At 44.5% G+C, this 273,207-nt stretch overlaps 1 protein-coding gene and 2 long non-coding RNA genes across 5 annotated transcripts; 2 read left to right on the top strand and 1 right to left on the bottom strand.

Moving 5' to 3' along the window:
- Positions 1-66,366: 66,366 nt before the first annotated feature.
- On the top strand, positions 66,367-67,828 carry LOC116979663. The gene is made up of 3 exons (XR_004413758.1): positions 66,367-66,521; positions 66,923-67,158; positions 67,450-67,828. It is a non-coding gene; the product is annotated as an uncharacterized LOC116979663 (long non-coding RNA).
- A 3,504-nt stretch (positions 67,829-71,332) lies between these two features.
- Positions 71,333-72,763, bottom strand: LOC116979664. The gene is made up of 3 exons (XR_004413759.1): positions 72,646-72,763; positions 72,006-72,247; positions 71,333-71,713 (listed from the first exon to the last, which is right to left on the bottom strand). It is a non-coding gene; the product is annotated as an uncharacterized LOC116979664 (long non-coding RNA).
- A 4,226-nt stretch (positions 72,764-76,989) lies between these two features.
- Positions 76,990-265,185, top strand: dis3l2 (DIS3 like 3'-5' exoribonuclease 2). Of its 3 annotated transcripts, none has more exons than XM_033031333.1 (21): positions 76,990-77,137; positions 79,434-80,332; positions 115,047-115,189; positions 120,492-120,545; positions 122,494-122,595; positions 138,984-139,236; positions 153,066-153,199; positions 156,772-157,019; positions 158,367-158,540; positions 160,925-161,004; positions 164,660-164,772; positions 168,266-168,373; positions 179,570-179,803; positions 203,123-203,202; positions 240,880-241,063; positions 244,272-244,358; positions 247,661-247,808; positions 251,113-251,243; positions 258,191-258,295; positions 264,102-264,203; positions 264,661-265,185. In XM_033031333.1, exons 2-21 carry the CDS (start codon positions 79,459-79,461, stop codon positions 264,751-264,753), a joined length of 3,447 nt encoding a protein of 1,148 aa, XP_032887224.1. In that variant the 5' UTR covers positions 76,990-77,137; positions 79,434-79,458; the 3' UTR covers positions 264,754-265,185. The 3 variants fall into 3 exon arrangements, with proteins under 3 accessions (XP_032887224.1, XP_032887226.1, XP_032887225.1); XM_033031335.1 differs by having other exon boundaries at positions 77,077-77,188; XM_033031334.1 differs by lacking the exon at positions 76,990-77,137 and adding an exon at positions 77,879-78,260.
- Positions 265,186-273,207: the final 8,022 nt, after the last annotated feature.

The following is a 273,207-nucleotide window of genomic DNA, read 5'->3' as shown; positions in this document are numbered from 1 at the left end:
ACGGAGATCCCAGAGACCCACAGCCAGCAGCAACTCCAGCCCAGCCCCGCTCCAACTCCAGAGGAACACGTAGGGGCAGAAACTGATGGTGTGCAAGGTACGCCTTGTTCTTGGGGTGGCGGATGAGGGGGCGCAGCTCGGGCTGTGGGCAAACTGCCACTTGTCGCCGTAGCGGTCCATCGGGGAGCGGATTCCTCTGGGGGGGGGGGGGGTATTGTGCTGTTTGATCGCCCCCTGCTATCCCAGGGACAGGGAGACACAGCGGCTTTTTAGACTGGTGGGCAATCACTTCCAAAGTTCTGCCCACACAGTCAGTACACCTCTCCTACACTGCATTTCATACAAACATTTATTCTGCAAGAAAAAACTACATTGAAGACTCAAACTCGCGACCGAGTTTACTGCCGGGATCAAGGCGCAAACTCGCGACCTTGCGGATATGAGCCGAGCACTCTACCACTGAGCCAGCCATTAAAATCTACGCTAAAAAAATTCCATTCCGAAGACCGACAAATTCTGAATTACGAAAAGTGTCTGGTCCCAAGGCTTTCGGATAAAAGGTTGTGCACCTGTAATATATATTTTTTAATTGCTTGGATTCAAAATTCTTGAACTAAAGTTACTAACTGTAAACCCTGGAAAATGCCATCTGAAGCAAATTGTTTATAAAAAATTAGACAAGAATTGGTTAGAATACTTTATGGATGGGTAATCATATTAGTTGTATTCCAAAAATATGGTTGTCATTATTCAATTAAACAAAATCCTAATTTGTGAAATTTGAGACAATATTTTGAAAGTGTTGGTGCTTCGCGTCTCGGGTCATTCTGCCCACATCAGTCACTCGCCAGAAACATAACTAACCATGAACATCTGTGGGAACCAGTCTGGTGTTTGGCACTAAAAATGATTTAGCTTGCATCTAGTGTACTGACTGGATTGAACGGAATGTTTTCTTAGTTTTACTTTTTCCATGTTAAAGTTGCCTGTTGTTTGGTTTGAGATATTAAGTCTGTTGGTGAGAGTAAACACGCTCTATGAAATAGGCTGGTCTTCAGTTTAGTTAGGGGACAAGAGGAATCATGTGAATCTAAAGTGAAAACAGAATGCTGAGACACTCAGCAGGTCCACCACATCTTTGGGAAGAGAAACAGGTAATGCTTTGTCAGGATATCATTTGAATCTGGAGTCTTAGCGCAGCTTCTGCAATCAGCTGAACTGTGAAAGAAATGTAAATATGTGAGAGGATAAAATTTATGTAGGACAGTTTAGGCACAAAAGGTTGCTGTAGGATGTGGCTTCTCAAGTCTACACCATCATACAATGTCAGGATGATCCTATGCCTCAGTCCACGTACCTGCCCTGTTCATATTTCAATAGACAATAGGTGCAGGAGTAGGCCATTCGGCCCTTCGAGCCAGCACTGCCATTCAATGTGGTCATGGCTGATCATCCCTAATCAGTACCCTGTTCCTGCCTTCTCCCCATATCCCCTGACTCCACTATTTTTAAGAGCCCTATCTAGCTCTCTCTTGAAAGCATCCAGAGAACCTGCCTCCACCGCCCTCTGAGGCAGAGAATTCCACAGACTCACCACTCTCTGTGAGAAAAAGTGTTTCCTCGCCTCCGTTCTAAATGGCTTACTCCTTATTCTTATACTGTGGCCCCTGGTTCTGGGCTCCCCCAACATTGGGAACATGTTTCCTGCCTCTATGTGTCCAAGCCTTTAACAATCTTATATGTTTCAATGAGATATCCTCTCATCCTTCTAAACTCCAGAGTGTACAAGCCCAGCTGCTCTGTTTTCTCAGCATATGACAGTCCCGCCATCCCGGGAATTAACCTTGTAAACCTACGCTGCAGTCCCTCAATAACAAGAATGTTCTTCCTCAAATTAGGGGACCAAAACTGCACACAATACTCCAGGTGTGGTCTCACTAGGGCTCTGTACAACTGCAGAAGGACCTCTTTGCACCTATATTCAATTCCTCTTGTTATGAAGGCCAACATGCCATTCGCTTTCTTCACTGCCTGCTGTACCTGCATGCTTACTTTCATAGACTGATGTACAAGGATCCCCAGATCCCGTTGTACTTCCCCTTTTCCCATTTCCTCTCATTCCTTCATTGTCAAACCTATTGATCTCAATCCTGCACACGATGAATAACCTTCTGATGTTGTATTCTGAAGATTAACAGACTTCCTTGCTCTTAAAAGACTGACCCCTTGCCCTAAACCCATGCTGCCTTAGTTCCAAATTCTTCAGCTGGAAAAATGAGACTTGGTGACCATGTCAATTCATCCCACAATCTTCTGTCTTCATGTGATCACTGCTCGTTCTCCTATCAGCCAATCTAATTCTCTCCCTGAGGCATGGTAATCTGTCCAGCAATTGATCTAATGTGCCTATACCACACTGACATCTGTATGGACACAAAGCCACACCCTGCTTCAAATGAGCTCTTGCCAACGATGTGCATGATTTCAGCAAGACTTCCCTTTGTATGTTAATGCCTTTAAATTCAAGGCCAACATACACATTCCTCTCAGCGTCCATCCCTGCCCCGTTATTTTTTGCTGAACTTGCTTGTTGGTTTGCACCTCGTGAACAGGCCTCAAAGATCCCGTATGCGAGTTTTCACCATTTAAATGGAATATTTTGTTTTCATCAATAGGGTAAGAAGGAGAGGAGAGGTCCCTGTATTCCTCCTCATGTCCGTTCCTTACACGTGCCACAATCGCTCTGTCATCTGAATATTTCTGTATGTGGCATGTGTCAGACTTATATTTAAAGTCTGCAGAATACAGGGTGAAGAGGAACGGGGCCAAAACCAAAGTAATTGAAAAGTAATTATATTGATTCTTCTACTACCAGGAAATAGAAGTAGGAAACATTCAGAATGAGGAAATAAGATAAGTTGTAAGAAAATAAACTGCTGAAAAGTTTAGAGTTAATATTTTCGGAGAGTATGTGATTGCTCAGAAGTCACTTACTTCTCGTTGTGTGGGTTGGGTGCATGTTGTGCTGCGGCGCCGGCAGGAAGCAGAGCTGTTGGAGCCATCAGACTCTGAACATCTCAGTAGATCCCCGTGCATCGTCTGAAGTGCAGTTTTCTCCATTTTTAATCCTTCAAAAAGAGACCTACAGACGTGAGGATGAAGGCGGCGTGATCGCGCTCCACATTAGGGCCGCAGACAGCTGCAGGATCCATGTGTGGACACCGCGTCAACCAGCTGCCCGCACACATAGGTAATGGTCACTCCTCACTCTGTGTCACACTGAGTCAGATACTGTTGTGGGGGCTTGTCCCCCCCCCCCCCCCCCCCGGGAGAAGAGCAGCAACAGTGAAGCGTGGTGTGGTGGTTTTGTTTTTTTGCAGTGGGCTTGTGGTTTTGTGGTGGGCTTGTGGTATTCAAGTCAAGTCAAGAGAGTTTATTGTCATGTGTCCCAGATAGGACAATGAAATTCTTGCTTGCTGCAGCACAACAGAATATTGTAGGCATAAATACAGAACAGATCAGTGTGTCTATATAGCATAGACCACAGGGCGCCGTCCTGTATGGTATGGCTGCCCAGCCTGCAGCTGTTCATCTTTTCACTCTTTTTTTTATTTTTAGTGAATTTTAGTGTTTTATTTTTGGAGTTCTAGTCTTTTTATGTGGGGGGTTGCGGGGCGAGGGGGAAACTACTTTTCAGGGTCCCTACCTGGTCAGAGAGGCAGCTTTTCTCCGTGCTGCACTTTCGAGCCGTCCTCGCGGCCTACCAGCGAGTCTGGAGCGGCGTTCCCTGAGGGGACCGCCCAGAAGCTTGGCTTCGGCGGCGGGACAGCGCTGGAGCGCTATTGCGGAGTGGGCGATGCCTCGCCCGGGTCGCTGCGCTGGAACTCCGGTGAGCTGAGACCGCCGAGAAAAACATCACGGAGCTGCGGGTCTGTGGAGCTGCCAGCAGCGGGCAACGGCGCTGACTTTAACATCGGGAGCCTGGGATCTCTCGTTGAGATCGCCAGTGGTGGAACTCCATCCAGCGCGGCCTTGTTGGCTTCGGAAGCCGCGGTCTCCAGTAAGGAAGCGGCCGTTCCAGGTGTCCCAAGCCGCTGAGAGGGTTCTCCCGACGCCGGAGCATCATCACCCAGCGAGAACAGCCTGGAACATCGGCCCCCGTAAAGGCGACTGAGGAGGCCTCAATAGGCCCGACTATGGGTGGACATGGGATGGGGACTGGACATTGTGCCTTCCCTCATAATGGGAACAATTGTGGGAGGATGTTTTTAATGTTTAAATCTCTTTATTATTGTTATGTCTGCATTCTTTTTTTTATGTGCTGCATTGGCAAGAAGCATTTCACTACACCTATGGTGTATGTGACCAATAAATAACCTTTGAAATAAACAGATAAAGTGCAATAGGCTGTTATAGTTCAGAGTTTGTTTGAAGTTGTGTTTAATAGTCTGATGGCTGTGGGGAAGACGCTGTTCCTGAACCTGGATGTTGCAGATTTCAGGCTCATGTACCTGCTAACTGATGGCAGCGGAGAGATGAGTGTGTGGCCAGGATGGTGTGGGTCCTTGATGATGTTGGCAGCCTTTTTGAGGCAGCGACTGCGATGGTAGGGAAGTCAGAGCAGGTGATGGCCTGGGCAGTGTTTTCAACTTTTTGCAGCCTTTTCCGCTCCTGGACGCTCAAGTTGCCGAACCCAGCCACGATGCAGCCTGTCAGCATGCTCTCTGCTGTGCACCTGTAGAAGTTCGAGAGAGTCCTCTTTGACATACCGACTCTCCGTAACCTTCTCAAGAAGTAGAGGCATTGGTGTGCTTTCTTTATAATTGCATCAGTGTGCTGGGACCAGGAGAGATCTTCGGAAATATGCACGCCCAGGAATTTGAAGTTCTTGACCCTTTCCACCAAACGGGATTGTGGGTCCCTATCCTACCCATTCCAAAGTCCACAATCAGTTCCTTGGTTTTGCTGGTGTTGAGAGCCAGGTTATTCTGCTGGCACCATTTGGTCAATCGGTCGATCTCACTTCTATACTCTGACTCGTCCCCATCAGTGATACATCCTTCAACAGTGGTGTCGTCGGCGAACTTGATGATGGAGTTCGCACTATGTCTGGTTATGCAGTCATGAGTATAGAGTGGGTAAAGCAGGGGGCTGAGCACGCAGCCTTGAGGTGCTCCCGTGCTGATTGTTATCAAGGATGACACATTTCCACCAATACGGACAGACTGTGGTCTGTGAATGAGGAAGTCGAGGATCCAATTGCAGAGGGATGTGCAGAGACCCAGATCTGAGAGCTTGGTATCCAGCTTGGAGGGGATGATGGTATTAAATGCCGAGCTGGTCAATGAATAACAGCCTGACATATGAATTTTTGTTGTCCAAGTGGTCCAGAGCGGAGTGGAGAGCCAGTGAGATCGCATCCACCGTTGATCTGTTGTGGCGGTAAGTGAACTGCAGTGGGTCCAGGTTCTTGTCAAGGTAGGAGTTGATATGCGCCATGATCAACGTCTCAAAGCACTTCATCACCACAGGCTTTAGTGCCACTGGTCGATAGTTATTGTGGAACGTCACTTTGCTCTTCTTGGGAACCGGTATTATTGATGCCCTTTTAAAGCAGGTGGGACCTCAGAAGTGAGAGGTTGAAAACGTCCGTAAAGACTCCAGCCAATTGGTCCGCACAGGTTTTTAAACCACAACCGGGTATACCATTAGGTCCAGACACTTTCCGAGGGTTCACCCCTCTGAAGGAGCTTCTGAAGTAGGCCACAGTGACTGTGACCGAAATACCATCACGGCGAATGGGGGCTCGGGAAGGCACATCAGCGTTCTCCCTATCAAAGTGTGCGCAGAACGCATTGAGCTCGTCAGGGAGTGATGCTTCGCTGACATTTGAGCTGCTTCTTGATTTCACTTTGTAGGAGGTGATTGCATTCAAGCCGCGCCACAGTTGCCGAACATCCGTCTCACCCTCCAGCTTAGAGCAGAAGTTCCTTTTGGCCTTTTTGATGGCCTTACCAAGGTCGTATCTGGACTTCTTATAGTCCTCTGCATTGCCAGACCTGAATGCCTGGGATCTGGTCTTCAGAAGAATGCGGATCTCATGGTTCATCAAAGGCTTCTAGTTAGGAAACACTTGGAAGGTTTTTGTTGGGATGCAGTCCTCCACACATTTCTTTATGAAGTCTGTAACGACTGTGGTAAATTCATTCAGGTCTGTTGCCGAGTCTCTGAACATTGCCCAGTCTACAGACTCCAAACAGTCCTGGAGTTGTTCCTCTGCCTCCCCCCCGACCAGCTCTGTACAGTCCTCACCTCTAGGGGTGCGCTCTTCAATTGCTGCCTGTAGGCAGGAAGAAGCAGCACCGCAGTATGGTCGGATTTACCGAAGTGAGGGCGAGGGATAGAGTGATAGGCATCCTTGATGGTCGTGTAGCAGTGGTCGAGGGTGTTTGGTCCTCTGGTGCTGCAGGAGACATGTTGGTGGAAGTTAGGGAGCGATTTCTTGAGGTTGGCTTTGTTGAAATCCCTGGCTATGGTGGTAAATGCCTCGGGGTAAGCCATCTGGTGCTTGTTGACCATGGCGTGCAGCTCCCCCAGTGCCAAATGGACATCTGCTTGGGGAGGGATGTAGATCGTGGTCAGGATGATGGAGGTGAATTCCTTCGGTAGGTAGGATGTGACACTTCACCGCCAGATGTTCCAGGTATGGAGAGCAGGAGTTGATAGGACTGCCACGTCTGAGCACCACGCAGAGTTGACCATGAGGCAGACGCCCCCTCCTCTCCCTTTGCCAGATGCCTGTGTGCGGTCCATACGGTGGATGGAGAAACCTTCAGGCTAGACCGCTGAATCTGGGGAGCTGGGGGTGAGCCATGTCTCTGTGAAACAGAACACAGAGCATTCCCTCGGCTCTCTTTGGTAAATCAGCCTTGCTGTTAAGTCCTCCACTTTATTTTCAAGGGACTGTACATTGGCCAGGAGGATGTTAGGGAGAGGGGGTGAAGTCCCCTGCGCTTCAGTCTGCCTGCCCATCGGCCACGTTTCCAGACACAATGGAGGCCCCCCTGTTGTTTCCAGGTACTGTACTTACTGTACCTGCTGTTTCTGCGAACCTGCGCTGGAACGGGGATTCCCTCACAGACGGCAGCTGCAGCTCCGTTGCTCCTGGGAAATCCTGCTCGTTGGCTCCGGAGGTCTCCCCGGTGTTTCCAGGTCCAGTACCTGTGATCCTCAGTCGGGTCGGGTGTTCTCCAGCGATCAAGGGATCGTTTACAGTCGGGGGCTTCTACAGCTTCGGGAGATCGCGATATCGCTAGTGCCTTCAAGTGCACTAGCAGCTTGTCCAATACGGCGCTGATTTCTGCTGTTTCTCTAATCCAGGTGAGTTGAGTGAAGCTGTAATTAATTATCTTCTGTTGAGCTGTTGGCAATGTGTCGCCACAGGCAGGTGCCATCTTAGATACCATTGTGGTGGGCTTGTGGTATTGTGGTGGGCTTATGCTATTGTGGGTTTGTGGTATTGTGGTGGGATTGTGGTGGGCGTGGTATTGTGTGTTTGTGGTATTGTGGTGGGTTTGTGGGATTGTGGTGGGCATGTGGGATTGTGGTATTTTGGTGGGCATGTGGGTTTGTGGTATTGTGGTGGGTTTGTGGTATTGTGGTGGGTTTGTGGTATTGTCGTGTGTTTGTGGTATTGTGGTGGGTTTGTGGTATTGTCGTGTGTTTGTGGTATTGTGGGTTTGTGGTTTTGTGGTGGGTTTGTGGTATTGTGGGTTTGTGGTATTGTGGTGGGCTTGTGCTATTGTGGGTTTGTGGTATTGTGGTGGGTTTGTGGCATTGTGGGTTTGTGGTAATGTGGTGGGCGTGGTATTGTGGTGTGTTTGTGGTATTGTGGTGGGTTTGTGGTATTGTGGTGGGCTTGGTATTGTGGTGGGTTTGTGGTATTGTGGTGGGTTTGTGGTATTGTGGGTTTGTGGTATAGTGGTGGGCTTGTGGTATTGCGTTGGGCTTGTGATATTGCGGTGGGCTTGTGGTATTGCGGTGGGCTTGTGGTATTGCGGTGGGCTTGTGGTATTGCGGTGGGCTTGTGGTATTGCGGTGGGCTTGTATTGCGGTGGGCTTGTGGTATTGCGTTGGGCTTGTCTTGCGGAGGGTTTGCGGTATTGCGGCGGGTTTACTGTCGGTGAGTGGGGCTGGACGAGAGTGGGTAGTGGAAGCCTATTGGGGGCTGGGGGCAAGTGTTTCTTGTACCAGATACGTTGCCTCCCTGGTGCCAGATGACGGATGTGTGGGAGAGGGCAGGACATCCCTAAAGGGGAGGGTCACCAGCCAAGAACTGAGGTTCAAGTAAAGGCAATGAAGAACCAGGGACAAGTCGGAGCCAATGGGGACAACAGGACAGTGCGGTGGGGCAAATAGACGCAACGTTCTGACTAGTGGGATTCAGGCCAAGTTGGCAAACTGGATGCACAATTGTCTTGGGGATGGGATTCATAGGGTTGTCTTTGTGATGTGATGCCAGTGACTAGTGGTGTCCCATGAGGATGGTTCTGTTTAACCTTGTGTGGGAGGCACGGTCAGTAAGTGTGCTCACTACAAGAGAATTGCTGCAGTTGTTCAAGAGAGAAATGTATTCCAGAGAGATATTGATGCTTTGGTGAAATAGGCTGAAAATGGCAGATGGAGTTAATCCAAACAAATGTGATGTATTTTGGAAGTATGAAAGTAGGACATACACCATGAATAGTAGGTGTATTGAAGGACAGGGGGATCTCGGATGAGAAGTCCATAGATCCATAAAGGTGATAATGCAGGTAACATGGTTCACAAGGCAAATGTGAACCGATTGACCACCGGGTGGCGCCAGCAATGGCTGCCTTGCCAACAGTCCGTATGTCCCTTCCTTATTTAATAGTATGTGGTAAATGTATGTTTTTAGCGTTCTTTAGCCTGTTTTATGTGTGTGGGTTGGCGGGGGGGGGGGGGGGTGGAGTTGGGGGAAACTTCTTATCTCTTACCTCGACAGAGATGCAATTTTTTTTTTTCCATATCGCATGTCCGTCCGCAGTGCGCCCTAACATCTGGGAGTTGGCGGCCTTTGCTGGAAACCGACTTCTAGAGCTCTGGCCGGTGGACTTAACATCACAGAGCTCGCGCGGTCTCTGGTAAGAGACAGACTTCGGGAGCTCCAAGCCGTAGGAGCTTCGATCGACCCGACGCGGGGCCTCGACTGCTGGCTGTGGGACCTTCATTCGCCCCGATGGATGGTTCGACTGCCCCGACCGCAGTAGAACAAAGAGGAAGAAGAGTGGACTTTTTTGCCTTCCATCACAGTGACGTATGTGGGGAATCCACTGTGGTGGATGTTTATGTTAATTTTTATGTAGTTGTGTGTCTTGTTGATTTGTTTTGATGTGGCTGTAGGGTAATTTGCATATCACTGTACCTTAATTGGTACACATGACAATAAAGGACCTTTGAAATGAATGAATTAATGAATGAATAAGTTTATTGGCCAAGTATTCACATACAAAGAATTTGCCTTGGTGCTCCGCCCGCAAGTGACATCGACATACGGTGACAGTTAGGAATGTCACATAAAATATTAAACATTAATAATAAAACATGATTGATGGGGGGGAGGGGTGGAGAGGGGGGAAGGGAGGGGGGAGGGTAGGTGGGGAGGGGGGTGGAGAGGAGGGGGGAGGAGGAGGCCTACCAAATTACTTCAATCCAGAGCCGAGGGAGGGAGGCCGGCAGGGCGGGACGGATGGCCGGCCGAGTGCGAGTCGACTGCGATCGGGAGGCGACAAAATGACTGCGAGTAGGCAGGGAGGAGGGGGCAGAGCGGAGAGGAGTCCTCGGAAGCCCAACAAAATTACTGCGTGTTCAGCGTCTGGCCTGCGGGCGGGGCGGACGGACGGCCAAGTGCGAGTTGGGGGGGGGGGGGTTAACGTAACTCATCAGTAGCTTCAATCCAGAGCCTGGGGGGGAGGGCGGCTGGGCTGCGGGCGGGTCGGACAGCCGGCCAAGTGCGAGTCGACCGCGAGTTGGGGGTGGGGGGGGGGGTGGTAACAGCTCGTGCAAAAACAGTGCCCAGCAGGCTGCGCTTTGAAAACTGCGTAGCTGGCCGCGAGGAGCAGAGCCATTGTGACATCATCAGCTCGTTAGCTTTAAAAAATATCTCAGATTTGTGACCAATTTTAATTTAAAAAACTCGGGAAATAATGAATCAAATTTTCAGATGAGGCAATTTTCGAGATCATGAGGTAAATCTCTATCGGAATATGTAAAAATTTCACCGTTAGCGCGCCGTGTTTTCGAGGAGATGTGAATCACCGAAAAACACACAAACACACACACAAATACATCCACATCCAAGATCAGAGTTTTATAAATATACTAGACCAAGTGCAGACCCGTTGGGTCTCTTCCCCCAACGCGCATTTGCAGGTCGGGACGGCATGAGGCGTCACACACACTAACTACCCCCCTTGATATATTAAGGGGGAGAGAGAGGGATGGGGGGAGAGAGAGAGAGGGGGAAGATAGCGAGAAAGAGTGGGAAGCGCACCCACCAGCGCGACGGGGCCGGGCGGTGGGGGGGGTGGGGAGGAGACGATCGTGCCTCCCTGGAGAGGAGGTCATCCCCTGTGACGGGTAGAGAGGTGAGGGAAGAGAGGGGAGAAGAGGAGCGGGGGGGATCGGGAGGGTGGAGGGGAGCCGGGCGAGTGGGTGGGCTGCGAAATGGGGAGAGAGACATGCGGCTTGACTCGGTGGAAACCCACAGCTGAGTAAGTGAGCGGGCGGGGGAGGGGCTTCACTAGCTACGCCGACTGTGAGGAGAAAACTTCTTCAGCGCGTGAGGCGCCGCTGACCCCAAGATCTGCAGAACAAAAACCCTATAGCTGAGCAGAGCTCCAGGAGCTTTGCTGCAGAACGTTCTCGATCTTTCTGCGCCTTTTGAAAAACGGGGGTGGGATGGGTGGGCTAACGTACCTTGTGGAAAACTGCGCATGCGCGTTGACAGCAGCTGCATTAATCCAAAGTGGGGGGGGGGGGGGGGGGGGGGGGGGGGGGGGAGGCATTGTGAGGTCAGCAGCTGGGCAATCTTAATATTTAAAAAAAATGTCAGTTTGGTTATAAATTTTAGTAAATATCTCGGGAAATGTACCAAATGTACAGAGGAGTGGATTTCTAAAATCTCACGGAAAGTCTCTACTGAAATATGTAAAAATTTCCCCTTCAGCATCTGGTTTTCTAGGAGATATATTTCAAAGGCAAAATGACACACACACACACACAGTTTTATTAGATATTAGACCAAGTGCAGACCCGTTGGGTCTGTTCCCCCAACGTTTGGTTGCGGGGGAGGGGGGGGCTGGGGGGGCGGCATGCAGCGTCACACACACTAACTGCCCCCCCCCCCCGCACACATGCTAACTACCCCCCTTGATATATGAATATTATTAATTTGCTCCTTTTACCCCATAACCGCCCTATCCACTGACGCATAGCCCCCAACTTGCAGGCGTGTCTAGATAAGGAGGGGGGGGGGGGTTGAGAGTGAGGGCAGAGAGAGAATGGGGAGAGACAGAAGGGAAAGAGACAGAGGGAGAGGGGGATGGAGGGGAGGAGGGGAGGAGGGGTGAGAGAGATGGGAGGGGAGCGAGGGGAAGGGAAGGAGGGAGAGAGGGGAAGGGAGGTGGGGAGGGAGGCTGGGGTGGATGGAAGGGGGAAGGGGGGTTAGGGGAGGGCAGGGAGTTGGAGAGAGAGGAGGGTGGAGAGAGATAGGGGAGAGGGGGATAGACAGCGAAATGCAACCGTGCGTCACGTGTTCAGGGGAGGAGCCTGCCGCGTCACACACACGAACCAACCTCACCCCCCCCCCCCCTCTCCCCACACACATAAACACACACACACACACAGCGGGTCCGATCTAAGCTGTCAATGAAGACAGCAATTTTTTTTTTTTTTAACTGTCTGAAATTAAAAGTTAATGTTAAGAATTAGTGATGTTAAGTGAGAAATAATTAAATTAAATTCAATGAAAAACAATGGAATCAACAACCTGACAGGTGGGAGGGTGGGGGCAGGGCGGGGCCAGGAGGCAGGTGGGGGGGGGGCAGGGCCGGGGGGGGGGGGGGGGGGGGGGGGGGGTGGCAGGGCCGGGCGGGGCCAGGAGGCAGTTGGGCCAGGTGCCAAGGTATTGTGAGATCAGCAGCGGGGCAACCTTAATATTTTTAAAACATGTCTGTTTGGTTCTAAATTTTAGTAAATATCTCAGGAAATAATTGACCAAATGTATAGAGGATTGGATTTTTGAAATCATAAGGAAAATTTCTACCAGAAGATGTAAAAATTTAACTGTTATTGTAACGTCAGCAGCTGCGCAGCAGTCAGATTTAAAATAAAGGTCAGATTGGTCAGCAATTTTAATTTAAAAAATCAGGAAAATAATGTACCAAATGTACAGAGGAGTGGATTTCTAAAATCACAAGGAAAATCTCTACTGAAATAAGTAAAAATTTTCCCATTTCGGCATCTGGTTTTCGAGGAGATACATTTTCGCATGCAAAATGACACACACACACATACAGTTTTAATAGATACTAGACCAAGTGCAGATCCAAATCGCTAGCGGGAATAATGTCAGCGTTTTCGGAGGAGAGCCGGGCGGCATCAGCGTAGGCGAAAAAATGATTGAGTGGGGGGGGAAGGATTTGTGCCTGGGACAGAGAAAGAGAGAGCGAGAAAAGGGCCCGCCTGCTGCTGCGAGTGGGCGGCCGGATGGTCAAAAGCAACAGAGGGCCGGCCGATCGAGAGATGGTGGGGGGGGGGGGGGGGGGGGGGAGAAGGGAGGGAGGAGATAGGCTGTGGGCCGAGCATCAAAAATGTGTCTAGAAATCAGTTTTCGTGACCCAAGTCACCAAACTACATGAAATTTTCCACAGATTTAGATGAAATATAATTGAGAAGGATGTCATAACTCGTCATTGCCAACGTTGCACATTAATTAATTAAACTAATTAGAAAATGAGATCGGGAAAATAAGCGCCATCTAGTGGCCAATGCCCGTATTACACCATGGGCAGCCTATTTCCGTGTTGCAGTCCATTTAAACTATATTGTATTGTATTCAAATTTATTGTCATTGTCTCAATTAGAGACAACGAAATGAATTTTCCTTACAGGCAGTATCATAAAAATAAATAAATAATAAAACATATTAAAAATGAAATTGAATTAAAAAAAAGAAAAGCACAAACACAGAAAGTCCACGACACAACATAACACAGTGGCACCAAGGTGAGGAAGGCACCATAGTCCAGCCAGCCTCCCCTCCGATCTTCCCAGATGTTCATCCATGGTCTGGGCCTTCCGAGCACCCGCAGTCGCCGCACCGGGCGGCCCGATGTTCAGGCCCTCACGCCGGGCTGGTGGAACGCCGACGCCGATCCCCGACGGTGAACATCCTCCTCCTCAGCGGCCCGGACCTCCTGATCAGCCGCCACCCGCAGCTCCCGAGTCCGCAGGCCGAGCCGGGCGGAGTCGCAGGACCCCGCGTTGTTGATCAGCGCCGCCCGCATTGGGAGCTCCGCAAATCGCAGCTCCATGATGTCGGTGCAGCAGGTCCAGCACTCCGGGTTCCAGACGGCGATCCCCGGTAAGGCATCACCAGCCCCGCGATGTTACAGCGCTGTCCCGCCGTTGCTGGAGCTCTGGTCGATCCCGGCAGGAAAGGCCGCGCCAATCCAGTAGGTAGGCCGCTGGGGGGGGGTGAGGACGCGACTCGAATAATAGTCGTGTCCTCTCCAGGAAGCGACCGAAGGACGGTATCCCCCTTACCGTGCCCTCTTCCCCCACATAAAGACATTTAAAAAAACATAAAAAACACACTTTAACATAACTAAAAAAACATAAAAACAAAAAGATACCGGGCTGAAGGTGGAGGCTGCTGGCACCAGCGCCACCGGAAGTACAATGCACTTATATATATATATGTAACCTGTAAATATGAATGTAATCATATTTTGTGTGGACAGGCTCTGAAGAGTGGAGGGGCAGAAGCTGCAGAAAAAAAATCTCATATTACTTAATAATAATAATTTTAAAATTTATTTTTGGGCGCCTTTCAGAAATCTCAAGTACACCTTACAGAGATTAACAGGAATAAAAAACATATAATCAGAATAAAATAAATAATAAAGACATCACAGAAACACAAATTAAAAACAGAATTCAGTCCAAAAACAAAAAATCAAAAACAATGTGAAAAGAGAGCAGCGGCAGCTAAAGCGCGCCAGCGTCCACTCTCCCTTCCGACAGCCATCTTGGACAAAGACTAACAGGATTACTTACAGACAAAAAAAATCATCCCCCCCACAATGGATACCACTGTGGGGGAAGGCACAATGTCCAGTCCCCAACCCCAAGTTCACCCAAAGTCAGGCCTATTGAGGCCACCGCAATTGCCTCTACGGAGGCCCGATGTTCCTGGCCATTCTCACCGGGTGATCTTGCCCCGGCGTCGGGAGAGTCCTCTCAGCGGCTGGGCCACCTGGGACGGCGGCTTCCTAACTGGAGACCGCGGCTTCCGAAGCCGACAAGGCCGCGCCGGCCTGGAGCTCCCAGGCTCCCGATGTTGAAATCGGCGCCGCCCGCTCCGTTCCGCAGGACCGCAGCCCGGAGGTGTCGAACACGGCGGACACAGCTCCAGCGCGTCGATCCAGCGTGGTGACCCAGGCAAGGCATCGCCCGCTCCTCTCCGCGACAGCGCCCCAGCGCTGCGCCGCCACCGAGGCCGAGGTGCTGGGTGGTCCCCGCCCGGAAACGGCGCTCCAAGCCCGCTGGTAGGCCACGAGGACGGGTCGACGGGCAGCCCGGAGAAAAAGCTGCCTCACCGACCAGGTAGGGACCTAGAAGTAAAATTGCCCCCTGCCCCCCACATTAAAAAGTCAATTTCTCCAACGGACGAAACACAGGACTTACTAAAAACTTTTTTTAAAAAGCGAAGTAAATGGACGGCTGCTGGTTAGCAGCCGCTCCCCAAGATGGCTCCTCCTCCACTTAGGCCTGCATGGATTTCAATTCATAAAATGTCAATCTCTTAATGTCAATGAGACTGACACTTTAATTTACTGCCATAGATAAGACTTCAAGTTCAAGTGCAGGAGCAGAGGGTGCAGAATAGCTAGAGAAAGAAACATCTCATAGTACCTAGGTCTGCATGGACTTCAATTCATAAAATGTCAACCTCTATTTAATGTCAATGAGACTTACACTGTAATTTACTACAATTGATAAGTTATTTCAAGAGGCTACAGAAAAAAAATCTCATAGTCAGTAAGTCTGCATGGACGTCAATTCATAAAATTTCAACCTCTTCTTAATGTTAATAAATTTTGTTAATTAATAATAATGAATAAATTGATTAATAATTGTTAATAAATAATGTTAATTAATCTTAATAAAATTCCACCTCCAGTTTAAATTCCATTTGGAATATTTTGGAGGACCAAGAGACCAAGAAGAATGTTAATGAGAATAACAATAGGTTACTACCACAGAAAAACTAGTTCAAGTTCACATATCACCAATTCATTTCTACAGAAACATTAACCATTTCTGACCATTTCGCACTGCAATGGAAGCCTATAAAGTGCGATTGATATCCCTCCGATTTTCTCCCGTTGTCGGTGCCTGAAACGGCCGCTACAGACAGCACTATGCACAGCCTCCCCCCCCCCCACCCCCCGCCCGCGGAGATGATCCGCGGCTCCGCGTTCGCGAATCGGCCGCTTATTAATTGAGACCGCGGCTTCACTTTACCGTGATTACCTAGGCCCCGCGATCGGAGCACTTTTTCCCGGTAAGTTATCGCAGGCAGATCCGAGATTAGCTGTTAAAGACTTATTACTCTACAACAAGCTGGCATTAGTGACAATGTTTAATTGACTGTTATGGAAACATAGTTTAGGCCCTCAACTTCATGAATGAATGAGTGAATGAATAAGGAATGAATGAATTAATGAATGGAGTAAGTGAATGAATGAATTTATTCACATTATAAAAGGGTGCAATTAAATTAATTAAAGTCCATACAGATAGATTTTCATAAATTCAGACTTTAGATCTTACATTTCAGTTAGAGTTGATTCCTGGCTCTTAATCTTTGTGTTCCGGCACCTCAGCAGCGACTTTGCTTTCAAGGCTTTCTTGCACTTCCATCCACTTAGCAGCACTTTCTTCGGCCTTTTTAATGCTTTTCTCACTAAATTCAATTACCCTGCTACAACTGTCCACGACATTTATTCCACAGAACAACAATTCGGAATCTCCAGTAAAACAGGCATCTGTGAAGCCCCCTTAGCCATTTTGTGTGCTAGCCTGAAGCAAAGCGCGTGATTGGCCAACTGGCAGACAACTCAATGTTAAACGTGCTTTGATTGGACTAAAAATTACCCGAAGTTTTTCCGGTTTTTCTCTAATTTAATTAAAAATGTGCAAGTCTTGTTCATGATGAGTTTCAGGGGTGATTTATATGATTTTTTTACACAATATGTGAAAATTTCATGTAATTTGGTGACTTGGGTCATGAAACTGCAGAATATAGCTCCTCGGCCCACAGCCTAAGAGGGGTACAGCAGCCGTCAGCCTCAGAGTGAGCCTCAGTTCCATGGGCTAGCATCTCGGCGATTCAGACCCCGAGTACGGGGAGGGGGGGGGGGGGGAAGAGTGCGGATTGGGGGCGGAGTGGGGGTGCAGGGCGGGAGAGGAAAGAGGATGGGGAGAGATGAAGTGGGGGGTGGGCGGGCTGGAGTCCAGCAGCGGGAGGCGTGGCGCGAGCGTACTTGGAGGCATACTGGAGGCAGGTGTGCCTGGATTGGTCGGCATGTGGGATTGTGACGTCAGCAGCTCATGAGTCACGTTTAGAATTTAAAATGAGTGAATGCGGGGGAGAAGAATTTTATTTAAAAATGTGTACATAAAAATGTCTAAATGTAATGAGTGAATTAGCGAATGTAAAAGTGAAATCGTTCGCGAAATGGAGTTAAGCTTGTTGTTTTGGCGGACCAAGGAATCAAAGGGCAAAAATCTAATCTGTAAAAATATCTGAAAATCGAATCTGACATACACACACACACACAGTTTTAATATATAGATAGACTAGACCAAGTGCAGACCCGTTGGGTCTGTTTCCCCAACGTGTGGTTGCGGGGGAGGGGGGGACGGGGGGGGGGGGGGCGGCATGCAGCGTCACATACACTAACTACCCCCCCCCCCCCCGCACACACGCTAACTACCCCCCTTGATATATTAATATTATTAATTTGCTCCTTTTACCCCATAACCACCCTATCCACTGACGCATAGCCCCCAACTTACAGGCGCGTCTAGATAAGAAGGGGGGGGGTTGAGAGTGAGGGCAGAGAGAGAATGGGGAGAGACAGAGGGAGAGGGGGTGGAGGGGAGGAGCAGAGGGGGTGGAGGGGAGGAGGAGAGGGGGTGGAGGGGAGGAGGAGAGGGAGGGTGGGTGAGGTGGGGGAGTAGGGGTGAGAGATGGGAGAGTGAGGGGGGAAGGGAAGGGTGGAGAGGGGGGGGAAGGGAGGGGCAGGGGTGGGGGGGGAGGGAGGGTGGGGACGGGATCGGGTAGGGGATGGGTGGAGTGGAGGGGGGAAAAGGGGGTTTAGGGGAGGGAGGGTGGGGGAGGGCAGGGGGTGGTGGAGAGGAAAGGGGAGAGAGAGAGGAAGGGAGAGATGGGGGAGAGAGAGAGTGAAATGCAACCGTGCGTCACGCGTTCAGAATGTTCTGGAAATGAAGCGTCCGTTTCTCATGCACGAAAGCTGTCGGCAGCTCTATGGAATTCAGGGGAGGACCAGAAAGCAGTTGGACCAGGTGCAAAGGCATTGTGAGGTCAGCGGGCGGGGCCACCAGGCAGGCTGGGGGGGGCCGGGCGGGCCCATGAGGCAGTTGGGCCAGGTGCAAAGGCTTTGTGAGGTCAGCGGGCGGTGCTGGGCGGGGCCAGCAGTCAGGCTGGGGGGGGGGGGTGCAGGGCCGGGCGGGGCCAGGAGGGCAGTTGGGCCAGGTGCAAAGGTCACCAGCTGGGCAACCTTAAAACAAATTTAAATGTCAGTTTGGTTATAAATTTTAGTAAATATCTCGGGAAATAATTGACCAAATTTATAGAGGATTGAATTTTTGAAACCATAAGGAAATTTTCTATCAGGAGATGTAAAAATGTATCTGTTATTGTAACGTCAGCAGCTGGGCAGCGGTGGCGTGAGATGGCACTGTGACTCATGCAGCAGTTTGATTTTAGTAGAACCATGTGAAGGTTCCAATCTCCCACCCCTGTCCCATTGTGATGTCATATATGTAAATGAGATCCATTGTGATTGGACATGTGAGGTGGCACTGTGACTCATGCAGCAGTTTGATTTGAAATAATTTTGATGTTTTGTGAACAATTTTATTCAAAATCTTGGGAAATAATCGACTGAATCTAGAGAGGATTTATGAAATCATAAGTTAAATCCCTACCGAAATGTTAAAAATCTCCACGTTTTTGCGTCTGGTTTTCGAGGAGATACGTTTCACATGCAAAATAACACACACACACACACAGAGTTTTAATAGATACTAGACCAAGTGCAGACCCGTTGGGTCTGGTCCCCGAACGTGCTTCAGACCCCGGTTGGGAAAAATGTAGCCGTTTTTCGAGCAGAGCCGGGCGGCAGCAGCCGTTATGATCGCTGGCCAGCAGGAGGCCACAAAATGCTTCAGAGCCCGAGTACTGAGTTATGGTGGCTGGCCAGCAGGCGGCTACAAAATGAGTGGGGGAGGATTTTATTAAAAAATGTGTACATAAAAATGTCCAAATGTTTTGAGGAGTGCATGAGTGAATGTAAAAGTGAATTAGCTAGCGAAATGGAAAAAATCACGGAGGTTCAGCGTGTGGTTTTAGCGGACCAAGGAATCAAAGGCCGAATCTGACACCCACAAATAAACACACACACACACAGAGTTTTAATAGTATATAGATATGATATGATATTCTTATAGAAACTTACAAAATTCTTAAGGGGTTGGACAGGCTAGATGCAGGAAGATTATTCCTGATGTTGGGGAAGTCCAAAACTCTGGAATTCTCTGCCACAGAAGGTAGTTGAGGCGAGTTCATTGGCTATATTTAAGAGGGAGTTAGATGTGGCTAAAGGGATCAGGGGGTATGGAGAGAAGGCAGGGATGGGATACTGAGTTGGATGATCAGCCATGATCATATTGAATAGCGGTGCAGGCTCGAAGGGCCGAATGGCCTACTCCTGCACCTATTTTCTATGATATGAAATATGAAATGAATGATATATGATATGACTAGGAGATGTGAATCACAGAAAAACACACAAGTACACACAAATCCACACACAAATACAACCACATCTAAGATCAGAGTTTTATAAGTATATTGATTGATTGATTGATTGATTGATAGATTAATGTTACTTCAGCGACATTCAATGACCCTGTTGTGCTCCTGCAAGTAAGAATTTCATTGTTCTATCTGGGACATATAACAATAAAACACTCATGATTCTTGATGACCCATAACAATATCTCGGCTGATGTGGTCCACTACACGGCCTTAAACATTCCCCTGCTCTGAGGGTACTCTGAGGCTGGGGTGTGCTCCACTGACAAGATGCACTGTGCAAACTTGCCAAGCCTTCATTGCCAGATGTTGTAAACTGACATTGCATCTGGGGAAAGGGCAGAACCAGCACGAGAGCAGTTTCACATTCTCAAATCCATGTCGCAATCTTTCATCTCCCCAGAGACAATACCCAGGAGCTCACCGCCTGACATCAGGAGACATCCACACCTCAGTGGATCGAGAGCTGCTCAGGATTCCTCCACACAATGTTGTGTGACCATGAAATGACTGAAGTTTGGCTGGTGCATTCTAATGTCATTTTAGTTCCTTCAGCTGACAGCTTACTCAGTGGTAGCACCCACTCTATTATGAGAGGGTGTTACCATCTATTATGAAGCTCACAATCGACTATGAAGCTAACGATCTTTTATGATCTTTTATCCATCTCTGGTGGATGGACTGGATTCTGTGGCAGAAAGTTCCTGGGAACCAACCCAGAAACACCTGGGAATCTTTATTTCAATGACAAGATCTGATTTTTACCGACAGTGGACATGTGTATCTCCATTGGCGCTTGTGTGTGAAAAATGGCAATCTTTTAAGGCAGTGATAGATAGATTCTTGATTAGTACGGGTGTCAGAGGTTATGGGGAGAAAGCAGGAGAATAGGGTTAGGAGGGAGAGATTGATCAGCCAAGGTTGAATGGTGGAGCAGACTTGATGGGCTGAATGGCCTAATTCTGCTCCTATCACTTATGAGCATATGACTTTTCAAGTACGTAAATTATTTATTTTTTGGAATGTCCTGAGTTCATGAAAAATTACATAAATGTCAATGTATCCCAATGCAGTTTTTCAAGGCTATGCTAATATGAAATCTTATTAAGCCCATTTTCAGTTTTTTTTAAATGAACTTCTCAATTTTTTGAACCATTGAAAAGCAATGCTTCTAAATACAAGGGTTCTTTTTATAACACGAGGTCCTGCTAAGTCCGTGGAATGCCTGACTGGTGACTATGTTTATGCATCCCTTGTTCCCTAGTTTGTTACATTTCACTTAAATAGTACTTAATTATTTGCAGACAATTTTAAATTGTGGTGTTCACATCCGCGACATTTGTAAAGCTCACATTGTTAGCAAATATGCTAATTTAAGAATTTATTATAATACCAAAAGCTTTGAGAATCTATTATGGAATCTTGTGGAATTGAGTGGGTTTGCCACAGAGGAAGCAGATTCTGTTATAAATCCACAATGATTAGCATAACATTTTTGTCTTCAGTTGAACATTAAGTTCACACTAGCTCAGACTTTCGTGTCACAAACTGATGGAATATTTTGTCTTAAAGAGTTCAGAAGTTAGCTGTTCAAATACTAAATCATTGTCACCTCCAAATAATAATCAGACAATTGTTCTCTTATTTCACTGAATACCTTGGTCTGGATTTTCAGCCAGGCTGCAGCTTAACGGAGAACTGGCAATCTGCAGAGCGTCACAGTCTTCTGTTGCAATATGACTGAAACGGTCTTCATCCATCATAGGCTGTACGGTGTTGTGAAGTGTGAAGCTCCAAGCAGCCTGATCAACCCATTGACTGAACCCTCCGCCTGACAGCATGCCAGGGAATATTCCACATATCAACATTATAAAAAGTTGAAAAGTGAAATAAAGGTTGCAACTTTTGTATGGGATTAAGGGAGCAAATGGAATTTAAATTTGGAATGCTTTTAATGCTCTTCTGATGAAATCTCATGTTGGAAAGAATTACCTTTTGTTGCTAGAGGCAACTTGAACATGGACAAAGACATTGAATGAATACTTTATGTGACAAGTCACCGTGAAATTCTTTGCTTGCATACCCAAGGTATGCAAATAGTTGCCACATAGAGGCGCTGACAAAGTTACAAAGTATACGCTGGGTCCTCTTTTGTTCCTTCCCTCGGCAGCTGCGTCCTCACCCCCACGTGGTCCACCTTCATCGGTCTTTTGGCGCCCCCATCGACCGCCTCACGGCTGGGTCGTGATACTTGAAACTTATTTTATCCACTATTTACGATAAAATACATTGAAAATGTTAAGCTTTTTTGAATGAGAGAGTTCCACGTGTAAACTATTGTCAAACTTGCCCAGAAATGACAGTGCAGATTTTTTTTGTGATTGAGTGAAAATTTCAGCCCAATATTCGCACACAATAAAAATTACTATTAATAAGTTGGTTCCTCAACACCTTTTCAAGAATATTAGTCACATCACGTAAATGCTGGCAAAGCTCAACTCCAAACATTCAGTGAAAGGATACCATGTTTTAGATAGATACATAGAAAATAGGTGCAGGAGTACGCCATTCGGCCCTTCGAGCCTGCACCGCCATTCAATATGATCATGGCTGATCATCCAACTCAGTATCCTGTACCTGCCTTCTCTCCACACCCCCTGATCCCTTTAGCCACAAGGGCCACATCTAACTCCCTCTTAAATATAGCCAATGAACTGGCCTCAACTACCTTCTGTGGCAGAGAATTCCAGAGACTCACCACTCTCTGTGTGAAAAATGTTTTCCTCATCTCGGTCCTAAAAGATTTCCGCCTTATCCTTAAACTGTGACCCCTTGTTCTGGACTTCCCCAACATCGGGAACAATCTTCCTGCATCTAGCCTGTCCAACCCCTTAAGAATTTTGTAAGTTTCTATAAGATCCCCCCTCAATCTTCTAAATTCTAGCGAGTACAAGCCGAGTCTATCCAGTCTTTCTTCATATGATAGTCCTGACATCCCAGGAATCAGTCTGGGGAACCTTCTCTGTACTCCCTCTATGGCAAGAATGTCTTTCCTCAGATTAGGAGACCAAAACTGTACACAATACTCCAGGTGTGGTCTCACCAAGACCCTGTACAACTGCAGTAGAACCTCCCTGCTCCTATACTCAAATCCTTTTGCTATGAATGCTAACATACCATTCGCTTTCTTCACTACCTGCTGCACCTGCATGCCTACTTTTAATGACTGGTGTACCATGACACCCAGGTCTCGTTGCATCTCCCCTTTTCCTAATCGGCCACCTAATCGACCAGTTTTGGAGAATTGGTCTGATTTATCAGCCAAAACAAGCCTAATTTTTACTAAATGTAGTGTCTCGGTCATTTCAGTGATCCACATCTTCACTGTGGGAACTGTTATCTTTTTCCAGAATTTGAGTATAATTTTTTTCGCAGCTATTAACCCGTAGTCAAGGAAACGTCTTTGGAATGTCGTTAACTTAGAGCAGCCCTCTGATATTCGTAAAATTATTCGTTTTGCATCTGACTCCAGTTGAATTTTAAGTGTTTTGGAGATTATATCGAATATTCCCATCCAGAAATTTTGTTTTTTTATACAGGATGCGATGGAAAGGGTTAAGGTAGCTTCGTGGAGGTGACATTTATCACAGATAGGGGAGACAGTTGGGAAAATCTTATTCAATTTGGTATAATCTATGCAATATTTTGAATTGTATCAGGCAATGCCAGACATTTAAAGAACAGTAATGTATGTATAGTAGGCTTTCCTCCTATATATCTTTTGAAATAGATAAACCCAACTCGTCTTCCCATGCTCGCCTATAAATCTCAGAAGGTGGGGTATCAACATTTGAGAGAGTGTTATAAATGTAAGATATCAACTTACTTGTATCGGCATGTCTATTCAAACAATCGTCTAATATATCTGGTCCCATAAAAGGACAATCTTGTGTGTATGTTTTCACATAATCTCAGATTTGAAGGTATCTAAAAAGATTGTTTGCGTTCAAGTGATATTTCTCCTGTAGTTCTTGAAAAGAAAAGAAAGTCCCCTTCTTATAGAGGTCTCCCACAGTATTAATTCCTAGGTTTTTCCCTTGAACAAACACCCTATCTAAAGTAGACGGTTTAAATGAGGGATTGTTAGCAATAGGCAGAAGGAGAGACAAATTTCTCAGTTTAAGACTTAATTTCAACTGTTTCCAGATACGTAGGGTACTGTGTATTATCGGATTTTGCTCATACGTTGACTTATTCAGATGTATTAGAGATAGAAGAATCGAGCCTATGTTAAAAGGCAAACAATCTTCCCTCTGTTGCACAATGTTGAGGTTAAGTTCGCTGGACTCCATCGGAAAAATAAACGTTGCTGTGCTAGCAAGGTCTTGTGCACATCTTGAAGTGTACATCTCATCTCTCACTCAAACCTCCATGTCGTTTGTTAAGAAACATGGAAATATCCATCTCATTTATTCAGAGTGATATTTCCAAGTGAGACTGAAAAGAAAATCTGACAGAGACTCTTTGATAGACACAAAGTACTGGAGTAACTCAATGGGTCAGGCAGCACCTGGATAAAAAGGATGGGTGACATTTGGGACTTTCTTGAATGTTACCATTTTGCCCTGCACATTTTGCAGTTAATTTTGCTAATAGTTTTTGTGATATTCCGGACTGCAGATTGAAGAACAAGACTTACACACTGATTCCCTGGTTCACGAGAGAGAAATGTATTACCCAGCATTCCCTGCTTATATTGAACACCAACTCATTAACATACACATGAATATGTATGAATACATTACACTGCTCTCCATTTTTAAGTATTAAATCTTAGTACTCAGTTACAATTTTGTTGTTGTTTTAAACCAGAATTTTACATATCTACACATTTTTGTTTTACTTGTGCAGTGAATTATTTAACTTACAAACCTAACCTGACTACTGGTTTACGGATCCTGCCTGATCGTCTAACAGTAACAGGGGTAACAGGTTTAGGTGTTGACTCAACTGTAGGCTTGTTTGGCTCTGTTTTAGTACCCTGACTTTGACCGGAGGAATCTGTTTATTTGTCTGTACTAACTGAACTTTGTGTTTCAATCACAGTGGTCTCTTCCAACTCACTTTCAGATAAAAACTCAGGGATAAGGACTTTATGCTCAGTTTTTTGGTTCATCCTTGGCTAGCATCATTTGATTAACATGAACACTTTTGATCCTATCTCCAACTTCAACTAAGTATCTTTTTGTTCCACACACTTCCACTATTTTCCCAACATCCCATTTGTTTCGTCTGGACTTGTTGGGAGGACTGAGAACACAAACTTGCTCATCTGGCTTGATGTACCACTCCATTTTGTGGGTTGCAGTGGTGTTTTTGGTGGTTTACTCCAGCAATTTTGGCAGACACTACATTTGCTCACCAGTGACTCGATGTCACTGTCAATACCAGGCCAATACACAAAACTTCTGGCAATTGACTTCATGTTTACTTTGCCAGGATGTTCGGCATGAAGTTCATTCATAATTTTGTTGCTCAAAGACTCTGGTACAACCACTCTGTAACCCACTTAATGCATCCCTGCTCACATGATAATTCATGGCGTCGATTATGGAAAGGCTTCAGTTCTGAGTTCAATCCACTATCGATTTCAGTCCAACCGTTTAATGTCTGTTCATAGACCCTCTTCAGCACAGTGTCTTTCTCTGTTTCTGCTGCAATTTCTGTTGCAGTCACTGGAAAGTCTTCATCTACAACTTGCAGTGTGTAGATTGAGTTCTCACTTCCCACGTCAGAGTTCTCATAGGGCAACTGGGACAATGCATTTGCAACTGTGTTGCACTTGGAGCTTCTGTACTCAACCTTGTAATTATACTGGGACAGCAAAATTGCCTAGCGCTGCATCCTTGATGCCGCCGTGGAAGGTATCACTAGTAGTAGCTTGTGATCAGTCACTAGGGTGAATAGTCAGCCGAGAAGAAACTGATGGAATATCTTGATTCCGAACACGATGCTGAGTGCTTTCTTTTCTATCTGTGCATAATTACGTTCACTCGGTGATAGGGTGCGGGATACAAAAGGCTTTTCCTGCCCGTCATTCATTACGTGGCAGATCACTGTACCTACACCATAACTTGAAGCATCACAAGCAAGTTTCATCTCACGTGTCGTGTCGTAGTGAACAAGGAGTTTGTCACTTGTCAAATTTTCCTTGCCGGTGTCAAATGCACGTTGCTGTTCCTTACCCCACGTCCATTTCACATCTTTTTGTAGCAGATGATGTAGTGGCTTTAGCACAGTTGCTAAATCTGGATGGAATCATGCGTAGAACTGCACCATCCCAAGGAATGATCGTAGCTCTGACACATTGTTGGGTTTTGGAGCATTCACTATTGCTTCTACTTTCGCCTTCACAGGGCGGAGTCCATTGGCGTCTACTTTGAGTCCAAGGTAGACCACCTCTGACTGCGCAAATGCCCATTTACTTTGTCGCAGTTTGACATTGTGGCAGTTCAGTCGTGTGAGAACTTACTCGAGGATTTCCAGATGTTCGACCATGCCACCTGTGAATATCAGTAGGTCATCCTGGTTGCACACAGAGTACGGAATGCCTTGTAACATTTTGTCCATGACAGACTGGAAGATTTTCGGGGAGGATTTCACACCATATGGCAGCTTTGTATATGAATACAAGCCCTTACATGTGTTGATAGTCAATTACCGCTGACTTTCAAGTTCAAGTTACATTTATTGTCACATGCACCTTTTTAATACAATCAAATTTGAGTTACCATACAGCCGTACAATAAAAAGAACACAATACATGATAGAGTTTAACATGAACATTCCCACTCAACGTTCCCACTGTGAGGGAAGGCAATGAAGTTCAGTCATCTTCCTCTTTGTTCACCTGTGGTCGGGGCCTATGAACCCTCCACAGTCGCCGCTACGGCGGCCCAATGTTTCAGGCCCTCTCGCCGGGATGATGGAACTCCGACGTCAGAACGGAGGAACACTCTCAGCAGCTTGGAGTTTCCGAATCGACCACTTCTTACGCGGCTTCCGAAGTCCACAGGCCGAGCTGGACGGAGATTCAACACTGGCGATCCCCGGCAAAGGATCCCAGGACTCCGCAATGTTAAAGTCAGCGCAGCCCGCGGCTGGAAGCTCCACAGACCACAGCTCCACGATGTTCAAGTCAGCTGGCCCAACACTCCATAGCTCCACACGGCGATCCCCGGTAAGGTATCGCCCGCTCCGCGATGGTAATTCAGTGCTGCGCCGCCGCTGAAGTTCTGGCCGGTCTCCGGCAGGAAAGACCAGATAATAGGCTGCGGGGGGGCGAAGATGCGACTCGGAGAAAAGACGCATCCCGACCAGGAAGTGACTGGGAAACGGTTTCCCCCTTCCCCTCCCCACCTCCCCTACATAAAAAAACTAAGAAACCTCCAGTAACATACTTTTAAACACACAAAAAATAACAAAAAGGGTGAAAGGATGGACAGACTGCTGATGACATCCTTGTCGACATTGAGTTGGGCGTAAGCGTGAGCCAAATCCAGTTTAGTGAAGACTCTTGCTCCGCTAAGTTCTGCATACAGATCTTGCGAGGTTGGTAACGGATATTGTTCATCGTCAACGGTTTGGTTGATTGTGACTTTGGAGTCACCGCATGGTTGAACAGTTTTGTCGGTCTTGGGCATGGCCACAATTGGCGTTGCCCAGTTACTCTGGTCTGTCTTCACGAGTACTCCATTCCACTCTAACTTGTCGAATTCTTCCTCCACTTGTTACTTTAGTGCATATGGTGCAGGTCTTGGTCGACAATACACAGGCTTGCTTAAGTCGAATGTGTGCAGCATACCCTGTTATTCCCGTGTAACTGTCGGCAAATATTTCTGCATGTTTGCTTATGACATTTTCAAGACGTGATTTGGACAAATTGACGCTGAAAATTGTAAAGACGAATGGAAACGCACTAAGTCTTCACTACTGTTTTATTACTAATCACACACATTTTACTTCGGAGTCACATGAGTGACTACGTGAAGAACCCGCTCAGCGCGCATGCGCGGCATTAACGCCAGCAGTGCAACAGCGGCTGCAGCGGGACTTAGGCGCTCCCGCTACAGAATGAAACGGACCGTCAGGTGAGTACCCTGAGGTCGGGTTTCTATTACAGGGGAGCCTTTTTCTGCTTGTGTTTTACAGGCAGAGAAAAAGGCTCTGGAACAAAACTGTCCCCCGTTCGAGGAGGAACGTTTTCCGTCGGGGAGGGGGGCAGCAACAGGCGGTAGGAGCGTTTGCCCGGTGTTCCGCTATTCCCCGACACCGTGCCGAGCCCAGCCCACTAGTACCTGAGCAGCGGGCTGGATGCATAGCCACCCGAAGAGGCATCCGGCAGGTGTTTTTCCCGATTTGGGACGGGACGTCTCTCCACCCGCACGAGGGGAGAGAGCGCCGCCTGAGCCGCTGGAGCGGCTCTCGGAGCAGGTGCCTGCGAGACGCGCTGCTTGAGGGGCGCTCTCGCTTCTACAAGGCACAAAAGCTCTAGAAGAACCTGTCCCCCGCTCGACTCCAGCGGAGGAGCATTCCATTGCAGGGGGGGGCAGCAACAGGCGGTAGGAACAATTACCGGGCGCACCGCTATCCCCATCACCGCGCCGAGCCCAGTCCCACTAGTGCCTGAGCTGCGGGCTGGATCTTTAGCCATCCGAAGAGGCATCCGGCCGGTGGCTTCCGACTTGTCGGAGGGGACGTCTCTCCACCCGTATGGGAGAGAGACAGCCACCTGAGCCGCTGGAGCGGCTCCTGGAGCAGGAGCTCCTGCGAGACATGCTACGTGAGGGGCAGTCTCGCTGGAGGGTTCAGGCATACCCTCCACAGTGCCTAGGCACTGCCCATCGCTTCCTCCTTAGTGTGGTTAGTTTTGGGGTGACCAGGGCTGGGCTGGCATGAAGAGGGGGTCGCTGGCTGCAGAATTCGGGAGTATGCCAGGGGTGCAGGAACAGGAAGAGCTGCTGGGTGTGTGTGGACCGCTACGTGGCTACCCCACGTGCAGGAAGGCCATTAGAGCCTAAAACTAACGGCCAGCGTTGACCACCTCTCCGACAGGCACCTATAGGAGCAGGTGGTTAATAAGGCTTAAAATGTACAGCTCCAATGAATTATAGTCCTTCAAAGTGCCGGCACTCAACAGCCAAATCTGGGAGCACGTCGGGCCAAATACTCGGACAGGAGCTGATACTGCAGCGGATCCTCAGGCTCCTGACATCAGCCATCACACCATTTACTCGTTTTCTGTGGACAATACGGAGATGACCACTAACTAACAAATCACTCTTGCACTGTTGTGCAACACGCAGAGCGAGATAAATTACCTCCGTATATAAATCATAAGACCTGCCCTAAATCCCGAATTTGGGTTGTGCTAAACCCCAGCCACTGAGTCAGCCTCACTGCTCTTTGGCAAAAAACCTCATGAGAATAAACTTTCGGCCTCATGAGGGCAGGCCCCAGGACGAGCAAACCCCAAAAATACAATACCCAAGCGGCAGCACCCCATCGCGTCCACCAGTCGACGTCTACCATATGGGACTGGTGAAAGCTCGGGGACCGCATTTTTTTTATGCCCGGGAGTCTTTTAGACCACGGCCCAGAGCAGGACCCCATGGAAAATGCGCCACCCCCCAACATCACCGCCACGTCAGACAACGCGCCAGACTCGCTGGTCTGGGAAGAGACAGAAGAAATGCCCATATCCATGGAGATAGGTGGGTCTGGTGCCTACAAGAATATGTAAAATAAGGAATCTAATTTCAAAGGATACTTTATGGCAAGCATTGGCCTCAAATATGCTTACTATTCAGTACCCATTCAAAAGGATCTACGCAGATACCTAAAATTTACCTGGATGGGGCAACTATGACAGTTAAAGCATTACCCCATGGGGTAACGTCAGCTCAATGTTATTCATCAAGATACTAAAACCAGCCCTGGCAAAACTAATAAGAAGACCATGGAATTGGCTATGTCAGCTGTTTTTTCAGCTACAAAACAGTTTTCGAAACCCTGGGGTTTGTTTTACATCCAGATAAATTAAAGTTGAAGCCATCCACTATCATGGACTACTTAGACTTCACAATTAATTCAGTCCATATGACTGTAACTTTGCCAAAAGACAAAACGGTTGAATTGGCACAATTATGCCACAATTTAATGGTCAACGAGCAACCAACTATTCGACAAGTAGCAAGAGTAATTGGGAAAATGGTAGCAGCATTCCTGGCTACACAATTCGGACCATTGCATTATAAAATCTACAAAGAGCAAAGGTACAGGCATTAAAATATCATGCAGGTCATTATGATCGGGTCATGAAATTACCCACTGAAACTATATCAAAACAGTTGGCATAGTTTCAGCCCTATCAATATCTAACAGGTGGTAGATGGACTAACCTAAAGTCATCATTACTACTTACATTAATTATTTAGCGATGTTGGGTGCCTTTTATGGATTAAAAGCATACACATCAAATATGCATCACTGCATGTACGGTTACAAATGGATAATACTACGGTGGTGGCCTACATTAACCATATGGGAGGCATAAAATCGTTATCATGCGACAAATTGGTCAACACAATTTGGCAATGGTGTGTCAAAAAGACATATTTGGCTGTCAGCAACTTACCTATCAGGTAAGCTAAATACAGTGGCAGACACCATGTCACACAAATTCAATTACAACATCGAATGGATGTAAAACCCAAAGTATTTGCAAAAATTATCAAGCTATATGGCACGCCAGATATCGATTTATTTGCATCAAGGCTAAATCACCAGATACCTATGCATGTCGCTTGGGAACCAGACCCAGAGGCAGCAGCGGTAGTAGATGCCTTCACGCTGGATTGGGGAAATTCCTTCTTCTATGTTTTCCCTCCCTTCTGCCTCATCAGTCAGGTACTACAAAAAATACAGATGGACTCTGCATCAGGGTTTGATAGTACCCGACTGGCCTACACAGCCATGTTTCCCAGTACTGCATGACATGTTTGTTGAAACACCGATGATATTCCCCAGTGACCCAGAGTTGTTAACTCAGGCATAAGCCACCCATGCCATGAGAAAATCAAACTCATGGGTTGCAGGGTTTTAAACAGACCTTATCTGGAACTGGGATTGTCAGAACAAACCATCAACACCATGTCAGCATCCCTTTCGAACATCCACTAAGAAGCAGTACTTAACCAGCATCAAGAAATGGGAGAAGTACTGCCAGGAAACAGGGACCACGTACACAACAGCAACAGTCACCAACGCACTGGAGTTCCTGGCCTACCTACACCACAAAGAGGAATCAGCTACAGTGCCGTCAACACAGCAAGGAGTGCCCTGTCTGCTTATTTGAAACCAGCACCAGGACAACAGCCGATGGGATCCCATCCACTGGTGGTCAAATTAATGAAGGGCATCTATAACATCAAACCCCTAGACCAAGGTATACCCATTTATGGGATGTCAGTGTGGTCCTGACGTACCTCAGGGGATGGCCACCAGCCAGATCCCTCAGCCTCGAACAAACAACCCTGAAAACGCTCATGTTGATGGCACTTGTATCCACTCAGAGGGTCCAGTCACTACATCGATTGCGACTGGACAACATGGTGACCACCCCAGACCAGATCTCGTTCATCATCCAGGGTCTGGTAGAACAGAGCAGGCCAGGTATAGCCAATCCAGTTGTGGTGTTCCGGGCTTACCCGCCAGAGCCGCGGTTGTGTGTCATGACCTATCTACTATATTATATAGACACAACCTATAACATCAGTGGGAGTGAAAAAGCCTTATGGGTCAGCCACAAAAAACCTCATGGCCGGGTAACGAGCCAAACCATTGCAGGATGGCTCAAGCAGGTACTAAAGGCTGCCGGAATAGACACTAACTTTTTTCAAATCTCATTCCACCAGGGCAGCGTCTACATCAACGGCCGAAAGAATGGACGTACCGGTTGACCATATTCTGACGACAGCAGAATGGTCGAGGGAAACGACATTCAGAAATGTTTACAATAAGCCGTTGACGAAACCTGACTTGTTTGCAGAAAAATTTTACAAACTGCAAATATTTAATTTAAGCCCGGGGGAGCAATTTAATTTGTTATTGTTACTAAATACCATTTTTGTTTCTCGAAAAACAGATTCATTGGTTGGTTACGATAACACACTTCCTCCCTCAAGAACTTCGGCAGTGAGTGAAATAAAACTGTTACACGGTTTGAAATCACAGAGCTTTGAAGTCTTCACGTAGTCACTCATGTGACTCCGAAGTAAAATAGTAAGATTAAACGAGAACTTACCAGTTTGAAGTTTGATCTGTATTTTATGAGGAGTTACGATGAGGGATTACGTGCCCTCCGCTCCCACCCTCATAATATAGGTCAAACTGATAACTGATGTCTCCTTTTCTTTATTATGTTTACTTCAATAACTGTGTCTATCTGTGATTCCACACTGCTGCTTGGAAGTATGCCGCGCATGCACGCTGAGCGGGTTCTTCACGTAATCCCTCATCGTAACTCATAAAATACAGATCAAACTTCAAACTGGTAAGTTCTCGTTTAATCTTACTATTACTATTCATACACATTCCTGCCCTAACTGTCCATGGTCTGTCACCGGAGCTAGAGAACGATCTGGAGGTGGGGAGGTTACAATTATACTGGTGATATGGGGAGTGGTTAGTAGTGGTGAGGTCACTGTGTTAAAGGAACATGCACAAGTCTACATCCTTCCCCTTGGAAACAAAGCAGTACAGCAGTGACAGGGCGACCACGACTCATACGCTACAACAGTTAAACTAATTCCCCGTAACGTACAGGCGGCTTGACCAACCGCCCGGAGCGGGTACGCAACCCGCCCTCCCCCTCCTCCGCAGGAACAGCAGGAGCAGGAGCAGGAGCGGGCGAACGAGCCGGAGAACGGGCAGGAGAGGGAAGGTGCGGAGATCGGGGAGGGGAAGCTGGCACAGGGCTGGGCACGTGAACAGGCGAGGGCGGGCTGGCAGCAGGGGAGCGGGGCACATAGAGCTGAGAGGGCAGAGTTCGGGGCATGCGAGGAGCGGCAGGCAGAGAGGAAGAAATCGGGGGGGCGAAAGGGGCAGCAGGAGGCGGAGCGGGCTCATTGACCAGCCGCAAATGCTGGCGGGACCGGCGGTAGATGGTACCCTCGTGGTCGACGAGGTAAGACCGCGGTGAGCCGGCAGAGCCGACGACAACCGCCAGACGGTAGTGGCCGGAGGGGGACTGCATCCGGACGACCTGACCAGGGAACAGACGCGGAAAGGGACGGCAGGACTTGTCGTGGGAGCGTTTTTGTATATCTTGCTTTTGGGCAATGCGCTCCTGGACGGCATCAGGGCGGAGGACAGAAGGCACCAGGGACCGCTGGGACACAGGAATCGGAGGGAGCGTGGTGCGGGACATGAGCCGCTGAGCAGGCGAGCCCAGGGCAGGGTCACGGGAGATGTTGTGGAGGTTGAGGAGGGCCAGGTAAAAGCCCGACGGGGAAAGTCTGCAGTGCTCCAGCAGCTCCTTGGCACTGCGGACGGCGCGCTCAGCAAGGCCGTTGCTCTGCGGGTACTCGGGGCTGCTGGTGAAGTGACGAAAGTTCCAGGTGGCAGCGAAATCGCAGAACTCCGCACTGGAAAACTGGCCACCGTTGTCCGACTGCAAACTCGCAGGGGAGCCAAAGGTTGCGAAGTGGCGGCGCAGCTTGCCAATGACAGCAGCAGATGTGAGGGAGGGCAGCTGGTCCACCTCGAACCAGCTGGAGTAGGGGTCCACAAGGACCAGGAAGTGCTTGCCACGCCACTCGAAGATGTCAGTGGTGACCGCCATCCATGGCAGATCGGGGGCAGGCTGTTGCAGATGCGGCTGCCGTTGCTGATGGGGAGAGAGGCTACTGCAGGTGGAGCAGGCGGAGACCCTCTCCCGGATGTCGGCCATGCCGGGCCAATAGAACTGGCTCTGGGCCTGGGACAGAGTGGCCTCGGCCCCGGGATGGCCGCTGTGAGCAGTTTGAATGTAGTGGTCCCGCAGCGCAGCAGGCACCACAACCTTGTGGCCCTTCACCACCACTCCGTCGTGCAGCACAAACTCATCCCGGACCAGGAAGTAGGGCACGGCACCGGCCGGCAAGGATGAGGGACGGTCAGGTCAACCACGCCGGATGACGTCAGCAAGTTGTTGCAGGGCAGGATCTTTGGCAGTGTGCTGGACCAGGGACTGCATCTGCTGTGAAGGCACAATATTAATGTTTAACACCATCAGGTCAGACGATTCGTACGGGTGTCGGGCAGTGGACGTCAGCGATGCGCGGGACAGCGTGCCGGCCACGAACATGTCCTTGCCCTTGCGGTACACGACCCGAAACGTGAACCGCTGGAGCTGCAGCATAATTCGCTGCAAGCGGGATGAGGCGACGTGGATCGGTTTATTCAGGATCGTGACCAGCGGCTGGTGATCGGTTTCGACAGTGAAGGTGTTGCCCAGGATGTAATCCTTAAACTTCGAGCAGGCAAACACCACGGCGAGGAGCTCTTTCTCGATCTGAGCATAACGCTGCTCAGCGGGGGTCATGGTGCGAGAAGCGTAGGAGACAGGCAGCTGCAGGCCATCGTAAAGCTGCAGGCAGGCGGCACCAAGACCGAACTTCGAGGCATCGCAGGTGAGGACAATTGGTCGCTGCAAGTCGAAGAACTTGAGAGTGGGGGTACTAACCAGTCTGGACTTCAGGATGTCAAACGCATTCTGGTGCTTCGGGAACCAAGCCCAGGCAGCGTCCTTTTTGATCAGCTCCCTCAGGGGTGCACTCAGCTCGCTGAGGTCGGGAATGAACTTCCCCAGGTAGTCCACCATGCCCAGAAAGCACTGCAGGCTGGGCAAGTCGGCGGGTGCAGACATCCCAGAGACCGCAGCCGTCTTCTGCGGGACGGGCTTCAGCCCCTCAGCAGTGAAGACGTGGCCCACGTACGTGACCTCTGGGACGCGGAAACGGCAATTCTTAGGGTTGAACTTAAGGTTGATCTCACGAGCCCTGTCCAGGACTTGGAGGAGGTGGAGGTCGTGCTCAGCGACGTCCTTCCCGTATACCAGGATGTCATCGACTATGATAGCACACGGCAGACCGGCAAACAGCTGTTCCATGGTGCGTGGGAAGACTTCGCTGGCAGAATTTATCCCGAATGGCATGCGAAGGAAACGGAACCTGCCGAAAGGTGTGCTGAAGGTGGTCAGGTATGAGGAACGTTCATCCAGCGGTATCTGCCAGAAAGAGCTTTTGGCATCGAGGACTGAGAAGACAGTGGCCGGGCCAACCTGTGCAGCGACGTCCTCCACCGTCCGCATGGGGTAGTGCGGGCGCTTGATGGCAAAGTTCAGGTCCTTGGGGTTTATACAAATGCGAAGCTCACTCTTATCCTTCTTTGCAGCAACAACCATGGTGGAGACCCACCGGGTGGGATCACTCACCTCCTTGAGGATGCCCACGGCCACCATGTGGCGCAGAGTCGACTCCACCTTGTCCTTCATAGCAAAGGAGACGCGGTGTGGAGGGCGGACCACAGGCTCGACACCCGGGTCGACAACGATCTTGTAACTGCAGGGCAGCCTGCCCAGCTCGTCGTTGAAACGATCAGGGTACTCACACAGGGGGTCCAGGAGGGTCCGCACCTGGTGGATATCGCGGTGAAAGGAGACCAAACCGAGGTCCTGGCACGCACGGGCGCCCAACAGCGTGATGTTCTCAGTGTCCAGCAGATAAAAAGTGAGGGGCCGAGCGGCCTTCAAAACCTTGCAGATAAGAGTTGCCTTCCCGACTGGTACGAGCACGCCTCCCCCGTAGGCATGTAGACGGGAGTTGCCGGGAGTGACCTTCTCCCCAGACCTTATCTGTTTGAAGAGGCTCACTGACATAACATTGGCCACCGCCCCCGTGTCGACCTTTGCTGGGAAGGTCAACCCATTCACAGTAACACGCACTGAAGGATCCGTTATCAGCGCAGGTGCACTCAACAGTGAAAAAATGCTTGAATCATCATGGGAGAAACTGGTATCAGAATCAGGGAGTTCGTCCGACTGGTACTGTGAACCGAGCGTGCTATCAGCCTCCCCAAGGTTGTTTAGCATTCTCCTGGGAGCAGGAACAGACTTCCCACGGGAGCGGCAAGCGGCAGAGAAATGATTTAGCTTTTTGCAGAAATTACAAGTCTTCCCCAGTGAGGGGCAAACATTAAACTGATGTGATGCAAAGTTGCAGTTGGGGCAACGGCGCGGGCTGCCACCCGAGGGGGCGGAGGAACCACGCTGGCGCTGCGGGCCATCTACCCGCCGGCGTCCAGAAACAACGGCAACGTTAACGTCCTGAGCTGCAGGCTGCACGGAGGCGACAGCCGCCGCCATGCGAGAGGCGTGCAGAGCCTCGTTCAAAGTCAGATCTGGCTTCCTTAGAAGTTCAGCCCGCAGTTTCTCGTCCTGTAGACCAAACACCAAGACATCCCGGGTCATATGATCGGGGGTCAGCGCGCCCAGGCGGCAACGCCGTTCTAGATGCCGTAGCACGGCAATGTAGGTGTCAATGTGCTCACCGGGTGCCTGACGCCGATTGAAAAATTTAAACCGCTCTAGAATGCAGTTGGTGGGAATGTCGCACAGACCGTTGAATTTAGCCAAAAGACATACCGGGTCCTGAGCATCCTCACCAGCACCATATTCAAATGACTCCGATCGCTCCAGGGCTTCCGGGCCAGCCAAGTTGAGGAGCAGGTGTGACTGTGTCGCGGGGGTGGCATCAGGATGGGCAATCGCAATGTAGTGCTCAAAGTCGCGTCGGAAGACAGCCCACCGATGGGCAATGTCGGAGTCGAAAACTAACATATCAGTTCTGTTCATTAATCAATAGTTTCGTTCGAAAGTCCTTACCTTGGTTGGTTGTAGGTTTATCGATGTTGGTTGCATAAATGGTGTACAACCCAAGTTCATTTCCACCTGGGTTCAACTCCAAGCTGTGAACTACTTTCTGGTGTTGTTGCTTGTTTCCCACAGGTTGTTGGTTTCCTGTTTTAAGCTTGGCCCGACATGCTGAGGCGATATGGCCTTTCCTCTCGCAGTTATAGCACTTGGCCATTTTGAACTGACAAAATTGGAATTAGTTATTACCGTTGCAACGATAACAATTGGCTGAACTCGGCTCCCCGCCATACTTTAGTTTTGGTTTAGCGCCTCTTGGTTTGGCCATAGGCACTGCCTTGTGACTGCAAACGACCACTGCATTCTGTGGTGGACGAAACTCACGAGCATTCTTTGATACCATCTCCATTATGGTAGCAATCTTGTATGCTTTCTCGAATGTAAGACCTGGAGTGTTCATGAGATTGGACTGAATTCATTCATCCACTAGACCACGAACAAATCTGTAGCGTAGTGCGCGTCCGAGAAAGGTTCGACTTCTGGTTTCTAGGCACTCACAGATAAGAGGTGGACGCTGTCCCTAAAGAAGAGGGACAGAAGATATGGCCTGGATCTCGAGAGGTTCGGCCAGAAGAACCGGTTCCAGAAGAGGAACTGAAGAAAATAGATCTCAGCCAGAGATTGGCTTAGAGATTTATCGACAGCCACATGACTTATCTAAAGATTGAAGACTTTATCACGAAATGGTGAGTAGAAAAGCTTTTATACTTCTGAATTTGAAATTTGAATCCTCTCGCACTTTGTGTTATGTTCAAGATTCCAGCATCTGCAGTTCCTCCTCCCTCCATCAATAGACAATAGTTGCAGGAGTAGGCCATTCGGCCCTTCGAGACAGCACCACCATTCACTGTGATCATCCAGAAAATTGGCCTCCACTGCCTTCTGAGGCAGAGAATTCCACAGATTCACAACTCTCTGGGTGAAACAGTTTTTCCTCATCTCCGTTCCAAATAGTTTACCCCTTATTCTTAAACTGAGGGCCCTGGTTCTGGACTCCCCCAACACCGGGAACATGTTTCCTACCTCTAGCGTGTTCAATCGCTTAATAATCTTATATGTTTCAATAAGATCCCCTCTCATTCTTCTAAATTCCAGTGTATACAAGCCCAGTCGCACCATTCTTTCAACATATGATAATCCCAAAATACGCAGGGCGGCGTTGATGTCGGGGGGGGGGGGGGGGTGAGTGTCCCCGCTCTGGCTGCGAAGTGGGGAGTGGAGATACCGTGCTAGGTACCCTCGGCCTCTCCCTCACCCAAAATAATGAAATGCCAATGAAAATCGCGTTGTTTTTAAATGAAAAAATTCTTATTGTTAACGATTTTGCAGCTCGACTCTGCGCACCCCCCCCCATGGGGGAGCCGGACCAATCGGGCATCAGGCGTTGAGCTGCACTTCCCCCACGAGGGCCTTGTCTGTGTCCAGCGTTTTTATCGGGTACAGCAAGTTTTTATTAATGTAATTGAGATCACATTGTGCCGTCTTGAGCCACTGGAGGGGGAGAGAGGATCGCAGCTCCGGGCCCTGTCTGTGTCTGTGTCCGTGTCTGTGTCCAGCGTGCTTTTATCGGGGCAGCAAGTTTTTTTAATGTAATTGAGATCCCATTGTGACACGTCGGCACTCACCTCCCACCCCCCCCATCCCACCCCCCCAAAACAGCACACAGATGGTAATGTAATAATAATCATTGATGGATGGTGAATATATGAAGTGATCTTAAACACCAGCTGTCTGACTTTATGGTCAGAGTAAAACGGCAATATTGTAATTTCCATGAGTTCAACAAAGCAACATACAAGTAGCAATGTTACAAAATTTTGAGATTTTTAAAATCAAGTCTGCAATTTATCTCATCAAATAAAGCATAAAAATAAGTTTAATTTGACCCCTAATTCACTTTCATATCTTCAGTATTAAAAAAGTTATGCCATTTTCATACTTGGAAATTAGCATCTTGTTCCCTATTGCTTTTCCATTGACTTAACACAAGAGCTGTGATCGAGGACAGTCAAAAGCCCATACCTTTCTTAAAAATTAAGAGAACTGAATGAAATTTCAGTTATTATAGATTGAAGCATTCTGAAACAAATATAAAACATCTTACTTGGACGACCTGAAATTAAAGCATATAATTAGTTAATTACCTAATTGTAGCTAATTACAAAATTGACCGTTGTGACGGAAATAGTAGTAGACACCCACACTGACTTGAAAATTCAAAAATGTGATATTCTCAAGATCAGAACTTTAATATTATTGTATAATATGCTGTAAGTCCGTAACAGATAGGTAAATAAATTACAATTTCTAGCAATAGACAAAGTCTTTATGGAGACGATCAGTTCCTAGCTGATACATTGGCATATCATAATCAGTAGCATCATCATACTCCTCAGATTGTAACCAATAAGCAACTCTGTACACCTTGTTTTTCCTCAACTTTTCAATGTTGGCATTGTAAACTACGAGTTTTTGCTCTTCAAACCACACATGACATGTCTTTCTGCCCACTACTTTCCCATTAACAATGTCCTGTAGATTCCATTTCTTAAAAAAAAGATTTTTTTTTTAAATAGCCTAAGTATCCAAATAACAAACTAATCCCATTCACACAAGAATTCACAATATAACATGAATTTTAAATCTCACTGTCATGAATTTATATCCCAGATGGAAGGAATTTAATGTTTCATTCCCATAAATTAATCTAGAAACATCCACCCAAAATATAATCAAATTATTGTTTTTTGCACAATACATGTGACTCAAACTGTTGTGAATATTTAGTTTAAAAATAATGATCATGGAGAGAGAGAATAACACAAAATATAGACAATTTAGACGGCTTATCTCCAAAAAAAATGGGCATTTTAATCATCTTCTTTCCCTGCCACAGAGGGCAGTGGAGGCCAAATCACTGGATGGATTTAAGAGAGAGTTAGATAGAGCTCTAGGGGCTAGTGGAGTCAAGGAATATGGGGAAAAGGCAGGCACGGGTTATTGATAGGGGACGCAGACATGATCACAATCAATGGCGGTGCTGGCTCGAATGGCCGAATGGCCTCCTCCTGCACCTATTTTCTATGTTTCTATGGAACGTGATCGATTGGAACGCTGCATTTGCGGTGAATTTGAACCCCATATCGACAGGAAAAACACTGCCGGTTCGTATTGGGCCCAAATCACATTTTCGCAACGTAAAATTAGATTAATGCCATCCCAAGAAGCAAGATTATATGGAAAATAAATGACTTACACTTTGTTTCGTCCCTTTCTTGCGATCCGTCACGTTGTAGGCATTGACGACGTTCTAAGTCGCTTTTTATTTTAATCCAAATATTAAATTGTCCAGTGATTTAAAAAATATATATATAGCGCGAACGGGAGGCGGATCGATTTTTCTCCAGCAGCTTAGCAGCCCGAGGATGTCCGCCTCCGATAGGCAGGACAAAACGGCATTTTAATCCCGACCCCCCCCCCCCAAAGGCGCCAAAGTCGCGCACGTGCCAATTGGGTAGCAACACTTATACGGGTGTATTATAGACCGCCAAATGGGGAGCGAGAATTGGAAGAGCAAATATGTAAGGAGATCGCAGATATTAGTAGTAAGCACAAGGTAGTGATTGTGGGAGATTTCAATTTTCCACACATAGACTGGGAAATACATTCTGTAAATGGGCTGGATGGTTTGGAGTTTGTAAAATGTGTGCAGGATAGTTTTTTGCAGCAATACATAGAGGTACCTAGTAGAGAAGGGGCGGTGCTGGACCTCCTGTTAGGAAATGAGACAGGTCAGGTGGCAGAGGTATGTGTTGGGAAACAGTTCGGGTCCAGTGATCACAATACCATTAGTTTCAATATAATTATGGAGAGGGTCAGAACTGGACCTAGGGTTGAGATTTTTGATTGGAGAAAGGCTAACTTTGAGGAGATGCGAAAGGATTTAAAAGGAGTGAATTGGGACATTTTGTTTTATGGGAAAGATGTGGAAGAGAAATGGAGGACATTTAAAGGTGAAATTTTAAGAGTACAGAATCTTTATGTCCCTGTTCGGTTGAAAGGAAATAGTAAAAATTGGAAAGAGCCATGGTTTTCAAGGGAAATTGGACACTTGGTTCGGAAAAAGAGAGAGATCTACAATAATTATAGGCAGCATGGAGTAAATGAGGTGCTTGAGGAGTATAAAGAATGTAAAAAGAATCTTAAGAAAGAAATTAGAAAAGCTAAAAGAAGATATGAGGTTGCTTTGGCAAGTAAGGTGAAAGTAAATCCAAAGGGTTTCTACAGCTATATTAAAAGCAAAAGGATAACGGATAAAATTGGTCCATTAGAGAGTCAGAGTGGACAGCTATCTGCAGAACCAAAAGAGATGGGGGAGATATTGAACAATTTCTTTTCTTCGGTATTCACCAAGAAGAAGGATATTGAATTATGTGAGGTAAGGGAAACAAGTAGAGTAGCTATGGAAACTATGAGATTCAAAGAAGAGGAAGTACTGACACTTTTGAAAAATATAAAAGTGGATAAGTCTCCAGGTCCGGACAGGATATTCCCTAGGGCATTGAGGGAAGTTAGTGTAGAAATATCAGGGGCTATGACAGAAATATTTCAAATGTCATTAGAAACGGGAATAGTGCCGGAGGATTGGCGTACTGCGCATGTTGTTCCATTGTTTAAAAAGGGTTCTAAGAGTAAACCTAGCAATTATAGACCTGTTAGTTTGACGTCAGTGGTGGGCAAATTAATGGAAAGGATACTTAGAGATAATATATATAAGCATCTGGATAAACAGGGTCTGATTAGGAACAGTCAACATGTATTTGTGCCTGGAAGGTCATGTTTGACTAATTTTCTTGAATTTTTTGAAGAGGTTACTCGGGAAATTGATGAGGGTAAAGCAGTGGATGTTGTATATATGGACTTCAGTAAGGCCTTTGACAAGGTTCCTCATGGTAGGTTGGTTAAGAAGGTACAATTGTTGGGTATTAATGGTGGAGTAGCAAGATGGATTCAACAGTGGCTGAATGGGAGATGCCAGAGAGTAATGGTGGATGGCTGTTTGTCAGGTTGGAGGCCAGTGACTAGTGGGGTGCCACAGGGATCTGTGTTGGGTCCACTGTTGTTTGTCATGTACATCAATGATCTGGATGATGGTGTGGTAAATTGGATTAGTAAGTATGCAGATGATACTAAGATAGGTGGTGTTGTTGATAATGAAGTAGATTTTTAAAGTCTACAGAGAGATTTAGGCCATTTGGAAGAGTGGGCTGAAAGATGGCAGATGGAGTTTAATGCTGATAAGTGTGAGGTGCTACATCTTGGCAGGACAAATCAAAATAGGACGTACATGGTAAATGGTAGTGAATTGAGGAATGCAGTTGAACAGAGGGATCTAGGAATAACTGTGCACAGTTCCCTGAAGGTGGAATCTCATGTAGACAGGGTGGTAAAGAAAGCTTTTGATGTGCTGGCCTTTATAAATCAGAGCATTGAGTATAGAAGTTGGGATGTAATGTTAAAATTGTACAAGGCATTGGTGAGGCCAATTCTGGAGTATGGTGTACAATTTTGGTCGCCTAATTATAGGAAGGATGTCAACAAAATAGATAGAGTACAGAGGAGATTTACTAGAATGTTGCCTGGGTTTCAGCAACTAAGTTACAGAGAAAGGTTGAACAAGTTAAGTCTTTATTCTTTGGAGCGCAGAAGGTTAAGGGGGGACTTGATAGAGGTCTTTAAAATGATGAGAGGGATAGACAGAGTTGACGTGGATAAGCTTTTCCCACTGAGAGTAGGGAAGATTCAAACAAGAGGACATGACTTGAGAATTAAGGGACAGAAGTTTTGGGGTAACATGAGGGGGAACTTCTTTACTCAGAGAGTGGTAGCTGTGTGGAATGAGTTTCCAGTGGAGGTGGTGGAGGCAGGTTCGATTTTATCATTTAAAAATAAATTGGATAGTTATATGGACGGGAAAGGAATGGAGGGTTATGGTCTGAGTGCAGTCTGGAACTCACTGCCACAGAGGGTAGTTGAGGCCAGTTCATTGGCTATATTTAAGAGGGAGTTAGATGTGGCCCTTGTGGCTAAAGGGATCAGGGGGTATGGAGAGAAGGCAGGTACGGGATACTGAGTTGGATGATCAGCCATGATCCCATTGAATGGCGGTGCAGGCTCGAGGGGCCCAATGGCCTACTCCTGCACCTATTTTCTATGTATCTATGTAGATGGGACTAGGGGAGAATAAGTGTTCGGCACGGACTAGAAGGGCCGAGATGACTTGTTTCCGTGCTGTAATTGTTATATGGTTATATGGTTAATGGCAGAACTGCAGCGCCGCTGAAGGTAAGTATTGTAACATCGCTACATTCAATGTGACAATTTACAGTAACTTTGTTTCTTTAGTGAACAGTTTAAATACAAACAATTCTCACGTTCTGGTATTTCACATTTATTTTCATTAAAAAAAGCCACAATGATAAAATATAAGGTCATGCAAGTTAAATTTTGTACATCACAATGCTCGGAAAATATGTTAAGTGAAATAAAAACCGCGAGAGGTGTTAGACTCTTTCAATATCTCTGGGCCTTACAGAAAAAAAATAGAAAGTTCTATTTCTCATTGGTACATTCTTTTATATATCTGGTAGGGTTCTATTCCCGAAATGTCACCTATCCATTTTCTCCAGAGATGCTGCAGTTACTCCAGTGACAACTGAGTTACTCCAACGCTGTGAAACGTCACCTATCCATGTTCTCCAGAGATGCTGCCTGACCCGCTGAATTACTCCAGCACTCTGTGAAACGTCACAATGGACTATAGGTGCAGGAGTAGGCCAGAGTAGGTGAATCGAGGACCAGAAGACATAGGTGCAAGGTAAAGGGGAAAAGATTTAATAGGAATCTGAGGGCTAATTTTTTCACACAGAGGGTGGTGGGTGTATGGAACAAGCTGCCAGAAGAGGTAGTTGAGGCTGAGATTATCCCATTGTTTATGAGACAGTTAGACAGGTACATGGATAGGACATGTTTGGAGGGATATGGCCCAAGCGCAGGCAGGTGGGACTAGTGTAGCTGGGACATGCTGGCCGGTATGGGCCTGTTTCCACACGGTCTCACTATGACTCAATATAATATATTGTCAGATTTGTTCAGTTGCATCTTGGCCACAATGATTGCCATGGACTCAGCTGGAGGGTGAAGAGTCCAGAGCGTGCATGGTCCACACCTCACCTCCTGGGTCAAGCCAACCCTGTGATGTCTTCTGTAAGACCATTGTGACTAGCACAATGAATACACGTCCGACATCTTGTAAGAAGGAATTAATCTGCACAACCAGAAACTTCTAGAAGGTCACCTGACCTCAGTCACGAGGCACAGGCACATTTGCCAGCTTCAGCTTTTGGCCTCAAGGAGCACTGGCATTTATATTACATATACATCACATCTCCCCCTTCACTTTAATTACATCACATCTCCCCCTTCCCTTTAATTACATTACATCTCCCCCTTCAACGGTGGGGTCAAAACTAATAACTTGAACCTTTAATCAATTTAATGTGGATAAAGTACCACAAATAACACAGTGCTCTTCATACTACAAAACTATAAAATAATTGCCCAACAATTTTACATAACAAGTCGAGTTGGGGGTTTTGTCAATCGCCCACTTCTCATGCAAGTCGTATTTCCAACTCGTTCTGTGTCGTATTTCTGTTGTGTGCGAATGTGGCTTGGCACGCTTTGAGCCGGTTCCCCCACCACAGAACCTTGTGATGCAGCCTGTGATAGTTCTCTAGAGTCTGGGAGACTAGCTCCTTCTGGGAGAGGAGCTCCTCCGTCTGGTTGACTCTCCGTCTCGTCTGGGAGACTAGCTCTTTCTGGGATAGGGGTTCCTCCTTGTGAGAGAGTATTCACGCTCGTCTGCTGCATGTTGTCAGGGCATGGCTCAGCTGCTTCGTGCGCAGGTCGTATGTCCTTCCTGTTTCTGCGGAACTCAGTACCGCTCGGTGTAGAGATGACGTAGCTCCGAGGGGACAGGTTTTCTCTTGCAATACGGCCACGTTGCCACTCGGTTGATTTGACACGAAACCACACCTGTTGTCGTTGTTCCAGGCGCAGCAGCGGCTCGGCGCATGCCTTCTCATTGAAGTATGCTGCCTGTTTTTCTTGTCGGACGGCCAGTTGTGGTCCTATGGGAGGGACATGATGAGGCAGTAAGAGCGATAGAGGCGATGGCAATTTGCTTCGTAACAGTTTACTGTTCAGTAACTGTGAGGGGGCATAGCCGCCTGTCCCGTCAAGGGGGGTGTTGCGGTATTCGAGGATGGCGTACATCGGGTCACGGCTGCTGCGTTTGGCTTTCTTCATAATACTTTTTATAGTTTGCACACAGCGCTCTATCTGCCCGTTGCCCTGTGGATATATGGGACTTGAGGTGACATGGGCAAATTCCCAGTCATCCTCGAACCTACGAAACTCAGCACTGTCAAATTGTCTCGAGTTGTCTGTCATCACCAAGTCAGGAATGCCATTCCGGGCAAACATGCCCATCATCTCATGTATCACCGAATGTGACGTCATGTCTGTCAGTTGCGCTATTTCTGGATACTTGGAGTAATAGTCTACTACAAGCAAATGGTCAACTCCATCCAGATGGAAGATGTCTGCGTCGACCTTAGACCAAGGTCTGCTGGGGATGAAGTGTGGTTGGAGCGCTAGCTTGCTTGTAATTTTCTAGTCGCCTGGCATATCGAGCAAGTTCCCACTGTGTCCTCAATGTCCATTCATTCCTGGCCATGCAAATAAATTGCGGGCTCGTTGTTTAAGTTTCACTACTCCCAGATGCGATTCATGTAGCGCGTTCAGCATCTGCCTCCGCATGCTTTGGGGGACGGCGATTCGATTTCCCCTCAAGATTAACCCATCGATTTCAACCAGCTCGTCATGGTATGTATGAAACAGAGTCAAGTCCGAGGGCAGATCACGCCTGTTACTAGGCCAACCCTTTCTTATATACTCGCACAACAGTGTTAGGGTTCGATCTTTTTTTGTTTCAGCTTTGAACTGCGCAAGGCGCGCGTCTGACATGTGTAGGATGGCTTCTACAGCATGTACCACGTTCGGCAGGGCGGTGTGCTCTTCCACAGGCGTGTTTGCACTGGGCAGCAGGCTAAGGGCGTCTGGGACAAACATTTCACGTCCCAGCTTCCACCGTATTTCCAGGTCGTACCGTAGCAGGTGCATTCGCATGCGCTGGAGTCTGGGGCTTAGTTTGTGTAGCGGCTTGGCGAGCAAGCCTACTAATGTCTTGTGGTCAGTAAAGATTACTGTGCCCTGACCGACAACTAAGTCATGAAACTTTCTGCATGATTACAATATGGAGCACAGCTCCTTCTCTATAATTGCATAATTGTGCTCGGCTGCATTCACACGTCATGATGCATATGCAACAGGTCTCTTGTCTTGCATCAGGACCGCTCCAAATCCGCTGTTGGAAGCATCTGTGGCAATTGAAACGGGCGCGTTCACATCGTACAGTTTGAGTACGGGTGGCGATGTGAGAAGACACTTCAGCTTGTCTACTGCCTGTCTGTGCTTCTGCTCAAAATGCCACGCTACTCCCTTTTTTGTTAGCTGTCTAAGGGGGCGGTGATCTCCAAAAGGCTCGGAATAAACTTGGCCATGTATGTCACCATCCCCAAGAACGTTTGCACTTCAGCCTTGTTTGTCGGGTATGGCATTTGTAGCATGCTGCTTTACTTTAATTACTGCTTTAGTAATTTTTGCTACTTTAATTACAACACAAATCTCCCACCACCACCACCACCACAGCCCCCTTCACCCTCACAGCCCCCTCCCACCCACCCCCCACAGCCCCTTCTCACCACACCCCTAACGCTCCACAGACCCTTCTCCCCCCCCCCCCCCCCCCCCCACCACCCCACAGCCCCCCGTGCATTCCCTCCACGCGCTGCCTGACCCGCATTTGTGTTTCACTCGAGCAGAGAGTTGAGGGGCGGAGAGTGCGGGCGTGTGCGGTAATACTGACGGGAGTGTAATCCCCTCTATTTTTGGCAGGAATTATGCCAGGAAACTCGGGAATGCGGGTGGAGCAGAGGCTGTGATCCGGTGAAATCGCCAACAAACCGCGCTGAATTTAAACAAGCGCCTGGAAACCAAGCGGAGAGCTGGCAGGTCTGTGTTTATTTCGTATTTCACGGACTACAATAAATAAAGACTGTCGGACTGTCGTCAAATGCAATTTAACACGTAATCGCTATTAGTAGGTATGTTGCAAAGCCTACCTGAAGCGTCGTTGAAGATCTGCTGCTGAGGGTGTGCGCGATTTTGGCGCCGTTTAGAGGGGGCGGGTTTAAAACGCGATTTTCTCTAAGCTGTTCCAATCGAAAATGTTCAGCCTAGTTAATTATTAACGAAAAATCGCTGGAAGACCCCGTCGCAAAAGCTATTATTAGGTTTAAAGGCCTTGAATAATAGTTATAGTAGTTTAAAAATCAATCTCTAAACCCGCGACCGCCAGCAACCGCAGGGTCTCATAAAGCAAATAGCAGAAGTTAGGTTGTATATTTTTACATTAAAAAGGGCTTCTAAAGATCCCTTTATACTAAGTTTGATATTGCGAGTAGCTCAATTTGGGCCCATTATATCGCGCAGTATTTTTCTCGGCATTTGGGGCACAAATCTACCGCAATGTGAACGTTCTAAACCAGCGCGTTCCACAGGGACCCACTGGAAAGCTGATTTAAATGGGCATTTATTTACAGCAATTAAACACTAAATTCCTTCCATTTGGCCTATAAATTAATGTAAATGAGATTTAAAAATCATGTTTTATTGTGAATTATTTGTGAATATTATTTGGACATTTAGGCTATTTAAAAATGTTAATCATTTATTAAGAAATGGATAGATGTTTAGATCTAGTAATTGAAGTCTGAAATTAGCTACAATTAGGTAACTAACTAATTATATGCTTTAATTTCAGGTCATCCAAGTAAGATTATTTTATATTTGTTTCAGAATGCTTCAATCTATGATAACTGAAAATTTCATTCAGTTCTCTTAATTTTTAAGAAAGTTATGGGCTTTTGACTGTTCACGATCACAGCTTTTTTGTTATGTCCATAGAAAATCAATAGGGAACAAGATGCTCATTTCCCAGTATGAAAATGGCCATAACTTTTTAAATACTTGAGATATGAAAGTGAATTAGGTGTCAAATTAAACTTATTTTTATGCTTTATCTGATGGGATAAATTACAGACTTGATTTTTAAAATCTCAAAATTTTGTAACATTGCTACTATTAGGACAAATGTTACAAATTCTACTTGTTAAAGTGTTACAAACCCTCTCTTCAGTTTGTTACATAAATAAACTTTCATAAATATCTTTCTTTTATAAAGATATAGTTTAAACATAAATACATTTATGCAGAAATTAAATAAACAGTCATGATCCGTCGCGGTTCTTCACAAGAGTCGCTGGTAAATGTCATTCTTTGTACCGGGAAAATCGGCGTCGTTTTCGGAGGAAAAGCTACTTTCGCGTAACAAGAAAACGTCCAGAAAGTGTTCGGAGTCTGGTGTCCTATCAACACAAACAAGCGCCGGTTATTGGGGCAGTAACAGGCAGGGTGGCCGAACGACGGTGACACCCCGCAGTCGCTGCGACAACTCGCTTTCAGCGCAAGCGGAGGATGAGAGGACATTGGTGGAACTTGTGTTTCCGCGTTGAAGGTTGAAGGAACTCGCTGCCTGAAACTATTTATTTCACGCACTCTCCTCTGTACAACCACAGGTTGCGGAGCGCCGCGTTTCTGGGTCCCAATAAACATTCGCAGTGAAATAAATGCCGACATTGGGCGCAGCATAAACTTACCGTGACTGGGAGTGTGGCGTCTAACAGCCCAACTTGCTCATTGCCCTATCTTGTCCATCCGCACTCGGAAACAACCCTTTTTCTTTGACTTTTTGCGGGGCTTGTTATTCTGATTTAAATCTTTTTATTTGAATTTCACAGCAATTTGCATACATACAATGATAACTCAGTGACAGTCAAGGCATAATTGTGCAACAGTGTGCAAGCGACCCTCAAAGCCCTTACCCTTACCCACCTTCAACCCACCCGAATCAGGTCGGAACCAAACGGGGACAAACAACACTCACATACATACACATCCACACAAATATGGTAAGATAAACGAAAAAAAAGTACATTAAAAAAAATAAAAAAATATTACTAATAACAGTAAATAAGTAAGTAATTAAATAAATAAGTGTGGGGAGGGGGGGGGGTTAAGGGGAGAGCAGCTGCAGTAGAGCAGAACAATGGTGGAGATCTCTCAGTCCTCTTCCGAGCCCGGGGACAAGTTGAGAGAGTTAACAAGTTCCAAGAAAGGGTTCCATGTATCTAGGAATGTCTTGGTAGAGCCTTTGTGAGAGAACCTAAGTTTTTCAAGCTTTAAATTGTAAAGCACCTCCTTAATCCAGCGGGCGTGTGTCGGGGGACAGGTGAGCCTCCAATTAAGCAAGATCAGTCTCCGGGCTAACAAGGTTGTAAAAGCTAGGACCCGTTTCACCGCAACAGAGAGGTTGGTGTTGGGAGGGGTACCGAAAATGGCTGACAGTGGGTTTGGAGGAATAGTCTGGCCGTAGGCTCTGCTTATCAAGTCGAAAGCACTCCTCCAAAAGGCTGCTAGCTTAGGGCAAGACCAAAACATATGGCTATGGTTGGCAGGAGATTGATTACATCTGTTGCAGGTGTCCCTAACAGCGTGGTAAATTCTAGATAATCTTGCATTTGTGTAGTGGACTTTGTGAAGGACTTTGCATTGGATTAGGCCATGACGGGCACATATGGAGGAAGAATGGATCAAATCCAAGGCAGAGTCCCATTGCTGGTCTGTTAGTTTTGTATTCAGCTCACCCTCCCACGCAGCTATTAATGAGGTATGAGGTTTCAATATAACCGACCCTAACAAGTTATACAAAACAGAGATGCATTTCTTCCGGTTGGGATCTAGAGCTAAGATGGTATTGGTCAGGGTTTCAGGGGGGCGATTTGGGTAATGGGGGAATGTCTTCTTCACAAAATCCCTAATCTGGAAAAAACGAAAAAGATGGGAGTTTGGGAGGCTATAGTTGGACGAGAGCTCCGCAAAAGACGAAAAGATGCCATGTTTGATAATACTGATACCGTTGCTATGCCAGGTTTTGAATGCGTGGTCTGTACTTAGGTTTAAAGATGTGGTTTTTAAGCAGTGGGGTCAAGATGGAAGGGCCATGTAAACCGAAGTTTTTCCTGAGTTGACGCCATATCTTGAGCGAGAGGGACGCAATTGGGCCTGCACCCACAGATGTTATCGGAAGGGGGAGTTGGGAGCATAGGACAGATCACAACGGGAGATGTGAACTCGCCTTTTCCATGTGTACCCAGGTCGGTAGGTGGTCGCAATCATCATTCATCCAATACAGGAGTTTTTGCAAGTTAGCTGCCCAATAGTATCGCCTAAAGTCAGGAAGTGCCAAACCGCCGTCACTCTTAGGAGACTGCAGTATCGACTTTCGGATTCTAGCCGGTTTGCTACCCCATAAAAATTTAGATATTGTCCTTTCTAATTTATCAAAAAAAGATTTAGTGATAAGTATAGGGACGTGCTGGAAAAGATACAGGAATTTGGGTAGGACGACCATCTTGACCAGATTTATCCGGCCCACGAGGGATAGCGGTAAAACTGACCAGCGGTCAAAATCTCTTTCAGCTTTCTCAACCAGAGGCAGAAAGTTTGTGCGGAACATATCAGATGAGGGTGTTGTGATAAAGACGCCGAGGTAGCGAAACCCGTCCTCTGCCCATTTGAATGAGGTTAAAGAGCGAGGGAGCTGCTTAGCCAATGAGTTAATCGGTAATAGCTCACTCTTTTGGTAGTTAAGTTTATAACCAGAATACGCACCAAACCATTCTAAAATATTCGTAATCACAGGAAGAGAGCTGACTGGGTTCGAGATGTACAGGAGCAGGTCATCCGCATACAATGAGACTTTATGAGTTGTGTCGAACCGTGTAATACCTTTAAAGCCCTTCTCTGAGCGTAACCAGACCGCCAAGGGTTCTATCGCGACAGCAAACAGGAGTGGTGATAACAGGCAACCCTGTCTGGTACCTCTCTGAAGGGGGAAGTGGGGCGACAGTGTGCCGTTTGTTTGTACTGAGGCCACCGGGAACGAGTATAATAGACTGACCCAAAGAATAAAACTGTTACCGAGGCCAAACCTGTCCATCGCCTCATATAGGTACCTCCACTCGACCCTGTCGAAAGCTTTTTCGGCGTCGAGGGAGACCACTATCTCCGGGGTCTCACTACTCGGTTAATGGATGATGTTAAGGAGACGCCTAGTATTGTGGGAAGTCTGTCGGCCTGGTATGTTGAAGACAGAGCGCAAGGGCTTTAGAGAGGACATTGAGGTCCACATTCAGGAGCGAAATTGGGCTATAGCTACTACAAAGCAGGGGATCTTTCTCCTTTTTAAGAATTAGGGAGATAGTAGCCCACGACAAGGTGGGCGGTAGGCGACGATGTAAAAACGCCTCATTGTACATATCTCTCAGGACTGCTGCGAGGAGAGCAGAGAAAGCTTTGTAATATTCTACAGTGAAGCCGTCAGGATCGGGGGGGGGGGGGGTGACTTCCGCTTTGCAGCGATGTGATGGCTGCTTGGACCTCAGCAACAGTTATGGGACCACCCAAGTCTCTCGTGGCTTCATCGTCAATTCGGGGAAACGTCATACTACGGGGCTTGTTATTCTGCCACGGGTGCTGGCCCTCGGGTTCGGCGTTGCGGATAAGCTGCACTTTGCCCCTCACATTCGTCATGTCATCCCATCCTTCTGAGGTGGTAATCCCTAGAGACTGTTCACCCGCTAAATGTGCAGGATCCTGTAAAAGCAAGTGTCACAGCGCGTTAAATCATCTTATTTATTCATCGCCTTACACTTCCAAATGTTTACAGATAACGCATTTATTGCTGAAATTGTCACCAAACTCGCCCATGGCATTACACCTGATGTTATCTGGAATATTGAAATAGAATGAGCGCAAAATGCTGTTTAGGAACAGCACCTCATATTCCGTCTGGGGACCTTGCGTCCGGATGGCATTAACATTGAATTCTCCCAATTTTGCTAGCCCTTGCTGTCTCCTCCCCTTCCTTAACCCTCTAGCTGTCTCCTCCCACCCTCCCATCCGCCCGCCCTCGGGCTCCTCCTCCTCCTCTCCCCTTCCTTCTCCCCCCCCCCCACCCCCCATCAGTCTGAAGAAGGGTTTCGGCCCGAAACGTCGCCTATTTCCTTCGCTCCATAGATGCTGCTGCACCCGCTGAGTTTCTCCAGCAATTTTGTGTACCTTCGATCTTCCAGCATCTGCAGTTCCTTCTTGAACACGAGTTATTCTCGCCGTTGTGGTAGTTAGTGCACACGGTGTAACGCGGGGCGCGGGGATGTGCAGATGAACACATTTCATCCGGTTACCTGGGTCGACGGAGCCAAAGGTTTGGCCTCCGCGGAGAGTAGAACCAGTAACAGTCCGGACAGCACCAGCGAGCAGAGGTACATCCCTTCAAACGTTGGCGGGTCCCCGCCTCGACCCATGTAATGAGTTTGTCGGAGCCGCGTCTGTCCGCGGTTCTAGAGGCGAATGCTGTTTCTCGCCGCTTCCCATCATTTTATAAGATGCAGTGACGTCGGCCAACGTCCCCTTTTCCAACTTGTTGGGACAAAAGCCGGATCTCCCTCCCCCTCCCACCTCTCCCTCCCTCCCCCATCAACGCACCCCCATCCCCCAACCACATGGACTCCAATGCTGAGTCCATGTGATGGAATTGGTGCGTCCGCCAATGCGGGAAGGCGGCGACTTCACTGTCGGAGCGGGCGATGGGTAGTTGGACCATTTGATAACCAATTGAAATAAACCGATCCGGTGCGGTTGCAGATCAAATTTTGATCGATTAAGAAACCACACGGATCACCCGTTGGTATCGCCCCTTACATATCCACAAACATGCTGGTGAAAAACTAGTAAATATTCTCTGAAGACGGGCAGCGAATGTTATTTTACCGATGTCTAGCTGAGGTTTATCGAGATGCGAACACATCTTTGCGAAAGAATTGCAGAGAAACGCGAGCCAAATCTTTGTTAATACTAAAACAACATTAAAATATTGGCGTTATTTTAAAATGACTAATATTGTAAAGATATTTTATATTTAATTAACAGTGAATCCGGGATTGGACTTTTAACGATGGAACGGTACCAAATAATTCTTTCATATTTCCACTCCTTTGTTTTAAAATTGGGTGTCGGTAATAATCTGCACATGGAACCGCAACGTATTTTCAGCAAAACACAAAGTACTGGAGTAACTGAGCCGGTCAGGCATCATCTGTGGAGGGAATGGCAGATGAAATTTAGAGTCGGGACCCTTCTTCAGACTGAAGGATCACAGTCAGTCCATCCCCTCCACAGATGCTGCCTGACCCGCTGAGTTACTCCAGCATTTTGTGTTTGACCAATCAGGCAACCGGCAAAAATCTATTCTTGCAAAAAGTGCAAATCTATGAGTGAAGTTGGAAGGAATTCTCAATGCTTCAGAAACGGTAAAAACAAAACCTTCACAAGACATAATGTTTTGGTGTAAATCTGCAATTAACGCTTCGCCCCTCGGTTGGACCGCGAAAGCTGCACTGCCCGAATTTTGAGAAGGATTTCTTTCTAATTTTCCTTCACACACCAATGGAACCTCTGCCACTTTGCGCAACGGTCGCGTTGAATGTGTGACGCCAGATATAGGTTGGTATGATTAGCAATGGGATCCGCGCGATGCTGAAGAATGTGAATTAATGGTACGGTTTGGTCAATTCTCAGCTTGGTCCCAATAAATGGGACTGTCTGCCAACCGGGACACCGCGTAACAGCATTAATTAAACACACCGGAGATTCTCATTAAAATGCACGCTTTGTATATAAACACGAACAACTGTATTTGATGGTTAGTAGGCGCTTCCCTGTCTAAATCACAGCTAAGACTCGGTGATCATTGACGGGCCTGAAATGCGAGATGTGTTTTTCTGATCTTGATCCCGCACATGCACTGGTAGAGCTGGAATCCTCGTTTAGTGAAAGGGCGGCGTGTCAGACCGACCATTATTCGTTCATAATAAAACAATATGCCATAGATTTCAAGCAATGACATACACGGTTTGTTTTAAAGAAGGTAAACGCACATATTCCCTGCGCATCTGTGTGAACTGGGGCGCTGTACAAACACAGAACTTGGCCGCGCTCACCGCAGAGTTTTCCTCTTGAGATTGCAATGATGACATTGTCGAAGAAATGTACGCGGGGATTCCTCGTTAACGGGTCGGACACACATTCCTCGCTAACTAGTCTCAACCCGAATCGTCACCTATTCCTTCTCTCCAGAGATGCTGCCTGTCCCACTGAGTTACTCCAGCATTGTGTGTGTATTTTAGGATCAATGTCTGCCTTACGTCTGACTGAAGCGGCACATTAGCGGTTCTGAGATTCCCCGCAAGATGAGCGATTCCCGCACGTGTCTCTGGTGTTGTTGCAGCTTCTGTACTTTCCGCGTGTCCGGCGACAATTTCAATACCTCTCCGAACATTTTATGAGCAGGGTCCTGGTTCCTTGTAGATTGTTAGAGGAGGCGCGATCCAGCCTCGCCGATCAGACACGGGTTTAATTTGTGTTCAGGTTGTGTGTGTCTGCGGGGAATTATCTTCGTGGTGTCCCAACTGCATGGACGGGCTGCGACCACCCGACCTCGCCACCCCACCCGGACAACCCCAGTGCGGGGCAGACTACGGCGGTCCGGCACGATCCTTAACACTACCCTAACCCTAAACCCCGTTCATGGGCCGAGAAACAAACATCAATTGGTCAACCGAGTGTAGGAAGAGGGCAGCGAGGAAATGATTGGAAGCGTTCCAGACGCGAGAGCACAACGGCCTTAATCTAGCATCAACTCAAACCTAGGGTGGACCCTGACTGACTCCTACAAATATACAGAAGGGCAAGTGTAAAGGCGAGTAGATTTGGACTTAGGTAATGAGACCGTGGGTCAGACCAAAGTGGCAGTACACGGTGGAAAGGAATCTCTAGGGGGAGATCAGTGAGCACTGGAGGGCATTTTGTCCCACTGCCCAATAGATGATAACCTACTGCTTTGGGGCCACCTCCTGCACCCACACACAACTGACTGACTTCATCCACTTCACCACCAACTTCCATCCGGCACTCAAATACACCTGGACTATTTCTGACACTTCCCTACCATTCCTTGACCTCACTATCTTCATAGCAGGTGATTGACTTCTGACCGACATCCACTATAAACCCACTGACTCCCATGGCTATCTGGACTACACTTCTTTCCACCCTGCTTCCTGTAAGGGCTCCATCCCCTACTCCCAATTCCTCCACCTACGCCGCATCTTCTCCCAAGATGAGGCGTTCCACACCAGGGCATCTGAAATGTCCTCATTCTTCAGGGAACGGGGGTTCCCTTCCTCCACCATAGATGAGGCTCGCACCAGGGTCTCTTCCATACCCTGCAACGCTGCTCTCTCTCCCCATCCCCGCACTCGCAATAAGGGCAGAGTCCCCCTAGTCTTCACCCCACCAGCCGTCACATACAACAAATAATCGTCCGTCATTTTCGCCACCTCCAACGTGACCCCACCACTCGCCACATCTTCCCATCTCCCCCCATGTCTGCCTTCTGCAAAGACCGCTCCCTCCGCAACTCCCTTGTCAATTCTTCCCTTCCCTCCCGTCCCACCCCCTTCCCGGGCACTTTCCGTTGCAACCGCAAGAAATGCAACACCTGTCCCTTTACCTCCCCCCTCGACTCCATTCAAGGACCCAAGCAGTCGTTCCAGGTGCGATAGAGGTTCACCTGTATCTCCTCCAACCTCATATACTGCATCCGCTGCTCTGGATGTCAGCTGATCTACATCGGTGAGACTAAGCGGAGGTTGGGCGATCGCTTCGCCGACCACCTCCGCTCGGTCCGCAAGAACCTACCTGACCTCCCGGTGGCTCAGCACTTCAACTCAGAGTGAGCAACTCCGGAAATTGAGGAACAGCACCCCATATTTCGCTTGGGGAGTCTGCATCCTGCGGGCATTAACCTCGAATTCTCCCAATTTTGTTAGCCCTTGCTGTCTCCTCCCCTTCCTCAGCCCTCGGGCTGTCTCCTCCCATCCCCCAGCCCTCGGGCTCCTCCTCCTCCTTTTTCCTTCCTTCACCCCCCCCCACCCCCTATCAGTCTGAAGAAGGATTTCGGCCCGAAACGTTACCTATTTCCTTCGCTCCATAGATGCTGCTGCACCCGCTGAGTTTCTTCAGCATTTTTGTGTACCACCAAATGATAACCTAACCCGTTTCATGTTTGGGATCAAAGCCACCGAACAGATCCATTAGGCAGCTCAACCGACAGCGAGGACACGGGGGGAGGGAGGGTGGGGGCTGTCCCGAGGGATGCGCTGCTTCTGCCGCTTACACCTTGGTGCTCGGGTTCAGAGCATTTGATTCAGAGCGCTCAGTCACCCTCCACAATTATTTACAGCGCAAAAAATGACAATTTCGGCAGTTTTAACAGGTAAGAAAGTGCACGTTTCGTGTGTTAACAGTGTATGCGGGAGGCTGCCATGTCCTCCAGATAGATTAAGCTGCACCGTGCGTCACCTTTGACCCGATGACCTTATGTGCAACCCCCCTATGGAGAAAAGGATTCGGCGACGTTTCAGGTCAAAACCCTTCCTCAGACTGTTGTTGGGGCTTCGAAACCTGAGTGGTTATTTCATTCACTAACCAATGTCGTGCTTTATTACTAGAAGCTCCACCTACTACACTGTTCATATTATCGTAACGCACCTATTTTCTATGTAGTGTGTTATGTGCCTTTCAATAAATACTGTTGTACCTTGTTCGTGAGTATGACTGGGTCATTTGTCATGGTGTCAAGAAATGGTTGGTAACCCACTCTGCGTTTAAGTATATCGGGTTTTATTTTATCCCCTGTATTTTGTTTTCAGCCAATCACTCGCGCTGCCATGGCCAGCTCTCTTGGCCGACCAGACCCTCTGATCTTTGACTCAGACATCGCTGAACGTTGGTGCTTTTTTGAGCGCGATTACAACCACTACATTCGTGCTGCTCATCGCAACGCTACACCAGAACAGCGTGCCTCTATATTCCTCAACATCGCTGGCCCTGAAGCTATGAAGCACGCAGAGCCTTTCGACTACGCGCCTACAGTTCTGAATCACAACAACCAGAATGTGATACCTGCTGAATCTATTGATGATCCTGCGGTCCTATTCACGAAGTTCAGACAGCTGTGTGACCTTCGTGCCAACTCCATACTTGAACGTACTAATATTTTTGCTCGTAACCAACAGCAAGGTGATCCTGTAGAAAATTACATTAGTGATCTGAAACACGTTGCTGCACGCTGCTGTTTTGGGAATCTGTGATGAACTCATCTGCGACAGACTGGTTGGAGGACTCATCTTGGCCCGAGCTGAACATGCTTGTAGGATTGCTGAACTAACAGTTTCTCACACAAAGTCATTGGGCCCTGCGCCACATTCCTCATACAGTTGATGCTACCGACACATCCTATCATAACCGGCGTTCACAACCCCACATGCCACCTCGACAGCCTCAGAGATTTATCGAACGGTGCTCTAACTGTGACGGCTCCCATCCTCCAAGTCGCGAACTCTGTTGTTTTCGGAAAAAATTAGACACTATTGTAAGAAAATGAATCACCATGAAATGCTGCCGTTTGCACATGGCTCGCTCGCTCCCAAGGCAGCCTGTGTTCCATGTGTACATAGAGTGTGAGAGGTTGCAGCCACTGTTCGAGTATCTGAAAGGGCTGCTCCTCAAATTTTGGCTACATTTTAGTCCAACGCTATTAATTTATGGGCACCCGGTACAGAGGGGGGATGGATGGGAGGGAGGAGGGGGTCTCCCTGTCGGTCTGCTCCTGAGCCTGGCCAAGATGGCCATTCGCGGGTCCAGGCAGCGGGCAGTCGATGGCCGCACAGCGGTCGCCTGCCTGCCCCTTTTCCGGGGTTACGTCTGAGCTCGCGTGTCCCTAGAAAAGGAACACGCGGTGTCCATGGGGACTGTGGAGGCCTTCTGTGAACGCTGGTCACCACAGGAGGTTGAATATATTATAGATAAAAATGTTAATATTTTAATTTGATCATTTTGTTTAAGTGTTTTTTAAATTGCTTGAGCTTTTTCCGGGTCTACGTCGGTGCCCGCCTGTCCCTGGAGAGGGAACACGCGGTGTCCATGGGGACTTTGGAGGCCTTCCGTGAATGCTGGTTGCCGTTGGAGGTCGAGTGTTTTGTTGATAAAGTTGACGTTATATTAATTTGATGATCGTTTGTTTGTAAACTGTCAACATAGGCAGTCTTTGATTGTGTTAATACTCTATGTTTATTTTATTTTTTGAATAAAAGTAGTTTCATAAAAAAAAATTTTTTTAAAAAGGCAGCCTGTGCACCTGTTAAAACATGAAGCTACTGATAACGAGTACGAGGAACCGGAAGCGCCTTATCCTGTTAGGCTCCCAGAGCATGGAGATAACAGTTCTAACATCAACTTGCTGATTGCGTCCACTAACAAGCAACTTGCCCCTGAAGTTTCTCTACTCGTCCACAAGAGCGTCGCTGTTGCAAAGATCGACACCGGTGCCAAGTGCAAAGTCATGTCATTATCTGAATTTAAATGAATCCGTAATGCCGTATGTATTGCAAACACTTTGGCCACTTTGCTAGCCTACGGGGGAGGGGAGCTGTTCCCACTTGGAGATACTGAACTGAATTGCCACCTGGAGTCACAAGCTCACAAACTGAAGTTTTTCATTGTCCGTGGGAAAGCTGCAACTCTGCTTGGCATTAACGCATGCCAGGATCTAGGACTGGTTACGTTTGGGCCTGCTGTCCATCAATTATCTCCCGCTGAGGGCTCCACCCAGCAGATACTTTCACAATACAAATAACTATTTGACGATAAGCTTGAAAGCTACCCATCAAATAGAACATCGCCACTGATCCAAATGTCTTAGCTGTCGTTCGAGCACCACACCGAATCCCACATGCTATGCGGGACAGAGTACACAATGAGCTCCAGCAGATGGTGTCTATGGGTGTCATTGCTACGGTCACCGACCCGTTCGACTGGGTTTCCACCATGGTGTTTGCAACAAAGAACAGCAAGGAAGAAATCTGAATCTGCATCAACCCCAGAGACCTGAACACAGCGATCAGACGCCCACACTACCCGATGCGTACAGTAGAGGAAGTTGCTGCTCAGATCGGCAGTGAATCTGTGTTTTCTGTTCTGGATGCCAAAAGTTTATTCTGGCAGATCCCGCTGGATCCTGACTCGTCCAATCTCACCACGTTCGGCACCCCCTTTGGCCGATACAAATTTCTGCGGATGCCCTTCGGCATCAACTCTGCTTGTGAGGTATTCCAACGCGCAATGGAACAATTATTTGCGGGGTATCCATGCGCCATAATTGCCGACGATATTTTCGTTGCTGGACGCAACATGGCTGAACATGATGCCAACTTGAAAAAAGTACTAGACCGAGCTAAAGACATCCATCTCAAGCTCAAACCTCTAAAATGCAGATTTTGTGTCAAAGAGGTCCACTATGTCAGACACGTATCCACCACCGGATCCCTCCAAGACCACTGCCATCAATGAGATGCCAGCTCTCACTGGCGTTACGAGTTTACAGAGATTCCTGGGAATGGTCAACTACTTGGGGAAATTCATTCCCAATCTCAGCGAAATATCTGCTCCCCTACGTCAAAGGACACTGCCTGGTCCTGGTACCCACAACACCAGAGAGCTTTTAAAATCCTTAAATTGCAATTGTCGGGTGATCTAACCCTCGCCTACTTTGCATTGGAATTGCCGGAGATGCTCACGTGTGATGCATCCCAATATGGACTTGGTGCTGCTTGCCTACAGACTTCCACCGAAGGAGACTGCAGTCCTGTTGCTTACGCCTCCGCACCCTGTCTGAGACTGAACAACGTTATGCCCAGATTGAAAAGGAATTACTTGCCGTGGTTTTTGACTGCACAAAATTCAAGGACTTTATTTTTGGCAAGTCTGTGACTGTTGATACAGACCACCAGCCGCTGGTCAAAATTCTGAACAAACCCATTCATGCTGCTCCGGCTCGCCTTCAACGGATGATGATGCAGCTACAGTGTTTCGATTTCACCATAGTCTACAAAAAGGGCAAGGATATGCACCTGACTGACATGCTATCAAGAGCCCCATGTAAACGTTGCGAATAACAGATGTCAGACCAAGACCAGTTCACCGTACTGATGGTGTCGTACGTACCTACTGAATGCCTAAGCAGCCTGGCAGAGCACACGGCTGCAGATACAACTCTACAACTACTGTCCTCAGTCATCCGGCGTGGCTGGCCGGTAAACAACATAGTACCCCACTTGCGATTCGCCCATACTACCTGGTTTGCGATGAACTGGTGCTACAGGACGGGATCATAATCTAGAGTCACAAAGCAGTCATCCCAGCTGTTCTATAGGACAAGTACTTTGATGCCGTCCACAGGGGCCACCCCGGTGTGGAAGCGACTTTACAACGAGCAAAGAGCATGTTTTACTGGCCCGGGATGACTGAGTATAAAAGCGAAAAAGTTGAAGCCTGCCACACCAACAGAAGCAGCTCTTGCTCTCACACCCTGTTCCTCCTCTGCCATGGTCCACGGTCGCCACCGACATTTTCGAGTGGCGTGGAAACACGTTGACTCGTATTCCGGATGGTTCGAAATTGAGCTACTCCAAAACATCACATCCGATGCAGTTATCCAAAAGCTGTCACGCCACTTCTCCGTGCACGGCGCCCCTGCATGCCTCCTGTCTGATAATGGCAGTCAGTTTACCACCCAGTGTTTCAAAAACTTTGCTCAACGATGGGATTTTCGCCATGTCACCAGCAGTCCTGAATTTCCACAGTCCAACGGACTCGCAGAACGGGCGGTCCGTAGCACCAAACAATTAATGGAGCGCTCACACCTTGCTAAATCCGATGTGTTCCTGCTTCACTTTTATTTCTACAAGGAAAGATTTAGATTGGATACTTCACTTACTAACCAATGTAATGCTTTATTACTAGAAGCTCCACCTACTACACTGTTCATATTATCGCAACCTAACTCGTGCTGGCAGCCTACACTGCCATACAGCTGAAGCAATATGCTGTACTGTGTTATGAGTGCCTTTCAATAAATACAGTTGTACCGTATCCACCTGGAACAGTGGATACAGTAGATGACGTTGGAGGAGGTGCAAGTAAACCTCTGCCTCACCTTGTACAAACTAGGGTTGCTGAGGCTGTGTGCCAAATGCTGAGGCTGTGTGCCAAATGCTGAGGTGTGTGAAGTGCCAGGCATTGTATTTTGTGTGGGGTGACAGGTCATTTTCTGAAAAGATAATTTCATTTGTGTGTCGTTAAAAATTGTAATTTCCAGCCATTATTCTCTATTACCGGTCTTTCCTCCGAGCAAACTGTCACAGGGTTTTGCATTATGAAAGTACTGTACCATGTTAAAAGCTGGGAACATTACAGTGTAGTAAGTACATCACAAAATATGAATGCAATAAACGAGTTGCTGGAGAAATTTGGTTGGTCAGGCAGCATCTGCGGTGGCAAAGCGGTATTTTGTTTCCTGTGGAGATTATGCAGGAACATGACAGTATAAATGGGAGATAGCTGATTTTAGCTCGTGCTGTCGGGGAGGATTTAAAATAATGTGGCAGGGGGATGGGAGCATGAGCAGAGAGACGGGTGTAAAATGAGGGTAGAAGCAATAGGTAGCATGGTGAAAAGTAAAAGTGGCAGGCAGACAAATCCAGGGCAAAAATCAAAAAGGGGGCCACTTTTCAACATAATTGTATAAGGGATAAGAGTGTTGTAAAAACAAGCCTGAAGGCTTTGTGCCTCAATACACGGAGCATTCGTAATAAGGTGGATGAGTTGAATGTGCAGATAGTTATTAATGAATATGATATAGTTGGGATCACGGAGACATGGCTCCAGGGTGACCAAGGCTGGGAGCTGAACATCCAGGAATATTCAATATTCAGGAGGGATAGACAGAAAGGAAAAGGAGGTGGGGTAGCGTTGCTGGTTAGAGAGGAGATTAACGCAATAGAAAGGAAGGACATTAGCTTGGAGGATGTGGAATCGATATGGATAGAGCTGCGAAACACTGAGGGGCAGAAAACGCTAGTGGGAGTTGTGTACAGGCAACCTAACAGTAGTAGTGGAGTTGAGGATGGCATCAAACAGGAAATTAGAAATGCATGCAACAAAGGTAAAACAGTTACAATGGGTGACTTCAATCTACATATAGATTGGGTGAATCAAATTGGCAGGGGTGCTAAGGAAGAGGATTTCCTGGAATGTATGCGGGATAGTTTTCTAAACCAACATGTAGAGAAACCAACGAGAGAGCAGGCTATTCTAGACTGGGTATTGAGTAATGAAGATGGGTTAGTTAGCAGTCTTGTTGTGCGTGGCCCCTTGGGCAACAGTGACCATAATATGGTTGAGTTCTTCATTAGGATGGAGAGTGATATAGCTAATTCAGAAACAAGGGTTCTGAACTTAAAGAAAGGTAACTTTGAGGGTATGAGACGTGAATTGGCCAAGATAGACTGGCAATTGATTCTTAAAGGGTTGACGGTGGATATGCAATAAAGGCATTTAAAGACCGCATGGATGAACTACAACAATTGTTCATCCCAGTTTGGCAAAAGAATAAATCAGGGAAGGTAGTGCATCCGTGGATAACATGGGAAATCAGGGATTGTATCAAAACAAAAGATGAAGCATACAAATTAGCCAGAAAAAGCAGCCTACCAGAGGACTGGGAGAAATTCAGAGTCCAGCAGAGGAGGACCAAGGGCTTAATTAGGAAAGGGAAAACAGATTATGAAAGAAAACTGGCGAGGAACATAAAAACTGACTGCAAAATCTTTTATAGATATTTGAAGAGAAAAAGATTAGTTAAAACAAATGTCGGTCCCTTGCAGTCAGAAACAGGTGATTTGATCATGGGGAACAAGGACATGGCAGACCAATTGAATAACTACTTTGGTTCTGTCTTCACTAAGGAAGACATAAATAATTTGCCGGAAATAGCAGGGGACCGGGGGTCAAATGAGATGGAGGAGCTGAGTGAAATCCAGGTTAGTCGGGAAGTGTTGTTAGGTAAATTGACGATTAAAGGCCGATAAAGCCCCAGGGCCAGATAGGCTGCATACCAGAGTGCTTAAGAAAGTAGCCCCAGAAATAGTGGATGCATTAGTGATAATTTTTCAAAACTCTTTAGATTCTGGAGTAGTTACAATACAATACAATTTATTGTCATTTGAGCCCCAGTGAGACTCAAACGAAATTTTGTTTCCACAGCCATACAAACAAAAACAATGTCCTACAGACATACACACAATTAAGTTCACACAAACATCCATCACAGTGAACCCACTGTGATGGAAGGCAAAAGTATTTTCTCTGAGTTCCTGAGGATTGGAGGGTAGCTAATGTAGGCCCACTTTTTAAAAAGGGAGGGAGAGAGAAAATGGGGCATTACAGACCAGTTAGTCTAACATCGGTAGTGGGGGAAATGCTAGAGTCAGTTATTAAAGATGGGATAGCAGCACATTTGGAAAGTGGTGAAATCATTGGACAAAGTCAGCATGGATTTATGAAAGGTAAATCTTGTCCGACGAATCTTATAGAATTTTTCAAGGATGTAACTAGTAGAGTGGATAAGGGAGAACTAGTGAATGTGTTATAACTGGACTTTCAGAAGGCTTTCGACAAGGTCCCACATAAGAGATTAGTATGCAAACTTAAACAAACGGTATTGGGGGTTCAGTATTGATGTGGATAGAGACCTAGCTGGCAGACAGGAAGCAAAGAGTAGTAGTAAACGGGTCCTTTTCAGAATGGCAGGCAGTGACTAGTGGGGTACCGCATTGTTCCTAAAACACACACACAATTCTGGAGTAACTCAGTGGGACAGGCAGCATCTCTGGAGAGAAGGAATAGGTGACGATTCGGACTGAGACTAGTTAGCGAAGAATGTGTGTCCGACCCGTTAACGAGGAATCCCCGCGTACAATTCTTGGACAATGTCATCATCATTGCAATTTCAAGAGGAAATCTCTGCGGTGAGCGTGGCCAAGTTCTGTGTTTGTACAGCGCCCCAGTTCACACAGATGCGCAGGGAATATGTGCGTTTACCTTCTTTAAAACAAACCGTTTATGTCATTGCTTGAAATCTATGGCATATTGTTTTATTATTAACGAATAATGATCGGTCTGACACGCCGCCCTTTCACTAAACGAGGCTTCCAGCTCTACCAGTGCAGGTGCGGGATCAAGCTCAGAAAACACACCTCGCATTTCAGGCCCGTCAATTATCACTGAGTCTTAGCTGTGATTTAGACAGGGAAGCGCCTACTAACCATCAAATACAGTTGTTCGTGTTTATACACATAGCGTGCATTTTAATGAGAATCTCCGGTGTGTTTAATTAATGCTGTTACGCGGTGTCCCGGTTGGCAGACAGTCCCATTTATTGGGACCAAGCTGAGAATTGATCAAACCGTACCATTAATCACATTCTTCAGCATCGCGCGGATCCCATTGCTAATCATACCAACCTATATCTGGCGGCACACATTCAACACGACCGTTGCGCAAAGTGGCAGAGTTCCATTGGTGTGTGAAGGAAAATTAGAAACAAATCCTTCTCAAAATTCGGGCAGTGCAGCTTTCGCGGACCAACCGAGGGGCGAAGCGTTAATTGCAGATTTACACCAAAACATTATGTCTTGTGAAGGTTTTGTTTTTACCGTTTCTGAAGCATTGAGAATTCCTTCCAACTTCACTCATAGATTTGCACTTTTTGCAAGAATAATTTTTCGCCGGTTGCCTAATTGGTCAAACACAAAATGCTGGAGTAACTCAGCGGGTCGGGCAGCATATGTGGAGGGGATGGACAATAGACAACAGACAATAGGTGCAGTAGGCCATTCGGCCCTTCGAGCCAGCACCGCCATTCATTGTGATCATGGCTGATCATCCCCAATCAGTACCCCGTTCCTGCCTTCTCCCCACATTCCCTGACTCCGCTATCTTTAAGAGCCCTATCTAGCTCTCTTGAAATTATCCAGAGAACCGGCTTCCAGAGAACCGGCAGAGAATTCCGCAGACTCACAACTCTCTATGAGAAAAAGTGTTTCCTCGTCTTCGTTTTAAATGGCTTACCCCTTATTCTTAAACTGTGGCCCCTGGTTCTGGACTCCCCCAACATCGGGAACATGTTTCATTGCCTCTAGCGTGTCCAAACCCTTAACAATCTTATATGTTTCAATAAGACTGCTTCTCATCCTAAACTCCAGAGTGTACAAGCCCAGCTGCTCCATTCTATCAACGTATGACAGTCCCGCCATCCCGGGAATTAATCTTGTAAACCTACGCTGCGCTCCCTCAATAGCAAGAATGTCCTCCCTCAAATGAGGGGACCAAAACTGCACACAATACTCCAGGTGTGGTCTCACGATGGCCCTGTACAACTGCAGAAGGGCCTCATTGCTCCTATACTCGACTCCTCTTCTTACAAAGGCCAACATACCATTTGCTTTCTTCACTGCCTGCTGTACCTGCATGTTTACTTTCATACTGATGAACAAGGACCCCCAGATCCCGTTATACTTCCCCTTTTCCCAACGACGCCATTTAGTTAGTAATCTGCCTTCCTGTTTTTGCTACCAAAGTGGATAACCTCACATTTATCCACATTAAACTTCAACTGCCATGCATCTGCCAACCTGTCCAAGTCACCTTGCATTCTCATAGCATCCTCAGGATGGACTGACTGCGATCCTTCAGTCTGAAGAAGGGTCCCGATTCTAAACTCCATTTGTCCATTCCCTCCACAGATGTTGCCTGACCGGCTCAGTTACTCCAGTACTTTGTGTTTTGTTGAAAATACGTTGCGGTTCCTTGTGCCTTATTATTACCGACACCCAATTTTAAAACAAAGGAATGGAAATATGAACGAATTATTTGGTACCGTTCCATCGTTTAAAGTCCAATCCCGGATTCACTGTTAACTAAATATAAAATATCTTTATTACTCATTTTAAAATAACGCCAATATTTTAATGCTGTTTTAGTATTAACAAAGATTTGGCTCGCGTTTCTCTGCAATTCTTTCGCAAAGATGTGTTCGCATCTCGATAAACCTCAGCTAGACATCGGTAAAATAACATTCGCTGCCCGTCTTCAGAGAATATTTACTAGTTTTTCACCAGCATGTTTGTGGATATGTAAGGGGCGATACCAACGGGTGATCCGTGTGGTTTCTTAATCGATCAAACTTTGATCTGCATCCGCACCGGATCGGTTTATGTCAATTGGTTATCAAATGGTCCAACTACCCATCGCCCGCTCCGACAGTGAAGTCGCCGCCTTCCCGCATTGGCATACGCACCAATTCCATCACATGGACTCAGCATTGGAGTCCATGTGGTTGGGAGATGGGGGGTGGGTGGGGGGAGGGAGGGGGAGTGGAGGGAGAGGTGGGAGGGGGAGGGAAGGGAGGGGGATCCGGCTTTTGTCCCAACAAGTTGGAAAAGGGGGCGTTGGCTGACGTCACTGCATCTTATAAAATGATGGGAAGCGGCGAGAAACAGCATTCGCCTCTAGAACCGCGGACAGACGCGGCTCCGACAAACTCATTACAGGGGTCGAGGCGGGGACCCGCCAACGTTTGAAGAAGGGATGTACCTCTGCTCGCTGGTGCTGTCCGGACTGTTACTGGTTCTACTCTCCGCGGAGGCCAAACCTTTGGCTCCGTCGACCCAGGTAACCGGATGAAATGTGTTCATCTGCACATCCCCGCGCCCCGCGTTACACCGTGTGCACTAACTACCACAACGGCGAGAATAACTCACTGTGTCACGGGTAGCAAGTAGGTCTTTCTTAACACTTTTTGTCTTACACAAACTCTGCATAAATGTACCGAATGAACGGTGAGAATGCACGCGATACACTTGGGCTGTTTGTTCACAGTGTCGCTCTACCACCGCTGTCCCGTCATTTTGCACTCATTCTATTTCAATATTCCAGATGACATCAGTTGTAATACCACGGGCGAGTTTGGTGACAATTTCACCTATAAATGCGTTATCTGTAAACATTTGGAAGTGTAAGGCGGTGAATAAATAAGCTGATTTAACGCGCTGTGACAACACTTGCTTTTACAGGATCCTGCACATTTAGCGGGTGAACAGTCCCTAGGGATTACCCCCACAGAAGGATGGGATGACATGACGAATGTGAGGGGCAAAGTACGTCTTATCCGCAACGCCGATCTCGAGGGCCGGCACCCGCGGAAGAATAAGAAGCGCCGCAAAAAGAAAAAGGGTTGTTTCCGAGTGCGGATGGACAAGATAGGCGCAATGAGCAAGTTGGGCTGTTAGACGCCACACTCCCAGCCACGGTAAGTTTCTGCTGCGCCCAATGCCGGCATTTATTTCACTGCGAATGTTTGTTGGGACCCAGAAACGCGGCGCTCCACAACCTGTGGTTGTACAGAGGAGAGTGCGTGAAATAAATAGTTTCAGGCAGCGAGTTGCTTCAACCTTCAACGCGGAAACACAAGTTCCGCCAATGTCCTCTCATCCTCCGCTTGCGCTGAAAGCGAGTTGTCGCAGCGACTGCGGGGTGTCACCGCCGTTCGGCCACCCTGCCTGTTACTGCCCCACTAACCGGCGCTTGTTTGTGTTGATAGGACACCGGACTCCGAACACTTTCTGGACGTCTTCTTGTTTTGCGAAAGTAGCGTTTCCTCCGAAAACGACGCCGTTTCTCCCGGTACGAAGAATGACATTTACCAGCGACTCTTTTGAAGAACCGCGACGGATCATGACTGTTTATTTAATTTCTGCATAAATGTATTTATGTTTAAACTATATCTTTATAAAAGAAAGATATTTATGAAAGTTTATTTATGTAACAAACTGAAGAGAGGGTTTGTAACACTTTAACAAGTAGAATTTGTAACATTTGTCCTAATAGCGATTACGTGTTAAATTGCATTTGACGACAGTCCGACAGTCTTTATTTATTGTAGTCCGTGAAATACGAAATAAACACAGACCTGCCAGCTCTCCGCTTGGTTTCCAGGCGCTTGTTTAAATTCAGCGCGGTTTGTTGGCGATTTCACCGGATCACAGCCTCTGCTCCGCCCGCATTCACGAGTTTTCTGGCACAATTCCTGCCAAAAATAGAGGGGATTACACTTCCGTCAGTATTACCGCACACGCCAACATCCCGCCCACACTCTCCGGCCCGCAACTCTCTGCTCGAGTGAAACACAAAAGCTGGTCAGGCAGCGTCGTGGAGGGAATGGGCGGGGGGCTGTGGGGGGATGGTGGTGAGAAGGGGCTGTGGTGCGGTTGGGGGGGGGGGGGTGTGGTGATAAGGGGCTGTGGGGGGTGGGTGGGAGGGGGCTGTGAGGGTGAAGGGGACTGTGGTGGGGGGTGGGTGGGAGGGGACTGTGGTGGGATTGGCTTGACCCAGGAGGTGAGGTGTGGACCGTGCACGCTCTGCACTCTACACCCTCCAGCTGAGTCGGTGGGAATCATTGCGGCCAAGATCCAACTGAACAAATCCGACAATATTTTATATTGAGTCATAGAGTGATACAGTGTGGAAACAGGCCCTTCGGCCCAACCTGCCCATACCGGCCAGCATGTCCCAGCTACACTAGTCCCACCTGCCTGCGCTTGGGCCATATCCCTCCAAACCTGTCCTATCCACCTACCTGTCTAACTGTCTCATAAACAATGGGATAATCTCAGCCTCCAGCAGTTTGTATCTTCTTCCCTTTCACATTATGGGACAGACCTCATTTTAACGGAAGTCAACGCGACGTTATTTTACAAATAATCTGTTAGCATCGAACACATAATTACTTATAAAATAAAGAATGATGAAAATATACTGTTTAGAAATTTACGTAAGTGCAATGGGAGAACGCCGGGGTCTATTGCTTGTGATTACAATCAGCATCTAAAACCTCACAGGTTCCAGGGCCCTTAAGCAGGCCCTGGACCCCGGCCGCAAGGGTCTTTCAGCTTTGCGCTTGTGATATGCGCTGCAAAATTTTTGTAATCCTGCCATGCCACCCCCCTTTTTGAAAAGCTTCGTATGGGCCTGGTGTATAATATTTTTGACTGTCATAGGCCTTTCTTACATATGCTGTCACAATGCGCTGCAGTATCTAAACAACAGTTCAGTTATTTTCCTTGCCCTCCATTTCAGAATAATAGTGTTTTAAGCCGATAACTCGACACTAGCATTGGCAATAAATGAAAAGCGCAGCTTTCCAGCCCTTATCTCATTGGCCACGCTCAGCTGCACACGGTGTCAATCTGGTGGACTCTTCCATCTTCCTCTTGTGGTGGGGGTGGGGGATTGGGAGGGGCCTCACAAGTGGAATAGCCTAGGGCCTCTCTTCATCTAAATCAGGCCCTGGATGCGCTCCTTCCGCCGCTTACACCTTGGTGCTCGGGTTCAGAGCAAACATACTAGAGCATTTGGTTCAGAGCGCTCAGTCACCCTCCATAATTATTTACAGCGCAAAAATTGACCATTTTGGCGGTTTTTAACAGGTAAGAAAGTAGGCGTTTCGTGTGTTAACAGTGTATGCTGGAAGCTGCCATGTCCTCCAGAAGGATTGAGCTGCTCGTGCGTCACGCCCTTTGACCCGATGACCTTACGTGCAACCCCCCTATATCGCGCGTTATGTTTGGGACCGAACGAATCCGATAGCTAGTTAATTCCTTGCTGGTTTGCATATTAATTTAATGTTCGTATTTGATCTCCCACCCTCTTTATGCCACTTCCACCCGCAGTCCGTGTCTGCACTCCCTCCACCAAGCTTGGTGGTCTATGATTGGACACGTTTTTCAAGGTGACACTGTTTATATTGTTGTAAGTCGGTACAAGACGTAATGAAGCCTTGAACTCTGAACAACGGATGACATTTGAGCCGTTCACTGGTGCTGTCAGTGCAGAGACTGCGATGGAAAGGCTAACACCGATGATCCCCTTTTCTATATTCACCACAGGCACGGCCACTGGGAGAATAATACCCGGCCAACTCTACTGGGATAGCGAACCCTGGTGGCCCCCTTCATCTACCCCCCCCCCCCCCCCCCCAAAGACCACCCCGGACGTCCCGGCTTCAGAAGCGCCTCTTCCCCGCGCTCTCTGACTCCTGTATCTCGCTGTCTCCGCATCCTCTCACCCTGAGCTCGACACGTTAGCCCGTTATTGTACGGTGGTATTTCATGCACTATTGCAGACAGAGTCTTTAGTCAGAGGGTGTTGAATCTGTGGAATACTTTGCCACAGAAGGCTATGGAGGCCAAATCAATGGATATGTTTAAGGCAGAGATTGATAGATGCTTGATTAGTACAAGAGTCGGGGGTTATGGGGAAAAGGCAGGAGAATGGGGTTAGGAGGAAGAGATAGATCAGCTATGATTGAATGGCGTAGACCTGATGGGCCGAATGGCCTAATTCTGCTCCTATCACATGACCTTATAACAGCAGTCCAGACCTGCGCTATTCTGCTGCTTGAGCCCGTCGTTATATGGATACTGTTTACTCTGTAAGGTTCATGTCAACAGTGAATTCCATTGCACTCTGGTGTTTATGACAATAAACTGATCGGAATCTGAATGATTTAACGTTTTCCTGAGTTCCGATGGTCAGATTTGAAATAAAATCGGAAGACAAATCACATACTAATTTCTACTCAGCCTTTGAAGTGACCGCACCTTTCTGTTCGCCCATTGGTCTGGTCGAGTCAAATTGCAGACCAATAGACTCCGGCGTTCTCCCATTGCACCGACGTGAATTTCTAAAAAGTTTATTTTCATAATTCTTTATTTTATAAGTAATTATGTTTTCGACGGCTAACAAATAACGTCGCGTTGACTTCCGTTAAAATGAGGTCTGTCCCATAATGTGAAAGGGAAGAAGATACAAACTGCTGGAGGCTGAGATTATCCCATTGTTTATGAGACAGTTAGACAGGTACGTGGATAGGACAGGTTTGGAGGGATATGGCCCAAGTGCAGGCAGGTGGGACTAGTGTAGCTGGGACATGCTGGCCGGTATGGGCAGGTTGGGCCGAAGGGCCTGTTCCCACGCGGTCTCACTCTATGACTCAATATAAAATATTGTCGGATTTGTTCAGTTGGATCTTGGCCGCAATGATTGCCACGGACTCAGCTGGAGGGTGAAGAGTCCAGAGCGTGCACGGTCCACACCTCACCTCCTGGGTCAAGCCAACCCCACCACAGTCCCCTCCCACCCACCCCCCACCACGGCCCCTTCTCACCACCCCAGCACAGCCCCCCGTCCATTCCCTCCACGACGCTGCCTGGCCGCTTTTGTGTTTCACTCGAGCAGAGAGTTGCGGGGCGGAGAGTGTGGGCGGGATGTTGGCGTGTGCGGTAATACTGACGGAAGTGTAATCCCTCTATTTTTGGCAGGAATTGTGCCAGGAAACTCGGGAATGCGGGCGGAGCAGAGGCTGTGATCCGGTGAAATCGCCAACAAACCGCGCTGAATTTAAACAAGCGCCTGGAAACCAAGCGGAGAGCTGGCAGGTCTGTTTTTATTTCGTATTTCACGGACTACAATAAATAAAGACTGTCGGACTGTCGTCAAATGCAATTTAACACGTAATCGCTATTAGGACAAATGTTACAAATTCTACTTGTTAAAGTGTTACAAACCCTCTCTTCAGTTTGTTACATAAATAAACTTTCATAAATATCTTTCTTTTATAAAGATATAGTTTAAACATAAATACATTTATGCAAAAATTAAATAAACAGTCATGATCCGTCGCGGTTCTTCACAAGAGTCGCTGGTAAATGTCATTCTTCGTACCGGGAGAAACGGCGTCGTTTTCGGAGGAAAAGCTACTTTCGCGAAACAAGAAGACGTTCATAAAGTGTTCGGAGTCTGGTGTCCTATCAACACAAACAAGCGCCGGTTAATGGGGGCAGTAACAGGCAGGGTGGCCGAACGGCGGTGACACCCCGCAGTCGCTGCGACAACTCGCTTTCAGCGCAAGCGGAGGATGAGAGGACATTGGCGGAACTTGTGTTTCCGCGTTGAAGGTTGAAGGAACTCGCTGCCTGAAACTATTTATTTCACGCACTCTCCTCTGTACAACCACAGGTTGTGGAGCGCCGCGTTTCTGGGTCCCAACAAACATTCGCAGTGAAATAAATGCCGGCATTGGGCGCAGCGGAAACTTACCGTGGCTGGGAGTGTGGCGTCTAACAGCCCAACTTGCTCATTGCGCCTATCTTGTCCATCCGCACTCGGAAACAACCCTTTTTCTTCGACTTTTTGCGGGGCTTGTTATTCTTCCGCGGGTGCCGGCCCTCGGGTTCGGCGTTGCGGATAAGCCGCACTTTGCCCCTCACATTCGTCATGTCATCCCATCCTTCTGTGGGGGTAATCCCTAGGGACTGTTCACCCGCTAAATGTGCGGGATCCTGTCAAAGCAAGTGTCACAGCGCGTTAAATCAGCTTATTTGTTCACCGCCTTACACTTCCAAATGTTTACAGATAACGCATTTATTGCTGAAATTGTCACCAAACTCTCCCGTGGTATTACACCTGATGTCATCTGGAATATTGAAATAGAATGAACGCAAAATGACGGGACAGCGGTGGTAGAGCGACACTGTGAACAAACAGCCCAAGTGTATCGCGTGCATTCTCGCCGTTCATTCGGTACATTTATGCAGAGTTTGTGTAAGACGGAAAGTGTTAAGAAAGACCTACTTGCTACCCGTGACACAGTGAGTTATTCTCGCCGTTGTGGTAGTTAGTGCACACGGTGTAACGCGGGGCGCGGGGATGTGCAGATGAACACATTTCATCCGGTTACCTGGGTCGACGGAGCCAAAGGTTTGGCCTCCGTGGAGAGTAGAACCAGTAACAGTCCGGACAGCACCAGCGAGCAGAGGTACATCCCTTCTTCAAACGTTGGCGGGTCCCCGCCTCGGCCTCTGTAATGAGTTTGTCGGAGCCGCGTCTGTCCGCGGTTCTAGAGGCGAATGGTGTTTGTCGCCGCTTCCCATCATTTTATAAGATGCAGTGACGTCGGCCAACGCCCCCTTTTCCAACTTGTTGGGACAGAGGAAGAAAAGCCGGATCCCCCTCCCTTCCCTCCCCCTCCCACCTCTCCCTCCTCTCCCCCTCCCTCCCCCATCCACCCACCCCCCATTCCCCATCCCCCAACCACATGGACTCCAATGCTGAGTCCATGTGATGGAATTGGTGCGTATGCCAATGCGGGAAGGCGGCGACTTCACAGTCGGAGCGGGCGATGGGTAGTTGGACCATTTGATAACCAATTGACATAAACCGATCCGGTGCGGATGCAGATCAAATTTTGATCGATTAAGAAACCACACGGATCACCCGTTGGTATCGCCCCTTACATATCCACTAACATGCTGGTGAAAAACTAGTAAATATTCTCTGAAGATGGATGAATATGACGAGCAGCGAATGTTATTTTACCGATGTCTAGCTGAGGTTTATCGAGATGCGAACACGCGAGCCAAATCTTTGTTAATATTAAAACAGCATTAAAATATTGGCGTTATTTTTAAATGACTAATATTGTAAAGATATTTTATATTTAATTAATGGTGTATCCGGGATTGGACTTTAAACGATGGAACGGTACCAAATAATTCGTTCATATTTCCACTCCTTTGTTTTAAAATTGGGTGTCAGTAATAATCAGGCACATGGAACCGCAACGTATTTTCAGCAAAACACAAAGTACTGGAGTAACTGAGCCGGTCAGGCAACATCTGTGGAGGGAATGGGCAGATGAAGTTTAGAGTCGGGACCCTTCTTCAGACTGAAGGATCGCAGTCAGTCCATCCTGAGGATGTTATGAGAATGCAAGGTGACTTGGACAGGTTGGCAGATGCATGGCAGTTGAAGTTTAATGCGGATAAATGTGAGGTTATCCACTTTGGTAGCAAAAACAGGAAGGCAGATTACTAACTAAATGGCGCAAATTGGGAAAAGGGGAAGTACAACGGGATCTGGGAGCTTGCTCATCAGTCTATGACAGTAAACATGGAGGTGCAGCAGGCAGTGAAGAAAGCGATTGCCATGTTGGCCTTTATAACAAGAGGAGTCGAGTATAGGAGCAAAGAGGTCTTTCTGCAGTTGTACAGGGCCCTTGTGAGACCACACCTGGAGTATTGTGTGCAGTCCAAACTTGAGGGAGGACATTCTTGCTACTGAGGGAGTGAAGCGTAGGGTTACAAGATTAATTCCCGGGATGGCGGGACTGTCATATGCTGAGAGAATGGAGCAGCTGGGCTTGTACACTCTGGAGTTTAGAAGGATGAGAGGAAGTCTTATTGAAACATATAAGATTGTTAAGGGTTTGGACACGCTAGAGGCAGGAAACATGTTCCCGATGTTGGGGGAGCCCAGAACCAGGGGCCACAGTTTAAGAATAAGGGGTAAGCCATTTAGAACGGAGACGAGGAAACACTTTTTCTCATAGAGAGTTGTGAGTCTGCGGAATTCTCTGCCGCAGAGGGCGGTGGAGGCCGGTTCTATGGATAATTTCAAGAGAGAGCTAGATACGGTTCTTAAAGATAGCGGAGTCAGGAGATATGGGGAGAAGGCAGGAACGGGGTACTGATTGGGGATGATCAACCATGATCACATTGAATGGCGGTGCTGGCTCGAAGGGCCGAATGGCCAACTCCTGTACCTATTGTCTATTGTCTATCCCCTCCACAAATGCTGCCTGACCCGCTGAGTTACTCCAGCATTTTGTGTTTGACCAATTAGGCAACCGGCGAAAAATTATTCTTGCAAAAAGTGCAAATCTATGAGTGAAGTTGGAAGGAATTCTCAATGCTTCAGAAACGGTAAAAACAAAACCTTCACAAGACATAATGTTTTGGTGTAAATCTGCAATTAACGCTTCGCCCCTCGGTTGGTCCGCGAAAGCTGCACTGCCCGAATTTTGAGAAGGATTTGTTTCTAATTTTCCTTCACACACCAATGGAACTCTGCCACTTTGCGCAACGGTCGCGTTGAATGTGCGACGCCAGATATAGGTTGGTATGATTAGCAATGGGATCCGCGCGATGCTGAAGAATGTGAATTAATGGTACAGTTTGGTCAATTCTCAGCATGGTCCCAATAAATGAGAGCTGCCACTTTATGCTGAAGCATTTCTGGTTATAACCGTGTGTCTAGTACATAAAATGTCCAGGCGGCCACGGACTGACTTCGTCGGTCAGTCAGCGCCCCTGGGGAACGGATTGACTGTAAAACAATTCATGTTAATGGCAGCGGCGGCGACGTTGATGTCACAATGTGAGCAGTATCTGGCGGCGGTTGAACGGCCAACCGGGCAGACGCGCGGAGTCACTTGTTGAAGTAACGGAGGCGGGGGATCAAGGAGATTATCGGTTGTCTTCTCCCAAGCGGCCAGGTAGCGTTTGCCACATGACCCAGTTATTATCCGCCGCCGCTCCATATTGCTGTCTCTGACCAGGTGCTGTCCAAGGTGGCGGCAGAGAGAGGCAACTAACTCTGCGACTCCTGCGATAGTACAATTCAATACATCTGAGCTTACAAACCATAAACCAGGGCACCGTTTAATGCGGAAAAACGGATTTTAATTACAAGAAAGCCCTCGCAGAGATTTTGGGCTGGCCCTCCTGTTCCAGCACTCTCCAAAGACTGCAGATGCCGGAACCATGAGCAGCGGATCAGGCAGCATCTGTGGAGCAATGATTCGAGTCTGGTCCCTTCGTTGGACTGATGGAATGGGGAGGGAAAAGTTCGAAAGAGAGGTGGGGGTGAGGGGTAGGGGTGGGGGGAGGGGGTGGGATGGGATGGGATGGGGGTGGGGTTGGGGGTTAGGGTTAGGGTTGTGCGGATGGGTAAGGGGTAAAAGGAAAAGAATGGGGTTCAAAGGGAAATGTGGGGCTTGGGATGGAGTGTGGAGAGGAGGGGAAATGAGAAAGTGGGAAAGCGTGCAGGAAGAGATGCCGCCTGACCCGCTGAGTTACTCTACATTTGTGCCTATCTTTGGTATAAAACCAGCATCTGCAGTTCCTTTTTATTACATGAGGTGGTTTTCCTCCAGTTTTGGTGTGAGCCCAGGACGTTGTTGATTGTGGGAATGGGGAGGAAATGGTTACATAGAAACATAGAAATTAGGTGCAGGAGTAGGCCATTCGGCCCTTCGAGCCTGCACCGCCATTCAATATGATCACGGCTGATCATCCAACTCAGTATCCCGTACCTGCCTTCTCTCCATACCCTCTGATCCCCTTAGCCACAAGGGCCACATCTAACTCCCTCTTAAATATAGCCAATGAACTGGCCTCGACTACCCTCTGTGGCAGAGAGTTCCAGAGATTCACCACTCTCTGTGTGAAAAATGTTCTTCTCATCTCGGTTTTAAAGGATTTCCCCCTTATCCTTAAGCTGTGACCCCTTGTCCTGGACTTCCCCAACATCGGGAGCAATCTTCCTGCATCTAGCCTGTCCAACCCCTTAAGAATTTTATAAGTTTCTATAAGATCCCCTCTCAATCTCCTAAATTCTAGATAGTATAAACCAAGTCTATCCAGTCTTTCTTCATGACAGTCCTGACATCCCAGGAATCAGGCTGGTGAACCTTCTCTGCACTCCCTCTATGGCAACAATGTCGTTCCTCAGATTTGGAGACGAAAACTGTACGCAATACTCCAGGTGTGGTCTCACCAAGACCCTGCACAACTGCAGTAGAACCTCCCTGCTCCTATACTCAAATCCTTTTGCTATGAAAGCTAACATACCATTCGCTTTCTTCACTGCCTGCTGCACCTGCATGCCTACTTTCAATGACTGGTGTACCATGACACCCAGGTCTCGCTGCATCTCCTCTTTTCCTAGTCGGCCACCATTTAGATAATAGTCTGCTTTCCTGTTTTTGCCACCGGGACATGCAGCAGGTCTTGGCAGAATGAGTGCAAGTGTTGCCTGGTCTAGCTTGGTCTCGTTGATGGCCTTGTTACAGTAGATGAGGTGAGAGGAACTGTGTGTGAAGCTTTGTCTCAGCTGGGAGGAGGTGGGGGACAAGTGTCGCATCTCTCCCAATGGCCGGGGGTCAGGGCGTGCGGGTTGCAGTGAGGAGGAGGAGGCGAGGGGAACCTTAAATGACCACATGGTCCGTCCATTCCCTCCACAGACGCTGCCCGACCGCCCAGGCCCTCAGCGGGACTACAACTCCCACAATGCATAGCAGCCGCGCACCAGGTTCTTCCGCTTGACGACGACCCGGAAGCTGTTGCCGGGAGCGCCGGGTGCTGAGGGTCCGTGTTCGCCCCGTCCACCCGGTGAGTGGGAGCGGGGAGGGATCGCGACCCGAGCCCGGGGCTCGGGGCCCGGTGAGAGGGGGCGGGGGCCGCGGTGAGTCGCCTCGGGGAAGCGGAGATCTGACCGCCGGTGGTCGTGGGCCCGGGTCCAGGCTAGGCCTGGCTCGGTCAGGGAAGGCCCGGGTGGCCGAGGGTCGCCGCCTCCCCCGCAGGAGCAGCTGCGACTAAACCCACGGTGGCTCCGTGAAGCGGGGCCGGTGCCAGCGGCGTCAGACCCCGGGGGAAGGTGACAGGCTCCGGGTACAGGGGCCGGCGACCGGTCCCGGGTGTAGTGACAGATTCATGGGGATGGCAACACACTGACTCCCGGGTACAGGGACAGGCTCCCTGGTGCAGGACCTACCCCCTGAGCTACTATCTACCTCATTGGAGATCTCGGACTATCTTTACTTGGACTTTGTGTAAGAAGGAACTGCAGAAGCCGGTTTAAACCGAAGATAGACACAAAATTCTGGAGTAACTCAGCGGGACAGGCAACATCTCTGGACAGAAGCAATGGGTGATGTTTCGGGTCGTGACCCTTCTTCAGACTGAGATCTTGGACTTTACTGAACTTTATCTTGCAATAGACAATAGATGCAGGAGTAGACCATTCGGCCCTTCGAGCCAGCATCGCCATTCAATGTGATCATGGCTGATTCCCTTTATCCTATATCCTGTATCTGTAATCTGTGGATGGCTTGATTGTCGTCCTGTATTGTCTTTTCACAGACTGGATGGTACACAACAAAAAAGCTTTTCACCGTACCTCGGTACACGTGACAGTAAACTAAACTAAACAAGGTCCTGGGTGCGGGGCAGCAGTTATTGAGTAAATCCACATCTTGACGCGTGGGGGTTGTTCAAAGACTAGGTGGTCAAAGTTCTGGACCGGCATGTTCCAGTAAAGCGGAGGGAAACGGATGGCAAGATAAGGGAAACTTGGATGGCCAAAGTGGTTGTAATTGTAGTCAAAACAAAAAAGGAAGCCTTTGTAAGCTTAAAGAAGATGGTATCAGATAGAGGAATACAAAGCAAGGAGAAGAAAACTCGTGGGTGATCAGGGGTGATTAGAAGGTCCAAAACAGGCCACAAAATGTATTTGGTGAGTAGGATTAAAGAAAACTCCAAGGATTTTTATACATGCATTAAAATCAAAAGGTCAGATTTTATCATTCTGGTTCCTTTCTTACTTATTTTTCGTTACATTTTTTCTTTGAATTTTTGCCCGAACATTTGAAAGGAATGTTTTCATTAATGGTCCCTTCTTTTCTACAATATTTTCTCACAATATAACAATAGATGCATAGTTTCAAAGCCAAGTAATTTTTGAATTAACACGGATCGAATAAAATGCCATTATTTCATTGAACTGTTATAATATGGTTTTAAAATTATTTTAAATATCAAATTTTACATTTCAAATTCAAGTTCAAGTTACATTTATTGTCACATGCACCAATTGGTATAGTGAGATTTGAGTTACCATACAGCCATACAAATAAAAAGAACACAATACATGATCGAATTTAACATGAACATCCCCACACAGAGGAATCAACGTTGCCCACTATGATGGAAGGCAATAAAGTTCAGTCATCTTCCTCTTTGTTCACCCGTGGTCAGATCCTTTGAACCCTCCACAGTTCGCTGCTATGGACGGCCCGATGTGCAGGCCCTCTTGCCGGGATGATCGGAACTCCGATGTCGGAACGGATCGGAACACACTCGCGGCTTGGAGTTTCCGAATCGGCCGCTTCCTACCGGAGACCGCGGTTTCCGAAGTCCACAGGCCGAGCTGGGCGGAGCTCCAACACTGGCGATCCCCAGCAAGGGATCCCAGGCCTCCGCGATGTTAAAGTCAGCGTAGCCTGTGGCTAGAAGCTCCACAAACCACAGCTCCACGATGTTAAAGTCAGCTGGCCCAACACTCCGGAGCTTCAACACTGCTCCGCGATTGTAATTCAGTGTTGCGCTGCTGCTGAAGCTCTGGCCGGTCTCCGGTAGGAAAGGCCGCGCCAATCCAGTGGTAGGCCGCGAGGGGGGCGGCAAAGATGCGACACGGAGAAATGACGCATCTCGGTCCAGGTAAGTGACAGGGAAATGGTTTCCCCCTATTCTCCCCCCACCACCCCCCATATAAAAAAGACTAAGAAACCTTTAGAACATACTTTTAGACACACTAAAAATAACAAAAAGGGTGAAAGGACTAACAGATGGATTTTCCAGATAATACTATATTTAACTTATGTTGATGTTTTTCTTGTTTTCTCTGCAGCTTTTATCACGATCAACATCATCAAATGGATCATTCAGGACAAACAAAGGACGCACCTTTTTATTACGATGCAAGACATTGTTGCAAAGTTTACTATCCCCCCAAAAATGCTTATTCTAGGCTGGTAAACCAGCATCGTAGTGGGAGGTTTAGAGCATATCTCAACCGGTTTTCTCAGCTGGTCAATTATATTGACAGAAATGATGAAAGTGGAATTATTCCTGGGGCTGATTTGAATTCTTCATTAGTGGAGGCAGAGCAACAAAAGGACATTAATAGTGATCTTCAAGATCTGAAAGAAAATACAAAACACAGTCGCCCTGCATCTGCTGTGAACATTGATTGTGCTGCCCTATCTCCAAACATGTCTGTTAATATTTTGGAAAATGTTCGGGATGCTGGTGAGACGATCCTGCTGGACTCCGGGAAGAAGCGGCAGCATGGATTGACAATTCAAAAGCAAAGCAAGCAAAGAGAAAGCACCACCAATCAGGATGGAAATACCCAATTGGGATGTGAATTGATGTTCAAAGAAACTAGGTCTAAATCATTCATTCCAAAAGTACATGCAGACAGCCAGAAAGATCTTGCAAAACCAGTGCCTGGTATTGATAATAATCAGTGTTTTCAGATTGCATTGCCAAGGCTTAAACCATCTTTGGACAATTGTGTTCAAAGTGCTGATGCACAGAGGACGGAAAATGATGCACAAATGATAAATGAGATGGTAGTGCAGAATAATAAGAAGAAGAGAAATCGAAGAAGGAGCAAAGGTAAACCTGATGCAAGTTTGGGTGTAACTCATTGTTCAGATGGAGTCTGCAGTACGGGCGAAGTTACCACACTACATGACTTGGAATGTACTCAATTGGAGAAGGCCAACATCAACCATGTGCAAAGTAAGGCAATAGAAGATATATTTCACTTTTAGAGCCTGTTGAATTCCTCTGGTGTTAGTATTAATGGATTACAAAATTCTTTGACTTAATGCAATAAAAAGTCCCCAAAAATTGAACTGTTTGAATATGCTGATGGGAGCTGAGAGTTTTGTGGCCTCAACAGGGCCAGCAGAATCAAGGGATATGGGGAGAAGGCAGGCACGGGCTACTGTGGATGATCAGCCTTGATCACAATGAATGACGGTGCTGGCTCGAAAGGCCAAATGGCCTCCTCCTGCACCTACTTTCTATGTTTCTAACTGGAAAGTTCGCCATGATTGCAGAAACAAAACCTTCTAAATGCTCGGGCAATTGATTTAACTTGTTGTAAATGACAAAGTTTTTGTTGGATTATAAGGTCATAAGTGATTGGAGGAAAATTAGGCCAGTCAGCCCATCAAGTGTACTCTGCCATTCAACCTTGGTTGATCTATCTCTCCCTCCTAACCCCATTCTTTTGCTTTCTACCCATAACCCCTGACACCCGTATTAATCAAGAATCTATATTTGCCGTAAAAATATCCATTGACGGCCTCCACAGCCTTCTGTGGCATAGAAATCCACAGATTCACCACCCTCTGACTAAAAAAATTCCTCCCCGAAAGAAGTCCAATTCTGAGGCTATGTGACCTCTGGTAATTGACTCTCCCACTAATGGAAACATACTCTCCACATCTACTCTATCCAAGCCTTTCACCATTCGATGTTTCAGTGAGGCCCCCCCCTCATCCTTCACAAAATCAATCAAAAAAGCTGGAATAACTCAGCGAGTCAGACAGCATCTCAGGAGAAAAGGAATAGGTGACGTTTTGGACCCTTCAGACTGAGTCAGGGTAAAGGGAAACGAGAGATATAAACGGTGATGTAGAGAGATTTAGAACAAATGAATGAAAGATATGCAAAAATGTAACAATGATAAAGTAAACAGGCCATTGTTAGCTGTGGGCTAGGTGGGAACGAGTACAGACAATGAGACTCAACAAGACCACTTTGAAGCTGGTACAATGCCTTGGGTGGGAGAGGGATGGACAGAGGGAATGCAAGGGTTACTTGAAGTTAGAGAAATCAATATTAATACCGCTGGGTTGTAAGTTGCCCAAGCAAAACATGAGGTGCTGTCCTCCAATTTGCATTTAGCCTCTGACAATGGAAGAAGCCCAAGATGGAAAGGCCAGTGTGGGAATGGGAAGCGGAATTAGAGTTTGGCAACCGGGTGGTCAGGTAGATCCAAGCGGACTGAGCTATCTGCAGTTCCTTCCTATACAATGGATTTATAATCTTCTTTATTTAAAACAGATAGAATAACAATGAAAATAAAATATCATCTTGTTTCAGCTGACTATAAAGCCCTTCTTGAGAACATGAAATGTAAAAATATGCAATACCTTTCCATTTAACTTTTCCTGGGCAGGTTCCTGATCTTGACTGGTTCTGGGCTTCAGATGACTGCATTTCCTTTCATTAAGCATACTTCCTTCCCTATTCCAGGTGGCTGGAAGATTGCTCAAGTGCTTTTATTCTTCTTATCTTCTCTCTCTGTTCTCACAAGTTGGATGGTGTACCTCTGACTCATTGCTTATTCCTGACATGCTGGTAGACCTGTCGACCAAATTGATTACTCTGCTTTTCCTTTCCTTTTGAGGTGTGCCTGAACAGACAGCATTTCTGGCATACAAAATGAATAGGGACCATCATAACTTAATGAGTCAGTAAGATAATTAATTTTCATTCTAGTTTGTTCAGATTCAACGGATCTTTAATGTCTGTAATGTGAGAATTAACATAGTTTTTTAAAACAACACTTGGAACATTTCCTATTCCTATCAGCCTGACTGACATTTACGTTTGGCTAGGAAGTTCTTTGCAGTTGAACATGAGGATAGAGTTTTCTGAAATTGTAAGGTCAATGATGGATAAGGTGAATTTTAATTTTGGCTTCTGTGTATGTTATTACAAACATAATCCAAAATTTACAGCAGTCTGTAGTCATGAAGACCCTTGAAAAATATCACAAACCCCCTGCTGGACCCTCTGCAGTTTGCATACCGGGCCAATAGATCAGTGGATGACACAGTCAACCTAGGCCTGCACTTCATCCTCCAGCACCTAGACCACCTTTGCAAGGATTTTGTTTGTGGATTTTAGCTCTGCATTCAACACCATTGTGCCAGAGCTACTGCACTCCAAACATCTCCAGTTGACTGTGCCTGAACCCCTCTGTCAGTGGATCACCAGCTTCCTGACAGACAGGAAGCAGCATGTGAGATTGGGAAAGCACATCTCGGACCCGCTGACCCTCAGCATAGTAGCACCGCAAGGCTGCGTACTCTCCCCTCTCCTTTACTCTCTCTACACCAACCACTGCACCTCCACAGACTCCTCTGTCAAGCTTCTCAAGTTTGCAGACGACACACCCCTGATTGGACTGGTGCCTTCGAAACAACCTGGAGCTCAGTGCTCTTAAGACGGTGGAATTGATAATAGACTTTAGGAGAGCTCCCCCCACTCACCATCAACAACACCACAGTCATATCTGCGGAGTCCTTTAAGTTCCTTAGAACCATCATAAGTTCCAAAGACCTTAAATGGGGGGCCACCATCGACTCCACAGTCAAAAAGGCCCAACAGAGGATGGACTTCCTGCGGCAGCTGAGGAAACACGATCTACCACAGGCAATGATGGTCCAATTCTATACGATCATCGTAGAGTCTGTCCTCACCTTCTTCATCATGGTCTGGTTTGGCTCAGCCACCAACCACGACATCCGGAGGTTGCAGTGAATCATCCAATCAGCTGAGAAGGTTGTTGGCTGCAACCTTCCCCCCATTGACGAACTGTACACTGTAAGGGCCAGGAAGCGAGCGGGTAAGATCATCTCTGACCCCTCTCACCCTGGCCACAAACTCTTTGAATCACTTCCCTCTGGAAGGCGACTCTGGACCGTCAAAGCCGCAACAGTCAGACATAAAAACAGCCTTTTTCCACGAGTAGTAGCTCGACTCAATAATCAAAGGTCTGTAGCCTCCTTTTGCTCTGGTATTTTATTTCATTCACATGTTTATACTATAATGTTTTATTCTTAATGTTTTCTGTTTTATTCTTAATGGTTTACTGCATATTGTGTTGTTACTTACGAGCGGAACACCAACGCAAATTCCTTGTATGTGTACATACTTGGCCAATAAACGTATTCATTCATGCATTCATAAAATTAACGTGACTGGTGAAAATATACAATAAAACACAAAAATGCTAGAAATTCTTATCAGGTCTGTTGCCATCAGGTGAGTTAAAAAATAGGGTTAATGCTTCAGATCAGTGACCTTTCAGTGAATGTGGGGGGAGAAAAGAGATGAAACTCATGTCAAGATGCAGAGGAAGATGGCATGGGAGGAAAAGGAAAGGTTGGGGTGAAAAGCAAGGGAGTAAGTGACTTGGGAGATGATGAGCGCAACGTGAAAAGTTGTAATGGAGCAGGTCAGGGAACATAAGTCAATCTGGAGAAATTTAGATGGGGGATTAAATTATAATTATCTAAAACTACCCATGTTAGCATGAATGCTGGAAATTGTAAATAAAAGTGCAGCAAATGTTGATTATCTGAAATAGTTGAACTTGAGTGTGATGCTGGAAGGCGTTCATATACTTGGTTGGAACATTTCATAGAAAACCATAAAGCATAAAAACAGACCACCACCAAGTCCGCATCAGACTTTAAACACCGATTTGCATGAATTCTGTTTTATTCTCCCCAACTTCGAATCAAGTTCCTCAGATTCTACCATTCACTTACATGCTACGGGCATTTTACAGTGACCCATTAGCCTATCAACCTGCAGGTCTTCAGATGTGGAAGGAAATGGAGGAAATGCACACAGAGAAGTTGCATACTCCAGGCAGACAGCATTTAGAAACATAGAAACTTATAAAATAGGTGCAGGGGTAGGCCATTCAGCCCTTTGAGCCAGCACCGCCATTCAATATGATCATGGCTGATCATCCAAAATCAGTACCCCGTTCCTGCTTTTCCCCCATATCCCTTGATTCTGTTAGCCCTAAGAGCTAGATCTAACTCTTGAAAACATCCAGTGAATTGGCCTCCACTGCCTTCTGTGGCAGAGAATTCCACAAATTCACAACTCTCTGGGTGAAAACGCTTTTCCTCATCTCAGTCTTAAATGGGCTACCCCTTATTCTTAAACTGTGACCCCTGTTTCTGGACTCCCCCACCATGGGGAGCATTTTGCCTCCATCTAGCCTGCCCAATCCTTTATGTTTCTATAAGATCTCTCATCCTTCTAAATTCCAGTGAATGCAAGCCTAGTCAACCCATTCTTTCATCATATGTCAGTCCCGCCATCCCGGGAATCAACCTGGTGAACCTATGCTGCCCTCCCTCAATAGCAAGAATGTATTTCCTCAAAGTAGGAGACCAAAACTGTACACAATACTCCAGGTGCGGTCTCACCAAGGCCCTGTACAACTGCAGTAGGACCTCCTTGCTCCTAAACGCAAATCCACTCGCAATGAAGGCCAACATGCCATTAGCTTTCTTTTCTGCCTGCTGTACCTGCATGCTTCCTTTCAGTAACTGATGTACAAAGACACCCAGGTCTTGTTGCACCTCCCCTTTTTCTAATCTGACACCATTCTGATAATAATCTGCCTTCCTGTTCTTGCCACCAAAGTGTATAACTTCACATTTATCCACATTATACTGCATCAGCCATGCATCTGTCCACTCACCCAATCTATCCAAGTCACCCTGCAGTATCACAGCATCCTCCTCGCAGCTCACACTGCCACCCAGCTTTGTGTCATCTGTAAACTTGGAGATGTTACATTTAATTCCTAGGGTCGAGAATATTCATTTTACTCACCAGTACATAAAACCTACTCAAGGATAGATTATTTTTTAGTAGACTAAAAACTTATCCCATTTACCTATAACTCACAATATCATAATATCATAATCTCAGACCATGCTCCACTAACATTTATGATTAAACTAAACGGAATGGTAGAGACACAGCCACAATGGAGACTTAGATTAGATTAGATTAGATTAAACTTTATTAATCCCCTTATTCAGGGGAAATTCAGATGTCCTTGCAGCACACTAATAAAAATACAACATAGTATTCAAAAAGAAGTTCAATCCCCAAATCTTAAAAGAAAAGGTATGTAATGAATACCTCGTAAAACAGATTAATATGTTTTTTGAGGCTAATGATAGCCCCAAAATCTCTGCTTCCCTTCTTTGGGAAACATTTAAAGCATTTGTGCGAGGAGCATTAATCTCTTCTCAATCATTTCTTAACAAAGAGAATAGGGCCAAACAACAGAAATTGGAAATGGAAATAAGGCAATTAGGCAGCAGCACCATCCATGATAAAACACAATAAAATTGCAGTACTGAAATATAAATTGAACAAGATATACTCAGACCAAGTTATAAAACTTTATCAACATACAAAACAATTAAATTTTGAATTTGGTGATAAACCACAAAAACTATTAGCGCGACAACTTCGTAAACTGGATGGGGAAAAAACAATTTACAAAATTAGAACAGACAAGGGAGAAACATTAACACTGCCTAAAGATATTAATGATAGATTTTTACAATACTATCAAAAATTGTACTCATCTAAAATGACAGAACAATCAGCAGGAATGGAAACATTTCTACAGAAATGTAAGCTTGTGGGTTTAGATCAGAAAGAGAGAGAATCACTAGGTGCTGAAATTACGATAAAAGACATCGAAGAGTCAATTAAATCTTTAAAAAATGGAAAGGCTGCAGGTCCTGATGGTCTAAGTTCTGAATTTTATAAAAAATTTTATGATCTGGTTTCTCCACGCCTACAGACACTGTACAAATATGCTTACACTCAACAGAAACTCCCAGAAACTCTAAATGAATCTACAATCATACTCATACCAAAAACGGATAAGGATCTTGAAGACCCAGGTTCATATAGAGCAATAGCCCTTTTAAATACTGAACAGAAAATACTAACTAAAATTCTATCTCATAGATTGAGCTTAGTGATTAACAAATGAATACACCCCGACCAAACAGGTTTTATTCCAAAACGTTATTCATTTTATAATCTGAGAAGACTATTCAATATTATATACTCCAATAGAATTCCTAATGCAGATCTAGCAATTATTTCGTTAGATGCTGAAAAAGCATTTGACCAGGTTTTTTTTTTTTTTTTTAATATTTTATTTTATTAGAAGTAAGTACAGTCATATGGCACCAAAGTGCCTAATATATATTTTCATAATACATTTTATGTACAACTTCTTTTTTTTTTTTTTGTTACATTGAAAAAAGATTAGAATAAGAAAAAGAAGTTAGATAGTAAAGGATAGAAAGATGTGAAATATATAGTGTGTGAAAAAAGAAAACGAGTAAATGAAGAAAGTTGAGAGAGAAAATAGAGAAAATAAAATAAAATAAAAAAGAAAAGGAGATCATTATTTATAATCTTGACCAACCCTCGTCCAGTCCTGAAACAGTTATTTTTTACAATTGTGTTGCACCATATGATTCCAAAAAAAAGACAAATGGAGACCAACTCGTTATGAATTGGTCTGATTTATCCATTAGGAGGAATCGCATTTCCTCAAGATGAGCGGTGTCCAACATACTTGCAATCCACATTTTAAGCGTTGGTATTGATGTACCCTTCCAAAATTTAAGAATTAATTTTTTTGCTATTATTAAACCATAGTTAAGGAATAGATTTTGAGATGTGTTCAATTTATTCCCATCTTCCATTACACCAAATATAATCGTTTCAGTATTAGGTTCCATTCTTGTCTTGAATAATTTTGTAAATATTTCAAAAATATCATTCCAAAATCTATAAAGTTTTATGCAGGAAACTAAGGAGTGTGTTATAGTTGCCTTTTGGGCTAGACATTTATCACAAGTGGCGGATATATTTGGATAAAATTTGTTCAATCTTGTTTTTGAATAATATAATCTATGTACAATTTTAAATTGAATTAGATTATGTCTTACATTAATTGAACATTTGTGAATATATATCAGGTATTTTTCCCATTTAACCTTCGTAATTTTTATCATTAGTTCCCGTTCCCACTCTTCTCTAAATACCTCTGTCGATGGTAGGTCTATATTTAGAATGCTATTATATAAATATGATATTAATTTTTGTGAGTCAGCTTCAATTGCTTCTTCCAATAAGTCAGGAGTTACTTTTTGATATCCTTGTATATATTTTTTCACAAAATCGCAAATCTGAAGATATTTAAAATATTGGTTGTTTTTCAATTTAAATTTTAATTGTAGTTGTTGGAATGATAGTAGGTTTCCCATTTCGTACATATCCCCGATCCTTCTAAGTCTTCTAATTCCAAGACTTTCCCATTGGTTATATGTCTTATCAATAAAAGATGGTTTAAATAAAGGGTTATTCGCTATTGACATAAACAGTGATAGATTTCTTAATTTTAAAGATAATTTTATTTGTTTCCAAATTCTTATTGTACCATATATAATTGGGTTCTTCTTATATATTGTGTTATTCAGTTTTTTTTGGGGAGAAGAGGATCGTTCCTATATTACAAGGATGGCAATCCTCCTTCTCCATTTTTATCCATTCTGTCTGTTGGGTAGAACTATCCAGCCAATAAATCATATTCTTAATATGCACTGCCCAGTAATAATACATAAAATTCGGAAGTGAAAGTCGCCCGACCTCTTTTGGTTTACATAAGTGTTTTTTTGTGATTCTATGTGATCTATAGTCCCAAATATAATTAGTAATATTAGAGTCTAATTTAAAAAAAATATTTTAATCAACGTATTAAGTTTATTTAATAAAGGTATGAAATTAGCGTTGAATAATGCTTTATATTTTCTAGTAATCTGAATACCCAAATATTTAAATTTTTCTGTATAGATTGAAATAGGTATAGTAATTGTGGTAGGAAGATCATTTTTATTGCATTTATTCTACCTAATAATGATAAGGGAAGTGTTTTCCAAAATTTAATCAACGTATTAAGTTTATTTAATAAAGGTATGAAATTAGCGTTGAATAATGCTTTATATTTTCTAGTAATCTGAATACCCAAATATTTAAATTTTTCTGTTGCGATTTTAAAGGGGAACTTCAGTAAGTGTGTAGGTTCTTGAGTTTTAATGTCATGATTTCACTTTTATTCCAGTTTATTCTATATCCAGAAAAAGACCCAAATTCTTCTATTAAGTTTAATAAATTTGGTATGCTCGTTTGTGACTTTGTAATATATAAAAGTATATCGTCTGCATATAATGAGATTTTATTCTTTGAGTCCCTGGTATTATAGCCCTGAATATTCGGATGAATTATTATACTTTCAGCCAGGGGTTCTATCATAAGGGCAAATTGCAGGGGTGATAGTGCACATCCCTGCCTATTACCCCTTGATAGTTGAAATTTTTGAGATAACATGTTATTAGTTAAAATTCTTGCCATTTGATTTATCATATAATAATTTTACCCATGTTATAAAATTCTCTCCCATATTAAATGTTTGTAGTACTTTATATAAGTATTGCCACTCTACCTGATCAAATGCTTTCTCTGCATCCAAAGAAATAATTGATATATCTTCTTCCTCTACTTTATGCGAGTACATTATATTAAACAGGCGTCTCAGATTATTAAATGAGTATCTTTTAGGTATAAACCCCGTTTGATCAGGGTTTATCAATTTACTAATATATTTGCTTAATCTTCTTGCTAAAATCTTTGCTAAAATGTTCTGATCTGTATTTAAAAGTGATATAGCTCTACGAGCCCGGATCTTCTAAATCTTTATATTTTTTTGGAATAAGCGTAATAGTTGATTCTGTTAGTGTTTCAGGTAGTTTGTTTTCTTTAAAAGCATGGGAGTATAAATTAAATAAATAAGGGGTTGTTATCTCCTGATTTTTTTAATAAAATTCATTATTAAAACCATCTGGTCCCGGTGTCTTACCATTTTACAGCGATTTTATTGTTTCACCTATTTCTTTGATTGTAATTTGAGCTCCTAGTTCCTCTTGTTCCAAAAGGTCCAGTATTGGAAGATTACAGTTATCTAGAAAAAAAATTATTTTACTATCTTCTATTTTAATTTTAGATGTATATAAATTTTGGTAAAATTGGGCAAATCTATTATTAATATCTTTAGGTAGTATTAGTAATTCACCTTTCTCTGATTTAATTTTAGTTATAGTATTTTCCTTTTCTTGTTTTTTCAATTGGCGAGCTAAAAGCTTATGTGGTTTGTCACCAAACTCAAAATGTTCCTGTTTTGTAATTTGGAATAGTCTTATTACTCTTCCGATAAAATTCGATTAAGTTTAAATTTCAGTAATATTATCTTATTGTGTTTATCTGTCGTGGAATCTTTGGCATTATCCAACTCTAACTGTCTGATTTCTTGTTCTAACAACAATTGTTCTGTCTTATTCTTTTTATTTTGAAAACTTTGATATGAAATTATAATTCCTCTCATAAATGCCTTAAAAGTTTCCCATAATAAAGAAGGCAAAGTACCTGGTATATCATTTGTATCGAAAAAAAGTTTCATTTGTTGTTTTAAATATTGATAGCCTTGCACGTCATTTAAAATATGTGTATTAAACCTCCAAAAATTTTTTTTACCCGGCATTCCCTCAAATTTTACTGAAAATGTCAACGGAGCATTTGACCAGGTTGAATGGCCATATTTATTTTCGGTGATGGAAATATTTCAATTGGGAGAGAAGTACTGTACATGGGTTAAATTGTTATACTCTAATCCAACAGCTAGAATATTAACAAACCAAATGTTATCAACTAAATTTAACCTCTCTAGAGGTTGTAGACAAGGATGTTCACTATCCCCACTATTATTGCTCTTGCAATCGAACCCTTAGCAGAAGGCGTTAGAACCCATACAGGAATATACGGATATAATACTAGAGAAACAAGGAATAAAATTTCCTTATATGCAGATGATGTACTAATATATATTACAAAGTTAGAAACTAGTATTCCAAATCTATTAAATTTAATAACTCAATTTGGTCAGTTCTCAGGATATAGAATTAATTGGAATAAAAGTGAAATCATGCCAATATCAAAACTCAATCTACATACATTACAACAATCCCCTTTTAAAATAGTTAAAGATAAATTTAAATACTTAGGAATCTATGTATACCTCTTTATTTAAACTAAATTTTCCACCCTTACTGAATAAACTACACAAGAATATTCAATACTGGAAAACACTTCCCATTTCAATGCTTGGTAGAATTAATGCTATAAAAATGATCTTCTTACCGCAACTACTGTACCTATTTCAATTAATCCCGATATATATCCCAAAAACTTTTTTCAAAAAAGTCGACTCCATTGTTACAAGTTTTATCTGGGATTATAAGAATCATAGAATAAGTAAAAAACATTTATGTAAGTCAAAGATAAATGGAGGTTTGACTTTGCCAAATTTCTTGTTTTATTTTTGGGCAGTCCATATTAAAAACATGAATTTCTGGCTGGAAGAAATGGATCAACAACCAGATTGGTTAAGGATGGAAAAGGAAGACTGTTTACCTTTTGAAATTGGACCGATCATATTTGCTACCACAAAACTGCACAAAAAAACCTATAAGGAGAACCCCATAATACATAGTGGAATACGAATTTGGAAACAATTAAAAAAAGTTTTAAAATTGAATAATATACCACTATGCCTTCCCATTGTAAATAATCCCTTATTCAAACCATCCTTTTTGGATAAGGGTTTCACACAATGGAAAAATTATGGAATTAAAAAGATTGGACATCTTTATGGGAAAGGCACTTTTCTTTCATTTCAGGAGTTACAACAGAATCATGGACTGCACTCAAATAATTTCTTCAGATATCTACAAATTAGAGATTATGTTAAATCTAACACACAAGTATACAGGACTAGGGAACCAGAAATCCTTGATGAATGTTAGAACAAGCATCCTAACACTGAAAAATCAATAGCTTATATTTATAACACCCTCCTAAACAACGAGGTACCACCGACGGAACCATATAGACACACATGGGAAAATGAATTAGGTCATCCTATAACGAAAGATTTGTGGGACGAAAGTTTACAACATATACATCAATGTTCGTTAAATGCCAGACATGCTTTAATACAATTTAAAGTCTTACATAGATTACACTACTCTAAAATAAAACTAAATAGAAACTTCCCACAAATCTCTCCTATTTGTGATAAATGTCTACATCTAGATGCTAATTTAACACATACGTTTGCAAATTGTATAAAAATTAAACACTTCTGGACTGATATTTTTGAAATAATTTCAGAAGTTATTAATACAAAACTGGATCCAAACTCAAAATTAATAATACTTGGAATATCAGAGCTAAGTTTAACACTCACAACAAGCCAAAGAAATTTCCTCGACTACAGTATAATAACCGGGAAAAAATTAATATTAAAATTTTGGAAAGGCCCTACGACCCCCACAATTAAAATGTGGATTGTGGAAATGTCGGAGACCCTATATCTAGAAAGAATTAGACTTGTCTTAATGGACAAACAAGAACTTTTTGATAAAATATGGGCTCCATTCATTAATTATCTGACGGGATAGATTGGCCCGGCACGAAAACCCAACTGAAACTCGAACTCAGGATTAGATGAAAAGTCATACTTTATAATCTATGAACCTATCTCCAATGACGTATTATAAGTAACCCATTCCACCTTTTTTGTTTTTTTTGATATTTGTAACTTTTCTCTCTTTCTCTCTTTTTCTATATAAAAAAACCCACTAGAAGTAGAAGTAATCGACAATTGAAAATTTTAATAATGTATGACTGATGTATATGAAAAGTTTTTTTACTATAATATGCAACTATACTTTATAATATGTCTACTTCTAATAAAAAAATAATTTAAAAAAATAAATAAATAAATAATTCCCTCTAAATCGTACATATTTATTGTAAATAACTGGGACTCCAGCACTGTGCCTTGCAGCACCCCACTGGTCATTGCCTGCCATTCTGAAAAGGACCTGTTAATTCCTACACTTTGCTTCCTGTCTGCCAACCAGTTCTTTATCCATGTCAATACCCTATCCCTAATACCATGTGCTCTAATTTGTGGACAGGATCAATGAGGCTCTGCTAATACAGCACTGTGCTGCCCATAGATATTTAACGACATGCAATAGTGGAAGTTTACTGATTTTTAATTGTAAATTGTAAGTTTGATTGGCAATTGGAACTCAATTGATATTGATGGAAATGTAGAAAAAAGGTTTTCTCTAGTCACCTGCACAGGAATGAACGACAGAACAGTGAAATTGGTCTTTGATGTTGACATAACATGCTTCAATTGGTCTTTGATGTTGACATAACATGCTTCAATTTGTCTGGGGATTAGCAAGGGATTGATACAGATATATATAGACAATATGTGCAGGAATAGGCCATTCGGCCCTTCGAGCCAGCACTGCCATTCAATGTGATCATGGCTGACCATCCACAATCAGTACCCCGTTCCTGCCTTCTCCCCTCCGCTAGCCCCAAGAGCTCTATCCAACTCTCTTTTGAATGCATCCAGTGAATCAGCCTCCACTGTCTTCTCAGGCAGAGAATACCACAAATTCACAACTCTCTGTGTGAAAAAGTATTTCCTCATCTCAGTTCTAAATGGCCTACCCCTTATTCTTAAACTGTGGCCCCTGGTTCTGGATTCCCCCAACATCGGGACCATGTTTCCTGCATCTACCGTGTCTCATCCCTTAATAATTTTATATGTTTCTATAAGAATCCCTCTCTTCCTTCTAAATTCCAGTGAATACAAGCCCAGTCACTCCATTCTTTCATCATATGACAGTCCCGCCATCCCGGAAATTAACCTCGTGAAGCTACACTGCACTCCCTCAATAGCAAGATACGCAGCAGATATTTTCTCTTAGAGAACAAATGCATTTCTGCAGAGTGAATGACTGCCAACCATTAAAGAACACAGGTGACCGTTTTATTAACCGCTTTGTTCTCAAAACATAGTTACATACAAAAGTAAGTACTTTCCTTACTTACTGCCTATTATGCCTCCTGGCATGCAGGGCAGCAACGAAGGTCCTTGTCACCTTGGCTCAATGTATTGAAACTCCAGCACATCATCTGTTTTTAAAAAGTAATTTGTTTTTCATCAGGATTCCATCTCTGCTTTGGCTTGCTTTAGACTTAGGGTAAGCAACAGAAGGCCATGAATGAAATCATATTTCACATGTGAGGTGCCTAAAATATGTATATTTGGTTCTGTAGAACTTTATTTTCCCTTTGGTTAAGATACCAGGAAATGTGATGTTTCTCTCTTCCCCTTGCTAGTATCCATCATGCGACCAGAAACAACTGAGCTGTCTGAGCTGGATTGTACTGGATGCTCTCAGAAACCATATTTGATGCAGTTGTACTAAAAATTGCAATTTATCAAAACAAGTTCAGTTACTATAAATTAGCTGCTTGGTTAGCAGACAGTAAAAAACTTCCTTGTCAGGCAAATTGTTTTGGGAATCGGTGAATGGATAGCAAAGTTGCCTTTGTGTTCTCTGGAATTATTCATGTCTTACATTACTTTCAAAACCAATTCTTAAACAGCATAGATCCAACTGCATTTCATATGCTTACCAGCTGTGCTTTTCAATGCTTTTCACGACCTCATTTTGTGGAGTTGATTCTGTTCTGCTACAGCAAATATCTGTACTTCTCTGTTTGGTCCAGTTTCTATGATCACATTTAATGGTTGAATGGTACTTTATTGTCACATGTACCTCGGGAAATGAAATTATTTTTTTCCACAAAGTTCAGTATTGTAAGTCAAAAGTATCTATAAATTGAACTTTTCCAATTTGGAAAAAATACATCAGCTATTCAATTTTCTGAGAGCTTTGGAGGTGGTTATTAATGTGAATAGAGAAACAGATGGTAGATGGACAGAAAAGAGGCAACTCAGCAGTTTGCTGACAGCATATCATGTAGAGGTCCTTCAATGTTATGAAGGCCCCTGCCACTGAGAGCCAAGATGGGTGAATTTTTCAGGGACATGGACAATTGGCAGGAAGAAACCTCCTTGATCAAAGCGCTGTCCGACACCACCTCAAAACCAGCCTTTGTGCCACTCCTCCTCGAGAAAATGTCAAAGACTCAATCCAAACAAAAAAAAGAATTAAAGCAGATGGTATCTATACATAACTAAAACTCTGATCTTGTGCTCTTCCGGTTTGCGTGGTTTTTCTATTTTCGCAAAAACAGTACGCAATAGCGCTACGATGTTTCGCCAGCTTACTCACCGTTCTCCTGTGCTGCGAGTGCAACAAGTGTCATTCCGATCGATGGTATATTGTAAAAGTTATTAAGGTTTAAAAATCGTAAAAACCGTGCATGCACAGATTGCTGTCAGTCGCCGCCACGCAGATTGGTCTCCTCTCCTGTCAGTCAGGGAGGGACGTCACCGGGACGGCAATGCCCCTTCTTGGCACCATCGCCGCACTGATTGGCCGCGTCTGCTGTAAATCGGCTGGAGGTCGCCATGGTGATGGAGTGGCGCCGCCACCCGAGGTGCTGCGGCCGCACAGTACCAGACTGGGCCTGGACTGGAACAAAGGACGAGCTTGGGTCCGGGGTCAGGGACGAGCCTGTAGATGAAGTCGGGGCCTGGACTCGAGCCCAGATGGCGGCCGAGCTGAGGGCTGGAGTCGTGCCCAAGCCCGGGGCCTGGCCAAGGTGTACTGGCACCTCAGGGTCTGCCCAGCCGCCACTATCCTGCAGCACAGCCTCCGCTTCCTGCTCTGCGGGCAGCTCTGGCTCGGCCACCCGTCCCTGGCACCGCGAGCCCGGCTCCGTCGAGGCCCAGGTCCACGAGTGCTTCGGCCGCCTACAGCCAGGGCCGGGCCGAGTACGAGAACCAGGCCGAGTTCCAGGCCCTGGTGCTGCTCTACGACCTGGGTAGGTGCTGGGGCAGGGAATGGGAGTGATGGGAGGAGGATGAGGGAAATGGGGAGGAGGGAGATGGGGAGGTACTCAGAGTTGGGGTGGGCGCCGGCAGCGCCGAGCCCCGCTGGCGAGGGACACCGGGGGTCCCGGGATGGGCAGCGCTTCAGTGGCTCCTGCCCGCCGGCGCGGACACCGGGAGCGGCCCGAATGCACCGCACCGTCACACGGAGAGAGGGATGAGGGAAGGAGGAGAGATGGATGAGGGAAGGAGAGAGGGATGAGGGAGGGAGGGGGGGAGAGAGAGGGAGCGTGGGAGGGGGAAGGGAGGGAGTGGGGTAGAGGGGTGGTGGAGTGCAGGGGGGTAGGGAGGGGGGTAGAAGGTATTTGGGGTGTGGACAAGGTGGGATAGAAGGGTGGAGTAGAGGGAGAGGGGGACAGGGAGGGTAGATTTGATGGGAGGGAGATAGGCGTGAGTGGTGGAATATTGCGTTGGAATGGGTTGCGTTGGGGGAACAGGTGAATGGTGGAATATTGCGTTGGGAGACCAGGCCTCCCGTGTGACAGGGACCCAACGGGTCCCACTTAGTCTAGTCTCAACTAAAGTTCTGAAACACAGTGGTAAAGAATTGCAGTCATGTCAGCCCATTGTTCACAGCAGGGAACAGGGAATCTCAAAGATGTAATCATGACATCAACAAAAGGAAACCAGTTGTGATAACTGTAGAAATCTGTTCCCACTGTCTGCTTTAGGGTAAGTTACTGCCAGCAAATATCAAATGTTTCCTCCCCATAGACAAATAATTTGTAAAAGGAATAAATAGAGTAAATGCATAGTCTTTTTCCTGGAGTAGAGTAATCGAGAACTTGAGGGCATGGGTATAAGGTGAGAGGGGAAAGATTTAATGGGAACCTGCGGGACTTTCCACACAAAGGTCGCATGACAACCCTAAGAAAAATGCAATGTTAACAGTTCAGTTCAGTTTATTGTCACACGTACAGTGAAAAGCTTTTGTTGTATGCTAACCAGTCGGCACTATATGCTAAGTATCTGCTAAGTATGGCCTCACTACAGTGTTTATTTCCGCCATAGGGATGGGACTGTGGAGCACTCTCTTCAAATTCAGCTGCCCACAAAAATATCTCTATTTTACATTTGCTTCCTTATTAGACTTTAGACGTTAAAGATATAGTGCAGAAACAGGCCCTTCGGTCCACGGAGTCCGCACCGACCAGCAATCACCCCATTCCATAGCACTATCCTACATACTACGGCCAATTTACAATTTTACTGAAGCCAATTAACCTACAAATCTGTATGTATTTGGAGTGTGGAAACTGAAGTATCCAGAGAAAACCCATGTGGTCACAGGGAGAACATACAAAATCCGTACAGACAGCATCCATAGTCATGATCGAAACCAGGTCCCTGGTGCTGTAAGGCAGCAAAGCAACTCTGCCACTGTGCCACCCCTAAATAAAAAAGTTCATGATAACATGAATGCCTGGATCTTAACCAATTGCTGCATTGAGTAGCCTGTGCCATTTAAATTTCTGATATAACATTTTTTGAAACAGATCTGTTTTAACCTCTGAGAGGGAAGAGGTTACCAGGTGGACAAAGCAGTAGATTTGTAGATATGCTCAAAACCTCCTCTGAAAATTATAACACCTCTGTTCTATTAACTGTGGAATCTCTGGCTGTAATTGCTCAGTATGGAGGAGGAGCATTTGGCATGGTTGAGACTTGGCATCCATGCATTGGGGGCAGACAAGAGCCCTGTGTGGCGATGGAAGAAACACAATATCACACAACCCCATTTGGCATCTGCCCCATATGTGGAAGATTCTGCAGTTCCCACATTAGTTTCATCTGCCTCTTGGTATTCACCAATGTAAGCTATCGATCATCGATTTGAGGCAACCCTTCTGAAGAATGAATGAATTAAAATCTATATACTTATAAAACTCTAATCTTGTCCTCTTCCGGTTTGCGATGTTTTTAAATTTGTGTAAAATCGATACCCGAGATGGCTACGATTTTTCGCCGCCTCACTCGCCATTCTCCTGTGCTGCAAGTGCATCAAATTTTGTTCCAATCGGTGAAATATTACAAATGTTATCGGTCTTCTCTCCTGTCATTCGCCGTGACGGCGAAGCCCTTTCCGGCACCTGCTGTCAATTAGCGGTGGCGAGAATAAAGCTGATGGGGCGGAGTGTGCAGAGTGTGTGTTCGCGGGGGGGAGGGCAGATGCTGTGTTCGCGGGTGAGCGGGGGCTGTGTTCCGCGGGTGGCAGCGGAAACCACCAGGATGAGCCGGGAGCTGTTGAGTGAGTCCGGAGCTGGGTCCTGGCGCTAGTGAGTGCGTTCGGAGCTGGGAGCCGTTGAGCCCACACAACCCCTCCTGCCCTCCCACACCCCACCTCCCCCCCACATACACCCTCTCCCCTACACCCCCCCACATGGCTCCCGCCCACAAGCCCCCTCCCCCCACATGCCTCCCGCTCACACACCATTCCCCTCCCCACCCACACCGCTCCCCCACACTCCCCCACCCCACACCTCCCCTACCCCACACCCCCGCTCCCCCACACACCCAATCCCTCACACACACCCTCCCCCAAGCACCCCCTCCTCCACCCCCCTTCCCCATGCCCCCTCCCCCACACGCCCCCTCCCCTGCACCCTCCTCCATCCACATCCTCTCCCCCACGCACCCCTCCCACTACACCATCCACCCCCCCCACCCCCTTCCCCCCACACCCCCCTCCCCCCACACCCCCTCCCCTCACACCCCCTCTCCCCACACACCCTTGCAGTAGGCCACGCCAGCGGCAGGCCACGGCAGCGGGAGCAGTAGGCTACGGCAGGGGTAGGCATCGGCAGGGGTAGGCCATATTTTAAGAGTTATTCACATTTTAAGCTTTAATAAATCCCTTTTCCACTTGTCGTGCCCGTCAGCTGCACCTGCGCAGTAATACCTGCGTGTTCTACATCACAATGGGAACCCAATGGGCGGGAATGGCTGCGCCGCTGGAGAGCCACTAAGAGTGGATTGGGGGGGGGGGGGTTGAGGGGGGGAATGTAGTGAGTGCGTGGGGGCGGAAGGGCAAGGGGCGGACTGGGGAAGTGAGGGGAGGAGGGGGGATCAGGGGCATCACAACGGGAACCCATCAGCCGCTCCTGCGCAGTTGGGGGCTATGCGTGAGTGGTGGAATATTGCGTTGGGTGACCAGGCCTCCCGTGTGAGAATGGGACCCAACGGGTCCCACTTAGTCTAGTCTTTGTTAAAGGGAATGTCAGCAATTGTCAATACCCAAATAATGTTATTTAGTGTCGATATTTTGTTCTAATCTGCCAAATTAATTAGAACTACCCAGAAAAGTATTGCACACTTCATATTTGTGTGGTAAAGGGTTCTCCTTAATTTGACTACAGCATCAAAACGTTATTTTGTGTTATCAAATACATAGCTTTTGGGCACAAAAAGCTGGATTAACTCAGTAGGTCAGACCCATCTTCAGACTCGACCCAAAACATCACCTATTCCTGTTTACCAGAGATGCTACCTGACCCGCTGAGTTACTCCCGCTTTTTGTGTGTATCTTCGGTTTAAACCAGCATCTGCACTTCCTTCCAACACATAACCCTTGGAGGCTTAATGGAATATGACAGCGAAAATAATTCCCTCAGCAATAAAATTTGGTTTATTTGTTCTACTTTCTGAACCTTAGTCCAGGAGATTATGTTTCAGTTCAGATTTGTAATTCTAATTGTTAAATTGCTCAGTTGAAATCACTCCTCTTCCTGAATAAATGCCAGCTCTTATTTGAATTTTGCGAGGTGAAAAACCAAAGCCGATATTGCTGGTAGTGTAGAAATTAGGAACTGCAGATGCTGGTTTACAAAAAAAGGACACAGTGCTGGAGTAACTCAGCAAATCAGGCAGCATCCCTGGAGAACATGGATAGGTGGCGTTTCACATAGTGTTGGAGTAACTCAGCGGGTCAGGCAGCATCCTTAGAGAACATGGATAGGTGACGTTTCAGGTGACTACCCCTGCTGATAGTGTGCTGCACTATCAGGATGCTGGTATTTGGATGAAACATTAAGCGTCTGACATTGTCATGAAGAGGAGTAGAGGATTTATATTTAATGTTTTAGCCAATATTAATTCACCGTTCAACATGACCAAAATCCGATTATCTGTACATCATATCACACAACTTTTTGTGGGAACTTTCTGTCCGCACAGTCTGCAGCATTCCCTACATTACAGCAGTAACTATACTTTAAAAGCAATTCATTAAGTGTAAAGCACTTTGGAACATCTTGTTAAAGTATCGTATCAATGAAGTTTTTCTCTGCACACTTATTTAACTCACCAGTAATGTGCTGGTTGTGGTGACAGAATAGAGTCGATAAAATTGATGTGTTTTCAAGAGAGTTAGATTTAGCTCTTAGAGCTAAAGGAATCAAGGGATATGGGGAAAAAGCAGGGATGAGGTACTGATTTTAGATGATCAGCCATGATCATATTGAATGGCGGTGCTGGCTCGAAGTGCTGAATGGCCTACTCCTGCACATATTTTTCTATGTTTCTAAATCAATTTTTGATTAAAATTCATAATAGAAATATTCTGGTGGGGTGGTGAATTTTTGCCAGATCAAGTAAAACCTGTAAGATTGGTGGCACAAGTTACACCTAGTATTGATTTTGAAAATATGATTTCATCATTTACTACATTTGACATTTTAATAATAATTGAATAAATAATTAACATATAATTAAAGTTATACATTAATTCTATTTCAAACGGAACAATGAGTCTCATAACTAAATATAATTGTTTCTGTCCTGAATCCCACTTTTGTGAGGTGTAAGGACATTTGAAATGTGTGAAGGTAACAAGAGTTCTGAAAAAAAGCATTGTGTGTTTAAGATGGAGCTCCAAACACAAGATGATATGTGTTGGCAAATTAGAGATTTGTAGTAGAATTGGAGCCCTGTGGAATTCTTCCAGAAATAGCAAAGGAGCAGGCACAGGCTGGGCTTTGCTAACACGGGCCCACTGCCCACAATGACTGTCTGCAATCTTCCCATGCCAAAACCAGGAGCCTCTGCATCCGGCCCAGCGTATCATGTCGGCTTCAACCACCCTGCAATCCATCTAGGGGGTCTTGGGTAGTTGTGGAGCCTTGGATGAGGCTATGTGCCCTCAATGAAGCGGTGCCCTCAAATCTAATAGCTGGTAAAGTCAAATTATGATCATTTGGCACATGAGCAGATTTTCTGGACTAATAGATGTTATTGCACATCCCAACATACATTGAATTAATTTAAAAAAAATGCTCCATTGAACCTGGTGAGTTTGAAGGGAGTGTGGGAATGAGGACCACAATGGAGCACAGGAACGGGGCCCGGTGACTTTAAAGGTTGTGCAGGAAGCAGAATCCGAGTGTGTTTAAAGTGTGCATGGGAAACATCCCCTGATGAACCAGTTGCTCAATTTCTTCATTTCCGAACAACAGGATGGTAGATGTTCTGAGTCGTTCGACAATGCTTCACTACCTATTTTGCTGGCTGTCAGATTCAGATTAACTTATTGCCATGTTCACCAGAGTGAAATGAAATTCCTAGTTCTTGTAAAGCTCACAGCATGAACAGTATGCATGCAATAGACAATAGGTGCAGGAGTAGGCCATTCGGCCCTTCGAGCCAGCACCGAGTCATGAGAAATACAACGTTGAGTGCAAGATGAGGTAGTGTTAAGAGTAACAGAATGTTAGCAGCAGACGGGGGTGTGACAGGTGACTGGTTCAAGAGTTAGATAGATGTGGGCAAGAAGCTGTTCTAAAATCTGTTGACACCTGGGCTATCCTGTATTTCTCCCAGAACATAGAAGGGAGAAAGGGAAATGGTCAAAGTGGCATGCATCCTTGATGATAAATCGAGCCATCCTGATGCAAAACACCATGAAAATGAACTGAATGGAAGGAAGTGACAAGACTGATGGCCCAGGGTGTGTTCCCCTCTCACTGCAGGTTCAGGTGGTCAAGAGCAGAGAACTTGCTATAGGCTGAAATGCATCCCATCAGATTCATTTATATCATAGATCTGTACAATTTTGAGAGAATCCTTGTGGACATGTTGAATCTTCTCAGACGCCCAACAAAGTAGATATGTTGACGCGCTTTCTTGATCACCATCAGTATGAAGACACCAAGTTAAGTTGCTGATGATATGGATGTCAAGGAACTAGAAGCTGTTGACCAACTCAACAGCAGCTCCGTTGATGAGAACAGGGTTGTGTTCATCCGCCCCGCTTCCAGAACTCAATAACTAACTCTTTCACCTTGTTGACATTAAGGGCTAGATTATTGTTCTGACACCATAACATTAAGTTTTTGACCTTTTTCCTGCACTCGTTTTCATCATTGATCTGATCAACAACAGTGTGATCAGCTAATCGGTGTTTTCTTGAAATGTTTTGCCTTGCAGTTTAAGGCATATTAAATGCAACAAATAATTTAAATGGCAAAAATATTTAAAACAAAATGTTAAATGCAATCCATTTTAAATAATTAAAATATTAAACCAAATGTATACATATAAAGAAGCTTGCCTTCTCCATATATCTCAACCAAGCCACCCAATAGTCCGCTTGGGTAGCTCACACCCCAGTGGTATGAACATTGACTTCTCTAACTTCAAATAGTCCTTGCTTTCCCTCTCTCTTCATCCCCTCCCAGTTCTCCAACCAGTCTTACTGTCTCTGACTACATTCTATCTCTTTCCTGCCCACTCCCCTGACATCAGTCTGAAGAAGGACTCAACCCGAAACGTCACCCATTCCTTCTCTCCAGAGATGCTGCCTGTCCCGCTGAGTTAGCCCAGCATTTTGTGTCTACCTTCAATTTAAACCAGCATCTGCAGTTCTTTCCTACACACCCAATAGTCATTAATATTTTGTTGCTGATATACCTATTCTGAAAAGTTGCTGCCTGTTACCAATAGAAGACTGTAAACCAACACTGACATATTTACACAGAATTTTCAGAAGAATACACTGTGGTGGCTTGGAAATAGTGATGCTGACCACTATTATAAGGAATCCAGTTATTACATTTGGCTTTTAGTGCAATATCTGTTAAAGAAATGGAACAAACTAGTCTCCCTCCATATTTAAGAAAATTGTTACACTGGGTAGTGTAAAACTATGTTACTTGTATGGGTGCGGTCTGATCACTTTTGAAAAAAGTAGGATATTTCAAAAAATTAATAAAAACCCCATAGTTTTCATTTCCAACGATATTTGCACATGCATTATTCATCCACCACCTGCTCAGAACAGCATAAGATATTAAAATCCCACCCTAAAAGTAAATTTGAAGTAGATCCTTCAAGGGGTACAATGTGTTCTTTTTATAATGTAACATGTGTGTTTAATTTTAAAATGTAGACTGCTGGTAAGTTTTCTAAGAATTGTAGGACATTTGGGAAATGCTGCACAGTGAAATGGCAGCATTAGGAAGCTTTTTTTTTTTATCGCTGAGGGTCTTCAGAACTAAGATTCTTCTGTAAAATTACTGTATTTAAAATAGTTCCTGCAATTGAATAGATCAAATCTTAGGTTATAAGTGTGGTTTTGTGTTTTGATCGCCTTTTACAATTAGAGTTATTCTTAATGTCTGTAGCCAAAGTTTAGCACTAAATATAGCATTATATAAATGACAACTAAAAATGGGTACTGATTGAGTGAATAACAAAACAATGCATTTGTTATCTTTTATGAACATCCAAACATTTTGTAAACTGAATGCCTGCTAAATAGTCTTCATCAAAGCACTGATTATCCAGAAAAAAAAGTAGTGGAAGCAGTGTGCAATAGCAGATGCATTTTGTATCATAATTTTCTCTGCCAAGCTTTTTTTCCTTGTTGCTGATTCATGTGCTGAATATAGGAGCGAGAGATGATTTGGTCCGTAACTCATTTAGATAGAACTTCCACTTTTACTCAAGATTCCAAAGACTATTTTGTGTATCACCTGAACACTGTGATCATGTCATAGAGCTACGGAACATGGTCAACTGTGTCTTGGCAACTTTATGCATGAAGACCAAGTTGACAAATTTTCGGCGACAATGGGTTGACGCCAATGAGCGTAGGTTGACTTCTGCAGAAGTAGGTGCTGTCGTAGGTTGCCGCCAGGTGACGTAGGTTGTCGCCGGTGTTGACCAGTGAATTCCATTGGCGACTACCTAAAGCAACAAAGGAGTTTTTCAAAGCTAAAAAATGGTAAATTCTTGAGTGGCCAAGTCAATCACCCGATCTGAAGATTTTTTATTACAAATCTCAAATTGTGGAGTATAGAGACAAATAAATAAATGATGGGTCTTTGTCCCAAACATTATAGAGGGCACTGGAAGTGCACTGAGATTTTAAGAAGATGTCACATGAGATTAGTAAATAGAATTCGAGTCCACGAGGGGATAATATAGTACTGAAGATATGTTCATTGATAGAAAACAGAGAGGAGAATAGAGGTTGGAAGGTTGTTGGCAGGGATTAGTGCAGAAATCCCAGCTGTTCACAATCTGAATGATTTGGATGAAGCGATCAACTGGAATATATTGAAGTTTATCATGATTTAAAGCCAGGTGGCAGTGTGGGCTGTGAGAAGAGTGCATGTGGTTTCAGAGTGAGATGGACAAAATGAAGGTGCTTGGATGCGGCAAATGGAATATAATGTTGAAAATGTGACGTTGTCCACTGGGGAGTAATTTTTTTAAAAGGCAAGAGTTTAAAAGGTTTTGATGTATAATAACTATTGATAGATCAGAAGACAGGATCATTTTCAGAACCTGGCAGTGAAAAGGCTGAAAAGCTACTAAGGAGGGTAGAATATTGATTGAAAGAAAACTGAAAAGTAATACCAAAAAACTACAAGATCTTTTATGGATATATAGAAATGGTGGCTACAAGAAGTGAGACCACTGGAGGATGAGTCTGGGTCATTAACAGTGGGAAACAAGGATACAGTAGGTAATCTGAACTACTAGATTTGGGCTAACAGGTTAGTTGGGACATCATGTTGCAGCTGTACGAGATTGATTGATTCTTTTAATGACCACACAGCCAGGCTGGTGGAATTTGTTATGCCAATGCCAATGCAGCACATAAAAAAAAAGAATACAAACATGACAATACTAAAGAACTTTAACATGAAAACATCCCCCCACAATGGTTCCCATTATGAGGGAAGGCACAAAGTCCAGTTCCCAACCCCAGTTCCCCCATAGTCGGGCCTATTGAGGCCTCCACAGTTGCCTCTAAGGAGGCCCGATGTTCCAGGCCGTTCTTGCCGGGTGATGTTGTTCCGGCGTTGGGAGAGTCCTCTCAGCGGCATGGGAACCCTGGAAACGGCCGCCTCCTTACTTGAGACCGTGGCTTCCGGAGCCGACAAGGCCGCGCCCGAATGGAGCTCAACTGGCAATCTCATCGAGAGATCCCAGGCTCCCGATGGAAAGTTCAGCACCGCCGCCCGCAGCCGCTCCACAGACCCGCAGCTCCGCAACGGACCCAGCTCACCGGAGTTCCAGCTCAGCGACCCAGGCAAGGCACCGCCCGCCCCGCAATGGCGCTCCAGCGCTGCATCGCCGTCCTCAGACCCGCAGCTCCGCCGATGCCGGTACCGCCGATGCCGCCGCCGATGCCGGTGCCGCCGATGCCGATGCCGAGGTTCTGGGCGGTCCCCTCAGGAAATGCCGCTCCAGGCCCGCTGTTAGGCCGCGAGGACGGGTCGAGAGTGCAGCCCGGAGAAAAGCTGCATCTCCGACCAGGTAGGGACCCTGAAAATTAGTTTCTCCCTTCCCCCCCCCCCCTCCCCCACACATAAAAAAGCTAGAACTCCTAAAACAAAACACTAAACTAACTAAAAATAAGGAAAAAAGATGAAAGGACAGGACAGCTGCTGGCTGGGCAACCGTGCACAGGACAGCGCCCCCTCTGTTTGGTGTTGGTGAGTCTCCATGTGTAATGTATGCAGTTCTGGTGGCCATGCTAGAAGAAGGATGTGATTAAGCTGGAGTGGGTGCAAAAAAGACTCACAAGGAAGTTGCTGGAAATGGAGAGTGTGAATTAGAAGGAGAGACTGGATAGACTGGGACACTTCTCTGGAGCAAATTGGGTTGAGCGGGACCTTATAGAGGTTTGTGAAATCAAGATGGATTGATAGGCTGGAGGGTCATATTCTTTTTCCCAGAGTAGGGGAGTTCAAAACTAGAGGATATAAGTTGAAGGTAAAAGGGGAAGGATTTAACTGTGACCTAATGGGCAGGATTTCCACAGGTTGGTGGGTTTATGGAATGAGCTGCCACAGGAAGTGGTTGAGGCAGGTACAGTTACAATGTTTGAAAGATCATTTGGACAGGTTCATGGATTTAGAGGGATATGGGCCAAATGCAGAACTAGTGTAGCACAGAACTTTGTTCGGCATGGACGGGTTGTGCAGAATGGCATATTTCCATGCTGAATGATAGTGTAATACATTGCACAAGTTTTTACGGTGGTTGATATTGAAATAAAATAAACTTAAAGATCTTCAAATAGCATTGAAGAACATGTAACAATCTGCATCACTATGGTCTGGGTAATAGAAATGTAGCAAAGATCCGTTGGAATTTCACAAAAAATGGCTGCAGCAAAAATGGAGGCATTAGTTGAAGTTTTTCCTTAGCTTCCAGAACATCAGCCACATTGTCAATGTTTTTGGTCCAATATGTCTAGATTCTGTATTTTACATAGATGCATAGATAAATAGACAATAGGTGCAGGAGTAGGTCATTCGACCCTTCAAGCAGCACTGCCATTCAATGTGATCATGTCTGATCCACATTCAGTACCCCGTTCCTACCTTCTCCCCATATCCCTTGTTTCCGCTATCCCTAAAAACTCCATCTAACTCTCTATTGAATGCATCCAGTGAATCGGCCTCCACTGCCTTCTGAGACAGAGAATTCCACAAATGCACAACTCTGTGTGAAAATGTTTTTCCTCACCTCAGTTCTAAATGGCCTACTCCTTATTCTTAAACTGTGGCCGCTGGTTCTGGACTCCCTCAACATAGGGAAAATGTTTCTTGCATTTAGCGTGACCAATCCTTTACTAATTTTATATGTTTTATTTTTACACAGAGCAGAAGATGTCAGAGGAGGTGGTGGAAGCTGATATAATAGCACTGATTAAGAGTAATTAAGAGAGGCACGAACAGGAATGGAGTGGTATATATACTATATACAGGAAGATGGGGATAGTTTAAGATTAGAACATACAATACACCAAACTGAGACCAGTATTTTCATTTACTTAACAATTCCCTTTGTTATCTCTAGGTTTTCAGATTTACTGAATTTATCCCATGCACTCATAATCAAATCTTTATCAAATCTGGCGTGCAAGCCTATGGTATCTGTGTCTGACCTACACAAAGTCCTGTTCACCTATTGACGTACTCTTTAATACAATGGTTAAGCAACAAATAATTCTAAATTCTATATTTTCAAAACTGTTATGATTTCTCTTTCATTCTTCTGAACTGAGAATACAGATCTATCTGTTGTGTCTGTTTATGAGAGGACAGCCCTTTCATCCCAGGAATTAGCCTTATGAATCAGTTTTGGACAGCCTCCAATGCAAAAATCTTTTTAAAATATCTATATACTATGAAAACTCTCATCTTGTTTGTTTGTATGCGTGCGTGGATGTGATATCCCAAAACCCTCCAAAACGGTACACGCTAGCGCTACAATTTTTGGCCCACCTTGCCATTATCCTGGGATGTAAATGAAACAAGTTTCATTTGGATTGATGTTATATTTTACAAGTTATTGACATTTTAAACTTCACAAAAACACTTTTTAAATGACGTTTCCACTTGCCCTGCTCGACAGCTGCATTACAAGGATGTCACAATGGGATCCCGAATCTCATTTACATAAATAAAATCGAATTTCAAAAAAACTTCGCTTTAATCAAATTCTTCCATTTTCTTTAACAGCTAACTGTGTTTAGGTTGTTTTAAAGCAAATTTGTAATTTTCATTGTGGGATAGGGGGGAGGTGAGGAGTGGGGGAGCAGGGGGATAGAGGGAGAGGAGGGCTGTAGGGAGGGAGAGGGAGGGGAGAGTGGGGGAGTTTGGATAAAGGGAGAGGAGGGGGGGGAAGCGGGAGAGGTAGGGAGTGGGGAGGGGGGGGGAGTGGGAGAGGTAGGGAGTGGGGGATAGAGGAAGAGGAGGGCAGTTGGGGAGGTGAGGAGGGACAGTGGGGGAGTGGGGGGGGGGGAGGTGAGGAGTGGAGGAGCGGGGAGATAGAGGCAGAGGAGGGGGGTATGGAGGGGAGAGGGGTTAGGGAGGGAGGGAGTGACAAGGGTAGGGGAAAGGTAGGAGGGAGGGAGGGAGGGTAGGAGGAGAGGGGAAAGAAGAGGGAGGGTGAAGAGGAGGGGGAGGGAGTGCTGGGGGAATGGAGGATAGGGGTAGGAAGAGGGATGGAGAGGCGCCGTTGGGGGAGGGTTGCAGTGACTCAAGTCACAACGGGGAACTTTGGTGTCACAACGGGAACCCCTCAGCCATGCCTGCGCAGTTGGGGGCATGGGTCAGTGGTGGAATATAACGGGTCCGCACCTGGTCTAGTGGCTCCATAGAATTATGCACCGTAGTCCAGGCGTGGACTCAGCAACACCCTCAGCCCTGTATAATTGAAACAATACTTTGCAATTTGCAAAATACTGAAAATATTGGGGGTGAAAATGACTTCAGGACAGTTTGTTAGGAAAATGAAGGAAATGGTAACAGAATACTTATACAGCTGAGTGAGTATAATTTTATGGAGGAGAAATTGTGTTCAACCAATTGATGACTTCTTTGACAAAGTAACTAGCATGTTAGATACCAAGGAAGCCAATGGATGTAGCAAATTTTGTTATACAAAATTTAGTCCTTGAAGTGCCCCATAAAAGATTACCACATTAGATAAGCACCTGTGGACTTGAACGTAATAGGTTAAGTCCAGGGGGTCAGATATGGGGCTTTATGTGTGGGCCAGATATATTGTCAGTGCAGAGGGGCTAGTAGGAGCAAGACCAAGTGTGCATCCAGAGTCAAGGTCTGGAATAGTACTAGGTGTGCAGTCAAAACTGGGACAATGGGAGTGTTCAGTACTGGGAACCTAAGCAGGTAAGCAGCTATGATCAGGGTAGAATGGGGGGCCAGGTGTCAGGCTGGACTCGGGGTCAGGAATGAGAGAAGGTATGCAACTGGAGTCAGGGCCAGGAGTAGTACCAGATGTGCAGTGAGACCCAGGTTGGTCAACATGGGCCAAGTGTTTGATTATAATCTGATTTCCATACATGAATATACTAAGATCATTCAAGTACTGCACCTGTTAATCAGAGCCTGGCTCTACTGTGGAATGTAATTAGGAATGTAATTTAGTCTCACTTTATTCATAGCTAATCCAAGTTAGAGCATAAATATTGCATTCAAGTGTAAGTTAAAAGACTCGTATGCACCAGATTACACAATTTCAAGGTGAAAACTGCAAAAGCTCCATACCACACCCCCCTCCCACATCCAGCCCCCCCCCCCCCCCCCCCCCCCGGTCGCTATGCTCCCTCTGGCTTGGTCTCTCGCAATTTCTTACTCCCTGCTCCCAATGTTGGCAGCCCTGCATTGCAATCTCTCCCCCATTTGGTGGATACTTTGAGATTTCTCTTTGTTGAAATGCATGACCACATAAATTGATCACACAATGAACTGTATTTGCCAAGTATTCAACCACTCACTCATCATAACTCTATCCTGTTGCAGAGTCCAAATATCCTCATTTCAACATACCCTTTGAATATGTTATTTTTATTTAGCAGCTATGTGTCTATGAGAACATTCATTATTTTAGGATTGCAGCTTAGAATCACAGGCCACATGCTCCAAAATATCCATAGCAGTTCCCAATTACTTTCATTTTCCTGCAGCCAAACAAATTACTTTTCAAGTGCTGAGAAAATTTTCCTTTTGTAGTGCCGTATTGACTCTGTATCCGTCATTCTTACAGGTAGCGAATACCATTTTTATTACACTGCAGAAAAAAATGTAATGTCGCTAGTTTGAAAGATGTACTCGTGAGAAAAATCTTTAAACCCCAGATCCTTGAACTTTCTGCAAATGGGAGCAGATTCCACATACCCTATCTAAACACATCATGGTCTGGTACATTTCCATCAAACCTCCTGTCAATTTTCTTCATGCCACAGAAAACAATTCCAGAGGTACCAGTTAAACCTTGGACCTTGAATCCCTCATCTCCAGTACTAGTAGGTAGACAAAAATGCTGGAGGAAACTCAGCGGGTGAGGAGTGAAGGAATAGGTGACGTTTCGGGTCGAGACCCTTCTTCAGACTGATGCGGAGGTGGGGGAAACGGGAAGAAGAAAGGAAGAGGTGGAGACAGTGGGCTGTGGGTGAGCTGGGAAGGGGAGGGGAAGGAGGGAGAAAGCAAGGATTACCTGAAATTGGAGAAGTCAATGTTCATACCGCTGGGGTGCAAACTGCCCAAGCGAAATATGAGGTGCTGCTCCTCCAATTTGCGGTGGGACTCACTCTGGCCATGGAGGAGGCCCAGGACAGAAAGGTCGGATTCGGAATGGGAGGGGGAGTTGAAGTGTTCAGCCACCGGGGAGATCAGGTTGGTTAGTGCGAACCGAGCGGAGCTGTTGGGCGAAGTGATCGCCAAGCCTAAGCTTGGTCTCACCGATGTAGAGCAGCTGACACCTAGAGCAGCGGATGCAATAGATGAGGTTGGAGGAGGTGCAGGTGAACCTCTGCCTCACTTGGAAAGACTGTTTGGGTTCTTGGATGAAGTCAAGGGGGGAGGTAAAGCGACAAGTGTAGCATTTCTTGCGGTTGCAAGGGAAGGTACCGGGAGAGGGGGTGATTTGGATGGGATGGGAAGAATTGACCAGGGAGTTACGGAGGGAGATGGGAAGATGTGGCCAGTGGTGGGATCCCGTTGGTGGCATCACTCTGCACCTAGAGCGAGGTAAAAGGCAAACCTTTCATGCAAAGTGAGAAGTTATTAGTTTTAAGGAATAACTTGTCTGGGTTGTCTGGTAAAAAGGCCGGGTTTTAAACTAAATACAGGCTTGAACAGAACTAATGTTAAGCAGTAATTAAACCAAAGCTTTGTAGGCTCCATTGCTCTTTGGACCCAAGATATTTCTTCTCACTTGGGCAGCTTTCAAACTGGGAATATAATACAGCAGCTTCCTGTTAACAGAAATCGAGTCATTCAGCACCAATTAATCATGCAGAAATGGGCTGGTGGGAGAGATATTTTAGTGAAGTACATAATCAAGAGTATGGTGAACTGCTCTATCTAACCTTTATTCTTTAACCCCTGGGTCTTGATAGAACAGAAAAGTGGAAGCCTAATTCCACCTTCCATTATGATATCCACTATGACAAGATCTGATGCCATTCATCAGCACTAAAAGTTTTTCCCGGTGCACCAAGAGCTTGCCAAATGTCCTACTTGTCGGGTAATGAGACCCAAATCCATGCCACCTCCAAAATAAAAAGAAACAATGTAGAGCAATGACATTTCAGCAGAAGTATTGTGGGTTCCACTGTCCTTTAGTCTTCAGATTTTCCTTCTTCTTGGAAAGACAATTATACCTGTATCTAAAACTCTGATCTTGTGCTCTTCCGGTTTGCGCGGTTTTTCTATTTATGCAAAAATGGTACGCGTTAGCGCTACAATTTTTTGCCAGGTTACTCGCCGTTCTCCTGTGCTGCGAGTGCAATACGTTTTGTTCCGATTGGTGGTAAATTGTAAAAGGTCTCGAGGTTTTAAAATCTTAAAAACCGCGCCTGTGCAGATTCCTTCAGTCAGCGCCACGCAGATTGGTCTCTTCTGTCAGACAATGCCTCGGCTGGGATGGCGACGCCCCTTCCTGCCCCACTGGCGGCAGTATCCCGCCTCACTCACAAACTCCTGAGTGGTGAGTGGTGCAATATTGCATTGGGGGGACCGGTTGCATTGGGGGAACAGGTGAGTGGTGGAATATTGCATTGGGGAACGGGTTGCGGTGGGGGACCAGACCTCCCGTGTGACAGGGACCCAACGGATCCCGCTTATTCTAGTCCTGTTTAAAACTATGGGGCTGAAGATATACATTCCTGCATTGATCTTGTTCGACACAAACACCCAAGGGTTCTCCACAAATCGGTGTATCCGAATCAGAATCAGAATCACACTTTATTCGTTAAGTATGTTTTGCAACATACGAGGAATTTCATTGGCAGGGTCAGTCGTACAATTAAAAGCAACAGATCACTCAAAAAACACATTTTAACATGAACATTCACCACAGTGACTCCTACACATTCCTCACTGTGGTGGAAGGCGAAATAAAGTTCAAGTCTCTTCCTTTGTTCTTCCTCGATCGTGGGCCTCGAGCCCCTGTTGACGGGATGATCTTGCCTCCGGTAGCCAGCGGCGTTCGGGCCCTCCGCGTCGAGGCGATCAAGGTCTCGCATCGGGAGGGGATGTCAGCTCCCCCTCGCCGGGCGATCGAACCTCGCGTCGGGGCTGGTCGAGCCTTCCGCGACGTTGGAGCTCCCGATTAGCCTCACCCGAGACTGCGAGGCTTTGTTGGCGATTCCGCGGTGGGAGCGATCCCAGGCAACGGATTAGCTCCGATGTTAAGTCCGCGCCCCACGGTGGGGCTCACGACAGTCCGAGGAGGCTTCCAGCTCCATCGATGGTAGGCCGCAGAGCCCGGACAATGTGATCCGAAAATTGATCACATCTCCGGGAGGGTAGGAGCTTGAAAAAAGGTTTCCTCCGACCCCCTCCCCCCACATAAAACAAACCGAAGAACATTAAAACAAACTTTTAACGCACTAAAAAATAACAAAAAGAAAGAAAATACGAACAGACTGCCGGCAGGGCAGCCATCTCCCCGGCGCCCCTGGTGGTATCCGCCCATTTTGAATGAATGAATAAGTCAATTAATATTTAATTTACTTTGTATAGTTGGGATTACTAATTTAGTATTTATTTTTTGTTTCTGGTGGTTTGCTGTTTTCAGAACTGTTTGAAGTCTTGGGGCAAAACTCATAAGCCTCATGGAAATGTTGTTTGAAGTGGTGTTTAATAGAGGCTTTGTGGCTGTGATCTTAACTTTAACATAATCATTATCGCATATCTGTTATACCAACGGTATCCTGTAGAATATCAAACTAAGTTTTTCATTGTAAATTGATCATCTTTGTTTTGTCAAATTTTGAAGAGGTCGTTACTTGACACATAATGAGCTAGGTTTTAATTAAAATTTAGAGCAGCATCTTTTGGGTTTTGAATAAAAACGTGAACATTAAAATTAAACACAGCTGTCTGATACATAGTCACAGTCAAAGTATGAGCTTTTTGTGCCTACCTGGCAGAAATAGGTGGATTTGTTTATTATTGCATAGGGTATTCTAACATTGAGACAATTGGTATTTTAGTCAGTGGTTTGAGTGGGGCATTGCTCTTGCTTTTCTATAAGGTAAAACAGTTGGATAGATCTTCTGAAGCCATAAGAGACACAAACAAGGGCATTTAATTGATATTTTAGTTTGTGGGGTTAGGAAGAGTAGGGGATTACGGTTCCGTGATGACTGCTAATATTGTAGAGTTTGTTCGCACTTATTGTAGAAGGGAAATTCAAACATTCAAACAAGTTAACAAACTTAAGTCAGAATGTGTTGCGAATATTGGCTGCTCAATGGAAAATGGCATTTAATGCATTGAAATGGAGAAAAGATTACTTTTCTGATATGTATCTCCTCACTATTCTTCTTGCTGGTTAACCCAAATCTGATTAGCCATTTGTTTCTAAAGGGCCTGTCCCACTTGGGCGACCTAATCCGCGAGTTCTGGCGAGTTTGCCCTTGACTCATACTCGCAGCATGGTCGACACAAGGTCATAGGAGGTCTTCGTAACTCTTCTTCATGCTCAAGAGCGGTCTCCGCGTACTTGAGGCCTCAGCTAGGTCGCAGCGTTTTTTTCAATATGTTGAAAATTGCCCGCAAGTAAAATAAGGTCGCCATGGAAAAAATCGATACTTTTTATACTCGTAGGTTTAGTCGTACTAGGTCGTAGTAGGTCGGCATGTTAGTCGTAGGTAATCGAGGGTAGTCGAAGGTAGTTGTAGATAGTCTTCATCATAGTCGAAGGGAGGTCGAAGGAGATCGAAGGAGGTCGTATTCACTCTCCACTATTCGGTCGGTGTCCAATTTTCCCGAAGTTAGTCGTAGCTAGTCGACGCTGGTCTTCAACATGGTCGAAGGAGGTCTTCTACATAGTCGAAGGAGGTCTTCAACATATCATTTTTTCAAACTCTTCTAATCTCGCCAATTAGGTCGCCCAAGTGGGACAGCCCCTTTAGTGGTGATCCTGTAATTTTGAATAGCGGAGATCTGAAAAAAACATGAGATCTGAAAATAATTCCTTTGCTTTGCTAATTCACATTAGACCTAGGTCAATGTATGTGACAGAATATTGTCTGGAACTGTGTAAAGATAAGGCCATACTGGGAAAATGTTAATGCAGTTGCAAAAAATATCTTGGGTTATAAAATCCCAAATACCTGTCCTGTGATGTATCTGGGCCGTATTAAAGATATTGTAAAAATAGAAGATACATATTTGATTAAAGTTTTGCTTGCAGCAAGTAAGAAGGCCATTACCAGGCAAGTGGCTTAATGAAAAAAGTCCAAAACAGGAACAGTGGTTAGAAATTGTGCGAGACATCTTCAATATGGAGAAATTGACATATTCCTTGAGAGTCAAGGAGAATTCATTTGAGAAGATCTGGGAAAAATGGTCCGTTTATTTGACACCAATTAGATAAATGCCGAGCTAGATATGGGAAGATTGTGTTATATAGAACTAGATGGTATGTTTGTATGAATATTGAATTATCTCCAGATAACTAATCAATGTAATGTTTTTTCTTTTTTCATTTTTTAAGTGAACCACACGGTCTTATTCCAATTTTTTATTTATTTACTTTTTTTTTTTCCCCTATCTACTTATTTTTTTATTTTGATTGCTTTTATTTATGGTGATGGTGTTGCACTCTTTTGTATATATCTCTGAAAAATCAATAAAAATGTAAGTGAAAAAAAAACAATTGTCCTTACGAAATGTATCATAGACCAGTCAGCACAGGACAGGTCCTTCGGCCCACGATGTCTGTGTCATACCAAGAACAATTCTCATCTGCTTGCACATAATCTATATCCCTCCATTCCCTGCATATCCATGTGCCTATTCTTGAACACCACTATTGTATCTACCTCCAGCAGAGTGTTTCAGGCACTCACCACCCTCTGCATCTCTTTTAAACTTTGCCTCTCTCACCTTAAAGCTATGGTCTCTATTCTTTGAAATTTCCACCGTGCTTAAAAGGTTTTGATTGTCAAACTTGCTAAGATATAGAAGGTAGGGAAGAGTTGACTGAATACATGATGTCCAATGTAAGAACCTTCTGAGGTTTAGCCAGGCGACAGGAAATGTATATCCATAATTATAACAATGGCATCTTTGTTCATTACAGTGGGGAACTTAGCTTTACGTTCAAACTTTAATGATAAATGGAGTCGGAGTAGGAGTAATCGAGGGAGGAGGAAGAAGATATTTGAACCCTACTTGCCAACCAGTGAAGTTTCAGCTGGCTTGAAAAGAGGAGAACTTGTGCAGGTAATTAATCACCTAATTGAAGAATAGTAAGTAGCATGCATTTTACTATTGGAATGAGGAATTAGATGTTGATCATATATATACATTAGTTGTTTTGTGTAGGTGATGATATTATGAAACCAGTAAATTAATTAATTAATATAATTTACTTGTGATATATGGATAATGATATTCACTTCACATGTGGAATTGAAAAATATAAGAGATGAAACTCATGCCATTGGAGTCATTGCAATCCAGGTATAACTGGTACATCTAAGACCACAGCACATGTCCTTCCCCTTTATCTTCCTTTCTTCTGTTGCTCAGCTCCTTTGCCATTGGCATCCCAATGGGAATCTCGCTGTGATTGGTAAATTGGCCAGGAGGTGTCACAAATCAGATGATTGTGCTGAAAATTCTCTGAGCCCAAAGGACTTATTGATTAATTATTTCTAACATTAACACATGATTAAACCAAATATTAAGTCAAATTTAATGTTGTTTATGTTGTATACAGTGCATTCAGAAAGTATTCAGACCCCTTCACTTTTTCCACATTTTGTTACGTTACAGCCTTATTCTAAAATGGATTAAATTTACTTTTTTTTATCATCAATCTACACACGATACCCCATAATAAAAAAGCGAAAACAGGTGTTTAGAAAATTTTGCAATGTAATTATGAATGAATGAATGAATAACTTTATTGGCCAAGTATTCACATACAAGGAATTTGCCTTGGTGCTCCGCCCACAAGTGACAACATGATATACAGTGACAGTTACAAATAATACATAAAACATTAACATTAATAATGAATTAAAAAGAAATAACTGAAATATCACATTTACATACAGTGGCTTGCAAAAGTATTCATACCCCTTGAACTTTTCCACATTTTGTCACGTTACAACCACAAACGTAAATGTATTTTATTGGGATTTTATGTGATAGACCAACACAAAGTGGCGCATAATTGTGAAGTGGAAGGAAAATGATACATGGTTTTCAAATTTTTTTACAAATAAAAAACTGAAAAGTGTGGCGTGCAAAAGTATTCAGCCCCCTTTACTCTGATACTCCTAAATAAAATCCAGTACAACCAATTGCCTTGAAGTCACCTAATTAGTAAATAGAGTCCACTTGTGTGTAATCTAATCTCAGTATAAATACAGCTGTTCTGCGAAGGCCTCAGAGGTTTGTTAGAGAACATTAGTGAACAAACAGCATCATGAAGCCCAAGGAACACATCAGACAGGTCAGGGATAAAATTGTGGAGAAGTTTAAAGCAGGGTTAGTTTATAAAAAAATATCCCAAGCTTTGAACATCTCACGGAGCACTGTTCAATCCATCATCCGAAAATGGAAAGAGTATGGCACAACTGCAAACCTACCAAGACATGGCCATCCACCTAAACTGACAGGCCGGGCAAGGAGAGCATTGATCAGAGAAGCAGCCAAGAGGCCCATGGTAGCTCTGGAGGAGCTGCAGAGATCCACAGCTCAGGTGGGAGAATCTGTCCACAGGACAGCTATTAGTCATGCACTCCACAAATCGGGTCTTTATGGAAGAGTGGCAAGAAGAAAGCCATTGTTGAAAAAAAGCCATAAGAAGTCCCGTTTGCAGTTTGCCACAAGCCATGTGCGGGACACAGCAAACATGTGAAGGAGGACGGTGCTCTGGTCAGATGAGACCAAAATTGAAGTTTTTGGCCTAAACGCAAAACGCTATGTGTGGCGGAAAACTAACACTGCACATCACCCTGAACACACACACCATCCCCACTTTGAAACATGGTGGTGGCAGCATCATGCTGTGGGGATGCTTTTCTTCAGCAGGGACAGGGAAGCTGGTCAGAGTTGATGGGAAGATGGATGGAGCCAAATACAGGGCAATCTTGGAAGAAAACCTGTTAGAGTCTGCAAAAGACTTGAGACTGGGGCGGAGGTTCACCTTCCAGCAGGACAACGACCCTAAACATACAGCCAGAGCTACAATGGAATAGTTTAGATCAAAGCATATTCATGTGTTAGAATGGCCCAGTCAAAGTCCAGACCTAAATCCAATTGAGAATCTCTGGCAAGACTTGAAAATTGCTGTTCACAGACGCTCTCCATCCAATCTGACTGAGCTTGAGCTATTATGCAAAGAAGAATGGGCAAAAATTTCAGTCTCTAGATGTGCAAAGCTGGTAGAGACATACCACAAAAGACTTGCAGCTGTAATTGCAGCGAAAGGTGGTTCTACAAAGTATTGACTCAGGGGGGCTGAATACCTTTGCACGCCACACTTTTCAGTTTTTTATTTGTAAAAAAATTTGAAAACCATGTATCATTTTCCTTCCACTTCACAATTATGCACCACTTTGTGTTGGTCTATCACATACAATCTCAATAAAATACATTTACGTTTGTGGTTGTAACGTGACAAAATGTGGAAAAGTTCAAGGGGTATGAATACTTTTGCAAGCCACTTATTTTGCAATATTTTGCAATATTCAGAGCCTTTGCTATGACACTCAAAATTGAGCTTAGGTTCATCCTGTTACCATTGATTATCCTTGAGATGTTTCTACAACTTGATTGGAGTCCACCAGTGTTCAATTAAATTGATTGAACATGATTTGGAAAGGCACACACCTGTCTATATAAGGTCCCACAGTTGCCATTGCATGTCAGAGCAAAACCCAAGCCATGAAGACGAAGGAATTGTCCGTAGACCTCCGAGACAGGATTGTGTCGAGACACAGACCTGGGGAAGGGTATAAAACAATTGCTACAGCATTGAGGTCCCGAAGAGCACAGTGGCCTCCGTCATTCTTAAATGGAAGAACTTTGGAACCACCTGGACTCTTCATAGAGCTGGCCGCCTGGCCAAACTGAGCAATCGGGGGAGAAGGGCTTTGGTCAGGGAGGTGATCAAGAACCCGATGGGCACTCTGACAGGGCTCCAGACTTCTTCTGTGGAGATGGGAGAACCTTCCAGAAGGACAACTATATCTGCAGCTCTCCACCAATCAGGCCTTTATGATAGAGTGGCCAGTGAGAAACCACTCCTCAGTAAAAGGCACATGACAGCCCACTAGGAGTTTGCCAAAAGGCATGAGAAACAAGATTCTCTGGTCTGATGAAACCAAGTTTTGGCCTGATTGCCAAGCGTCACATCTGGAGGAAACCACGCACCGCTCATCACCTGGCCAATACCATACCTACGGTGAAGCATGGTGGTGGCAGCATCATGCTGTGGGGATGATTTTCTGCGGCAGGAACTGGGAGAAACATAGAAAATAGGTGCAGGAGGCCATTCGACCCTTCGAGCCAGCACCGCCATTCATTGTGATTGATTGTCCCCACTGAATAACCCGTGCCTGGCTTCTCCCCATATCCCTTTATTCCACTAGCCCCTAGAGCTCTATCTAACTCTCTCTAAAATCCATCCAGTGACTTGGCCTCCACTGCCCTCTGTGGCAGGGAATTCCACAAATTCATAATTCTCTGGGTGAAAAAGTTTTTTCTCGCCTCAGTCTTAAATGGCTTCCCCTTTATTCTAATACTTTGACCCCCGGTTCTAGACTCGCCCAACATTGGGAACATTTTCCTGCATCTAGCTTGTCCAGTCCTTTTATAATTGTATATGTTTTTATAAGAACCCCCCTCATCCTTCTAAACTCCAGTGAATACAAGCCCAGTCTTTTCAATCTTTCCTCATATGACAGTCCCGCCATCCCAGGGATCAATCTCGTGAACCTAGGCTGCACTGCCTCAATCACAAGGATGTCCTTCCTCAAATTAGACCAAAACTGGACACAATACTCCAGATGTGGTCTCACCAGAGCCCTGTGCAACTGCAGAAGAACCTCTTTACTCCTGTACTGAAATCCTCTTGTTATGAAGGCCAACATTCCATTAGCTTTCTTCACTGCCTGCTGTACCTGCACGCCAACTTTTAGTGATTAGTGTACAAGGACGCCCAGGTCTCGCTACACCCCCCCCCCCCTTGCCTAACCTAACCCCATTGAGATAATAATCTACCCCCTTGTTTTTGTCGCCAAAGTGGATAACCTCACATTTATCTATATTATACTGCATCTGCCACGCATCTACCCACTCACTCAACCTGTCCAGGTCACCCTGGAACCTCCTAACATCCTCTTCACAGTTCACACTGCCACCCAGCTTTGTGTCATCCACAAACTTGCTAGTAGTAATTCCCTCTTCCAAATCATTAATATATATGGTAAGCAGTTGCGGCCCCAACACCGAGCCTTACGGCACTCCACTCGCCACTGCCTGCCATTCTGAAAAGGGCCCGTTCACTCCTACTCTTTGCTTCCTGTCTGCCAACCAATTTTCTATCCATGCCAACAGCCGACCCCCAATACCATGTGCCATAATTTTAGTCACCAGTCTCCCGTGCGGGGCCTTATCAAAGGCTTTCTGAAAGTCTAGATACACTACATCCACTGGCACCCCTTCAACCATTTTACTTGTCACATCCTCAAAAAATTCCAGAAGATTAGTCAGGCATGATTTCCCTTTCATAAATCCATGTTGACTTGGACTAATCCTTTTACTGCTATCCAAATGCCCCATTATATGCCTCTTTAATAATTGACTCCAGCATCTTTCCCACCACCGAAGTCAGGCTAACTGGTCTGTAATTCCCCGTTTTCTCTCGCGCTCCTTTCTTGAAAAGTGGGATAACGTTAGCTGTCCTCCAATCCACAGGAACTGATCCTGAATCGATCGAACATTGGAAAATAATCACCAATGCGTCTTCTATTTCTAGAGCCACTTCCCTGAGGACCCTGGGATGCAGACCATCAGGCTCCGGGGATTTATCATCCTTCAGTCCATTAGCCCACCCAATACTATTTCTCGCCTAATGAAAATTTCCTTCACTTTCTCTACCCCCTTAGATCCTCTGTCCTCCAGTACACCTGGGAGATTGTTTGTGTCTTCCATAGTGAAGACAGATCCGAAGTATCTATTCAACTCTTCTGCCATTTCCTTGTTAACCATAATAATTTCACCCGTGTCTGCCTTCAAGGGACCCACATATCTAAAGAAGTTTTTAAAGTGTTGCCAGCTTATTTTAGAAGTGTTTGAGAAGTTTAAGATACAGGGAACTTTTAATTTGGCCTCTTGTTTAATTGTTTCAGTTTTATTTTTATTTCTGCATTTTCACATTGTTCTTATGCTTATATGAATGTTTGACATTACCTTGCGAGACTTGGTCAGTTCTTTGGATTTATAGCCAGTGCTTCAAAATGTGTATGGTTGGGAAAATTAAGACCATAATTTTTATTGGCTTTTACAGGGTGCGCTGAGAATTAATCCTAAAAAGTATCATGACGCCTTTATTCCAGCCACTGTAAGTATAATTACATTGGTTTTCAAAAAGCCTTTTCAGAGCAAATTATTATTTATAATTTGTGTGCTTAGTTTCTAAAGTACACTTTATATTAGAAGTTGAAATAAATATTTACATTGTTATGAACATTGTATAATAGATACTGATTGTGATTTTAATATGTCGAATAAAGGTCAGAAACAATATATTGTGCAAAACCCGTAATAGATTTTCATCTGTACAAACTGACTTGCATTTGTATATTTAATTCTGCAAATATTGAGAGGAAGACAAGTAAGTCTTCTTAAAATAGTCATTAGCAGAATATACATATTTGGTGACAGCATTAATTATCAGTATGGTTCCCCCCCCCCCCCCCCACACGCACACACACAATCAGTCTGAAGAAGGGTCCCAATCTGAAACGTCACCTATCCTTGTTCTCCAGAGATGCTGCCTGACCCGCTGAGTTACTCCAGCACTTTGTATCCTTGACATTTCATGTTTTCTTTTGTGGTTTCAAGAAAATGATGCGTGTGTAAATCCTTTGGGCTCTAGTCCTCCTTTTTTTTTAACATTAATACAATATACAATACCATTTATTTGTCATTTGAACCTCACATGAGGTTCTAACGAAATTTGGTTTCTACAGTCCTACAAGAAAAGAACCAAGACACACACCAACACAATTTACACAAACATCCATCACAGTGAATCTCCTCCTCACTGTGATGGAAGGCAAAGTCTTGTCTCTCCCCTGCTCTCCATTCTTCTCCCGATGTCAAAGTCAAAGCCCCCGGTGGGCGCTAGCAAGTCCGCGGCCATTTAAAGCCGCGCCGGGCGATGTAAGGCCCTGCTCCGGGTCTTGATGTTGGAGCCCCCGGCGGGCGCTAGCAAGTCCCGCGGCTGTTTAAGCCGCGCCGGGCAATGTACGGCCCTGCTCCAGGTCACTTTCAACCCCGCAATTCGGGTGGGAGAAGTCGCCGTTGCCGGTGCCCCCGCAAAGCAGTCTCCCACCGAGGACCCGCGAGCTCCCGGTGTCACCATCCACCGGAGTCAGGTCGCAGCCGCGCGCCACCGCAGCTCTCCACGCTCCGAACTCTCCACGCTCCGAAGCTGGCCAGCCCCACGATGGTAGGTCCGCAGCTCCGCAGGCTCCGTGACTTGAGCCCCCAGGTCGTTCCGGTTGGAGGCCGCTCCACGGCGCCAGGCCCCAACGACAACGGAGACCCGACAGGGAAAAGGTCGGGTCCCCGTGCAGGGAAGAGATTTAAACGTTTCCCCCACCCACCCCCCGCCCCCCACACATACACATTTAAAAGCCCACTACAAACTATACCCTCAATGGGACAATTTTTATTAAAAAAAGGCAGACAGACTGCAGAGGCCACTGCGTCGTCGGTCGCTTGCCGCCCACCCACTTTTGAATTTAGCATATTTCCCATTTAATTGCGATAACTGAAAAAATGAGGCAGAATGTTATGTTTCATGGCCAGGGTGCTCTTCAGTAGCATCTTCCTGGTTCCACTGGTATTGTATGCAAGAAGTACTCTTTTTCAGGGCATAGCACTACTATGTTTCTCCAATTTAAAGCAAAATCTAATGGGACAATCAAAATGAGATTTTATTTATAGATGGAATGGTCAACTGCCTAAAAAGTGAGCAATTTAGCTCACATGGCTTTGAGTCATTTTCTCCTTAATCTCGTAGTATTTTTGAGTATCTTATTTTTGTCAAATTTCAAATTTTGGAAAATGATACACAGTTTTGGTGTAACTCAACATTCCTGGAGAGCATGGATAGGTGATGTTTCGGGTTGGGGCCCTTTTCCAGGCATGCTGCCTGACCAGCCTAGTTACTCCAGCACTTTTTGTCTTTTTTACTGTAAACCTGTTTCTACATATTAGTCTACATCTTGCTGCTATTATGTTATGTTCAAACATTATTTCGATCATTTTTTCTTTCTCAGGATGGAACTCGAGATATTTTTATCGATGGTGTCATTCCTCGAAATAGAGCTTTGAATGGTGATGTTGTGGTGGTAAAGCTTCTGCCCAGGGAGCAGTGGAAAGTAAGTTTTAGATCTGGAATGAAAATCAATATTTTTCTCTTCCTCTCATCATCTATGGACACATTCTATCCAGGGGTTGCAATATATATAGACAATAGACAATCGACAATAGACAAGTTTTAGCAAGTAACTAGTTTGTATTTGCTGGCGGGTAATAAATTTCATATCTCATGATTAGTATTTTACAAGCAGATGCTGTAGTATCTTTAGAGTAAAATTCTGGCATCCTGGGAACATTGGTAGGGCTGGACTTTTGGATGTTTTTCTTATTGATATCTCAACATGCTTTGGATTTGCTTCTTTCTGGATGTTCCACAGCAGTGTTTTTGATTTACCAGTTGCATTTAAAGGAAGCAAGAACATCAGGCAAGGTGAGTTGAGAGGCAGTGAGAGTGAGATCCCCTTGGGTTTAAAAGGAGAGTGGGAATAGGCATCCCGTGCATTTAAAAGGGGGTGGGAATGAGCGTCCTGTGGATATTAAAAAAGATGAATGGAACTGGGCTCTGGAGCGTGGCAATGGAGCCCTAGTGAATTGAAAAGGAATGTGGTAACTTTTGTTGATCAGTAAATGTGAAAGGAGCATGGAACAGGTCCCCTGTGAATTTATAGTGAATATAGGAAACTGGGGGAGGGGTGGGTGGGTGGGTTTAACAATCAGAACACGATGCTGAACCATTGGGGTTTTCAAAAAATGAGATAGTGGATTGTCAGTGGTTTCCTCGGCATAACATGATGCTCTGTTGGCAGTATGTATAGTAGCACCCAGAACTCACCATAATTATACAACATAGATGATGAGCTTGAATTAATGATCTAACTTCCTCCTCAAAAGTTTTAACTTGCATACATCACCACAGATATACCAGTTTTCTGTTTGTTGTTTGCACTTTGATCAGTTCTATGTTTTTTCAAAAGAAAATATTGCAAATGTTAGAGATGGAAATAAAAGCAGGGAATCCTAGCAATACTCAGCAAAGCAGTCAGGACTTGTGGAGAGGGAAACAGCGTTAATGTTTCATCTGATGATGGACCAGTGACATTCATTCTGTTTCTCTTTCCACAGAAACTGCCCGACATACGAGCATTTCCATCACGTTTTGTTTGAGTTCAGCATTTGTTCTGTTGAAAGCTATGATTAAGAATCTTCTTCATTAGGTCTTTGAATGTTCATTTTTCAAAAATGTACTTTTGTAGAAATAGTATTACATAAGTATAATACCCGATTGATATTTTGAAATGTGTTGCAATATATGGCCCTTGAATGTCAGTCAAGGTAAGAAGCAAAATGTAATCAAATCAGTGCTGCCATGAGGCTTTGTTGAAAAACATGATTCTTTTGAACTACATAATATAAATTTTAGTTCATGGATCAGCAAAAAGTACAGTTAAGTTTTTGTAAATAAAATGATTGTAATTATTGGCTCATTGGAGATGTCGACTAAAACTGCAATGTTTCCATAAAAATGTAATTTAATGAATAGCCAGTTAGTTTAAGGATAAGAGTGAAGTCTTTTAGGACCGAGATGAGAAAATCATTTTTTACACAGAGAGTGGTGAATCTGTGGAATTCTCTGCCACAGAAGGTAGTTGAGGCCAGTTCATTGGCTGGATTTAAGATGTGGCCCTTGTGGCTAAAGGGATCAGGGGGTATGGAGAGAAGGCAGGTACAGGATACTGAGTTGGATGATCAGCCATGATCATATTGAATGGCGGTGCAGGCTCGAAGGGCCAAATGGCCTACTCCTGCACCTATTTTCTATGTTTCTATGTTTAGAAGGCTATAAATAACATAAATGAATTAATGTAAGTTGTCTGAAACTTTTAGAGTGCAATCACCACACTTGGCTTGTTCCTCAGCTTCAGAGTAACAAATTTAATTCAAAATTAGGAAATTGCAAAATTTATTTTATCTCTCAAATGTGACAATGTATCAAACCCCTTTGATATTTTCAGTGTACAGATAACAGTTTTGAACAGTAGAGGGCAGAAATATTGTTGAAGTTATAGTTTCTGGGCAAATGTTTAACACGGCTATGAAATCTGTTGTAAATATGAACACAACAGTTTTCTTACAACAGGTCTAACATTGTCTAACATTGTTTTAAAGATAGTTAGCATACATTTTCAAAGCATATTCAGGAATTGTGCGACAGTTAGCTTTCTTCCTTCATTGTTCTAAACATCAGTCATGGTAATGTATTGGTGTGCAGTGTATATTGAGAATTAAAGTCAGCTGCATGTGAAAAGTTTCAGGTTTACGCCTCAGAAATTAACAGTTCGTAATAATTGTGGTTGGTGCTATTTCTTACTTTAATACCATTATCCTTTTGCTTCTTTTATTAATTTTTGTTGTTTTTTCACCACAATAATTAATTTGGCATAAGTGTAGATTAAAATTAGATCCCCAGGATTTAGTCGGCTTGTGTAGAGTATATGATCGTATCAGTAGTAGATGAAAACCTTTGCTGAGTTTCATTGCGAGTGCATTTTTAGATATGTTGATATAAAGTCATGATTGACTGAAATGGTCTGTCAAATTGTTGATTGAAGATAAAGCAAGTCTCATTTACGGATGGAGTGAATCACAACTAGAAAGAGAGCAGTTGGACCATTTGTTCTTTTGTCAATCCAACGTTTTTCAATGCAAACAGGCTAATTGCAAAATATTATCTGAATGGTGTCAAGTTGGGAAAAGGGGAAGTACAACGGGATCTGGGGGTCCTTGTTCATCAGTCACCGAAAATAAACATGCAGGTACGGCAGGCAGTGAAGAAATCGAATGGCATGTTGGCCTTCATAACAAGAGGAGTTGACTATAGGAGCAAAGAGGTCCTTCTGCAGTTGTACAGGGCCCTAGTGAGACCACACCTGGAGTATTGCCTGAAGAAGGGTTTGAACCCGAAACGTTGCCTATTTCCTTCGCTCCATAGATGCTGCCTCACCCGCTGAGTTTCTCCAGCATTGTGTGCAGTTTTGGTCTCCAAATTTGAGGAAGGACATTTGTGTTATTGAGGGAGTGCAGTGTAGGTTCATGAGGTTAATTCCCAGGATGGCGAGACTGTCATATGTTGATAGAATGGAGCGGCTGGGCTTGTATACTGGAATTTAGAAGGATGAGGGGGATCTTATTGAAACGTATAAGATTATTAAGGGTTTGGACATGCTAGAGGCAGGAAACATGTTCCCGATGTTGGGAGTGTCCAGAACCAGGGGCCACTGTTTAAGAATAAGCGGTAAGCCATTTAGAACGGAGATGAGGAAAAACTTTTTCACACAGAGGGTTGTGAATCTGTGGAATTCTCTGCCTCAGACAGCAGTGGTGGCCAATTCTCTGGATGCTTTCAAGAGAGAGCTAGATAGAACTCTTAAAGATAGCAGAATCAGAGGATATGGGGAGGCAGGAATAGGATACTGATTGTGGATGGTCAGACATGATCACAGTGACTGGCGCTGCTGGCTCGAAGGTCCGACTCCTGCACCTATTATCTATTGCCGATTGTCCATTGAAATGCACAGAATTACATAAAACACACAATAGAATAATGCCGAAACCAAGTTTAGGAACCGGAAACTGCAGATGCTAGTTTCCCAAGGAAAGGCACAAAATGCTGCAGTAACTCAGCGGGTCAGGCAGCATCCCTAGACAGCATAGATAAGTAATATTTTGGGTCAAGATCCTTCTTCAAACAAATGCCATTTGGCACATTAGTTTGTGCTAATTATGCACTGCATGGGAACAACTATATTAGATTGGTTACAGGATATATGCAGACATATAAAACTATTTTTAACCAGGTACAATGAAAAACGAAAATTGAGGTTGGAAAATATATAAATGAAAGCTGCAGTAAAAAAAATAATTGAAAGAAAGGGAAAAAAGTTGTGTGAAGCAGAAAGATGGTTGGTGCGAAAGAACTGGTGAGCGGTGTCCTGCAACTGCAGTGGTTCCGCACACAGGTTCCATGTTAGAAACATAGAAAAATAGGTGCAGGAGAAGGACATGCGGCCCTTTGTGCCAGCACCACCATTCAATATGATCATGGCTGATCATCTAAAATCCATACCCCGTTCCTGCTTTTTCCCCATACCCTCGATTCCTTTTGGCCTAAGAGCTAAATCTCTCTTGAAAACATCCAGTGAATTGGCCTCCACTGCCTTCTGTGGCAGAGAATTCCACAGATTCACAACTATCTGGGTGAAAAGGTTTTTCCTCATCTCAGTTCTAAATGGCCTACCCAGTGCTTCCACACCTCCATTTTTTCCCCCTGAAATAGAATTCCAAATCTCCTGGAATTTGATGGTATTTCCTGAAATTTTCTAAAATGCTACCTGCGTGCTATTGTTGTTGTTTTTCTTTTGCGGTCATACGTTAACAACACAGCAATCAAACTCGGACAATGGACACAGTTAGCCTCTAATTATCCTCAAACTGAACTACTGGGTTGTGACAGCACTCTCCCTCTCCCCCTCTCCCCCTCTCCCCCTCTCCCTCTTCCCCTCTCCCTCTCCCTCTCCCTCTTCCCCTCCCCCTCTCCCTCTTCCTCTCCCCCTCTCCCTCTCCCCCTGTCCCTTCCCCCCTCTCCCTACCCCCCTCCTCTTTCCTCTCCCTCTTCCTCCCTCCCCCTCCACCTCTCTCTCTCTCCCCATCTTTGGGCGGGGGGGGGGGGGGAAGGAGGAGGCGGGGGTCCAGCCGGAGCGGCGCCTGGTGTTGGGTCACTGCCGTTGCCAGGACTGGTTTCAGAGACGGGAGAACGGTGTCGCCAGACCAACAGCCAGCAGCGGAGGGAACCCGCTACCTGGACGCCAGGCTGACCGGCGGCGAGGCTCCGACGTCGTGGATGGAGGCGATGGACCGGGCGGGCAGACATCGCAGCCCCAGGCCCGGAGAAACGGGCACTCCTTTTTTTTTCCCTAATCATCCCGCGGGCCGGATTGGACCCCTTGGCGGGTAGTTTGACACCCCTGATATAAAACAAGCGTGAACCCATTGGATCCGACTCCCACTCCCCCAACGCATTATTCCACGGCCCCACTCACCCAGACACGAAGCGATGTAGTGCAAATGGTGAGCTCCTGCCCGGGCCCACTGCGCATGCGCAGGGAGACGCCGTCATTTTGCATTCCTTCTGCGTCACCTGCGCTATTTTCAATTGTGACGCGGCTGACGGGCCTTCCCCAACTGCGCAGGTGTGGATGGTCGTAAATACACTTTTTTCCCCCCAAATCATCCCGCGTGCCAGATGCGGATATTTTCCGAAATTATTTTATTTCCCTAAAATTACCCAAAGGCAACCAGAATTTCCTGAATTTCGGGTAATTTCCTACAAAGTGGAAACACTGGGCTTACCCCTTATTCTTAAACTGTGATCCCTAGTTCTGGATTACCCCAACTTCTGGAGAAAAAAAATCCTGCATATTGTCTGTCCAATCCTTTAAGAATTCAATATATGTTTCGATATGATCTCCTTTCATCCTTCTAAATTCCAGTGAATACAAGCCCAGAGATGCTGTCTGACCCGCTGTGTTGTGACTATCCTCAGTTCCATTCAAGGTTTGGACACAGGAATCTAGTAAGAGGAATGTTGACAGTACCAAAAACATGACCAAAAAGCTTTAAGGAAATAATAGGAAGTTAATATAGGCTTAAGACATTTGACACAAACTTTTACAATAGTTTGATTTATTTTTGGTCCAGAGGTTTAAGTCCTAAATTGGGGCAAGGCTGATTTTTTTTTGCATTAAATAGGAACTTGTAAAGGTTGTGTAGGAAAGAACTGCAGATGCTGGTTTAAATCGAAGGTAGACACAAAATGCTGGAATAACTCAATAGACAATAGACGCAGGAGTAGGACATTCAGCCCTTCGAGCCAGCACCGCCATTCAATGTGATCATGGCTGATCATCCCCAATCAGTACCCCGTTCCTGCCTTCTCCCCATATCCCCTGACTCCGCTATTTTTAAGAGCCCTATCTAGCTCTCTCTTGAAAGCATCCAGAGAACCCGCCTCCACCGCCCTCTGAGGCAGAGAATTCCACAGACTCACCACTCACGGTGAGAAAAAGTGTTTCCCTGTCTCCGTTCTAAATGGCTTACTCCTTATTCTTAAAATGTGGCCCCTGGTTCTGGACTCCCCCAACATCGGGAACATGTTTCCTTCCTCTAGCGTGTCCAAACCCTTAATAATCTTATAATAATAATAATAATAATAATAATATATCTTTTATTGTCGTTGCACGTCAGTGCAACGAGATTTAGTGTGCAGCTCCACTGATGTCCAGGAAAGGTAAATAAATACAATACATAAATAAACAAGCTGAATTGATTGACGTGACCATCTGAGGGAGACTGTCCAAAGGGGGTGGGTGGGGGGGCACTCATTAGGGCCGGTTCAGAGCCGCTATAGCTCTTGGGATGAAACTGTTCCTGAGTCTGGAGGTTCGGGCGTAGAAGGCCTTGTAACGTCTGCCGGAGGGAAGTAGTTGAAACAGACCGTGGCAGGGGTGTGATGAGTCCTTATGGATGCTGAGGGCCTTCCTGAGGCACCGCGTGTGGTAGATGCCCTCCAAGGCTGGTAGCTCTGTCCCGATGATCCTCTGCGCTCTGTTGACGACGCGCTGAAGAGCTCTCCTCTCCGCCTCCGTGCAGCTGAGATACCACACAGAGATGCCATACGTTAGTATGCTCTCTGTGGTGCAGTGGTAGAACGTTGTCAGCAGCTGTTGGGGCAGACCAGTCTTTTTTAATGTCCTCAGGAAGAACAGTCGTTGCTGTGCCTTCTTGACCAGCGCGGCGGTGTTTGTGGACCATGTGAGGTCTTCTGAAATGTGAGTGCCCAGAAACTTAAAGCTGGACACTCTCTCCACACTTTCCCCATAAATGGAGATTGGGTCGTATTCTCCAGAATGGGACCTCCTGAAGTCAATGATCAGCTCCTTGGTCTTGGAGGTGTTTAGTGCCAAGTTGTTATTGGCGCACCAGTCCGCCAGGTTCTGCACCTCCGCTCTGTATTTTGTTTCATCACCGTTGGTGATCAGCCCAATCACTGTTGTGTCGTCTGCAAACTTCACGATGGTGTTGGTGTCGAATGCAGGGACACAGTCGTGAGTGAAGAGGGAGTAGAGCATGGGGCTTAGTACACAACCCTGTGGTGTGCCGGTGCTCAGGGTGATGGTGGAGGACAGGTGCGGGCCCAGTCTCACTGCCTGCGGTCGCTCCGTGAGAAAGTTCAGGATCCAAGCGCATATCGGTGAGCTGAGGCCTAGCTGGTGGAGTTTGGTGGTGAGCTTGGTGGGGATGACCGTATTGAATGCAGAGCTATAGTCAATGAAGAGCATCCTCACATACGTGCCCTGTCTGTCCAGGTGAGTCAGGACAGTGTGAAGGGCCAGAGAGATGGCATCCTCTGTCGATCTATTTGCCCTGTATGCAAATTGATGGGAGTCCAGAGAGGCAGGGATGCTGGATTTAATATGGGAGAGGACCAGCCTTTCGAAGCACTTCATGGGGATTGGAGTCAGGGCAACCGGCCGGTAGTCGTTGAGGTTGGTGATTTTGGACTTTTTCGGCACCGGCACTATGGTGGCTGTTTTCAGGCACTTGGGGACCGTTGCCAGAGATAGAGAGAGATTGAAGATTCTCGTGAATACCTCCGCCTTATATGATTCAATGAGATACCCTCTCATCCTTCTAAACTCCAGAGTGTACAAGCCCAGCTGCTCCATTCTCTCAGCATATGACAGTCCCGCCATTCCGGGAATTAACCTTGTAAATCTACGCTGCACTCCCTCAATAGCAAGAATGTCCTTCCTCAAATTAGGGGACCAAAACTGCACACAATACTCCAGGTGGGACAGGCAGCATCTCTGGAGAGAAGGAATTGGTGACATTTCGGGTCGAGACCCTTCTTCAGACTCGGCTTGTAAAGGTTGATTTGGAGATGCTGTTAGCAGGTAAAGGCAGTAGATTTCAATTGCCTTTTCAAAGAACATGATCCTAAGAATATTTGACTGACAGAACCTATCGACTGCCAAAAGACAATGGACAATAGATGCAGGAGTAGGCCATTCGGCCCTTCGAGCCAGCACCGCCATTCAATGTGATCATGGCTGATCATCCCCAATCAGTACCCCGTTCCTGCCTTCCTATATCCCCTGACTCCGCTATCTTTAAGAGCCCTATCTAGAAAGTTGAAACTCTCTCTTGAAAGTATCCAGTGAACCGGCCTCCACCGCCCTCTGAGGCAGAGAATTCCACAGACTCACAACTCTCTGTGTGAAAAAGTGTTTCCTCATCTCTGTTCTAAATGAATTACCCCTTATTCTCAAACTGTGGCCCCTGGTTCTGGACTCCCCCAACATCGCCAACTCTGAATTGGTTTGTTCTGCTTTGTGCATTTTATAATTTTTTAACTGCAGTTGTTCCAGGATTAATTTTTGTTTTGTACTGTCTAGCAGAGTAATAAAATTAAAAGGTGTTGATATATATTACCTCTGAATATTTTGCAATCCATATTGAGTTTGTAACTTTAAACAAAGCCATTATTTAAATATTTAAAACAATGATATAGAAACTTTCGGTGACATAATTTGACATTTTATTTTCCTTGAACTATCAAAGAAAATGAAATTCTCATGAAATAATGTTACAATCTATTCAAATGTTGATTTTGGGTGATTGTTACGAAAAATAATATTTAAAAATGTTGACAGGACATTGCAACTGTAAAGCAGGGTGTAACAAACACAGTAATGTGTCAAGTAATGTCAAGTAAGGCTACTTCATTGCACCAACTCAGTTTTCAATCTTTTTAGTTGCATGCTGTACCTCACATCCAACAAACTTCCTGTGGGATTGGAGCTAAACTTAAGAACTAATGGGAAACTTTTACACACCAGAACCAAGGTCACTCTGACCTCACTAGTCAAACTGCTGTGTGCAGACATCGCCAGTGTATTTGTGTGTGTGCGGATGAGGCTGAGCTCCAAGCCTTTGTCGGCTTATTCAGTGAACTACATGAGAGGAATGAGCATTGCATTGAACATCCGCTAGACAAACGTTCTCCCAACAACATGCCTCTGCTTTGCATCATTGCCCTCCACAATAAAAGTCCTATAAATGGTCAACAACTAGGCAAACATTGATGATGAAATTTAGCATTGCCTTCATAGGGCCAACAAAAGGGATTTTGAAGATCTAGGTCTTAAAGCTCATGGTCTACCAGGCAGCAGGCTATCATGCCCTTTAGTGTCCTGGACTCTTCTTCTAGCAGACACCTCAAGGCATTGAAAAATTAACATCAACTCTGACTACAAAATATTCCAAGTCACAGCAAGAATAAGTAAAACATCATCAATTTCCTCTCCCAGACTATCAGCCCCAGCTCCGAGGCCCTACTTGGCCTCAATCAGCTTTGTTGGGCAGGCCATATCACTTGCATGCTCAACAACAAACTCCACAAGTGAGTGTTTTTTTCCCCAAGCCACATTTAAAAAAAATTCTCATCTGGAAACGCAGATAATTTAGCGTTGGAAGATGGTGAGAAGTTACGAACAAGTTGACTTAAAATATATTTGTGAAATGAAGTATTGTCTAAAAGTTCATCACACTTTTGCAGATTTTATAATGTCTATTGCCATGGGTGTAACAAATTTGACAACATTGTACAATAAGGTATGAGTATTTGGGTGGGGTTGAAAAATCTTACACAGGAAAAGGAAATGTTGGCAATGTTGTGATGTGATTTAAAATAGGGCTGAGTGTAGACCTTTATCCTGAAAGTGACAAATAGAACAAAGAGGCACGCCTGTGATCTTTAATACCGGAATCGCAGAGAAATGTTATTGGGTGGAGTGGAATAGATAACGGTTAATTGTGAACAGGTTTCCTTCAGTGCTGTAATAGCTAATGGGCGTAATAAGTGACGTATTCATTCAACATATGTCACAAATTCTACTTTTGATGGAGATTTAACTATTTTATCTGGATTTTTAATTGGAAAATTATTTGATAATAGGAATGTTAATGATTTTCTTCCATCTCTCTTTAGGAGAATGTTAAACTATTTTAAAGTAATTGATTAAAAAGCTCTTTGGGGAGAACAGAAGTGAAGTGCAATGCATGTGAAGTGTGGTTGTATCCAATGGCATCATTTTGGGTTATTGAAGTTATTAAAAATCCTGAAAAGGATTCTTTAAATTGTGTTTCAGCATCATTTAGAAACGTTCTGTAGAAATGTAAGTGGAGAAAGTTACTTAATGCCTGTTGTGCGGGGATATACGTAAATAGATGAAATCTTCACCAATCGAAAATAATTTGGGACACTAACAACTGCTTTGCAATCATGTCATGCTTTCTGCGGTTCTGTGATCTCCATCCTTTGCCAATTTTCCCTTCCACCTTTACTCTAAACAGGGCATTGAACTGTCTTATTGAGTCATGGGGGAAAACTACCTCTCTTCCTGTCCCAGAGATGCTTCATAACTTCAGCCAGAAACCTGCATGTAGTTGTAGAACATGGAAGTAACAGCTGTGTTGCTACAAGAAAAATAAGTGAAGAGTTGATTATTTTTAAGGCTAGACTATGCAGACGCAGTCCAGTTGGACTATTGCTCTAGTTGTCTAGCTTTCCAGGATCCTAGTGAGTGCGTATCCAGATTTGTCACTTTTGGTGGAAGGACATTCTTGCTATTGAGGGAGTGCAGCGTAGGTTTACAAGGTTAATTCCCGGGATTGGGGGGACTGTCATATGCTGAGAGAATGGAGCGGCTGGGCTTGTATACTCTGGAGTTCAGAAGGATGAGAGGGAATCTTCTTGAAACATATAAGATTAAGTAGTCTGGACACACTAGAGGCAGGAAAGATGTTCCCGATGTTGGGGGAGTCCAGAACCAGGGGCCACAGTTTAACAATAAGGGGTAAGCCATTTAGAACGGAGACGAGGAAACACTTCTTCTCACAGAGAATTGTGAGTCTGTGGAATTCTCTTCCTCAGAGGGCTGTGAAGGCCGGTTCGCTGGATACTTTCAGGAGAGAGCTAGATAGGGCTCTTAAAGATAGCGGAGTTGGGATATGGGCAGAAGGCTGGAACGGGGTACTAATTGGGGATGATCAGCCATGATCACATTAAATGGCGGTGCTGGCTCGAAGGGGCGAATGGCCTACTCCTGCACCTATAGTCTATTGGTTGTGTACCTTACACCTCATCATTCCCTACTGGGTCGCAAGAACCAAAACCCCCCACCTCCATCTGCCTGGGGAGAGAAATTGAGGATCACTAAGTGAACCCTCCCATAACTTGTTTATTACCTTTCATATAACCATCATCCATTTGCATTCACACTCGCTGGTATTTTGGCAAAATATCAAAATAACTTCTGGAGGGAAGTGAGAGATCGGTGAAAGGTCAACGGTCCTATCGGATCAACTTGATCAACAATGGGCCCCAAAGGCTTGACTACGCATTTGGTGTTCTCTCAGTGGGCTGTACTGTTGGGAGCTGGCTTACTGAGTGCGAATGAACTCATGATGCAGCACCTAAGGAGCTAGAGATATTTCAGAATTGGTAATTCAGCACTTCAGAGGCTCTGTAGGAGGATGGACTGCAATAGTGAAGAGATCTCTTTCAAAGTCAAGAGAGTGGCCAGGTAGTGATCCTTGAACATCTCTAAGCTTTCATGGTCACAATTATCTTCATAGTTGTAATATAATAATATTACAATGTACAGAAAGGCTCAAAGTTTCTATAATTGTTTTAACAGATGTTTACTAATCTACTTGGAGTTCAAAAATTAAGTTTATATCCAGAAAATGCCAAATATTGTGTGAATTAATAATTTGACCCCTTTATAAGTGTAAGTCTGTCCAGCTGTGATTGGTCAAATATCAGTGTTTGATCACGATACAACCTGTGAAATTATTCATAACAAGTGTTTTAAAAAAAGTCTGTTTGAGACTAGTCCTATCAAATGTAATAATCTATCAGTCCCAATAAATAAATAAACAAATGCTACTGTAATTTAGAGCAGACCACCAAAAGGAAGTTCCCACTAGTAGGGGTACCCTTGAGAACTTCCATAAATTGTTATTTAATATGACAGGTTTAAAATCTAGCTTTTACGGGAAAGAACCATTGCCAGAAGCTTAAGTGAACTATGGAAAGTTAAATTGCTTTCTTTGGCTTAAATATAAACTTTCTCAACAGTGTTTTGCTTTGTTTCTTTGCTGAGCTTGTAAAATGTGCTTAAAATGCATGTATTCTGGGCTTCATTAAGGTATTGGAACTTCATACTAATAGGAATAATGGCTTGTGGTCAGAAGTCATGTGTATTGAATTTCTCTTAAAGGAGAAATGTCTGTTAGGATAACATTTTCATGAAAAAAATGGTACAGATTAAACTTTTTTCAAGCATGTGTATATAAGCAACAGTTTAACAAATTTAAAGTGGAAGCACTTTGAGATTTCTTTAAATCTGCTTTATGGAACACATTTAAAAAAAAATATATTTGCTGGGATGTGGACATCTAAATTTTTCAGTGCGATTAATTTTATTACAAGGGTAGAGATTGAACTTTGTTTTCGCCCTCCATCACAATGAGGAATGCGGAGGAGTCGCTGTGGTGGATGTTTATGTTAAAATGTATTTGGTGTGTCTTGTTGCTTTTTATTGATATGACTGTATGGCAAATCAAATTCATCATATGTTGCAAAACATACTTGGTTAATAAAGTATGATTATGATGATCATGATTACATGTTATCGGCAACACTGACAAATTTCCCAAACGATATTAAGTGCTGCATCTGTCGGAGGAGTAAGCATCATCAGGGTGAAACTAACAACTTTAGCTTGAATGTTTATAGTAAGATGTGACAAGGAAACCCAGCCATGTAATCCGCTGCTTCCTCAGGAAATCTGAGTCTTTAGAACTGCCTTCAATTGAAACAATGCAATCACAAATCATGAAAATTATCATATTTGTTTATATATCACAAAATTTGTTCCAAAGATAAGGATTTTGGTAATTTTTGTAATCAGTACACCACTGAGTCATCCAAAAATGTATTCCAATATAAGCTGTTCGTTTCATGCAATTAAATTTATGGTCACTGTGGAAAATATTTTTTTCAGTTTTAGATACGTTTCTAGTGTACTCCTAATCCTATAAGCAATGGTTCTTAGCTAAGTGCCCAGTCAAAACTATTTCAACTTTATCTTTTAAAGTTACTGATTTGCATTCTGGATCATAAACATGTCGTTCAATTTTCTCAACACTAACTGTAGAATTTACTCCACTTAACCTCTGTATCTCTGCCTTCTTCTTTAGGATCATAGAAACATTGAAATTAGGTGCAGGAGTAGGCCATTCGGCCCTTCGAGCCTGCACCGCCATTCAATATGATCATGGCTGATCATCCAACTCAGTATCCCGTACCTGCCTTCTCTCCATACCCTCTGATCCCCTTAGCCACAAGGGCCACATCTAACTCCATCTTAAATATAGCCAATGAACTAGCCTCGACTACCCTCTGTGGCAGGGAGTTCCAGAGATTCACCACTCTCTGTGTGAAAAAAGTTCTTCTCATCTCGGTTTTAAAGGATTTCCCCCTTATCCTTAAGCTGTGACCCCTTGTCCTGGACTTCCCCAACATCGGGAGCAATCTTCCTGCATCTAGCCTGTCCAACCCCTTAAGAATTTTGTAAGTTTCTATAAGATCCCCTCTCAATCTCCTAAATTCTAGAGAGTATAAACCAAGTCTATGCAGTCTTTCTTCATAAGACAGTCCTGACATCCCAGGAATCAGTCTGGTGAACCTTCTCTGCACTCCCTCTATGGCAATAATGTCCTTCCTCAGATTTGGAGACCAAAACTGTACGCAATACTCCAGGTGTGGTCTCACCAAGACCCTGTACAACTGCAGTAGAACCTCCCTGCTCCTGTACTCAAATCCTTTTGCTATGAAAGCTAACATACCATTCGCTTTCTTCACTGCCTGCTGCACCTGCATGCCCACTTTCAATGACTGGTGTACCATGACACCCAGGTCTCGCTGCATCTCCCCTTTTCCTAGTCGGCCATCATAGTTTAAACTTACTCATTGACAAAGCTTTGAGTCATCCCAAAGAAGGTGATCTTTGCCTTGTTGTCAGACAATGTCTGATTACAAGTTGGGTATTTTATTGTCTAAAGGTGCTGCTATTTGAAAATACAAGGTACTCCAGAAAAGATGCAAAGTGCCAGAGTAGCTCAGCAGGTCAGGCAGATGCTACCAGAGCTGCTGAATTACTCCAGCACTGTGGCTGACAATTAATAAAGTTGATTGCTGCAGTATTTCTTCAGGGCAGAAGAAGTGTCCTCACCCAAAAAGTCACCTATCCATTTTCTTCAGAAATGCTGCCTGGTCTGCTGAGTTAGTCCAGCACATTTTATGTAAATATGCATCGGCACTTCCTTATTTCCCCAGTATCCTATGCTTGTTGTTTTATCAATAATCTTCTCTCAACCATGCAACCAGAAATGGAAATGTTCATTGGTTACAATTTAAGCCCACTTTAAATTTTGGAGATAACTCGACCAGGTGCAGACACGTTGGGCCCGTCACAAGGCAATATTCCACCACTGGCAAAGATAGTTCCACTGCCTTATGTGGCAAAGAATTTCACAGATTCACCACCCTCTGACTAAAGAAATTCCTCCTCGAAAGAAGTCCAATTCTGAGGCTATGAATCTCAGACTCTTCCACTAATGGAACCATCCTCTCCACATCCACTGTGTCCAGGCCTTTCACTATTTAATGTTTCAATGAGGCCCCACCCCTCATCCTTCTAATCTCCAGCGAGTGCAGGTCCAGTGCTGTCAAATGCTCATCATATGTTCTCCGTGGATTGTCATCTTGTTGTAGTGGAGAAGCTTGTGTGGTCCTGAGATCCTGAGAGCGATGCCGTCTGGAGCTATGCTCCTGGTTGGGTCAGCCATGGCGGTAAAGTCGAGGGGGAGGTCTCTGACAAAGAGCAATCCAACCAAGACCACAACGGTGGAACAGGCGGAGGATGATGGCTGACTTTAGTGGAGCGTCACAACGGCTGGGATGGCGGATGAAGGCTGCAGCAGAAAAGGGTCTCCGGTCGTCTTGGACTCCATGCCACCGGATCCTGACCCAGATCTGTCAAGGATCGTGTGGTGGCTGTCTGTGCACCAGTCTCCCCACCTTAAACAAAGTCACGCACAGGCGTCCTCCATGAGAGGACAGTCATACTCGTTTTGAGTGACCGCCAATGATGATGATTCCACCACTGACCCATGGCCCCCAACTGAGGGCTTCCCGTTGTGATGCCAGACATCCCCGTTGTGACGCGAGTCACGGCAACCCTCCATCAACTGTGCCTCGCCATCCCTCTTCCTACCCCTATCCTCCTCCATTGCCTTTCACTCCCTCCCCCTCCTCTTTACCCTCCCTCTTCTTTCCCCTCCCCCACTCCCTCATGACTCCCTCCCTCTCCTTTCCCCTACCCTCAGTCACCCCCTCCCTCCTTCCCTCCCTCCATAACCCCGGAGGGGGGGGGGGACCCGCGAATGGCCAGGCCCAGAAGTAAAACCGACAGAGAGATCCCCCCCCCCGATCGGCCCTCCCCACTTCCTGCCTTGTGTCCAAACACCAGGATCGTGGGACTAAAATGCAACCGAACCTGAGGAGCAGCCCCTTCAGATATTCGTACAGATGCAGCAACCTCACACACTCCACATACACGTGGAACACGGTCTCTACCTCGCCACAGCAAATACAGGCCGGCGCCTGCAGATTCAAAGAAGCTTTAATGTTCTAACTTGTGTTAATACATTTGAATCATTTTTTGAGTTTAATTTCACCTGACTCTGTCGTGCTCTGGATCCTTTTATTTGCAGCCCTTCTTAAATAAAGGCACATTTAGTGACCCTCCTGTCTTCTGGCACCTCAACCATGTCCAGTGTACATCTCAGCCAAGGCTCCTTCAATGTCTTCTCTTGCTTCCCACAGTGTCCCTGTTTATATCTGATCAGGCCTGGGCGATTTATCTACCTTCAAAAGCCTTAGATAGGAAAGGTTTGGAGGGATATGGGCCAATCACAGGAAAATGGGAGTTGATTGGAATGGGTGAGTTGGATCTGGATCTGGATGTAGTATGCTGAAAAGCTCTAGGTAGAACATGACTCAGCACGACACGACACATCACGTCTATGACATGAATTGTTGATATGGTCTTGATTTTTGATTGTTGTCACACTTGATTGTTGATATGGTCTTGATTTTCTATTATTCAGTACCTTTGTCAAGTTAATTCTAATTGAGGCAATGGTATTTGATCGCTGTTGATTACATTCATTATTTAATTTGTCCTTTTTGTTTCTGCAGATTATTGTGCCAGAGGGAAATGGGTCGGAAGCTAATCCACTTGCTCAATCAGATTTACCTGGTGAAATTATTAACATTAATTCTGAGGCTGTTCGAGCTGAGGACAAAGTCCGCGTGGTTGTGGAGAGCCCTGATGTAATTATTGAAGAGCAGTATGACAGCCAGGATGAAAATGGAGATGGAGCAGGTGATTTGAGGAAAGATGCACGCGGTGGTGATGTGAACAAGACAAACCATCGTGCTTCAGGAAAGGGTAAGATTTGCACAGTACTTCACACAATGTGTCAATAGATAATAGACAATTGGTGCAGGAGTAGGCCATTCGGCCCTTTGAGCCATTTAATGTGATCATGGCTGATCAATCCCAATCAGTACCCATCCCTGCCTTCTCCCCATATCCCCTGACTCCGCTATCTTTAAGAGCCCATTTCTGAAATTGAAATGATTGTTGTTTTCGCTTGTAAGTTGTTTCAATTCTGCACATTAATAATCAAAACCCATTAAATTTATTATCCTGATGTACCAAATAAATGTTAGAAAAAGTATAGCCTTTAGATTTTCTGGGTAGGATATAATCCTTCCCAACTATTCTGATGTATAACTGTGTTTTAATGCATAACATCATACTTTTGTTCTGAACTTCTGTGTAAGGTTTTCTCTTCACTTGGTTTGTTTGTGATGCAGGTCTTTTTTTCAAATTCTTTTTTGAATCATTGCTTGTTGTATTAGAAACAGATGAAACTCTCTTAAAAAGCACTAAGATAATTATGATAAAACCTTAATGTGCAATAAGGTAAGAGTTAATATCTGGAGAAGTTTCTTCTGACTACAAGTGTGCATAAGATTGTTTACAGGTCTATTGATATAGCTAACTTATAAACTCAACCTATCCGTTTAATTAAGTATAACATTTAAGATAAAACTCCACCTTCAAGATGTCTCCCTTTGTTATTTTTCTCAACCTATGTTTTCCATCCTGATGACTAATGCCCTTTACAAATGCGAGCCTGGCCTATCTCTGCAGTATCCTCACAATCCATTGCTGAATATACATGATTTTTTTTGATTCTCGAGTAATTCTCTGCAAATTTGCCCTTCCTGCCCTTTGGATATCTTCTCTATTTTTATCGTGTTCGGCATTTGGATATCTTTTCTTTATAATCAGCCTTGTCCTGTGGATTGGGCACATGTTCCTGAATGAGAAGTTTGTCGTCTACCGCCTTCCTTTTGGGGAATCTGATTCAGAACTGAACATCACATGGCCAAAGAATAAAGAAAAGGTCCTTCTCTTTACTATGATTGCTACAGTCCTTATTAAAGGAATTCAAGGAACTTGGGAGTGCTGGTGCAGGAATCCCAAAAAATTAATTTGCAAATCAAATCGGTAGTAACAAAGGCAAATTCAATGCAGGCTTTTATATCAAGAGCACTGGAATACAAAAACAGAGATGTAATGCTGAGGCTTTACAGGGCGCTGGTCAGGCCACATTTGGAGTACTGTGAGCAAATTTGGGCCCCATACAGGGCTTAACTTTTTTTCCCTGTTGCCAGCCGGGCAACCGAGGCAGCTTTTTAGGTTGCCAAATGACAGTTTAGGTGGTCATTTAAGACGGCTTGCATGACACATACGATAATGTGCTCGGACGAAGTGCGTAGTTACCAGTCAGAATTATGGTCAATGAAGCATTCACATATTATTTCTGCTTCAAATAAGTCACAAACTAAACATATTCACCAATCAAGACATGATATATACCACAATGACATGCAGCAAAATTACAATACAGTATCTCATCTCCTTTTACACGTTGCAATGAATACAATTTCTATTATTTCTTTCCACTTCCAAACAAAATTCTGGTTGGATTATTCAGCGTATGATCAACCTCAGTGAGACCAAGTGCAGGCTTGGCGATCGCTTTGCACAGCACCTACACTCAGTTCGCAATAACCAACCTGATCTCCCGGTGGCTCAGCACTTCAACTCCCCCTCCCATTCCGAATCCGACCTTTCTGTCCTGGGCGCCCTCCATGGCCAGAGTGAGGCCCACCGCAAATTGGAGGAACAGCACCTCATATTTTGCTTCGTAGTTTACACCCCAGCGGTATGAAGATTGGCTTTTCCAATTTCAGGTAGTCCTTGCTTTAGTGTGGATGTGGAAAGGATGTTTCCACTGGTGGGAGAGTCTAGGACCAGAGATCGTAGCCTCAGAATGAAAGGGCTCTCTTTTTTGAAAGTAGGTGAGGAGGAACTTCTTTAGTCACCTTTGGAAAATTTTATTGTTGTTTATCAACATGAAGACCAAAGTTGTATCAATGAAAGTCAAAGAAGCCATTATGAGACTGAGAAACGAGAATAAAACTGTTAAAGACATCAGCCAAACCTCAGGCTTACCAAAATCAACTATTTGGAACATCATTACGAAGAAAGAGAGCACTGGTGAGCTTATTGATCGCAAAGGCAGGCCAAGGAAGATCTCCACAGCTGATGACAGAAGAATTCTCTATAATAAAGAAAAATCCCCAAACATCTGTCCGACAGATCAGAAACACTCTTCAGGAGTCAGGTGTGGATTTGTCAATGACCACTGTCTGCAGAAGTCTTCATGAAAAAGAAGTACAGCGGCTACACTGCAAGATGCAAACCACTGGTTAGTCACAAAGATAGGATGGCCAGGTTACAGTTTGCCAAGAAGTACTTAAAAGAGCGACCACAGTTCTGGTAAAGGACAGATGAGACAAAGGTTAACATATCAGAGTGATGGCAAGAGCAAAGTATGGAGGAGAGAAGGAACTTCCCCAGATCCAAAGCATACCACCTCATCTGTGAAACAGGGTGGTGGGGGTGTTATGGCCTGGGCATGTATGGCTGCTGAAGGTACTATCTTACTTATCTTCATTGATGTTACTATCTCCATCGCAGGTAACAGATTACTGACCGACATCTACTACAAACCCACTGACTCCCATGGCTATCTGGACTACACTTCTTCCCACTCTGCTTCCTGAAAAGACTCTATCCCCTACTCCCAATTCCTCCGTCTACGCCGCATCTGCACCCAATATGAGGTGCTGCAAACCAGGGCATCGAGATGTCCTCATTCTTTAGGGAACGTGGGTTCCCCTCTTCAACTATAGATGAGGCTCTCACCAGGGTCTCCTCTATATCCTGTAGGTCCGCTCTCACTCCCCATCCCCCCACTCGTAACAAGGGCAGAGTCCCCCTTGTCCTCACCTTCCACCCCACCAGCCGTCACGTACAACAAATAATCCTCCGACATTTTCGCCACCTCCAACGGGATCCCAACACTAACCACATCTTCCCATCTCCTCTCCTTTCTGATTTTCCGCGGAGACTGCTCCCCCCGTAACTCCCTGGTCAATTCGTCCCTTCCCACCCAAATCACCCCTCCCCGGTACTTTCCCTTGCAACCGCAGGAAATGCCACACTTGTTGCTTTACCTCCCCCGTCGACCCATCCAAGGACCTAAGCAGTTTGGGCAGTTTACACCCCAGCGTATGAACATTGAATTCCAATTTCAGGTAGTCCTTGCTTTCTCCCTCCTTCACCTCCCCTTCCCGGCTCCCCCACAGCCTATTGTCTCCACCTCTTCCTTTCTTCTTCCCGCCCCCCCCCCCAACCCTCAAATCAGTCTGAAGAAGGGTCTCGACACGAAATGTCACCTATTCCTTCGCTCCATAGAAGCTGCCTCACCCGCTGAGTTTCTCCAGCATTTTTGTCAACCTTCGTTGATGATACAACTGCTGATGGTAGTGGCATAATGAATTCTGAAGTGTATAGATACAATAGACAATAGGTGCAGGAGTAGGGCATTCGGCCCTTCGAGCCAGCACCGCCATTCAATGTGATCATGTCTGATCATCCCCAATCAGTACCCCGTTCCTGCCTTCTCCCCATATCCCCTGACTCCGCAATCTTTAAGAGCCTTATCTAGCTCTCTCTTGAAAGTATCCAGAGAACCGGCCTCCACCGCCGTCTGAGGCAGAGAATTCCACAGACTCACAACTCTGTGAGAAAAAGTGTTTCCTCGTCCCCATTTTAAATGGCTTACCCCTTATTCTTAATCTGTGGCCCCTGGTTTTGGACTCCCCCAACATCGGGAACATGTTTCCTGCCTCTCGCATGTCCAAACCCTTAATAATCTTATATGTTTCAATAAGATCCACTCCCATCCTTCTAAACTCCGGGGTATACATGCCCAGCCGCTCCATTCTCTCAGCATATGACATATACCATCCTGCCATCCCGGGAATTATCCTTGTAAACCTATACTGCACTCCCTCAATAGCAAGAATGTCCTTCCTCAAATTAGGGGAATCGCTTTCTTCACTGCCTGCTGTACCTGCATGCTTACTTTCATTGACTGATGAACAATGACCCCCAGATCCCGCTGTACTTCCCCTTTTCCCAACTTGACACCATTTAGTTAATAATCTGTCTTCCTGTTTTTCCTACCAAAGTGGATAACCTCACATTTATCCTCATTAAATTGCATCTGCCATGCATCTGCCCACTCACCCAACCTGTCCAAGTCACCCTGCATTCTCATAGCATCCTCCTCACAGTTCACACTGCCACCCAGCTTTGTGTCATCTGCAAATTTGCTTTCATCTAAATCATTGATGTATTTTGTAAATAGCTGCGGTCCCAGCACCGAGCCTTGTGGTACCCCACTAGTCACTGCCTGCCATTCTGAAAGGGACCCGTTAATCCCTACTCTTTGTTTCCTGTCTGCCAACCAATTTTCTATCCATGTTAGCACTCTACCCCCAATACCATGTGCCCTAATTTTGCCCACTAGTCTCCTATGTGGGACCTTATCAAATGCTTTCTGAAAGTCCAGGTACACTATATCCACTGGCTCTCCCTTGTCCATTTTCCTAGTTACATCCTCAATAAATTCCAGAAGATTAGTCAAGCATGATTTCCCCTTCGTAAATCCATGCTGACTCGGACCGATCCTGTTACTGCTATCCAAATGTGCGGCTATTTCATCTTTTATAATTGACTCCAGCATCTTCCCCACCACCGATGTCAGGCTAACTGGTCTTTAATTCCCTGTTTTCTCTCTCCTGCCTTTCTTAAAGAATGGGATAACATTAGCTACCCTCCAATCCATAGATACTGATTTTATAGAACATTGGAAAATGATCACCAATGCATCCACGATCTCTAGAGCCACTTCCTTAAGTACCCTGGGATGCAGACCATCAGGCCCTGGGGATTTATCAGCCTTCCGTCCCATCAGTCTACCCAACACCATTTCCTGCCTAATGTGGATTTCCTTCAGTTCCCCCGTCACCCCAGACACATCCTATCTGCTCAAGTTCAAACAAATGGCTCAAAACTCATTGGCCAATGGTTCATTTTACAGCAAGACAATGATCCCAAACTACTGCTTAAGGAGTTTTTCAAAGCCACATCAATCACCCGAACTGAACCCAATTGAGCATGCCTTTTATATGCTGAAGAGAAAACTGAAGGGGACTAGCCCCCAAAACAAGCATAATCTAAAGATGGCTGCAATTCAGGCCTGGCCAGAGAAAACACCCAGCAACTGGTGATGTCCATGAATCACAGACTTCAAACAGTCATTGCATGTAAAGGATATTGAACAAAATACTAAACATGACTACTCTCGTTTACATGACGTTGCTGTGTCGCATACATTATGGTGCCCTGAAATGGGGGGAATATGTATAAACACTGTTTTAATTTCTACATGGTGAAATCAAAATGTATAAAAATGGCCTTTTTTAAAATCTGACAATGTGCACTTTAACCACATGTATTACAAATATCAAATTGTGGAGTACAGAGGCAAATAAATAAAAGATGGATCTTTGTCCCAAAAAAACATTATGGAGGCACTGCATGTATTTGGAATCCTCCTTATATCTGGTTTGGGTTTGGGGGGTGCTGTCATACCTGAACCTCCACAGATGCTGGCTGACATGCTGAGGATTTTCAACAACTTGTTTTTATTTCAGATGTCCAGAATTGGTGTGTTTTAATTGGTTTGAGTGTGAATCATGTAGGTTTAGTTGCATATTGGCTAGAAGGATATCGCAACACAGAGTTGACTGTATTCCTAGAGAAAAAAAACTTATCTGGAAAATTAAGCTACTCAGATGTACAACTTATGGGCCTTTTTATTGCAACATGGCTCTGACATGGTTTTCAAATTCTTTGTGTTCTACACTTTTAAATACTTAATGTTCTATAATAGAATGGAACAAACTGCACATGCAATTTTGGACCAGTTGAAGTAAATTACTAAACTATCATATCCTTTGCTCATTATATATTGAAATGTCTTGCAAAGAGATGACTTCACTTTTTCCTGTAAAGTAATTTAGTTTACTGTAGACATGCTTTTTGAGAGCATTTACAAGTTTTAAATTTGAGAGCATTTACAAGTTTTAATTCAAGTTGTCTGATGTTGAATACTTCCTGTTTCCCTATATTTTGTTTTCCAAGGCCATTACATATTATCAGCCATGCTTCATGCATCCTTATGTGCCAGCAGTTTGCTTCAAAAGAAGTGTTACTTTTTTGCTACGGACTTCGATCTAGTTATTGCAGGAGCCTAATGGTCATGACAAAGTTTATTAATTAATCTGCTTATTTTATCATTGTCTCCACCTTGAAAATTGAGAATTGAAAGCTGTTTGCATATTAATATTGAGATAGATATCTTTCATAAATAATTTTCATTAAAATTTAGGTTCCAGAATTTTATCATTCCAAAGCCATATAATTTCATGTTTATGCCATTGTATCAAGCCTGTAGTAATTTAATCAATCTTTTAAAATATTGCAAACATTTGAATGCACTTTATACATTGCACATTGTTTTGGATTCATACTTTTGTGTTTTTTTTTAAGTTCAAGTTCAAGTTACATTTATTATCACATGCACCAATTGGTACAGTGCAATTTGGGTTACCATACAGCCATACGAAAAAAAAGAACACAATACACGATAGAAATTAACATGAACATCCTCACACAGAGGAATCAACGTTTCCCACTGTGAGGGAAGGCAATAAAGTTCAGTCAACTTCCTCTTTGTTCACCCGTGTTCGGGGCCTTTGAGCCCTCTGCAGTCGCTGCCACGGCGGCCCGATGTTCAGGCCATCTCGCCGGGATGATCGGAACTCCGACGTCGGAACGGAGAACACTCTCAGTGGCTTGGAGTTTCCGAATCGGACACTTCCTACTGGAGACCACGGCTCTTGGAGTCCACAGGCCGAGCTGGACGGTGATTCAACGCTGGCGACCCTCGGCAAAAGATCCCAGGACTCCGCGATGTTAAAGTCGGCGGCGCCTGCGGCTAGAAGCTCCGCAACCACAGCTCCACAGTGTTAATCAGCACGTCCAACACTCCGGAGCTCCAGCACGGCGATCCCCAGTAAGGCATTGCCCCGCTCCCTGATGGAATCCAGTGCTGCACCGCTACTGAAGCTCTGGCCGGTCTCCGGCAGGAAAGGCCGGGCCAATCTAGATGGTAGGCCGTGAGGGGGGGGCGAAGATGCGACTCGGAGATAAGACGCATACTTGACCAGGAAGTGACTGAGAAAACGGTTTCCTCTCTTCCCCCCCACTTCCCCCACATAAAAAAGACTAAGAAACCAAAACCATACTTTGGACACACTAAAAATAACAAAAAGGGTGAAATGACAGACAAACTGCTGGCGAGGCTGCCGCGCGCAGCCCCACCCGATGACATATATTACAGAAATTTAAATCAATTTTCTTTACAATAGTAAAATGCTATTAAATTTGTTAAAGATGCTTTCTGAATATCAATCATGCTTTCTTATTTTTTAGTCCTTTTGCAAATCCTACCCCCTAAAGTAGCAATGTTACAAAATTTTGAGATTTTAAAAATCAAGGCTGTAATTTATCCCATCAGATAAAGCATAAAAATAAGTTTAATTTGACACCTAATTCACTTTCATATCTCAAGTATTTAAAAAGTTATGGCCATTTTCATACTGGGAAATGAGCATCTTGTTCCCTATTGATTTTCTATGGACATAACAAAAAAGCTGTGATCGTGAACAGTCAAAAGCCCATAACTTTCTTAAAAATTAAGAGAACTGAATGAAATTTTCAGTTATCATAGATTGAAGCATTCTGAAACAAATATAAAATAATCTTACTTGGATGACCTGAAATTAAAGCATATAATTAGTTAGTTACCTAATTGTAGCTAATTTCAGACTTCAATTACTAGATCTAAACATCTATCCATTTCTTAATAAATGATTAACATTTTTAAATAGCCTAAATGTCCAAATAATATTCACAAATAATTCACAATAAAACATGATTTTTAAATCTCATTTACATTAATTTATAGGCCAAATGGAAGGAATTTAGTGTTTAATTGTTGTAAATAAATGCCCATTTAAATCAGCTTTCCAGTGGGTCCCTGTGGAATGCGCTGGTTTAGAACGTTCACATTGCGGTAGATTCGTGCCCCAAATGCCCAGAAAAATACTGCGCGATATAATGGGCCCAAATTGAGCTACTCGCAATATTAAACTTTGTATAAAGGGATCTTTAGAAGCCCTTTTTAATGTAAAAATATACAACCTAACTTCTGCTATTTGCTTTATGAGACCCTGCGGTTGCTGGCGGTCGCGGGTTTAGAGATTGATTTTTAAACTACTATAACTATTATTCAAGGCCTTTAAACCTAATAATAGCTTTTGCGACGGGGTCTTCCAGCGATTTTTCGTTAATAATTAACTAGGCTGAACATTTTCGATTGGAACAGCTTAGAGAAAATCGCGTTTTAAACCCGCCCCCTCTAAACGGCGCCAAAATCGCGCACACTTGCAGCGACAGATTTTCAACGACGCTTCAGGTAGGCTTTGCAACATACCTACCTAAAGGGCCTGTCCCACTTACGTGTCCTTGCCACGCAAATTACGCGGCGTCGTCATCACGTTGAGGCGCACGGGCATCGTGTGGCCGCGCGGGGCCGGTCCCACTGAGAAGCGTGGAGGGGTATGTAGTTGTGCGCGACATCGGCGGGGCTCCGAAATCTTTGTAGCGAACGAAATCTTCACGCGCCAACGGCCTGTCCGCCTGGGGCTCACGGCCGTTGCGGTCCGAATCCACCCCCACTTCTACTCCCAGAGTGGGGCCAAGAAAATTGAAGATAGACAAAAAATGCTGGAGTAACTCAGCGGGACCGGCAGCATCTCTGGAGAGAAGCAATGGGCGACGTTTCGGGTCAAGACCCTTCTTTCAGACTGAAGAAGAGTCTCGACACGAAACGTCACCCATTCCTTCTCTCCAGAGATGCTGCCGGTCCCGCTGAATTACTCCTGCATTTTGTGTCCATCTTCAAATGACGTCACGCGCTCCAGACGGCTGTGCGGGCGCATGTAATCGCGCGCGACCTTCGCGCCTCAACGCGACCACGAGGTCGCGTAATTAGCGTGCCAAGGACACGTAAGTGGGACAGGGACTTTAGCCACAATAAGAGGTGATGGCGATAATTTGAACAATTAGATTTGTAGATTCAGATGGTTGCCTTTATCATCAGTGTGTATTATTTTTGTGATTTTTATCACTATTGATTCAACATTTGCCTGTCTCCCCTAGAACATTTTATTCAAGGATCGTGGAACATCGTTACACTGGACAAATCCTTTTGTTGATTTGAGATTTTCTTAACTGCAACCATAAGATTCACTGTATTAATGTAAACTAATGTTGCATGTGTATTGTCGAAGAATCTACTTTTCAGTTGTAAGAATATGAAAGAGATGAAAAGAACCAATTGCCTATTGCTCCCAATTTTATCTCAGACATTTGATTCATTTGTTTTCTTTCCCACCATGGTAATTTCAGCTGTTTATCAGCTGTATTGATGTGTGCTCTGTTAGCTGCGCCATTACAATTGTCATGTCCGTTACTTCAGCTGTGACCTCTCTCTGTAATATAAAATTTGAGACTCGCTCCATGAAATTTGGTGCAGAAAAAACATGATGCTGATATGTCAGACTGGAAATGTGATCATGTGCAGGGTGAGATTAGATGTTTAGTAAAGTTGTAGCAGACGATTCAAATAAATGGTGTTTTGCTGTTCTATGTGGGAAGATAGTGGAGAAATTCTTTGCTATGCTATGGAAATAGCGGAGTGTTGTTTATTTTTACACATATCTGAGGTTTTGCTGAATATCCATGTATCAACATATCGACGAAGGTGGCTGTCCACATTTCAGTGCGTCTTCTGAACTAAGGAATCCATTTGGTGCTTGAAATAAGAAAGCACCAACGGAGCATAAATCAGTGAAGCTATACTGATTTCGTAGGCAACTTACCTGAGATTACGAGAAACTATTTGCTTCTGGTTAGCTTGTAATTCTAGCAAGTTTGCGGATGACACAAAGCTGGGTGGCAGTGTGAACTGTGAAGAGGATGTTAGGAGGTTGCAGGGTGACCTGGACAGGTTGAGTGAGTGGGCAGATGCGTGGCAGATGCAGTATAATATAGATAAATGTGAGGTTATCCACTTTGGTGGCAAAAACAAGGGGGCAGATTATTATCTCAATGGGTTTAGGTTAGGTTAGGTAAGGGGGAGGTACAGCAAGACCTGGGTGTCCTTGTACACCAGTCACTGAAAGTTGGCGTGCAGGTTACAGCAGGCAGTGAAGAAAGCTAATGGAATGTTGGCCTTCATAACAAGAGGATTTCAGTATAAGAGTAGAGAGGTTCTTCTGCAGTTGTATAGGGCTGTGGTAAGACCACATCTGGAGTATTGTGTACAGTTTTGGTCTCCTAATTTGGGGAAGGACATCCTTGTGATTGAGGTAGTGCAGCGCAGGTTCACGAGATTGATCCCTAGAATGGCGGGACTGTTATATGAGGAAAGATTGAAAAGACTAGGCTTGTATTCACTGGAGTTTAGAAGGATGAGGGGGCATCTTATAGAAACATATAAAATTATAAAAGGACTGGACAGGCTGGATGCAGGAAAAAATTTCCCAATGTTGGGCGAGTCCATAACCAGAGGCCACAATCTTAGAATAAAGGGGAGGTCATTTAAGACTGAGGTGAAAAAAAACGTTTTCACCCAGAGAGTTGTGAATTTATGGAATTCCCTGCCACAGAGGGCAGTGGAGACCAAGTCACTGGATGGATATAAGAGAGAGTTAGATAGAGCTCTAGGGGCTAGTGGAGTCAAGGGATATGGGGAGAAGGCAGGCACGGGTTATTGATAGGGGACGATCAGCCATGATCACAATGAATGGCGATGCTGACTCGAAGGGCAGAATGGCCTCATCCTGCACCTATTTTCTATGTTTCAATGTTTCTAATTCCTCAGTTCTGGGAAAACTATTCAACATATGGTCCATTATTAGTCACGTGTGTGTGACCAAAAATATGAAAAATTGTGGAATACATCTATATCTATATAATATTAAAACTCTGTGGCTGCTGGCTGGCTGTGTTTCTGCCTGACTTGTGATTGCCAGCCTGTGGGTGCCAGCCTTTGATTCGTTGCTACGCCAACACCAGACCCACAAACGCCCAGATTCTTTCCATTTCGGTAGAGATTTCACTTTTCATTCCAAGTATCCACTCCTTATTAAATTTTGTCGTGTTTATGTACACATTTTTAATAAAATCCTTCTCCCCCCTCCCCACTCGCTCATTTTGTCGCCTCCTGCTGGCCAGCGACCATAACGGCTGCTGGCGCCTGCTTCTCGCCTCAAAGACGCCATTTAAAAACAGCCGCACTGCTGAGTCCTGAACGGCTTGAGTTGGAGGACCACGTCTCCCGTGGGGGCTACGGGTAGGGAACGGCTGCGTTGGGGGAGCAGACCCAACGGGTCTGCACTTGGTCTAGTCTCTCCTAATTCTGAAAACATTACAGGCATATTGTTTTGTACTGTATATATGACATACGTTTTCAAAGTTTATGCAGTGAAATGTTTACGTTATGCTGACAATGTTTGTTTAGGGTCAGAGGTCAAATAAACTGGTCACCTGTGTGGCCTCACACAGAGCATTTTTTTCATCTCAGTTTTATCTTACAACTGTGAATTTGAAAAAGCTAGAATGTTCATATCTTTAGCAGGCATGCATTATAGTTCTGTAGGTAGGAAAATAGCAATGAATAAGATTAATCTCTTACAAGAATTTTTTAATGTATTACCATATGTGATGCCATCTGGTCACGTGTGTGGCCGTTTGGTTCACTTTCCAAAGAATGGCCCATATCTATTTGCTTAACCATATAACCATATAACAATTACAGCACGGAAACAGGCCATCTCGGCCCTACAAGTCCGTGCCGAACAATTTTTTTCCCTTAGTCCCACCTGCCTGCACTCATACCATAACCCTCCATTCCCTTCTCATCCATATGCCTATCCAATTTATTCTTAAATGATACCAACGAACCTGCCGCCACCACTTCCACTGGAAGCTCATTCCACACCGCTACCACTCTCTGAGTAAAGAAGTTCCCCCTCATGTTACCCCTAAACTTCTGTCCCTTAATTCTGAAGTCATGTCCTCTTGTTTGAATCTTCCCTATTCTCAAAGGGAAAAGCTTGATCACATCAACTCTGTCTATCCCTCTCATCATTATAAAGACCTCTATCAAGTCCCCCCTTAACCTTCTGCGCTCCAGAGAATAAAGACCTAACTTATTCAACCTATCTCTGTAACTTAGTTGTTGAAATCCAGGCAACATTCTAGTAAATCTCCTCTGTACTCTCTCTATTTGTGTGGTCATAAGTCATAGTGCGTGTTTTTGTTTGGTTGTCTGGAAAATCAACATCCATTTCTTCTTTCTTTGGGATTGATGTCTAATATACAGTTTGAGAAGGCCCTAAAGCTGATAGACAATAGACAACAGACAATAGACAGTAGGTGCAGGAGTAGGCCATTTGGCCCTTCGAGCCAGCACCGCCATTCAATGTGATCATGGCTGATCATCCCCAATCAGTACCCCGTTCCTGCCTTCTCCCCATATCCCCTGACTGCTATTTTTAAGAGCCCTATCTAGCTCTCTCTTGAAAGCATCCAGAGAACCCGCCTCCACCGCCATCTGAGGCAGAGAATTCCACAGACTCACCACTCTCTGTGAGAAAAAGTGTTTCCTCGTCTCCGTTCTAAATGGCTTACTCCTTATTCTTAAACTGTGGCCCCTGGTTCTGGACTCCCCCAACATCGGGAACGTGTTTCCTGCCTCTAGCGTGTCCAAACCCTTAACAATCTTATATGTTTAAATGAGATGCCCTCTCATCCTTCTAAACTCCAGAGTGTACAAACCCAGCTGCTCCATTCTCTCAGCATATGACAATCCCGCCATCCCAGGAATTAACCTTGTAAACCTACGCGGCACTCCCTCAATAGCAAGAATGTCCATCCTCAAATTAGGGGACCAAAACTGCACACAATACTCCAGGTGTGGTCTCACTAGGGCTCTGTACAACTGCAGAAGGACCTCTTTGCTCCTATATTAGATTCCTCTTGTTATAAAGGCCATCATGCCATTCGCTTTTTTTACTGCCTGCTGTGCCCGCATGCTTACATTCATAGACTGATGTACAAGGACCCCCAGATCCCGTTGTACTTCCCCTTTTTCCAACTTGACGCCATTTAGGATGTTGATAGTTTCATCCATATGACAGATACAATTTAAAAAAACTGGGAGCAATTAACTTCTTGTTGTCCTTAAAGTGTGCATTTACACCCGGTTAGGTTGTAATATAGAGTCTTAAAATGTTCACTTGGGTTTCATTTACTGCTGGGCATATTTTGGAGCAGGGTATGCATTTTACTGCCATATCTTCACATTTACAAATTGTGAAATCCATATAGTTGAATTTTTGAAAGTTCAATTAGTCCATGGTTATAGTTTCATGGACTTCTATCTACGTCTCCAATACTCTAATACAAGACTTCACTTTCATGTGGATGTTTTATCTAATCCCTCTTTAGCACATAACAGATGAGATTTTCTGTTCAGAATTATACTGTCCTATAATGTAATGCTGTATTTTTTCTGATTGTTTTTGTAGCCACTGGTTCTCGTGGATTACAACCTGCTGATAGCGTCATCCAAATGCAAACTTCAAGAAAGGACAAGCTTTGCAGCATGGCTGCAAATGATGCAAGAAATCATCCAGATAGGTTTCTTCAAAAGACTGGCAAGGTAAATCACGCAAACGGCCTGAAGTTACATCAATCTCATTTGAATATCAGAATTCTTGAAACGTGATATTCTCTGTTGGAAATGCATTTTTTTCTTCCATATACATGCTTTTTCTGTGTTTATTTTGTCTTGTGCTATGTTTTTAGTTATTTATGTATTTTTAACAAACTTTGATTTACTTCTATTTTAATCTTTGTTTTAAATTCTGAATCCCAGAGAAATTTATTGCCGGTATAGTCGAGGGTTTCTTCACTTGTCTCCAGAGCTGTGAGGGGTGATTTGGGGCTGTGTCTTCACTGTCATTGCAGGCTCTGCCATGTTTTGTCATCTTTAGGACCACAGAATGACGATATATTAGAAGTGTTTAAACATTAGAAAGTTATGGGCAGGGTGAATGAGACAAATTACAGGATGAGCAACTTGCTCAGTGTTGGAACGGCATTACAATTATGTCAAATCTCAATTGAAGCAAAAATATGGAACAGTCTGTTCAATTTATATTAATGAGAATTCCTCATGGTACTGTCAGGTGGTACTAGGGGCTATTATGAAAAATATGTCTTCCAACACACATCACTAAATCACATTATCCAGTCGCTGATCCATAATTTACGACAGTGATTGAGGGAAGATAGGGTTTTTGATTTTCTAATCTTCTAGTTCAGTTTTTCTCAAACATAGAACATAGAAAAGTACAGCACTGGGGCAGGTCCTTCAGCCCACATTGCCTTGTGCTGAACATGATGCCAAGCAAGACACAAAATGCTGGAGGAACTCAGCGGAAAGGGGAGCATTTCTGAAGAGAAGGAATGGATGACGTTTCGGGTCGAGACCCTTCTTTATACCCATTCCTTCTCTCCAGAGATGCTGCCTGCCCTGCTGAGTTACTCCAGCATTTTGTGTTTACCTTCGATTCAAACCAGCATCTGCAGTTCTTTCCTGCACATGCTGCTGAGCAAAACTTGTTTCAACTGCCGGCTCGTGATCCATATCCTTCCATTCCCTGCATAATCAATGTGTCTATCTAAAAGCCTCTTAAATACTACAATGATATCTGACTCCATCCACCTGCAACCCTGATAGTGTGTTCCAGGCACCTGTCACTCTGTTCAAAAAAAAACTTGGCGTGCATAACTATCTATATATTACACAAACTCTTATCTTGTTTGTTTATATGCGTGGGTGCGTGGATGTGATATCCCGAAAACCCGCCAAAACTTACACAATTACGCTACAGTTTTTGGCTCACCTGACACACCATTGTCCTGGGATGAAAATGAAACGGTTCGGATTGATGTTATTTTTTTCAAGTTATTGACATTTTAAAATTTACAAATAACACTTTTCAAACCACTTTTCCACTTGCCCTGCCCGTCAGCCACGTTACAATGACGTCACAATGGGATCCCGAATCATTTACATTAAAAAAATCACTATTTAAAAAAAAATCAGTTTTAATCAAATTCTTCAGTTTTCATTAACAGCTAACATTGTGTTTAGTTTATTTTAAAGAAAAATCACGATTTTTATTGTGGGGGGTGGGGCGGGGATAGGGGGATGTTTCATTTAAAAATAACTGAAAGTCTCCCTTGTGAGCGCAGTCCCCGCTTCCGGGATTTGAAATGACCGCGGTGCTGAGGCTGGGTCTGGGGGTGGTGGTGCTGCTGCTGCGGGCACGCGGGGAGGGAGAGGAGCACGACCCGGGGTATGGACTAGGCCTTGGCCTCTCCCTCCCCTGGTTCTAGGCCACTCGGCCTGTCCCCCCTGCCAGCCCCCGCCTCAAGTACAACTTCATCGCCGACGTGGTGGAGAAAACGGCGCCGGCGGTGGTTTACATCGAGATCCTGGGGAGGTGAGGAGAGGGTAGGGAGGGAGAGGAGGGGTGGAGTGGGGGAGGTAGGGAGTGGCGGATAGTGGGAGAGGAGGGTGGGGGAGGTGAGGAGGGAGAGTGGGGAGGTGGGATAGGGGGAAGAGGAGAGGGGAAAGAAGAGGAAGGGTGAAAAGGAGGGGAGGGAGTGCTGGGGGATAAGGGAATGAAGGAGGATAGGGGTAGGAAGAGGGGTGGTGAGGTAATGGAGGAGGGGAGAGGGAAGAGAGGTGGGGAGGGAGGGGGTGAGGGGAGAAAGCAGAGGTAGGTTGGTGGAGGGTGGGGAGAAGGAGGATAATGGAGGGGGGGAATAGGGGACTGAAGAGGGAGAGTGAGATGCGTTCACATTGATCTTATATTTTACAAATAATTGCATTTTAAACATTAAAAACGTCGCAGTCGCGCTCTCACTTGCCGGCCGCCCCTGCACAGTTGGCTGAGGGTTGCTGTGACCCACGTCACAACGGGGATCTCTGGCATCACAACAGGAACCTGTCAGCCGCACCTGCGCAGTTAGGGGCTATGGGTGAGTGGTGGAATATTGCATTGGGGGAACGGGCCCAACGGGCCCGCACTTGGTCTAGTCCCCTTTAAATTTTGCTTCTTTCACCTTAAAGTTGTGCCATCTAGTCTTTGACATTTCCACCCAGGAGAAAAGGCCAGCAAAGCTTGTTCAAAGACCAACCCGTAATTGCTTAGAGCCTATATGTGCTGAAATCTAGGACAATACAGCTCACCCCCTCCATGACACACTAGTCACTGAGGAGTACCTTCAGCAACAGACTGGTTCCACCAAGATGTAGTACAGAACGCTACAGGAGATCCTTCTTCCCTGTGGCTATCAAACTGTACAATTCCTCCCCCTTCTGTCGTAGGGTAGACTGACTCCCCTCTCCCCCCAAATCTTTTTGTTCATGAAGTCTTCTGTGGACAGTGGTCATTGACAAATCTACACCTGATTCCTGAAGAGTGTATCTGATCTGTCAGACAGGTGTTTGGGGATTATTCTTTATTATAGAGAGAATTCTTCTGTTATCGGCTGTGGAGGTCTTCCTTGGCCTGCCAGTCCCTTTACGATTAGTAAGCTCACCAGTGCTCTCTTCTTAATGATGTTCCAAACAGTTGATTTTGGTAAGCCTAAGGTTTGTTTAATGTCTCTAACCAGTTTTATTCTTGTTTCTCAGTCTCATAATGGCTTCTTTGACTTTCATTGGCACACCTTTGGTCCTCATGTTGATAAACAGCAATAAAAGTTTCCAAATGTGATGGAAAGACTGGAGGAAAGACAAGGTGCTGAGAGCTCTCATATACCTGCATTAAGGGGGCAATTAAACACACCTGAGCAATTACAAACACCTGTGAAGCCATGTGTCCCAAACATTATGGTACCCTGAAATGTGAGGACTATGTATAAACACTGCTGTAATTTCTACGTGGTGAAACCAAAAATGTATTTAAAATGGCCTTTGTTAAAATCTGACAATGTACACTTTAGCCACCAGTGATTTTTTTCTATTACAAATCTCAAATTATGGAGTACAGAGGCAAATAAATAAATGATGGGTTTTTATCCCAAACATTATGGATGGCACTGTATATGCAATTGATTTATGTTCACAAGTGATCCTTTGAATGTTTAGCAGGTTTAATGAGAATTAATGAGAATTGTTCAATGTTGTTAATATTGGTATTTTCATAAATGCAGGTGATTTACATTGTGGAGAAGAAACATTCGAGAGCTGTGACAGGATTCATCAAGCCACTAACTGATAAAAATAGTGACCTCTACAAGGAGTTCACTATCTTTTCACCAGTTGATCACAGAGTACCTAGAATCTTGGTACCAATAGAATATTGTCCAGAAGATTTCATGGCTAGGCCTGGAGATTATGGAAGCACCCTGTTTATTTGCCGCATCGTAGACTGGAGAGATGATTGCAATTTTGCAGATGGGTAGGAACACTTTGTTTATAAATGTGTACCAATTTTTAATAATTAACTAATTAACATTGTTTTCTGTGACAGTGCCTAAAACATGCCGTTTAAATATTGGAATTCAAATATATTTTAGTTATTTAATGTTAAATACATCAGCATCATATTAGATTTTTAATTCTTAATGAAAATGACAATTTGAGGATCTGATAAACAGATGAAATATGTGCTACACATTTGTGCTTGTATTACATTACTTCAATTGAGGTACTTGTGTGCGGTTGGAGCAGCATACATCCAGGCAAGTGAAAGGAAGATGGACGTCATTATCTCATGCCTGCGATGCCACAGGAGGAGTTCCTCCCTGTGCATACATCTACTTCAACAATGTGGTTCTCACCATCATAGGGAAGTCCTTGGTTAATGAAGCCATCTGTCCCCACACAGAGCAAAACCGTGACAATAAGTGAGGCATGACATGACTCTCACCTTGCCTGGGTGTGTGTGGCTGCACTACTCATGTAGCTCAATACCATTCAAGTGGAAACACCCCGCTCTAACCTTCTGCTATCAAAGCCAAGGACAGCAGATGCCGCCTCCAAATTTCCTTTCAAATCATGGGCCATATTAATCTATAAATAGAGTGTAGTTCCTTCACCCTCACTGGACTAAAAGACAAATTGCCCACCTACACTGAAAGTCTATTGAAGGCAGCAGCTCACAACCACCTTCCAAAGGCAATTAGGAGTCGGCAATAGAGAGACCCTCCTATCTCCTCTGGTAACTCCAGATGTAGGGTAGTTAAACTGAACGCAATCAGCATATTTTGTATTAGCAATTAATATTATTGAATCCAATGTATTATCTATGACCTAATTAAATTGACTATTTAGTCATTAATTAGAATTTTAAATCAGTTTGGCAGCTCTTCATGCCAAATCTGTCTGTTTAGTTTATTGTCACGTGTACCGAAGTACAGTGAAAAGCTTTAGTTGCGTGCTTTCCAGTCAGCAGAAAGACAATACATGATTATAATCGAGCCATTTACAACGTATAGATACACGATAAGGGAATAATGTTTAGTGCAAGTTAAAGCAAGAATAGTCCGATCAAGGATAGTCCGAGGGACATCAAAGAGGTAGATAGTAGTTCAGCACTGCTCTGGTTGTGGTCGAATAATTCAATTGCCCGATAACAGCTGGAAATAAACTGAATCTGGAGGTGTGTGTTTTCACATTTCTATATCTTTTGCCTGATGGCAAATCTGTTATGGGAAGAGACTTTAAAAATGACTTGGAAATACATCAAATGTGCATGTCAAAAGCTGTGCACAAATTTAGTTGCATGGGGTTTGTGTGTAAACAGGTATTTGTCCAGAAGTCTGGGACAAGCTGGTGAAATTGAACCTGAAACTGAAGGCATTCTCATCGAATATGATGTGGATTTCTCTGATTTCTCTGCTGACGTTCTGGACTGTTTACCAAAATCCTTCCCATGGACCATCCCAAATGAAGAGTTCAGACATCGTAAAGATTTACGGTAAGTCTCTGTCCAAAGTAAATTTTAACCTTGTGTGTAGTTAAAGTGTTTTGATGTATGCATTTTGTTTGCGTTTGAAGCTAGATGTTTCCTTTTGGAAGTAGCTTATTTGGGTGAGGGACGGTATATAATGATGTAGTTCGTGGAATCTTGTGGGAAATGAATGCATCTCACTGTCGGCAATAATCTAACGATGAACCCAAAATAAGAATTTCTAATACATGATATATGTTTTAGTTCTTAATTTTACTGTTTATTATATTGATTAATAGTAATTTTACAGTATTGCAACTCACGTTCCTATGGAACAGTTCTTGCACAGTGAATTTGTTGATGTTGCATAGTTATTAAAGGTAATGATTTTGCTTCGTTCTTGGTCAATTGGATTCTTTTGCTGAAAGCTTGCTGGCTAAATAAAAATGACACTGGTTTACTGAGATGTTTTGTTAAACCTTAAACACATTTCTATGTTTGTCAAATTATTACTCTGCTGCATTTTCAAAATATCTTGTTCATTAGAATACTTACCGTATTTCCCGGCGTCCAAGATGCTATTTTTTAAAGGGGGGTGGGGGGGGGGAAGTTCCTTTCCACAGCTTGTGGGGAATCTGGCCCGGGTCAGCACGGCCTGGGCTGCACAAAGTAGTAAACTTGGCTGGGCCGCCAGGGGTAAAGTTGAGGGGAGGGCAGGAGCGTTGAGAAGGAGGGGAGTCGGAGATCAAGCCAGCAACTCACTCACTCACTCATCGCTGCCGCGGCGCTCCGGGCGAGGAGCCACCGCATTGTGGCCGGGGAGGAAAGTAGCTCAGGTGGCTGCGAGCGCCCGCCGGGACCGGACAGCGGAACCGGCTGCCACCTCAGCGCCTTCTGCCGGCCTACCCGCCAGCCAGCCAGTCCTTCGGCACAGGTGGAGGTGGTGAGGTGCGTCTTCGACGCAGATGTGTCTTCATTGCCGGGAAATGCGGTAATTCTGAACATTTGGATTTTGAAGAATGGTGGTGAGAGATATTGAATCAATCTTAGCTGGAATAATTAGTTAAGAAAATGGAAGAACGCATATACTCCTGCAATTGGAAAAAAAATAGCAAACAGTTGGAACTTTATTTGTAGATGTACACATGAGAATGCTGGACTTGGTGACATTTGCAAGAGGAACTGTGGCACTCCCCTGGACGATCCGATCCAGTGCCACACATGCAGTTCCCACGGGCAGCCCGATCTTGCAGCGGTAGAGCTGTTGCCTTACAGTGCCAGAGACCCGGGTTTGATCCTGACTACGGTTGCTGTCTGCATGTAGTATGTACGTTCTCCCCGTGACCTGAGTGGGTTTTCTCTGGGTGCTCTGGTTTCCTCCCACACTCCAATTTCCAATTCCCACTATTCTCCCACAGATTTGTAGGCTAATTTTCTTATTAAAATGGTAAATTGTCCCTAGAGTGTAGGATAGTATTAATGTGCGGGGATTGCTGGTCGCGCAGACTTGGTAGGCCAAATGGCCTGTTTCCGTGCTGTATGTCTAAACTAAACTAAACTTGTTGATTCCATCTCTGTTTCTTCAAGGTTAAGTACAGTTGAACTGAAATTGCTTCAAACTAAATATTGGCAATGTCTTCACTCCCAAAAGCAGACTTCACTTCCAGATGTTTTCAAACACTGGTGTCAGTCATTTTTAAATAAGGATGCACCACTTCATGACCCAAAGTTTCTCATTTCCACTTCCAAAATGACACCCAAATTGGCTATTCTCTCAGCTCCTCTGCTCATTAACACTTCCCATTAGACTGAGGGCTCACAGGACACTGCCGGATGCCCACCCTCGATCTATGCTCTGACAACCAGAGGTCTTCCAAAGCTCTGCTGCATTGGAGCCGCACCCATTCCTGTTCACCCATCTTCCCTTTGCTTGATTATTTCCCACATACACAGTGCTAGAATTTTAAAATAATCATTTACATTGCAAACCTACTCATGACTTTGCCCCCTACCCCAACTAACCTCCAGGCGTCCAACATTGCACTCTATCCGTGCACTCCAATTCCAGGCTTGAGCATTCCTTATAATTTTGCCAATGGCAACCATGTTACAGCTGCCAAGGCCTTATACATTGTCTCTGTAATTCTCTCTGTGTCTCTTCCTCTCTTTCTGCCTTTGACATGCTTTTCTAAACTTGCCTCTGACAGAATCTCTGGTCATAGGTGTTAATAATAATGGAAGCGGCTTGGAATCAGATTCTGTGTGATAATGGATGAGGAGTGGATTCTGGGGCTCTTTTTTTCTTTCAAATCAGTAACTTGTCATTACTATCCAACAAAATCCGATATAACTTTCATCGGAAAGTTAACAGTTTCTGCAAGACAATGTAAAGTTTGACATTTTCTTCACAGGAAGGAATGCATCTTCACCATTGATCCAGTAACTGCAAGAGATTTGGATGATGCACTGTCTTGCCGCGAGCTCCCTGATGGTATGCTCCTTTTGTTACTTGTATCTTTTTGAAATTATGTTATAAAAAATTGCTGCTTTATATTTTTTTAAATTAAACATTATATAAAGTTATAAAACAGGAAGAGGACGCATTTTTAAACTGCCACTTGTGTCGGCCGTTATAACACTAACCTCAGCAACTATGATCTTCCCTGGACTCTGCCTTTTGTTGCATTGCAGACTTTGGCTCTCCACAATTTTACATAAACTATCTTTTAGCAGTCATTGTTATCTCAGAAGTCTCTGAATGTGTAAATGCAGCCAAAACGGGGAAAAATCAGATGTGATTAATCAGAAATATGAAATTTAAGATGCAAGAAAGGATTGCAGGTCAGTCGCCATCTGCAAGCCCAGACACATTATGGGTGTGTCCTATCAAAGTCACCATGAGTCTGATATTGTTCCAGATCATGACTGATTTTTCTCTTTCCTGAGTTTCATGCTGTAAATAAATGTAATTTGGTAATTTAGCTCAAGGCTGACTATATATGATGGAAAATATTACATTTGTCACAGGCAAATTAAAAAAACCCTTTTATTTCCATGCTGTCAAACGATGAGTGGTCCAGCCACGATGATTATTGCTATTACAACAAGTTAGTTGATTTCCTGCAAGATTGCCAACAGTGAGTCAGAGGATAAAATTTGTCACTAACATGAAGCTGATATCCTCTTGGAGTTATTGATGTTGTTGACAACTTGTTCTCTGTCCTGCCTAGTAATATTGCACTGAAAATCATGGACAACGAATGGCCTAAGTGATTCATAATCATGAATGCACTGATCTAGTGTTATTTAGCAAGATCTTAACATTACATTTTTATTACAGACCAACAGAGGTGACCTTTCCAGTCAAATGATCTTTTTATCAGAGAAATCATATATATTGGTTTTGCAAGTTTAAAACAAGTCATATACCTATAGGATCCTAGCCCTCAAAGTTTAATGAGGCCTCTTGGCCAGCAGTCACAGAGGAAACATCAGACTGCTTCCTACTATTAGTCTAGAATCTTTAGGACAAGTTAATGAGATGTACAGAACAGTGAAAGAAACCATGAAAGATTTAACCCAAAATACTTAAGAAACTACATAATGTGTTAACGTTATGCTTGAGTTTTGGAGAAAAGGATATGTTAGATCCATTTCTCAAAGAAGACAAGACTAAAATAAGCTGAAGTGTTACAGACTAGTAGCCACAAAGTGCTGGTGTAACTCGGCTAGTCAGGCAGAGTCTCTGGAGAAAAATGGATTTGTGACGTTTTGGATCGGGACCCCTCTTTAGAATGAAAGTAGAGGAAAGGGTACAGGAGGTAACAAAAGGCCAGAACAAAGCAGGGCCGGCAACAGATGACCAAGGAGGGGTGGAGCCCACATTGGCCCGTTGTTGGCTGGGGAAGAGGTGATAACGAAGGGATACAAGGATGTGAAGATTGGAAGCAGTAGGATGACTAGAGTGGGAGGGAGGGAGGGAGGGAGAGAGCGAATGCAGGGGTCATTTGAAATTAGAGAAATCAATGTTCATACCGCAGGGTTGTGAGCTGCACAAGCGAAATATGAGGTGCTGTTCCTTCAATTTGCATCTGGCCTCATTCTGACAGTGGAGGAGACCCAGGACAGAGAGGTCAATGTGGAAATGGGAAGGGCAGTTAAAAAAGTTTGGGAACTGGGAAATCGCATCGGCCAAGACGGACCGGGCGTAAGTGTTGAGCCAAAACGATCGACCAGTCTGTGTTTGGTCTTGACTATATATAGGAGTCTATGTATGTGTCAATCGTCTAGTCTGTAACAATTCACCAACGTCTGGTATAACCTTCATCAGTCAGGTTATTGAGTATAGAAATTGAGAGGTCATGTTTCAGTTGTATAAGACATTGGTGAGGCCACATTTAGAATATTGTGTTCAGTTTTGGGCACCATGTTATAGGAAAGATGTTATAGATACATAGCTAATAGGTTCAGGAGTAGGCTATTTGTCCCTTCGAGCCAGCATCGCCATTCAATGTGATCATGGCTGATCATCCACAATCAGTACCCGGTATCTGCCTTCTCCCCATATCCCTTGACTCCGCTATCTTTAAGAGCTCTATCTAACTCTCTCTTGAAAGCATCCAGAGAATCGGCCTCCACTGCCTTCTGAGGCAGAGAATTCCACAGATTCGCAACTCTCTGGGTGAAAAAGTTTTTCCTCGTCTCCGTTTTAATTGGTCTACCCCTTATTCTTAAACTGTGGCCCCTGGTTCTGGACTCCCCAAACATCAGGAACATTTCCTGCCACTAGCCTGTCCAATTCCTTAATAATCTTATGTGTTTCAATAAGTTTCAATAAGAGGGGATGTTCCAATCCCCTCTTATCTTTCTAAATTCCAGTGTATACAAGCCCATTCGCTCCATTCTTTCAACATATGACAGTCCAGCCATCCCGGGAATTAACCTCATGAACCTGCGCTGCACTCCCTCAATAGCAAGAATGTCCTTCCTCAAATTAGGGGATCAAAACTGCACACAATACTCCAGGTATGGTCTCACTAGGGCCCTGTACAACTGCAGAAGGACCTCTTTGCTCCTATACTCAGCTCCTCTTGTTAGGAACGCCAACATGCCATTAGCTTTCTTCACTGCCTGCTGTACCTGCATGCTTACTTTCAGTGACTGATGTACAAGGACCCCCCAGATCTCGTTGTAATTCCCCTTTTCCTAACGACACCATTCAGATAATAACCCGCCTTCCTGTTCTTGCCACTAAAGTGGATAACCTCACATTTATCCACATTAAACTGCATCTGCCATGCATCTGCCCACTCCCCCAAACTGCCCAAGTCACCCTGCATCCTCATGGCATCTTCCTCACAGTTCACACTGCAACCCAGCTTTGTGTCATCTGCAAATTTGCTAATGTTAATTTAATCCCTTCATCTAAATCATTAATGTATATTGTAAATAGCTGTGGTCCCAGCATCGAGCCTTGTGGTACCCCACTAGTCGCTGCCTGCCATTCTGAAAGGGACCCGTTAATCCCTATTCCTTGTTTCCTGGCTGCCATCCAATTTTCTATCCATGTCAGTACCCTACCCCCAATACCATGTGTTCTAATTTTGCCCACTAATCTCCTCTGTGGAACCTTATCAAAGGCTTTCTGAAAGTCCAGGTACACTACATCCACTAGCTCTCCCTTGTCCATTTTCCTAGTTACATCCTCCAAAAATTCCAGAAAATTAGTCGAGCATGATTTCCCCTTCATAAATCCATGCTGACTCGGACCGATCCTGTTACTGCTATCCAAATGTGCCACTATTTCATCTTTTATAATTGACTCCAGCATCTTCCGCACCACCAATGTCAGGCTAACTGGTCTATAATTCCCTGTTTTCTCTCTCCCTCCTTTCTTAAAAAGTGGGATAACATTAGCTACCCTCCAATCACAGGAACTGATTCTGAATCTATAGAACATTGGAAAATGATTGCCAATGCGTCCACGATTTCTAGAGCCACTTCCTTAAGTACCCTGGGATGCAGTGGATGAGCCTATTCCATACTCTATGACTCGATGATTACAAACATAATTTGTAGATTTAATTATTCTATTATTTATCAGTAATGAGCAGTAGCAGTTAATATTTGTCATCTTTTATTGAAAGGAAACATGGAAGTGGGAGTGCACATTGCAGATGTGAGCTACTTTGTCCGTGAAGGGACTGCTGTTGATGATATCGCCAGCAAGAGGGCAACCAGTGTCTACCTGGTTCAGAAGGTAATGTACATGAAGGTTAACCGCTGCTCTATAGAACCTGCAAGTGGTTTAAGATTCAAACTACACAATAGTTTTCTGATGACAGGGATCAGATCTACATTTAGAATGGATGACCTCGTGGATATCTGCCACCCAGGTTCACCTCATCCCCATCATCAGCTTTGCCTCCGTCATCCTCTCTAGCTTCAAATTCCATATTCAAACCACTCTGGTTAAATAAGTTCCTTTTGAATTCCCTTTGGTATTTATTGGTGACCATCTTATGCTTCTAGGCCTTGTTTTCAGTCCCACCTGTAAATAGAAACATCTTCCCAACCTCTACTTCAGTAGAGTTTAGTTTATTGTTACGTGTACTTAGGTATAGTGAAAGGCTTGAACTCTAATGCATCAACATTTTTGAGTGGTTAAACTCCAACTCCAGCCAAGTAACCTCAATCACGCTGTTGGAATTTAAAGATTTGCGGGAAGCGGCTGACATGAGTGAGGCCAGGGAGCGGCAGGAGAGAGGTTTTTAGACGGAGAGCTGCCAGAGGTGAGTGGGGACCGGCAGAAGGCGCTGAGGTGGCGGCCGGTTCCGCTGTCCGGCCCGGCGGCCGCTCGCAGCCACCCGAGCTGCTTCTCCCTCCCCGGCCACAATGCGGTAGCTCCGTGCACGGAGCGTCGCAAGTGGCATGATCCCGACCCCCTCCTTCACAACATTCGTGCCCTCCCCGCAACTTTACCCCGGGCCAGACTCCCCAAATACTGTGAAAGGAGCTCTCTCCCCACCCCCACACCCCGGGAAATACGGTATTTAAAAACATAAAGCACCAAGAAATGTACTTACCACATTATCGGTACATGAACTCCATGCTTCTATCTGTTTCCTAAGATACACTTAAAATAATGACAATCCATATTTGAAAACCCCGTCAAGAAACTAGCACTGTGCATGCGCAGTAGGATGCTGTACCTGCACAGTGCTGCAAAGGCAGAATTTCAGCTGCCTTCAGCCCCGCTTGAAATTGACAGCTTGAAGAAGCGCTGACGGCACGTGGGCTGCACAGACCTTCAAGGGTTACAAGTGCTGCGGATGAAAGGCACGGAGATTTATGCATACCTAAGAGATCGATCTCTTAGTTAGGCATAATTCTCCCATGCCTTTACTAATTATATTTAGTAATTACCATTTTATAATTTTAGTCAGGGTAGGCAGTGCCTACCTTGCCTACCCTGACTGACGGCACATGCCTGACAGGGATGTACCTTCTTTACCAACGACGATCAGCGGCAACATCTGTGTCATACCATTACAGGAAACGGCGACAGTGCATTTGTCTTTCGTGGGAATGGGCTGTCGTCCGTATCCAAAAAGGCGGATGTTGACCTGTTTCAGTTTCGGCGATCCGATCCTCTCCCAGATGTCCTGACCCACTAGCGACACAGCCGCATCAGTGTCCACCTGGAACTGTAGATCGACGTTCGAGACCCGCAGCGAAATCCTCGGCTTGTCGGTGATCATGGGACACCGAGCACTTCAATAGGAATGGTCTCCGCCATTTGTTCAACTGTGTTTTGCACTTTCTTGCCCTTTCTCAGCTTTCCTACGGATTGACACACTGCCTGGAGATGACCTTGGAGCATAATAAATGGACTTGATATATGGGCACTCACGGTAATGATGAGCAGTCGAGCCGGGTTTCGATCCTCATCCCACAGGGGAACGGCTCTTCTGAAAGTGTCCCCACCTACTCCGGATTTGCTCTGGGTCGATCAAGTGGTTTCTAGCATTGTGGACGATTTCGACGAACTGTATGCACCTCCTGTTTCGCCAGCCATTTTGTGCAGTTCTTTACTCAGCAGCTCGGCCATCTTAGCACACTGCAGCACATTCTTCAATGAGGCGTCCGATTCCTTGAGAATCGCCTGCTGGATGAATGCGTGCCTGCAGCCCATGACCAGTCTATCCAGCAACGCATTGTCTTGGCACTTTTCGCAGCATTGAGTTTTAAAATCACATGCCTTTGCCTTGGTGTGAAGTTCGGCAAGAAATTCGGTAATCGATTGCCCTTCCTGTTGCACCGTCCTGTAGAAATCAAGGCGAGCTCCGAGGAAATTTCGACTTTCTTCGCGATGCAGCTGCAAAGCCGTTGTGATTTCAGCATATTAGGCTTCAGTTACTTCTTCTGTAAGTAAATTTTGAAGCAGTGCAAAAGTTTCTGGAGACAGTAATGAACACAAGAGAGCCTTCTTCCTCTGGTCAGTCGTAATTGCCATACTTTCAAAATATAGCTCAGCTCGCATTAAATACGACGACCACTTTTCTCGCTCGGGATCGAAACGATCGAATTGCCGAGACATGTTAGTTTGAGTACACTACAGAACTAAAAAATATATATATATATTTATATATATCAAAAAATAGGCTCTTATCTGGGTCTTTGGATGCAATCCGAAGTATCCCACGTCTGACACCACTTTCGTGTTCGTTTTCTAGGTCTGCACAAAACTTGAGAGTCTTCAATTTACAACAGAAGTCTTTAATGCTTTACTCAATGCTGGCAGCAAGACAACTCAAAAATGGCTGCACACACACTGTCTACAGACAGGATAAACTATATCTAAAACATCTCTCTTTGTTCTGTGCTGGCCACCTGCTGCACGGGAGGAGCAACGGGTCCTCCCACCCCACACAGTCCACCAAACATCACAACTTTAGTCTTTCGAAATATTGTAGTCTGGAAATGTAATTTGACGTGCATGTATAAAAATACAGTCATTGTGAAGCTGGTGTATGTTGCATCTACAACAGTGTGAGAACTCAACCACTCAACACGTTTCACCTCAGTCTGAAGAAGGGTTTCGGCCCGAAACGTTGCCTATTTCCTTCGCTCCATAGATGCTGCTGCACCTGCTGAGTTTCTCCAGCACTTTTGTCTACCTTCACCTTGAGATTATTTCATTTATTTCAAAAGGCTGAAGCTTTTTGTTCTGTGGGTCATTCGAATTACCTTTTCCAGTGTAACATTTCAACAACTTAGAAACTGATTCCTGTTGGGGATTTTTAATAAATAGCATGAACAAATTGTCTGAGGTAAATGGGTAAAATAATCTGGCCGATTTAAAACTATCCAGTGCCTGTTGAGATGCTGCTGTTTATTGAGTAGGTGGCTGTTACTGATCCAGAATAATGTCACCTCAATGAACGTGGTCAGGAGGTGGCAAATGACAGTCATTTCCTTATGTTTACAGCGGTGTATAAAGTTATGGTATTTTGATGTTACACGAGGAAATAAAAATGTGTGAACATTGTAGGTGATCATTTGCAGGATAATGTGTAGTGTCACTGAGTAGTACGGATAAAGGAGGTGCAAAATTAACTTTATCTCTCTTGGTTCCTAAAATAAGTACAAACCTTTAGTCCGTAAGTCAGGACATGTGGTCTCACAGAACATCTTTAAAACATTTAACACTTGTCTTAATTTTGCCTTCCTTTTATAATATTTTAACACAGGTTATCCCAATGCTTCCAAGACTTCTCTGTGAAGAACTCTGCAGCTTGAATCCAATGCAAGACAAGTTAGCCTTTTCAGTCATTTGGAAGTTGACTCCTCAAGGAAAGGTAGTTTATCATTCATTGAATTAAATGAGACGAGAATCTTGTGTCTGACTGTGGGGGTGGTATTGTTGGTCTAGCAGTCGCATTCGAGGAGCACGTGTGAGATGGCCATTGACATTCTAAATGAAGAAACATTGAAATTGTACCAATAGTAAGCAAAAGATTAAAAAACATTCTGCTGTTATTTGAGGCAATTATTTAGCAAATGTTTTTACAGTATGGTTTCTTCAATATGACCTGCTGAAAAGTTAAAATGTTTCTGCTTTCAACATGTGAAGTTTACATTTTCTCATGATCTGGATAAGGCCATTTGGCCCATTCTGTCCATACTGCCATTAGATCAATTAGATCGATTGCCAAAAACATAAAAGTGCTGTCGTAACTCAGTGGGGTTAGACAGCATCTGTGCATGGAATGGATAGGTAACCTTTTGTGTGGTGACCCTTCTTCAGCCTGACACAGAGTTACTCCAGCACTTTTTGTTTTACTCAAGATTCCAGCATCTGCAGTTCCAGTGTCTCCAGTCCTTTGTTTGATTTCTCGTGACCTGTAATAAAATTCCAAAATGTCAGAAAATTTCCGTTCTGAATTCAAGAAAATCCTTCAATTAGACCAACAGTAAGATAAATTAGATGGAGAAACAGCGAACTGCAGATGTCTGACCCAAAATGTTGTTTCTCCATGTTTCTCATTGTTCTCCAGAGTTTCTCCATGTTTTCCAGAGCTGCTGCCTGATCCGCTGAGTTACTCCAGAACTTTCTGTTTTGCTCATGATAAGTTCAATGTTAAATATTTATCACAATTAAGGTCATTACCTTGGTTCATGAAGTTTTCAAATCTGTCAATCGTATGCTTTGCAAAAATCAACGGTAACATTAAATTCCTACGAAATGATTTGCTGTCCCCCAGAAAACGTGCTGCCCAAGAAACGGTTAATGAGGATTGTGGTTGGTGACTGAGGCTACTGTGCTAATTTACATATGTTGTTAATGTGCTTCCCAACTGAGACAGAGTCCCTGAGGAGTGGAGAGAAAGCTCTTCTCATGTTCTGTAGAGAGATGGAATGTGGCAATGCTTGTTTTATCTCCTGCTGAGCAATTGAGTGCGTTAATTGTATTGCAGTTTCATTATTCTTGGGAGGCACAACTAGCTCTGTATTTCCTAACGATGGCATTCCAATCAAGAAGTATGGCAATGCGTTACAATCAATTCGTTTAAATATGAGAAAAAGAGTAGCATTCAATTTGTCATGAAGAGGAATTAACTGATGATAAAATACACATATTTGCTTCTGTAAGCTGCTCCTTAACGCTGTATGTGCATCAGAGGACCATACAAACATGAGCAATCAAGTTACAATGGCATAACAAACAGTAACAGAAGGGAAAGACCAGTTATCCCAGATGATTGTAAGACCTCGTGTGTCATAAGATATGCATCCCTGTCTAAACCATGTGACATGCTGGGAGAAGTGAAAAGCTAGATTAAAGATCCAGGCCAATGTGAAAAAAAATCTGGGAAATTCATTTCATGCCTTCCAAAGTGATGAGAATGAATCCTGTAAGTCCCTTGGCCCTGATAATGTTCTGCACTATTTATCATTTTTAATGAGTTGACCTCCACATTAACTGAATACAAGTATGGATCCACATGAAAGGATTGCTGTCTGCTACACGTGCCTGGAGCATTTCCCAAAGCTCTACTATTATCTAGAAAAAGAATAAAAATTTGGCATTAGATTTAGATTTGGCTCTGCACAACTGAAATTCATGACCGCAGGTACTCCCTGAGTTAGTTCTTGTAAAAATCAATCGTATAAAATGTATGACTCAGCGGAGACCATTTGGTGATTTGTCGATGGACCGGATGTGAACCGGAACAATGGAATTTTAACTTGCAGCAGCTTTATGTCCATGCCCTGCCCGCCGCATCTTCTGCTTGGAATTCTGCCCTGCAGGTTACAGCTCTCCACATACCTATCCCAGTATTACTTCACGTGCTGAGGATTTCTGCTGCTACTGACCTATTATGCTGTGAATTCTGAACCCTTACCACCCTCTGGTGAAAGTCATTTTCCTCATCTCCCATCTAAACCTTCTGCTGGTAACTTACTCCACAATGCACCCCAGTCAAGTCTCCTTTCCTCCAAAGCTCACAACCCCAAATGGTTCAATCTTTCGTCATGGCAACCATTTTCTAGTCCTGGCAGCAGCTACGTGCATCCCTTATATAATGAACCCACATCTTTCCTGCAGTGTGGTGTATGCAGTACTCAAGCTGTGGCCCAGCTTTGATTCCAGCATAACCTCTCGTATTCTCTTTCTCGCCTAATAAAGTAAGCCATCCCTGTGCCTTCTAAACTACATTATTGACCTTTCCTGCAATCTTTAAGGACCAATGGACTCGGGGTTCACGTTCCACTTTTTTTTCCTCATTGTGTATTCTCTTGCCATGTTGCTGTCCTGTGCATTGCCTCATTCCGCTGGATCAAATTCTATTTGCAACTTTTCTATTGTACTGACCAGTCTATCAATAAATGACTAAATTTTGTATCAAGTTTTAATCGTGCTCCCACATTTCAGTATAAACCATTAATTTAATCGTTACATTTCAAATTGCAAAGGACTGCTAAAACCCCAGTCTCGCGGTGCGAGTCCACCCATGAGTGATCCCGAGTTTAAAACAAATCAAACTCGTGGTAATCACGTAGAATTAATGTAGCGGGAACGTCGGAACTCGTAACGCTAACGGCAGGTACTCGGGAAACTTGTTAACTCGTGAAAAGCTTCTACCGTGGGCACTCGCAGGACAGGCAGCATGTTTGGAGAGAAGGAATGGGTGACGGGATGACGTTTCCAAACTTCTGCTGCATCTTTGTGTGTTCACTTTTTATCAACCAGCATCTGCCCTTTCTTGTGTATAGCATTATTTGTATCCGTGGCAGTTGATTGTCGCTCCCTTCAGTTTCCCAGGGAGTCGGAACGGGACGGAGGGGGAGAGATGCTGCCTAGTGACGATCTCATTTATCCAACGAGTTACACTCTCTTTAAGGATTAATTTCTAGATAACCCGCCAATTTCTCTTCATTCGCTGTTATATCGGAGAACTGCTCCAGATGAACTCCTGGATTTGATTTTTTTTCCTCTCGGGGGTAAAAGAAAAAACAAATGCACTTAAAGCACCAGGGGTGGGGTAGAGGAGTACAACAAACGAACAGGGCGATATTATCCAGAATTAGTAAAATAAAACAAAAATTGGAGTACTGAATAATGGCACAGATTTGAGAGGTGCAGGAAGGAACTGAATATGCTGGTTTAAACCAAAGATAGGCTAAAAAAACTGGGGTAACTCAGCGGGACAGGCAGCATCTCTGGAGAAAATAAATGGGCGAGATTTTGGGTCGAGACCCTTCTTCAGTCTGCAGTCGCCTAGTCCATTTCTCCAGAGATGCTGTCTGACCCGCTGAGTTACTCCAGCTTTTCGTATCTCTACGGATTTGAGAGAGTAAAATTCACTGCCAGAAATCGTCGGTATATTATATGTACAAGAGTCATTTCACATGACCGTAGTCAAGGAAACAGCAGCGTACCAATAGTCCGATTATTGTAGCGGTATCGCAAAGACATCTCTGCTGTCCGTTTTTGGTGTTTCATATATTTGTTCTTCCCCCCTCCCCCTCCCCCCACCTCCCACCTTTCCCTCCCAACTCCAGTCCCGTCCCGACCCCCTGGGAAACTGAAGGGAGCGACAATCAACTGCCACGGATACAAATAATGTTATACACAAGAAAGGGCAGATGCTGGTTGACAAAAAGTGAACACACAGTGCTTTACCTCAAAGGCTCAATATAATCTGAAGAGACTGGGACTGAATATGGTTGTCCTTTAATAGAATAGAATGTTATGGTTGGTATGATAATTAAATGCTGAGAAAGCTTGAGTAAATATAATAAGCTATCGAGAGCAATTTGCCATTGCTTTTGATAACTTGTCCAATGTGTTCAAAACCAAAGTGAGCAGACAAGTCATACAATGTCCATTGGCAAACTAGAGAATAACTGCTGTACAATTCAAAATAGCTGGTCCATAATATTTCCCCAGGTGCTGCATCTGGCTTACTGCTTGTGTCTTGGACTTTTCTCACGTCCAACCGGTCTTTCATCTCTGCTTCCCTCCTTGCCCCCATCAGCAACTCTTGCCTTGAACTTCTGGCAGTCTAGAGTAAGGGGTGGTGAGGATTGTAGGGAGAAAGGAGGGAGAGGGAGCAATGGAAAAAAAGAAATGCAGAAAAAGACCTGGTCTCACCACGTTGGATCAGACTTGGCTTCTCCGATTGAGTTTTGGATCGTATTTGCCTTTGGTGATGATGGATGGCACAAGACCAAGTTTAATCATTGCCCCTGCATGGGGAATTGTGAATGTCAATTTATCTCTATGCCTGGTTATCTGCTTGAACATAGATCCAACAAGGAGTAGGTGGAGAATAGATGCATTCCGGTTTTGACCGCCACCGCCTTGCCTTCTTCCTGCATCATCATTATTCTCTTTCTCATTTGTAGAAGATTAGCATTGTGTTATTGATCTATTTGATTGGTTTCACTGGTGGTGGGGTGAAGGACTTTGGAGATGCACAACAGAACTGAATTAGAAAGGCAGAGACCAAGGACTGCGACACTGGCGGGGTTACACTAACTGGTAAACTCGCTTCGGCTTTGACCAAAGAGAATTTCAAATGATCTTTAGTGATTGTGCAAGCACAGCACTTTCCATGGGACTTCCAAAAGTTTTGATATTTGATTATTGTGTGCACTGGGAATTGAGCGATGAAATACTTACTTGCTGCAGGTTTAAACAATAATACAATAAATGATCGGTTTCACTAGATGACCTGACCATAATAGTGCAAGCCGATGTACATGGATCCAGAATGCAAAGCACTTTGCTGCTGAGGTAGGGTTGTGATGACGACTGCCCTGGCGTATTTATTCAGGTCTGTTATCGAATTCCTTAAATGTCGAACAGTCCAAGTATTAAAACCACGATTAACACTTCTTCAAATCATGTGATTATTCATTAATTCGTCATCGTTGAAAACATTAGTGACGGCGCATGGTGACGGACGCACCACACATCTCAGTCCTCCATGCAGCTGGCAAGCTCCTCTTTTGTCTCTACACATGCGTCTTCCATTAACGTCTTCAGCATTGTCTTGATAGGCCGTCCCGGGCCGCGTCTTCCATGGGTGGGTTCCTACAGCGCAATCTTGTTGCTAGCATTTCTGGGTGGCAGTGACCAGCGAGCCTCATCCTTCTCCACCTGATCTTCTAAGTCACAGGTGAAATCTCCCCATAGAGCTGGGCGTTGGTGATGTGGTCCCTCCACCTGTAATTTTGAACTTTTCTGAGCATTTGGGTGTAGGTACCATCAAGAGGCTGCGATTAACTGTAATTACATTTTTAAATCTCACGTCAGCCTGATTGTTAAGTCACTTTTTCTGGCTAACACTGTTGTTCAATGAAAGATGGATGTGTTTCCACAGCAGTCTGTTAAATGGAAGGTTTAAGAAGGAACTGCAGATGCTGGAAAATCAAAGGTAGACAAAAATGCAGGAGAAACTCAGCGGGTGAGGCAGCATCTATGGAGCGAAGGAAATAGACAGCGTTTCGGGTCGAGACCCTTCTTCAGACTGATGTGAGGGTGGGGGGGGCAGGAAGAAGAAAGGAAGAGACGCAGACAGTGGGCTGAGGGAGAGCTGGGAAGGGGAGGAGAAAGCAGGGACTACCTGAAATTAGAGAAGTCAATGTTCATACCGCTGGGGTGTAAACTGCCCAAGCGAAATATGAGGTGATGCTCCTCCAATTTACGGTGGTCCTCACTCGGGCCATGGAGGTGGCCCAGGACAGAAAGGTTGGATTTGGAATGGGAGGGGGAGTTGAAGTGCTGAGACACCGGGAGATAAGGTTGGTTATTGCGAACCGAGCGGAGGTGTTCGACAAAGCGATCGCCAAGCCTACGCTTGGTCTCACCGATGTAGAGCAGCTGACACCTAGAGCAGCGGATGCAATAGATGAGGTTGGAGGAGGTGCAGGTGAACCTCTGCCGCCCCTGGAAAGACTGCTTGGGTCCTTGAATGGAGTCAAGGGGGGAGGTAAAGCGACAAGTGTAGCATTTCCTGCGGTTGCAAGGGAAAGTGCCAGGAGAGTGGGTGGTTTGGGTGAGAATGGACGAATTGACCAGGGAGTTCCGGAGGGGGAGCGGTGTCTGCGGATAGCAGACGGGAGGAGATGGGAAGATGTGGCCGGTGGTGGGATCCCGTTGGAGGTGCCGAAAATGTATGACGGCTGGTAGGGTGGAAGGTGAGGACAAGGGGGCTCGGGCCTTGTTACGAGTGGGGGGATGGGGAGTGAGAGTAGAGTTACGGGGTATAGAAGAGACCCTGGTGAGAGCCTCATCTATAGTAGAAGAGGGGAACCCCCGTTCCCTGAAGAATGAGGACATCTCCGATGCCCTGGTGTGAAACACCTCATCCCGGGTGCAGATGCGGCATAGACCGAGGAATTGGGAGTAGGGGATGGAGTCCTCACAGGAAACAGGGTGGGAAGAAGTGTAGTCCAGATAGCCATGGGAGTCAGTGGGTTTATAGTGGATGTCGGTCAGTAGTCTTATCACCTGTGATGGAGATAGTGAGGTCTAGAAATGGTAGGGAAATGTCGGAAATGGGGAAGGCTACATTTTGTTAGATATTTCAGGGCCCTAGTGAGACCACACATGGAGTATTGTGTGCAGTTTTGATCTCCAAATTTGAGGAAGGACCTTCTTGCTATTGAGGGAGTGCAGCGTAGGTTCACAAGATTAATTCCCGGGATGGCGGGACTCTCATATGATGAGAGAATGGAGCGGCTGGGCTTGTATATACTGGAATTTAGAAGGATGAGAGGGTATCTTATTGAAACTTAAGATTATTAAGGCTTTGGACATGCTAGAGGTTGGAAACATGTTCCCGATGTTGAGGGAGTCCAGAACCAGGGGCCACAGTTAAGAATAAGGGGTAAGCTATTTAGAACGGAGATGAGGAAACACTTTTTCACACAGAGAGTTGTGAATGTGGAATTTTCTGCCTCAAAAGGTGGTGGAGGCCGGTTCTCTGGATACTTTCAAGAGAGAGTTAGATAGGGCTCTTAAAGATAGTGGAGTCAGGGGATATGGGCAGAAGGCAGGAACGGGATACTGATTGTGGATGATCAGCCATGATCACATTGAATGGCGGTGCTGGCTCGAAGGGCCGAATGGCCTACTCCTGCACCTATTGTCTATTGATGAATATCTCCTGTACATTGGTAGTTCAGCTTTGCTGGTGACATTGTAGTGGGTTGATTTTCCTTCGATGCCATTGCTCTGGGAAGCAAGGCAACAGATATTAACAAAATTATTTGTTGACCTTAACCTTTGGATTCTTTGTAGAGAATCTCGTCATCCACCACATCTGTAGTAACTCTGCAACGCACCTCTGTTTTGCTGCTTTCTTTGTTATACTCGGTAGGCAGGAGATATTGTAAGATATTAAATTGCACTATTTCCTTCCTTGCCGCTAGTTCCAGGTATCTGAGGCTGTCCAAAATATCTATTTTCTTATTATTATTAGCTGGAACTGATAGTTTCATGCTGTTCAGAATTTGATTCGCTTCACTTTCCAAGCTGAAAGGAATGGTGTTAAGATACTTCATCAATGCCAGTGTTTCCAGATGAAGTTTGCAGTTGCCATCTGCAGCACAAGAAACCTGATTACCTGTTTATAAAAACACAAGTCTAACTTTGAGGCCACAAGGCAACTCTTTTTAATGCTGCACAATAAATAGGCCTTTCTGTAGTTGAACACATCTGGTTGTTAACTGATAATGCAAGCTTTCCATCTTGGTCTGCCTTGCGCTTCATGCTATGGCAGCAGGTACTGTATCGCATACCTTGTGGTACTACAGATTATTTTAGTGCATGGGAAGACATAATCAATTTGAGAAGGTTATTCTCTAGTTTGCCAGTGGACATTGTATGACTTGTCTGCATAATTGATTGTCTACTCATTCTGGTATTCAACACATTGGACAAGTTATCAAAAGCAATGGCAATTCATGGAAGAATATTTAATTGGCTAAATTAAGTTTAGTTCCTTGATTATGTATGTATTCATTCTCTAGAAATGCTCATTGCAAGTGAAAATATCCACTTTCTTTTCTAATATTGAAAATTGGCACAACAAGGAGCTATGTAATGCTCATAATCCTTATATATGTTTCCTTCGATCAGCAAAACATATTAAGTTTGTTGCCTGATTTGAACATTGACAGTCGCTCCTCCAGATTAAACTGGGTGCTGAGTGCGGTTTCCTGTTATTCAGTATTTTCACCCTCTGATATAATCATTTCAGCTGAAGTCACAATGATGAATTTTTTTTGGATACTGGTGAATCTAACAAGTCACTGTTGTTATCTTCGATAAAGCAAAATATTGTACAAGCACCTCATCACTTTGAAGTCATTGCATCCATTTCATGTAGGAACTGAAATATTTGGCATTGAAAGGATCTGTAAAAAACATAAAATGTTCATTTTGGTCGTGGCTTAAATTGCACTGCATCATGCAGGGTGGCACGGTGGCCCAGCGGTAGAGTTGCGGCCTTATAACGTTTACGGAGCCAGAGACCCTGGTTTGATCCCGACTACGGATGCTGTCTGTACGGAGTTTGTACGTTCTCCCCGTGACCGCGTGGATTTCCTCCAAGTTCTTCAGTTTCCTCCCACACTCCAAACACATACAGATTTGTAGGTTAATTGGCTTGGTACGAATGTAAATTGTCTGCAATGTGTGTAGGATAGTGTTAATGTGCGGTCATCGCTGGTCGCTGCAGACTCGAAGTGTCTGCTTGAGCTGAAAGGCTGTATCTCCAAACTAAATTAAACTAAATCATCGAATCTTCTCAGATCTGAAATCTTCTCATGCATCTTTACAAGCCAACAACTAACTTAAGTGTTGAGTACAAGTACAATTTGGTACAAAAATTATTCCAGGAATGAGTGGGTTAGCATATGATGAATGTTTGTCAGCACTGGGCCTCTACTCGCTGGAGTTTAGAAGGTTGAGGGGGGATCTTATTCAAACTTACAGAATAATGAAACGCATAGATAGAGTGGATGTGGAAAGGATGTTTCCACTGGTGGGAGAGTTTAGGACCAGAGGTCACAGCCTCAGAATTAAATGGCACTCTTTTAGAACGGAGGTGAGGAGGAACTTCTTTAGTCAGAAGATAGTTAATCTGTGGAACTCATTGCCACAAAGGGCTGTGGAGGTCAAGTCAGTGGATATTTTTCAGGCAGAGATAGCCAAATTCTTGATTCGAACTGGTGTCAAGGGTTATGGGGAGAAGGCAAGAAAATGGGATCAGGACGCAGAGATTAGCCATGATTGAATGGCGGTGTAGTCTCGATGGGCCGAATGGCCTAATTCTACTTCAATAACGTGTTAATGTGAACTTGTGAAGTGGATGGCCAGATAGTGCAGAGGAAGCAGGGAGTCTGCAAAAGGACTTGAATGGGTTGGGAGAGGAGGCAAAGAAGTGGCAGTTGGAATTAGCAAAGTGTGCAATCATGCACTTTGGTAGTAGGAATGATTTTTATTTTGGTTGCAGTAGATAATTAAATATTAAAACATTAACAATAATAATTTGCAATTAACCAGAACTTCTAATGGTGTTTAAAAATATTATTGGGCATTTCACAAAAGCACTTTGAAACAAAAGTGTCCACCAAGCTCTGTCAGATGTTACAAGGTCAGATGATCAAATAGATAATAATAATGAGTACCTTATCAGGTGAGGGAGAGAGTTAATTCCAGAGTTCGGAGTCCAATCATTTTATATGATGTGTGGAGAAAACGTATTGCACCACCCTCTGGTGGATAATTAAAGTGGTGTTAAGATTGTGGCTGCCATTATAGAAGTGGAATTTATAATGGGCAGATAGACATTGACTCCAGATACAATGTTAGTATTTAATATATATACTAGACGAAGTTGGACCCGTTGGGCCCTGTCCCCCAACATGGTGGGGGGGGGGGGGGGGGGCGTGGTTGCGTCACACGGGAGGGCTGGTCCCCGAATGTCTGTTCAGCACGTTCTACTTTCAAAAACTCCAAACTATAGGCATTTGTAATGCTGTAACATGGAAAATAGATTTGCTTTTAGAATGTCATGTTTTTCCTTTCAATATATACCTCTGTATTTGTGTGTTTATAGTGGCATAAAATTGAGCTTTTCTTTCCAATCTTATTGTACTGAACTCTTTTTGCTTCTCTTGTTATTATAGGCATGTAAAACTTTTGATATCAGTGATTTCCCCCAGGATAATTGCCGCTTGTATATTCAGCTGTGATATCTGTTGCATTGTAGCAAGTGCAGTCCTACTTGTTGGAAACATGGGGAGCAGTTAAAGAAAATACTGGAGCTTGTGAATATTTGTCATCTAATCATTCTTTGCTGTGGGACATGTATTTATGTGTGTTTTTAGTTAGTTTGATGAATCTACTTCATTAAACAATACATATCAATTTCTGGTTTGAACTTACTCCATTCTTAACAGAAAGAGATTTTTATGACACATTCCCTAAAGAGTTGATGTTGGTTTTGTAAGAGTGAAGCTTGCTGTAGGAGGCTCAGTAAATGGGTTGTGAAGCCTGTGAGGATGCGTCAGTGTAGTTGACAAGATTTATTCTGGTATTACCAAGGTATGGCATCAGCATGAAAAGTGGGAGTGTACAAGGAAAAGTAGCAGGAAGGGGGAGTCAGACCAAAATAATTAATGTGTTAAATAAAGGGAAAGGTATCGTTTCGACAGGTTTCCAAACCAATGCCCTTTGTTTGACTTGAAAGAAAATGGTTCACCGTGAGCTAAATCAGAATTTCCGTTGTAATGTTAAAATGTAGATCTTTACAGAAAAAGAATAGCTACAAATTATTAACTTGGGTCTCACACAGCTAATGAAAGTACTTGGTTTTATTCCCCCAGTAATTGTACTGAAAGCTGGTTGTAAGATTTAGTTCTATTTTAGCATATGCATGTTTTTCATTCATCATTCTATTTCTGGGAGATGTGATGAGGTACTGAATAAATATAAAATTTTTTTTTTTTAATCTTCCATTTTTATTTTGCAGATCCTTAGCCAATGGTATGGGCGGACGATTATTCGTTCTTGTGCAAAACTGAGTTATAATCATGCACAAAGCATGATTGAGGATCCGGAAAGAACTTTTACTGCTGACGAGCTTCCGCTAATTTCACCTGAGCATGGTGTTGCCAAAGTAAAGGCTGCTGTCACAAATCTTCATAATATCGCCAAACATCTTCGTAAGCAGAGGTTTGATGGTGGTGCTTTACGCTTAGACCAGGTGAGCATCTTTTATTTTGCTGGGGATATACCAAAAAATACCATGTAGACACTTACTGCAAAACTATTGTCATGGTATTCATATTTTAAAAGTTTTGAACAATAATGCCGGATGTTTGAGGTGAAAATGATGTCAGCATTCCAGCAAATCCCACATTTAATGCCCATCCCGAATAAGCCTTGAGATTGTAGTGGTGAACCTTGAATCATAGAGTTCCTTGTGGTGAAAGTATTCCGACAGTGCGATATTAGTGCGTTAATTCTGGGATTTTACCCAGCAGTGACGTAGGGATGACAGTACATTTACATTCCATTATGTGGTTTGACTTGTAGGGAAGCTTGCAGGGGGTGGTGTGCCCATTCACTTGTAGGGGAATGTGCAGGGGATGGTGTACCTATTCACTTGCAGCTCGTGTCCATTCAGGAGGACGCAGATTACATTTTGGGGGAGGCATTGTCAAATATATTTACTCGTGGTTTGAAAGCTGTATCTCAGTAAAATTGTGATTTGGGAATTTTTAAGTTTGTTAGAGCCAGGGGTACAAAGTCATAAGAACAGCATTAGGGATCAATAATACCTTAAGTGGAAATATTTAGTCCAGGATTATGGCTGAGAGCGAGGTAGTATTGCACTTATTCAGCAGCCAGGTTGGTGCGGAAACTGCTCTCATGGTCATGTGTCTCCCCTGCACCTCAGACGTGCAACTTTCATCAGCCAAGTCAGACCAGCAGTGAACTTCTTTTCAAAATTACTCATGGTAAAAAGTAGAAATCTTATATTAAATACACATAACTGTGCTATGTTGGTAGAACAGTGTGCAGCATTATTTGTGTTTTCAAGTTTTATTAATTCCTACATAGCATTTAGGTATCCAAACCAGGCAGGAGTGATGCTTCTGTTTACTCATATAGATGAAGCAGATTTGTGTTGCCCATTGCATTTATTTTTACCACGTCACTGAACAATTTGCCCATGCCCAGGAAGCAAGCATTATCTAAGCATTCTCTAAAATCTGTTTTCTCATGACTATGTGTTTTTAAATAACCCAATTCCAATAATTAATGGTAATTAATAATTCTATGCTGAAAATTAATTGTACAGTCATTAGGAGATATTACTTTTAAAATACATTTTCACAGATATATGGATAGGAAGGGTTTATCTGGGCCATATATGGGAAGATGGGACCAGTCCAGGGTGCCAATTTGGTTGGCATGGGCCAAGGGCCGTGTTTCTATGCTGTACAGCTCTATGACTCTGAGGTGTGAATTACAACGCTAAATTGAGCATTTGAAGCCTCATAAAGGATCTTCCTATGTTAGCCTCGGAGACCAATCGCTCAGCATCCTTCTGAGCCTTCAGTTTAGAGAGCAGGGTCACTTTGCATTTAAAACAAAGGTATAACAATTGATTATACTCTTCCCCTTCAGCAATGAATATGCCTACTGGCTTTTGAAATTACCACAATTGACACGAATAAAAACATCTGCAATTTTGTCTGTCTTGTCTACAACTCAGCAGCAATTGTTTTGATGCATGTGCTGGTGTTTTGTCAGGGTCTTACTTTTGATTACTTTGCCTCCACAGTTATAAATCTTTATCGGCACTCAGGAACTCTGCAGGCATTCATGGGGAGGTTGAATGTAACAGCGTAATAATACTTAAGTGATATAAACAGTGATTTCAAATGTCATAAATAGAAAGAGAGAGAGCAAGGGCATGAAATTAGGCTCTTTAGCCACTGAGTTTGCAGTAACCATCCGTCGTTAATCCCATTTTTTATTCTTGCCGAATTCTCGCCAACTCCTCCACCCAGATTCTATCACTCTCCACACATAAGGAGCAATTGACAGTGTTCAATTAATCTACAATCTGCCCATTTTTTGGATGCGAGAGCAAACTGGAGCACCAGTAGAAAAGCTATGGAGTCACATGGAGAACATGAAAACTCCACACAAATTGCACCCAAGATTAGGAATGAACCTGGCTGTTTGGTGCTGCGAGGCAGAGGCTCTACCAGCTACATTGCTGTGCTACCATTAATGTTCCTTGATACAGTTGGCTTGCTTAATACGGTTTCATCAGCACTTTTTGATGTTGACGTGAGCAACATCAATCAAAAGAGTGCAGGTTGGTTCTGTTCTGAAGCTGTTACTTGTTATACAAGGCATGAATTATCATATACTGTGAAAATTATGTTGGCACCTGATATTCTAACAAATGCAACATTAAATTTTCAATACAGTACTGCGTAAAATGTTACAATGCAAATTAATTGTGCATAAGTCTGATAACGTAGAATTGTAGAAAGTGGTTTTAATTTAAATAGATCAAATAAAACTGTCACAAACTATAAAATGCAGAGGATGTGAATAAGATTTGCCAATTCATGTTCACAGCAGTTACTCTGCCAACTTTCTGCCAGAGAATTGTAGAAATATCACTGGAACATGGTTTCAATACAAGCCCAGTTCTTGAGTAAGGTTAAAAGAAAGTTGTTGCTTTTCTTTATAGCGATCTGTTTGAAAAAGTATTATTTGCTTTGATTCCTGGGAATAGCAATTGAATATAAATGTTTTCAGGCGGTATAATGTTCTGAACAGTATGCCATCAAAAGGTTTGTTTATTAAATTATATTTATATCTTAACCATTGGCACTTAAATACCACTGTAACTAAAATATACAATGGAAATTCTCAGATGACAGCAAATTTCTGAATTTGTTGAAGAAAAATTGGAAATCAGAAGGTCATGAGCTCATTAAAACAAGATATTTAAGTAACATCAGAACTGACTTGGGAGATATTAGAATATAATTCTGAGAAACAAGCAAATAGTGGTCAAAACAAAAGTGAGTAGGAAACCAGATTTGGAAAAGATTGGGAGGCCAAAAATATCCCAAGGAGAGATTGGAGAAACTAGATATAACACAGTGAACCTCAAATTAGACTCAGCTGCAAGTTTGGCAGTCTCTGATCAAGTCATGGAAGTGTTCTTAGTCCAAAATTGTCAAGTTCTTTCCCCTCAGAATTATTGCAATAATTTCTCTTTGAAATAGTTTTTAGTAATTTTTATGTTTAATTAAAATCGCCTCTGAATATCAGTTGCATTTTTAAAAAAAATCACTACCTGAATTTGAATCCATATACATATTTCTTGGCATCCAATAATAACTTGTTTCTCTAAGCTTTCTGGCGGCGCGACTCTCGTCAGCAGCGGCCTCTGCAGTCCGTCTGCGTTTTTATTATTTTATGTCTATGTTTTTATGTAGTTTTTGTTATTTTTTGTTGGGGTATGTGTGTGGGGGGGTGGGGGTGGTGTGGGGGGGAGGGGGTGACTTTTAAATCTCTCCCTGCACGGGAGACCCGACCTTTTCTTTGTCGGGTCTCCGTTGTCGTTGGGGCTGCAACGAGGAGCGGCCTCCAACAGGAAGACCGGGGGCTGTGGTGCCGACTACTCACCTCACCGTCGCGGAGCTGGCCGAGTCCAGAGCGGGTGGAGCGGTGGTGGACGCTGCTGCGACCCGACCCCCGGAGATTCGGTGGCTGCAACTGCGGGTTTGGCGGACGGTAACACCGGGAGCCCGCGGGTCCCTGGAGGGAGACCACTTTTCGGGGCTTCCGCAACGGCGACTTCTCCCGCCCGAGTTGCGGGGTTGAAGAGCTCCTGGAGCGGGGCCTTACAGCACCGCCCCGCGCGGCTTGGAATGGCGGCGGGTCTCTGCGAGCGCACGCCGGGGGCTCTAACATCAAGAACCCGGTGCGCGACCTTGCATCACCCGGCGTGGCTTAATGGCTGCGGGACAATTCGCCATCGCCCGCCGGGGGCTTTGACTTTGACTCTGACATCGGGGGGGAAAGTGCAGTGGAGAGAGAAGTTTTTTTGGCCTTCCATCACAGCAATGTGATGGATGTTTATGTAAATTATGTTGTGTCTTGGGTCTATTTGTTTGTAATGTATGGCTGCAGAAACGGCATTTCGTTTGGACCTCAAGGGGTCCAAATGACAATAAATTGAATTGTATTGTATTGTATTGTATCCTCCCTCCTTCCATTCTCCAAAATAAGGCCAAAACTGAACACTTCTCATGCTGTACATTGTACAAGAATAGCTGCAGACCTTGTGCAGAAAAGGCTAATCAGCTGCAGAAAGTTGGTCAAAGTAACAAACCTCCAATCTTTAAATCATGAGGGGCATAGATAGGGTGATGCACAGCTTCTTTTTCCCAGGGTTGGGCATAGGTTTAAGGTGAGAGGGGAAAGATTTAATAGGAACTTAAGGTGCCACAACAACGTCCCACGCTCAACGTCAACAAGATCAAGGAACTAATCGTTGACTTCAGAAAGGGGAAGTCGGGAACACATGCGCCAGGTTGCAGTGGTGGGACGGTGGTGGAGAGTTAGCAGCTACAAATTCCTGGACGCTAACATCTTGGATGAAATGTCCTGTGCCCAGGAAGTCGATGTAATCATGAAGAAGGCTCACCAGCTTCTCTACTCGCATTGAAGTTTAAAGAGATTTGGTCTGTCACCGAATTCTCAAACAAACTTCCACATATGGACCGTAGAAAGTATCCTGACTCGATGCATCGTGATCTGGGACAGTAATTCTAATGCATAGGAAAGTAAGAGACTACAGAGAGAGGTGTCCATAATGGACTGCCCTCCTCACCATGGAAAGCATCTATAGGAGGAGTTGCCTCAAGAAGGTGGCATTGACCATCAAGGATCCCCACCATCTGGCCCTTGCCATCTTCTCACTGCTACCATGGGACAGGAGGTACACAAGCCTCAAGTCCCACACCACTGGCTTCAGCCACAGCTACGTTCCCACAACCATCAGGTTCTTGAACCTACCTCTTGCACTGCCAGGGACTGGCACTAATATCTTGTCTTTTGTACAGTCTTTTTTCTTTCTAGAGGCTTGCAGAATTTTAAGTATAATTTATATTATATTATATGTATATATGGAAGGATCTGACAGAGGAAGCTAAGGAGGCAGGTACAATTACAGTGCTTAAAATATTTGTGGATAGGTAGGAAGATAGAAACATAGATAATAGGTGCAGGAGGAGGCCATTCGGCCCTTCAAGCCAGCACCGCCATTCATTGTGATCATGGCTGATCATCCCCAATCATCCCCAACCTGCCTTCTCCCCATATCCCTTGATTCCACTAGCCCCTACAGCTCGATCTAACTCTCTCTTAAATCCATCCAGTGATTTGGCCTCCACTGCCCTCTGTGGCAGGGTATTCGACAAATTCACAACTCTCTGGGTGAAAACTTTTTTCTCACCTCAGTCTTAAATGGCCTCCCCTTTATTCTAAGACTGTGGCCCCTGGTTCTGGACTCGCCCAACATTGGGAACATTTTTCCTGCATCTAGCTTGTCCAGTCCTTTTATAATTTTATATGTTTCTATAAGATCCGCCCTCATCCTTCTAAACTCCAGTGAATACAAGCCCAGTCTTTTCAATCTTTCCTCATAAGACAGTCCCGCCATCCCAAGGATCAATCTTGTGAAACTACGCTGCACTGCCTCAATCACAAGGATGTCCTTCCTCAAATTAGGAGACCAAAACTGTATGCAATACTCCAGATGTGGTCTTACCAGAGCCCTATACAACTGCAGAAGAACCTCTCTACTCCTATACTGATATCCTCTTGTTATGAAGGCCAACATTCCATTAGCTTTCTTCACTGCCTGCTGTACCTGCACGCCAACTTTCAGTGACCGGTGTACAAGGACACCCAGGTCTCGCTGTACCTCCCCCTTACTTAACCTAACCCCATTGAGATAATAATCTGCCCCCTTGTTTTTGCCACCAAAGTGGATAACCTCACATTTATCTATATTATACTGCATAGAATAATATACTGATAGAACAGGTATAGAGGAATATGGGTCAAATGGGACTAGCTCAGATAGACATATTAGTCAATATGGATGAGTTGACCCAAAGTGCACAATTTTGATTCAAACAAGATAATGAATCAAATGCAATGGAAGAGCCAAGAGAGGTGGTGATCAAGTAGAAAATATGATGAGTTTGCATATATATTGAATGTGCATTGTGTTTTTGGATTATGTCGTTAGCCGGATGCTGAAATTATAAATATAAAGGATTTTTTGAAAGATACCTAAAGAAGCTCAAAAGGCGTAGCATACTGAATCATACCTTCCTTCAGCTAATACCTTTCAAAACACTTGTTACAATATCGGTATGGAGGGCACCACAGATGTAGAATGTCAAAGAGAAGCTATTGTAGTGCAAAAGTAATAGACTGTGGGAACCACTCTATATTACTGTGTGGTAGACTGCATATTAATACATCAATAAATTCTGAAATAAAAGCCCAAATCTGTCGATGTGCATCTGGATCCCAGTGGGTAACTCATGGCATTTGGTTCTAGAAGATATTTTTTTAAATCTCAACAGATGTTTCCATTAATATAATATTCCACAATGTTTTGGCATTTCTCCTCTTAAGATAATAAATTGGATAGAACAAGTTTATGCACCTGCTGTTTACTAGTGAAATCTTAAAGCAGGCACAAAATTTAACAATAGTCATTCTCTGGAACATTGTTCTATTGGGTCAATTTTTTTTAAGCACAGGCGCTCATTACAATGTACATAATTAGTCATGCTTGTTAAACAGAGTTTATCACAGGACTAGGCTTGCAGGATCTGGTCAATATTAAACTGAAATTGTGCGCAGTTGAGCTTTTATTGATGCCAGAACACTACTAGTTGTATGTGTATTTCTTGTTCTTGTGTGTGAAAAGAATATTGTCTGTTAAGGGCCTGTCCCACTGACGCGACCTTTCAGCGACTGTCTTTGACCTTCAAGCTCGAGGGCACTCGCCTAAAAACCTTGAGCTGGATCGACTGTCGGCGTTGAAACCGCGACCGAGTGCACGCGCGCACCCAACCACACACGCACACGCACACGCACACACACACACACACACACACACACACACACACACCACCCCCCCCCCCCCGCAAAGGCGGTGGCCAGGGGAAGCGCTGTCAGAAATTCACACCCGCAATGGAGAGGAAGGTCAAAGACGGCTGCACAGTAACGGTATGTCCTTTAGAGAGCGCGGTGGGGGGCAAGAGAATGGAAGGGAGGGGGAAGAGAAGGGGGGAGAAAAGGAGAGAAGGGGGGGAGAAGGAGTGGAGACACTTTTAAGAAGCCAGACAGCGTTTAATCAAGTTAAGCGGGCATTTTACCTACCGGTCGGTTTTCCTTGGTCCTGACAACTCCAATGAGCCAATTAAAATTCCCGGTCAGCGAAGGAGATTGCCTACGGCTACCTGTAACTAAATAGCGACCCCACTCCACTACGAGTTCAAAAGAACCATGCCGACCAATTTTTACTCGGGGAAAATTTTTCAACATGCTAAAAAATTTTCCTCGACCAAACTGAGGCCACGAGTATGCGGGAACTTCCCTCGAGCATGAAGGAGAGTTCCAGTGACCTCATAGGACCTCCTAGGACTACGTGTCGACAATGCTGCGAGTTTGAGTCCCTTCTCTCCACTTCTCTCCACCTCTCTACACCTCTCTCCACCTCTCTCCCCTTCTCTCTCCTTCCCCCCCCCCCAACTCCCTCCCTATAGGACTTACCGTTCACTGCGCAGCCATCTTTTACCTTCCTCTTCATCGCGGGTGTGAATTTCAGACAGAGGTTCCCCTTTTTTCCCTGGCCCCCTCCTTTGCGATGTGTTTGTGTGTGTGTGCGGTCGGTCGATCCAGCTCGCAGTTTCAACGCTGACGGTCGATCCAGCACGAGGTTTTCCAGGCGAGTGCCCTCGAGCTTGAAGGTCGAAGACACTCTTCTGGACTCGCGGATTAGGTCGCCGCAGTGGGACAGCTCCTTTACAGTAGGAAGCAATTGGAAAGATTGGATCACGAGAAGCAATTTTGTAAAGTATCAGACTCCTGAACCAATCACCTATACACATCCCCTGCCACGTATTCTTAACTCTACCACAACCGGTTATTCCATCCGTGCGTTTTAGGAGTTTTTTGCACGACAAATTGCAGGACAATTTTTGCACCATTCTGTTGTTTAGCATTCATCGTTGTATTTAATGTTATATCTATCTATTATCATGTTCACTGTTAAGGTTCATTTGAGCAAATCATTTCATTGCATCCTGGTGTACATGGCAATAAACTAATCTGAATCTGAACGGGTGTAAGAAATGAATGAAATTAATATGCTCTTAGAATTCAGAAAACTAGGAAAAATGGATCATGACAGGTTGTTTCTCGTAGTCTCGATCCTGAGTTTGAAAGAGGTAAATCTTTCAAAGAGGGTGGCACAGTGGCACAATGATAGATTTGCAGCCTTACAGCACTTGCAATGCTGGAGACTGGTCCGATCCCGACTACGGGTGCTGTCTGTACGGAGTTTGTACGTTCTCCCCGTGACCGCGTGGGTTTTCTCTGAGATCTTCGGTTTCTCCCTACACTCTAAAGCCGTACAGGTTTGTAGGTAAATTGGCTTGGGTTTGTATACTTGGTAGAAGTGTAAATTGTCACTCGTGTGTGTAGGGTTGTGTTAATGTGCGGGGATAGCTGGTCGGTGCGGACCTAGAGAAAACCCACGCGGTTACAGGGAGAATGTACAAATTCCATACAGATCATCCATAGTCAGGATTGAACACTGGTCTCTGGCGCTGTAAGGCAACAATTCTACCAATGCGCCACTGTGCCGCCTGTATCCTTCTAAACCTTTCCTATCCATGTACCTGGCCACGTTTAAATGCTGTTATAGTACCTGCCTCAACGACTTCCTCTGGCATCTAGTTCCACATAGCCACCACCATCTGTGTGAAAAAGATTGCTCCTCAGGTTTTCATTAAATCTTGCCCCTTTCACCTGCTGTTCCATTGAGATAAGTTGTATATTTTTAAAACATATGGTTTTGGGGGATGCAGCTTGGAGAATTAAAGAATAAATAAACGTCTAAGCAAACTGATTTAGAGGAGGGAGAATCAAATAACTTATGGGGAAGTCTAGAGGAAATCAGACACTCCAAAGCTTGTAAATCATATCATCAATGTGATTCCTGAATAATTTCTTTGCTCTCTCGTGTAAATAGTGTTTCCTTTATCATAATCTATATTACTTTCCAATCTGTGATTTGACATAGTGCAATAAAACTTGGAATAACTCTTTGGTATGGAGGTTATTTTGATTGTAATCCCTAAAATCTATGAGCAGAAACAATCCTAATGGAATATGGACCAAGTAATACTATTGGATTCTCATGTGTGTTGTATGTTTAAGAATTTTTTTTTAAACCAATTTTTCCAAGAATTTTAAATTGATTCCAGACTGCAAGAAAGGTGTGTCCCTCTCTAGGTCACTTTCTGACAATATGAACAAGTGTGTCTTTTCAGACCCACATACATTAAAAGACAAGCCAATTTATATTTATGCAACATCTTGACTTAATTCTGAAAAAATTATTAAAGTGTGATTTACAAATTGAATAAGTTGTTTCAAACCACACTACCACAGTTGCTGGAAATTTGAATTAAAAAAAAATGATGGAAATATTTGATGGGTGAAGCAGCTTTTGTGGAGAGAGAGTAGCAAAGTTAATCATAAGATCATAAGAGATGGGAGCAAAATTAGGTTATTCGGCCCATCAAGTCTACTCCGTCATTCAATCATGGCTGATCTATCTCTCCCACCTAACCTCATTCTCCTGTCTTCTCCCCATAAACCCTGACACCCGTACTAATCAAGATTCTATCCATCTGCCTTAAATATATCCACTGACAGCCTCCACAGCCTTCTGTGGCAAAGAATTCCACAGATTCACTATCCTCAGACAAAATAAATTCCTCCTCATCTCTTTCCGAAAAGAAGTTTGTTGCAGTTCGTGACCATTAGCTATTATCTCTTTGACAAATGCTGCCTGACCTGTTTGGTATTTTCTGAATAAATGATTGCTACTGATTATCAAATAAACCAATTTGAGGTTTTTGTGCTGACTTTAAGATGCTACAAATGTTGCCAATGTCTGCGTACCTATACCGTCACGATTCAATATCCTGATTTCTTGCATTTCCAACTGTTCCATTAACTGCCTACTTTTTTAATAAATAAAATAGTTATAGTGGTATGATTTTAAAACGTATGCTTTTGTATGTGTAAACTGCATATTCTATTGTTCAGTCTTGCTACTTTAGTCAAAATTAAAGCAAAATACTGTGACTGAAATAGAGAATGCTGAAATACTTAGTAGGTCCAGCGGCACCCGTGGGAGGAGAAGCCGGGTTATCATGTCTGGCTGACAACCTTCAGATGAATTAATAACAGTTGGATTTAAGCAAAGACAGATGGTGTAAGGCAATAGCCAGTGGAAATATGACAGAATAAAAGATGCATCTGAAGGGACTTTCAAAATCTCACCATTCTGTGACTTTGCCTTTTTGGAGTTTGTGGCCAAGATTCACGGCAAATCATCCTTTTGGACACGGTCAGTGAAAAGTCAGCCCGAGTTTCTCTAAACTGGACATTTTCTCAGTGGGAGAAAAAAGGCTGATGTGTTTGGGAATCCTCTGAGACTTGAACTGCAGACCATTACAACTGTTGAATATGATTAAGAACACTTGGAACAGAGAGTGCAGCTTGTGCTTTAGCAGGCAAATAGAAAGCTGCTCTGCAAAAATAATACTATGACTAAGTGATCAGTCTATGGAAATGTTGTCCCAGACCACGAAGTTGATTTGGATTAGGAAAACTGCATGTGACAATGATTACGCAGGTGAAATCCACTGCTCTGGATCTGTTCTGGTCCAACAGCAGATAGTGCCCAACATTTTCTTCCTGTGGTTTATAGATTAGCCTTGCCTTGTTAAATGTTAGTTAAATTACATTTTTAGAAAAATCTAGTAAAGTCTCTGCTGTGCTGGCTCGAAGGGCCGAATGGCCTACTCCTGCACCTATTGTCTATTGTCTCTTTCTAAGGATTCCTAATCTAAGTCTATTTATAAGGATTCCGAATTTTGTAATTGCTACACCGCAGTCTAGACATGAGTCTACCTGGAATTTACTGCAGTCTAGACATGAGTTTACCTGAAGTTTGGTCCAACATTCTAAACAAGAGTAAGATTCTTTTAGCAGTTGAAATCCCTACAACGTAAGATCCAACTGCAAGGAGAGTGTATGCACTAACTCTAGCCATGTTTAGGTTTACACTGCCCTCGTGGACAAAGACCCATCATTTTTTTATTTGCCTCTGTACTCCACAATTTGAGATTTGTAATGAAAAAAAATCACATGTGGTTAAAGTGCACATTGTCAGATTTTATTAAAGGGTATTTTTATACATTTTGGTTTCACCATGTAGAAATTACAGCAGTGTTTATACATAGTCCCCGCATTTCAGGGCACCATAATGGTTGGAACACATGGCTTCACAGGCGTTTGTAATTGCTCAGGTGTGTTTCATTGCCTCCTCAATGCAGGTATAAGAGAGCGCTCAGCACCTAGTCTTTCCTCCAGTCTTTCCATCACCTTTGGAAACTTTTATTGCTGTTTATCAACATGAGGACTAAAGTTGTGCCAATGAAAGTCAAAGAAGCCATTATGGGACCGAGAATAAAACTGTTAGTGACATCAGCCAGACTTTAGGCTTACCAAAATCAACTGTTTGGAACATCATTGAGAAGAAAAAGAGCACTGGTGAGCTGACAGTGCATTCAGAAAATATTCAGACCCCTTCACTTTTTCCACATTTTGTTACGTTACAACCTTATTCTAAAATAGATTGAATTAATTTGTTCTATCATCAATCTATCGTTTGATATTTTGATTTAATTTATTGTCATTGTTTTCAATGAAGAGACAACAAAATTATTTTTCCCTTAGTCATACAAAAAAATAAAATTAAAAAAACACAAAACACGGAACATAGTGGTCCACAACACAAACATCCCCACAGCAGCACCAAAGTTCCCCACTGTGAGGGATGGAACCAAAGTCCAGTCAACCTCCTCGCCGATGTTCCCCAATGTTCACCCATGGTCAGGGCCTCCCGACCGAGTCGCCGTTACGGACGGCCCGATGTTCCGGCCGTCTCGCCGGGAACCTTTCATCGGCCACCTTCCACCGGAGTCCGCGGCTCCCGATGTCCACAGCCCGGGCTGGGCGGAGATTCGCGCTGGCGACTCCCGGCAAAGGATCCCAGGACTCCGCGATGTTAAAGTCAGCGCCGTCCGCGTTGGGAGCTCCGCACCCACAGCTCCGCGATGTTGGAGCAGCGGCCCAGCACTCCGGAGCACCAAGCGACGATCCCAGGAAGGTCTCGCCCGCTCCGCGATGTTTCCAGCGTCTCCCCGCCGCTGCTGAAGCTCTGGTCCAGTCCTTGCAGGAAAGGCCGCGCCAATCCAGCTGGTAGGCCGCGAGGGGGGGCGGGCGAGGACGCGACTCGGATAATAGCCGTATCCTCACCAGGAAGCGACTGAAGGATGGTTTCCCCCTTACCCTACCCGCTTCCCCCCACATAAAATACCAAAAAAACCCTTAAAAAACACATTCTAAACATAACAAAATATAAAAAGACAGCCAGACCGTGGGCGGAGGCAGCTAGCAACAGCGCCACCGGATGTCCCTACACATAATACCCCAGAATGAAGAAGCGAAAACAGGTGTTTAGAAGTTTTTGCAAAGTAATTAAAAATAAATAACTGAAATATCACATTTACATACTTATTCAGACCCTTTGTTATGACACTCAAAAATTGAGCTTTGGTTCATCCTGTTTCCATTGATTATCCTTGAGATGTTTCTACAACTTGATTGGAGTCCACCAGTGGTAAATTAAATTGATTGGACATGATTTGGAAAGGCACACACCTGTCTATATAAGGTCCCACAGTTGACAGTGCATGTCAGAGCAAAAACCATGCCAGGAATTGTCCGTAGACCTCCGAGACAGAATTGTGTCAAGACACAGATCTGGGGAAGGGTATAAAACAATTTCTGCAGCATTGCTGGTCCCGAAGATCACAGTGGCCTCCGCCATTCTTAAATGGAAAAACTTTGGAACCACCTGGACTCTTCATAGAGCTGGCAGCCTGGCTAAACTGAGCAATCGGGGGAGAAGGGCCTTGGTCAGGGAGATGACCAAGAACCCGATGAACTCCAGACTTCCTCTGTGGAGATGGGAGAACCTTCCGGAAGGACAACTATATCTGCAGCACTCCACCAATCAGGCCTTTATGGTAGAGTGGCCAGACGGAAGCCACTCCTCAGTAAAAGACACCTAAAGGACTCTCAGACCATGAGAAACAAGATTCTCTGGTCTGATGAAACCAAGATTTAACTCTTTGGCCTGAATGCCAATCGTCACGTCAGGAGGAAACCAGGGACCGCTCATCACCTGGCCAATACCATACCTACGGTGAAGCATCGTGGTGGCAGCATCATGCTGTGGGGATGCTTCTCAGTGGCAGGAACTGGGAGACTAGTCAGGATCGAGGGAAAGATGAACGGAGCAAAGTACAGAGAGATCCTTGATGAAAACCTGCTCCAGAGCGTTCTGGACCTCCGACTGGGGCGGACGTTCACCTTCCAACAGGACAATGACCCAAAGCACACAGCCAAGACAACGCAGGAGTGGCTTTGTGACAAGTCCGTGAATGTCCTTGAGTGGCCCAGCCTGAGCCCGGACTTGAACCTGATCGAACATCTCTGGAGGGACCTGAAAATAGCTGTGCATCGACGCTCCCCATCCAACCTGACAGAGCTTGAGAGGATCTGCAGAGAAGAATGGTAGAAATTACCCAAATGCAGGTGTGCCAAGCTTGTAGCATCGTACCCAAGAAGACTTGAGACTGTAATCGCTGCCAAAGGTGCCTCAACAATTTACTGAGTAAAGGGTCTGATACTTATGTAAATGTGATATTTCAGTTATTTATTTTTAATTACTTTGCAAAAACCTGTTTTCGCTTTTTTATTATGGGGTATTGTGTGTAGTTTGATGATAAAAAAAGAATTTAATCCTTTAGAATAAGGTTGTAACGGAACAAAATGTGGAAAAAGTGAAGGGGTCTGAATACTTTCTGAATGCACTATTCTAATCGCAAAGGGGCTGGCAGGCCAAGGAAGACCTCCACAGCTGATGACAGAATTCTCTATAATAAAGAAAAACTGCCAAACACCTGTCCGACAGATCAGAAACACTCTTCAGGAGTCAGGTGTGGATTTGTCAATGACCACTGTTTGCAGAAGACTTCATGAACAGAAATACAGAGGCTACACTGCAAGATGCAAACCACCGCAAAAATGGATGGCCAGGTTACTGTTTGCCAAGAAGTACTTACAAGAGCAACCACAGTTCTGGAAAAAGGTCTTGTGGACAGATGAGACGAAGATTAACTTATGTCAGAGTAATGGCTAGAGCAAAGTATGGAGGAGAGAAGGAACTGCCCAAGATCCAAAGCATACCACTTCATCTGTGAAACACGGTGGTGGGGGTGTTATGGCCTGGGCATGTAAGGCTACTGAAGGTACTGGCTCACTTATCTTCATTGATGATACAACTGCTGATGGTAGTACAGGTGCACAACCTTTTATCCGAAAGCCTTGGGACCAGACACTTTTCGTAATTCAGAATTTGTCGGTCTTCGGAATGGAATTTTTTTAGCGTAGATTTTAATGGCTGGCTCAGTGGTAGGGTGCTCGGCTCATATCCGCAAAGTCGCGAGTTTGCGCCTTGATCCTGGCAGTTACTCGATCGCGAGTTTGAGTCTTCAATGTCGTTTTTTCTTGCAGAATAAATGTTTGTATGAAATACAGTGTAGGAGAAGTGTACTGACTGTGTGGGCAGAACTTTGGAAGTGATTGCCCACCAGTCTAAAAAGCCGCTGTGTCTCCCTGTCCCTGGGATAGCAGGGGGCGATCAAACAGCACAATACCCCCCTCCCCCTCCAACTCCAGAGGAATCCGCTCCCCGATGGGCCGCTACCAAAGATCATAGAGGAGCTCCTCTATGATCTTTGGCCGCTACAGCGACAAGTGGCAGTTCGCCCACAGCCCGAGCTGCGCCCCCTCATCCGCCACCCCAAGAACAAGACGTACCTTGCACACCATCAGCTTCTGCCCCTACGTGTTCCTCTGGAGTTGGAGCGGGGCTGGAGTTGCTGCTGGCTGTGGGTCTCTGGGATCTCCGTGCTTGCAGTGGGCCTGGGGGTCGATGGGCGGCGGTGGGAGCTGTGGACCTACGGACCTACCTCCGTGGAGCTAGCCAGCTTCGGAGCGTGGAGAGTTGCGGGGGCGAGCTGCTGCGACCCGACTCCGGTGGATGGTGACACCGGGAGCTCGCGGGTCTCCGGTGGGAGACTGCTTTGCGGGGCACCGGCAGCGGCGACTTCTCCCGCCCGAATTACGGGTTTGAGAGCAAAGATCATGGAGGTTGAGAGTGACCTAGAGGGGGGCCTTACAACGCCCGGCGCGGCTGTAAATTGCCGCGGACTTGCTAGCGCCCGCCGGGGGCTCCAACATCAAGACCGGGGCAGGGCCCTACATCTCCCGGCGTGGCTTTGAGTGGCCGCTCCCCGATGGGCCCCTACGACGCCCCGAGCTGCGCCTCGTCATCCGCAACCCAGGTTCCTCTGTAGTTGGAGTGGGGCTGGGCTGGGCTGCTGTTGGCTGTGGGTCTCTGGGATCTCCGTGCTTGCGGTGGGCCTGGTGGTCGGTGTCCCGTTGGTCCTGACGTCTCCGGTGACTGGCACGGTGCTGCTGCAAACGCCGACGTGAAGACAGTGCAAAGCCCCCGCGCCGGTGCAATGGGCGGGGAGCTGGAGAGGGGAGGGAAGGGGTCACACACATGGCCGGGAAGCAGAGGGGTGTAGGTGGGGTGATACTGAAGCGAGCGACAACCTGCTGCTGCCTGCCCCGCTGAGTTAAAAAGTTCCCACGCAAGACTCACGAAAGACTGTGTATCGTGAGTCTACCGTGGGAACTTTTTAACTCAGCGGACAGGCAGCAGCATATTGTCAATTATTAACCCTCCCGCGCAATATACCCTCATCTTCTCTTTTATGAATGGGGATTTAGTTCCCCTTTCTTCGAGGACCGACCGGAGGTTCCGCTGTCACCTCTGCGGGCCGCCCTCGGTGAACGTTTTCAAGGACCTTTCTTCAAGGACCGAAAAAATGGCCGCTATTCGGAGGTTTTCGTTATTTGGATCTTCGGATAAAAGGTTGTGCACCTGTAGCATAATGAATTCTGAAGTGTATAGACACATCCTATCTGCTCAAGTTGAAACAAATGCCTCAAAACTCATTGGCTGGCAGTTCATTCTATAGCAAAACAATGATCCCAAAACATACTGCTAAAGCAACAAAGGAGTTTTTCAAAGTTAAAAAATGCTCAATTCTTGAGTGGTCAAGTCAATCACCCGATCTGAACCCAATTGAGCATGCCTTTTATATGTTGAAGTGAAAACTGAAGGGGACTAGCCCCCAAAACAAGCATAAGCTAAAGATGGCTGCAATACAGGCCTGGCAGAGCATCACCAGAGAAGACACCCAGCAACTGGTGATGTCCATGAATTGCAGACTTCAAGCAGTCATTGCATGCAAAGGATATGCAACAAAATACTAAACATGACTACTTTCATTTACATTACATTGCTGTGTCCCAAACATTATGGTGCTCTGAAATGGGGGGGGGGGTCTATGTATAAACACTGCTGTAAATTCTACATGGTGAAACCACAATGTATTAAAATGGCCTTTCTTAAAATCTGACAATGTGCACTTTAACCACATGTGGTATTTGTCCCAAACATTATGGAGGGCACTGTTTATTTATAATGTTTCAGGTTACGTAGAAGTGGAAATTAATTTGTAGTAAAATCTTTATATGATGCACTGAATTAACAATAAATGCTTTCCGAATTGAGAGGTAGCTGATGCATACTGTGTCTTTTCACCTATTTGTTCCACATTGATTGCCCAGCCTGCCCTCCATGTATGAGCACTCTGTGAAATGGGTTCATACAGTTTCAATCAGGTTCTGAGCAAGAGGAAATTATGATAAGGATTACAGAAACATGCCTTGCCCCAGGAGATGAGATTAAATTCAATATGCAGGATTAAAGGCTTTCCTGGACTTTAATATGCTTTGAAGCTTGAATAGGAGCAGAGGAAATTCAAAATGTTTCTTCCAAAATCAAGTACTGTAATTGCATACCATTCCCAAACACAGAGTGCCTTTGCAGCTGCAAGCGCTGTTCACAGAGGCCAGCAGCATCCATCTATTCGTTTTTGGATTAGCATCCATTTGTAAACTGGTTGCAAAATCCATTGACCGGTCATTTGAGCAAAGTAAATAATTGCAAAAATCATTTATCGTGTAAATTGCACGTGCGCTGTATTTAATTGATACTATGGGCCTTGTTTGTAGTACCTTACCCCATTTTAATTGAACACATCCTACAGTATGTAAAGTAGACGCTGGTTATAGGAACAAAATATCTAAACTTACAATTCAAATTCAGAGAAACGTCCTATTCTCCACACATATGATCAATAAAAATAAAAGCCAAATTAAAAGTTGAAAAGATAACAGGCAAGTTCCTAAGTTTATGAATGGGTTGGGGTAATGCTGTTTTTATGCAAATGTAGTGTTAAAAGCCAGATTAGAAGTGCAGCTGCTTTATAGCTCTGTAAACTTTGCAGCTTACTATACTTTAATTGAAATGGAGAAGTATGATGACTTTCCCAGCAACAACATTTTCCGAAAAAGTGAAGAGAAAAGGAAGCGACCTTATTAATGAAGGTCTCCTGCCCTGCGATGACAAGGAACGTTTCTATTAGTCTGCGTTGAATTGAAAGAAAGCGCAGTATCTATTAGTGCTAAGACTGAAGCAATTCGAGCTGGTAGCTACCCTAGGGTATTTAGGGATGAGCAATAAACGACAATATTATTCACCTGAGAATGAAATTGAAAGAAATAGATTTGTGAAACTAACAGTGGAAGTGAAGGTTTCCAATCAGAAGATGGTAGGTTTCAAGGATTCAATGTGTTGTGTTCCAGAAAAACGTCATGCTAGTTCTAATTAGAAATACGTTTGAGATCTGAAGGTTAGAGAATACTCTGCACTCCATGAGTTTCATTCTATCAGGCAGCTCAGGCTGAAGTGTGAAATGTTTGAAAGATTGATGTGATGCATGTTAAGTACTTCCCTTTTTAAGTTTTAAAAAAATGGATGAGACGTATTTGGAAATGAAATGAAAAGTGTGCACGATTTGCCGATTAGAATATTAATCAGGTTTTCCCTAAATTTGTAATGAATTATCTAAAAGGATAGGTGAAACAAACTCAGTAGTAACGTTAGATAAATATTTGAAAAGAAACAAAAGTCATTTTGTAGAAAGGGTGAAAGACCAATAGCAAAACTATTTCAAACAGTCAGTTCAGGCACAATGGCCTAGATAGTATCCTTCTGTAGTATCTGATTTAGTGATTCACTTGTTGGGTTAGGTACCAGGTCACTCTGGAACAGAGGAAGTCTGGTAAGAACTCTACACAAATCCTGCTGTGCAAATCTTTATCGTCCAAAACAGCTAATACCTGTTCTTCAAAGAAGTCAATCCCCTTCAGTGCCTGATATCAGTCCCCTGAGTTGCTGTGGAACTTTTCAAAGGTCTGTAACGAAACGAGTAACCACTGTGGGATGAAGTGGTGTACCAGATGGAGCATCTCCAGGCAACTCTCCCCGCGTGAGAGAGCATGGCTGGACAATTACTGTCTTCGTCTTCCAGGAGAACTTCCCAGGCTAGATTCCATAAACACTTGCTTCGTGATGTAATTTTATATATACTGCTACATATGAAGTAATCATGATGCCAGACTAAATGTGATCTCCACAGAGCTGACATTTAACTGTTGTCCTTTATTCCATGTGAAAAATTAAATGAAAAATATTTCTGCAGATGTTCAATTAACCCAGACATACCACAGCTAAATGTTGATTGCTTGTATGATATCTAAATATCATTTACAGGGGAACAATACATTTAGCAATTTTAATAGTATAAGAGAAAATCATCGTAAAGCAAATGAAACATTTCAGGTACTTTGGTCCCCATTTTTTACATCTTTGTTATTATTTCTTCCTATCATTTCCAACTTGTAAACTGGAAAACTGTTTGTGTAGCAGCCTTAATAAGAAGACATTATTATTTGCGATTGCTTTCAAGTTAAATCTACATGCTCTGTAATCCTAATCATGCAGATAAATTCACCCAAATATTCTGTGAGTTAGCCAATTCTTTATCAGCATAATTATAAAATGATTGTTGGCTCAGAGATAACATGCTGTTAGAAATCATGCAAAGTTAATTTCTGCTTCTTTCTGCAAATTAGTAGCACTGAGTCGGATTCCTGTTTACTTGGATATTCCAGGACTGTGCAGCCTGAATTAAAACTCCCACACAGTAGGAAAATAATGTAGGGCAATCACTCAGTGGTTATTTTGATTCCTGTCCCTGTGCCCTTCTCCTGGGAACGTGTTCAGTTTAGGAATGTGCACTTCAAATCATTTGTATAAATGATCGATGAGGTTTATAAAATGCACTTGTTACATCCAAGAATTTGAACATAAATTTAACTTAAAGCACTCTGTTTTCAAATGCAGTTTATTGTGTGTCTAAGTGGCACGTGATATGACCTTACCATCAACTTAAGCTATGCTGGAGACTACCCCTGCTGGTGATGGGGAATAGCTCAAACAATGCCACTTTCAGCAGTGCTTGACGTGAATGACTATTTTGTCTGGTTTTTCAAAAGAATAAAATGGATTTTTGGCGCCTCAATCCATCCATTCCAGAGAATTGGTGGTTTCCCAGTAACTAAAAGGATGACTGTTTTAAATAATGAAGTGAAGGCTTTTGAGCATTTTGTAAATTTCTTAACTTAATCATATTAAAGTTTGCCACAATGGCCATTGGTGTTCTAACATTATATTGGCAGTTGTTTTGATCTCTGCTGATTGATAACTTAGGTTTTGTGGTTTAACGAAGCATTACATTATATAGAGATTGCAAGCGGCAATGCTTTTGTTCAGTGCAGAATAGAGCAACGTGGCCATGAGAACTATCTGGGGGGCCAGGTTTCCAGGTAATCAAGCTGTATGTCCCAAACCCTTCTCACATTGAGATGTCCTGGATTAGAATCTGATGACGCTGATAACCATTTACAAATGAATACTATCTTAACCCACTTTGTTCACAGAGCTGTTCTTTTATGGCCCATTGATTATAGCTTTGTGCCAACAGACTCATATAGTTGATCTTTAATTAACATTCAAGTCAAGGATTTTCATTGTAAAATTATTGGAAGTTCCCGGTACAATTAAACACGATAAATAACTATCTTACTATAAAACATGTCCCTTTGTATTTATCTGACATCTTCTGAAATAAAAGACAAATTAAAATGTATTTATTGAGCATTCAATGGGTAAAGTGATATTTGAGTTTGAACATTCAAAACATGAATATGTAAAGAGAGCTCAGGAAGGTAAACTGTTAGCCACAATGCGTAGCATAAATTCCACTTATGTTAAATGCTGATATTCTTAAAATGCAAAGATTAATTAGAATTCTGGTTGCAACAATCTTTCCAAATGTCAATACTTTCACAGTAACACAAAGTAATAGTTGGTATTTCAAGATCACGCAAACTTCTAATCTTCTTCTTGCGTATGGTGCGCACAGCCTAAAGTTGTAGGACAATTTGTTCTATTTTGATCTTATTTGATTGTGCACACCAGGTTGATTGCATTCATCGAAACAGGGCGGACCACGTGAAGGTTGCAATCTCCCACCCCAAACTTCTAATGAAGTTTACAAGATAGTTTGGTTTTCTGCTTTGTCCTGCTAGTTAACACGTGCATGCAGAAAGAGGAAGGTGCTTATGATTGGTGGGCGGCGCGACTCACGTCGCAGCGGCCTCTGCAGTCCGTCTGTCTTTTTGTTATTTTTTGTCCCGTTTTAATGTAGTTTTTATTTTATTTTGATGGGGTATGTGTGTGTGTGTGTGTGGTGGGGGGGGGGGGGGGTGGGGGGGGGAAACTTTTAAAATCTTTCCCCTGCACGGAGAACCCGACCTTTTCCCTGTCGGGTCTCCATTGTCATTGGGGCTGCAACGTGGAGCGGCCTCCAGCAGGAACGACCTTGGGCTCCAGTCGCGGAGCTGCGGACCTACTCACCATCGTAGAGCTGGCCGAGTTCGGAGCGGGTGGAGCGGTGGTGGCGCGCTGCTGCCACCCGACCCCGGGGTTCGGAGGCTTACCGCAGGTCACCGGGAGCCCGCGGGTCCCTGCTGGGAGACCGCTTTTCGGAGCTTCCGCAACGTCGATTTCACCCGCCCGAGTCGCGGGGTCGAGGAGTGCCTGGAGCGGGGCCTTACATCACCGCCCGGCGCGGCTTCAACGGCTGCGGGACTTTGCTAGAGCCCGCTGGGGGCTCCAACAACAAGATCTGGAGCAGGGCCTTGCATCACCCGGCGCGGCGTTAATGGCCGCGGGACAATTGCCATCGCCCGCCGGGGGCTTTGACTCTGACATCGGGAGGGGAATGGGGAGTGCAGGGGAGAGATATGTTTTTTTGCCTTCCATCACAGCGAGGAGGAGATGCGCTGTGATGGATGTCTGTGTAAATTGTGTTGTGTCTTGGGTCTTTTTTTTCTTTTGTGTATGACTGCAGAAACAACATTTCATTTGAGCCTCTATGAGGTTCAAGTGACAAATAAATTGTATTGTGTATTGTGTATTGTGATCATTTATAAACAAACCACAGTGGAAACAGTACTTGAAGAACAAATGCATAACATTGAAAAGTTATGAACATTTGTAAACAATTTTGATGAATTTGTTGGGGTTTGTTAGAATAATAAATAGAACACACTAAAGATCTTGAACACATGTGTAATAAATTAGGGGTGGCACAAGGCACAGCAGTAGAGTTGCTACCTAAAGGGCCTGTCCCACTGTACGAGGTAATTCAAGAGTTCTCCCCTGATTCGAGCTCGTGTAACGTACGTAGCGCGTACGTAGGAGCTCGTGGATGTCACGTAGCGGCTCCCACGAGTAACAGTAGGTACTCGGGAAATCCGGTAAACTCGTGCCTTTTTTTCAACACTGTGAAAAATGTCCACGAGTAAAAAAATTGTTACTCATACGAGCCTCTACGTACCCGCTACGTACATTACACGAGCTCAAATAGGGGAGAACTCGGGAGAACTCTTGAATTACCTCGTACAGTGGGACAGGCCCTTTACAATGTCAAAGACCCGGGTTTGATCCTGACTACGGATGCTGTCTGTATGGAGTTTGTTCGTACTCCATGTGAATGCATGGGTTTTCTCCAGGTGCTCCACTTTCCTCCCGCACGCCAAAGACTTCCAGATTTGTAAATTGTCCCTGGGGTGTAGGAAACTGCTAGTGTTCGAAGTTGATCGCTGGTCGGCATGGGGTAGGCCGAAGGGCCTGTTTACATGCTGTATCTCTCAAGTCTTCAAGTAGATCATAAATTGATTTCTCAGAGGTAATGGTTAGTAACTGGAGAGTTCAAGAAATTCCATAAACAAACAAATCAATTACTCGAAAAGAAAGCCTTGGTGTATAGGGAAGTAATTATGAATATTTAGTTTTTCTTTCAGAATGACTCACCAAAAGTATTCTGTCTGTTTTTTCCCCTTAACATGAGCATATGCTTAGCTTGGTATTGGAGATTTCTTAAAATGCTGTATGTCCTGAATATCCATCAAAATCGAGGACTCCTCCGGGATAAGTGGAATATGGCACAGTGTTAAATTAGATAGATCTATCGATAATCTATAGATGGCTGACATCGGATACTCTCAGGAAGAACTGTTACAATGTTAGTGAAGTATATGTCAGGCATCAACCTCTTCGAATGAAACAATATGGTGCAATTCATTACACGATCACTGCTGCTCATTCTTCTACTGCATGGAGTTTAGTACCTTGTGGATCCCATTTTAAGGCTAACTATTCTCTTGCCTTAATATTTAACTTGATTTATAGATATTGTTGAAAGTAGTACTGTACTTTTTCCCCTTTTGATATTTATTTTGTTAAGCTGTTCACTCTTATGTGGAATCAATATTGTTGGGAACATGCAGCATGAGCATTATTTGTAGAATGGACCTGGTGCATTGTCTGCTGCTGCCTCATTGTCATTATCTCATTGACTTGACTGAACTGTTTGAAACATTAATGCAATGCTAACAAATGTGTCTTTTACAGTTGAAGATTGCCTTCACGTTGGATAAAGAGACAGGAATGCCTCAAGGATGCTATGTCTATCAGTATAAGGACAGCAACAGGTAGGATGTGCTTAGACAAATACGTCATATTGTAAAGAAGTGGCAGTTTCTGCAATTAGTCCTTTTTGTCAATTGTCCGCCTTCTGCTATGTTCATAAGCCAGTGGAGCAGAATTAGGCCATTCAGCCCATCGAGTCTACGCCATTTAATCATGGCTGATCTATATTTCCCTCTCAACCCCATTCTCATGCCTTCTCCTCATAACCTTTAGCACCCGTACAAATTAAGAATCTGTCAGTCTCTGCTTTAAAAATATCCATTGACTTGGACTCCACAGTGGCCATGACAATGAATTCCACAGATTCACCACCATCTGGCTAAAGAAATTCCTCCTCATTTCCTTTCTAAAGGTACGTCCTTTAATTCTGAAGCTGTGCCCTCTCGTCCTAGACGCTCCCACTGATGGAAACATCCTCTTCACATCCATTCTATCTAGGCCTTTCACTATTCAGTAAGTTTTATTGATTTTCCCCCTCATCCTTCTAAACTCCAGTTTGAAATGTAATTGGAACATTCCCTTCACAGATTCTGCCTGACCTGCTGAGTTTCTCCAGCACTTTGTGTTTGCTCAAATAATTTGGGGAGAAAACATGTATGTTGCACAGGATTCTGGAACTATTTTTAAATGAACCCAAAGTGTAGCAAATTAAGAATAACTACTTTGCACAAAGCCACGATTGACGTTTCCACCCATTGGCTACGTTTGACATGAAAATGTTCCTGTGCAAATTTAGAGTTTGCCAATGCTGTGCACCAAAATACTTTCAAAATGGATAGGAAGATGAACCAGAGTGTAATTTTATTCATATTGGAGAGTCATTTGGTTAAATATTGTATTCCTGCAAATTATTATTCTAGTTGTAAGTGTAGTACTTGATAATTCACAGTATCTTATGCGCACAACAAAACATAAATTCAAAGCAAGGTGAATCAACATCTAAACAGGCCATGAAGTTCAGAGGAAACTCACATAATGGAACCATTCCTCCAACAACAATTAGACGTCTGCCTTGAGAAGTAAGTGATGGGCACATTGGACTGGATATTGCCAGCCGTGGAACTAACAGCACTCACTTTTACTGCAGAGTAAATTCATAAAACATATTCTCGGATCTGATATGTTGTTAAAAAAGCTATGAAAGTTATTGTCAGAAAAACGTCTTCCCCAGAAGATGCATTTGGTCCTCACCCTGTAGATCTGGCGTTGAACGCAGTGACATGAATTTGAGATTGTTGCCCACTAGTTCTCCACTAAATACACCAGATGTTAGGGCTGGTATCCTGGGAGCAAGTGAATTGTGTGTGAAGTGCTAGTCCTGAAAATTTAATTTTATACGTGGAATCTCATATTTTCACAATTTATTTCTCAGAATTTTGGAAAGAAAGGCATTTTAAGTTATTTTTTTCCTGTGCATTATTTATATTTAATTTATACTTCCTGCTTTTTATTTCCCAGTTTAGATTCCATTCTGTGGGGATCTGAATTTGGTTTCTTGCATTATATTCACATGTGTTGTACTATACTTCCATAGCTAAGGGGAGCTAAATTTTGGAAGTGGAATTCATTGCACACTCTGCTAGTTATATAAGACTTCTTCAATATGCTGCAGTTTCTGTCGTGAATGCCACTGTGAATCCAGCTCTGAGGGCCATGTGTGTCAAAGGTCTGTGGAAGCACTGTGCTGATGTCAGGGAGGTTTGCAGAAATCCACTTCAAAGTAGTTGACCACACAAGCCAGGCCTGTTCATTTAACTGTTCAAAAGGGTTCGGCCCGAAACGTCGCCTATTTCCTTCGCTCCATAGATGCTGCTGCACCCGCTGAGTTCCTCCAGCAATTTTGTGTACCTGTTCATTTAACTCCTGTGTAAGCAACAAACACAAAAGTAAACATACGCCAGGTCTGCAATTGCAAATTAAAGTAGACAAATATTTTCAGGAGTAAATTAATGTGCCAGTATACAGGGAAAGGGATACCTTGCATTGCAAGACATTTGCTGTAACTTCATCCACTTCCTTGGAGAAGGTATTCAATGACTCTGACACCAACATCAGCCCACCTAGGGTTGCCAACTGTCCCGTATTAACCGGGACATCCTGCATATTGGGCTAAATTGGTTTGTCCCATACGGGACCGCCCTTGTCCCGTATTTGACTGCTACTACTTGGGTCGAGGGGACTGTCGGGTCAGAGCGTCACATCCGGCCCCGCCTCACCCGTCCCAACGTAGTGCAGCCCATGGAGTGCAGCAGCAGTAGCATCTCGCCCGTGGCCCCGTCGGTCGGCAGCCCGGCCAGCTGTCAGACCTTCATACTTTCGCTTACCGCTGACACCACCACCCCTCCTTCTCATGGCCGATCATTGGTTCATGAGTTGGACGGGGCGCCGGACTTTGTGTGCGACGTCGCGCGGCCCGGTCCAAAACTGCTCAGCTGGCCCGCTGGCTGGGCTTTGTGCGCAGTCCAGCACCTGAGCCAACTCATCATTCACCCAGCCACGGCCGAGTCGGTCAACAAATATATTTTGGCCTTTTGTCCCTTATTTGGGAGTGAGAACGTTTGCAACCATAATTGCACCCTTGGACATCAGAAAATAATAATGGGGTGACAAATATGTTACTGACTTAAGAGGTTAAAGAAAGTGGGGAAAAGCCATAAAATGTTCCCCACAACAGCACTGTATAAATGAGACAGTTTTGTGGTTTGTCGGAGATTTGGAATAGATGGGGAGGACTGGAGGAGAAAGATCATTTCATCATCCAGGAAGGAGAAAGTATGATAGCACTGGGGAAGAAGGAATAACTTGAGTCAGCAAATGTTTTTTCAATAAACATAAACGAGCTGTTGCAAGTCATGTAATTACTTTGCACGTATCGCAGATGCTGTAAATTGTGGAGCAAGTGCACACATAGTCAAAGGTTGTGCTCAGCAATGAACAGCCTGAAGTACAGTTTGTCAAGTTGCATCACACTGATAATCCCAGCTTCGAGATGCATGGACAGTGGCTGGACGCCCACTGGAAGAACATTCAGCCATTTACAGTGATGTGAACAGGCGTGTTTAATGGCATGGTATGTTTTAAATACTGCTGGATAATCCCTCTAGCTTGTGAAATGTAACTTTTGCGAGTATGGAGTCATTTACTTTCAATTTGAATCATTGATGGAGATTGACAAATTGATTACATTTGTGTTTAATATTAACCATCTTAAATTCAAGTTTACTTGGCTTTGTGTACATAAACAAAATGAACTAAATAACCTGGATGCTGCCTGATCCGTGCTACCCCAGCACTTTGTGTCTATCTTTTAAATAACCTGAATCCGCTGCCTTGGAATCTGCCTTTCCGAGATTGAGGGTGCACACTCTTGCAGGTCTTGCCTCTGATCCAGGGATAGCATCCAAACAGAAAATCTTGGCACAATTGAGGATTCAGGCAGTGTGTGTGGAAAGAGAAGCGGAGTTAATGTGACCCATCCGTGCATGGCCTGGGGCATTGTTTCAAATGCCAATCATCGTAATCTGGGGAATACTTTTAATGCTGACATTTCAGATATTGTGTGGGGCTCCTCCGTCCTGTCCACAATCTTAACTAATGGAGTTCTATCCAAATTTAGTGCAATAAGTTGGTATGTCAGCAATTCCTATTTGATTTTGTGATCTGACAGAATAGAGATACAGACTGGCAACAACAAACTTAATTGACAGAGAGTTTTTGAAGTTGCTCATTTCTGTACTCTTTAACTAACTGATGTTAACAGTGCAATGTACGTGCATATAAATGAGGGCGGACATCTAAGGTCAATTTGGAGAATAATGCACCTTACAGTGCAATAGCCTTTAAGAGTGTGGATATTATTTAATTATGTTATTTATAACTTTGGATCAAAATAGTTTCCAATATGCACATATGGAAAACCACCCAAGGAAAGTATGGAAATTGGTTTTAGCATGCAGGAAAGACAATTAAACTCTCAAATTACAGGGAAAAATGTGTGTGCAGGAAATGTCTGATCTAAAGCATGGTTACTTACTGGCTGTAAAACTCAGGCCGAGTAAATGGAGTTCACATTGGGGTGATGTGTCTTGGTGATCTTAAAGAGGAGTTGACTAGGTGGGGGTGGGAGTGGGAGTAGTTGGGGGAGGATGATGAGGAGAAAAGACCAAATTTAATGACAATTTCCAATATAAACCAATCAGTGGCATTTTTTTAAGATCTCAACCCCCTCTGTGTAAAAAAAACTTGCCCTGCATCTCCTTTAAACTTTGCCCCTCTTACTTTACAGCTAGGCCCTCTCGTCTTTGGCATTACCAACCTGGGGGAAAAGGTTCTGACTGTCTACCCCATCTATGCCCCTCATAATTTCACATACTTTTACCATGTCTCCTCTCAAGTTCCAAGACACCAGGGAAAACAATCCGAGTTTGTCCAACCTCTCCTTATAGTTAATACTACCTACTTCCGGCAGCATTCTGGTGAACTTATGCGCCCTCTCCATATCCTCTGCATTCTTCCTGTAATCCGGTGACCAGAACTACAAGTGTTGTGTTAATTGACAAGGTATAAACTTTGAGGCATCAGGGAATCCTGGATTACAGGGACAGTGCTGACACTGAGCTCGAAGATCAGCAATGCTCTTGTGGAGTACTTTCAAAGAGCATAATTACTTACTCAGTTTTTACTTCAATAACTTAGTTCAGTTGAAGCATGTTTTCAGCTTAAGTTTATTACATTGTACAGCATTATTTATAAAGGCAAAATTAACCCAATAAAAATGGACATAAGGATCTAAATTGGAACGCTGTTTGTTTAAGATTGATTGGCTGTGACTTGGATCTAGGTTTTAGCAATTCACAATCTACATCAGATTTCAAGTTTGCTGATTTGACAAATTAGGTGGGATTGTTCATTGTGAGGAGCATGGAGAGAGGTGTCAGGAGCATGGAGACCAGTTAGCTGAAATGGTGGGAACATGTAGGTGGGAAGATGAGGTTGTAAATGGAGGAATAGTGTGGTTGGAATGGACCTGAGTGCCTTGTAGCCAGGCACTGGAAGCGAATCAGTGGGTGCACCAAGTAATGACAAATGATTGCTAAAGATTTGTGGAAAGGGCTAAAGATATTTTATCTGCAATTATAGCACTCAGGTGATACACACACCCTCCACCTCTCACACACACACACACACACACACACACACACACACACACACACACACACACACACACACACACTCACACTCACACTCACACTCACACTCACACTCACACTCACACTCACACTCACACACACATACACTCACATACACACTACCTCAGTCACCCATTCACTCACACACTCACACATACAATCACACATACAATCACACAGACATACACACACACACACACACACACACACACACATACACTCACGTACACACACACACATAGACTCACATACACTCACACATGCACACATACACTCACACACACACACACTCAGACACACTCACACTCACACACACTGACTCACACAGCATATATATGACAGTAAACTTTCTTGAATCTACTCACACGGCTGTGGGGCTTCCGCAGCCAGCGGAACTTCCGCAATCAGCGTGACCTCTGCACTTACCGGAAATTACGCAATCAGCGCGACCTCTGCGCTCACCGGAAATTACGCAATCAGCGCGACCTGTCCACTAAGTCACGAAATGAGCGGGACTTTTGGACTAAACACAGTCGGACATAATAAAGCATTTATTCCTTCCAAACACAGTCGGACCTAATAAACCATTTATTCCTTCCAAACACAGTCGGACCTAATAAAGCATTTATTCCTTCCAAACTCAGTCGGACCTAATAAAGCATTTATTCCTTCCAAATACAGTCGGACCTAATAAAGCATTGCAGTTTCAAGCACAGGCAGGGCAGTAGGCCAAACAACTCATGGCATTGTCATTTCATTTCCAATTAAGCATTGCACTTTCAAGCACAGACAGGGTAGCAGGCCAATCAACTCATGGCATTGTCATTAAGGGCTAACAAATCATTTATTGCAACTACATTGCAGACTCACAGTTCAATTGATTCACAGCTTAGAATGACAGTCGTTGCCTCTCCCTCGCGATCTTGCAGAGTGACTGACTCACGTCCAGGCATCCGGGGTTTTATAGTCCTGCCCCCCTCCGGAAGGGGCGTTACCCTAATTGCGGTGATTGACAGGCGAGAGGACCAATTAGCTGATCTCGAGGATTTTTAAACACTCATATCTTTTTTATTTTTTATCGATGGGAAAAATCCTCGGGGCTGGCTCAGCGGAGTGGGACTTGTTTGTGAGTAAGCTGGCCAAAAATCACAGCGATACAGGGTAGCATTTTTTCTAAAATCAATATACAGCGCAGACAGGAAGTGGTCAAGAAGAGACTTAATTATATAGATATGTGCACATTTCTGAAACTCTCATCTTGTTATCTTCCGGTTTGCGTCGTTTTTATATTTGTGCAAAAACGATATGCGATAGTGCTAAGCTTTTTCGCCACCTTACTCACTACATCCTGTGATACAAATGCACCAAGTTTTGTTCCAATCGGTGGTATATTTTAAAAGGTATTAAGGTATAAAAATCTTTAAAACCACTCATGCGTAAATTGGTCTCCTCCCCTGTCAGTCACAGCTGGGATGGCGACGCCCCTTCCGGCGCCATCGCCACACTGATTGTCCGCCTCCGCTGTCAGTCACCGGCCACGGCCCGCCTCCCTGCCGGCGTTGCCCACCTTCCGTCAAGATGTAAAGTCTATTATGCCCTGAATTGGGGGGACTATGTATAAAGACAGCTGTAATTACTGCATGGTGAAACCAAAATGTATAAAAATACCCTTTAATGAAATCTGACAATGTGCACATTAACCACACGTGATTTTTTTCTATTACAAATCGCAAATCTTGATTTCTACCAATATGTAGAAGAACCTTGGCTAGGATAGACAGGCAAATTATACTTAAAGGGTTGAGGTGGAGATGCAATGGCAAAGATTTAAACTACAAAAATTGTTCATCCCTGTCTGGCGACAAAATAAAACAGAGAAGACGGCTTAACCGTGGCTGACGAGGGAAATCAAGGGGAGTGTTAAATCCAAGGAAGAGGCATATAAATTGGCCAGAGGAAGCAGCAAACCGGAGGACTGGGAGAAAATTAGAACTCAACATCGGAGGAAAAAAGGGTTAATTCAGAGGGGAAAAAAGAGCATGAAAGAAAGCTTGCAGCGAATATAAAAACTGACTAAAAGCTTCTTCAGATAAGTAAAATGGAAAAGATTAGTGAAGACAAATGTCGGTCCCTTACAATTAGAGACAGGCGAACAGCACTTCTGGACTGGGAATATGTTCAAGTCCTGTATCTTGGTTTGTGCGCACTCGGAGTGTCACCCATTCTGTGAGGTGTAGAGGCCATGAGGTGTAGTTTTGTGAGACCAGGGTGAATGCCTCAGCCATTGAACACTGAGGTGGTTGGGGATGGCCCTGACGTATTGCTCATCACTCCAAAGCAAACACTATCCACATCCCTCCACCTTCCCTTCCAGGTGAAGAACACCACTGTGTCCCGTACAGACATCTCCATGGTAACAAGCTCAAAAGTGGTCGCTGACCACTGAGCCTGTCACCATAGTTACAAGTTATTATACAAGTAACGTAGTACCGTTGTTGCCAGAGCTGTGCAGTGAAACAAAGAGAGGGAGAGAGGCCCGGCACACAGGGGGGAGGCAGGAATCGTGCCGGAGTCCCAGTATGCGGGGGGGGGGGGGAGTCGCAGTGTCCCAGTATACGGGGGGGGGGAGTCACAGTCACAGTATACAGGGGGAGTCCCAGTCCCAGTATACAGGGTGGGGGAGTGAAGTCCCAGTGCCAGTATATGGGGGGGGGGGGGGGGGGGCGGCGAAGTCGCAGAGTCCCAGTGCACAGGGGAAAGGCAGGAATCGTGCCAGAGTCACAGGAGGGAGAGGCAGAAATAGTGCCAGTCGCAGCACGAGGGAAAAAAGGCCAGTGCCATAGCACAGGAGCACAGCATTGTGCCAACTCATGAGTGTTCAGGAGGAAGGAGGGACCAAGAGGGCTAGAATGATGCTCTACCACGTAGCACGGAGCTGGATACCAGAGTATTCTGGAAATCAAGGGATGGTGCAGAAAACTGATGCTGAAGTCCAAGATCAAGATCTTAGAGTCATAGAGCTGTACAGCACAGAAACTGGCCCTTCGGCCCACCTTGTCCACTTCTTAACCCTTCCTATAACATATATCTGACCAAATGTCTTTTCAAAGCTGTAATTGTATCCACCTCTGTAGGTTCCTCTGGGTGCAGGTTCCCTCTACAGAGTATTGGACTTCCTTTAGCATCTCTGGAAGCTGATCAATGGTGGGGGCAGCTTGAACAGCCTTACAACCTCCTATTCCTCATAACATCATCTTTCAATACACAAGCTTGCCTTTGTATGTGTGGTTGTCAGTAGGTTGTAGATTTAAATATTCAATGCAAGAGCCCATTTAATTAATCTTCCCAAAGGAAGTAAATAATCCTATGCAAGACTATTAAGAAGCCATGATCATATTGAATGGCGGTGCAGGCTCGAAGGGCCGAATGGCCTACTCCTGCACCTAATTTCTATGTTTCTATGTTTTCTGATCCCAGCAGTTTGCAGTGTTACATTGCACATGTATAAATTCCCAATATGACCAGGCAGACTGTCATGTGTCAAATTTGTATTAGCCTTGCCTGAGCCTCTTGTTAAACGGACATAATCAACGCATGCTTCATAATGGAAATCGTCATGGCAATAGATTAACCTTGTGTGTACACTTTATTTGTAATTTGTACATCAATCTAAAATATATTTTAATTGCAACAATAAAAGCAACATATGATGCCCGAGAGGTTGTTGCAGCAAAGTGCAAATTTAATAAACAAAATGTAATATTTTGTTGAAAAATTGTTACAGCAATTCACTTAATCTAATCAAGACCACTTACGGTATGCTAATTGCTTTTTGATAGGTCTGGAATTGTATTTTAAACAAATATTGTTAACGTTAATGTGCTGGTTGATATGCGTTATCACCATGATCTTACCAAAAAAAATAGTGCTGGAATTTCCTCTGGAGCTACAGTGCCCTCCATAATGTTTGGGACAAAGACCCATCATTTATTTATTTGCCTCTGAACTCCACAATTTGTACTTTAGGCGAGGGCTGTCGGGGGGAAAGGGCCGAGCAGCCTGGAGCCGGAGGAGCGGATGGGAGAGGCCGAGGCTGTGGCCTTGTCCTCGCCCCGGGTCCCACTCCTCTCCCTCCCCGCGGGCCCGGAGCAGCAGTGCCTTCGCCCCAGCCTCAGCGATGCAGTCATTTGCATATCCCGCACGCACGGGGAGACTCAAGTTATTTTAAAATCCGCATACACGGATACCTTCAGTCACTCCCTCCCTGCCTTCCTCCCTCCCTCCCTCCCACCCTCTCTCTCTCTCTCTCCTTCCCTCCCTCCCTCCCTCCCTCCCTCCCTCCCTCCCTCCCTTCCTCCCTCCCTCCCTCCCTCCATCCCTCTCTCCCTCCCTCCATCCATCTCTCCCTCTAACTCTCTCTCCATCCCTCCATCCATCCCTCCCTCTCTCCCTCCCTCCCTCCATAACCCCCCTCTCCTCCCTACCCCCTCCTCTTACTACCCCCTCCTCTTACTACCCCCTCCTCTCCCTACCCCCCTCCTCCCCATTTATTCCCCTGCTCCCCCACTCCTCACCTCCCCCCTATCCCACCCCCACACACAATGAAAATCACGATTTTTTTTAAATGGAACTCTCAATGAAAGGTTTTGGTGGAGTTTTGATTCATCACACGCATATATACAAACTGAGAGTTTTAGTAATGCAGTATATAAATATTGCAGATATCAAAAGTGAGAACTATCTAAACAATGGGGTAATGATGTGCATTGGCAACGTGTGCAGCAAACATGGATGTTGTTTGTGGAAGCAGAATGTGACAGATAGCAAGAAACATTTAAAATTTAACTTGGGAATGGTGTCTCAGTAAGTAGTTTGCAAAGGAAACAATTTATGGTGGAGGCAGAAAATAAGTTTTTTTATATTGATTCCACAAATATTTACCCTCAATGTAAAAGACGATCTTACAAGAAAATGTTGGCAATTCCAGTTGAAACGGCTTACTTTACTCCGTGTAAGTGGCTGCGACAAACACCAAGGTTATGGAGTATTTTTGTGGTGAGTTGCCAGCTGCAGCCTGACGCTGGGTACAGCTGGATATCCCGTGGTGGGCAGTGAACTGAGCAATTCCCCAGATGTCCACTGAACTCTGCAAATCTATTCATTTCAGTGGTGAGCTCTGTACTTTGTTTTACTTTATTAATTCAGTGTTTCCTTTTTAAAAGTGTACGGATGTTTAAAAAAGTCCCAAATGTAGATTTTGAATTAATTCTTTAATTGTTTTGTGGAATTTTGAAAAGCATTTTATACTTTTGACAGATGTGTGATATTGGTGAGCCCTCTGTAAAGTGTTCCACACAGGGTAGGTGGCTCACAGCTGCCCAGAGGTTGTGGGCCAGTGCCAGTAGGAAAGAGATATTATAGACATTATCAAGAGGTTGATGGAAATAGTGCAACTTTTCAAACTAGGTATCCACATCACATGACAAAACCTGTTGTTGGTATGCTCAAAGGGAAGGATGGAAATAATGATGGGGAGAAGGAAGCATGAAGAGAAACATTTATTTGAAATACTCTGGTGGGAGGGGGACCATGGGAGCAGTCAAAGTCAGTGTTAGGGAGATGGACAATAATGGATTAACTGGGTCGGACATCGCAGGAAAATTGAGGACCAGGACAGGGTCGCAATCACAGAATTGTAACCAGGGCATTCCCTGTGCCTGTAAAGTATGCCTCTTGGATTGAAACAATATGATCAGGAAGCTTTGGAATAGATGGGAATGAGACATGAATGCAAACACAAGGAACCTAGTGATATCAACAGTAGCTGGAATTATAAATCAATGAAGTGGGGACAACATCAAGATTGGGTAATGGTAGTTCACAAAGAAAAGACCAATATGATTGTAGCTGTTAACATCATAGCTTGAAAATAATATCTCTTAGACCAACTCCCTCCCTCAGTGTAGTCTGCATTCAGCTTAACTGCTCACCAACAATTTTCAAGAATTTCGGCAGCAAGTCTCCCAATATGTGGAACAACATGAGCAAAATGTGTGACTGTGATTCAGATTTACAGTCATGAGAAGGGAAAAGAAAATGAGCCTCTGTGCGTTGTCCTGCCTGGTCTGCAGTGGAATTGGGCTTGTATATGGGTACGTTGTGACTCATTGACCCACATCTTCAGATTCCACTAAATAGTTTTGTACAACAGTAGATGGAAGTGATGTCATCTGATTACAGTTCTTGGATCTTTGCATCTGTAGTATTCATGGTTTATATAATTTCTCAGCTACATCTGCCATGTTTGTGGAATATCAACACTAAGATGTATGAAGCAGTGATGCGGCCAGAATCATAGTACTCAACAATGTCTTGCCACATTGTGGCAGCAGCACAGGTTAAAGTTCTACAATATAGACTGCATTGTACTGTGGAAAAATTGCATCTCCCCTTTGAGAAATACTGAACCACGAAAAATGTCCCATTAGTCACTAGTTATCTTTGGCTCCCAATACACAGGTTTCTGCAAGGAAAACACTTCACCGGTGATCATCAGTGTTCCCTAATCAGATGTGGCACGTTGATTTCATGAATTGGTGCTTAAATGAGTTACCTCATTGTACTTTGGCTTTACATATCCAAACATTATTCCAAAATAGAAAATCCTTTCCACAAAACAGAACTTGGTGGGCTCAGTTAATTTTCACTCTGATAGAATGGGATGTCACTGTCAGGAGAGTTGCTTCATTTACAGCCACTGACTCTTTGCATGGAATATAATTTGAATTTTTGAAGTTGTAATACTTTGTCTTGATGGTTTTCCAATGTCATTTGAGATTGACATTGAATGATGAGCCAAATAGTATTAAATTGTCTTCTCAATTATATCAAGGTGTTCTGTCCTATGAAGAGTTTGAGCTCCTGTGCCAATCTCTGTGGATGCAGAAGTATCTCCAGCAGGACTGCAGGAACTCCTTGAATCAGACATGAGATGGCAGGGTAGGAAAATGTAATACGTCTTCGAAGAGCATAGATAGGAATAGGAAGAGAATGCAAGGGAAGAAATATCACTGGGATGGGTCAGTTGTGCGTTGGGATCAGGTTAATGGCACAGGAAAAAAAGCAAGGCAATGATTTGTGAGTTGTCATAGTTTCAGCAACAGCTTGTATGACTACATGCAAAGCAGGCAAACATTGGCACTGAGTCACATAAGGAGATACCAGGAGAGATGCCCAAAGGCTTGGTCAAATAGGTAGGCTTTGTGCAGCATCTTAAAGGAAGAAGTTAATGATATGTAGAGATCTGTTTTGTTCTGAGATGCAGCTTGGAGACAGGCCGTTTGGCTCACTGGGTCCAGGCCGACCATCAAGTTCTATGTTATCCTTTCGCATCCTGTACTCCAGGGGCAATTTGCAGAGACCAATTATCCATCAAATCTGTACGTCTTTGGGACGTGGGAGGAAACCGGAGCACCCGGAGAAAACCCAAACGGTCACATGGAGAACGTACAAATTCCGACTGCACCCGTAGTCAGGAGCGAACCCGAGCCCCTGGCGCTGTGAGGCAGCAATTCTACCTCAGTGCCATTATGCCACCCATTGGTGGTTTTTCATCATCAGAATAAATATATCTAAGAAGGATTGCAAAGGAAACACTTTGGAACCATAGGTCAGTTAAGGGCCTGTCCCACAAGCATGCGACTGCATGCGGCAAGCGCGACCAAACCAGAAACGGGTGACGAGCGGAGGTCGAGTGAGTGACATGAAGTTTGAGCGAAGAGTCCGCGGGAAGTCCGCGCGTGACGTACGCCGTTGAGGCGGCTGCGGGCCGGCAAGCCGTTGCCGCGCGGAATCTTTAAACACGGTCAGTTTTTCGGAGCCCTCCGCGATGTCGGGACCAGCTCCGCACAACTCCATACAGCTCCGGCGATCGAAGTGGAACCTGCCCCGCGAGCCGTACGGCTCAAGCGACCACGTAAGGTCGCGCTTGCCGCATGGAATCGCATGCTCGTGGGACAGGCCCTTTAGGTCGCGCTTGTCGCATGGAGTCGCATGCTCGTGGGACAGGCCCTTAAGTACAGGTGCACAACCTTTTATCCGAAGATCCAAATAACGAAAACCTCCGAATAGCGGCCATTTTTTCGGTCCTTGAAGAAAGGTCCTTGAAAACGTTCACCGAGGGCGGCCCGCAGAGGTGACAGCGGAACCTCCGGTCTGTCCTCGAAGAAAGGGGAACTAAATCCCCATTCATAAAAGAGAAGGTGAGGGTATATTGCGCGGGAAGGTTAATAATTGACAATATGCTGCTGCCTGCCCGCTGAGTTAAAAAGTTCCCACGGCTTGCGTGGGAACTTTTTAACTCAGCGCGCAGGCAGCAGCAGATTGTCGCTCCCTTCAGTTTCACTCCACCTACACCCACCGCTCTGCTTCCCGGCCATGTGTGTGACCCCTTCCCTCCCCTCTCCAGCTCCCCGCCCATTGCACCGGCGCGGGGGCTTTGCACTGTCTTCGCGTCGGCGATTCCAGCAGAACCGTGCCAGTCACCGGAGACGTCAGGACCAATTGGACATCGACCACCAGGCCCACCGCAAGCACGGAGATCCCAGAGACCCACATCCAACAGCAGCCCAGCCCAGCCCCGCTCCAACTACAGAGGAAAACTGCAAACTGGCCGGAGACGTCAGGACCACCAAAAGCCGTTCCCCGAGCTGCGCCCCCTCATCGGGACACCGACCCCCAGGCCCACTGCAAGCACGGAGATCCCAGAGACCCACAGCCAACAGCAGCCCAGCCCAGCCCCGTTCCAACCAAAGATCTTTGGTTCCAACTACAGAGGAACCTGGGTTGCGGATGACGGGGCGCAGCTCGGGGCGTCGTAGGGGCCCATCGGGGAGCGGGTTCCTGTTGGTCCTGACGTCTCCGGCCACCTGCCATCCTCCAGGAACTGTACCACCCTTGCAGGAGAGTGGGGTTGTTTGCAGTTGCAGAGGGAGGAGGCAAGGGAAGTACAGTTCCCAGTCTCAGCTCCAGTCCAGGGGGGTGGCCGGAGACGTCAGGACCAACGGGACACCGACCCCCAGGCCCACTGCAAGCACGGAGATCCCAGAGACCCACAGCCAGCAGCAACTCCAGCCCAGCCCCGCTCCAACTCCAGAGGAACACGTAGGGGCAGAAGCTGATGGTGTGCAAGGTACGTCTTGTTCTTGGGGTGGCGGATGAGGGGGCGCAGCTCGGGCTGTGGGCAAACTGCCACTTGTCGCCGTAGCGGCCCATCGGGGAGCGGATTCCACTGGAGTTGGAGGGGGAGGGGGGTATTGTGCTGTTTGATCGCCCCCTGCTATCCCAGGGACAGGGAGACACAGCGGCTTTTTAGACTGGTGGGCAATCACTTCCAAAGTTCTGCCCACACAGTCAGTACACCTCTCCTACACTGCATTTCATACAAACATTTATTCTGCAAGAAAAAACTACATTGAAGACACAAACTCGCGACCGAGTAACTGCCAGGATCGAGGCGCAAACTCGCGACCTAGCTCGGGGATTCAAGAATCCCCGAGCTAGGCCGCCTAAGGGCATGTAGCCCCACTAGGGTGACATGAGTGCGAGAGGTGATTCAATGCTGCGGGCACATTTACAAATTCAGGAATTCATTCAACACACTGCATTTCATACAGACATTTATTCTGCAAGAAGAAACGACATTGAAGACTCAAACTCGCGACCAAGTAACTGCCGGGATCAAGGCGCAAACTCGCGACCTTGCGGACATGAGCCGAGCACTCTACCACTGAGCCAGCCATTAAAATCTACGCTAAAAAATTTCCATTCCGAAGACAGACAAATTCTGAATTACGAAAAGTGTCTGGTCCCAAGGCTTTCGGATAAAAGGTTGTGCACCTGTAATAGGAAAGTTAGTGAAGAGGATGCTGTTGGAAGGATCTGAGCAATGTGGCAGTCTAGTGGAGTCATTAAGATAGAGCAGTTCAGTCATCTTAGTGAGTTGAGGAGAGATGCAAAGGTGAGAAATGTATGTGGTTTGAAGTATTTATAAATAAAAATGAGAATTGCAAAAAAGATTGAAGGACATACTGAGAGACTAATATACATCGATTAGCACAGGGATAATGGGAGAACCAATCTTGATATAATTGACTTGACCTGGGGAGGAGTGTCTGGGATCATTGTACATCGATGGAGCTGGGAGTCTGGCTGGTGGTACAGTGGAATAGTCAAAGATGCAAGAAAGAAAGTGTCATCAAACCTGTCTTAGAGTCATGTGTCCGGCCGTACAGTTAGCAGGGAGTGGAATAGACTGAAGAAAGGTCCTGTTCTGAAACATGAATGAATGAATGCTTTATTATCACATGTGACAAGTGAAATTCTTTGCTTGCATACTCAGGGTATGCAATAGTCGCCACATAAAGTCACAAAGTATCCGCGCCAGGTCCCCCTTTGTTCTCCCCTCACAGCGCCCACCCCCCACATTGAGCTCCATTGTTCATTGTTCTCATGGTGGTCCCTCCACACCGGCTCCTCCTTTGTTCCTTCCCCCGGCAGCGGCGTCCTCACTTCCACGTATCCGTCCTTGTCTGTTGGCCGGCGCCATCATCCACAGCTGCACCGACCTCTCCACAATCGCTGCTGGGTCCTCTCCTGACACTTCCGTGGCGCCGAACCGGGCCCCAGGCTTCGTCGACCCGCGAGGCTCCGATTCCAACCCGCAAGGCTCCGTTTCCAACCCGCAAGGCTCCGGCTCTGGCCCACGAGGCTCCTCCAGACCCGCGAGGCTCCTCCTGGCTCCGACTTCTCCCCGGCGGTCTTCCGGGAGGCGTCATCTCTGACCAATCGGGCATCGTCTGCCATTCCCTCCACAGATGCTGCCTGACCCGTTGAGTTCTTCCAGCACTGGTTTTGCTTAAGATTCCAACATCTGCAGCTCCTCTTTTTTCCAATAGAGGAGAATCTTGGGAATTTCCGGAAGGCTCTGAAGACTAATACAGGTGATCTTTGTCCGTAGTTGTATGTCAGACAAGCAACCTGACCACCTGGAAGCAATGTAGACTTGATTGTTTATTGTCCGCCACCTGGATCATACTGCAGAGTATCAACTTGTAGACAAAATCGGAGGGAGGTAAGGATGGTGCCTGGGCTGACCACTTGATGTGGGTCGTGGCTCTGGATATTTCAGACGAAAAAGAGGTGAGTGGATCCAATGCAGCTGAATGATGACAGAGAGGAACCCGCTTCACATTTAACAGAAGCTGATCCATGCACACCCATGGGCACAAATACCCCACAAATAAAGAAAACTTGAAGGATTCAACTTTTTTCAAATTAAAATAATTTCCTTAAATTAAGTGGAGAATTGTGTTTGAGATTTTAAATATATATTTCTGGATTTTTAATCCAACCAGCTTTCCATGTCTACCCTGCTAACTGGAGTTGAGAAGTATGGATGTGACCATCTGGCTGTGTGCAAAATGCTGACTGAAACATTGTGTAAGACCACAGGCATAAGATGTTCTGCTTGGAGCTCAGACCGATAATATCCTAGTTTACAAACATCAGTGTTCTACACCTGCTCTCCTCCCATTATGTGATTGAAACTTCTGTGAAATTTGCTTGTGCTTCTGGATGCCTTCAGAAATGTCAGAATAAAATCTTTAATGATCTCTTATTTAGTCACATAATTGTACTGTGCCCAACAGGGAGTTAAATTGGCAGATTTTGTTCAGGCTGCTGTCGTAATGTTGCTCCTACTGTGATCAATGCACTCAGCTCATTTTCAAAATTGCAGAAGTGTGCTCAATAGCTGAGCATGTGTTCCCTGGTGTGTGTTATTCCCTCTCATTCTCACTGTCAGTTTGCTGATGTGGTTTTAAAAATTGTCAAGCAAGCCTTCAGGCATAATCTCAATCCCAAATAAAATAAAACCAATGGTCATGCTAATATCAACTTTACTGAAACGTACAATGTTTGCCAGTTAACTTATCTAGTTTCACAAAATCAGCAGCAAGTGAAAGGAAACATACACCAGTGGCTGACTGACAGTGATGATACAAGCTTTCATTCGGTGTCCTTCATTATTGTTACCAATTTCATTCATATCTGGGAGCCCGCCTGAGTGTACTCCACGGTGTTCAGCTGATAGGATCTGCTTTCATAGTAAACCTCGTGATTTTATACTGATTGCATGTGAGAAGAGGTGTAAGTTTGAATCCACACATGCGACTAGAAATTTATTTTTTGAATTGTATTTGAAGTATGAATTGGAATGAAGCAGACCAATGTAAGCCATTTATTAATGATACTAAGCCATATAATGCAACTTGGGTGGTTGATTGACTCCATTATCTTCCCATTAGTGCAATAGATTCAGCAGATTTATACACCAGCTGTGTGTCTCGTACCCCACCCCGGTCCCATTTACTGATGTAAGCCATTTATTAATGATACTAAGCCATATAATATGTCTTTAAAAAAGCAAAGAGCAACTTCAAGTGACAGTGAAATTTCATCTGAACTGATCGTTTTCTTTAAAAGTGACGGGTTTTTGAAAAATGAAAATAAAATGCTTCAGTTTGACAGAAGCTGTCCTGAGAATTGTGAGAATTGTCCAAGCCTTTATTGAATATTCCTCGTTGTTTAATGTGTGGCCATCGGTTCATCTTTGCAATATATTGAATCTCTCAGTTCTGTAGATTTTTGTTGACTGTGAGAAATAGAACGTCCTCAATTTATGTCGCTATTAGTCCTCCATTGTTGCCATGAAACACCTAAAATAGGCATCTCTGAATGGAAATGTTTTAGGTACCCGATGTGAAAACCCAAATTCCTGACATTAAAGCCGAAGGAATACAGATTGTCACAACACCCGCCTTTATTGGCACTCACACGGCACTGAAATGCAAAGAGTACCCCATGCCGCTATTCCAATTTAAATTTCATTTGTTTTTCTTCTTCCCATCAGCACGGCACAATCAGAGTATTTGGTACATAATATGGAAGTTCCCATAGCTGCCTCAGAAGAGATTAAGCAATGATTTAAACCTCAAGTCGCAGTCTGTGTATTGCCGCCCGAGGTATTGATGGTCTTTGTAACAAATACTATATAATGTCATTGATCATATAAGGAGTTCCTCTGCTTCACTGTTAAAGTTGAACATTGGTATTGAACATCAGGTTAGCTCCATTGTATTTTAGACAAAGCATTTGATTATTCACCATGCAGAAATAAGCATCTATTTTCTTTTACATTATTCACAAAGCTTGGATAGAGTGGATGTGGAGAGGATGTTTCTGTGGTCGAGTCTAGGACCAGAGGTCATAGCCTACAAATAAAAGTATGTTCCTTTGGGAAGGAGATGAGGAGGAATTTCTTTAGTTAGAGGGTGGTGAATCTGGAATTCATTGCCACAGAAGGCAATGGATATTTTTATGGCAGAGATAGATAGATTCCTGATTAACCTCAAATAAGCTCTGAACTACAGAGAACTATTATTGTTATTATTGCACTATTATCGTTTTTTGTTGTGTGTACGTATGTGTGTGTGTGTGTGTGTGTATATACATATATAAATATGATCAATATATATGTATTTATGTATATATACACACACTGAACTTTTTCTCTCTCGTTATAATATTGTACACAGTGTACTATGTTTACATATTGTGTTGTGCTGCTGCAAGTAAGAATGTCATTGTTCTATCTGGGACACATGACAATAAAACACTCTTGACTCTCTTGATTAGTACGGGTGTCAGGGGTTATGGGGAGAAGGCAGGAGAATGGGGTTGAGAGGGAAAGATAGATGCGCCGTGATTGAATGGTGGAGTAGACTTGATGGGCCGAATGGCCTAATTCTGCTCCTATCACTTATGAACATAAAAATAAACACCCATAAGATATGTCTGAAATGGAAACTTTTAGTTTGATCTTTGCAGGTGATAACTAACCTGGGAAACCTGAGGTACTCCAAGGCTGATGGTCCATCCGTGTCTCTCTGTTACCTGTTCTCACCTGAGCTCTGCACGTCTTCAGGGGGCTGACGAGAGATGTGAGGATTGAACGGCAGAGTAGACTTGATGAGCCAAATGGCCTGTTTCTGCTCCTAGAACCTATGAACTTTATTACGTAATTTACATCCAGTTCCAGGAACTAATACTGAACAAGGGCTATAGTCATTGTCTGCTCCATGAAACAAATACATTTCAGCACAATCTTCACTGCTTATACCAGCTGTTTGACTGAAGTGACCATTGAATGCCCACTGACTTCTGACCTTACGCCATGTTATTACATGGCGTGTATACCATCTGCGCAACATGTCCTGTAGCACATACAAAGAGTCATTGAAGTTTCCCTGTCTGAAAACTTCAGCCCTGTAGCATTACCCCAATATTTTAAAACTTTTCTCATTGTCTTGGCAAATTGCATATAAACCGAGATGTCCGCATCATTGCAGATAGCTTCGGACCTGTGAGAAGTTTTGAGTGTTCCAAATATCTGGTTGAATGTGAGAAACAACTCAAAGTCATTATCATATTTTAAAAGATTGTTGGGTGTTTGCTTTGAACACCCCCATCCCTCACAGTTCTTCAGAGCAAGAGCCAGAAATGACCATTTTTATGATGAGATTCTTGGCAGCGTTGAGTGGAGTTTTCATAATTCTTTGGAGGGGAGTTCTGCTGAGCTGCGGGTCCATGGGAGTTTGCTGCTGACAAGAGCAGTTTCCACCACTGAAAGCACGGGTGTCTTGATGTTTCTGAGTGAGCTAAGTCTGCCACAGTGCACGGATCCCTCCTCCCTGCCTGGAATGAGCATCAGATCCAGGGCGGTGGTCGCTCATGGTGTTTGCTCTCAAGATGAACTAAATGAGCATCAGATCCAGGGCGGTGGTCTCAGGGAGTTTGCTCTCAAAATGAACTAAATCTCGAAATACAGCTGGGCTCTGCAGAGTTCAAGTGTGCACTGAGGAAACTTGCACTGCCCAATGTGCGCAGCGCATTTAGGGAAGGGACATGGGTTCCAAAGAATTTCACATGCATAAAAAGTCTAACTTTTACAAATGTGCTGAATAATTTCTTTGAAGTCTCTCTGTTTTCCTTGTTGAATAAAGCACGTGTATTTGCATTGGCCAAGGCAGTAATTTCTTGCATGGGAAAAATCTTGCTCTGAATTGACTTTGGAAATGATATGATAAATTGTACAGATCAATCAAAATGACAGGAATAATTGGCATGAATTGGAGGAGCTGGGCATTCATATCTGAATCGCAATCTCCAGTAATTATCTCAATAATCAGATTAAACATTTCAGAATTATTTTCATGGCTGAAGCAATGGCCTTATACAAATTGCTTGGATTATCAAAAGGGTGAGGAATAACTTCAGGAATGTTTTATTTGACTGCATAAAGCACAGGCTTTATGTTCTTAGTCCGACATATGCCTGACTGATCAGTTTCTCCCCCCGTATTTGAGCACAAGCAATTGTGGTCAGGGTTGTCATGGAACTGTGTATTTATCCAGTATTCTGAATGCATTCCTTACACTTCATTTGTTTCTTTGTTGTCTCATTACACAACAATAGATCATTTTACCATTCATGCAACATTTTCAATTTTGCAAAGGGTAGCAGACAGCTTCATATAGGTGAGCAAAATGTGATGTGAATCTTAAAATAATTACCAAGCATTGACCTTTAATAGGAAATTTTGGTACTGTTATGTTTGCGTGATCAGTCTTTGAACAGCAAAAAACGTTCATGTTATTATTTGGACTTCCAAGGTCGAACAAGACTGAGATTCATTCCTTTACAGGCATCATCTAAATCTGGTTCTTACTAAACTTGCTGTTTAATGTTTTGTGTTGCCATACCTGATAGTGCTGAAAACAAATGTACCCAGGGTGTTTTATTTCATATTTTTGTGAATGAAATCTGCAGAGAGCTTTTGCATGTTATGCTTGAGAAAAACAGTCAGAAAATATTTTTCTTTCATTTCTGCCAACAGTCAAATTGTTTATTTGCAAATATATTCAGAATGAAATATTTTGGCCTTTTAGTTCTGTTCAAAGTTGCGTATACAGTTTTTATGAGTATTTGGTGAATCGTTAATTCATTCATAGACTCAGTGAAGAGATGTTGGGACTGTTAGGCTGTTGCTTATCCCATGCAGGCTCAAAGTCAAATGATCAGATGCTTGCTGTAAACATGGTATGCATGTGACAGAGTACTTGCTGAGTTTATATACTTTATAGAAATGGTTCCGCAGTTCATATTCATATAGTATCATTCAGCATGACCCCAATCATCTGTAACAGTGCACAGATCTTGCAAGCTCATTAGGAAGGTGGCCATGATTAAAGAAATCTCAGTCAATTGGAATATTATGTGACATAGACCACAGTGGTTTTCGTGGCAAAATCAGACTGGAATAACTTGTACAGGGGAGCAGCACCAAGTTGGGTGTCCATGGTATGTTTTAGAAATAAAGTGAAGTTGAAACTGGAGCAGTGATTACACTAAATAAAGATATTCATTTCAGGGCTCTGAATAGAATTCCGATAATCTGTCTTGCCCAGTTCTTTGCTGCTGGACAATCATTTTTTTTCCAGATCACTGGATCTTATTCCTATTCATACCCAAATGATTTTTACCTTCTTCAGTCAGAGTACTGAGTATAGAAGGTGGGACGTCATGTTACAGTTATATAAGACGTTGGTCTAGCTCGAAGGGCCGAATGGCCTACTCCTGCACCTATTGTATATTGTCTATTGGTGAGGTTACATTTAGAATATCGTGTTCACTTTTGGCAACATGTTATAGGAAAGATATTGTTGCTGGGAAGGATGCAGAGATGATTTACGAGGATATTGTCAGGATTCAAGGGTCTGAGAGGTTGAGCAGATTAGGGCTTTATTCCTTGGAGCGCAGGAGGATGAGGGGTGATCTTATAGAGGTGTACAAAATCATGAGAGAAATATATTGGGTAAACGCACAAGGCTTTTGCCCAAAGTAGGGGAATCGAGAACCAGAAGACATAGGTTTAAGGTGAGAGGGGAAAGATTTAATAGGAATCTGAGGGGTATCTTTTTCACACAAAGGGTGGTGGGTGTATGGAATCTGCCGGAGGAGGTAGTTGAGGCAGGGACTATCACAACATTTAAGAAACATTTGGACAGGTACATGGATAAGACAGGTTTAGAGGGATATGGGCCAAACGGAGGCAGGTGGGACTAGCGCAGATGGGGCATGTTGGTCAGCTTAGGCAAGTTGGGCTGAAGGGCCTATTTCCATGCTGTATGACTCTGAATTTGCATCTTTTAGATGGTACAGTGTTACAATAAATGTTCTGGTGAACCGAGCAAATTTGGAGGCATTGTGGAAAACGGGACCCTGTCAGTTTAAAGGGAGCGCCAGTCAGTGGAGGGGGGTGCGGGAATGGGGGCTCGTGTGAGCAGCAAGTGATGTGGGCACAGGGATGCCAGTGAGCTGAATGGTGTGTGGGGACTGGGGCAGGAGTGGAGGGGATTTGGGTAGACACAAAATGCTGGAGTAACTCAACGGGACAGGCAGCATCTCTGGAGAGAAGGAATGGGTGACGTTCTTCAGACGAGGTTAGATTTAAACCAGCATCTGCAGTTCTTTCCTATGGAGAGTATTTGGGGACTGATGTCATGAGCTTTTTGCATGAGCTGTGTGAGATCAGAGGCTGCAGCTTGGAATGACTAAGGGCAACACAGTGTTGTCCTCTTCCTCATTGCAGGGTTCAGGCACACATGGTGCAATGGTACTGATTGATGTCAGTGATGCTTGTTGTGAGCCATGTATTTGTCAGCCTGTATTTGAGGTTGGTGTTGTACCACTGAAGCAACAGGGTGGGTGGGACATCATCCAATGCATGTTGGAGTTGGGAACATCAAAAGCAGAAACAAGTGGACAAAAGGGAACTGCAGATGCTGGAATATCGAAGGTACACAAAATTGCTGGGGAAACTCAGCGGGTGCAGCAGCATCTATGGAGCGAAGGAAATAGGCGACGTTTCGGGCCGAAACCCTTCTTCAGATGAAGGAGGATGTGGAGGCTCGTGTTATGGTTGTTGGTGAGTCACCAAGAAAACAAGTCTTGCTAAAGCGAGACCAAGCTAGTGTAAACAAATGTTCCGAGAGCACAGAATTACAAATGTTGGAAATCTGAAATTAAAGAGAAAATGTTGGAAATAATCAGGCGGCGTATGCGAAGGTAAACCTATTAGAGTGGCAGAGTTGTACTGTACGGAATCTCCCTTCGGCCCAACTCATGCATGCTCACCAACATAAGCTAGTCCCATTTGCCCGCGTTCACATCCCTCCAAACCGACTAATAACCTCATCAGTCTTAAACATTCACCTGCTTCTGTCTGCATAGTGCTGCGTATTTTTAGCATTTCCACTTTATTTTTTATTTATTCAGGTGGTTTCTGTAGCAGTGATTAAATGTTCCGGGACCCGGTGAGAAATAGTGAGAAAGATTAATAATGCGAAACATTAATAACGAGAAACTTTATCTCCATTTTATTCTGGAATGGATATTGTTTGAGCAGGTTATCTCCTTGATAAGAACCACCTGGTACTTTCATGCCAATTAACTGTCAATGGGTTCATCCTGTCCTTGACAAATCCACTGCCACAAGACAGACCTGCTTGCAACGTGTGCCGCAGCTTAGAAACAATTCTGCTTACTCTGTTAAAATTACTTCACTCTACTAGAAGAAATTAGCATCATTTGTCTCTAATTTTTGTTTAGTATATCGTTTGTCTCTTTGGATACATTCCATAAAACTATATTTTGAATACTTTTTAAACAAAGAAAGCGTCTGCATCCTAAAGTTTTGGGGATGAATTTTGGACACCCACCCATTGGAAGTGGGAAAGAAGGAAGTTTAAGACCCCTTGCATGCCACACTTTTAACTGTGCCTCCAACTGATAATAAAGCAAATGCCCAGCTTTGGTTAACACCACACAGGTACTCCACAGTGAGAGACACCAAGCTTGTTCATGCCTCAGCACTGCACTGAATGAATGACAGAAGGTGGAGGAAACTGAGAGAAGACAGGTGTGGCCCCAAAAGAGGGGTGGTCCACCTGGTGTGATCTTCCTGGACCTGCACATCTGCGGCACTAGGTGTAGCAGCATAATATTTGTAGTCCAACCGCCTTGGCCTCCACCCATTCACCTGCCCTCCCCTGAACCCAACCCCCACCCTTGCCGTGTGTTCACCATGCCCCCTGACCTCCCCCTTTCTGATACGGAACTGTCTGTCCTCAGCAGAGGGCCTTACCTTTGTTCCCCTCCGCCCTCACCTCAACCAGTTCCGGGTCCGCCATGATGTAGAGCTCTTCTTCTGTTGCCTCCGCCTCTGGGCCTTTTGCTATGGGAAGGAGTCCTCACCACCCAGTGATGACCCCTTCTCCTATCTCCACCGGACCCCCTCCTCTTGGATTCTCCTGGATGGTCCTCTACCCTCTTTAGACCTCTTTCCAGTCCTGCGTTCCAACAAAAACCTTCCAAGTGTTTCCTAACCAGAAGCCTTGGATGAACCATGAGATCTGCATTCTTCTGAAGACCAATTCCGGGCATTCAGGTCTTGCGATGCAGTCTATAAGAAGTCCAGATACGACCTTGGTAAGGCCATCAAAAAGGCCAAAAGGGACTTCTGCTCTAAGCTGGAGGATGAGACGGATGTTCGGCTACTGTGGTAAGGCTTGAATGCCATCACCTCCTACAAGGCGAAAGGAGGCGGCTCAAACGACAGCGAAGCATCACACCCTGACGAGCTCAATGCGTTCTACACACGGTTCGATAGGGAGAACACTGATGTGCTTTCCCGAGCCCCCATTCGCCCTGACGGTCACAGAGGCCGACATCAAAAGATCCTTCAGGGGAGTGAACCCTCGGAAAGCGCCTGGACCTGATGGTATACCAGGTCGAGTTCTCAATACCTGTGCAGACTAACTGGCGGGAGTTTTTGCGGACATTTTCAACATCTCACTTCTGAGTTCTGAGGTTCCCTCCGAATTTAAGAGGGCATCAATAATACCAGTACCCAAGAAGAGTAAGGTGACGTGCCTCAAAGACTATCGACCAGTGGCACTAACGTCTGTGGTGATGAAGTGCTTTGAGAGGTTGGTTGGTTATGGTGCACATCAACTCCTACCTCGACAAGAACCTCAACCCACTATAGTTCGCATACCACCACAACAGGTCAATGGAGGATGCAATTTCACTGGCTCTCCACTCTGCAATGGACCACTTGGACAATAAAAACACTTACATCCACCCCATCAGCTGTCGCATACAGCATATAATCCTCCAACACTTTCACCATCTCCAACGGGATCCCACCACTGGTCACATCTTCCCATCTCCACCCATTTTCTGCTTTCTTCAGAGACCGTTCTCTCCGTAACTCCCTGGTCAACTCGTCCCTTTCTACCCAAACCACCTCCTCCCCAGGTACTTTCCCTTTTTATGTAGTTGTGCGTCTTTTTGCTTCTTTTTTTAGTATGACTGTACGGTAATACGAATATCACTGTACCTTAATTGATACATGTGACAATAAAAGACCTTTGAAACCTTTGACTCCTATATCGGCAAGACTAAGCACAGACCTCCATTGTCAGAATGAGGCCCAGCGCAATTGGAGGAACAGCACCACATATTTCGCTTGGGTAGCTTGCACCCCAGCGGTATGAACATTGACTTCTCTAACTTCAAATAGCCTTTGCTTTCCTTCTCTCTCCATCCACTCTCCCTTCGCAGTTTTCCCACCAGTCTTATTGTCTCAGACTATATTCTATCTGTCCCGCCCACTCTCCTGACATCAGTCTGAAGAAGGGTCTCGACCCGAAACTCACCCATTCCTTCTCTCCAGAGATGCTGCCTGTCCCGCTGAGTTACTCCAGCATTTTGTGTCTACTATTTGAATTTGTTCTCACACTGATTGTCACACTTGTATATCTGTTTCTCATGTCATGATTTGTAGAAATCACTATCTGATCAGTGTAAATCAGTTGTATGCTATCTATATCTTCCTCAATATGACTGATGATGCAAAAACATGAAGGTATATATACAATTACAAAAACTGAGATTTCATTTTAAATAGTTCTTAAAAGCTAGTTTGAATCTTGCTTTGGTTTAGAGTTTGCAACATCAGTGACTAACTCTGCATCAGTTTTGTATATATACACCTACATATACAGGTTGGTTTGTGTGAAAACGTTTTACAATGTAGCATTTTAATGATATTAGTTTAGTGACATTTAAATTTCCCAGTCATAATAATGTATTGAAGAAGCTTCATGTTTAATCTCTAAAGTTTATTTGCTAAATTCTTGTTGAGTATATAGTAAAAGTGTTCTTACAACAGTTACCTTACAAAAGGAAGCAATAAACGGAAGCATCAGAATCACATGAATGCTGAAGCTCAAGTTATAAAACATTCAAGTGACCTATAGACTTTCTCTGTCTAACACCACAGCCTTTACTCATCATCCTACTCTCCACCAATCCAGAAGCAATTTAGTTTTTCCAGAATTATGTACATGTGGCAGATGTACATAATTCTGGATGGTTCTGCAGGAACCTTCTGCAGGTTGAGGTTCAATCAGTGCTTCAGTTTGATAATGATATGTATGTCCGTGAACACTTGGCATCTACTTGATCAATAGAAGTAGACAAGGTATTGTTCACTTACAAAAGCATGTTTTCTGAATCTACAATTGCTGTTCATTTCATTCCTTTCCCTTCAAAACGAATGTCAGTGGCACCATTTTTTATGTTCCCACTTCAAATTAATTGCACGTCGTATAAAGGTTGTATTTAATGAATCAGATTGCCATTGTAATTGTAAACACTTCAGAGGAATGTGCTCATTTTTGCATTTCATTGCTGGTGATAAGACTTGTGTGTGGCCAGAGGACATGTGTGTGAATGTCATGTTCCAACTGTGTGACCACTGACAATTGCTGCTAAACTTGAAGTTTGCAAGTACTTCTTTCTAGTGTTGGATAGTGTTGCTAATATGTTAACATAAAATATAGTCACATATTGGATAAAAGTACACTTTTATGAATGACTAACTATTAAAGGTTTACCTTTGACAAAGTTATCAGTTAATACAGAATTTGTTTCAGAAATTTTGAAATTACCTATGATAACATTACATTTTTATTGCAGACAGAATATATTTTAACAAAATAAATTTGTCTAAAATATGAAATAGCTTTTCTATATACTTTAAACTGCATGAAGAAACTTTCAGTTAGTCGCCAGCACTGCACTCTCTATAAGGAAGAGACGTACATATATGAAGATAGAATTACATGAATAAGAATTGTTGAAATGTAATCAAGATTTGAATGCAGGTAGACGGCAAGTTGAATTAGCACAGAGTTCTCAAGCTGAATTGATATACCAGGGAATCAGTGATGGAAATGGGATTTAGGAACTAGGGATACTCTAAGGTCTGTGAGGCTGAGGTTGGGAAGGGGGGGGGGGGGGGGGGGGGGGGGGTTATCTGCGGTAATACATGTAAGAGTACAAGAATGCATCACTTGTTTATTGTGTATTTATAATAGTTTATTGTGTATTATATGTCATAGCTGCTTTCTTGCATCTCTGTGTTGGGTGCAGCCATCGTCTGCTTCGGTGAGGGAAGCAGGTCGATGATTGATCAAACTGCCCCTAGGAGACTGTGTCTGATTGGCCGCCGAGTGACCAGCGCATTATGTGATTGGACACAATGCCCTTGGATACAGCGGCTGACTGGACGGGAGGAGACCGTTTTGTTAATTGGACGGAAATTTTAAGGGAAGCTGGTTGGTGATTGGACGCAACCCCCTTAGAGACAGTGGTTGATTGGCCGCCAAATAATCGGGCACAAAAAATTGAACATAGCAAAACAATAAAATCGGAATTGCAATTTAAATCGGAAGAATATCATGCCTGATCTGCAGCAAAGATACAAGTATCCGCTCAAGAATCTTTGATCTGCAGTTCCTTCCTATTGAAGAAGAACCCTGGCCCGAAACAACTCCTAATCCATTCCCTCCACAGATGCCGCCTAGCCCGCTGAGTTCCTCCAGCACTCTGTGTTTTTTATTTAACTCTTGAAATTGAAGTTAGACATAAAGCTGGAGCAACTTAGCAGGACAGGCAGCGACTCTGGAGAGACCCTTCTTCAGACTGAACTGAACTCTCGTCGGTGAGAGTACTTGTGAATGTCTGCAGAAGGGTCTCGACCCGAAACGCCACCCACTCCCCAGAGCATGCCGCCCGTCCCGCTGAGCCACCTTCAACTCCAGAGCCAAACAAAAAACACAGAGTGCTGGAGGAACTTAGCGGGCCAGGCGGTACCTGCAGAGGGAACAGACCAGGAGCCGCCACGGGCCAGGATCCCCCCCCCTTCCCCCAACAAGAAGGAACCGCAGATGCAGCCATCCCCGCAAAACGCCAAATGATTCCGGGAATGCTGAGGCAAGAGGGTGAGAGAGAGGGAGTGAGAGAGCAAGCGAGATACAAAGGATGGATTTGGATCCCAACTACGCCTCGCTGAGACCTCGCCAGAAGTTTCAAACCTGCGGCCCCTTCAAGTTCGAGCCACGTGGACCAAGATACCCCGTTGTAAACAACCACGCTCGTTACTTTGACTGGGAGTTTGCGTTCCGCTACAGTCCCGCCAGTGGTTTACAACTGTTTGATATCCACTTCAGGAAGGAGCAGGTGGTCTACGAGTTGAGTGTCCAGGAGGTAAACTCCGTTTACGGCGGAGAGACGCCAGGTCTGATGAGGGCCAAGTTCTTAGACAGTCATTATGGAATTGGGAAAAGTTCCAATGAGCTGGTGAAAGACGTGGACTGCCCTTACAGCGCCACTTTCCTCCACACTCTCCATCTCATGGAGACTGGAAACCAAAGATCCTATAGCAGACAAGATAGTCCACTCGACGATAAAGCCGTAGTAGGGTCATGGGTAATCTTCAGCACCATTTCCGTAACCGGCTTCCGTCTCCGCTCTAGTATCTTTGCTTTGGTCATGGCTTCTTCATGCACAAATCATCTTTTTTCTCAGCTGCAGGTGATCATTCCGATATCCTTGCCTAGTCCTCCTTTTTAACTTTGAACATACAAAATATTGCCATTTGGAAGGAGCTCCAGAAAATCCTTCACCAACTCAAGCCATCCTCCCCCCAGGGCCGGCCTTAGGAGGTGCGGGGCCCAATTGGGAACAATTTTGGTGAGCCCCAAGTTCCCAGCCAAGGTCTGTAGAATCATAGAAATACAAATAAAGTCTATTATAGACTTTATATCTCTATGGTAGAATGGAAGGTAATTAAAATGTGCGCTTAAAAAGTGCATGCGAGTTAATGGACCAAACAGGTCTAAGCTACATTTTAATATAACATTGCATACATGTACCTACATGTAACAAACAAAATGTGTAGATCGCCTTTGAAAAGTACATAGTTACAATACCACTTTATTTTAGTGACTGTGAAATGAAAAAAAAAAATTTAACTAGATCCTGGAAACCAATAACTATTGGCGATAAACCAGTCCAGGTATTCAGTTTTGGGCTTCAGCCCCATCCTACCCTTTGGGCTTCTACCCCATCCTAACTTAGTTGTGTGTGTTTGTGTTAGTGTTAGTTGTCTGTGCGTGATGTGTGTGTGCGTGTGTGAGGGAAGGAGAGAAGGGAGGGAGGGAGAAAAGGGAGGAAGGAGAGAAGGGAGTGAGGGAAGTAGAGAAAGAAGGGAGTGAGAGAAGTAGAGAAAGAAGGGAGGGAGGAAAGGAAGGAGAGAAAGAAAGGAGGAAGGGAAGAAGAAGGGAAAGAGAGAGAGGAAGGAGAGAAAGAAGGGAGGGAGGAAAGGAGAAGGGAAAAGAGAGAGAGGAAGGAGGGAGGGAAGGACAGAAAGGAGGGAGGGAAGAAGGGAAGGGAGGGATAGAAGGGGTGGAGAGAAGGGAAGGAGAGGGCCGGCAGCAGGAGCGGATGCAGGGGACCGGGCGGACGGGTGTGAGCTGAGGCCGAGGTTTGTAAACGATGCTCCAACCCCCGGCCCGGTCCTCCCTGTATTGTTCACTGCGTTTCCCCGGGGAGAGAGAGGGGGGGAGCCTGGGCTGGCGTGAAGCATGACGACTGGAGGGACAGGAGCGCTGCCCTGGGACCGCGAGAGAACGACCCACTCCCCCTTCTCCTTCCCCTTCCCCGCTCCCCCTTCTCCATTCCCGCTCACGCACCCTTCCCCGTCTACACCTTTCTTCGCCCTCCACCCTTCTACTCTCTCTCCACCTCTCTCTCCCCCCTCCACCCGAGGTAGATCTACCTGAGCCGAGAGTAGATTACTCTGGCGCGGGGCCCCCTTACTATAAAGGTCGGCCCTGCCCCCCCCCCAAATTCCATCCAAGACGGACACGAAACGATTGCCGGCCCCTTTTTCTGTTAAACATCTATTTCCTTCGGGTGTGTTTTAAACATTTCCCCCTTACCATTTCCGTACTTTTTCGATAGCTGCCATGACCCGTTTGATGTCATCCTTCTCCCCGCTCCTGGTCTTGGCCCGCACCGATCTGCCAGACATGGTGTGTGTGTGTGTGTGTGTGTGTGTGTGTGTGTGTGTGTGTGTGTGTGTGTGTGTGTGTGTGTGTGTGTGTGTGTGTGTGTGTGTGTGTGTGTGTGTGTGTGTGTGTGTGTGTGTGTCTCTCTGTCTGTCTGTCTGTCTGTCTGTCTGTCTGTCTGTCTGTCTGTCTGTCTGTCTGTCTGTCTGTCTGTCTGTCGGGAGAAGCGCCGGCACCAAGAGAGAGCCAAAGCGCGGGCACATGGACGAAAACAACGCTCATATAGCGGATAGGTGACATTTCGGGTTGAGACCCTTCTTCAGACTGACAGTCAAGGGAAAGAGAAACGGGAGATATAGGCATATCTTCCATTCATTTATCCTTAGTACCGTCTATATCTCTTGTTCCTCTTTCCCCGACTCAGTGTTAAGAAGGGTCTTGACCCGAAATGTCATCTATTCCGCACTATCAACGTTGCTTTTGTCCGTCTGTCCGCTCGTTCGCTCGCCCTTGGATTAAGCAGCGCAGGATAATGCTGTGAATTCATGCACAGGATGGAAACTGGAAACTAGGGGAACGCTGTCCCCTTGCGTACCCTCCCCCCCCCCTCCCCATTTCCACCACTGCAGGGAATACTGATAACATTTAAAGGTACCCATAGTAAAATGCAGGGTGCATTGCATTCTTGTCAAATTAAGGTTGAAATTTAATACCATCAAACAAATATATGACTTTTATTCTTCAGTCATCCCGGAGACTCTGACTTTAGACATTTTTATTTTTCCCCTTGTGCAATGCATTGAAAGCTCCCATTGCGAACGTATTGTTTTTCCAGCCAAGTTCTGTCCTGGATTCCCTCTCCACTCATTAAAGCAGCTTGAATCCCATTGAATCTTGTTATTTTGCATGACCTGAACTTATTGACATTGTGATGACTGTTGCTTCATTTCTATCCACTGCCACAGCCCCCTCTTGCCCCACCTCCTCCTCACAATGAGATCTTGTGTTGTTTCTTCTTCAATTGTACTAATCATAAACATTCAGGTACACATTTCAAAATGTTTTATATTATTTTCCCATAATGCTACTTGAAGCAAGGGAAAATTCTGTCAGGTTCTGAGCAAAGTTTAATACTGATGCTCCCACACAATTTATATTGTCATATCTCATTGCCATATAAAGGAAGGTAGACAAAAGTGTTGGAGAAACTCAGCGGGTGCAGCAGCATCTATGAAGCGAAGGAATAGGCAACGGTTCGGGCCGAAACCATTCTTTAGACATATAAAGGACGCTGCTAAATATAATATAAATATAAAGGCCATATAAAGGACGCTGCTGTACAAATAGCCTGAAGTGTTATTTCTGCAGAACTTAAATGGTAAAGCATCTAGTGACCTCCGGAGGTAATGCAAGCTGCTACTGTATGTGTCTTACATGTTTGTGGCAAATGTAATATTCTCCTCTAGCTTCAAAGGTAAAAAGTACCAGAGGTATGAAAGTATCATTCTTTATTCTTTATTCACAAATCAGTCATCTTTGCTTTGTGCCTTCCTCCATTCAGTAGATAAATCTAAGTTCTTCTCTTGGACCTATTGGAGAAAATTTAATTTGAAACAAAAAAAACTGCAATATAACAATGGTCAGTTTTTCAGTATAATGAACTTAATAATCTGGATAATAGTCTAATGTAGGTTCACCTGAATGAAACCAAAGCGTGGTTAAGGGTTAAATTATAAGGTTACATTTATTAACTTCAGTTAAATGGATCATGTTTAAAAGGATGAAAAGGTTCTATTGTGTGCTTTCACAGAAATTATTTCCTTTGGGAGAAGTGTAAAAAAATAGTCATCATAAAATTAGAAGTGAGCCTTTGGAGTTGAAATCAGGAAACGGTTTTCACACAAGAGCTGGAAATCTGGATCTCTCTCAAAATGCTCTGGGTGCTGAATCAATTGGAACTGAAACTCGAGTGCAATAGATTCCAAGAGATATGGTGCAGAAGCAGATGTAGTGTTCAGGTGAAGCATCGCTGTGGTTTCACTAATTGGTGGAGCAGGTTTGAGGGGCTGCAGGCTCCAATCAAGTTGCTTTACAATACAATTCATTGTGGGCAGTTCTGTGACATTCTGACGGAAAGCTGGAAAGTAGAGTACATTTGAACAGTATTCAGTGTAACACTCAATCTATTATGCCACCGCTGCAGTGGAATTTTATTGAAGCCAAGTTACTTTGTTAAGCTCATCAAATGTAATTGCCACAGATAAAGGCAGCCTACAGTTGTGGGAGTTTGTTTTGTGAACTCAGCAAGTCACAGCTTAGAAGCATCCTGCAGTTTAGTATTGTTTTACTTCTGTAACAGAGTGTGATATCTATGTTTTGATGTACCTTTTTAATATATAACTAACTGTTCTCCCTTGGTAGTATTCACTGTAAGTTGAATAATACGCTGTTTTTATAGGGCGCAAACCATCTTGCCACATAATGCAAAACATGTTCTTTCTCTGCTGCAGTTAAGTTCCGTTTTCTCAAAGTAATTGGAGTCATTTTGACCTAACCTATTTAAATGGCGAATTCAACTTACTCATGAAATTCACCTCATGATCATTCAACTCTACTTCCATTAAATATCTGATCTGATTATGGTTAATGGGGTTGGTTCATTATGATGCTGTGTTCTACTCAGGCACTGCCCTTCTCTTAACCTCTGCTGTCTGCACACATGTCCTCAAAAATGTCCTGCATTTAGTGTCTATCCTCAAAAATACCTTCAGTCCATCGAGTTTTTACACTATCTCCAGCCTTCCAAACCATCCAACCTTCCCAATCCTCTTCAGATTTGATTCCAAATTGTATTTTGGAGAATCCCACCTGCAATCTAAGAGTGCCCATTTCCCCCTAGTGTACCATCAGCACCTGTGGTCTTACCTCATCTCTGGCTGCTGAACCTATTGACCTTGCCCATGTTGCCCACACTGTCCAGGCTGGCATCCCTCCTTCTGTTGCCCTTGTCGTGCCTGTTGCCATTCCATTACAATCCACTTTACTTTAGTCTTTAGAGATACAGCATGGAAACAGGCCCTTCAGCTCACCAAGTCACAGGGAGAAGGTACAAACTCCATACTGACAGTACCTGCAGTCAGGATGAAACCAGGTCTGTGATACTGTGAAGGGCCTGTTCCATTTTCACGACAATTCAAAACCTCTGCCGAGTTTAAAGGACCTTAAAAAAAATCAAGATTGTGGTAATCTACGACCTTCCACGACTATGTTCACGAACTCCTACGAGTATGTCTACAAATTACCACGACTATTTCGATGCCCTCCTTACGAGTAAAATGTTGCAATTTCTTTCATCCCGACCATTATTTTACTCGTGGGCATTTTTTACCGGGCTGGAAAAAACGTCCCGACTTACCTGATGCCCTGAGTACCTACGGCTAGCATAACAAGCCGCTACGATATATCTATGAACTCCTACGGACTCGTTACGAACATTCTGCGAGTTTGAATCAAGAGGAAAACTTGGGAGAATTCGTGAAATACCTCGTGAAAGTGGGACAGGCCCTTGAGGCAGCAACTCTACCGCTGCGTCACCATGCCAACCTAGTTTGGCCAAGTCTTTGGATATCTGCCCTGATAACTTTTTTACATGTTGATTTTTCGGTGCATAGATTGTAGTGTAATCGAAAGTAGTGCAAAAAGATAAAGTGCAAGAAAGGAATAACCGAGTGAGGTGGAGTTAAGAGTGAGGGGATGTGAAGGCACCTCCAGGATGGGGTGTGAGAGAGGTGATTCTTCACGAGTTGGTAGCTGCTGCCTTTCCCTTTGCCTGAGATTCCCGACGACCCACACGATAAATGGAAAAACCTTCAAGGGTGTGTAGCAGGGTCAGGTGAGCAGGATGAGCCATATCACAGTGAAACGAAGAACACAGTAATCCCTGACCCCCCCAGCTGCAAAACATCAGCTTTGTTCTGGATCTTCATGTTTGTCATTGACTGTTGTGGAGTAACTCAGCAGGTCAGGCAGCATTTCTGGAGATAAAGGCTAGGTGACTTATTATCCCCTATAACTTCGCTGACTTTGTCCTACTCCTCTCTTGCAGCTTTCTTCCCCCAACCCCTGCAAGCAGTCTAAAGAAGTGTCCTGGCCCAAAACATCATATATACATTCCCTCCACAGATGCCGCCTGACCCGCTGAGTTACTCCGGCACTCTGTCTAAGCACTGGATCTAATGACTTTCTGAGTCAGATGGGACAGATGGACAACAAGAAAACATGTTAAGGGAGAGCAACATGCAAAATGCCACTACTTTCTGGTGCATTTTATTTAACTTGTTTGAAGATGGCAAATTATTTCAAAATATTTTGCAATTACATTTGCAATTACTTTTGCTATTACAAAGTATTGGTGCAAAATACTTTGAGATTTGAGATTTCTCCGATTCCAATTGTACTCAAGCGCTCTTTATGCTGCCTCCAGCTGGAAGGTTCTACAACACCAAAGCCTACTTTTATTTATAGTGTATGAGCATTTGATTGCATGTATTGTGAGGAACAACAGTTTCCCTTAGTGATAACAGCCTATACTCATTACTCCATAAAGATTAACAAGTGAGGCATGGGGTGTTTTTGATCTGCGCAAAACTTCTCAACAGATCAAATGTGCAGCTGTTCTGGTTCCTGAGATTTGTAAAACATATTTAATTTTAAATGTGCATCCTGCAAAAGTAATTTTTAAAACATCTGCTTTGTTCTTTTTCTGTCTTGAGTGTTGGAGTGAAGACATTCTCTTTAACATGTGTGTGGATTGGCTTCTCCCCATTTCTGCTTCAACATCTCGCAGCGGCTAGCAGCTGCTGCCATCTGCTGGAAGGATGGATGATGCACTGGTTTAAAAAAAGACAGAATGCTAGGGTAACTCAGCGGGTCGGGCAGCATCTCTGGAGAACAGATAGGTCACGTTTCAGGTCGGGACCCTTCTTCATAGTGGTCCATGTTCTCTAGGGATTCAGTCTGAAGAAGGGTCTCGACCCGAAACATCACCTATTCCTTCTCCCTGAATTTAAAAGAGTTAGATAGAGCTCAAGGGGCTAGTGGAATCAAGGGATATGGGGAGAAGGCAGGCATGGCATACTGATTGTGGATGATCAGCCTTGATCACTTTGAATGCTGGCTCGAAGGGCCAAATGGCCTCCTCCTGCATCTTTTTTCTATGTTTCCAGCGATACTTCTTCTCCCGCTGAGTTACTCCACCATTTTGTGTCCACCTTGTGTAAACCAGCATCTGCAGTTCTTTCCCACACATAATGCCTGACTCGTTGAGTTATTCTAGCTTTATGTACTTTTTTTTGTAAACCAGAATCTGGATTTCCTTGTATAAACATTTTGTTGCATTGATCAGTTGTGGTGGATTCATTTGTTGCAATGATCACAAGTTAAACGTTAAAATTAAATCTTTTAAAGAACTGAAGATCAATAGATTCAGGTTACAGTGAAAGATATTGATGTATTTAAAATGCTATTTTATGTCTTTCTGTAAACTGAACACCTGTTAAATTTCATGTCACAGTGATTTACAAGCTCTTGTCATTTTGCTGTTCATGGACTTTTCCATACGTTTTTGACATTTAACCTAATTTTGAAAAAAAGGATTTGCTGTTTTTGTCAATGGACTCATGAGAAGGGATCTCGAATGCTTTGAACATCCGTCATCCATTGTGAAAGTTACTGAGCTGTCAGTGAGGGGAGGGGAGATGGGGGGGGGTCTCTAGATTTTGATTCATTTCCCAATTCAAATGCTATTTACCATATGGACAAAAATGGTGGCGATGATATTCCTGTGTAGCTGCTTCCTACATTGTCTAGATAACAGAGATTGTACGTTTGGAAGATGTGCACAAAGGGGTGATAGTTTCTGACAGTGGACGGGGTGCATTCAGGTCAGAATAGGAGTATGCCTTCTGGTCCTTCATGCTTTATGTGCCATTGATCAAGATCAAGGCTCATCTGACTGTACGCTCGATTTTGCTGTAGAGTCCTCATATCTCTTCATTTCTCCATTAAATTGAAATGTATTGATTTTGAGTTTGAACAAACTTAGTAACTCAGCTTCCACTGCCTCCCAGAATGGAGAATTCAAAAGACCCACCACCTGAGTGGCGGCGCTGACCAAGCAGCTGCAACTCGCCTGCAGTCCGTCTGTCTTTTTCTTTTTTTTTCTTTTGACTTGTTGGAGTAGGTTTTAGTTTATTTTTAGTTGTGTATGTGTGGGGGCGGGGTAAACTTGTTTTAGTCTCTTCCTTCGGGGGGTTACGACCTTTTCTTTGTCGTATCTCCGTCTCCATCTGCGCTGAGGCCTAATCGTGGAGCTGGCGGCCTCCAACTGGGGCAACCTCGAGGCTCCGGAGGCAGAGCCAGGACTCACCATTGCGAAGTTGGCCGACTTCGGGGCTGTGGTGGTGCTGTGGCTGCGGCCCGAGTTCGGAGCCTCGGAGGCTTCGGCCGCGGGCCCAGTAGACGACGACATCGGGAGCTCGCAGGTTCCAGGTTGGTGACCGATTCTCCGGAGCTCCCGCAACAACAGCTTCTTTCGCTGGACTGGAGGATGGCAGCTTCGTCCGCCCCGGGCCTGAAAAGCTGATGAAAGCAAAGACTTTTGTGACTTGGACAAGTACCTGTAGGATAGAACGTTAGATGGCAGTGGGTGGAAGGTGATGGTGCTGGTGGGATGGGTTTAATTGGCAACTCTACCAAAGAAGCAAATACAGACCTCATTGTCTCTTGTGTTGCATCATTTTGTGATTCTGTGAACACACAAGTCTCCTTCCAAAGGCAAGAAAGTTGCACATTGCTTTTTTGTGACCTAAAAAATTGTTGTTCCTTTTAGATTGGTTGAAGAGTTCATGTTACTGGCGAACATGGCTGTAGCCCACAGCATCAACAAGTCATTCCCAGAGCAAGCTTTACTTCGCCGCCACCCACCACCTCAAACCAAGATGCTGGATGATCTCATCAAGCTGTGTGAGCAGCTGGGACTGCAACTCGACTTCACTTCTGCAGGCACGTTGCACGTAAGTGTTGAGAAAAACAGAACTCAGAACCAAATGATGCTTTGAATTCATCTTCTCTCCATGGTCAAAGAACAGAAAATGTCAGTTTCACTGAAAATATTTCACTTTACATGATCTACTTCCCACACTGACCTTTCTGTCCTGGGCCTTGTCAGTGAGGCCCAGCGCAAATTGGAGGAACAGCACCTCATATTTCGCTTGGGTAGTTTACACCCCAGCGGTATGAACATTGACTTATCTAACTTCAAGTAGCCTTTGCTTCCCCTCTCGCTCCATCCCCTCCCCCTTCCCAGTTCTCCCACCAGTCTTACTGTCCCCGACTACATTCTATCTCTGTCCCGCCCACTCTCCTGACATCAGTCTGAAGAAGGGTCTCGACTCAAAACGTCATCCATTCCTTCTCTCCAGAGACGCTGCCTGTCCCGCTGAGTTACTCCAGCATTTTGTGTCTACCTTTAATTATATGCTGGGGTTTAGTCTGAGCAAATGTGAGGTGTTGCACTTTGGGAGGTCATAAGGTCATATGTGATAGGGGTAGAATTAGGCCATTCGGCCCATCCAATCTACTCCGCCATTCTCTAGATGCTTTCAAGAGAGAGTTTGATAGACTTAAAGATAGCGGAGTCAGGGGATATGGGGAGAAGGCAGGAACGGGGTACTGATTGTAGATGATCAACCATGATCAAAGTGAATGGCGGTGCTGGCTCGAAGGGCCAAATGGCCTACTCCTGCGCCTATTGTCTTTTGTCTTTTCAATCATGGCTGATATATCTCTCCCCCTCTCACCCCATTCTCCTGCCTTCTTCCCATAACCTCTGACACTCATACTAATCAAAAATCTATCTCTGCCGTAAAAATATCCACTGACATGGCCTCTCCAGCCTTCTGACTAAATAAATTTCTCCTCATCCCCTTCCTAAAAGAACGTCCTTTAATTCTGAGGCTATGACCTCGAGCCCTAGACTCTTCCACTAGTGGAAACATCCTATCCACATCCACTCTATCCAAGCCTTTCACTATTCTGTGTGTTTCAATGAGACCCCCCCTCATACTTCTAAGCTCCAGCGAGTGAGGTCAAATGTAAGGGGAAAATATACAATTGAAGGCACGACGCTCAATAAAACTGATGTGCCGAGGGATCTTGAGGTCAAAGTCCATAACTCCCTGAAAGTGGCAACTCGGTAGAGATAGACGCAAAAAGCTGAAGTAACTCAACGCATCAGACAGCGTCTCTGGACAAAAGGACGTTTTGGGTCGAGACCTTTCTGAAGAAAATGTCTTCTGAATGGTAGAGATGGTTGCTTTCGTAGTTCAGGGCACTGAGAAAAAGGTTCTGATTGTCTACACTATCTATGCCTCTCATCATTTTATGTACTTCCATCGGTTCTCCCTCTGCCTCCGATGGTCCAGAAAAAAAAAGTGGTGATATTTCCAAGGCTGGCTTAAAGAGAGGGCTGGAATCAAAGTGCAGCCCGCCCCTCAGCTCAGTGAATTTATTTTTCATCATCTGGCACGTGAGGTGTGTTTAGCTCAACGTCACCATTTTCATTGAAGTAGTAGTTGAAATAATTCCTCAATTTATTTAGCCCTTTGAAATTCTATTCACACTGTCATCTCCAGAACCTGTTTTTAAACCATTAAAATTAATTTACTCATCATTTTTACTGAATGACCAAAAGGGGAATAATTTGATAATGTTTTTTTCTTCTTACCCTTTCAATATTTCAATTAGAAACCAGAGCAACTTTTATGGTCTAGAATTCAGATCTAAAGTGGCAGCCGAAACAAAAACACAAATAGTGGGAATATTTGGCAAGTTGGGCAGCATCTGTGGTTGGAAGAATGAAGTTTGTGGTTACTGGCCCTGATCAGTTGGAGAAGTGAAAAGACAAGTGTGTTGTAGATTGCACTGGAGGGAGGAGGAGAGGGGGAAAGAGGGGGTGTGGGTTGTGAAGGCAACAGTAACACCTGCTGCTGACGGTGTGAAACGTTGAACATTGGAAGTGGCAGCTGCAGCGTACAGAGCTTACTGGATGTCTGAAATAAAAGAGAATGCCAAAAATAGCAGCAGATCAGACCACATCCATGGTGAGGAAATCTGAGGAGATGTAACAGTTTAGTTTAAAGATACAACACGAAAACAGGCCCTTCGGCCCACCGAGTCCGCCCCGACCAGCGATTCCCGCACACCAACACTATCACACACATGAGGGACAATTTACAATTATACCAAAACAATTTACCTACAAACCTGCACATCTTTAGATTGTGGGAGGAAACGGGAGCACCCAGAGAAAACCCACTCAGGTCATAGGTAGAACGTATAAACTCTGTACAGACAGCACCCATAGTCAGGATGGAACCTGGGTCTGTGGTGCTGTAAGGCAGCAATTCTACCGATGTGCCGCCTCTCAGGTGATGGATGGCTGAACATCAGAGCTATCTTGTTCTGACATGTACAAGAAAGGTAGTTCATCTGAATCTCAGCATCTTTGTCCTGGTGTTTGGCAATCAGAGAAATATTAGTCGTTAAATCTTTGATCCTTTGTTACCTATGTATTTTTTTTTAATGCCTTTATAGTTTAACCCCCCCACAAATAACAATGTAAAAGCCCTGTCCCACTGTGCGAGTTCACCCAAGAGCTCTCCCGAGTTTTTAAATAATCAAAACTCGTGGTAAGCACATAGAATGAACTTAGCGGGTACGTCGGAGCTCAGGACGTCTCTTAGCGCTAACCTGCCGTTGATTTTTTTAAAACTTGGGAGAGCTCTTGGGTGAACTCGCACAGTGGGACAGGGCTTTGAAAATGAGCAGATAATCAGATGTGGGATAAATATTGATCTCTACACCGTGGATATGTCCTCTGCCTCTTGCTGTGGTGCCACTAAACCTCCCTTGGAGAACAGACTAGGGCTCCATTTCTTGTCTCATCCCAAAGACGGCACCTCCCAGATTGTATCTCACTCCCACCACCGCCTCTGTAACTGGGCTCAGACTGAGTACTACTTGTGCCCATGAGCCTCGGACTCAGGGGTATGAGTGCCACCTGTGGACAGGCACAGCTGACCCAGCAGGAACAAACGTATGTGATCAGGTGGAAGGCAAGAGCATAAAAAGGTGAAGGAAATGTTGGAGAAACAGAAGGAAGTACAGGCTGTCCAGGAGATGTAACCGGTAATAATGCTTTATTTGTCACTTGTGAAACAGACGAGCTTAAATCAAACACTGGGAATAGATCAATATTCTGCCGCCAGGAAGGAAGTCCTCACCCACATGTGTGCTCGACCGATGCAGGTGAGACGTTTACATTGACACAGCTCTATTTGGACAAAATTACTATTTAGTTTGTTAAAAAGATTGTTCATTTTATTTTTAATTTCATGAATACTTGCTTGAACTCTGCCAACTGCTTATGCATTTAATGAGAGATGCATTATTGATGAAAACCAAACTTACATTCACAAACCCGTCAGCATGTGATAATGTATCGTGCTCACATTTGGGTTGAATGTTTGATGGGAAACCATTCTGCAGCGTTGTACATGGAAGGGTGGCTCGCAAGGACCTGGCCTTGAGAATAATGCCGTCCTCAAATTCTGTGCAGATCTGGGCTCATCCGGCAAATTCTGTCTCCCTACATTTGAGTGTTAGGTTTCATAAATAAGCAAGTTACCCAAATAAAGACATCAATTCCTCACACCACACTTCAAATAGAGTGGGCATGATATTAATGCCAACTATCGGAGTTTACCATCATTACTTGGTGAAGAGGGCAGTATTTCTGCAAAAGGCTGATGTTGAACGGAGATTTTGGTTGCTAATAGATCAGTGCTCCCCTGTGTTTGCATTTGGTTAAATGAAGGTGGTCTTGAGTTTTTAAATCGCACACTCAGGCATAACTTAACAAACTCTATTCAATTATAAATTGAGACAGTGACAGGAGTTGGAAAAGTGGACAATCCGCCACAGACATTGATGGATGGTGGCGGGTTTTATTGGCAACAACACTTGCTCCACTGCAGGCCCCAGTTCTTGGCTAATATTTCCCTTCTTGCCTCAAGTATTGTATTCGAGTTAAGGAAATATTCCTGAAAGACTCTTTGGATCAAACCCTGCCAGTTCAGTCCAGAATCATTACCCATGGTGACCCCGTGGCTGCAGAGTCCATTGCTGTGGATGTGGTCGGCCCATCACCCCACCCTACAGCATCAGAGACGCCAGCAGCCACCAAGCCGACACCCCCAGGGCACCACCCACTCAGTACGTTGTTGGGGCAACTGCCCCAGCTGGTGGTAAAACCTGCGGGTGATCATTGGGTCATTGTTCCCCCAGTGAAGTCATTTCCCTCTCCCTAAGCTCCACAACTGACAGGCTTGATGCAAACTGATGCATTAATCCTCCCACAGTTCTCTGGGCTTCTGCACTTGGTGTGCAAGCACACTTAGATGTAGTGAGATCCAACTTGTACTGTTTATCCTCAGATTGGTCTCTGAAAGGCACAAACGTTGACTGCCTGAACTTATTGCTTGCCAGTATGATGCAATTCCTCACGGTTTAATATCAAAGTAAAAGGTTTTGGGGAAAAATCAAGTTGCTAATATTATGTAAGTTAAATTTCCTCACTTTCTTGTGCAAATGTGTTGAATTATCCAGAGGTTGTTCAAGCCAAAAGCACCTCTTTGTTTGCCAGTTAATTTGCTCCGTCCGATTGTTTTCCATCCGTGTTAATCATTTATTAGGAAAGGCAAATCAAACTAATATTCAGTACATTTGTAGTATCTTTTTTTACATGTTAGATGTTTGCAGTTGTCCACATACTGTATATACTGTACATATTGTGGAAGTCCAGTAATGTATAGGCACGAGGAAAGCAGCAGTATATTGTTTCTTCTAATCTGAATGGCATGTGACACGGTATCTGACAGTCACCACCCAACTTCCCTCTGTTATTATGTGCTGGTGTTTTATGTGGTTGCCTAGCAGTGCTTTTTTTGCATCATTTTTAGGTAGAGCATTTCTATTACTAGATACAGAGGAATTTAATTTATCATGGTATTTGTCTTTTGTTTCATAAGTCATCTGCTAGAATATTTTAGCATTTGCTGTCTAGAGTGCAAGGAATATTGCCATAGGCACATATTGTGAAGCTCTTGTAGCAGCCGCCACTTAAAAATATACTGGCAACACTCCTGAGACTCAATTGTGGGAGGAAATATCAGAAGATAGATTTTTTAAACCAAAATATATTTATTCATAGCTTTGCAGCTGCATTGTATTCTAATATATCATAATGCAAATATAATGGGGGGAGAAATATATTTTTCATTATTTCCCCAAATGTCTGAACATATACAAAGCAATACGATAGTGTAATAGTTAAGGTGTTCCATGAACATGGTTGGTATTGCGGTGCATTCAATTAGCTTCTCAACGGTAAAGAGAGTGATGTGTCACACCTAGATCGTTGCACCCTGACAACTGAATGATTTGAAGTATGTGTAAGGGAGAGCTCTCTGAATTTAAAACATTCCCGTTAAAGAGTTTGTTGTTGCGAAGTAACTTGAGGACAATGGCTTGATTCACTCTGCGACATTCAGAATCTTTGTCCTTCCTCACATCTTGTTCATCATTCTCCATAGAGGCACAGTTAGACAGTGGTACACACCAGAAACCAGTCTATAAATTATGCCTGTTATCTTTCAATGCACACACATTTAATCTCTTTCCAGATGGCACAGTGCATCTGCACTGGAGTCCTTCCTGATGAAGCATTCCTCAATAGTCAGAAAAATGTATAAAGTTAAACGATGTTTCATGTTGTAACTCAAAAATATAGGCATCAATTTTTCAGAAAGCATAGTTTGGATTATTAATTACACCTCGAGACCGAATAATAATAATAATGTAATTCCATTGCAATTATCTGAATTTTCAATATATTCTCTCATGATGTACTTGATCGTAGGAATATGTTTGTTACTAGATTAAATCTGTATTCTCACATATTGACATTATGAAATGTAAAATCAATTTATTTTGTGTATAACAATATGTAGTGTATTTATTGTCACGTGTACAGATCCAGTGAAACGCTTGTTCTGCATTCTATCTAGTCCAACCCTCCTGTACATGTGTATAATAGATCCTCTTCCAGGCAGAGAGTCGCCACGTTCCAACGCCATCTTGCAACTTACAAGTCTCTGAAAAGTCGGTTTTCGCCCCATTTTTCATTTTCTCCTAGATTTCTGATTTTTGCATCCATTGGGTCATTCCAGCTATAATGATCGTTTTGTGCATGTGACTGTGATGGTGAAACTAGAAAATTATTGCAGTGTGTAGCTTTTAATCTTATGACAAAAGACATTGAAAAACGTTTTTGCATGATATAGCTTGCTCCAAGTCAGATTGTATTCAGATTTTGTGTTTAAACTGGTTAAACGAGTATACTAAAGTATCCAATTGCACCATTTGGAGCCTTTCTTTTTTCAGTTGACCAAATAGAATGTAAAATGCGGTGTAAAATTGGAAATCAAATTTATATTACATCTACAAACTACCCGTCATCTTTCATTGCAAAATGTTTAATCTCTTTCCAGATGGCACAGTACTTCTGCACTGGAGTCCTCCTTGATGAGGCATTGTTCCGCCATTATGCACTCAATGTGCCCTTCTACACGCACTTCACTTCCCCCATCCGTCGTTATGCTGATGTCATTGTCCACCGGCTACTTGCTGCATCTATCGGTCAGTTGTACGAGCTTTGCTTCAGTTGGGTTTGTGAATGAATGTGTGTTTGTATGTATCTGCATCTGAGTGAATGTGTTTAAAACATTGTCAGGAATCAACTTAGAAAACAAATCTCCAAAGTTTATAGATTCATAGAGTCACACAGAACGGAAATAGGCCCTTCAGCCCGACTCGTCCATGCCAACCAAGATGCCCTATCTAAGCCAGTCCCACCTGCCTGCGTTTTGCCCTTATTCCTCAACCTTTCCTATCCTTGTACCTATCCAAATGTCTTTTAAATATTGTCTCAGCTACCTCCTCATAGTCATACAGCATGAAAACAGGCCCATCGGCCCAACTTGCCCACGCCAACTAATATGCCCCATCTACACCAGTCCCACCTGCCTACGTTTGGCCCATATTCCTTTGAACCTATCCTATCCATGTACCTGTCTAAATGTTTCTTAAGCGTCATGATAGTAATAATAATAATAATAAATTTTATTTAATGGGCGCCTTTCAAACATCTCAAGGACACCTTACATAGTATATCGGAATAACATATAATCGGAATAAAACAAGTAATAAAGACATCACAGAGACACAAATTAAAAACAGGATTCAATCCAAAAACAGAAAATCAAAAACACAGTGTGAAGAGGGAGCAGCGGCAGCCAAAGCGCGCCAGCGTTCACTCTCTCTTCACGGCAGCCATCTTGGACACAGACCTACAAGACTACAATTAGACAAAAAAATCATCCCCCCACAGTGGGTAGCACTGTGGAGGAAGGCACAATGTCCAGTCCCCACCCCATGTTCACCCCAAAGTCAGGCCTATTGAGGCCACCGCAATTGCCTCTACGGAGGCCCGATGTCCCTGGCCGTTCTCACTGGGTGGTCTTGCCCCGGCGTCGGGAGAGTCCTTTCGGCGGCTGGGCCACCTGGAACGGCCGCTTCCTGGTTGGAGTCCGCGGCTGCCGAAGCCGACAAGGCCGCGCCGGTTTGGAGCTCCCAGGCTCCCGATGACAAAGTCGGCGCCGCCTCTCCACTCCGCAGACCCGCAGCCCGGAGATGTTGCTCTCGGCGGTCCAGCTCGCCAAGCTCCAGCGCGTCGCTCCAGCGCGGCGACCCAGGCAAGGGATCGCCTGCTCCGCTCCAGCGCTCCAATGCTGTGCCGCCGCCGAGGCCGAGGTGCTGGGCGGTTCCCGCCAGGAAACGGCGCTCCAAGCCCGCAGGTAGGCCACGAGGACAGGTCGACGGGCAGCCCGGAGAAAAGGCTGCCACACCGACCAGGTAGGGACCTAGAAATTAAGTTTACACCTACCCCCCACATTAAAAAGACCATATCCCCTACAAACAAAAAACAGGACTCACTAAAAACTATAAAAAAAACGGATTTAAAACGGACGGCTGCTGGCTAGCAGCCGTTCACCAAGATGGCTCCTCCCCTCTTGTACCTGCCTCAACTACCTCCTCCAGCAGCTTGTTTAGTTTAGTTTAGAGATACAGCGCGGACCCGCCCTTCGGCCGACCGAGTCCGCACCGACCAGCAATCCCCGCACATTAAGACTATCCTACACACACTAGAGATAATTTACACATACACCAAGCCAATTAACCTACAAACCTGTACGTCTTTGGAGCGTGGGAGGAAACTGAAGATCTCGGAGAAAACCCACGTGGTCACAAGGAGAATGTACAAACTACGTACAGACAACACCCGTAGTCAAGATCGAACCCGAGTATCGGGTACTTCAAGCGCTGTAAGGCAGCAACTGTACCGCTACGCCACCGTGCTGCCCTATACACCTGGTCCGTGCCGTTCCATACACCTACCACCTTTGCTCCTCGGGTTCCTATTGAAGCTTTCCCCATTCACCTTAAACCTGTATCCTCTGGTTCTCGATTACACTCCGCACAGATCTGTGCATTGATTTCAATTAGCTGCATTTAACAATCCCCAGACACCCTCCTGCTTCCTGGCTAATGAGTGTACTCACAATGTCAATAGCACTGGCAAACATCCTGGCCCCTACAGTTAAATGCAAGTCATTATTATAAACAATGAACTGTCACACAATCCTGGCTCAGATGAGTATTTACACCATAAAACTCACAGTATTTTACTTTGTAATTTCTAATATATCTGCTGTGCTGCTGCAAGTGAGAATTTAATTGTTGCGCCCGTGTGACTTGGTCTAGTGTGACAATAAAACACTCGCCTCTTGTCTTGACTCTAATAAAAGACATTGAATATGAAAAGCTTTCTTGTGGATGAGTTGCTGCAAGATTCCCATTCCCTCTCACACAGTTTTCTCTGGAGCCACTGTGGCAGTGATGCTGACAGCAATAACGCTTTAGTAATAATTCCAAATCATTTAGACCATGCTGTTTTGTTTTGTCAGTGCAAGGAAAAGGCTGGAGATTATTTCTGTTTTGGTCTTCAGTTCTAACCCAGTCTCTCCGAATAAAAGCAGAGTTTGGCTAATAAACAATGTGATGTGCGATTGCCTGGTTTTGCCTGTGCTGCTGAGAGTGTAGAAATATAACTGTGCTAACAATATTTTGCTTGTTGACAATATCCATTGTACCTTTGCATAAAGCATCCTTTCCTTGAAACACCTGGGTAAGTAACATCCACCTTACAAATGAAAGAACTACCACTGAAAGTTACAAAACTTGCACGGTGGCCCAGCGGTAGAGTTGCTGCCTCACAGCACCAGGGACCCGGGTTCAATCCTCACTATGGGTGCTATCTGTACGTTCTTTCCCTGACTGCGTGGGTTTTCTCTGAGATCTTCGGTTTCCTCCCACACTCCAAAGGCGTACAGGTTTGTAAGTTAATTGGCCTGGTATCAATTTAAAATTGTCCCTAGTGGGCGTAGGATAGCGCAGGCGTGCAGGGATCGCTGGTCTGTACGGACTCAATGGGCCGAAGGGCCTGTTTCCACGCTGTATCTCTAAACTAAACTAACTTTTTGTTTTTTTGGTGGTCAACTCACCACTTAATCTCACATTTTATTATTCACAGAACAAATTAGTCTCATACTGTGAATTCCTAATTAACCGCCAGCATCGAGGCAAAGTATAAATGTAACTATAATATCAATTGAAATGGGCATATTAGGTTGATAACTTGTAGCAACAATGATTGCACTTTACCAATGCAACATTTAAATTTTGTTCTCCAGTGGAATAATTAGCCATTTTTATAAACTCCGCTAAACCAATAATAAACTTTCAAGTGCTCCATGTTGACATTAGAATTATCGTTTAACAGCTGCCTTTAATATTCGCTGCTTTTCTGGATTTTGTTTTTCAGGTTCTGCTCAACAGGTGGGCCTTAATAAAAGTGAGATCCAGAAACAAGCAGACCATTGCAACGAGAAAAAAAGTGCCTCAAAAAAGGTGCAGGAGCTCAGCGCAGACATATATTTCTCTGTTTTTGTGAAGGTAAGGATACTAAGGATTATTTATCTGACTCCCAAGGTTGTTGTGCTGATGTCAGTTGCAGCAGGAGCAGGGAACGGACTGAGGTTGAAGGCCACCCTGTGCAAGTGTGAGAAGGATTGCTGGTGGAGCTGTGGCTGACAGCCATTACGTATGTCCACTGTCAGTGTGCTTTTGGCCTGCTCCCTGTCAGTATTTGCTGACAAAATCAGCGCAGACCAGCGCCTTGTCCTGCAGTGTAGGCCCTGCCTAATAGCAGCTGGGAATGGTTGTGAGTTCAGCTGCTGCGTGTTACTGATGAGAATTAATTGTGAATGCTGCAGCCAGAGATAACACCATTAGTAACAAGACTCTGGTGCTGAAGGGTGACAACGCGGGAGAAATTGAAGCAAAGTAAAGTTGGAGAAAAGATGGCAGAGACTATCGGGAAAGGAAAAGGGAGAAGCCAGAAACGGCGCTGTTAGTGAGGGCCAAAGCACTGACCACTGAACGTGTGGAGAGAAGGTGCAGGAGCCGCAAGTGGAGAGCAAAGGGTGCTCATATTGCCCCCTCCAAGGATATATCTCTAACCATACCTTCTCAGCCTTTCATCCTTATCAGAACATGCTGGCCCTGAACTCCCACTAACTCCCCTTTGAAAGACTCCTGCTCATCAGATGGCATAAGAATCTGCTCCCAAACCACTGTCTTCACATCCTCTATTACGTTGTGGAAATCACTATTACCCCTATTTAGGGATTTAACTTGAGGACCAATATTAAAACATAGAAAATAGGTGCAGGAGTAGGCCATTCGGCCCTTCGAGCCAGCACCGCCATTCAATATGATCATGGCTGATCATCCAAAATCAGTACCCCGCTCCTGCTTTTTCCCCATATCCCTTGATTCCTTTAGCCCTAAGAGCTGAATCAAACTCTCTCTTGAATACATCCAGTGAATTGGCCTCAACTGCCTTCTGTGGCAGAGAATTCCACAGATTCACAACTCTCTGGGTGAAAAAGTTCATAATCTCAGTCGTAAATGGCCTACCCCTTATTCTTAAAATGTGACCCCCGGTTCTGGACTCCCCAAACATCGGGAACATTTTTCCTGCATCTACCCTGTCCAATCCTCTAAGAATTTTATATGTTTCTATTATCCCTTTCCCAACCTCGCTTGAAACGTGCAGAGTGATGGTCACTGCTCCTGACGTGGTCGCCTCTATCATTACCAACTGCCCAGCATCATTTCCTACATTAAGGTCAAATACAACCCTGTGGTAAGATTCTCCACACATCGTCTCAACAATCTCCCACTGATGCGCTAACAAAATGCTGCCACATCTAAATTGAAGCTGAGGTTGAGTGTCATACCCACAAGCACAATGAGGTACATTGTAAAACCCAGCTTGCAGAAACATCTCAGACTGGACTTTGACAATGGAGAAGCAGGAATTGTACATAAAAAACACGTAAAATTTCTAAATGAACGAATCAGGTCAAAATCAAAGTAGCCCGTCATGTCCTTCCCGCAGCGACGTGTGTGCAATTGTGATAATATTGTAATTCTAATTCACGGTCCATGCTCCAAACCCATCTGTCTGACCTGGGAGGCTCTGGTATAAAGTAGCTGCATCTGATCCTCCCACTCTCCCTGATCTGTCTCTGACTGCCCTGCCTGCTGTCGTCGTCGTGGCGATCCCTAGAGGTTGAGGATGATGGTCTACCTTCTGTTGTTTTTATGGACTCTCAGGTGGCTTATGAGTCCAATCCTGGCTTTGAAAGTTCTTCGGCATTCAAGGACAGGTAATTCCAGATGGCAGATCGGGCTTTGGTTGTTGCTGCCTCTCTTTCCGTTTTCTTCTCTTTTCTTCTAATTCTGCGTATCTCTTGGCTTCGAAGGTCGCTGTTCCTTCTTGGATGATGGTTCGCCAGAGTTTCCTGTCCTTGGCATTGGTTTCCCAATTGTCGATGTTGATTTCACATTTCTTCATGCTGGTTTTTAAGGCGTCTTGGAATCTCTTCTTTTGTCTGCCTCTTTTATGTTTGCCTTCTTTAAGCTGGGAGTAGAAGGTTTGCTTTGGTAGACGCTCCTCTTCTATCCGAACAACATGACCGACCCATCTTAGTTGGTTCTTGATGACGAAGGCTTCGATGCTTGATGTTTTTGCTTCATTCAGCGCACTGAAGTTGGTTCTTCTGTCTTCCCAGCTGATTTTTAAGCTGCTTCGAAGACATCATTGATGGAACTTTTCAAGTGTTTTCAGATGGCGTCGGCATGTTGGCCAGGTTTCTGATGCATACAGGAGCGTTGGAATCACCACTACCTTGTACAATAACATTTTGGTGTCTGTTCGGATGTCATGATTATGAAAGACTCGTTCGAAGACGTCCAAAAGCTGTTCCAGCACACTTAAGACGATGTTGGATCTCGTCATCAAGGTCGACATTGGAGGAGAGGTGACTTCCAAGGTACGGAAAGTGATCCATATTTTCCACGGTTGTTTCACCAAATTGAATTGACGGTTCTTTCCGATTTGTCTCAATTGGTGACGATTGGTAGATAACCTGAGTCATCTTGGAGTTGATGGTAAGTCCAAGTTTCGTGTATGCACTGTTAAAGGCAGTCAGGATCTGTTGCAGATGATTCTCTGAGAGAGCTGCAACACAGTTGTCGTCTGCGTATTGGAACTCGATGAGGGAGCTCATAGATGTCTTAGTTTTCGACTTGGGCAAGATTGAAAAGACTGCCATCTATTCTGTAGACGATTTTGATTCCTGGGGATATGTCGTCCTGGATGATGTGGATGGTTGTCGCAATGAAGATGGTGAACAGTGTTGGGGCAATCACGCATCCCTGTTTCACTCCTGATCTGACTTGAAACGGCTCACAGTTGCTGTTGCTGGCCATGACTGTGACAAGCATGTCATCGTGGAGGAGTCTCAGGATTCAAATGTACTTTTCAGGAGTACTTGCTGTATATCTGAGTCAGATCGCCACGCTGCACTGCCACAATACCTCCCAAGTAACATGAGCAAACTTCCTTGCAAGGATATTAGTTCCCATCCAATTTCGATGCAACCCATCCACTATACAGATCCCACCCTGCCCCAGAGCTATCCCAAGGACTCAAGTACCCACAGCCCTTTCTCTCGCACCAGCTCATCAGGCTCCTTCCGGAGTCCTCATCACAGATAGACAAACCTCCTCTGGTACCCCGTCCAACAGAAATATTGCTCGGCTAAGACCACCCCGTCCAGTGATTACAGTTTCTTGCTATGCTAATAACATAAGTCTGTTTCCGGTGCTCAGTACTTGATACACCACTACTTTATAGGAGTGATGGCCCCACCCGAAACGTCACCTTTCCATGTTCTCCAGAGAAACTGCCTGACTAGCTGAGTTACTCCAGCACTCTGTCTTTTGTTATAAACCAGCATCTGCAGTTTCTTGTGACTTTGCCAAACACCTTTGACAAACGAATAAGCTCTGAGCTCTGAACTGCAAAAGACTTTATTATTGTTTGTTATTTGCACTATATTTGTTATTTATTGAACTTTTCTTTCTTTTCCCGTTATATACAATGTTTACATATTCACATATTCTATTGTGCTGCAGCAAGTAAGAATTTCATTGTCCCGTCCGGGACATATGACAATAAAACACTCTTGACTCTCGAAACACCCAGGCAAATCTTGCAGAAAATGTTGTTTATATATGTGTGTATATGTATATATATGTGTATATGTGTGTGTGTATATATGTGTGTGTATATATGTGTGCGTGTGTGTATATATATGTGTGTGTGTATATATGTGTGTGTGTGTATATGTGTATTTGTGTGTGTATATGTGTGTATGTATATATATGTGTGTGTATGTATGTGTGTATATATGTGTGTGTGTGTATGTGTGTGTGTGTATATGTGTGTGTGTGTATGTATATATGTGTGTGTGTGTGTATATATATGTGTGTGTATTTGTGTGTGTGTATATGTGTGTGTATGTATATATGTGTCTGTGTATATGTGTGTGTGTATATGTGTGTGTATGTATATGTGTGTATATGTGTGTGTATATGTGCATGTGAATATGTGCGTGTGTATATGTGTGTGTGTATATGTGTGTGTGTATATATATGTGCATGTGTATATGTGTGTATATGTGTGCGTGTATGTATATATATATATATATATAAAGTGTTAATTTGCAAGTATACACCTGTCGGATGATGAAATGCAGTTGTAAAACTGAACATGTGGATAGTGACGGGCAGACTGCGCGCTGGTCCTATCTGGATTGAGTGGAGAGGCAGCATAATGGTAGTAACAGGTGAACGCTGCTTGAATGCTTGAAACTTTGGTGTTTAACCTGCAGCCAAGATTATTGTCACTGCAATGAAGTGAAAAGATGGGTTACTAGCATTAAAGATAGACACAAAATGCTGGAGTTATTCAGTGGGACAGGCAACATCTTTGGAGAGAGGAAATGGGTGACGTTTTTGGTCGAGACCCTTCTTCAGACTCTTCAGTTCTTACTTACAACAATACAATACAATACAATACAATTCAATTTATTGTCATTTGGACCCCTTGAGGTCCAAACGAAATGTCGTTTCTTGCATTAAAGAGCTTATAGATGCTTATCGTTGAAGTTTTTGGTAATAACTACAACAGGATTTCACGACATATGTTGTACCATTGTATGATTGATAGTGTTTTTAATAGCCTGAAATCTAATTTTCCTGTCGTCAAAAAAGCCTTTTACCACTTTAGACTTTTCAGAAAGTCGGACGAGTTATTAACCAGTTGTATTTTCACCAATGATTCATCCTTCAGGGCAACTATTTGAGTGGGAAGCTATTACATGCAAACGTTAATCATTATAAAGATGTTATTTTATACATGGTCCTTGCTGAGATACATATTTGCAGTATTTTCCACTCTCTTGAGTCTACATCAGTTTTGAGGGGTGGCCACGGCAGCCTTAACTTCCATCATCTTTATTTGTCTGAAGTGGATTTTGTTAGTCAGCGGGCTATTTGGTCGGGGTTAACACAATCAGGTCTAATCCTGCCCTCCATCTGATATTCCTGTCTATTTTCCAGTAATAGGAATAGCAGTCGGGAGCAGGAACACTGGCATTTGTTTCCCTTTAGCTCCAGGGCACAAAGGCTTCGACTGCTGCCAAGGCTGATATCATTGAACTCATCTCCACACCATGGTTACCGCCTGAGTTGTTCCACAACTTGTGTGGCTCAGTAACACAAACGCATTCACCCGATGCCCCGTTAGTATCAGTGTATCCCGTATCCAAGACTAAACTCAAAGAAGCTAGGCTTGATCCTGAACTGAATTTTCTTTCATCCAAAGTAAATAGATGTATAAGCAAAATGAAAATACTCTTGGGAAAATAAATGGCACTGAACCAGATTTAAACAGTCCATCATAGAGTTCAGCATGGTCAGACCTGCACAGAGCAGCATCTGGGCAACAAGCCGTGGAAATGTTACAATTAGAAGTATTGACAATTTATTGTTATATTGTAAATAACAACGCATAAGATTGACATCATATCTATAATGATTTTGTTTTAACCCCTTCCACCACTGTCACCCTCCAAATAAAACCTGACACAAAATGGAGATTTAGGGCCCATTAGTTCATATGTAAGCAAATGTTGAAGAATGTATTAAGGAAAGATCTAGAGAACGGTCTCAACCCGAAACGTCACCCATTCCTTCTCTCCAGAAATGCTGCCTGTCCCACTGAGTTACGCCAACTTTTTGTTTCTATCTTTGGTATAAACCAGCATCTGCAGTTCCTTCCAACACATTTGGAAAGTATAGCCCGAATGAAAGTGAGGGAATCATCAGCAAACCAGAAGTGGACAGGTGTAACGCTGAAGAGAACAACATTTTGATAAAGGATAATGGCCTATAGAATTAAATAAGGTTAATTTATTTAAACTCTCTTGACCAATAGTCTTGGATAAAGAGAATATAAAACAAAGACATTTTGTTCTGAGATGAAGAGCATGCAGTAACGTTAAGGTCAGATTCTGGGACAGCTTGGGCCACAGAAGCAAGCTCAGTTGCTCCAGTGTTATAATTCGACATGCATTGTTTGTGGGTTTGTGATTTTGCCAATGAGATAAAGGAGCCAAATTTAGCAATGCAAATCCCAGGAGCTTGCTTTTTATACCACTAAGACAAATCCAACATAGGTAAGTGACTGTACAAAAGTGGTTTGAGAGAGATTGTACCTGCGCAAAGCCCAAGATTGACCTGAATTTTTGCATAGCTTTTTTCTCGGCATGTAGACGATGTTGACAATGCTTGCAATGAATATGGAAATTAATTAGCACGCTTTATCCTGAGTTTTGCTGCCAACAATTCTCAAGACTGACTCAAAAAGATCATTAAAGTTTGCAGATGAGACCAATGTGGTGGGCCAGATCATGAACAATGATGTGACAGAGTACAGGAAGGAGATAGAGAACTTAGTGACATGGAGTCAGGACTACAACGTATCCCTCAATGTCAGCAAGATAAAGGAGCTAGTTATTTACTTCAGGAAGCAAGGTGGAGTAAATGCCCCAATCAGTATCAATGGTGGAAATGGTTGAGAGCTTCGACTTCCTTGGAGTTAATATTACCAATGATCTGTTGTGCACCCACCACATTGAAGTGACAGCCAAGGGGACACATCAACGCCTCTACTTCCTTAGGAAATTTGGCAAGTCTCTTATGACTCTTACAAACTTTTCTAGATGCGCTGTAGAAAGCATACTGTTAGGCTGCAACAAGGCTTGGGTTTGGGAACAACTGCCCAAGACCCCAAGAAATTGCAGATGTAGCCCAGTCCATCACATACTGCAGACCAGATTCCCCACCATTGACTCCACCTACACAATATATCATGGGAGGATGTGGTTTGTGATTATTCAAAGTTCTTTAATATTTTGCATTAGGAATGTGGTCCTCTGGAATCTGAAGCGATGGTGATGGCCGTTTTAGACCAGGCCTTTGATGTACTGGTTCTGCGATATGGTATCCAAAAGAGGATCTACTGTAATGTAAGTTTATTAATATGCTTGAAAGGTTAAATATTTTTCAAACTAGTTATTCATTTAGACTATAGTTTAATGTTTATCTTTTATCAGTTTCCAATTTCCAGATGCGGTACTGTTAAGTACATTATCAAAAAAAAAATTGTTTTTGTAGGCATTTCTTTGAAACTAGCACAACTTTCCAATTCAACAGAAAAAATCTTCTTGCAGCTGTTCATGTTTAGGATGTCACCTTTCCATAACCGATTCATCCCAAAGCTGTATATAGGATGCAGACAGTTCACAAACCCAAATGAAATATTTAGTTACTAGCAGCTCATTAGGAAAATCAAAAGTAGCCGTCTATTGCAAAGAGATGAGCGGTCAGCATTTCCTTTAGTTAATTGCCAGTTCGAGGGATTGTAATTGATTCTGCCCTCCCCCCCCCACGTGCATTGGTCATCTGTCCTCGGGGTCAGCCTGAGCCTAAACACTCTGGTCAGCGCCCTTCCTGAGACTGATTCACATATTGGTATCTAGGTATCTGGCCACAGTTGTTTCCTGACAAGTGGATTTGCAGGGAACGCAAGGATATGGATTACTGAGAACCATTCTGCAATCCACTTCAAGCAAATTTGTAGTCGTAATAAAAACAAAAAATGCTGGAAAAGCTTAGCAACTGTATGAAAAATCGAAAAGGGAAGATAGGATGGAGGCAAGTATGGCCCGTTCCCAAATAAACAGAAAGGTTAAGGTTGTTGGGCGTGTAAAGCTGAAAGGTGCCCAGATGGCAGCTGAGGTGTTGATGGGCTTGCATGGAATCTGTCGCAACAACAGACAATAGGTGCACGAGTAGGCCATTCGGCCCTTCGAGCCAGCACCACCATTCACTGTGATCATGGCTGATCATCCACAATCAGTAACCCGTTTTCCCCATATCCGATGACTCTGCTATCTTTAAGAGATCGATCTAACTCTCTCTTGAGAGCATCCAGAGAATTGGCCTCCACTGCCTTCTGAGGCAGAGAATTCCACAGATTCACAACTCTCGGGGTGTAAAAGTTTTTCCTCGTCTCCATTCTAAATGGCCTACTCCGTATTCATAAACTGTGGCCCCTGGTTCTGGACTCCCCCAACATCGGGAACATTTCCTGCGAGCCTTGCGGTTCCCCACTAGTCACTGCCTGCCATTCTGAAAGGGAGCCGTTAATCCCTACTCTTTGATTCCTGTCTGCCAACCAATTTTCTATCCATGCCAGTACCCTACCCCCAGTACCATGTGCTCTAATTTTGCACACTAATTTCGATGTGGGACCTTATCAAATGCTTTCTGAAAGTCCAGGTACACTACATCCACTGGCTCTCCCATGTCCATTTTCCTAGTTACATCCTAAAAAAATTGCAGAGGATTAGTCAAGCATGATTTCCCCTTCGTAAATCCATGCTGACAAGGACCGATCGTTACTGCTATCCAAATGTGCTGATATTTCATCTTTTATAATTGACTCCAGCATCTTCCCAGCCACCGATGTCAGGCTAACTGATCTATAATTCCCTCTTTTCTCTCTCCCTCCTTTCTTAAAAAGTGGGATAACATTAGCTACTCCCCAATTCACGGGAACTGATCCAGAATCTATAGAACGTTGGAAATGATCACCATTGTGCCCACGATTTCTAGAGCCACTTCCTTAAGTACCCTGGGATGCAGACCATTGGGCCCTGGTGATTTATCAGCCTTCAGTCCCATCAGTCTATCCAACACCATTTCCTGCCTAATGTAAATTTCCTTCACCCTAGGTCCTCTGGCCACTAGTACATCTGGGAGATTTTTTGTGTCTTCCTTAGTGAAGACAGATCCAAAGTATCTGTTCAACTCATCTGCTATTTCCTTGTTCCCCATAATAAATTCACCTGTTTCTGTCTTCAAGGGTCCAACTTTGGTCTTAACTATTTTTTTCCTCTTCACATACCCAAAGAAGCTTTTAAGAAGGAACTGATGAGTCTGAAGAAGGGTTTCGGCCCGAAACATTGCCTATTTCCTTCGCTCCATAGATGCTGCTGCACCCGCTGAGTTTCTCCAGCACTCTTGTCTACCTAAAGAAGCTTTTACTATCCTCCTTTATATTCTTGGCTAGCTTACCTTCGTACCTCATCTTTTTGCCCCGTATTGCCTTTTTAGTTATCTTCTGCTGCTCTTTAAAAGTTTCCCAATCCTCTGGCTTCCCATTCATCTTTATACTTCTTCTCTTTTATTTTTGTACTGTCCTTGACTTCCCTTGTCAGCCACAGTCGCCTCTAACTCCCCTTATAATCTTTCTTCCTCTTTGGAATGAATTGATCCTGCACCTTCTGTATTATTCCCAGAAATACCTGCCACTGTCATCTCAGCTCGGGTCCCTTTCCAGTCAACTTTGGCCAGCTCCTCCTTCATGGCTCCATAGTCCCCTTTGCTCAACTGTAATACTGACACTTCCGATTTTCCCTTCTCCCTCTCAAATTGTAGATTAAAACATCATATTATGGTCTCTACCTCCTAATGGCTCCTTTACCTCGAGTTCCCTTATCAAATTTGGCTCATTACACAACACTAAATCCAGAATTGCCTTCTCCCTGGTAGGCTCCAATACAAGCTGCTTTAAGAATCCATCTCGGAGGCACTCAACAAATTGCCTTTCTTGGGGTCCAGAACCAACCTGATTTTCCCAGTCTTACCTGCATGTTGAAATCTCCCATAACCACCACAGCATTATCTTGACGACATGCCAATTTAAACTCTTGATTCAACTTGCACCCTTACATCCAGGCTACTGTCTGGGGGCCTGTAGATAACTCCCATTAGGGTATTTTTCCCCTTTTAATTCCTCAGTTCTATCCATACTGACACATCTCCTGATTCTATGTCATCCCCTGCAAGGAACTGAATTTAATTCCTTACCAACAGAGCTACCCCACCCCCTCTGCCCACCTGTCTGTTTTTTCGATAAGACGTATACCCTCGAATATTCGGTTCCCAGCCCTGGTCCTCTTGCAGCCATGTATCTGTAATTCTCACAACATCATACTTGCCAATTTCTCCAGCACTTTGTGTTTTGCTCGGGATTCCAGCATTTGCAGTCTCAAGTGTCTCAGGCTCACTCCTGTAGACTGGGTGCCGATCTCCATACATTTTTTAAGGTTGAAGTAGTACCAAAGCTCACAGTATGAATGTACAGAGAACTATAATAATCAGGCATCAAGTGTGCCAGTGTCTGTACATTTGTAATGAGTTTTAGAAAACTTTTCTGAAGTTGTTTAAATTTTAAAGGTCGATTCCCTGCTGTTGCAACATCTGTTAATACAACAAGTTGGAACCATTCTAGTTTTAATTGGTTCCCACAATGAGGATGGCAATAGCAAGAGCCATGTTTATTGCCCAATCCTAATTGCTAGTTCACTCCAGAGCACAGTTATGGGACGACCACAGTTATGTGTCTGGCCAGCTGGGCTGGGAATGACAGATTCCCTGTCCCAAAGGACATTAATGAGCCAAATGGGCTTTCATTACAATCCAGTAGCTTCATTACCATCATTACATGGGTTGGAGGAGGTGTGGCAAGGGACATGGAAGTAGAGGACAAAGAGTTCTGCCCTGCAGTATTGTGGCCATCTGTCCCAATATGGTTACTGAACATCCCAAAAGTTGATCTGGAGATATGGGAGGCAAAAAGGAGGGAAAAAAATTCGGACCTAAAAACAGATTACCATAACCATATATATAATAGATACAGGGAACACCTCTTAATTTTCACAGATGGATCAAAGGACCCAGTAGCTGAAACAACAGGGGCAGCTGTGGTAGTGCAAGGGATGAATGTTGAGATTTGCAAAAGAACAAATAACTATTTGGCAGTGTATACAGTGGAACTGTACGCTATTTTGATGGCAGTTCGGTGAATAGAACAGGTGCAACCATGCAAAGTATTAATATGTAGCGACTCATTGTCTGCAATCCAGAGTATTGGGTCTGGTGCATCCCATAGGCGGCCTGACCTAGTGTATGAAATTCTACTACTATTAAGCCAAGTAACAAGGAAGGGCAGTGACGTGACTTTGTTGTGGGTCCCAGCACACATTGGTGTGCTAGGAAATGAAAAAGTGGATAAATTAGCAAAAGAGGCCGTTAAAAAAGAGAACATAGAGGTAAACCTACAATTATCCAAATCTGAAGGAAAACACATTGTGTGGAAGAAAATAAATCAGGAATGGCAACAATACTGGGAACAGGAGACAAAGGGGAGACACCTCTATTCGCTACAAAATAGAGTGGGCATTACAGCAAGAAGAGGGGGGAACAGGAGAGAACAGGTAGTATTAGCAAGATTGAGGATAGGACACACTCACCTGAACAGCACAATAAAAATGTTGGGAAAACACCCTACTGGGCTGTGTGAGGAATGCCATCAGCCGGAAACAGTTCAGCATGCTCTAGTTGCATGTAGAAGATATGAAACAGAAAGAAGAGTTTTGATCAGTGAAATGAAGAAAATTGGAATGACAGATATATCAGAAAAGAACATTCTAGAGTATGGAGGGGAAGGAAAAGGAGTAAAGGTGTTGTTTAATTTCTTGAGGGCCTCTGGCCTTATAAAAAGGATATAATGTAAAGACATGAGGACTGTGGAGTGAAGCCAGAAGGTGGCAGCAATGCAACATTGTGGATGCCGGCTGCCGTAAAACTCCAAAGAAGAAGAAGAAGTTGGGATTTCTACTCATGTCTGGATCAGTGGTGTAGCTGCAATTTACCGGTCCAGTCACTCACCAGTGGTGGTGAAGGCCAGGTTTACCCTATACCCGATTCCTGGTGTGCCCCAGTCTCAGAGAAGATGCATCAGGTCTTTCTTTACCTATCACTGCGCACATTGCAAATTACATGAACTGTTTTGATGCGGAAGAATATTTGTTTCTGGAATTCCAGTGCCCTCATCCTGAATGCATAGCAAATGCTGGCAGACTGAATGCCATTTTGTTAATTTCATTCACTAAGCAATGTTTAATCATTTTATCCTCCAAAGTTGAGGCTGAAGATATGAAGTTAGATAGTCTATGCTATCCCAGGATAAATACCAGAGTTCAATGGAAACAACTTTACAATGCAATCAAGTGACTGTTCCTGCTCTAGCAATGAAAGTCTTAGGTACTAATTTATAACTAATGAATTATAACGAGGGTAAGCATTTCACATGATGAAAGATTAATTACATTATTATAAATTAGTCATGGAGCTAAACAGCACAGACACAAATCCTTTGGATTACTTTCTTCATGCTGCCCACCTTGGGCTAGTCCCATTTGCCTGCATTTGGCCCTTGCCTATTTCTGTTGGGCCAGGTGTGTTTATTATAATTATTTTATACATACTAGGAGTGGTGCTGTAAATTGTTAATAGAGTAAAGTTTTAACTTTTTTAAAGCTTTACAGATATGCGCAACGAGCAAAGGTTTTCAATGTGCAAGTCAATTGCTGTTAAAAGTGCTTGCTATCTGTTGCTATTGTAATTTGAGAGTTCCAAACAGAACTTTCCATATTGGAACGTGAAAGCCCATTGTTCTTCCAAAGGATCTCGCAAGTGTGTACTGCAACTTAACACCAAACTTTGGAATGGTTACATTTGGATTGGAAATATTTTTCTCCAAATGTAATTACAAACCTGAAAGTCAGCTGTGAAACGTGGGGAAATTATGTCCATGAACATAAATCACTTTGTGTATGGTTGTTTTCTCTTTATTCAAAATGCCAAAGCTTTTATTCCATTCATTAATATTAACTATCCACCTCCTCTCTTGCATTTGTGTAGGGTCTTCCTCTCCAAGGGTTTACGTTTCACAGAGCAGGAAAGAACCCTGAACTAAGATTGATGTGGGAACCAGAGACACAGGATCAGAAACCAGCTTGCCAGGTACTTGCTTGTGGCGGTCACTGACCAATGTTGTACTCAGCTGTACCATTTATTTTGCCACTGAAACTCTCATTATCCTTTGCATTTTGTTTTTACCTTTTAAAATAGTATTGAAAGATATTATTGCATTCTCTCCGTATTGTGAACATGATGGGAATTAATAGTAAATCAGTATATTGAAATTAAATGAAAACTACTTTTCTGTAATTCAGTAAGTTGAGTTGACAAAATTACATTCTGATGGTGAACTTAATGAACTTTTGCAAGTTTAATAAACTTTCAGACAGTGAACATTCTATAGCTAACTTGACTGATGTCAAAGGTCCACGTTTTTATTGCTTCAGCTAATTATCACTTGTAAAAGGTTTACTCATTTTAAAAAAAAACTTTGAAATTGGAGCTTTCATTTTATTAATTTGAAAACTTTATTGACTTGACATTGAACTTTGTTATCCAGGTAATAAGCATTTTTGCTTTGGTGGAAGTTATCTTAAAACCAGACAACACAGCCCTCAAGTTCAGCGCCGTTCTCAAGAGACCAGACTCCTGAGGAATGAAATCGCCACTGAAAATTCCTGCTGAAACCAAATAGTTTGTTAACTTACAAGTTATTTTACGAATGCACATTGTGTAAAAATTAAACATTTTAATGGTAATTTTAAGTTTTGATTTAGTACCGTTGCAGCAAATTTTACCAGGATTATAAAAAGTACTGTGTGTAGAATATAACCACAAGTGGGCAGTCTGTTGCATGAACTTTTAGCATTATTTGTGTCATGATTTTGTGCAATGTTGTTACAGATGTAGGTCAGCAAATAACAGAGCTATTTGACAATTTGTGTGTGGTAAAGATGAATTGATATTGCAGTGTACAATGTTTTATGTTAAATATATATCCAGACCAGCCTTATACACAGTTGAGGAGAAGTCTGTCGTATTGTACTTCAGTGCAACTAATAAAACAAAGGCTGATGATGCGGTAGCAGAGTGGTGCAGTGATGCTAACCCTGTGGGTGCTGCCTGCGTGGAGTTTGCATGTTGGGTGGATTGTGTGGGTTTCTCCCGGCTACTCTGCTTTCTACTACATGCCAAAGCTGTGTTGTAGTTGGTAGGTTAATTGGCTGCTTTAATTTGCCCTGGGTGGAATTGATGGCAAAAGAATCAATGGGGAGATTGAAGGATAAGTGAACATGCAACGAGTGTGGATGGAGACTTGATGTTGATCACAGCTGCAGTGGGCAAAAAGCTGTTTCCATGCTGTGTGACTCTCTCCATGATTCTAAAAGTGTTTTCCGGGGGGGCTCCAACCACTGCTTTGTTGTTCGCTTATCACAGTGGACTCTATTGTCTATTGTCACAGTGGACTTTATTGGCATCTGAGGTAAGCTCTCACAATTTCTCCTGAAAAGCTATTCCACTTTTGTCCAGTGGAAGTGTAGCATAGAGGATTGGCAACAAAACATCCCCACACCAGCCCTGCAGGGATGCGTTCTCAGCTCCTTACCACACTACCAGTCCACTCACCCCTGCAGGCAAATTCTGCTTGAACTCTATTCAACTCTAAGTTTTATGATGACACTAGACTAAGTGGGACCCATTGGGTCCCTGTCACACGGGAGGCCTGGTCCCCCAAAGCAACCTGTTCTCCCCAACCCAATATTCCACCACTCCCACCCATAGCCCCCAACTGCACATGCGCGGCCCATTTCCCCTCATCCCCAGCACTCCCTCCCCCTCCTCTTCACCCTCCCTCATCTTTCCCCTCTCCTCCTCCCCTCGCCCAATCCCTCCCTCACCTCTTCCTCCCACACCTCTCCCTCCCTCACCTCTCTCTCTCCTTTCCCCTACCCTCAGTCCCTCCCTCCCTCCATAGCTCCTCCCCCTCCCTACCCCCTCTATCCCCCACCTCCCCCACTCCTCACCTCCCTTATCCCCCCACTATTTTTTTTTTTTCCTAAAGCTGCGGCTCGCCTGCAGTCCGTCTGTTTTTTTCTTTTTTTTTGTTGTTGTTCTTTTGTCCTGTTTTAGTTAATCTTTGGTTTATTAGGTTGTGTATGTGTGTGGGAGAAACATGTTTTTGGTCTCTTCCTTCGGGGGGGGGGGGGGGTGCGACTTTTCTTGTTGTATCCCCCGTCTCCGTCTCCGCCGAGGCCTAATAGCGTAGCTGGGGCAGCGTTCCAGCTCCAGCGGTCCGACACCGGTGCTGCGGTGTTCCGACAGCAGCGGAGATCCGGCCTCGGAGCTGGGGCAGCAGCAGCGGCAGCGGTCACCCAGCCTTGGAGCTGGGGCAGCGGCGACCCTGCCTCGGAGCTGGGGCAGCGGCAGCGGCGACCCGGCCTCGGAGCTGGGGCAGCGGTAGCGGCGACCCGGCCTCGGAGCTGGGGCAGCGGCAGCGGCCACCCGGCCTCGGAGCTGGGGCAGCGGCAGCGGCCACCCGGCCTCGGAGCTGGGGCAGCGGCAGCGGCCACCTGGCCTCGGAGCTGGGGCAGCGGCAGCGGCCACCCGGCCTCGGAGCTGGGGCAGTGGCAGCGGCCACCCGGCCTCGGAGCTGGGGCAGTGTTCCGGCGGCAGCGGCCACCCGACCCGACCGCGGGCCCAGTGTCGGGAGCTCGCAGGTCACGGGTTGCGTACCTGTTTGCCGGAGCTCCCGCAACAACAGCTGCGTCCGCTGGACTGGAAGGCCGCAGCTTCCGCAGCTTCGACCACTCCGGGCCGCGGAGTTGAACCGGCCCGTTCGCGGAGCTCGGATTCAGCCGCGGGACTGACATTACTTACCATCGCCCGGCGGGGTCACAACATCTGAAGCCTGGATCTCCTCGGCGCAGAGGGAGAATAAGAAGGGATGAGACAAAGACTTAAGACTTTTGTCTTCCATCACAGTGAGGAGGTGCCTGGTGAACTCACTGTGATGGATGTTAATTTGTGTTTATTGTGTGTTTTTGTCATTTTGTACTATATGTAGGACTGCAAGGCAACAAAATTTCGTTCATACCGCAAGGTCTGAATGACAATAAAGGCTACTTTGACTTTGACTATACCTCCTCACCTCCCCCACTTCCCTCCTCTCTCTCTATTCCCCACTCATTTCCTCTCCCTCCATTCCCCCTCCCCCCCCCCCACTCTCCCTCCTTACCTCCTCTCTCTTCTTTCCCTACCCTCTCCCAATCCCTCCACAATCCCTCACCTCTCCTTTCCCCTACGCTCAGTCACTCCCTACATATCTCCTCTCCCCTCCCTACCCCCTCCTCTTCCTCTATCCTCACCTCCCCCACTTTCCCCCCTCTCCCTCCCTACCCCCTACTCTCTCTCAATTCCCCCACTCTCAACCACGAGATCCTGGAGAGGTGAGGAGGGAGAGTTCCTCTGATCGGAGATTGCCTTGACCGCAGGCTGCGCCGACCGGAAGCCGCGGCATAGGCGGGCGCCGACGGTGACTGACAACGGACGCGGCCAATCAGTTCGGCGATGGTGCAGGAAGGGGCGTCGCCGTCCTGGCGGTGACTGACAGGTGAAGAGACAACTCTGCGGATGTGTGGTTTTTAAGATTTTGAAGCCTTAATAACTTTTAAAATATACCACCGATCGGAACAAAACTTGTTGCACTTGCAGCACAGGCGAATGGTGAGTAAGGTGGCGTAACACTATCATGTACCGTTTTTGCGCAAATGTAAAAACAACGCAAACCGGAAGATAACGTTGAGAGTTTTAGTTATGTATAGATAGATAGAGAGATAGATAGATGGATGGATGGATGGATGGACGGACGGACGGATGGATAGATACAGACTGACTGACTACTGTGGTGGGCTGAATCATGAACAATGAAGAGAAGGAGCTGGCGAGCTTAGTCAGCGTGGCGTCAAGACATCAAACTCACCCTCAACATTGACAAAACAAAGGAACTGATCATCGATTTCAGGGATCGGGTTGGAATACACACGCAAGTTTAGTTTAGAGATACAACGTGGAAAATAGGGCAATAGCTATACCAAGCGATGAGGCAATCTGGATAGGACACTCTCCATAGAACATGTGTAGAACCTGGTAAGAGTTTCTCTGCCAACCAAGTACGTGTTGACCATCCATCAGCCATTCACACTACTTCTATGTTGTCCCACTTTCTCAGCCACTCCCCTACACATTAGGGGAAATTTACAGAGTCAATTAACCTACATATCCGCGTGTCTTTGGGATATGGGAGTAAACTGGAGCACCCAGAGGAAATCCACGTGGTCACAGTGAGAATGTGTTGTAAGACTGTACTCTTTCATTTCCCGTTTTGCACCAGCTAGTAGTCATGCATGCTATGACTGGCCTGGATTGCACACCTTTTATCACTGTATCTCGTACAAGTGGCGATAATAAACCAATACCAATAAACTGCGGTTAGGAGGGATCAGGTGCAGGATAGAGCCCTTGTCATAAACCAGGTTCGGGTTGATGCGAACAACGCTGAGTGGAGATCAGAGCCTCCATCAGGGGACGAGGAAGGGTGGGATTTGTGAGGGTGGGGAGAAGAAGAGAAAAAGAGCATGAAAGAAAGCTTGCGGGGAACATAAAAACTGACTGTAAAACTTTCTATAGGTATATAAAAAGGAAAAGATTAGTGAAGACAAATGTAGGTCCCTTAAAGTCAGAGGCAGGTGAATTCATAATTGGAAACAAGGAAATGGCAGAACAGTTAGACGAGTACTTTGGTTCTGTCTTCACTAAGGAAGACACAAACAATCTCCCAGAAATACTAGGGGACCGAGGATCTAGTGGGAGGGAGGAACTGAAGGGATACCACATTAGTCAGAAAATGGTGTTCGGTAAACTATTGGGACTGAAGGCAGATAAATCCCCAGGGCCTGAGGGTCTGCATCCCAGAGCACTCAAGGAGGTGGCCCTAGAAATTGTGGATGCATTGGTGATCATTTTCCAATGTTCTCTCGACTCGGGATCAGCTTTAAGAAAGGAGGGAGAGAGAAAACGGGGAATTATAAACCAGTTAGCCTTACATCTTTAGTGGGGAAGATGCTGGAGATTATTAAAGATGTTATAGCAGCGCATTTGGAAAGCAGTGATGGGATCGGTCAAAGTCAGCATGGATTTATGAAGGGGACATTTTCTGGAATTTTTTGAGGATGTAACAAGTAGAATGGATAAGGGAGAGCCAGTGGATGTGGTGTATCTGGACTTTCAAAAAGTATTTGACAAAGACCCACACAAGAGATTAGTGTGCAAAATTAGAGCACATCGTATTGGGGGTATGAGGCTGCAGGGTGACGGATAGGTTGGATGAGTGGGCAGAAACATGGCAGATGCAGTATAATGTGGATAAATGTGAATAAATGGATAAATGTCCACTTTGGTGGCAAGGACAGGAAGGCAGATTATTATCTGAATGGTGTCAGATTAGGAGAAGGTGAGGTGCAACGAGACCAGGGTGTGCTTGTACATCAGTCACTGAAAGTAAGCATGCAGGTACAGCAGGCAGTGAAGAAAGCTAATGGCAAGTTGGCCTTCATTGCGAGGATTTGTTTAGGAGCAAGGAGGTCCTACTGCAGTTGTACAGGGCCTTGGTGAGACTGGACTTGGAGTATTGTGTGCAATTTTGGTCTCCTAATTTGAGGAAGGACATTATTGCTATTGAGGGAGTGCAGCTTAGGTTCACCAGAATAATTCCTGGGTTGGTGGGACTTACATATGATGAAAGAATGGGTCGACTGGGCTTGTATTCACTGGAATTCAGAAAGATGAGAGGGAATCTTATAGAGACATTTAAAATTCTTAGAGGAATGGACAGGATAGATGCAGGAAAAATGTTCCAGATGTTGGAGGAGACCAGAACCAGGGGTCACAGTTTAAGAATAAGGGGTAGGCCATTTAGGACTGAGATGAGGAAAACTTTTTCACCCAGAGAGTTGTGAATCTGTGGAATTCTCTGCCACAGAAGGCAGTGGAGGCCAATTCACTGGATGTTTTCAAGAGTGAGTTAGATTTAGCTGTTAGGGCTAAGGAAATCAAGGGATATGGGGGAAAAAGCCAGAACGTGGTACTGATCAGCCGTGAGCATATTGAATGGAGTGGTTAGTTTAAAACCGGGCGCGACCAGCTAGGAAGGCATACCTTGAAGTTCGGGAGCGGCAGGAATGAGTTTGGTGATTGGCTGAGGAATTCAATTCGCAAATTGGTTGATTGGTTAAGTGGCAAATTGTGCAATTATCAGCCAATATAAGCAAGGTTTGCTGTCGGGGAGCGACCAGTCGGGGAGCGCCTTGTCAAGGGAAGTGCCGTGAGAAAAGTGCGAGTCTTTGGCGAGGAGACTACGCCAAAAGTTGGAGAGGACGGGACGCGGTGAAGACATGGCGAGTAAGCTAATACAGTGTGATGCTTGCAGGATGTGGGAGGTAAGGGACACTGATGGTGCCTCTGGCTGCTACAACAGTGGTAAGTATGTGCAGGTTCAGCTCCTGAAGGATCGTGTTGGGGCACTGGAGAAGCAACTTGATGACCTCAGGAACATCCGGGAAAATGAAAGTTTCCTGGACAGGACCTACAGTCACGTCAGTCGTCACGCCAAGGATACAGGAAGACCGAGGGTGGGTGACTGTGAGAAAGGGGAGTAACCGTGGAGTGCTGGAGACCCCAGTGGCTGTGCCAACTGAAAACAGGTACTCCCTGGAGAAGCAACTTGATGGCCTCAGGAACATCCGGGAAAATGAAAGTTTTTGGGAGCTCCCTTTTGGGAGCTGTCGGGGTAGATGACACTTCCAGTCCGAGCGGCGGACATGTCAGTGGCTCCAATTCTAGAGATGAGACTCGACCGGCAAGACCGACGTCAGGCAGAGCCATAGTGGTGGGTGACTCCATTGTCCGAGGTACGGACAGGAGATTCTTTGGCGGCAGCCGAGACTCGAGGATGGTCTGTTGTCTCCCTGGTGCCAGGGTTCAAGATGTCACAAACCGAATTCAGAACATCCTCGAGAGGGAAGGTGAACAGCCGGCAGTAGTTGTGCACGTGGGCACAAACGACATCGGGAAGAAGGGGGAGGAGGTTCTGCAACGCAAGAGTTAGGAAGAAGACTGAAAAGCAGGACTTCTCCGGTGGTTATCTCTGGATTGCTTCCAGTACCTCGTGCTAGTAAGGGCAGGAATAGGGAGATAGGGGGTCCGAATGTGTGGCTGGGGGGCTGGTGCAGGGAGCAAGAATTTCGATTTATAGACCACTGAGATCTCTTCTGGGATAGGGATGACCTGTACAAAAGGGACGGGTTACACCTTAACTGGAGGGTGACCAACGTTCTGGCAGGCAGGTTTACTAGTGATACACGTGTGGGTTTAAACTAAATAATGGGGGGGAGGGATTGACAAATTGGGAGTATAAAGATGGAGTTAAAGGGGAAGTGATTACAAAAATTACAAAAGTCTCCTGAATTAATGGGAAGGAAAGTTCGAGAAGGGATAAGAGAGTAAGGTCAGAGCCAATAGTGACAGTTGTGAGAGAGGAGGTGAATACCGAAGTCAGAAAGTGTTGTATATGAATGCACAAAGTATAAGAAATAAAGTGGACGCGCTTGAGGCTGTTAGAAATTGGCAAGTTTGATGTTGTGGGAATCACTGAGACATGGCTGCAAGAGGGCCAGGGATGGGAACTGAATATTCAAGGGTATACATCATATCGAAAAAACAGACAGGTGGGCAGAGGGGGTGGGGTAGCTCTGTTGGTGAGGAATGAAATGCAGTCCCTTGCAAGGGGTGACATTGAATCAGGAGATGTGCAGTAGGTATGGATAGAACTAAGGAATTGTATGGGTAAAAAGACCCTAATGGGAGTTATCTACAGGCCCAAACAGTAGCCTGGATATAGGGTGCAAGTTGAATCAAGAGTTTAAATTGGCATGTCGCAAAGGTAATGATACGGTTGTTATGGGAGATTTCAACATGCAGGTAGACTGGGAAAATCAGCTTGGTACTGGACCCCAAGAAAGGCAGTTTGTGGAGTGCCTCTGAGATGGATTCTTAGAGCAGCTTGTACTGGAGCCTACCAGGGAGAAGGCGATTCTGGATTTAGTGTTGTGTAATGAACCGGATTTGATAAGGGAACTCGAGGTAAAGGAGACATTTGGAGGTGGTGACCATAATATGATACGTTTTAATCTACAATTTGAGGGAGAAGGGTAAATCTGAGGTGTCAGTGTTACAGTTGAGCAAAGGGGACTATGGAGCCATGAGGGAGGAGCTGGCCAAAGTTGACTGGAAAGATACCCAAGCAGGGATGACATTGGAACAACAATGGCAGGTATTTCTGGGAATAATACAGAATGTGCAGGATCGGTTCATTCTAAAGTTGAAGAAAGATTCTAAGAGGACTAAGGGGCGACCATGGCTGACAAGGGAAGTCAGGGACGGTATAAAAATAAAAGAGAAGAAATATAACTTAGCAAAGATGAGTGGGGGGGGGGGGGGGGAGGAAAGCAAGAGGATTGGGTAATGTTTAAAGAACAACAGAAGATAACTAAAAAGGCAATACGGGGAGAAAAGATGAGGTACGAAGGTAAGCTAGCCAAGAATGTAAAGGAGGATAGTAAAAGCTTCTTTATGTATGTGAAGAGGAAAAAATTAGTTAAGGCCAAAGTTGAACCCTTGAAGAATGAAAAGGGTGAATTTATTATGGGGAACAAGGAAATGGCAAATGAGTTGAACAGGTACTTTGGATCCGTCTTCACCAAGGAGGACACAAACAATCTCCCTGATGTACTAGTGGCCAGAGGATCTAGGGTGATGGAGAAACTGAAGGAGATTCACATTAGGCAGGAAATGGTGTTGGGTAGGCTGATTGGACTGAAGGCTGATAAATCCCCAGGGCCTGATGGTCTGCATCCCAGGGTACTTAAGGATGACAAAAATGGTGGAGAAACTCAGCGGGTGAGGCAGCATCTATGGAGCAAAGGAAATATGTGAGGTTTTAGGTCGAGACCCTTCTTCAGGTACTTAAGGAAATGGCTCTAGAAATTGTAGA

The sequence above is a fragment of the Amblyraja radiata genome, chromosome 13 (genome assembly GCF_010909765.2).
Source record: "Amblyraja radiata isolate CabotCenter1 chromosome 13, sAmbRad1.1.pri, whole genome shotgun sequence".
Taxonomy (NCBI): domain Eukaryota; kingdom Metazoa; phylum Chordata; class Chondrichthyes; order Rajiformes; family Rajidae; genus Amblyraja; species Amblyraja radiata.
This window is presented reverse-complemented; position numbering and strand designations above follow the sequence as displayed.

Excerpts from the sequence above, each read along its gene's own strand:
- dis3l2 (XM_033031333.1), top strand. The coding sequence starts at position 79,459 with ATGGATCATTCAGGACAAACAAAGGACGCACCTTTTTATTACGATGCA. Across the intron at positions 80,333-115,046 it reads CAACATCAACCATGTGCAAA|TGGGGAACTTAGCTTTACGT; the intron begins GTAAGGCAATAG and ends TGTTCATTACAG. Across the intron at positions 168,374-179,569 it reads AGTTGACTCCTCAAGGAAAG|ATCCTTAGCCAATGGTATGG; the intron begins GTAGTTTATCAT and ends TTTATTTTGCAG.